The following is a 288,358-nucleotide window of genomic DNA, read 5'->3' as shown; positions in this document are numbered from 1 at the left end:
ATAATAATAATAATACAAACACTAAAAAACATAGATTAGCAGCATAAAAAAAGACTACAACTAATACAAACTACTGCTACAACTACTAATACAACGAATACAAACTACTGCTACAACTACTAATACAACGAATACAAACTACTGCTACAACTACTAATACAACGAATACAAACTACTGCTACAACTACTAACACAACAAATACAAACTACTGCTACAACTACTAATACAATGAATACAAACTACTGCTACAACTACTAATACAACGAATACAAACTACTGCTACAACTACTAACACAACAAATACAAACTACTGCTACAACTACTAATACAACGAATACAAACTACTGCTACAACTACTAATACAACGAATAGAAACTACTGCTACAACTACTAACACAACAAATACAAACTACTGCTACAACTACTAATACAACGAATACAAACTACTGCTACAACTACTAACACAACAAATACAAACTACTGCTACAACTACTAATACAACTAATACAAACTACTGCTACAACTACTAATACAACGAATACAAACTACTGCTACAACTACTAATACAACGAATACAAACTACTGCTACAACTACTAATACAACGAATACAAACTACTGCTACAACTACTAATACAACGAATACAAACTACTGCTACAACTACTAATACAACGAATACAAACTACTGCTACAACTACTAATACAACAAATACAAACTACTGCTACAACTACTAATACAATGAATACAAACTACTGCTACAACTACTAATACAACGAATACAAACTACTGCTACAACTACTAATACAATGAATACAAACTACTGCTACAACTACTAACACAACAAATACAAACTACTGCTACAACTACTAACACAACAAATACAAACTACTGCTACAACTACTAATACAACGAATACAAACTACTGCTACAACTACTAATACAACGAATACAAACTACTGCTACAACTACTAATACAACGAATACAAACTACTGCTACAACTACTAATACAACGAATACAAACTACTGCTACAACTACTAATACAACGAATACAAACTACTGCTACAACTACTAATACAATGAATACAAACTACTGCTACAACTACTAACACAACAAATACAAACTACTGCTACAACTACTAATACAACGAATACAAACTACTGCTACAACTACTAATACAACAAATACAAACTACTGCTACAACTACTAATACAACGAATACAAACTACTGCTACAACTACTAATACAACGAATACAAACTACAGCTACAACTACTAATACAACTAATACAAACTACTGCTACAACTACTAATACAACGAATACAAACTACTGCTACAACTACTAATACAATGAATACAAACTACTGCTACAACTACTAATACAATGAATACAAACTACTGCTACAACTACTAATACAACGAATACAAACTACTGCTACAACTACTAACACAACAAATACAAACTACTGCTACAACTACTAATACAACGAATACAAACTACTGCTACAACTACTAATACAACGAATACAAACTACTGCTACAACTACTAATACAACGAATACAAACTACTGCTACAACTACTAATACAATGAATACAAACTACTGCTACAACTACTAATACAACAAATACAAACTACTGCTACAACTACTAATACAACGAATACAAACTACTGCTACAACTACTAATACAACGAATACAAACTACTGCTACAACTACTAATACAATGAATACAAACTACTGCTACAACTACTAATACAACGAATACAAACTACTGCTACAACTACTAACACAACAAATACAAACTACTGCTACAACTACTAATACAACGAATACAAACTACTGCTACAACTACTAATACAACGAATACAAACTACTGCTACAACTACTAATACAACGAATACAAACTACTGCTACAACTACTAACACAACAAATACAAACTACTGCTACAACTACTAATACAACAAATACAAACTACTGCTACAACTACTAATACAATGAATACAAACTACTGCTACAACTACTAATACAACGAATACAAACTACTGCTACAACTACTAATACAACGAATTGCAAAGTTGTATATGTTTATATATGTAAAGTTCGGTGTTCCTTAGGATATACAGGGACATTTAAGATGACACATTTATAAAGAAACGGGTAACAATGCAGTTGTCTTCTGTTTGGGAGTAACAGGCAATTGCGTGTCTTATAATGGCATCCAAGTATGAATCTGCAAACGTTGTTCTGAATGACACCTAATTGGCAAAGTAATGTCTTGGTTGCGTTTTGATAGATGGTGTCACCATAGTCTAAGATAAGAAGCAGCAGTTGAGTTACTAAGGTCTTTCTAATGGATACAGTAAAACTATTATTAGATCTGTATAGTAACTCAAGCTTATAGTATTTGTTTCCCAAATATAATCAATATGCTTTCCAAAAGATCAGTCAGAATCTATCCTCAAACCCAGATGTTTCAAACAATCAACACTTATCAAAAGATCAGTCAGAATCTATCCTCAAACCCAGATGTTTCAAACAATCAACACTTATCAAAAGATCAGTCAGAATCTATCCTCAAAGCCAGATGTTTCAAACAATCAACACTTATCAAAAGATCAGTCAGAATCAAATCCTCAAACCCAGATATTTCAAACAATCAACACTCATCAAAAGATAAGTCAGAATCTATCCTCAAACCCAGATATTTCAAACAATCAACACTTATCAAAAGATAAGTCCGAATCTATCCTCAAACCCAGATATTTCAAACAATCAACACTCATCAAAAGATAAGTCCGAATCTATCCTCAAACCCAGATATTTCAAACAATCAACACTTATCAAAAGATAAGTCAGAATCTATCCCCAAACCCAGATATTTCAAACAATCAACACTTTCATGCATTGTTTCATCACTTGAATGAATTCTGAATTTGCCAAGAATGAGTTCATTCTTCGCCACGTTCATTCTTCGCCAAATAGCATGATATAGGACTTGGTTGGATTCAAAACCAAATCATTTGCTAGGAACCATTTTTGAAATGATGTTAAAATCATCTTGTAGAGTTGCGTGTATCTGAACCCGATTCACAGAACACTGTATCATCAGCGTGTAAGTGAACATGTATGTTCTTACAAATTAGAGGCAATCCAATTATACATATACTGAGTCCAAGAAGAAGAAGTTGTGATTTGTGTCCTTCTATGAAAACATGTTTTTTTAATATTGCTAAGATATGCATGGACCCAGTTTGGTGATCTGTTACTCAAACCAATGTTTTGAAGTTTTCCTAGTAAGATAGAATGATCAACTAAATCAAATACTTTTGATAAATCAATAAAGGTTGCACCAGTTAGTTTGCCTTGGTCAGATGAATAATTTATATCATTAGTGAGTTTCACTAATAGTTGGGTCTAAAGCCAGATTGACAGGGTGAAATTCAATTCAATGAATCCAGGTACTGATACATTTGATAATGCTATTGAACAGATTATAGATATCTGTCTATAGTTATTTGGCTCTAAGGAGTTTGCACCTTTATGAAGAGGGGTCTACCGGGCACAGATCCTTACAAAAGGGGTTTCACCAGTCGTTAAATATCTGCTAGAGGATACATTCTAACATTAGCAGACCACTTTATAAATGTGGGTTCCAGTCCATCTAGGCCAGATCCTTTCTAAATACAGTATTTATTTGATTGAGGAGAGGCAGTACATCAGTTGGTTTAGTCTTTCGAAAGTTAAATGTCGGATTTGGGGTGTTGGTCTCCTGGTTTCATGTAATACCTAGCATTGGTGGAATTGTGGGTGAAATGATTATCAGAAATGTAACAGATGAGCTAATAGAAGAGAAATGCTGTAACGGTTGTCGTCTGGGGGAAGAGAGGAGGACCAGTGCGCAGCGGGGTAAGTGTCCATTATTTTAATGAAACAACTGAACACTGAACAAAACAACAAAAACGACAAACGAACCGTCCCGTAAGGTGACGAAAAACACTAAACAGAAAATAATCACCCACAACTGAAAACAGGCTACCTAAGTATGATTCTCAACGATCGACAACGATCGACAGCTGCCTCTGATTGAGAACCATACCAGGCCACCCTCGCCGCCGACCTCGGACTGGGGACCCTTGCAGCGGGTCCCGAATAGATGGGAGACTCTGGCAGCTCTGGCAGCTCCTGATTGACGGGCGGCTCTGGCAGCTCAGGACAGACGGGCGGCTCTGGCAGCTCAGGACAGATGGGCGGCTCTGGCATCTCAGGACAGACGAGCTGCTCTGGCAGCTCAGGACAGACGGGCGGCTCTGGCAGCTCAGGACAGACGGGCGGCTCTGGCAGCTCAGGACAGACGAGCAGCTCTGGCAGCTCAGGACAGACGGGCGGCTCTGGCAGCTCAGGACAGACGAGCAGCTCTGGCAGCTCCTGATTGACGAGCGGCTCTGGCAGCTCAGGACAGACGTGCGGCTCTGGCAGCTCAGGACAGACGGGCGGCTCTGGCAGCTCAGGACAGACGGGCGGCTCTGGCATCTCAGGACAGACGGGCGGCTCTGGCAGCTCAGGACAGACGGGCGGCTCTGGCAGCTCCTGACGGACAGGAGGGAGACTCTGGCAGAGCTGGAAGACTATGTATATAGAAGGAGGCTTTTGCATTTATAGTTGTAGTGTTACTGGCATTTCTTCATTTTCTATAGGACTCCAATCTGTTGGATTTTTGGTTCTACAATACTTAGTCCAGGCTTTATCCCTTTCTCTGAACAGATGTATTAAGGCAGAGTTAACTCAGGGCAGGTGGCGGCTCTTAACGTTCAATGTTCTCTATGGTATGATGGTATATAGGTAAATACTGTGCACCTCAAATGTCATCATCTTAACATTTGTAACTACATGTGTTCTCTTTACAATGCTAAAGTAGTACAATTTACAGTCCATAGGCTTTTAGTGGCTTCGAACCATTTGCTTTGAAAACATGGCTGATAAAAAGAGAGATAAAGCTCCTTCGGTCTGGTCTTAACCAAGAGTGGGGTATTTCACAGGCAATTAGCGGTGTAGCCACTGGACTGAACACTCTCAAATCTTAAGCTGTGAATCAAGTAATCGGAGAGACCTTGTTTGGCCCTGTACAGATTAAATTATCTTGCAGCCATGCAACTGTAACATTTATTGTAAAAAGGTTCCCATCGGAAAGTCTATCAAAACGTGGAACAGCACGACATGAAATGGATCGCTGAAATGAGTGGATATTGTGATGAGGGCCCCGGCCTTCCCTGCTTTGTTTGTTTGCGATATGGCCATTTCCCAACAACCACACGATATGATGTGTCTGCAAAGGAGTCAGCGTCTTTTTATGTATGTCATCGTTGGAGTTAAAAACTATCCTCTTCATTATTCATATTTGTTGCCTCAACGAAATCCCAACAGCTTTACATTTTGTTGTCTAAGCATGCTCACGTGTGTGAGTTTATTTTATTCATAGACTCCCTGAAAGTGTGTGATGCTCCATTCCATTCTCTGCCTCCCTTTTAAAAACGACCTAGGACCCATTCATGAACATTTTAAATCTTGTTCTCGTGTAGAATATATCCAATGTTTTCTGTTCAGCGTCCTTCACATTGTTTGGGGAGAAAATGGAGGGAGAGAGGGAGAGAGAGAGGAATGGTAGAGAGGGGAGGAAGAGAGGAGAGGGATAGCAGGCAAGGTTTCTTGAGGTTATGTTTTGAATCACAGTCGCGTGCCATTTGAAAGATGCTGTACATTATACTAGATTTATTTATTTATTGGATGGGGAGGTTTTATTTGGATGTCATGGGACTATCAGGTGTAGGGAATGACGGTTGGGTTGGAGTGAAATTACTAAAACTATAGAGTTTTAGGAAGTGTATGAAGATAATTATAAACTGGGTGGTTCGAGCCCTGAATGCTGTTTGGCTGGCAGACATGGTATATCAGACTGCATACCACTGGTATGACTAAACATGTATTTTTACTGTTTTTTTTAAAAACATTTGACCAGTTTATAATATCAATAAGGCAACTTGGCCTTTGTGGTATATGGCCAAGGGCTAAATCCAAGATGAGCCGTGCCTAAGAACAGCCCTTAGCTGTGGTATATTGGCCACCCCCCCGTGCCTTATTGCTTAAATAATTTCCTAGCAGTTTACAATTGGTGCTTGTCAGCTTACCTTCTCTGGGTTTGAATACTGTACCTCAGAGTTACAAGAATCCTAGGTAGGCCTACTTTCAGCAGCCTTATTCAAATGACTTCTTAGATTGCTTGGAAGTCCCTACTCTCTACTTAGGATTCTGGTAAATGATGTTCCGAGATGCAGTATCTAATGACTATCTTCTTATATATAATGTAATAAAAAACATCACCCAGCGATCATACATTTTGGACATAAAAATTCCCGGTTTCTTGGCAGGGAGAGTGCCAGATGAGAGTTTAGTATGCCTGCAGTACCCTGACTTTTAAATGATTAAAGTCAAACTGAAATCACAGCAAAAGGTTGTCAAAGTACTACTATACAATGGCGATTCACTTGAGATGCCTGTCAGATAGGAGCTTAGATCTTCTCTATAGTTTATTGATTTCATGTTAAAGATGAGGATGTCTCATATCTCAGCCTGTTGAGGTCAGTTCCCATTGGGGTATATTTGTTGGACTTTTTTGTGCTTGCAGGTAGCCTTGAAATGCTTTTGTAGAGAAACCATTGTTGTGATATTTTCCGTTTGCTTACAAGCAAAAACTCAAACAGGAAGTACTAGTGACACGCTCAATACAGAAGTGGTCCGATGAAGCGGATGCTAAGCTACAGGACTGTTTCGCTAGCATAGAGTGAAATATGTTCCGGGATTCATCCAATAACATTGGGAGTTTACCACATCAGTCACCGGCTTCATTAATAAGTGCATCGATAACGCCGTCCCCACAGATACGTACATTTCCCAACCAGAAGCCACAGATTACAGGCAACATCAGTACTGAGCTAAAGGCTAGAGCTGCCGCGTTCAAGGAGCGGGACACTAATTCGGACGTTTATAAGAAATCCCGCTATGACCTCGGACGAGCCATGAAACACGCAAAGCATCAATACAGATTCAATTTCCCCGTTGTCCACATCACTAAGGAATTAACATGGTTCACTCACACCAACACTCATGAAAAAGGAACGACAACGCCTCTTCACCCTCAGGATGTCTACCTCAAGTACAGCGTACCCCTGCACATTGACTCAGTTCTGGGACCCCGTGTACAGAGACAACTTATCGTTACTTGTGTATTTGTTTCTCGTGTTATTATTTTTCTATTTTTCTCTGCATTGTTGGGAAGAGCCTGTAAGAAAGCATTTCACTGTTAGTCTAAACCTGTTGTTTGCGAAGCATTGTGACAAACACAATTTGATTTGATTTTGATTTGATTTCTCACTTTAGTGTGAACTGTGAGGCTAACTTTATTGACAACGAATAGCTCAAGGAATAGTGCTTCATGCAAAGATCACAATATCGATGAACACTTTCAACACACTTTTTTGAAACTGTTCACATTAAGTGAGTGCTAATTGTCCTTGGTAATTACAATGGTCACATAGCAGATTAATTGTTGGGGTGCAAATCGATCAACTTCACCGCAAAGTGTGACTCGAATTTAGAACGGCAGATGTAAATCTGAGTAATTACGTTGAAGGAATTATAATGTGAGATCCATTGATTCTGCTTGACACCACCGGAATGCAGATTAGGAAGAGGAGAGGCTGGAGTATTTCTCAGACAGACTACGGTAATTACGGCAAAAGATTGAGACATGGAATAGAAACAAGTCGATACGGCATAGAAGGACATTCGGCATATCTGAGATTCAGTTAAAGTCTGCATTTTGCAATATAGAAATCAAGAAAATAGCAATGCCTGTATCTGCATAAAAGGCGGAAATTACATTACGGACAATTTCATATTGTCTGATATTTCCCTTGGCACATCGAGAAGTTGCATATTCATCGACATCCAAGATGACTAAACGAATCCACCACATAGCTTAATCAAACTACATTTAGTCCCACACTCAACAGTTTGCACATGGAGCTGTGTGTGTGTGTGTGTGTTTCTGTGTGTGTGTGTGTGTGTGTGTGTGTGTGTGTGTGTGTGTGTGTGTGTTTGCTAGGCTGCAAGGCAGGACTGGTCTTCTCTTAATAATAGCATGCTGCAGAAAACACCTGACCATGTTAGCTCCACACCAGACTTTGATCTCAGTCCCTTCTTTTGAACAATTCTTGCTTTTATGAACAAGTCTACATTTCTATATTATTTCTACAGCTTATTAGAGTAGACTTAATGTTCCCTCTGTTAATGATGCTTACTATGCATTAAGGCTGAACAAAAAGATTACATGTGACAAATATGAAATGAAATACGAAACAATTAAATATGTGAAATTGATTTAAACAATAATGTATGTTGATGCTAATATTATGTACAATATTCATTAAAGTTTCTATATGATAACAATGTCCTAATATATTTAATATTCCATAAACTATTGTTTGAACAGTTTCACTAATTCATACTAATTAACTTAATAATTATGACACATCCCTCACTATTGTCATTGGTTGCACTAATTGTTTTTCTACATAACATGGTTCAAGTATTCACGACATTTCCCTGAAGAAGGCACAGTGATGCCGAAACGTTGGTAAATACCCAATAAATGACTGGGAGTTTATGTCTGGAGTGTGCAACTCTCTTTATTTTGATAGTTCACACCTGCTCGTCGAACATCTCATTCCAAAATCATGGGCATTAATATAGAGTTGGTCCCCCATTTGCTGCTACGACAACCTCCATTCTTCTGGGAAGGCTTTTCACTAGATGCTGGAACATTGCTGTGGGAACTTGCTTCTATTCAGCCACAAAAGCATTAGTGAGATCGGGCACTGATTTTGGGCGACTAGGCCTGGCTCGCAGTCGGCGTTCCAGTTCATCCCAAAGATGTTTGATGGGGTTGAGGTCAGGGCTCTGTGCAGGCCAGTCAAGTTCTTCCACACCAATTTCGACAAACCATGAATGTATGGACCTCGCTTTGTGCACGGGGGTATTGTCATGCTGAAACAGGAAATGGCCTTCCCCAAACTGTTGCCACAAAGTTGGAAGCACAGAATCATATCATTGTATGCTGTTAAGATTAAGATTAAGATTTCCCTTCACTGGAACTAAGGGGCCTAGCACGAACCATGAAAAACAGCCCCAGACTATTATTCTTCCCCCACCAAACTTTACAATTGGCACTATGCATTGGGGCACATATCGTTCTCCTGGCATCCACCAAACCCAGATTTGTCCGTCGGACTGCCAGATGGTGATGCGTGATTCATCACTCCAGAGAACGCGTTTCCACTGCTCCAAAGTTCAATGGTGGCGAGCTTTACACCACTCCAGCCGACGCTTGGCATTGCACTTGGTGATCTTAGGCTTGGGTGCGGCTGCTCGGCCATGGAAACCCATTTCATGAAAATCCCGAAGAAAAATCAGTGCTGATGTTGCTTCCAGAGGCAGTTTGGTAGTGAGTGTTACAACCGAGAAGATATTTAAGGTCTATGCGCTTCTGCACTTGGCGGTCCCGTTCTGTGAGCTTGTGTGGCCTACCACTGTAGCTCCTAGACGTTAACCACTTTACAATAACAGCACTTACAGTTGACCCGGGCAGCTATTGCAGGGCAAAAATTTGTGTGCTCGATTTTACAGTATACACTGCCAGCAACGGGTGTGTATGTTTGATACCATTCCATTCCATTCCGGACATAACAATGAGCAAATCCTCCTATAGCTCCTCTCGCCCGCTCCACACCACTTGATGCTGTGACACGCAAGGCTATAGAGAGTGGAGAACAGGTCAGTGGGCTGAATCATTACATCTTACTGCATACACTGGGCCAGGGGTGTCAGCGGGCGGGTGTGAACATGTGTGTGTTTTGTGTGTATATACAGTATGTGTCTCTGTGTGTAAGGGATCCAGGTGTATAAGTGTTTGTATTTTATATTTTATTGATTATTATATATACATATACATGTATATGTATTTATATGCATATATAGTACCAGTTACTATTTTCTACATTGTAGAGTAATATTGAAGACATCAAAACTATGAAATAACATATATGGAATGGGGCGGCAGGTAGCCTAGTGGTCAGAGAGTTGGGCCAGCAACTTGGCAGAGTTGCAAAGAAAAAGCCATATCTCAGACTGGCCAATTAAAAGAAAAGATTAAGATAGGCAAAGGAACACAGACACTGGACAGAGGAACTCTGCCTAGAAGGCCAGCATCCTGGAGTCGCCTCTTCACTGTTGACGTTGAGACGGGTGTTTTGCAGGCACTATTTAATGAAACTGCCAGTTGAGGACTTGTGAGGCATCTGTTTCTCTCTAATGTACTTGTCCACTTGCTCAGTTGTGCACCGAGGCCTCCCACTCCTCTTTCTATTCTGGTTAGAGCCAGTTTGCGCTGTTCTGTTATGGAGGAGTACACAGCGTTGTACGAGATCTTCAGTTTCTTGGCAGTTTCTCACATGGAATATCCTTCATTTCTCAGAACAGGAATAGCCTGTCGAGTTTCAGAAGAAAGGTCTTTGTTTCTGGCCATTTTTAGCCTGTAACCGAACCCACAAATGCTGACGCTCCAGATACTCAACTAGTCTAAAGAAAACCAGTTTTATTGCTTCTTTAATCAGAACAACAGTTTTCAGCTGTGCTAACATACTTGCAAAACGGTTTTATAATGATAAATTAGCCTTTTAAAATGATAAACTTTGATTAGATAACACAACGTGCCATTGGAACACAGGAGTGATGGTTGCTGATAATGGGTCTCTGTACGCCTATGTAGATATTGCATTAAGAATCAGCTGTTACCAGCTACAATAGTCATTTACAACATTAACAATGTCTACACTGTGTTACACTTTCTGATACATGTGATGTTATTTTAATGGACAAAAAAAAAAGTGCTTTTATTTCAAAAACAAGGACATTTCTAATTGGCCCCAAACTTTTCAACGTAAGTGTATATTTTTTGAATCAATTAGAATATTTAGTTTAACCATAATATTTGTTCTAATATGTATGTTTGTGTGTGTGTGTGTGTGTGTGTGTGTGTGTGTGTGTGTGTGTGTGTGTGGTGTCAGAAGGCGGGTGGCAGCTCCGTGTCATAAAGAATAATAATCAAAAGATGGCAAGGTCCTACTGGGTTTATAATTCCGACTGTGAGTGTGAAGCTGACAGCGTCTCTATCCCCCTGCATGTGGTTAGGTCCCTCCCCACAGAGACAAACCTTCCTCCAACGTGAAGGCAAACAAACGAGCTGAGGGTGAAAGCAGTGGCGCTGTCCCTTTTCTGTGCGCAAACAAACTTGAGTGAAATATGACGAAATATCACAAATGACAACTTTTGGGATAAAGTCGTCATGTATTTTCCAAGATTGGATCATTTTTTTTTGTTGATGTGGTCTTGATTTGGCTTGGGAAGCTGTGGGTGTTGTATGTTTTTTTTCTTTTGGCAAATAAGAAATCAATTCTCAATTCTCTGCTTCATTTGTCGCTGCGGGGCGAGCTGCCTCCCGTGGAGCCTTGAGATCCTGTTTAATAATCAAGCGTGAAAAACATGTTCAATCCATGGATAATAGACTATTATGAGACATGATTACAAAAAAGGAGATAAGCTCACACTGTAATTGAAATATCCTTCACATCACACATACAGTATACGCTGAGTGTACAAAACATTAGGAACACCCCCTTTTGCCCACAGAACAGCCTCAGTTCGTTGACGCACGGACTGTACAAGGCGTCAAAAGCATACCACATGGATGCTGGTCCATGTTGACTTCCCACAGTCGTGCCAAATTGGCTGGATGTCCTTTGGGTGGTGGACCATTCTTGAAACACATGAAAAACTGTTGAGTGTGAAAAACCCAGCAGTCTTGCAGTTGTTGACACACTCAGATGCTCCTGGCACCCCTACTGGCGTACCCCGTTCAAAGGCACTTCAATTTTTTTGTCCTTCCCATTCACCCTCTGAATGGCACACATCTCAATGTTTAAAAATCCTTCTCTAACTTGTCTCCTCCCCTAAATCTACACTGATTGAAGTGGATGTAACAGGTCACATCAATAAGCGATCATAGCGCTCGCCTGGATTCACCTGGTCAGTCTATGTCATGGAAAGAGCAGGTGTTCCTAATGCTTTGTACACTCAGTGTACATCAGAACAGCTCTGTGTAGATCTGGAGTAGTGCACTGGGCACACACTGGTTGAATCAATGTTGTTTCCACGCCATTTCAACCTTGTTCTATTTAAAAACGATGAATTATAGAGCCTTATAATCCATGCTGTATAGTGTAACAAGATATGTATTTTTTTCCAGTTAATTTCAAATTAACATGGATTTGAAGACTATGAACCACTACAGTATGAGCTCTGAGGGACACATCTACATTTCTAGCACACAACCTTCTTTCTGTCTACAGAACTCCCTCTTTCCATCTCACTCTCGCCCCCCCCACTCTCTCAACAGTCACAGCAAACTCTCTTATCACAAAATGTTTCTTCAAAATGGCATCCAACCTTGATTTCTTGTTTAAGTTTTTAGTGAACCTTCCAGTGAGCCTTACCTCCATGACACCTGAGACAGAGAGAGAGAGAAAGAGAGAAAGATAGACAGAGAAAATGAGAGAGATAGACAAACTGACAGAGAGAGAGACAGAGAGAGACATACAGAGATAGAGAGAGAGATAAAGAGAGAGGGAGAGATACAGATCCCTCTGATAATCCCTGAACTCTCTCCCTCTCTCAGCAGGTCTGGCCGCCTTTGAAGAGATAGATCACCCAAGTGTGAGGCTTGGGTAAGTGAAGTAACTGGGGGAAGACAGTGAAGCCTGACAATGTTCTCTCCCCTTCTAGATCAATCATCCCCACACAAGCAGAATGGTAAGGCCCTGTCAATACGGCCCATCAATATCACTCTGCTCCGTCTGGGAGTGAGTAAGTAATGGCAACATCTTCTAATGGGCTAGCTATACTGCTGGTTTGCATCCCAAATGGAACCATATTCCCTATTTAGTGCACAATTTTTGACCAGTGCTTGTACGGATCTGGTCAAAAGTGGTGCACTACGGTATATAAGAAATAGGGTGCCATTTGGAACACGGACCAGACCTTTATGATATGCATCTTCCGGACTTCTTTGCTTCCTCGTCATGTCTTCTTTTGGCACCACCAACCGGCTGGTTGGATGACTGGTTGGCTGACTGAGTGGCTGGGTGGCTGGCTGGTACTGTTAGCAACTTTTCCTCAGTCAAGTCTGACAGTTTTCTCCATTCTCTTTCTGACAGTTTTTGAGTTCTTGAAGATTAGTTGGTCTTCATATTGCTTGTTCCGAATTGTTTTAAACTGAATCTCAGCTTACAATATTGTTTTAACTCTGTTGAACTCTGTTCAATAACTGGTTAGAAGAAATAGATGTCACAACAAGTCTCCACTGGGCCCAGACATCAGTTCAATGTCTAGTTTTGATGTACTGTACATTTGTTTAAGTTGTCAACTAACATGAATTAAACGTGGAATCAACAAACAATTCCCCATGTCATCGGATTTAGGTTCAAAGTTGGGTGAAAAAGAGGCCAAATGTCCTTACGTTGATGATTTTTTTGCAAATTAAATCAGTTTTCCCCGCGTTGATTCAACGTCATCACATAGAGTTTTGAAATGACGTGGAAACAACGTTGATTCAACGTCATCACCACTAGTTTTGCTGTTGAAATGACGTGGAAACAACATTGATTCAACGTCATCACATAGAGTTTTGCTGTTGAAATGACGTGGAAACAACGTTGATTCAGCCAGTTTTGCACACTGGGGTCTGCTCAACCACTTCAACTTGATCTTATTTAGGTCAGACATGTTCTAACAGGGAAATCCTGCAGAATATGTTAAAACGATGTCAAGCGCAATAAGCTAGTTTTTTTTTTTTTGCTGTTGTTTGAGTCTTTCCTGGCAACTCTTGTGGGCGAAAAGAAGTAAGCAAGATATCTATGCTCGTGTATAGTTAGGGCTAGAAGTATTTAAATAAGTGGAGAGATGAAGAGGCATAGCAGGTTTTATTATTCACATTGAGCGGCTTGGCACGGAGGGAAAAAGAGAGTGAGCGAGAGAGAAACGCTTTTGTTGTAAGAATTTAGATTTTGAAGCACTGGCCTTGGAACTGTTTTCCTGTTGTCATAAAGCTTTTCTGTCCTCGGCGAAGAGGAGCGTACTGCATGCCACGCGTGAGTAAAGGTATTAGCAAAGAAACGCATTGCAAACATCCAGTATATCAATCAAAGGGAAATACACTGAAATGAGATATACATTGTAGTTATATTCTACCTCAATGTTAAATGAGTTATATGTTTACTTTCGGTGACATATTACTCGTATGCCACTACATACTGCATGATATGTCTACACTGCAAAAAAAACATTGTGTTTCATCAAATAGCATAATAATAATTGGGATATTACTGCAAACATATTTACCAGCCAATACTTATCATCCTCCTCCTGCAAATGACTTTGCAGTAATGTGATACTCTTTGATACTATTTCCCAATTCAAATGTGTGTATCAAGGCGCGGACTCTGAAACGACATTAATGGTTTGGATAGTCCTCAATCACCATAAAACAAGGACGCATTAGCAATCACATTAGCATAATCATTTCATCAAGAAATACTTTGTAATGATTTGAATCATTTTGAATCGTCAACCACAAAATATGTTTTTGTGCAGATGAATGATTTGTAAATTGAGAGAGTTTGGATTAAGACTGATGTCCAATGAAACAGGCAGCTATAAACATTGAGTGAGAGACTCGCTATTAATACATTAATCGTATGTAATTATGTTTAGATAAAATAAATGTAAGGCCTATTCCATACAAAGTACCAATTCATGATTAAAAATAACAAGGTTGATGAAATGGAAGAAGCTAACAATACAGAATACATTTCTTTACGGTGTACATTATAGAACAACCTCATTCATCAAAGTTAGAAGGTGTCCTAAAATGGACATCGTATGCATTGAGTAACTGAATCGTGTCTCTTTATCAAAGACTGTGATTTTGACAATGGCTTTGAAATGGACAGTGCAAGTATTCAGACCCATCGACTTTTTCCACATTTTGTTACGTTACAGTCTTTTTCTAAAATGGATTAAATAGATACAAATCTTCAGCAGTCTACACACAATACCCCAAAATGATGAAGCGAAAACAGGTTTTTAGATTTTTTTGCAAATGTGTTAAATATAAAAAACAGAAATACCTTATTTACATAAGTATTCAGACCCTTTGCTATGAGATTGCGAAATTGAGCTCCGGTGCATCCGGTTTCCATTGATCATCCTTGAGATGTTTCTACAACTCGATTGGAGTCCACCTGTGGTAAATTCAATTAATTGGACATGATTTGGAAAGGCACACACCTGTATATATAAAGTCCCACAGTTGACAGTGCATGTCAGAGCAAAAACCAAGCCATGAGCTCGAAGGAATTGTCCGTAGAGCTCAGAAACAGCATTGTGTCGAGGCACAGATCTGGGGAAGGGTACCACAAAATGTCTGCAGCATTGAATGTCCCCAAGAACATAGTGACCGCCATCATTCTTAAATAGAAGAAGTTTGGAACTACCAAGACTCTTCCTAGAGCTGGCCGCCCGGCCAAACTAAGCAATCAGGCGAGAAGGGAGGAGGCCAAGAACCAGATGGTCACTGATGGTCACTCTGACAGAGATCTAGAGTTCCTCTGTGGAGATGGGAGAACCTTCCAGAAGGACAACCATCTCTGCAGCACTCCACCAATGAGGCCTTCATGGTAGAGTGACCAGACGGAAGCCACTCCTCAGTAAAAGGCACATGACAACATGCTTGGAGTTTGCCCAAAGGCACCTAAAGGTCTCTCAGACCATGAGAAACAAGATTCTCTGGTCTGATGAAACCAAGATTGAACTCTTTGGCCTGAATGCCAAGTCTCACGTCTGGAGGAAACCTGGCACCATCCCTACGGTAAAGCATGGTGGTGGCAACATCATGCTGTGGGGATGTTTTTCAGCGGCAGGGACTGGGAGACTAGCAAAGTTGAACGGAGCAAAGTACAAAGACAAATCCTTGATGAAAGCCTGCTCCAGAGCACTCAGGTCTTCGGACTGGGGTGAATGTTCACCTTCCAATAGGACAAAAACCCTAAGCACACAGCCAAGACAACGTTGGAGGTGTTTCGGGACAAGTCTCTGAATGACCTTGAGTGGCCCAGCCAGAGCCCAGAATTGAACCCGATTGAACATCTCTGGAGAGACTTGAAAATAGCTGTGCAGCAATGCTCACCATCCAACCTGACAGAGCTTGAGAGGATCTGCAGATAAGAATGGGAGAAACTCCCCAAATACAGGTGTGCAAACTTGTAGTGTCATACACAAGAAGAATCGATGGTGTAATCGCTGCCAAAGTTGCTTCAAAAAGTACTGAGGAAAGGGTCTAAATTCTAATGTAAATGTAATATTTCAGTATTTTTTGTAATAAATTAGCAAACAGTTCTGAAAACCAGTTTTTACTTTGTCATTACGGGGTATTGTGTGTAAATTGATGAGGGAAAAAAAAACGATAAAACACATTTTAGAATAACGTAACAAAATGCGGGAGAAGTCAAGGGGTCTGAATACTTTCTGAAGGTACTGTATTTTTGTTAACTAGCCTGCTCTCAGGCACAGAAGCTGTATGGTGCATGTGGCTTTGCTAGTACACTTTTGAGCTTAGTCGGACTAATTACTGATCTATGTTCCTGTATACACAGATGGGTGGGTGGTAGCTACAGTGGGTATCATAAGTATTTACCCCCTTGGAATTTTTTTCACATTTTGTTGCGTTACAAAGACATATTTTTTTCAATGATCTACACAAAATGCTACATAATGTAAAAGTGAAAAATTATTTCTACACATGTTTACATATTAATACAAATTAAATAACTAAAATGTAGTCGTTGCATAAGTATTCAGTCCCTTTGCTAAGGCAAGCCTAAATTCGTTCACCAGTCAAATAATAAGTTACATGAACTCACTCTGTGTGACATAATGGGGGTTGACATGATTTTAGAATGACCACCCCCTCCTCTTCATACAACGTCTGTAAGGTCCCTCAGTCAAGTTTTGAATTTCAAGCGCAGATTCAACTACAAAGGCCAGGGAGCTTTTTTAAAGTCGGGAAGTGATTGATAAATGTGTAACAATATCAAATCAGACATTGAAATATCGCTTTAAATATCTCTTTAAGCATGGCCAGGTTAATAATTATGCCGTGGATGATGTATTTAACCCAGACACATCAAAGATACAGTCATCCTCTGAACTGAGCTGCAGGATAGGTGGGAAACTGCCCAGGTATGTCACCATGAGACCATTAGTGTTTTTAAAATAGCAACAAAGTTCAATGTCTGTGATGGGAGAAAACTGAGGATGAATCGACAACGTTGTGGTGACTCCACAATAATAACATGAATGACAAAGTGATCCAAAACACGGCAAAGGAATACACTTTTTTGGCCTAAATGTAAAGCCTTGTGTTTGGGGGAAATCCAACATAACACATCACTGAGTAAACTGCCTCCTTATTTTCAAGCATGGTAGGTGCTGCATCATGTTTTTATTATGCGGACATCGGCAAAAACTGTGACGTTTTTCAGGATTCAAATAAAGCTACGCACAGGCAGAGGAGGAAGACCTCTGCCTGGTCTAGAGGAAGACCTGCTCTGGTCTGTTTACACCAGACAGGCTGAATTAAATGCTCAAGAAAATAAATACCATTTATGAATCCAGATCATCGGTGTCCTCTATTCGAGGCCCTTAAATGGTGACAAGTGTTAGATGTGATCAAAGAGAAGCCACTAAAACTTCTGAGCATACCTTTGACATTTACCAATTATGACATCTAACTGGAGGGAGTAGCTCTCTAGCTCTGTAGTCTACTGACATACTCTATCCTCCTTCTCAGCCTTTGTAGGTCAGGACAGAGAGAAAAAGAGAAAGAGAGAAAGACTGAGACAGAGTGGAAGAGAGAGAGAGGAGGAGGAAGAGAGAGAGAGAGAGAGAGAGAGAGAGAGAGAGAGAGAGAGAGAGGAGACAGAGAAGAGACAGAGAAGAGACAGAGAAGAGACAGAAAGACACACACACACAGAGAATGACTGAGACAGAGAGAAAGAGAGCAAGAGAGAGACAGAGAGTCTGTCTGCCTGTTTATCTCTGTCTGTGCATAGTGGAGATTAGACTAACAGAAAAACAGATGCAGCCGGCTTTATCTGCCCCCGTTACTGGGACATATTCATGGCCCTCGCAGCTGAAGACGCTCTCCACTGCTCTGGATTGGAAGATTAGTGAGGGCCCCTCTCTCTGTAACCTGGTGGCTCAGCCCTGGCTCTTTATCACACTAGCCGAAGGTTCTCACATTTTGCAATTTTCACTGCCGCCATCCCTTGTATCTCTCCGATGTTGCAGGGAGATTCACAGGTCTGCTGTGATTAGGTTTTCTGAAGCTCTGTCTGACACTCCCAGAGCAACGCCTTGTTTGTCTAAGGTGTCGAGGTTGAGAAACGGTGGTTGAGATTGCAGCTGGCGGCCATCTTGGTTGGAGTAAATGCTATGTCTGATGGTGCCGATGGAGATGGCAGCATCACGACTAGCTCTTAGGAAACTCTGCAGTATTTTGTTTATGTACTTTTTTTAAAGTCAGGAATTGTTTTGTGTCATTACATACAGCCAGGCAGAACTATTGGATATTAAAGCGGTGGTAACTCACCAGAACATCCAGCATTACAACCAGGATTACGACTTCCCTGGAGCTGATCTTTTGTTTGCTCTCCCCAGAGCTGTTGAACTTATTCCAGAGGCCGACCCAAAACAACACCGGCGGAGGAAAAGTACTCGGGGCGATCTTCTGGTCCGACTTAGGAAGTGTACACACCACCCCCCGCACCCGAGTATTTGACAAACTAATGTCCAATCTCTGGATAATAAAGTTGAGCTCAAGGGGAGAGTTGCTTTTTCAGAGAGACATCAGGGATTGTAACATACTCTGCTTCACGGAAACATTGCTCTCTCGAGATAGACTGTCCGGCTCTGTAAACTCAGTTGTGTTCTCAGTACATCACGTTGACAGGAAAAAACATCTCTGGGAAGCAAGAGGGTTGAGGTATATGTTTTATGATTAACGACTTATGGTGTAACTGTGATAACATAATCGGACCACGATTCCATCTTGCTCCTCCCCTCCTATAGGCAGGAACTCAAACAGGAAGCACCCGTGGTATTCAACGCTGGTCTGATCAACCAGAATCCACGCTTCTAGATTGTTTTGATCACACGGACTGGGATATGTTCAGAGTAGCGTCAGAAAATAATATCGACACATATACCGATATGGTAAATTAGTTTATCAGGAAGTGCATAGGAGATGTTGTACCCACTGTGACTATTAAAATCAATACCAACCAGAAACCGTGGATAGATGGGAGCATTCGTGCAAAACTGAAAGCGCAAACCACCACATTTATCCAGAGCAAGAAGACTGGGAATATGGAAGAATACAAACAGTGTAGTTATTCCCTCCGCAAAGCAATCAAGCAGGCTAAATGTCGGTATAGGGACAAAGTTGAGTTGCATTTCAACGGCTCAGACACGAAACGTATGTTGCAGGGTCTACAGACAATCACAGATTATAAGAGGAAAACCAACCACATTGCGGACACCGACGTCTTGCTTCTGGACAGGCTGAACACCTTCTTCGCCCGTTTTGAGGATAATAAAGTGCCACTATCAAGGACTGTGGGCTTTCCTTCTCGGTGGCCGACGTGAGTAGAACATTTAAGCGTGTTAACCCTCGCAAGGCTGCCGGCCCAGGTGGTATCCTTAGCCGCGTCGTCAGAGCTGGTGTGTTTACAAATATATTTAATATATTCAATCTCTGTTGTCCCCACATGCTTCAAGATGGCCACCAATGTCCCTGTACCTAAGAAAGCAAAGGTAATTTAACTCAATGACTATCGCCCCGTAGTACTCACCTCTGTCATCATGAAGTGCTTTGAGAGACTAGTCAAGGATCATATCACCTCCACCTTTCCTGACACCCTTGTCCCACATCAATAGATCCACCACACTGCACACTGCCCTGTCCCATCTGGACAAGAGGCATATACAGTGCCTTGCGAAAGTATTCGGCCCCCTTGAACTTTGTGACCGTTTGCCACATTTCAGGCTTCAAACATAAAGATATAAAACTGTATTTTTTTGTGAAGAATCAACAACAAGTGGGACACAATCATGAAGTGGAACGACATTTATTGGATATTTCAAACTTTTTTAACAAATCAAAAACTGAAAAATTGGGCGTGCAAAATTATTCAGCCCCCTTAAGTTAATACTTTGTAGCGCCACCTTTTGCTGCGATTACAGCTGTAAGTCGCTTGGGGTATGTCTCTATCAGTTTTGCACATCGAGAGACTGAATTTTTTCCCCATTCCTCCTTGCAAAACAGCTCGAGCTCAGTGAGGTTGGATGGAGAGCATTTGTGAACAGCAGTTTTCAGTTCTTTCCACAGATTCTCGATTGGATTCAGGTCTGGACTTTGACTTGGCCATTCTAACACCTGGATATGTTTATTTTTGAACCATTCCATTGTAGAATTTTGCTTTATGTTTTGGATCATTGTCTTGTTGGAAGACAAATCTCCGTCCCAGTCTCAGGTCTCTCCATTCTTCCAGAATGGTCCTGTATTTGGCTCCATCCATCTTCCCATCAATTTTAACCATCTTCCCTGTCCCTGCTGAAGAAAAGCAGGCCCAAACCATGATGCTGCCACCACCATGTTTGACAGTGGGGGTGGAGTGTTCAGCTGTGTTGCTTTTACGCCAAACATAACGTTTTGCATTGTTGCCAAAAAGTTCAATTTTGGTTTCATCTGACCAGAGCACCTTCTTCCACATGTTTGGTGTGTCTCCCATGTGGCTTGTGGCAAACTTTAAATGACACATTTTATGGATATCTTTAAGAAATGGCTTTCTTCTTGCCACTCTTCCATAAAGGCCAGATTTGTGCAATATACGACTGATTGTTGTCCTATGGACAGAGTCTCCCACCTCAGCTGTAGATCTCTGCAGTTCATCCAGAGTGATCATGGGCCTCTTGGCTGCATCTCTGATCAGTCTTCTCCTTGTATGAGCTGAAAGTTTAGAGGGACGGCCAGGTCTTGGTAGATTTGCAGTGGTCAGATACTCCTTCCATTTCAATATTATTGCTTGCACAGTGCTCCTTGGGATGTTTAAAGCTTGGGAAATCTTTTTGTATCCAAATCCGGCTTTAAACTTCTTCACAACAGTATCTCGGACCTGCCTGGTGTGTTCCTTGTTCTTCATGATGCTCTCTGCGCTTTTAACGGACCGAACTTCTGGAGAGAGTTTGCTGCACTGAAAGTAAAGGGGCTGAATAATTTTGCACGCCCAATTTTTCAGTTTTTGATTTGTTAAAAAAGTTTGAAATATCCAATAAATGTCGTTCCACTTCATGATTGTGTCCCACTTGTTGTTGATTCTTCACAAAAAAATACAGTTTTATATCTTTATGTTTGAAGCCTGAAATGTGGCAAAAGGTCGCAAAGTTCAAGGGGACCGAATACTTTCGCAAGGCACTGTACCTATGTAAGAATGATGCTCATTGACTATAGCTCAGCATTCAACACCATAGTACGCTCCAAGCTCATCATCAAGCTCGAGGCCCTGGGTCTGAACCCCGCCCTATGCAACTGAGTCCAGGACTTCCTGACGTGTCGCCTCCAAGCACAAGAAATAGATGGCTGAAACACAGGAAATAGAGGGCTGAAACATAGGAAATCAATGGCTGAAAAGGAGAGATCCTCAGGTGGGCGGGTCATGTACATGGCTGCTTTCCAGGTGGGGATGCAATATCATTACCACATATCATTATCAAATTATCATTATCACACATCATTAGCATTCTAACACATCATTATCATGATCACGTATCATTATCACATTACCATTATCACATATCATTATCGCGATCACATAGCATTACAATGATCCTTATCGTGATCACATATCATTATCGATTTTCTATTTTCTATTTACCCAGTGCCAAATTGCATGCAGTTTGAAGGAAGCTGAATGTAGTTTTGCATTAGCGCTAGTGCTAGCTGTACAGGTAGACTTCTAGTCATTATGATATTGCTAGTTATATACTAAGTAGCAGTAGCGCAATGACTGGAAGTCTACCAGTAGAGCTAGCACTAACACGAATTAAAACTATCTTCGAACTGCTCGAAAAAACTCCCTTCAACATCCTTCAAACTGAGATCATCTGAGTTCATCTGACTATGGGTAAATAGAAAAATGGCTTTATTGCCAGAATCTCACACTATCCCTTTAAAGATTGGACTAAAGAAGTAATGAATGAAGGAATGAATGAAGGAAGGAAGGAAACTGGCCTTGTTGTCCCCCAGTAACCCTACATGTAGACACTTTGCCATCTTGTCATGATTAGTAACCACTTACAGATGAACTGTACCATACCACCAATTACCAACATGTCCCAATGATTTACTATGCATACTCTGTCACGTCTGCTCCCCCCCCCCAGCACTTGAGGGCGCCAGGCTGCCCTGCATCACACACTCCTATGATCCATTACGCTCACCTGCCTTCCCTCGTAACGTGCATCAGCGATATTGGACTCACCTGGACTCACTCATCACCTGTCATTACCTCCCCTATATTTGTCAGTTTCCCAGCTCTGTTGCCCGCTCCTGCATACATTTTTTTTGCCTTTGTTTTCTTTTTGCCTTTGTTTTCTGTTCCTGTCTCGTTCCATGTCCGTTCCGTATTGAATGTTTGACTCCCCGTACCTGCTTCGTCTCTCCAGCGTCAACTCATGTGACCTACTCCATTGTTTGTTGGTCATACAAGTTTTTGTCCTCAGGCCTTTTTTCTTCTTCTCTGTTGCTCCATAACCCAGATATCAGGTGAGGAAAGAAAGAAACAGTATACCTCAAAGATACACTCAGGAAGTGAGGTTGCATATCTTACCTGAGCGGATTAGTAGCTAGGACAGAAAACTACTGTTCAACACTGTACTTTTTTTCAATTCAATTAATCTAGGAGTCACTAAATTCATTCTCACAGCACCTTACAACAATGCTGCCAGCTCAAAAATCTATTGGTGAGTGACCAAGTTGAAGGTATACGATAGGACTTAAACCTTTCTGGTAGTCTGTCAGCAGCATCGATATAGAGCATCTCAAGCCAGCCAACATTTGTAATCAATAGCCTCGAGGTTAGAGAAGCAGCCCAGCAACCGGAGGGTTGTCGGTACGAATCCCACTGCTGACGGGGGGGAAATCTTGGGAAAGTCACTGGGTGCTTCACTTCGGCTGCTCCAGCCTCTTCAACCTTATGTGTGTGTTTACTGAAGGGGTTGGGGAAAAGCACAAGACACATTTTCATCTTGTATGGATTAATACAGTATTCTTCACTCAACACAAAACTTCCAACAACTAATTCACTGGACAAAGAACTTCCCTCTCCTGCAGGAACGCAACATTTTACCTCACGTCCGCCCTCTTAAAAAGTTGCTATCTAGTGTTTCATAATCCATTGAACGTACACATCAGAGACACGGTTGGAGTAGGACATGATCTGCTGTCCCTACAGAACATTCCCTAGTCCCCAAAGTACATTCTCTACTCCCTACAGAACATTCCCTACTCCCTACAGTACAGTCCCTACTCCCTACAGAACATTCCCTAGTCCCCAAAGTACATTCTCTACTCCCTACAGTACTTTCCCTACTCCCTACAGTACAGTCCCTACTACCTAAAGTACATTCCCTACTCCCTACAGAACATTCCCTACTCCCTACAGAACATTCCCTAGTCCCCAAAGTACATTCTCTAGTCCCCAAAGTACATTCTCTACTCCCTACAGTACTTTCCCTACTCCCTACAGTACAGTCCCTACTCCCTAAAGTACAGTCCCTACTCCCTAAAGTAGTCTCCACTCCCTACGTCACATTCCCTACTCACTACAGTACATTCCCTACTCCCTACAGCACATTCCCTAGTCCCTACATAACATTCCCTACTCACCACAGTACATTCCCTACTCCCTACATCACATTCCCTACTCACCACAGTACATTCCCTACTCACCACAGTACATTCCCTATTCCCTTCATCACATTCCCTACTCACTACAGTACATTCCCTACTCCCTACAGTACATTCCCTAGTCTCTACAGTACATTCCCTAGTCTCTACAGTACAGTCCCTACTCCCTACAGTACATTCCCTAGTCCCTATAGTACAGTCCCGACTCCATACAATACATGCCCCACTCCCTACAATACGTGCCCCACTCCCTACAATACATCCCCTACTCCCTACAGTACATTCCCTACTCCCTACAGTACATTCTCTAGTCCCTATAGTATAGTCCCTATTCCCTACATTACATTCTCCACTCCCTACAGTACATTCTCTACTCCCTACAATACATTCCCTAGTCTCTACAATACATTCCCAACTCCCTACATTACATTCCCTACTCCCTACATTACATTCCCTACTCCCTACATTACATTCCCTACTCCCTACATTACATTCCCAACTCCCTACATTACATTCCCTACTCCCTACATTACATTCCCTACTCCCTACATTACATTCCCTACTCCCTACATTACATTCCCAACTCCCTACATTACATTCCCTACTCCCTACATTACATTCCCTACTCCCTACATTACATTCCCTACTCCCTACATTACATTCCCAACTCCCTACATTACATTCCCTACTCCCTACAGTACATTCCCTACTCCCTACATTACATTCCCAACTCCCTACAGTACATTCCCTACTCCCTACATTACATTCCCTACTCCCTACAGTACATTCCCAACTCCGTATAGTACATTCCGTACTCCCTACAGTACATTCCCTAGTCACTACTGTACATTCCCTACTCCCTACAGTACATTCCCAACTCCGTATAGTACATTCCGTACTCCCTACAGTACATTCCCTAGTCACTACTGTACATTCCCTACTCCCTACAGTACATTCCCAACTCCGTATAGTACATTCCGTACTCCCTACAGTACATTCCCTAGTCACTACTGTACATTCCCTACTCCCTACAGTACAGTCCCTGCTCCCTACAGTACATTCCCTACTCCCTACAGTACATTCCCAACTCCGTATAGTACATTCCGTACTCCCTACAGTACATTCCCTAGTCACTACTGTACATTCCCTACTCCCTTCATCACATTCCCTACTCACTACAGTACATTCCCTACTCCCTACAGTACATTCCCTACTCCCTACAGTACATTCCCTAGTCTCTACAGTACATTCCCTAGTCTCTACAGTACAGTCCCTACTCCCTACAGTACATTCCCTAGTCCCTATAGTACAGTCCCGACTCCATACAATACATGCCCCACTCCCTACAATACGTGCCCCACTCCCTACAATACATCCCCTACTCCCTACAGTACATTCCCTACTCCCTACAGTACATTCTCTAGTCCCTATAGTATAGTCCCTATTCCCTACATTACATTCTCCACTCCCTACAGTACATTCTCTACTCCCTACAATACATTCCCTAGTCTCTACAATACATTCCCAACTCCCTACATTACATTCCCTACTCCCTACATTACATTCCCTACTCCCTACATTACATTCCCTACTCCCTACATTACATTCCCAACTCCCTACAGTACATTCCCTACTCCCTACATTACATTCCCTACTCCCTACAATACATTCCCTACTCCCTACATTACATTCCCTACTCCCTACATTACATTCCCTACTCCCTACATTACATTCCCTACTCCCTACAGTACATTCCCAACTCCGTATAGTACATTCCGTACTCCCTACAGTACATTCCCTAGTCACTACTGTACATTCCCTACTCCCTACAGTACATTCCCAACTCCGTATAGTACATTCCGTACTCCCTACAGTACATTCCCTAGTCACTACTGTACATTCCCTACTCCCTACAGTACATTCCCAACTCCGTATAGTACATTCCGTACTCCCTACAGTACATTCCCTAGTCACTACTGTACATTCCCTACTCCCTACAGTACATTCCCAACTCCGTATAGTACATTCTGTACTCCCTACAGTACATTCCCTAGTCACTACTGTACATTCCCTACTCCCTACAGTACAGTCCCTGCTCCCTACAGTACATTCCCTACAGGTTCATTCACCTCTAATCAGACGCCATGACTCATTGTAGAATCTTCCAATATGAGGTTAGGTTTAGTAAACTGAATAGAGAAACTAATTTCACTGTGTGACAAAGACCTGGTTTTCACATCAATACTGGTGGTGGATCTTAGCAACAGGAAATGAGAAGTGTTGTGTCGATTATAATTCATGGACATTTTTGTAGGGGTTGATATATTTTTTATTAGGGCAAATCAAGTGTGGCATTTGAAAGTGGAAATGACAAACTTTAGAAGGCTTTTAAAACCTTGAGTACACTACAGGTTTGCATTTCCTGCCGTGCAGGACAATTCTCAGCAACAACAGGGGGATCCTACATCTGCTTGTTTTCTTACGCTAATATATTTTCTTACGTGGTAGGTTCAGAAGTATTTGGATTTCTTTCAGAGCTATGAGCATGGCATGCCCTCGAAAAGATCCGTTAATATGACCTATGATGAGTTCTTTTGACTCACAGTTCACTTCTGACGAACTGACGTTCATGGTGTTATGATTGCAGCTCATTGGTTAGTCCTTGAGAGTCTATAGCCAGGAATTAACATGCACTTCATAAGTCTCTCCATTCATTTCCCACTTCCCACTGTGATACTGTGGTGAAAGGTACATTTTCTAGGACTTCATGTCCATAAATGCACCTATTAAACTAAAAGCCTATAGAAACAGCTCACTTCGGGATCCTTTATGATCCTACACCTCTAACTTACCCTGATGCAGCAACTGTATCTATCAACTCTGAAAGGCTCTGAAAGGCCACCACTTCTGTGGCCTCCTGGGAGGGGGGAACTTGGCCCCCAGCCCCGGCCCCGGTGCTACTTTTGGCCCCCATGTTTTCCCCTTGGCAGAGGTCCCCCACTGCTTCAGGATTGTATCACAGGTGCCATTTTTCCAATAGATTCATCACCTTTTCCTGTACCGTTGAATATACATCAGGGCACACCTCTCTCTCTGGAGAGCAGTGAAATCCTTCCCCTCCCCTCTTCCCTTCCTCCTTCTCTGCTGCTCCGAGACTGTCTAAAGGCATAAAGCACCTCCACTCCGATGACAGATGGGAAATGTGTATTGAGAGTTCTGCTTGGTGGAAAGCCCTTAAGGTAATGGGAAGCAGTATCTTAAAAAGCGCTCTAATGCACTTTTGAAAACACGTACAAAAAGTCTCCGAGGGGATGGCTATTAAAAGTTACGGGTTTGTGTGTCAGGCCTGAAATTAAATGAAGTAAAACAGCCTTTTTTTTGGCTTTACCAATGTTGAGTTTTTGAGTTTTGGGGAACACATGGGAGCAAATTTTAATTTAATTCATTTACACCCGGAGCTAACTTTGTTCTCTCCCCTGGCCACATTCTCAAGAATTAATCTGCAATTGTATTCACAGACAGTGATACTGTAGTCACTGCATTATTATTTCATAAGTAATTTATCCAAAAACTAGATTGCCTTTTTAATGCCATTTGTTTAGGGTTCTAAACTGAAAAGGTCGTCCTGTCACACTCCATGAAGTCCTACCACACTCTAATCAACCTACAAAGTCAAGGCACCACAATGGGATCCTTCATGAGTCTGATCAGCCTTTAATAACAGGGCAGTACGATGGGATACTTCATGACTAATCAGCCTTTAATAACAGGGCAGTGCGATGGGATACTTCATGACTCTAATCAGCCTTTAATAACAGGACAGTACAATGGGATACTTCATGACTAATCAGCCTTTAATAACAGGGCAGTACGATGGGATCCTTCATGACTAATCAACCTTTAATAACAGGGCAGTGCGATGGGATACTTCATGAGTCTGATCAGCCTTTAATAACAGGGCAGTACGATGGGATCCTTCATGACTCTAATCAGCCTTTAATAACAGGACAGTACGATGGGATACTTCATGACTCTAATCAGCCTTTAATAACAGGACAGTACGATGGGATACTTCATGACTCTAATCAGCCTTTAATAACAGGACAGTACGATGGGATACTTCATGACTCTAATCAGCCTTTAATAACAGGACAGTACGATGGGATCCTTCATGACTCTAATCAGCCTTCAATAACAGGACAGTACGATGGGATACTTCATGACTCTAATCAGCCTTCAATAACAGGGCAGTGCGATGGGATACTTCATGACTCTAATCAGCCTTTAATACAGGGCAGTACGATGGGATACTTCATGACTCTAATCAGCCTTTAATAACAGGGCAGTACGATGGGATACTTCATGACTCTAATCAGCCTTTAATAACAGGGCAGTACGATGGGATACTTCATGACTCTAATCAGCCTTTAATAACAGGGCAGTGCGATGGGATACTTCATGACTCTAATCCAGTGGTTCTCAAACCTCTCCCCGGGGACCCATCAGCTGTTCCATGTATTTCATCTATTCCAGAACTAGAACACCTGATTCAACTTGTTGACTATTCATCAAGCCCTTGACTTGTGGGTGAATCCTGTGAGTTAGTTCAGGGCTACAACAAAATTGTGAAACGTCTGGGGGTCCCCCCGAAGAGAGGTTTTGAGAATTGCTCTTATCGGCCTATAACAAGAGGTCACTCCAATGGGAACCGTGATCGCTGTGGCAAGGTGAGAAAGCTAGAAAGCAAGAGAGCTGACGCTGGCTATCAGGGAGCCAATGGCCTTTGACCAAAACATTTAGGCGATGACAGAGAAGCTTCATGAGCTATTGCTCCCAAAACGGCTGACTTTATGTGTGAGAGGGTTTTGACCAATGAAGAATGAAGACTGTGTCCGTCTATCAGTTTATGTCATTAGCCCAACACTGGTTTACTGATTTAGCCGTTAAATATGTCCAAAATAGAAATCCTCAAAGAATCATCTGGCTGATGAATAGAAATATAATACTACAACCATAGAGGACATTTCTTGTATTATTCTGTAGACCGGAGGTGTCAAACTCATTCCACAGAGGGCCGCGTGTCTGCTGGTTTTTTGTTTTTTCCTTTCAATTAAGACCTAGACAATCAGGTGAGGGCAGTTTCTTACTGATTAGTGACCTTAATTCATCAATCAAGAAGAAGGGTGGTGCTAGAACTCGCAGACACTCGGTCCTCCGTGGAATGAGTTTGACACATGCTGTAGACTGTAGGTGGCAAAATGATTTAAAATCAAATCAAATCCATTTTATTTATAGAGCCCTTCTTACATCAGCTGATATCTCAAAGTGCTGTACAGAAACCCAGCCTAAAACCCCAAACAGCATGCAATGCAGGTCGACAGGGGCGACCAAGTTCCTAGTGGTTAGAGCGTTGGACTAGTAACCGGAAGGTTGCGAGTTCAAACCCCCGAGCTGGCAAGGTACAAATCTGTCGTTCTGCCCCTGAACAGGCAGTTAACCCACTGTTCCCAGGCCGTCATTGAAAATAAGAATTTGTTCTTAACTGACTTGCCTGGTTAAATAAAGGTAAAATAAAAAATAAAATAAAAGAAGCATGGTGGCTAGGAAAAACTCCCTAGAAAGGCCAAAACCTAGGAAGAAACCTAGAGAGGAACCAGGCTATGAGGGGTGGCCCTCCAGACCCCTTGGCCAGTCCTCTTCTGGCTGTGCCGGGTGGAGATTATAGCAGAACATGGCCAAGATGTTCAAATGTTCATAAATCACCAGCATGGTCAAATAATAATCACAGTAGTTGTCGAGGGTGCAGCAAGTCAGCACCTCAGGAGAAAACCTTGTGTACAGTACATCTTTTTACAGCTGTATTGGACATGTTCTTTCAGTATGACATGAGACCATTGCAACCACTCCATCATGCTTTTTCCAAACCAAGAATCAAAGTTCCATAGCTTTCATTTATTATTCAAAGTGAACAGCTACAGTAGTGCACACATCAGTGACACAGTCAGAGTAGGAAGTGATCTGCTGTCCCTACAGTATATTTCCTACTTTCTACAGTACAGTCTCTACAGTACAGCCCCTAATCATTTCCATTGTAACAGACAATCTTATCCAGAACGACTTACAGTATTGAGGTCATATTCATACTGGTCCCCCTTGGGAGTCAAACCCACAACGCTGGCGTTGCAAGCACCATCCTCTACCAATTGAGCTACATGGGACTGAGCTTATCCCTACATTACAGTCATTGCTCCCTATAGTACAGTCCCTAGTCCCTACAGTACAGTGACTACTCCCCAAAGTACAGTCCCTACTCCCTAAAGTACAGTCCCTAGTCTCCACAGTACAGTCCCTACTCCCTACAGTACAGTCCGTACTCCCTACAGTACAGTCAATACTCCCTACAATACTCCCTACAATACTCCCTACAATACAATACTCCCTACAGTACAGTCAATACTCCCTAAAGTACAGTCCCTACAGTCTCTACAGTACAGTCCCAACTACCTACAGTACAGTCCCAACTCCCTACAGTACAGTCCCTAGTCTCTACAGTACAGTTACTAGTCCCTACAGTACAGTCCCTTCTCCATACAGTACAGTCCCTAGTCCCTACAGTACAGTCCCAACTCCCTACAGTACAGTCCCAACTCCCTACAGTACAGTCCCTAGTCTCTACATTACAGTCCCTAGTCCCTACAGTACAGTCCCTACTCCCTACAGTACAGTCCTTAATCCCTACAGTACAGTCCCTACTCCCTACAGCACAGTCCCTATCCCTACGTTACAGTCCCTCGCTCCTACAGTATTCAGGGACACGGCTCTAAGAGTTCCACCACAGTAGTGATGTGACTGAGGCTGCGGCTGCAGCGGCGTCGGAAGGGCAGTGGCCTGTACTTTTTCCCTTGAGGAGCTTGGCCAAATGTGTGTGGTGAGGTCTCAATGATGTGGGGGGATGAAGGATTCCCCTGCTGACATGACAGACGTGTTACTATGCACACACTCTTTAATTCATAAGACACGGGGCTGGGGGTGAGGGTGAGGTGGGAGGGGGTGATAGGGGAGAGGAGGGGGGCACAGGGAAGGGAGGAGGAGTGTTGTCTACTCCTGTGAACTGAGCCAAAACTTCTTCTGAGAGAGAAAGACTCCAAGAGATATGGGAGATTAGGGTATCAACAGAACGTGTGTTTCCTGAAATAAAGAGAGTTGTTTAAAAAAATAAATAGCCTTGAAGAACATTACAGGGAGAAGACGACTACGAATGTTCATGTAATGTGTTCACCGTGAGAGCTTTTTGATAAGCTGAAGAGGTGCTGTATGAGGTACTGTAGGCGTTTCAAAATTCCAACTACTCATTCACTGATGGACAGACAAGAGGCAAAACAACAAGTGGAGTGGTGTGCAGACAGTCTATCTACTGCAGAAACTTTAACAAAATCATCACCCTCTACAATTTTTTGTATAACAGATTGACATATCGAAGACAAGAGTTCAATGTGTGAAGGCTAACCTTAACAAACTGTCTTATGAAAAATACAGTGGGTATATACCAAATGGCAGCCTATTCTATATACTGTGTAGTGCAATACTTTTGAACAGAGCCATACAGTGCACTCAGAAAGTAGTCAGACCCCTTGACTTCTGTCCTCATTTCAAAAAAAATTGTTTTCGCTTTGTCATTATGCGTTATAGTGTGTGTAGATTGAGGAGGGGGGAAAAAAATATTGAATCCATTTTAGAATAAGGCTGTAACGTAACAAAATGTGGAAAAAAGTGAAGGGGTCTGAATACTTTCCTAGTATACTGTAGATAGGCCTTGGTCAAAAGTGATGCGAGATAAAGGGAATAGGGTGCCATTTGGGATACAGTCAGGGTTATTTCAGGCTGCTGCTTATATGAAAAGAAGCAGACTGGCAAGTTCTCTCACTGTGATTGATCAAGTCAATATGACCACTAAGTTTCTTGATCATAGCCTCTCCCCTCCGTCCCCTCGTGTCATGAGCTCGTGGAAAAAGCAGTTACCCCCCCACCCTCCTCTTTCCCCCTATGGCCCTGCTGGCTTGTGGATATAGCTCATTTATTAGGGCCGTTGGAAATATCTGCCAGCACTGCTGCTCTCTCCTCTTAAAATAACCTCTGAAGCCAGGCGAAGCAATGTGAAGGGCCTCACTTCATTGTTCAGGGCTACAAAAGGTAGGTTGTGTCTTTCCCTCTTTACAATTTTTTTTAAAACTCATGGGGTGGTTGTCAACAGTGACTATCCATCCAATGAACACACAGGAATATGGTGACCAACTGAAAGATGTCCCTTTGAACAGCTAGTGGCCCTGAAGAGCAAATAAACAAGGAGAGAAAAGAGAGAAAATGAAGAGACGTAGAGGAGAAACAAATGATCCCGGTTGGGGGAAGTACAAGGCAAAACAAATGAAGGTAATTTAGAAGAAGAGAGCCGGATAAAGTGGACAAGAACGTTCTGCTTCACCATGAGTGGAAAAGAGATAATGGAAAGTTGAATAGTTGTATGTTTTTCTAGTTGTGGTATGTCTTTAGAAATGTTCTCTTAAACACCAATAACTCTGGGAACCTGTGAGAGTGGCTCTTCATATACCTTCTATTGATAGCTAGATATTTCAAGGTTATTGAACTGTAGAAGGAAAATGTGATTTCAACCCAGCGGGAACATCTGGTTGAAATAAGTCGTCGTGCTGCAATTTCAACCTCAGGGACCAGCCATACTTTGTTCAAAATTGAAGAACAAAAGAGTGACTTGAATTCATGCATTCAAATAGACTGATCATTTTCCCGGGGAGATATACACAGACATCGTTCAGTGTGTCTAAGTCTGCTCAGGCCCTGCATGACATTAGATAACTCATGTCGGTAACACTGTATCTACTGAGAACAGCATGAAACAGAAGCACGTTTTGTCATCGCTCGGTAATTAGCATTGCCCAATCACTCTTTACCGAAAAGGACACAGGAAGGTTCACTGGGACCCTATGAACATCCTTGACATAATGCAATATCTTACGACACTTTATAAGCTATGTACGATGCCTTGTAATTCATGACGTAATTATCATCGCAAATGTTATTTTCAATAAAAAATAATGACAAAGCAACTCTGAGAAGAGAGGGTTAGAAGAGAGGTAAACAGTTCTCGGAAATCAAATTATATTTAACACCTGGAAATGAAAGGCAAACCCTCAACTCCTGAACTCCTGTCACTCTCCTCACGTCGGCATATAGCTGAGTCCCTCTTGTCTGCTTCCAACACAGCGGTTGTATCTGCCTAGGTTTTGTTTACCTGTAAAGTAAGAACTAATCTATGCCAGGGTTTGGGTTGGCAATGTTATGTTTTGAAACGTCTCGCCTATGACGCCTGCACGCCTGCCACATGTTTCTGTTTGGAGTTGAATGTATATTTATATTCTTGATGTGTACAAGAGATTGCAGATGTTTTTGATCTAAGACAATGTGGCTTCTACTTTGGTCAATAATTGATGCCAAGGATACATTAATAGGACTTTGATGTCTCTCTCTCTCTCTCTCTCTGTCTCTCTCTCTCTCTTTCTCTCTCTCTCTCTCTCTCTCTCTCTCTCTCTCTCTCTCTGTCTCTCTCTCTCTCTCTCTCTCTGTCTCTCTCTCTCTCTCTCTCTCTCTCTTTCTCTCTCTCTCTCTCTCTCTCTCTCTCTCTCTCTCTCTCTCTGTCTCTCTCTCTCTCTCTCTGTCTCTCTCTCTCTCTCTCTCTCTCTCTGTCTCTCTCTCTCTCACCCCCCCTTTCTCTCTCTCTCTCTCTCTCTCTCCCCCTTTCTCTCTCTCTCTCATGCACTTTCTCTCTCTCCCTCCTTTCTCTCTCTCTCTCTCTGTTCTTTAGGCGTTACTGGAGATGTGGCAGATCCTCTCTCCGGTGACACGTTTCGGTGGTTGAATGAATCATCTGAAAACCAATCTTTCCTATCAAGCTTAACCCCAGTCAGATAGAGGTGAATATAACTACGTCTCTATGGAGAAGCTCTTCTTTATTTCTCTTTAATAACTAATTGAGTTGGAGCTGAATCAATGTTTGTCATATGAGACGCAATCGGAGGCATGAACGCTGAATAGCACTGTCACATAAATTAACTGGGAAAGTGCATCGACCCTGGCAGGCGCAACGCAATTCATCTCGGGGAAAATAAATGATAAATTAAAACAATTTCATATATACTGTAGCCGCGACTATATATGTGTCCGATTTGAAATGCCACGTTTAAATGCCATGTAGCTACTGTGTGCATCTGAAATACACCGCCATTGTGAAACATCATTTTTCTCTATAATAATCCTTTACACCATTAGAGAACTTGTTATTATCATTATATTTCATGTAGTGTACGTATACTGTATGTGTTAATTCACGCTGGCATAAATGATTCGGGAGACAGGCGCAGGAATGCGTAATAGTTTTTTTTTGTTAAGCCCAAATTATGGTGTGAATTAACACATATATGTAAAGGCACGAGGACGAAGATCAAACAAACACGTAACAAAACACAGGGTAGAAACCCAAACATAAGATCGAGGAGTACCTCGAATAAATAACACAAGCGCCCAATGATTAACACACGGGATGAGACCCGTAATCATCTGCACAATCCACAATGGCGCGAATGCCCAAAACACACAGCACAGGTACTCACACGCACCAACGGACATTGTAACAATAATCGACAGCCCAATGGAAACCAAAGGGCACACTTATACAAGTACTAATCAGTGGGAATAGGGGACAGGTGTTCGTAATGAAAGTCCCGGAGGGGTCCGTGACACATTTCTACTCTTTTCATACCCTCGTGCTCCCCTGAACCAACCTGCATGGCTTGCTTATCTTCTTTTCACACTGTCCTTTCCAGCATGGTCCAAGCCACCATGGTGGATGCATAACCATGCCGGCGCAGTATAGCTCAGCTCAGCTCAGTTCAGCTCAAATCAGTAGTGTTAAACGAACAACAACGAACAAAGGACATATTCTCCAGTACAGCTAGACACTCAACATCAACAAATCATAGGCTGTGGGCTTTAAGGTTTACCTTTTCTGGCTGGCTTACTCTTTGTCTACCCCAGTCATTCATGTGGTGCTCTGGACAACACACACCAGCACACACAGCACACTCTGCAGGCTTCAGGAGTGAGGGGACATGTGGATAACAGATTCATACACGGCTCCTAAGGGGGACTCTCCAGTACTTGGACGGATTACCTTTTAAAAATGTAATTAGCCATGCATCATCGGATGGAGGGAGATGCAACATATTGCGCCTTCTCCCTTAAGCTATGGCTTAACCTGGTATTCAGGCGACGCAATGACTACAATAGCTTCCAGGTTTTAGTTTATACCTAATATGGTTGTAAGACATTGATGCGTGTAACCCATAGGGTGAAAGTGGTTGAAATGGCCGTCATTGTTTATAATGACACAATTTTAACCTGCTTTGCCTGCTGGGATGTTATATGTAAATATAATCTTTCTCTACCAAGATGAAAAAAAAAATGTGATTAAAAAACTAATACTAAACATGGTTTAAAGAGATTCTCCGGTACTTTTCTATACTTTTTAGGCAGTAGTTCTGAAAGTAGCGCCCACGAGCCAAAAGTGGTCCCCGAAAATGGCCTACTACATCACATCTCTCGCTCTGCTGTGTGTGATTCTTGCTAGCTGTCACTCAAATGGCAAGGGACTTAATCTCATTGACTGGAACTCAAATTGGAAGGGGGCTGGCCCGCATGGGGGAGAAATGTAGGGAAAATGTCCGTACAGCTTTCAGAAAACAGTCTCTTTCAAACTAGGGATTTCATGGCTAATTATGAATGTACAAACTACACACTGACACATCCAGCTGAAAGCGGGAGGTTGAAAAAAGTCTTACTAGTCGCCAAAGTACCAGAGCATGTGTATGACTTCTAAGGGTCATTGGTATGCCTGTTACTCGCTGAAGGCCAAAAAGCTGTTTGTGCCAAAACACACACACACTTTCCTGGCCAGGATTCTGAATAAACCTCACAATTGGCATACTTATGTGGCCCAGGACGCAACAAGGAGGGGGAGAATAGAGAAAATAATTTGGGGTGGATTCTCGTCATCGCTCATCGCTGGTGGTGCGCTCGGCGAACAGATGCCTGGCAGAAATCAACTTGATGAGGCAGATACACACACTGAAGCGCACACACACGCACACACACACACACGCACACACACACACACACACACACACACACACACACACACACACACACACACACACACACACACACACACACACACACACACACACACACGCACACGCACACTTGATGAAGCTAGTCCTGCTGGAGGCAATTAGGTGTCAACATTCTCTGGTTATGTTTTCAGGGAGACGAGACAACCTGCTACAGAGGGGAGGAGGGAGAGAACACTCATCCATCCTTCCTATTCCTCCCATCTTCCCCCCATCCTCCTTTCCTCCTCCCATCCCACTCTCAGGCTCTCGCAGAGGGGATTTGATCCAGAATCAAATGCGAATATAATAATACTGAAACAGTCGAACCAGATTTCCGAAAGCTTAAAACACAACAAATAATAAATGATCTCTTCAGTTGTGAAGTCGGGAAATCTCTCCCCGACTTTGCACATTTTGGTCTAAATAAAAGACCACTTATAGGCAATTGAGTGCTCCAAATCAAAATGAGGGCATTGTCTTGGGGACATAACGCTAAATGAGTCGCCGTCACTCCCTTCCCTCCCCTTGTAGAGAAGACCGATCAGAAGACCAGCTACACTGACAGCTCATTTGAATAAACCTACACCGCTGAGTACCGCACCGTCCTGCTCTCTAACTCCAGCCCAACCCCTGGTGCACCCACTTGTTCTCATGATCATATCAACTGAACCCGTCCTTTGTCTAACACCTGTCTGTCTGCAATTGTCTCTAGTGGTATCGTTGCAATTTCCGTAACGGAAATAGTGAAAGCTCAAGCCTCGCAATGAAAAAGGGCTTTGACTCCTGTCTCGACGGCGGTCGGCGTCAGCAACGACAGACTCCCCTGCAACCATCCGTAATTGGACTTAAGGTTGCCTCTATTATGTGCTTGTGGAACAGCAATCTAACACTTTGCCATCTGTTTGCGTTAGTGTTAATCATATCCCTTCTCCTCCCGTTATTGTTCCAGATGGCTTCCATAATTGCGTTGTTTCTTCGTGCAGATGTTTTATGGAAACGGTTTAGGAGCGCCGCCAGTGCTCGGGTCGGGTTGATAAAACGCTGGAGGGGTAATGGGGAAAAGAAATGACAATTTTCACAGGCAGGTTCCAAGTTTTTATCAGCAGTTGGCTATAGTTGCGTAAACTGTGTAATTTTCGCTAATAGCCCCGAGTCACTTGGTTGAAAATTGGGGCTGTAGTAACATGTTCAGATGAAGACGGTCGAGCAATTCAATGGTGGGAGAATTAATGGGCTGCCATGTGGTCTGGAGTAAGACTCGCTTGTATAATGTGAGAGAATTTGTCATTATATTGGGAAAACTGCACCCTGTACGATACCTAACAGCAGCTATTGTGGCAGTAACTTTAGTTCCGATATTTAATGGCTTGTAGAGCTTAAGGCAATATGTCCTCTTGACAATACTGTGCATATGATGCTTTAATAACCCATAGACGACATTGTCTATGTTTTATGTAAGCAATAATGCAAACGGAGGTCGCAGTATCTTGTCACAGGTTAAAATGTTCTATGCCAACCAACATTGCATGGTTACTAGGTAGACTACAATACCAAAGTTCATAGAACCTTTTTACCGCAGTCGGCAAAATCAGGGTCACACAGAGTGTTTCTTGGTAGTCTAAAACAAATCTACTTTGAAGCAAAAGAATACACCTCACACAAATGGTTATGGGCTTAAAAAAAAGATGTCAGATATAGAGTAAAACGTTAGTGTTTAGTATACATCCCAATATTACACTTTATATACATCACAGAATACTGAAATATAACCAAACAGTTTGTCATAGAAAACAAAAAAAAAATGAGAATAAGTAATTATGAAATGATGAAAGATATGAATAAAACGACACCAATGAGGCCGCTAGGTCATCTGACTGCAGGAAAGGACTACTGGTATCTGAGGTGTTATTCATCCTAACCCGGCTGTACATTCCCTTTTCTACCAGGTAGAAAGTGAGAATATTCCCTAATCATCTGCACCCAACAGCACTGCTGATTTGATATGAACTTGACACATTTCGCTGACTAGAACACGGCGCCTCCTCATCCTACATGGCAATTTGAAAATGCCCTCATTTTCCCCTGTCATTGTGTGCATAGCAATACTTCCAGCTGCAATGCAGTGAAATCACATTAGCAAGTGCTGATGCTGAAGCGTCAGCTGTGGCGTTGGTAAAACGGCAGCCGGGGGAATGGGGGTCACCCACACTCCCTCGCACTCTGATTCATCTCCTCAGAAAAGGGTCAGAGGTCCGATAATGAGGCCTGATATCAGTGGCTTCCCCAGGGGATATGGAGGCAAATTGGTGCCAGAAATATTTTTGAGGAGCTGGTCCCACTCATAACAGGTGTTTATGTTGATAAGCATTTAGACTAAATTTATGCATTAGCACTCTAGTCACAATATTGCCAATATATTGTAGCCTTATGCGTGGGATGAAGGTTGATACAAGTGCTCATGTATTTGTCTTATAGTGATATTTGCCCTCTTGCTCTTCGGTTGTTTTGTGACCATTGTTTTCATGTTAGACTACTCAGGTACTGGAGTGGTACTTATGATGCACTCTCGCATCTGCTGTGGTTCACAGGGAACAGTCAACATTCAGATCCCATAAATAACAGAAAAACAGTACAGTCAGATGCAAACAAACTGTTCTCCTCTCTCTCTCTCTCTCTCTCTCTCTCTCTCTCTCTCTCTCTCTCTCTCTCTCTCTCTCTCTCTCTCTCTCTCTCTCTCTCTCTCTCTCTGGGAAGTCAAACTTACATTTGTTTAAGCATTACAAATATCATCAATTCGCTTATGTCACCCCAACAAACTTATCACACATGTTAGTTCTCCTGCCACAACTTTAACACAGTAGATTTCTGTGGTCTCCTCTTCATTGTGTAAAGACAATGGGATCGAGCTATTATGTCCCATTAACAATCCCAATGACAAAAGCAAACAGCAATGTATTGAGCTTACACATCAGTGGTGGCAGTTCATCTCTTACTCTGACAGTCATTTCCTTTGTGTTGCTGAATCAATCTGGAAATCAATGAAATGAAATCATGTATAATTCACGACCCACGCTGCTATTTGCATGAAGCACAATAGCTGTTGTAGGCATTACATACAAAGAGCAGTCTAAATGACCGACCTATCAAAGAAGGATAAATCCGATGGGGCACCATGCAGACAGAGTTTTCATTATGTTGCTAATGAGACAATGGAATTTCTTGGGGGCGGATGAGAAAAAAACTGCATAGCATATTCTCAATGGGGGAGGCTGCAGAAATGTAGCAAATTGCAAACACACATGGTTTTGCAGCCAAATACACTATACCTGCAGAAAATAGTCATTCAGACATCTCTAGATACCGATTAGTGGCTAATGTAACTACATACACACACACACACGCACGCAAGCACGCAGGCGCACACACACACACACACACACACACACACACACACACACACACACACACACACACACACACACAGGACTGCTGGGGGTACAGTGTCAGTGTGGTGATTACACTTCAAGCCACAGAGGGAGTATTTCCAGACCTCATGGCCACACATGTCAAGGTTTCATACCACAATCAGGCACATGGCGGAGGTGAAAAGCCCTGTGAATATTAGCCAGGATTGGCTTTCATGAGCTGTAATAAAACACGGAGATTGGAACGGATTGAGGAGTAAAGAGAGGCGGTGCACAATTACATTATAGAGAATCTGAGTATCTGCAGTGGATCAGGGCACATGAAATGGAGAACCACTAATCATTGGGAATATAAGGGTTCCCCCGAGATAAGTTTTGCCTTCATTTGGAGGGGGGGGGTGTAATGTACAGGAATGGAGAGAGCGTGAAAATGAAGGACTGACCTCTACATAGCTCCCTCGCTTAACTGTAATGTGGGTTCATGGACACACACATTTATTTCATCACACACAGACAATGTGGGTTAGTAGATTGTAGTTTTGAAAGAACAGGCTCATGAAGAAGTCATGGTACTTTTTTATAAGATACTGTATATTATCATGTACTGGAAAACAGACTGTTTTCCTCTGTCTTTCCCCTAAGAACCAAAGGTTGCAACTTTGGTTCCAATTTGGCCAGATTATTCCCGATTCAGCCTTTTTTATTTCATCACCTGAACAACCTGCTGTATTTGCCTTTTTTCCACCAATCGGAGAAGGGACTGAAACATGCTTACGGTACTACTTTTAAATCACTTTATCGTATGGTACGCTGTGAAATGTCAATACAATTGTTGTCAGAGTAATGTAGTTACATGGATTTGGCTCGGAAAACAAGTGAAAACCAACAGAGTATAACACCGGGGGATGAAAATAAAAGGGGTATTCCACTTTGAGAATAGTTTGTTGTCGATTAGGAATGACTCAAATCCAACTTTCTAGAAAGTGTTTTAATTGACAGCTGGTTCACAAGGTCAACGTTCAGTTTAAAGTTTTTCGATTTCACAGTTAAAGCGTGGTGCCATGTCAAGGTCACTGAAACGTCTGTAACAACAAACCTATTCTAACCCACAGAGAGGCCTTGAGAATCCTTACCATCTGAAATCACTGTCATTGTGAGGAACACATGTCATACCCTGCTTTACACCACATATTGCTGACACTAAATGCCATTCACAATTAGTTCAAAGTTGAATGAATTACTCCTAGTGATGTATTAACATGATTTACTATCCATAGTGACCTCCCGTTGCTACCCACAAGCCACTAGGAGACATGCAGTACGCTAATGCCATTAATGTCTCTGAGCGGTCCCACTGTCAAACTGAACTGTCTAATGCCGCACCTCGGCGGACACCCTCCCATGACGTAAAGTAACCCATACAGGCCCTTTCTGATTGGTCAACACATCTGATTGGTCAAGCCATACTGCAGTACAAGGTCATAACATGGCTTATAGGATGACGTCTTTAAGAACAGTGCAATATGCAACTCATAGATCGACTTTAACCACCTCAATAAAAAACAGAGAAGGGTCAGCTACAGTACAGTAAAACCTGTGATTTATGACGTGTTTATGTTCCATACATTGGCTGAGGCAATGGCACTTTGACTGCTATCGGCAGGACAGGAGAGGGCCAACTGTTTTATGAATGATTAAATATGGATTTTTTTTAATGAGTGTGCGTAAATCAGTACATTCTGTCAATGGTTCTCACGTCAAGTCTTGTATCAGCTTAAAGCTATTGGGCCCGGTGGCAGGTTTTAGTTTTGCAATATGGCCAAAATGCTTTTATTAAGTAGTTATTCACACATTGATAAATGGAGAGAGCGTATTGAACATACAGTTAATATACACTTAATGTTAAATTTGGAGATGGACCACATTTAATGGGTGGCAGGTAGCCTAGCGGTTAGCGCATTGGGCCAGTTATTGAATGGTTCCTGGTTTGAATACCTGAGCCGTCAAGGTGAGAAATCTGTGTCCTTGAGCAAGTACACTAAACCATATTCTGGTCCAGGGGCACCATACTACTATGTGACAATAAAACCTCTTTCTTATTTCATATTTTTTTTGTCAGAAGGTCAGCTCTTGTACTGTAGTTAATTGGGGTTGTTAAAAGTTTGTTTTAATTCTCTCACGTTTCCTATTAATCGTATTCACCTCACTGTATCCTTTATCAATTTACTCACACCTCGTTATTCAGTTAAATATCTTATTTTCAGGGTCTACCAACCAAATGTAGGATGGCAAACACATTTGTGTATGATCAAATTGAATTCAGCATGTTCGCTTCAGTATTTTACTGTGGCGGCTTTCTTCCGCTGAAGGAGAGGAGGACCAAAATGCAGCGTGGTTAGTGTTCAACATGTTTAATATAGATGATAACCGAGTACACTACAAAATACAAAACAACAAATGTGAAAACCGAAACAGTCCTATCTGGTGCAATGGCACAAAGACAGAAGACAATCACCCACAAAATACCCACAGAATATGGCTGCCTAAATATGGTTCCCAATCAGAGACAATGATAGACAGCTGCCTCTAATTGAGAACCAATCCAGGCAACCATCGACATACAAACTACCTAGAAAGGAAACAGCCCCATAAACATACAAAAACCCCTAGACCAGACAAAACACATAAATCGCCCATGTCACACCCTGACCCGACCAAAATAATAGAGAAAACAAAGAGAACTAAGGCCAGGGTGTGACAGTTACTGTCTACCCCATAGTTCATTAAAAGTTACATGCAAACTAGAAAACTATTTAAACCCACTGAAGAAGGAAAAATAGAAAACTGTTTATAGTTTAAAAGCCTACATTCACAAATACTTGCTTAAGGGATATTGTATTGATTTTTAAGAAATGTTTCCTCTGTGGTATTGCTTCTAAGGACTAAAGTTTGGATGAGTATTTTACATTTTTCTTCGCCACTTTCCTTTGGACTATTACACAGACAACCCACTGGGCACAGATGTCAATTCAATGTCCATTCCACGTTGGTTCAACGTCATTTAATTGAAATGAAATGACGTGGACACAAAAATGATTCAACCAGTGTGTGCCCAGTGGGAAACATCTGAGCTGATAAGATCAATCGTTTAACTCATTTATTTCAGATAGATTATTTAGACTTTTTGCAGAAATGTTGTATTTCTTGCGGATTTTGGGACTTACTGTCACATGAGTTGACGCTGGAGAGACGAAGCAGGTACGGGGAGTCAAACATTGAATAAGGAACGGACATGGAATGAGACAGGAACAGCGTCAGCATACAAGAAAACAAAGACAAAAAACGATCAATGCAGAAGCGGGAAACAGAGCTGGGGAACCGACAAATATAGGGGAGGTAATAACAGGTGATGAGTGAGTCCAGGTGAGTCCATTATCGCTGATGCACGTGACGAGGGAAGGCAGGTGTGCTTAATGGATGGAAAGAGTGCGTGATGCAGGACAGCCTAGCGCCCTCGAAGCGCCAGGGAGGGGAAGAGCGGGAGCAGACGTGGCAGTACCCCCTCCCTCTTGGGGGCGCCACTCGGCGTCCCACCTGGGCGAACCGGGCGAGACATGGGCGCTGTGCAAGCCGGTTGGGGCGTGGAAGCCCAACGAACTGGCAGAAGAGTGAGAGCCCGGGGAGCCGCCGGAGGCATTGAAGCCTGACGATTTGGCTGAGGCAAGACGCCTGTCGTTCCCGCTGCAGAGAGGGAGCCCGAAGATCCGGTGGAGTGTGAGGTGTGATGGGAAGCCGCTGAGCCAACCGAGGCAAGGAAACCTCTCGAGCCAGCCAGGGCGTGAAAGCTCGACGGGCTGGCTTAGGCACCTCCGGTTCCATCAGCCGGAGGATCCACCCCGACGTCACCAACAAAACAAACAAAACACCAAAAAAACTCCTGGACTGGCTAGGCGAACAAGACCTGATGATCCGGCTGAGGCCTGACGTGGGATGGGCGCCATCCGAGCCAACCGGGGCAAGGAAACCTCTCGAGCCAGCTAGGGCGTGGAACCCCGACGAGCAGGCTATGTACTCCCGGTTTCATCGGTGGCGACCCAGAGCCGATGCCACCATACCAACCGGAACGCCAGTACCCCCTGATGCTTCGTGTGATTGGCTTCTGCATTCTGTCACATGGAATTGACGCTGGAGAGACAAAGCAGGTACGGGGAGTAAAACATTTAATAAAGAACAGACATGGAACGAGACAGGAACAGCGTCAGCAAACTAATGCTAAAGACGAAAACAATACAATTGGTTTAATTCTGCATACCAGCTGATTCATTTGGGAATACACATCCTTCTTGAATACACACCCTTCTTTGCATGACATTTGTACCATCCCTTGTTTTTCTATTAGCGATGTTGAATTTCGTGCTAACTGACCATAAGGCTGTGACAGCCACGGGATTTTACTAGTCAACCAAATGACCGCGGTCACTGTTACTATTGTTTGAATAACAAAACACATTTTCTCCTTTCTTCTGCTCCTGACTGCATGTGCTGCTGCTGCAGGGAGGCGTTGCCTAGGCAACCAAAGACTTGTTTGCTACAACACCTTGCTTGTTTCAGCAACAAGCGACAATGTTTAATCTCAATCACTTTGTAATGAGTCCATGTTACCGTGGCAACGGACTCAATCGCATGAATGCCCGACTGTCCTGACCTTCAGTCAGCTGTTTGTTCCACATAAAAATTATACATACAGTATAAATGTTTTTTTTTAGGGATGGTCTTCATTCATAACACGATTAATTGTGCCAGCCCTAACTGACCGTTACACCTCTCAAAAAGACTGGGATATAAACCAATATGGAGTTCAAAATGGCCGCCAAATCTTTCTCATTCTATATTTGCATTTTAAGGTAGTCGCTTGCCAACATGGACCTCAGAGTCAATTTTGAGAGAATAAGATGAAGCGTCGGTGAGTTTCTAGATTAGCTTATTAACACTAGGTACATTAGCATGCGCAAACACAAGCACCTTATTATAAAGCAGCTGGACCACTCCAAATAAACCGCGCAGACTTTAGTCTGGCCTCATTAGTATAAGCATATGGAGGCAAACTGCGTGTTAGCAACCAGTGCAGCCATCCAAGAGTGGGTATGTAGAGAAGAGAAGAGTGACCTAGCTCCCTCCTGTGAGGATTCATTTTAGATCTGTAGTCATTATTTCTTCTTAAATACTCTACCTTAGCAGAAGACAAAGTCTTAAGAGGTGTCAGGATAGCTGTTCATCTTGTACTTGTATGTGAGAAGAGCATTTCATTTTCTTTTACAGGAACTCATGCAGTCCCCAAGAGGGTTTAAAAAAAAAATGTGTGCCGCTTTTAATCCATCTATAAGCTACTATTTATGTAGGTGCATGTTAAATACTATTAGCATCAATGTTACAATTCCTGAATAATCACTTGTGCAGAGAGAATCAATGTTGGGGGACCTGTCAAAAGAAATTCCAGCTTGTTGAACACAATATGATGAGACTGAGGACATATATCATTGCATTGTAAAGCTAACTAGCTCACACATGAGCTTCATTGCTAAATGCAGTGTTATTAGTGATGGGTCGTTCGCGAACGAGTCGGCTCATGAAGGTGAATGTTGGGAGCCGGCTCGCATATCAGAAGAACCGAAACGATTTATAAAAATATAAAAAAAATAAGATATGTATAATCAAAACATTTAAATGAATAGAATTAACTAATTCAAAGAATGAAAACATGAATAAAATAATATAGGCCTAAATGCTCAAGCGCACACACATTCGTTCTGACTGTCTGCTCAGACTAACAGCCTCACCTGTTGTTTCTGTCAATCAGACAAGCAGTGTCAACCAATGAACCAAAGACGCGTGAGGGAGGGCCGAGCCAACTCACTTACAGTCACACAGTTAGCAGCCGAGGAGAGAGAGGAAGGACAGCTGTGAAAACAACAGCGGAAGCACAGTAGCTTTTGGATGCATTTTAATAGTAGGCAATGTTAGAGCACAGTGTAGAACTTTCCAAAACAAAATCTCATATAAAGCCGGTTCTACTCACAACCTACACCGGCATATGCGAACTGTGCACCCAACTGTGAAGCTAGCTGTAGCGGAGCTTCGAGAAACTACGGCCCTGCTAGTGATAGTGGTGGAGCCAGCACCTCCACACGTGGAGATGTATCCACTCACTCAAGTAGGCCTACCCACGGCAACGCAGTCTTCTATGGACCAGTTTATGCCAAAGTCTATGTCTGTAACAAAACAAGGCCAAATTGATATTGCGTTGGCTAAAATGTTTGCCACCAATTTCCAGCCATTTTCCATCGTGGAGGACAGAGGTTTTAGAAATTATAGCAATAGTCTAGAGCCAATGTACCCATTTACAAGCAAGTAAACCCTTTCAAAATCACTTATTCCACAACTGTATGAGAGCACACAGGCTTCAGTGCGGGAAAGAGTCCAAAAAGCTACTGCAGTTTGCCTTACCACTGACTGCTGGACATCAAGGGTAACCACTTCTTACATGTCGGTTACATGTCACTCCATTGAAGATGTTTGGATGTCTAGCTGTCTTCTGGACTGCTTTGAGTTCAGCGACAGACACACCTCAGAGACCTTGGCAGAGGGACTGTTGAGAGTGTCCATAGAATGGCAAGTAAAGTGGTCTGTTGTGTTAGCGACAATGCAGCTAACATAACCAAAGCCATGATCATTTTAAAATGGACCCATCATTCATGTCTTTCCCACACAATCAACCGGATTGTAAGAGATGCTCTGAAGGTGATGAAGCTGACTGTGGACAAAGTGAAAGCAGCTGTGGAATATTTCCACAGGAGCACAGCAGGTGCTGAAAAACTAAAGTCTACGTACACAACGCCAGATGGGGATGCCTGAGCTGAGGCCTAAACAAGACTGCACTACAAGGTGGAATTCAACATTTTATATGTTGAAGCGGTTTCTTGAGTCTAAGGATGCCATCCTCTCTACCCTGGACATTGTCAATGCACCTGTTGATGCTCTGACCCAAGAGGAATGGGAGGAGGTGGAGGAGGTGTTCAGAGTCCTGGAACCCTTTGAGCAGGTCACTGTGGAGATCAGTGGAGAGAAGTACAGTAAGCAGTTATTACTACATCCTTATTTAATCCAGTATTATATATGTATATGAGCAGTAGATGAGAATGTAGTGTCAGTAGACAAAACATGAACCTGAACTAATAAGTTACGGTTCTCTCTTTTCAGCTATGTGAAAGCCTCAAAAATGATACTCCTGTGTAAGGGTCTGCAGCAAATCACAGCCAGCCGCCAGAGAGAAGCAAATGTAACCACAATACATGTGACAGAGTTGATGGACACCCTATGTTCATCAATGGACAGAAAGTTCCACAGAACAGAATAGAGTCACGTGCGATCAGAAACCGCTGTACTTGACCCCAGGTTTAAGAAGTTAGCCTTCAGTGATGCCAGAGCGATTGATGAGGCTCTTCAAAGAATAACCTCAGCAGCAGGGAGGGACAGCCCCAGCAGTCAGCTGGCTCAGGCACCAGGGCAACAGGAAGAAGAGGGATCAGATGGAGCAGAAGCACCAGCAGTAGTGTCACAAACGTCTGCTGTTTGGATTCTGTTTGACGAGAGAGCAACTGGGGATGCAACACGAAGGAATCCCTCAGCAGATGTCATAATGGAGGTCCGATCCTAATTGGAGGATCCCCTCCTCCAAAGATCTGCAGATCCTCTGAGCTGGTGGAAGAACAAGGCCTCTGTCTATCCACGGCTTACTAATGTCATGACAGGGAGACTCTGCCATAGTGGCCACATCCGCTCCCTCTGAGAGGTTCTTCTCGAAAACGGGACAAATAATTACTGAGAGAAGAAACCGCATCAGCCCCTCGAAAGTGAGGCAGCTTGCATTTCCGAATGCAAATCTCTCATTAAAGCAAAATATGGTCAGAATTGCTGTGTGCTGCTGGTTATAACATGGCAATAAAGAAGAGAGAGAGAAAAGAGGGACCAGTTTAATGTTTTAAGTGGGATGCTGCAGTTTTGCACATTGTTATTTATTTTTCTTTGATATGGTGCAATATTCTATTATTATGTTGTTCAGATTGTATTCGTTTTGAATTGTTACATTTATATGCACTTTGTTTATTTACATTCAAAAGTTAAACTTTAAATTCAATTATTTATTTAACTAGGCAAGTCAGTTAAGAACACATTCTTATTTTCAATGACGGCCAAGGAATAGTGGGTTAACTGCCTTATTCAGGGGCAGAACGACAGATTTTTACCTTGTCAGCTCGGGGGTTCAATCTTGCAACCTTTCGGTTACTAGTCCAACGCTCTAACTACTAGGCTTCCTGCTGCGCCATGTTTAATAGTTTAATAGCATTCCTGTTCCTAACAAACCAATGCATTTTTAAATACTTTGTGGTTAAGGTAGAGTATGATTTAGTTGAATAATTTAATTAGAATTGTTTTAACACCAATCATAGTCAAACTATCGCAAACTGTTTGACTTGAAAAAATACAAAACATGTTTTTTTTGCGAGCCGCTTGGGAGCCAAAAGATCCGTCTCTTTTTGGTGAGCTGAGCCGAACGAGCCAGCTCACTGAAAAGAGCCGGAATCCCCATCACTAATTGTTATTTTCTAGTCCCTAATTTCAAAACCCCCCAAAATTTGAGGCTACACTTACAGTGCCTTGCGAAAGTATTCGGCCCCCTTGAACTTTGCGACCTTTTGCCACATTTCAGGCTTCAAACATAAAGATATAAAACTGTATTTTTTTTGTGAAGAATCAACAACAAGTGGGACACAATCATGAAGTGGAACGACATTTATTGGATATTTCAAACTTTTTTAACAAATCAAAAACTGAAAAATTGGGGGTGCAAAATTATTCAGCCCCTTTACTTTCAGTGCAGCAAACTCTCTCCAGAAGTTCAGTGAGGATCTCTGAATGATCCAATGTTGACCTAAATGACTAATGATGATAAATACAATCCACCTGTGTGTAATCAAGTCTCCGTATAAATGCACCTGCACTGTGATAGTCTCAGAGGTCCGTTAAAAGCGCAGAGATCATCATGAAGAACAAGGAACACACCAGGCAGGTCCGAGATACTGTTGTGAAGAAGTTTAAAGCCGGATTTGGATACAAAAAGATTTCCCAAGCTTTAAACATCCCAAGGAGCACTGTGCAAGCGATAATATTGAAATGGAAGGAGTATCAGACCACTGTAAATCTACCAAGACCTGGCCGTCCCTCTAAACTTTCAGCTCATACAAGGAGAAGACTGATCAGAGATGCAGCCAAGAGGCCCATGATCACTCTGGATGAACTGCAGAGATCTACAGTTGAGGTGGGAGACTCTGTCCATAGGACAACAATCAGTCGTATATTGCACAAATCTGGCCTTTATGGAAGAGTGGCAAGAAGAAAGCCATTTCTTAAAGATATCCATAAAAAGTGTCGTTTAAGGTTTGCCACAAGCCACCTGGGAGACACACCAAACATGTGGAAGAAGGTGCTCTGGTCAGATGAAACCAAAATTGAACTTTTTGGTAACAATGCAAAACGTTATGTTTGGTGTAAAAGCAACACAGCTCATCACCCTGAACACACCATCCCCACTGTCAAACATGGTGGTGGCAGCATCATGGTTTGGGCCTGCTTTTCTTCAGCAGGGACAGGGAAGATGGTTAAAATTGATGGGAAGATGGATGGAGCCAAATACAGGACCATTCTGGAAGAAAACCTGATGGAGTCTGCAAAAGACCTGAGACTGGGACGGAGATTTGTCTTCCAACAAGACAATGATCCAAAACATAAAGCAAAATCTACAATGGAATGGTTCAAAAATAAACATATCCAGGTGTTAGAATGGCCAAGTCAAAGTCCAGACCTGAATCCAATCGAGAATCTGTGGAAAGAACTGAAAACTGCTGTTCACAAATGCTCTCCATCCAACCTCACTGAGCTCGAGCTGTTTTGCAAGGAGGAATGGGAAAAAATGTCAGTCTCTCAATGTGCAAAACTGATAGAGACATACCCCAAGCGACTTACAGCTGTAATCGCAGCAAAAGGTGGCGCTACAAAGTATTAACTTAAGGGGGCTGAATAATTTTGCACGCCCAATTTTTCAGTTTTTGATTTGTTAAAAAAGTTTGAAATATCCAATAAATGTCGTTCCACTTCATGATTGTGTCCCACTTGTTGTTGATTCTTCACAAAAAAATACAGTTTTATATCTTTATGTTTGAAGCCTGAAATGTGGCAAAAGGTCGCAAAGTTCAAGGGGGCCGAATACTTTCGCAAGGCACTGTATACAGCAGAGTCAAGTCAAACGGTGGTGTATGCTTCTCCTTGTACCACACGGGAAATCAATAGTTAGCAGTATTAAGGTTGGAACTTAACTGCTCTGACAGTAACCGGTGAGAATGACATAAACGAAATAAGCCTTCAGATAAAGACAGGGTCACGTGGAAACAAGATGTGACTCCCATTAATACCTACAGCGCCTTAAAAACTGCCACCCCCAAAAAACAGCTATCATTGCTGGGAAGATAGCCTGGAGATTGGTGCTCGGCCCGATGTCAGAGCTTCCTTGACATGCTTTGATGAAGGCTAGAAATAGGGCTAGCTACAGGACTCCAGGGGAGAAGAAGAAGTGGGGAGGCTTTCAAAGCCCTAAATTACAGCGTATTAGAGTACTTACAGTACACAGGCCTCCAGACTGTCTAGGAAGGGGGATAGTCTTTTAATTTTTCTGTGAGTACAAAGCCATGTCATAAGAAGTCTACTTGGGGTGTAATAAAGTTTTTGTACAGTTAGTTAGGACCAAGGACAGGAGGTTGTGAATTCCAGCATGTGAATAGACCAGGAAAAGCTCTAGTTGCTGGCCTTGTAGCCTAAAACTAAGGTCCAGAGTTTTAAAATTATTCTGGCTGTGGTCTTAAAAACTATACAAATCCTTCAGGTCACCCCAAATGACCTTTCTCATGAAGTCTCTTTCAACTACACTCCCTGAATATCAAAGTAGATTTAACTAATATTCAAGTAGATTTACCTGATGGAGAGTGTTAACATAATGCCGCAGTGTTTGCCTGGGTTTCTTTGCCTTTTTGGTTGTCAGAGAGTCATCTAGTTGATTCAGCAACGGCAAACAGTGTGCTACTGGAGAGGTGGGAGATAATGTATAATTTACTTGGGACTTGAATATTGCTTCTCTCGCCTCTCTCTCTTTTTTGCTCCTTCTCCCGCTCCCCTTCTTTCCCCCTTCCCTTTCTTTTCCTTCCTTCCTTCCTTCCTTCCTTCCTTCCTTCCTTCCTTCCTTCCTTCCTTCCTTCCTTCCTTCCTTCCTTCCTTCCTTCCTTCCTTCCTTCCTTCCTTCCTTCCTTCCTTCTCTCTCTCTCTCTCTCGCTCTCTCTCTTGCTTTTTCTCTTTCTTTTTCTCTCTCTTTCTCTCTCTCTCTCTCTCTTTCTCTTTCTCCTCTCCCTCTCCTTCATTGCTGACATGCACATGCACAGTACCTCATATGTGGAGCTAATAATTTTCAAGGCAATGATTTACGGTCTCCCTTTGCTAATAAAGAGTGAGTAACAAGCTGTCAATGAGAGCCCAAGGTTATTTATGAGCCTTCCCAAAGGAAACTTTCCCTCTCTACCCTGACAATAAGTTTTTTTTTTTTTTTTTTTTGCTGATGTTATACACATTCACCCAGGAAGGCATGATAACGTGGAGTAATGACGAGGGGTTTGTGATAGCTCCTAATTTCCGAGTTAGGATGTCTCAAAGGATGTCTCAAAATAGAGGTAGATTTTGAATGATTTCATGTGCATTTGAAACCCGTTTTTCAAATAGCAAGTCCTTGGACAGTGGCATTGTAAATGTTATAGCTCCGGAATCTAAATCGATAGACATAGAAATGGCATATTTCTTGGAAGATTTATGCTTTTGCTGTATTTTCAGATGTGAAAATTTCCAAGTCATTCAATGTTGTCTGACTTCTTGGCGTCGATCTTAGGACAGTCTGGATTCTCCTCCACACTCTTAGAGAAAAAGGTGCTGTCTAGAACCTGCAAGGGTTCTTCAGCTGTCCCCGTAGGAGAACCCTTTAAAGAACCCTATTTTGTTCCAGGTAGAAGCTAAAAAGGGTTCTCCTATGGGTACAGACAAACAACAATTTTGGAACCCTTTTCCTAAGATTGAACTCTCTAATGAGGGAACAAAGCACACTCGGGAGTAATTGATGCACTTGTCATTCACAAGTATGTTTAGATCTCCAGAAAGGTCACGAAGTCCCAAAAACGCTGATTGTCACATAAAGTGCGTACAAGTCTCAAGTATCAAGCCTACGAATCATCTTATCTCAGTAAAACCAATCGGAGAACTCTGACTTTAAAAGTCTCATCACCATGTGCTGGTCATAGAATACATAATGACACCTTCGTCACCTTTATGCAATTGATGAAGCTTTAATCATGACTTAGATCTCCGTAATTCCGCTGGACGTGCTTAATCAGAGTTCCCATGGATACGCGGCCAAACAGTTTCGTGCCTTTCAACAACACATATTGGAGATATATTACTATAATGAACCCAATGACATGAATTCAATATTTGCATTCGTCTTTCATTAAGTTATGGCTATGGCAAACATACGTCTGGAGGCAGTTCCAGCAATTTCAAGTAAAGCCGCATTGTATTATTGTAATTAAACGCATTTTCCATGAGGTATGAGGCTCATTTCTCGGTGATTGTTGAAGATGAATCATGGGTAATGCTTATAGCCGACCAGCACGGGGGTCAGGACATTTTGCGAAGCTCAAGGAAACATATTTCACTCTAATCCACTCATCTCTGTAAGACAGAGGAGTGTGATTCACACCTCTCTCCATTTCACATGGATCACATGGCGACAGCTCTAGTTTTAGATTCCGGTTGGTGGTTGAAGTTGAAGGACGAATGGATCATTTAAAAAAAAAATCAATGTTTTACTTCAAATCAAATCAAATTGTATGGGTCACATACACATGGTTAGCAGATGTTAATGCGAGTGTAGTGAAATACAGTGTCCAATAGAAAGGAGAGGATCCGGCTTGGTTTTTGTACTCTCGTCCCCTGTTGTGCTTTTGATTCCCAACACCCTGGAAAAGAAACAAGGCGTACAAATAACAACACCACAAACCCCAACGAGGATATATCCAGGATTAGGATTCCTGAACAATTCCTACATTTTCATGCTGTCCGTGGAAGTGTTGAATTGAAATATGCATTGAACCATTTTCCCAGAATCCCAGTAATGTTTTTAGAAGACCTTGGGGGGCGGCCATTACTCATCCCTAAGATAAACATTAGACCAGAGCAATCAGAGATAACAGTCCAAAGATGTAGATCCACCTCTGTAGGTGGCAGATAAAGGGAGAACACCTGCTGTTCGCAGACTCTGCTCTGAATTAAATTAGAAACGAGAGACAGGGAACCTGCGGGAGACGAATGGGAAGCAAGACATGGGCTCAGTCAGAACAAGAACAGAGAACAAGAGCGTTGCAGAACTGGAACAAGGGAACAAGGCAAAGCCTCAGACAAGAATAGAGAACAAGGAAATGGAAAAGACACTAACTTTTGTCATTGAACCTGATAGCCTACATCTTTCAAGACCAGGCCTCAGAACAAGAAGAGAGAACAGAAGAAGGATGAGACTTTTGACTTTATGACTTTTTGTTATTGGACCTGATTAGGGTTTCAATAAATTTCCTGGTTTTCCAGAATACCTGGTTGGAGGGTTCCGGATTTCTTGCTTACAGTATTCCCTCCTGATTCCGGGAACTTCCAACAGGGATTCCGGGAACTTCCAACAGGGATTTCATGAAAACCAGGAAATTTATTGAAAGTTCCCTGAATTTTGCAAGCCTAATCCTGATACATCATTCACTCTTAATGTCCCCATACAGTCTTTTTAATTTACATTTTAAATAATCACTTTATGTCTAATAAATAACTGTGGTTGTTTTTTTTAAAGAAATTCGATCTATATTTTTTTGTCATTTATTTCCCTGAGCCTGTGTGGGCGTGGGAATACACATTTGAATATATTTACATATACAGCCCTGATTGACTGATGTAATCATCTAGAGCCCACCCCCTTACCCCTTCAAGCAACAATAAAGGCACATGGAGTGTAGGCTACTTTGTTATGCTATCAAAACGAAAGGCACACTCCACGCATCTTAATTTGCTATATCATTATTGCACTGTTTTCAATAGGTCACCAGAAGATGCAGCAGGTCACCAGAAGATGCAGGACCAGAACAGCCTGTTTACATGGTGGACCATCCTGGCCTACACCCTGTCTGCGGTCTATTAATTGCAGAATGCCATGATTATCTACAGGGCAGACCATACTGTAGGTCACTGCATCTCAGAGGCTTAACACACTAAGTAATACTAAGTACTACTTGCTGTTGTAGGCCTCTGAAGGCGATGAAGGCCCATGGCGTAATCTACGGAATCATCACAAAGTCTATTTCATCGTAATGAGAAATAGACTTTGTAAAGATACTGGAGATTATTACTTATTAAAAATGTTCTAATGAGTAAACACTCTTGAATTAAACATTCCGGAATGTTTTCTGTTGTCGAAGGTAAATAAATAAACCAGACTGAAATGAAAGGTTGTCGTCTTCACAAATTCTCTTGTCAGTTTTAAACATAACAGAATAAACAGATCGTAAACAACTTTTCGAGTTATTGTTTTACAGTTCAAGCTCTGGAAGGTATAACTAACAGTGAAATGTATTTATATTCTGATCCTATATTCTGGTACTTAAAAAAAAATGATGCATCATTTTCTGTGATCAGACACTTTCTTATCCGGATAGTAAATTAAATACACATCTGCACCAAAACAAATGACAGAAAGTATTGAGTCTTACATATGGTGAGGAAAGACATACACAAGTAATATCATATGAATAAAACAATCACTTTATTGAAAGTATAAGGTCAGGGGAATACATCGTCTCATTCAAACCTGAAAACAAAGCGCAAGTTACATCACTATCATAACCATAACATCCTACACAACCGCTTACCCTCGCATTCAGGCACCACACAAGCCGTCATATTCTCCTTTCTATCTCTCCTGTAACAAAGCCAACATTTTATAGGACCCAGATTAAACCTAATCATGTACTAAGAAGCATTTTCAATAGAAAGTGTCTGGGATACCGCTCTCATGTTCATTGTCTGAACTCCGTGCACATGTTGAATGCCATGATTACGGGCAAGAGTTGTTTTTTTTTGGCAACATGCTGTGCTTTCTCCCCAACCCCATTTAGATAAAACAACAGCCTACCTCTTGATTTGTCGTTGTAGCCCACTCTTTCTTATTTCGCAAACTTTTAAATCCGTAATTGTATTCCATCTGGCATTGCATCAGTGAACTCTCCCTCCACGTGCTACACATTGAGTCTCTTTGCTGCATTGATTGGCTCACATAAACAACAAGGTACACACGTGAAGGCTACCAGTCAAAACTACATTGAAAAGTTAGCTGTCTTATTGAATTACTCATTTGAAATGTCACGGTATATCATTGTATGTAACAATGTCACACCGATGTTTTAATTTATTTTAGAAAAAGTATTTTCAGTGTTAAAATAGGCCTGTACATTTATTTTGTTGTGATCCCCCCCCCCCCCCCCCCCCCCCCAAACAGCTTACCCAAAAAGGTTTTATTATAATGTTCACAATTTTAGAGGGTTATTTTGACCTGAAAGCGTGGAAATAGCAGAAAAAAACCTGGGTAAAATCATCTTTTTTTCCTGCAGCGCCCCTTTAAAAGGTCAGGTCAGAGCTAAACGGCTAACCAGTTACTGTGACCTGACATGTCACCCTAACATCCCCGTTAATTTTTTCCCTTCAGCAAAACATTTTGCCCAATTGGTTGTTCAAAAAAGGTTCATGGGTAGCGAAATGCTCTTCAATCTGTAGTAGAGTAGAGACTGCTGAGAAATTGATATTCTGTCAGGCGTGCTTAAACATTTGATGCATACATAGGTCTTAATTTCAGGAAATACAGAACGTTCGTTTCCCTGGGTATTTGGTCCAAAATAACAAACCCCTGAGCGCATGTAGATAATAGATTTGTGTTTGCTGGAGTCAACACAATGCAAGTTCCCTTTGTTTGTGCGTTGGCTATGGAGCCCAGAAGATCACGCGCGTCAGGGTCTTTGAAATCGGAAATGTTTCAAGCTAAACACATCCACATAATCACATTTTGAGTGGTTATTGAAATGCAAAACCCCTAATGAATGTGAGAGTATTTTGGGAACTGAAATTTGGTGTTAAACTAGATGAATGGCATATTAAGTGGGGAGAATTTAGGCAGTGATGCCATGTGGAAACTTTTTGTGCAAGCTTAATGGATGTGGTTCAAAATCATGCTTGTTTGATGAGTAACCTTAGCTAAGACCTGAAGACTTGCGTTAGCTCCCCGAGCTAATGCCTTGGCTTTAGCTCAATGGGCTAACACAGTCTTGTGGTGTGCAGGAGACGCAGGTTTTAACACAGTCAGTCACAAGCACAGAGTTGGTCTGACACGACAATGCTGGTCTGGTGAACATCTGAATATTCAAGAGATTTCCAAAGAGTGATCAACAAAGCTTTAGATAAAAGCTATAGTTTAAACTTTAAGACATTTTGTAGATTCATACAGTAGCTTGTGTTATTTGAGACAATTTATGATCGCCACTGTACGCCCATAAACTAAACCTAAACTGAGAGCGACATAAAGAAATGTGGCATATGTTTAATCATGCAAAAAAAAGACTCTCAATATCTTAAGATCAGAAAAAGGGCCAGAAACAACATGCCCTCTGGCTTTGAACAACTTTTCCAAAATAATAGCACATTATCTACACCCTGATTAGACTAATGTAATCAATCTTTTGATTAAGATGAACCTTAACGCAGCTAGGAGTCCTTGTTAACAAGGACTTGAATAAACATGAACATGAGAATTCTATTATCTGTGTTCATAAACTGGGTGGTTCGAGCCCTGTTGGTTTGGTTACCACGGCAACTACTGTAGCTATCTAGTAAACTTGATAGCTACTTCAGTGGATGTTGAACACATTTCTACTGGCAAACTAACACATTTCTAGCAGCAAATGGTTTAAATTATAACCATGGTATAAAAGGGACATTCAACTCGGGGCTCTATGCTCTCTCTGGAAAATAATGCAACTCCGTGGAAGGTCAGTTCCACTCCGCTAGCGCATCGTGGAGCACCCCTTCCACGTCGTTCATTATTTTCCATAGAACGCATCCCTTACAAAGCTCTTGGTCGAGTCACGGCACCATAACCATAATACATACAGTATGTCCTCATCCAAGTAATACTATTGGGGATATTTTCTCTCAGATACCACACACACACACACGCCCGCAAACACACACACACACACACACACACACACACACACACACACACACACACACACACACACACACACACACACGCACTCACGCACACACACACGCACTCACGCACACACGCACACACGCACACACACAAACAGCGGATTGTCCTGGCAGGATCCTAGTGGACCACGAAATTAATCTAGCGTGATCAATTATTTATTATTTTAGTCGCCCCTTTTTATCCCAATCTATCTCTGGAGGAACCCTTGAGAGCATTCATGTTGACAATGCGAACAGAACTGGACATGGCGTTAGCTGCTTGTTTGTTATCCTTATAAACATGAACTTTAACACTGTAATGCTAAGTGCCCCTAAGGTTGTTGTGTCAACATACTGTAACATATACTATGATAATATGTCCCAAGGCCTTTATGTGTGATATTCAAGTTGTACCTAGTGATAGTATAGAAGGCCACCTCGGTAATTTAGAACACTGCAAGGATTATTAGTTTAATCTCTCAATCTCTGAGGAGGAGGCTTTTATTGGAATTATCTGGGAATAGAATGAAATATAAGTTTACATATACTTAGTCATAATGACCATCGTTATGTTTGGAAGAAAAAGGGGGAGGCTTGCAAGCTGAAGAACACCGTCCCAACCGGGAAGCACGGGGGTGGCAGCATCATGTTGTGGGGGTGCTTTGCTGCAGGAGGGACTGGTGCACGTCACAAAATAGATGGCATTATGGGGGTGAAAAATTATGTGGATATATTGAAGCAACATCTCAAGACATCAGTCAGGAAGTTAAAGCTTGGTTGCAAATGGGTCTTCCAAATGGACAATGACCCCAAGCATACTTCCAAAGTTGTGGCAAAACGGCTTAAAGCATTAATGGCAAAGTCAAGATATTGGAGTGGCCCTCTCAAAGCCCTGACCTCAATCTTATAGAAAATGTGTGGGCAGAACTGAAAAAGCGTGTGCGAGCAAGGAGGCCTACAAACCTGACTCAGTTGGCAACATGCTTTGCTTTCTCCTCAACCCCAACATGCTGTGCTCCTGACCAGCTCTGTCAGGAGGAATGGGCCAAAATTCACCCAACTTATTGTGGGAAGCTTGTGGAATGCTACCCGAAACGTTTGACCCAAGTTAAATAATTTAAAGGCAATGCTACCAAATACTAATTGAGTGAATGCAAACTTCTGACCCACTGAGAACGTGATGAAAGAAATACAAGTTGAAATAAATAATTCTCTATACTATTATTCTGACATTTCACATTCTTGAAATTAAGTGGTGATCCTAACTGACCTAAAAGAGGGAATTTTTACTAGGATTAAATGTCAGGAATTGTGAAAAATGGAGTTGAAATGTATTTGGCTAAGGTGTATGTAAACTTCCAACTTCAAATGTATGTGTGATTGCCTGTTAGAAGATGATTTCAAGTACTGTTTTCGCACACTGTGCGTGGCTCTTAAAGTAAAACATTTTTAGGAAATGTCCATCCCTTAAGTGAATTACAACTAGGGTTTCAAAGCTACCAATCTCTTTCATAAGTTCTTTAAACAATAAAAGTAGTTTTTCCAACATTTCTGGAACTCTTGGCAACACTTTACTGTAGATGTCCTTATAAATGCATTCATAAAGCCTTTATAACAACATTACAACATTGTCTGTCATAAACTGTCATAAGTGCTTTTAAATAGTTAAGGGTCATGGCATAAAATGTTACAAAACTAGTTAAAATGGGCGTTATAGATGAATGTTCTTTCTGTTGACATATGCTCTGATGCCAACTGTTAGTAACAACTGCTATTACAGTTGAACAAATATATGAACTCGACATATATAGTCTCGGTCCCACGTTTCATGAGTTGAAATGAAAGAACCCATACATCTCTCAAATTTTGTGCACAAACTAGTTTACATCCCTGTTCGTGAGCATTTCTCCTTTGCCAAGATAATCCATCAACCTGACAGGTGTGTCATATCAAGAAGCTGATTTAACAGCAGTATCATTACATAGGTGCACCTTGTGCTGGGGGCAATAGAAGGGCGCTCTAAAATGTGCAGTTTTGTCACACACACAATGCCACAGATGCCACAAATTTTGAGGGAGTGTGCATTATGCATGCTGACTGCAGGAATGTCCACCAGAGCTGCTGCCAGATAATTTAATGTTAATTTCTCACTCATTGTTGACAATTTGACTGTACATCCAACCGGCCTCACAAACGCATACCAAGTGTAACTAAACACGCCCAGAGCAACCACATCCAGCTTCTTCACCTGCGGGATCGTCTAAGACCAGCCACCCGGACAGGTGATGAAACTGAGGAGTATTTCTGTCTATAATATAGCCCTTTTGTAGAGAAAAACTAATTGTCACCAACGTGAGGAGACGGACCAAGGCACAGCGGATGTTGAGTTCCACATATTTATTGTAAAGTGAAACTTAGCAAAATAAAACATTCAAATCAAATAAACTAACAACGAAACGTGACTACGTGGTGCACATGCACAAAACACCAAATAATATCCCACAAACACAGGTGGGAAAATGCTACCTAAACATGATCCCCAATTAGAGACAACGATTACCAGCTGCCTCTAATTGGGAATCATACAAATCACCAACATAGAAATAATAATCTAGAACCGCACATAGAAAATCTATACTAGATCACCCCCTAGTCACGCGCTGACCTATTACACCATAGAGAACTAAGGGCTCTCTATGGTCAGGGCGTGACAGCCATGTCTGGACTGGGCACCGGCGCAGAGGGAAGCTCCTGCCATGGAGCTGGACTGGGCACCATGTCTGGACTGGGCACCGATGCAGAGGAAGACTCCTGCCATGGAGCGGGACTGGACGCCGTGCCTGGACTGGGCATTGGCGCAGAGGAGAGCTCTTGCCCTGGATCAGGACTGTGGAACCTCGCAGGAGGTTCTGGACAGCGGACCCTCGCAGGAGGTTCCGGACTGTGGACCATCGCAGGAGGTTCCAGACTGCGGACCGTCGCCGGAGGTTCCGGACTGTGGACCATCGCCGGAAGCTCTGGACTGGGAATCGTAGCCAGAAGCTCTGGACTGGGAACCGTCGCCGGAAGCTCTGGACTGGGAACCGTCGCTGGCGGCTCTGGACTGGGAACCGTCGCTGGAGGCTCTGGACTGCGAACCGTCGCTGGTGGCTCTGGACTGTGAACCCTCGCTGGCGGCTCTAGACTGGGAACCTTCGCTGGAGGCTCTGGACTGCGAACTGTCGCTGGAGGCTCTGGTCTGTGAACCCTCGCTGGTGGCTCTGGACAGTGAACCCTCGCTGGCGGCTCTGGACTGCGAACCGTTGCTGGAGGCTCTGGTCTGCGAACCGTCGCTGGAGGCTCTGGACTGTGAACCCTCGTTGGTGGCTCTGGTCTGTGAATACACACTGGAGGCCTAGTGCGTGGAGCCGGGGTGGTGACACACACTTCAGGGCGAGTGCGTGGAACTGGCACAGGACGTACCGGACTGGGGAGGCGCACTGGGACCTGATGCGTGGAGCCGGAACAGGTGGTACCGGATTGGTGACACGCACTTCAGGGAGAGTGCGGGGAGTTGATACAGGACGTACCAGACTGGGGAGGCGCACTGGAGGCCTGAAGCGTGGAGCCGGCACAGGTGGTACCAGATTGGTGACACACTCTTCAGGGCTGGTGCGAGGAGCTGGCACAGGACGTACCGGACTGGGAAGGCGCACTGGAGGCCTAGTGCGTGGAGCTGGCACAGGACATACTGGGCTGTGGAGGCGTGCTGGAGACCTGGTGCGTATAGCCGGCATCAATTGTACCGGTTTGATGACACACTTCGCACGGCAAGTGCGGAGAGCTGACTCAGGTGGCATTAAACTGATAACATGCTCCTTGGGTCAAATGTCGTGCATCCTCCACCAACTCAACCACTCCCTCTGTTCTCTCTCCTCCAATACCTCCATCCACTCACTGATGGTCTCTGGCTCTCTCCGTTCACTCTCCGCCAGTTTCTCCCTCTTCTCCCAGACTGGCTCTGGTTCACTCGGCTCCGGCGACAGTTCGATGTGCCCCCTCCCAAACATTTCTTAGGGTTTCTGTGGCCTTGGTCCCCGGTGTCGTCGCTGTCCTTCCATGCTCCTTGGCGACTCCCCAAGGAAGGGTCTCGTGTCCTCTTATGTCCTCCCAAGTCCAAAACTTCCTTACCTCTTTATCACGCTGCTTGGTCCTTTGTTGGTGGGATATTCTGTCATGAACATGAGGAGAGACGGACCAAGGCGCAGCGGATGTTGAGTTCCACATATTTGTTATAAAGTGAAACTTAGCAAAACAAAACAATGAAATCAAATAAACTAACAATGAAACGTGACCACGTGGTGCACATGCACAAAATAATATCCCACAATCACAGGCAGGAAAATTGGTACCTAAATATGATCTCCAATTAGAGACAACGATTACCAGCTGCCTCTAATTAGGAATCATACAAATCACCAACATCGAAATAATAAACTAGAACCCCACATAGAAAATCTATACTAGATTACCTCCTAATCACGCCCTGACCTACTACACCATAGAGAACTAAGGGCTCTCTATGGTCAGGGCGTTCCAGAATAAATGTTTGATTTGTTCGAAGTTCATCTTTATGTCCAAATATCTCCTTTTTGTTAGCGCGTTCAGCCCAGTAATCCACATTCATGATGCATGAGCAGACGAAAAGTCAAAAGGTTCCGTTACAGTCCGTAGAAATATGTCAAACGAAGTATGGAATAGAATAGAATCAATCTTTAGGATGTTTTTAACATACATCTTCAGTAATGTTCCATCCAGAGAATTCCTTTGTCTTCAGAAATGCAATGGAACTCAAGCTAACTCTCACGTGAACGCACGTCACTCTCTCATGGCAATCTGCCAGACCACTGACTCATTCAGCTCCCATTCCCCCCTCTTTCACAGTAGAAGCATCAAACACATTATAAAGACTGTTGACATCTAGTGGAAGCCTTAGGAAGTGCAATTTGACCTTATGGTGTATTCAATAGACAAATAGACAAAGAGTTGAAAAACTACAAACCTCAGATTTCCCACTTCCTGGTTGGATTTTTCTCAGGTTTTCACCTGCCATATGAGTTCTGTTCTACTCACAGACATCATTCAAACATTTTTAGAAACTTCAAAGTGTTTTCTATCAAAATCCACTAATAATATGCATATATTAGCAACTGGGACTGAGTAGCAGGCAGTTTACTCGCGGCACGCTTTTCATCCAAACGTGACAATGCTGCCCCCTATCCCAAACAGGTAAAGTGATTTTGAGGTGTAAAACAATTATGAATGCTCTTAATATCACAGCTGAGAGCATTATAAAACCATTCAGAATCTCCAAGAAACAATTTGCAAATTGGATGTATTTTGGATTTTTTAAATTTAGAAAACAAGACAATAAATAAATTGGACCACGTCCAGATATACAAAATGTACATTATTATAATAATAATAATAATAACAACAACTTGCGAAAAAGCCCCAATTTTTTTTTAACAAAATCACAACAGGATTTGTGAAAGCTGTGATAAAAAGGAAGATATGTAGGCCACAGTAACAATGACAAATACGTGTTTATTATTTATTTGTAAACACCCAGTGTAGACTAACAGGGTCCTTTTCCAACAATGCAGAGTTAAAGATAAAAATATATATAAATAGTGACACAAGAAATAAATACACAGTGAAAAACAAATAACAAGTAAAAAATAACTTGGCTATATACACAGGGTATCAGTACTGAGTCGATGGGCAGGGGTATGAGGTAATTGCGGTTGCTATGTACATATTGGTAGGGGTAAACTGACTAGGCAACAGGATAGATAATAGACTGAGCTGTAGTGTATATGCGCATATGGAGCAGTGGCAGCAGCGTATGTGGTGAGTGTGAAAGTGTGTGTACTCGTGTGTGTGTGTGTGTGTGTGTGTGTGTGTGTGTGTGTGTGTGTGTGTGTGTGTGTGTGTCGTCAGTATGCATGTGTGTGTGTGTGTGTGTGTGTGTGTGTGTGTGTGTGTGTGTTGGGGTGTCAGTGTGAGTGTGTGGGTAGAGTCTATTGTGTGTGCAAGAGAGATTGTTAAAAAGGGGTAAATGCAGATTGTCTAGGTAGCCATTTTGATTAGCTATTTAGCGGTCTTGTTTAGCAGTTTAACTCTTACTAGCTAACATTATTATTATCCATGTATTTGCTGTGGCTAGGTTTCCTAACATGAGCCGACATATGCCTTCTCCCGGGAGAAGACAGATGCCAGCTCATGTAGCAAATCTAGCCACAGCAAATAGCTAACCTCAAAGTGAATAAAAAAACAACAACATTTTGGGCAAATTCATTTCAAATGAAATACAGAAATTTCTAATTTACATAAGTATTCACACCCCTGAGTCAATATACAGTATGTTAGAATCACGTTTGCCAGTCATTACAGTGGTGAGTCTTTCTGGGTAAGTGCTTTACACACCTGGATTGCACAATATTTGCACCTTACTTGCACATCTTTTTTAATTCTTCAAGTTGGTGGTTGATCATTTCTAGACTGCCATTTTAATGTCTTGACATGGATTTTTAAGCAAATTTAAGTTAAAACGGTAACTAGGCCACTTGAGAACATTCTATTTCATCTTGCTAAGCAACTCCGGTATTTAATTTGCCTTGTGTTTTAGGTTATTGTCCTGGAGAATTTGACTCCAAGTGTCTGTTGGAAAGCAAACTGATCCGAGTTTTCCTCAAGCATTTTGCCTGAGCTTAGCTCCGTTCTGTTTCTTTTTGTCCTAAAAAACTCCGTAGTCCTTGCCGATGACAAGCATAGGCGTAACATGATGCAGCCACTACCATTCTTGAAAATTTGAAGAGTGGTACTCAGTGATGTTGTGTTTGATTTGCCCCGAACATAACGCTTTGTATTCAGGACATAAAGTTAATTTCTTTGCCACGTTTTTTGCAGTTTTACTTGAGTGCCTTATTGAAAACAGGATGCATGTTTTGGAATATTTTTGTTCTGTATAGGCGTCCCTCTTTTCACTCTGTCATGTAAGTCAATATTGTGGAGTAACTACAATGTTGTTCATCCATCCTCAGTTTTCTCCTATTACAGCCATTAAACTCTCTAACTGTTTTAAAGTCACCAATGGCCTCATTGTGAAATCCCTAAACTGTTTCCTTCCTCTCCGGCAACTGAGTTAGGAAGGACACCTGTATCTTTGTAGTGACTGGGTGTATTGATACACCATCCAAAGTGTAATAGTAACTAATTGTAGTAACTTCACTATGCTCAAAGGGATATTCAATGTCTGTTTTCTACCAGTAGGTGCCAATAGGTGCATTTCTATGCAAGGCATTGCAAAACCTCCCTGGTATTTGTGGTTGAATCTGTGTTTGAAATTAACTGCTCGACTGACAGACCTTACAGATTATTGTATATGTGGACTACAAAGAGGAGGTAGTCATTCAAAAATCATATTAATTACACTATTATTGCACACAGAGTCCATGCAATTTATTATGTGACATAAGCAAATGTTGCCATGACAGAAGGGTTGAATAATTATTGACTCAAGACATTTCAGCTTTTCATTTGTAATTAATTCATAAAAAGATAATTCCACTTTGACATTATGGGGTATTGTGTGTAGGCCAGTGATACACAATCTCAATATACAGTGCCTTGCGAAAGTATTCGGCCCCCTTGAACTTTGCGACCTTTTGCCACATTTCAGGCTTCAAACATAAAGATATAAAACTGTATTTTTTTGTGAAGAATCAACAACAAGTGGGACACAATCATGAAGTGGAATGACATTTATTGGATATTTCAAACTTTTTTAACAAATCAAAAACTGAAAAATTGGGCGTGCAAAATTATTCAGCCCCTTTACTTTCAGTGCAGCAAACTCTCTCCAGAAGTTCAGTGAGGATCTCTGAATGATCCAATGTTGACCTAAATGACTAATGATGATAAATACAATCCACCTGTGTGTAATCAAGTCTCCATATAAATGCACCTGCACTGTGATAGTCTCAGAGGTCCGTTAAAAGCGCAGAGAGCATCATGAAGAACAAGGAACACACCAGGCAGGTCCGAGATACTGTTGTGAAGAAGTTTAAAGCCGGATTTGGATACAAAAAGATTTCCCAAGCTTTAAACATCCCAAGGAGCACTGTGCAAGCGATAATATTGAAATGGAAGGAGTATCAGACCACTGCAAATCTACCAAGACCTGGCCGTCCCTCTAAACTTTCAGCTCATACAAGGAGAAGACTGATCAGAGATGCAGCCAAGAGGCCCATGATCACTCTGGATGAACTGCAGAGATCTACAGCTGAGGTGGGAGACTCTGTCCATAGGACAACAATCAGTCGTATATTGCACAAATCTGGCCTTTATGGAAGAGTGGCAAGAAGAAAGCCATTTATTAAAGATATCCATAAAAAGTGTTGTTTAAAGTTTGCCACAAGCCACCTGGGAGACACACCAAACATGTGGAAGAAGGTGCTCTGGTCAGATGAAACCAAAATTGAACTTTTTGGCAACAATGCAAAACGTTATGTTTAGCGTAAAAGCAACACAGCTGAACACACCATCCCCACTGTCAAACATGGTGGTGGCAGCATCATGGTTTGGGCCTGCTTTTCTTCAGCAGGGACAGGGAAGATGGTAAAAAATGATGGGAAGATGGATGGAGCCAAATACAGGACCATTCTGGAAGAAAACCTGATGGAGTCTGCAAAAGACCTGAGACTGGGACAGAGATTTGTCTTCCAACAAGACAATGATCCAAATCATAAAGCAAAATCTACAATGGAATGGCTCAAAGATAAACATATCCAGGTGTTAGAATGGCCAAGTCAAAGTCCAGACCTGAATCCAATCGAGAATCTGTGGAAAGAACTGAAAACTGCTGTTCACAAATGCTCTCCATCCAACCTCACTGAGCTCGAGCTGTTTTGCAAGGTGGAATGGGAAAAAATGTCAGTCTCTCGATGTGCAAAACTGATAGAGACATACCCCAAGCGACTTACAGCTGTAATCGCAGCAAAAGGTAGCGCTACAAAGTATTAACTTAAGGGGGCTGAATAATTTTGCACGCCCAATTTTTCAGTTTTTGATTTGTTAAAAAAGTTTGAAATATCCAATAAATGTCGTTCCACTTCATGATTGTGTCCCACTTGTTGTTGATTCTTCACAAAAAAATACAGTTTTATATCTTTAAGTTTGAAGCCTGAAATGTGGCAAAAGGTCGCAAAGTTCAAGGGGGCCGAATACTTTCGCAAGGCACTGTAATCCATTTGAAATTCAGCCTGTAACACAACAAAATGTGGAATGCTTTCTGAAGGCGGTGTGTTGTTGGTTAACACCTTTAATGATGGGGTGGGTAGCCTCAAAAGGTTACCAATGCTTTTATTCACCGATAAATAAGAGGGGTGGGGAGAGGGACTATGGTGGGAGAAAGAAAGAAAGTGAAAATATTTTACTTGCCTTGCTTTGCCAAGCACCCACTTTTGTATCAGATTATTGGATTGGTACGCTACTCCGTATATCATACTTAATTCATCACATCCAATACCTTTAGAAGAGACATGATCAAACAGAACAGACTCAAGGTATACACATGACCAGATAGTCAAAGGAATTGGAATTGCTAAGAAATCTTCTTATCTTGTTTCTGATCTCACATTACCCCAACACAAATACATTTAAACTCAGTTTTTCACAATTCCCTGACATTTAATCCTAGTAAAATTAGGATCACCACTTTATTTTAAGAATGTGAAATGTCAGAATAATAGTAGAGAGAATGATTTATTTCAACTTTTATTTCTTTCATCACATTCGCAGTTTGTCAGAAGTTTACATACACTCAATTAGTATTTGGTAGCATTGCCTTTAAATTATTTTACTTGGGTCAAACATTTTGGGTAGCCTTACCCAAGCTTACCACAATAAGTTGGGTGAATTTTGGCCCATTCAACCTGACAGAGCTGGTGTAACTGAGTCAGGTTTGTAGGCCTCCTTGCTCGCACAATCTTTTTCAGTTCTGCCCCCAAATTTTCTGAAAGGACTGAGGTCAGGGCTTTGTGATGGCCACTCCAATACCTTGACTTGTTGTCCTTATGCCATTTTGCCACAACTTTGGAAGTATGCTTGGGGTCATTGTCCATTTGGAAAACCCATTTGCGACCAAGCTTTAACTTCCTGACTGATGTCTTGAGATGTTGCTTCAATATATCCACATAATTTTCCTTTCTCGTGACGCTATCTATTTTGTGAAGTGCACCAGTCCCTCCTGCAGCAAAGCACCCCCACATCATAATTCTGCCATCCCCGTGCTTCACGGTTGGGATGGTGTTCTTCGGCTTGCAAGCCTCCCCCTTTTTCCTCCAAACATAAAGATGGTCATTATGGCCAAACAATTCTATTTTTTGTTTCATCAGGCCAGAGGACATTTCTACAAAAAGTATGATCTTTGTCCCCATGTGCAGTTGCAAACCGTAGTCTGGCTTTTTATGGCGGTTTAAGAGCAGTGGCTTCTTCCTTGCTGAGTGGCCTTTCAGGTTATGTCGATATATGACTCGCTTTACTGTGGATATAGATACTTTTGTACCTGTTTCCTCCAGCATCTTCAGAAGGTCCATTGCTGTTGTTCTGGGATTGATTTGCACTTTTCGCACCAAAGTACATTAATCTCTAGTCCCATGGTGTTCATACTTGCATACTATTGTTTGTACAGATGAACGTAGTACCGTCAGGCGTTTGGAAATTGCTCCCAAGGATGAACCAGACTTGTGGAGGTCTTCAATTATCTTTCTGAGGTCTTGTATGATTTCTTTGGATTTTCCCATGATGTCAATCAAAGATGCACTGAGTTTGAAGGTAGGCCTTGAAATCCATCCACAGTTACACCTCCAATTGACTAAAATGATGTCAATTAGCCTATCAGAAGCTTCTAAAACCATGACATCATTTTCTGGAATTTTCAAAGCTGTTTGAAGGCACAGTCAACTTAGTGTATGTAAACTTCTGACCCACTGGAATTGTGATACAGTGAATTATAACGGAACAACCTGTCTGTAAACAATCATTAAAACGAGTTCACAGTTGGGATGTTGTCATTAAATGAGTTTTAATGACTCCAACCTACGTGTATGTAAACTTCCGACTTCAACTGTATGTAGGCCTAGAAGTAGTAACTGCATAGAATAAGCTGCTTGTAGAAGTTGTAATAGCTACATGTAGAAGTGCAGTAGCAGAAGAAGTGATGACTAGTTGTAACTAGTAGTAGGTAGATTTGCTATCAAACTACGTTTGGCGTTCAAAGCAACAAGTTGAAGGTCTCCATGTTTCTCAACACTGTGGCTACCTTCCGTTTGAACTCTCACCTCTAGAACACCATTTCTGAGACATTCCTTTAAACCCTGTGTCAGCGGTTATAAGGTGGCTTGGCTCAATACACAAAAGCAATTAATCTGGCCCTGTATTCCTCTGTGTGTGATTTGAAGCCTGGGTGACCTTCACCAGTAAATTGACTGCCAGAAAGACCTCTTTTCTAACCTTACATGGCAGTCTTGAACCGCGTCTCGGCATGAATGATCTGCCTCTGTGTTCGTTGAACTGAAAAAGTGTTTCTGGAAAAGGAGGGTTGAAGAGCGCACTGGTGGTGGTGAGTCAAGGCTAGTTGTTTTCCGCTGGGTCATGGCTAAGGATTGTGTTCTGGCAAGATCACATTGGTTTGATCTACACTGAACAAAAATATCAATACATTTACACAGAGGCTCTTATCCAGAGGGACTTACAGTAATGAGTGTATTCATTTTAATTCACACTAGTCTCCCGTGGGAATCAAACCCACAACCCTGGCATTGAAAGTGCCATGCTCTACCATCTGGGCCACATGGGGCCGCCAACATGTAACCTGCAACAGTGCTGGTCCCATGTTTCATGAGCTGAAATAAAAGATCCCAGGAATGTTTAATACGCACAAATTATTTTACATCAATTTTTAGTAAACATTTCTCCCTTGACCAGATAATCCATCCATCTGACATGTGTGGCATATCAAGAAGCTGATTAAACAGTATGATCATTACACAGGTGCACCTTGTGCTGGGTACACTAAAAGGCCACTCTAAAATGTGCAGTTTTGTCACACAACATAATGCCACAGACGTCTCAAGCTTTGATGGAGCGGGCAACTGGCATGCTGACTGTAGGAATGCCCACCAGAGTTGTTGCTAGATAATTGAATGTTAATTTCTCTACCAATGTCGTTTCAGAGAATTTGGCATTATGTACAACCGGCCTTACAACCTCAGACCACGTGTATGGCGTTGTGTGGGTGAGTGGTTTGCTGATGTCAACGTTGTGAATAGAGTGCCCCATGGTAGATGTGGGGTTATGGCATGAGCAGGCATAAGTTACGGACAATGAACACATTTTATCAATGGCAATTTGAATGCACAGAAATATAGTGACGAGATCCTGAGGCCCATTTTTTTTTTAAAGGTATCTGTGACCAACAGATGCATATCTGTATTCTCAGTCATGTGAAATCCATAGATTTGGGCCTAATGAATTTATTTAAATTGAATGATTTCCATATAATGGAAATGGAAAGGAAAAGTGGGATACCTCGTCAGTTGTACAACTGAATGCATTCAATTGAAATGTGTCTTCCGCATTTAATGCAACCCCTCTGAATCAGATATGAACTGTAACTCAGTAAAATCTTTGAAATTGTTGCACGTTGGATTGATATTTTTGTTCAGTGTATAATAACTAGGAGGAACTCTTTCTCTCTTTTCTCCTTCCGTGTATATTTGTGTTTAGTATATTTCTTGGGCAACTCAATAGCTATAGGTTTGTCATGGCCTTGAAATGATTAGCCCCAGCAGCCTATAGTAATGGACTCATCGAACCTAATGTGGATTTCCCGTTTGTCTACCGATTGTTCTTCTCGCTGTTGACGTTTGACTGACGACATTTTTGCACAATTCTACATGTAAAATGGTTTGTCACTCTGTGAGCAAAGTACTCTAGGCAAGCAAACGCTATGTGTGTGTCCGAGCTCTGAAGTGGAGATAAGATCATATTCCCTAATTAACCAATTGCTCTTTTTGAATTGAGACAACTGCGTTTGCACGATAGGCAGTAAGTAACTTCACACATACAAAACATTGATGATAATAATTTGACCATCTCCTTGCTTTTATCTATGGATCTCTACAGACAAAGCAACATACATTACATTCTGGATGAAGTCATCACAATTGACTAAGGTTGTCCAGAGACGGTATTATCACCTCCCTTTGCTCAATCATTATTTCTGTGTCTGTCTGTCTCTCTCGCTTTCTTTCTCTCTACTCTCTCTGGAAAACAAAAATGGCTTATCCGGTGTCCCATCTGAATGACATGGAGATAATTATCGAAGGAAGGCCTCATCGGAATTCACCAGAAGCCCCCTCTTTCTATGAGACAATGTTACTATTGTGCTAAAATCCCCGTCAGCTATTTTGATCATATCAGCAGCCAGATCTGGTTGTCACTGAATTCATAGCAGAGAGTAATGAGTTTATAGGCTCTGGAAAAACAGGGCGGCGGCAGTCGACAGCTTAAACTAACCAACACCCTAGGGTTGTCTGGCAACTGAGGGAAGGGATGGAGGGGTGGAAGGATGTGGGGGAGGGGGGGGGGGGCAATGAGAAATATAGCTATAATCAAAGGGGAGAAAATGAGAGAAAGAAAAATATTGCATGATTACTATTTCGTCCAATGACTGTTTACTGCGAGGAATCAAAACGACGGGCGACGGCGGTGATGAGTGTGATTAAGTCGTAGTCCCTGAGCGAATTAGAAGGCGAGCCACTGTGCATCAGGTCGGAGTGTGGATTTGGAATTGTGCAGATGACTTGTCGCTGTGTTCTGGTTGGGGAAAACATTGAGAATTTCATGTACAGTATCTGTCATTAAAATGTCAATTACATGCAACACTGGGACTGTGCTTTTTGGCGGTGATGTTTTTGATAGTTTGGTGGCTTGAGGTCGGGCCCAAACTCTTGGCCCTACTCTCGGCCCTATAAGCAACCAAAGAGACACAAAAAAGAGCAATAGTGTTTTATGTAGTGATAACTGACCTTAAGCTATATAGAATCACCAGTGCTTGACTTGGACAGAAATAGGTACCGGTACTCAGTTTGGTTGGCGGTACTGTTTACATTTAGGTGCAGGAGTTCCACGCTACTTTCTATAAGAGGAACAGGAGCTCAACCAGTAGGTAGTGTGAGGTGCCGGTACTCAGTTCCGGGGAGCTCCTGCTCATGTCAAGCACTGAGGATCACAATAACATACTTTTATGGTTGAAGAGAACAGCCTACATAATCTGTAGCCCTCACGTTCACTACAAAAACACAGAGGAATGATTCCGTCTGTTTTATTTCCTCGCACCCCTATCCATCACCATTCAGGTGAGACACCTTTTTAATGAATCTGGATCACATCAAATGATCACATTTATCATGTAGACACGCGCAATTCTCCAAATTGTTGTTTGAAATGGAAAGAGGGACTGACAGGAGACATATTCCCCCATCAATCGTGCCTCCATCCTGGGACTAGAATAGATTTGAAAAGTGCCGAATAATAATGTTTTGTTCTCCCCATAGACACACAGTTAATGAAACGCGCTTTTGGAAATGTCGTTTTGTAAAGTAGCATGGAGTAGTCTGAGTAGTGCTTTATTCTCTTATCATCAAGTTGAACTGTATGTCGCTACTACAGAGGAAGACAATGAACAGCACAAGTAATCAAAATTGAACCAGGCGAACATTTAGTCGGGCAATTCATGAGAGGAAGCTTACATTTAAAAGGAATGTTGATAACAGGACACAGGGCATTTATTATGTTGCAACCTCCAAGGATGATTGGGTGGGAAAACATGGCACAATTGATAAGATTATTTGAAAAATAATCCCCAAAATGACATCTAGAACCTAAATAGCCTCAACACCACTACAGTTACTCCCAACATATCACAGCATTTGACCACTGTGGCATGACACTCAAATCAAATCAAATTGTACTTGTCACACGCGCCGAATACAACCTTAGAGTGAAATGCTTACTTACGAGCCCTTAATCAACAATGCAGTTTCAAGAAAAATACCTAAAAGAAAACAAGAAATAAAAGTAACAAAAAGTAACAGTCTACACCCATCTCTCGCAAACATCAACATGAGTAACCCAGACACCGTTCTGCATCAACTGGTGGCAAAATGAGGCAGTACAATCTCCTCATGAAGACTTCCTTGTTTTTCCATGGTGGTACCAATGATCCAACGATCCGCGGCCCTCTCCATCTTTCACGGCCCAATCAGAGCTTCCCATTCTGGAGGCGTGCCAGGTGAGAGAGTTGGTGAATAACCAGCTAGGCAGAAGACCACCCAGTGTTTATTTAGTACTGAAGGGGGGAGAGAGAGGGAGAGAGGGAGAGAGAGAGAGACACAGAGAGAGAGAGAGACAGAGCAACAGGGTTTGTTGGCAGGGAAGATGGCATCAGGGAGATTGATGAGGTTGCTGGATTTAATTACTTTTATTGGTGTTTTTGGCACAAGGTATCTTTGAGCTGTTTTTAGGGAATACAAATCACAGGCGTTGCAGGATTCACAGAATGGGCTAATCTCTCTTCTTCTCGCTCTGGATTGTCAGTCATCATACCTGGAGAGAGACACATGTAAGACATACGTTCCTCTCTAGGAGGTGTGGAAATATCAACGAAATACAAAGGTTTAGGAGAATTTCTGACACCTTTCGTGTCTGTTTGAGGTGTCAGGATAGAATGAGCAGCGGTCCTTAAATTAACCCAATATAGACATCTAGAAAGTTTTAGCACAACATGATGTTGCCATGTAAAAACACACCGTAATATTGATATCCAGGGGTCATCACTTTGTCATGATAGATGTTACACCCAGTGAGTCAATGGACAGATGTTGAGAGAGAGAGACACATCAAGGGATAGAGAGAGAGAGACAGAAAGACAGAGACAGAGGTATATTGCTGAAATGACCCTTATATGTTGGCAGGTAATTATTGAGCCATATTGTTTGGTAGCAACGGTGAAGGACCTCCTCAGCTTTCTCAGCTGGCATGAGATAAAGAATAGCTACATTCGAGGAAATTCATCCGGGTCCTGTGTGTGTGTGTGTGTGTGTGTGTGTGTGTGTGTGTGTGTGTGTGTGTGTGTGTGTGTGTGTGTGTGTGTGTGAGAGAGAGTGTATTGGTCTAGAGAGCCAGTGTGCGTGTGCGTTCGTGTGTGATTTGGTCGGTCTAGAGAGCCGTAACCTTCAGAAGACTGGTAATCCCCCCTTAGCTGTCGGTAGTTGAAGAGACACTCAGTACAGGAGGCTCTGTTGATGTGGGGGTGGCTGATGACAATAGGTGTTGTTCTGAGGTGTGGATTGTACAAGAAAAGAAATGGTAGGGAGATGTTATGATTGTATCCACTACTAGATAAGTCTTGTAATGGGAATGATGACATGGGTGTGTGTGTGTGTGTCTGTGCTTCCATTTGTGTGTGTGTGTGTGTGTGTGTGTTTGTATGAACTAACTATTCAGCTCATTGGTTTTGATAAGACCGGACATATGAGGTCTCTTAGGAGCAACAAGTAATGCAATGTTTTATTGACTCGGTAGATGATTGTGAAACTCCTGTCAGATGTGGAGAGGATGAGCAGAAACAAAGGAATGATGGACCCACGAAGAACATGCTGATGCCCTGAGGGCAGAGTTCACATTAGTCACTACTTCCATTTTGAGCATCCTCACGGTCAGATTCGTCCTCACTGTCAAATTTCAGTACCGTATCCCTCACCTTCCTCTGTTAGCATAGCAAGTATGATGGAAATGTGGAAAGTCAGAGTTCATCAGGAAATAGGGATCCCCAACTTCCAATTCCAAACATGAGATTACGGTGATCGTTTTTTCCGTTAGAGTGAAGTAATGACAGCAGGGAGAAAGAACTTCAAATGAGACAACATGGGCTGTATCACAGAAAAAGTATTGAATATGTAGCATATTAATCAGGGAATTTGGCCTCTTAGTTTACATGTTAATCTCCTGCAAACAGTAAGGGGGCGGCAGGGTAGCCTAGTGGTTAGAGCATTGGACTAGTAACCGGAAGGTTGCGAGTTCAAACCCCCGAGCTGACAAGGTACAAATCTGTCGTTCTGCCCCTGAACAGGCAGTTAACCCACTGTTGCCAGGCCGTCATTGAAAATAAGAATTTGTTCTTAACTGACTTGCCTGGTTAAATAAAGGTAAAAAAAAAAAAAAAAAAAAAAAATATAGAGTACAGAGCCAAAACAACCAAAAATGTGTCACGGTCCTACTATTTTTGGACCTCAGTATATAACCACCTGTTTAACTGCGTAGCCGTACTGCTTACTAAGTACTGTTTGGTAAGGACAAAACATAGCATCCCTGAGGCATTGATGTTTTCAGTGCATCAGAAGCAATCTGCCTTGCTCGACACTGTCTGTCTCCACATCCATTCTCTTTTCTCCTTGCAAAAAAATAGTGTGCATCCCGAATGGTACCCTGTTCCCTTTTAAGTGCACTTGGCAACACTTGCCCCTTTGGACCCTGGTCAAAAGTAGTGCACTATATAGAGAATAGGGTGCATGTTGGCACGTAGCCTAGTCCTGGGTCTCCATTAGTGATGCACTGCAAAAGAGGTAATTTGCAACAGATTTGTACCTTGAGGGCCTAACCATTGTCACCCAATTTCAGCTGTATTATTCTGCAACCCTAGAATCAAGTGACCTGTCCTCTGTCTCCTCTCCCTTTTTCTCCTCGTCATTTGCTCTAAAGAGAGAGAGATAGATGTGTGGAGAGTTCTGTTTGGGAGGTTATTTTGTCCTGGCTGGTGATTACACAGGCCCCAGATAGTGTGTGTCTGTGTGTGTGTGTGTGTGTGTGTGTGTGTGTGTGTGTGTGCGTGCGTGCGTGCGTGCGTGCGTGCGTGTGTGCGCGCGTGTGTATCCAACTTGAAGTGGCCCTTTGGTTGATAGCGCCTCACAGGACGCCCTGCTCTCTCCAAGAAACAGCGAGTTTTCCTGTCTTCAATAACATCTCTCCCCTGAGGAAAAGTCATTGTCATTTCTAGTTGTTTGTCTGCTCAGTTTTGAGGACGGTTACGTGTTCATCAGTCCCAGTTCTTTTCAGTTTGACACTATGCTGATACTTCGGTGTGTCTGGTTCCTGGAGAGGAAACGGGAATCTGAAAAGGATCCCCCTGTAAGACAGTCATGGGTGTGTATGTTTGATAATGAGTGTTTTGAGGACTGAACCTGGCAATTCCACCGAAACGTGGGGCAGATTGACGAGGTATTACGTGATGTCATCTGGCACAAAATGGCAGAACATGGACAGATTGATGAGGCATTAAGTGATGTCATTTGGCACAAAATGGTCACGAAGCACCTGAGGCTATTTCTCCCAGTTTCCTTAGGGACCACTGATTGATAGGTGTCACAGTGGTGGTAAGGTTTGTCCAGAATACCACCCATTTTAACCTGGAAGAGGAAGTTATTCACCTAGGAAGAGTTATTCAACTTCAGTTTAGAGAGATGGAGGAGCGGGTCAGAGCTATTAAAATAATAAGCAACTGAAAATAAAGTTGATATAAACTTTAAAGGCCTCAACCTATTACAAAGTTTCCATTGTATAACTTGAACTATGTTGATTTTTCTGTTCAAAGAAGATAGGTTCATGCCTTGAGGGTATATTTACTGACTGCTATTGAGAGCTACAAGACTGATTAATTGAATGCATGTTTTCAAATCCGGGAGACTAAGTTGTAATGGGTCAACAAGAATATTCCATATACTTTGAGGGAAGAGGTCTTAAATTGTCGAAGTGTTCTTGTCCTAGCCAATTGAAGGATTAAGCTGGAGGGATCAAGGAGTGTGTGCATGCATGAATCAAAGATCTTGTTCAAATACACACTCTCTGTTTGGATTTCAAATGAGTGGAGGCATCAACTACTTTGATAATGCATATAGATTTTTTCCTTCTACTTTCACTTTGCGTTTCAAGGACTTTTGCCGAAGTGTCCATATCACTTGGCTACACTTGCAAAAAGTAGTATATCTTACAGATGACAGAGAATAAAATATGCTTTGCTTTCAGATGTCAGGTTCGCTCTTGAAGTGAAAACATTTGTTTGCAGGCGAATTTATTCTTTGATTGTGACAAGGCTGCGTTTCTGAAAAACATGTCCTGATCATAAATTGATCTGATGACAACTGTACAGAGGCGTAGGCAGAAATTGCCATATGGCTGGGCTTGAGTAAAAGTGACTGGGCCAACATTTATCCAGCCAAAATACAGCAAAAATACCCAAACATCAGTCGTGGTGCATGGAGAAGTGGGTATACTCTAAAAAAAAAAATCCCAACATTTCCCAAACGCCCTGCCTGGCGAACGAAAGGCAAATATTCGATGAGGAACAAATGTAGGCTACACTGAATGACCTAAAATCAAGGCAATGCGAAATACATCCAGCATTATCATCCAGAACTAAATTATAGACCTAGCACTTATGGCTGATATGTTAGGCTGAGGAACCAGATCAACACAGAGGTAAGAAAATAAACAGATTTCTGTGATGGTGCGTTGCATGAGAACGGGATACTGGAGGAGTTCCTTCACTTCACAGCAGCTGAAAGCTTGGATGCTAGTCGCTGCTGGTTGATTGTATTGTGCGTTTTGCTAGAGGAGATTTATTGGTTACAACAACAACAAAGGCCTAGGCTACATTCAATTCTATACACCTTGGTTTTCACATATTTCTGCCCTAATATTACTAATCTTGTATACCTTTTCCAGGCTGTAGTCGTTGCCACATGATGTCTGTAGGCCTATAGGCTATTTCATCTATAAGGGAAATGGTGATCGCTACCGGATCGAGTCCTGGCCTAAACCTCATAGCCTGTCCCTAAAGCTCTTCTATCGAGAAGCAAAATCAAGAGGCTAAACACTGTAGAACTCGTGAGACATGGGGGAATAAATGCACAACTCTCTTTGTGAATGCGAATATTAGGAGACGGAGAACAGAAAAGAGTGCGGAGCTGTCCAGTTCTGAAGTCTTTGATCTGATTCTCGCGGGTACAGTCAGCATCGGGCCAAGCCACATTACCTGTCCGTGGGACTGAATAACATAGACATATGCTATGGTTTCACACTCACACTTTTCAAGCAAGGATTGATTTGTGTTCTTGTAAGCGACTTTGTGCAGGATTTCTCTATTGTACTATATAATTGATAGGGTGTACCCTTCCGCTACACAACTTTGACACGCATCAGTGGGGATTAAGAAAGTCTTGAGACTAGCCTCCACTGCCCAACATATTTAAGGGGAAATTTGTGCAATCACATTGCATAATTTCACGCGTAACACAGGATAAATGTGACCAAAAAACATTAAGTTGCCATGACAAAACAAGCCCGTTGTCGCAAAATAGGCAGCGCGAGTGTGCAACTACAGAGCCGTTTACAACAACGTTGCTTACAAAACAGCCCGATGAATGTCTGAATCTGGCAGTAAACAAACATAATGAAATACACAACATGTCTGTCACTTACATATTCAGAGAGAGAGAGAGAGAGAGAGAGAGAGAGTGGGAGAGAAGAGAGAGAGAGTATCAGGCAAGTGCAGAGGTAAAATGGGATATGATATATTGTCACAAAATACAGATGACGGATGAAGCGTTCAATCCGACAGTCCAACCTCATGAAATAATCAACATATTATCAGATCAGATCGACCACTCATAATCAAAGGAGCGATCTACAGTACAGGTAGGTGGATTCTGGGGACTGGATTCAGGACCATGGTCAGCGCATCTGCCGGACACCAGCTCAGCACTAGATTGGAATAGGGGCAAACAGCTCATTGCACTACTGCACAACAAAGAATATTACACCCTGAAAGTGTCACAATTTTTGCCATATGACAACAGCCAAACACAACACAATGCAAACACTTTAGGCTTGTATCTCAAACTGTATGGCGGGCATGACATGAATAGATTACTTTGAATAAGAATAGGCTGCTGTATAGGCATTCAGGCATGAAAACATATTATCATTAAATACACTGCTCAAAAAAATTAAGGGAACACTAAAATAACACATCCTAGATCTGAATGAACGAAATATTATTATTAAATACTTTTTTATTCACATAGTTGAATGTGCTGACAACAAAATCACACAAAAATTATCAATGGAAACCAAATTGATCAACCCATGGAGGTCTGGATTTGGAGTCACACTCAAAATTAAAGTGGAAAACCACACTACAGGCTGATCCAACTTTGATGTAATGTCCTTAAAACAAGTCAAAATGAGGCTCAGTAGTGTGTGTGGCCTCCACGTGCCTGTATGACCTCCCTACAACGCCTGGGCATGCTCCTGATGAGGTGGCGGATGGTCTCCTGAGGGATCTCCTCCCAGACCTGGACTAAAGCATCCGCCAACTCCTGGACCATCTGTGGTGCAACGTGGCGTTGGTGGATGGAGCGAGACATGATGTCCCAGATGTGCTCAATTGGATTCAGGTCCGGGGAATGGGCGGGCCAGTCCATAGCATCAATGCCTTCCTCTTGCAGGAACTGCTGACACACTCCAGCCACATGAGGTCTAGCATTGTCTTGCATTAGGAGGAACCCAGGGCCAACCGCACCAGCATATGGTCTCACAAGGGGTCTGAGTACCTCGGTACCTAATGGCAGTCAGGCTATCTCTGGCGAGCACATGGAGGGTTGTGCGGCCCCAGAAAGAAATGCCACCCCACACCATGACTGACCCACCGCCAAACCGGTCATGCTGGAGGATGTTGCAGGCAGCATAACGTTCTCCACAGCGTCTCCAGACTCTGTCACGTCTGTCACGTGCTCAGTGTGAACCTGCTTTCATCTGTGAAGAGCACAGGGCGCCAGTGGCGAATTTGACAATCTTGGTGTTCTCTGGCAAATGTCAAACGTCCTGCACGGTGTTGGGCTGTAAGCACAACCCCCACCTGTGGACGTCGGGCCCTCATACCACCCTCATGGAGTCTGTTTCTTGACTGTTTGAGCAGACACATGCACATTTGTGGCCTGCTGGAGGTCATTTTGCAGGGCTCTGGCAGTGCTCCTCCTGCTCCTCCTTGCACAAAGGCGGAGGTAGCGGTCCTGCTGCTGGGTTGTTGCCCTCCTACGGCCTCCTCCATGTCTCCTGATGTACTGGCCTGTCTCCTGGTAGCACCTCCATGCTGACAGACACAGCAAACCTTCTTGTCACAGCTCGCATTGATGGATGAGCTGCACTACCGGAGCCACTTGTGTGGGTTGTAGACTCCGTCTCATGCTACCACTAGAGTGAAAGCACCGCCAGCATTCAAAAGTGGCCAAAACATCAGCCAGGAAGCATAGGAACTGACAAGTGGTCTGTGGTCACCACCTGTAGAACCACTCCTTTATTGGAGGTGTCTTGCTAATTGCCTATAATTTCCACCTGTTGTCTATTCCAATTGCACAACAGCATGTGAAATTTATTGTCAATCAGTGTTGCTTCCTAAGTGGACAGTTTGATTTCACAGAAGTGTGATTGACATGGAGTTACATTGTGTTGTTTAAGTGTTCCCTTTATTTTCTTGAGCAGTGTATAATACCGCAGAGGGTATGAATATAACAGCTCATTTGAATAAAAAACTATAAACCTGGCCTATCAAGGCAGGCATGAAAACATGAAAACATCGCACACAGCCTAATATCACAGTGGGTATGAATACAATGGCCCACTGGAATCAAACACATACAGTGCCTTCAGAAGGTATTCATACCGCTTGACTTATTCCACATTTTGTTGTGTTACCACCTGAATGAAACATTTATTAAATATTTTTTTTTTTCTCTCACCCATCTACACATAATACCCAGTAATGCCAAAGTGGAAACATGTTTTTCAAATGCTTTGAATGTATTGAAAATGAAATACAGAAAAGTTCATTTACATAATTATTCACAACCTTTTGCTGTGACATTCCAAGTAGAGCTCAGGTGCATGCCGTTTCCATGGATCTTCCTTGAGATGTCACTACAACTTGATTGGAGTCCACCTCTGGCCAATTCAATTATTTGGACATGATTTAGAAAGAAACGCGCCTGTCTATATAAATTCCCACAGTTGACAGTGCAAGCTAGAAGAGAAACTATACCATGAAGTCCAAATGGGCAAGAAGGACCTTGGTCAGTAAGAACCCATGACCACTCTGACAGAACTACAGAGTTCATTGACTGAGATGGGAGAACCTGCCAGAAGGGCAACAGTCTCTACAGCACTTCTCCAATCTGGGCTTTATGGGACAGTCGGCCAGAGGAAAGCCACTCCTGAGAAAAAGGCACATGGAGTTTGCAAAAGGGTACGTGAAAGATTCTGGCAAAATAAGGCAAAATATTCTGTGGTCTGATGAGACAAAAATATAACTCTTTGGAAGGAATGCAGAGTGCTGGAGAAAACCAGGCACAGCTCATCACCCGTCTAACACCATCCCTACCGTGAAGAATGGTGGTGGCAGCATCATACTATCGGGGTGCTTTTCAGAGACAGGGACTGGGAGACTGGTAAGGATAGCGGGAACAATGAATGGAGCCAAATATAGGCAAATCATTGATGAGAACCTGCTTCAGAGTGCAAAGTACTTAGACTGGGGGCAAAGATTTACGTGGACAATGACCTCAATCCTACAGCCATAGCAACACTGGAATGGCTTCAGAACAATAATGTGAAAGTCCTTGAGTGGAAAGACTTGAAGATTGCTGTTCACCGACGCTCCCGATCTAACTTAACAGAGCGTGACAAAATCTGCAAGGAAGAATTGGAGAAAATCCCCAAACTCAGATGTGCAAAGCAAATACAGACGTACAGTACCCAAGACAAGTCAAAGCTGCAATCGACAACAACATTTTTTTGGTAACACTTTACTTGACACCCAGCACCATAACGCGTTATGTCAAAATGTCATAACAGCTGACATAACTTGTTATGGTCATAACACTGTCCTTACACATATATTTAGACCTGGTGTGACATTGTTCTGCTATTTTATGACTGGTTATGACACCTACATAAGTGTGTCAAAACCTACAAAGCCTACCACACAAGGCAAAAGATTCCATTACACCGTAGCCTACTTGTCAACAGTATGTTTATGTTATATAACATTTTCTGAAATTGTCCATATTAAATGAACATTGAAATTATGCAGGATTATCTGTTTTGGATGCAATTTGAATGGGGTTGATGGAGAGAGAGAAAGACTGCAGCAGAGTTCTCATGCGTGCATTGATTTAAAGGAACAATATTCGAGTGATAGGCTGTTTTAAAACTCTTAAAAAACTATTGTCTTCACAATTAAACAACAAGGTGGCTCCCAAAAGACAGATGGAGATGGGTAAATTAGACACGCAAAAATACTCAAAGTTGATTTTTCAGCAATTGGACATTAGTCATCAGGATACTAGGAAGAAGAGGCTGTGTAGCCTGTCATTTTAACCTAGCTTGGAGTCCCTCTTTCTCTCTTTCGTCACAGGCGTAGCCTTAGGTCATCAAAGGACAACAGGGCTACATTGTTGAGATGTGCAGTCCGCATGCAAGTTCTGATACATTTTATTCTATGGGCTGTACTGGAGAAGAGTGTCTCAACAGTACATGAAGTCATAGGAAGGGTGACGATGGTCGTTAGTGGTCTATTGATGTTAGGGAAAATGTCAATGTCTACACATTTTAGAGAAAACAGTGTCTCTTGTTGAATTGTATTCCCGCCAATAAAAATGTCCATACCACTTCCATGAAATTAAACAAATTCATAAAAGATTGGACACACCTACTCATTCAAGGCTTTTTCTTTGTTATTACTATTTTCTACATTGTAGAATAATAGAGAAGACACCAAAAGATGCAGTAACCCCCAAAAAGTTTTAAACAAATCAAAAAGTATTTTAAATGTGAGATTCTTCAAAGTAGCCGCCCTTTGCCTTGATGATACTTTGCACACTCTTGGCGTTCTCTCAACCGACTTCATGAGGTAGTCACCTGGAGTGCATTTCAATTAGTGTGGTGTGGTGTGGTGCCAGGACAACAACCTCTCCCTCATTGTGAGCAAGACAAAGGAGCTTATCATGGACTACAGGAAAAGGTGGGCCGAACAGGCCCCCATTAACATCGACTGGTCTGTAGTGGAGCGGGTCGAGGGTTTCAAGTTCCTTGGTGTCCACATCACCAGTTCTACAGCTGCACCATCGAGAGCATCCTGACCGGTTGCATCACCGCCTGATATGGCAACTGCTCGGCATCTGACCCCAAGGTGCTACAGAGGGTAGTGCGAACGGACCAGTACATCACTGGGGCTTAGCTTCCTGCCATCCAGGACCTATATACAGTAATAGGCGGTGTCAGAGGAAAGCCCATAAAATTGTCAGAGACTCCAGTCACCCAAGTCATAGACTGTTTTCTCTGCTACCGCACGGCAAGCAGTACCGAAGCGCCAAGTCTAGGACCAAAAGGCTCCTTAACAGCTTCTACCCCCAAGCCATAAGACCGCTGAACAACTATTCAAATCGCCACCCCCACCCCCCTATATTCGCTGTTTAATATTTATGCATAGTCGCTTCACCCCTACCTACATGTACAGATTACCTCAACTAACCTGTACCCCCGCACACTGACTCGGTACCGGTACCCGCTGTGTTTAGTCTCGTTATTGTTATTTTATTGCTTTTTATTACTTTTTATTATTTTTTACTTTAGTTCATTTGGTAAATATTTTCTTAACTCTTCTTGAACTGCACTGTTGGTTAAGGGCTTGTAAGTAAGCATTTCACGTTGTATTCGGCGCATGTGACATTTTTTGTTATTGATTTGATTTGATTTGAATTAACAGGTGTGCCTTGTTAAAAGTTAATTTGCTGAATTTCTTTCCTTCTTAATGTGTTTGAGCCAATCAGTTGTGTTGTGACAAGGTAGGGTAGGTATACAGAAGACAACCCTATTTAGTAAAAGACCACATCCATATTACAGCCTGAACAGCTCAAATATGTAAAGCGAAACAACAGTCCATCATTACTTTAAGACATGAAGGTCAGTCAATACGGAATATTTCAAGAACTTTGAACGTTTCGTCAAGTGCAGTCGCAAAACCCATCAGGCGCTGTGATGAAACTGGCTCTCATGAGGACCGCCACAGGAATGGAAGACCCAGAGTTACCTCTGCTGCAGAGGATAAGTTTGTTAGAGTTACCAGCCTCAGAAATTGCAGCCCAAATAAATGCTTGACAGAGTTCAAGTAACAGACAGATCTCAACATCAACTGTTCAGAGGAGACTGTGTGAATCAGGCCTTCATGGTCAAATTGCTGCAAAGAAACCACTACTAAAGGACACCAATGATAAGAAGTGACTTGCTTCGGCCAAGAAACATGAGCAATGGACATTAGACTGGTGGAAATCTGCCCTTTGGTCTGATGAGTCCAAATTTTAGGTTTTTGGTTCCAACCGCCATGTCTTTGTAAAACGGCGAGTAGGTGGTTGTTTGAAGAATCTGTTGAACACTTTTTTGGTTACACATGATTCCAAATGTGTTATTTCACAGTTTTGATGTCTTCACTATTCTTATACAATGTAGAACACAGTAAAAATAAAGAAAAATCCTTCGGTGTGTGTCCAAACTTTTGACTATATATATGCATTGGAAGTCGGAAGTTTACATACACCTTAGCCAAATACATTTAAATTCAGTTTTTCACAATTGCTGACATTTAATCTGTGTAAAAATTCTAGGATTAGGATCACCACTTTATTTTAAGAATGTGAAATGTCAGAATAATAATAGAGAGAATAATTTATTTAATCTTTTATTTCATTCATCACTTTCCCAGTGGGTCAGAAGTTTATGTACACTCAATTAGTATTTGGTAGCATTGCCTTTAAATTATTTAACTTGGGTTAAACGTTTCGGGTAGCCTTCCACAAGGATGCACCAGTCCATCCTGCAGCAAAGCACCCCCACAACATGATGCTGCCATACCCGTGCTTCACGGTTGGGATGGTATTCTTCGGCTTGCAAGCCTCCTCCTTTTTCCTCCGAACATAACGATGGTCATGTTGTCCAAACAGTTCTACTTTTGTTTCATCAGACCAGAGGGCATTTCTCCAAAAAGTAAGATCTTTTAGCAAAGAGGCACTGAGTTTGAAGGTAGGCCTTGAAATCAATCCACAGGTACACCTCCAATTGACAAATGATGTCAATTAGTCTAACAGAAACTTCTAAAGCCATGATATCATTTTCTGGAATTTTCCAAGCTGTTAAAGGTACAGTCAACTTAGTGTATGTAAACTTCTGACCCACTGGAATTGTGATACAGTGAATTAAATGTGAAATAATCTGTCTTTAAACAATTGTTGGAAAAATGACTTGTGTCATGCACAAAGTGGATGTCCTAACTGACTTGCCAAAACTATAGTTCGTTAAAAATACATTTTTGTAGTGATTGAAAAACAAGTTTTAATGACTCCAACATAAGTGTATGTAAACTTCCGACTTCAAGTGTATGTATATATATATTTATGTTTTCAAGCCATCCTGATTGGGTGGGCCAGTTCAAGCTGGCCCTGCCAAAGCTTCGCCTCTGCAACTATAGAAATGAACTGCAAAAATGACTATATTCTGATTTTAAACCATATTCTCAATTTCTAGCTTTCAGTAGTTAGCAACTAATTTCACATAAAGCAAGCACCCTCCTACAATATGTTATCCCTTTGTTCGAAAAATACATTATACAAAAGGGTGTAGGCATGAAAATCACCATTATTTAGTCAAGTTTACACATTACCCTCTCCATGTGGCTATGTAAAACAGACTTCGTACGAACATGAAACATTAACATTTTGCTGGCTTATGATTATGAATGAGGTTTTGAATGTTCAATAATGTTGTTCCTAGGAGATAAATTAATTCCAATAAAGCAATCTCCACTAATCGTTTTTATAATCCTCTTGGCTGAAGCACACTTCAGGAGCGGTATCTACTCCTACGTATTGTACTCAGGCTTCATGTTGAGAGGAGTACTTGTACAAACACCACAGGGACTCTCAGTATGGTTGAGAAAAGACAGCAGCCACAAGATTCTATGATAGTTATTTCTCTCTTATATGCCAACCTGAGTCATTATACAATATTTTGAAGAGCCATTTTCCCTGGCACTAACTTACCAGTCAATTTGGATAATTTTCCATTCTGTTTGGATTCAAATCCTGCACTTTTAAGAGTATACTAGGAATTTTAGAGCAGTGTGCCTGCTACAATTTAATATAGTCAGCTCACTATGCACCCCAACATGATTGGTTAGTTGATTAACTGACTATTGATTGACCCATTGGAATGTCTTATCTACCATCTACTGTCCCTTCCCTCTATCCTGGGTAGGAACTGTTATGTTAGCTGATGAATGACTGTAAGGAGGCTTGCGATTCCATTACAGTGTTGACTATAGCTACTGGATCTATGTAATCCACAAGTGTTAAGGACATTAGATGCAATTGCATGCTGATTGGGTTGATCCTCGTTGATGGACACCCATTCATCCAACCAAATTTTGTCCACCCCGACCACATGACATATCTCTCTGTGTATCAATCAATTAGTGACTAGTTGAAACTAGTGTTTCTCACATATACATGACCAAATGTACAACCCTTCTAATGTATGTGTAGTTAACATGCTTGGATATTTCAGTTACTTCCAGTATATAGCTACAGTGCCTTCAGAAGTATTCACATCCTTTGGCTTTTTCCACATTTTGTTGTGTTACAAAGTGGGATTCAAATGGATTTCATTGTTATTTCTGCCAACGATCTACACAAAATACTCTGTAATGTCAAAGTGGAAGAACAATTATAACATACAATACGAATATATCTTGATAAGATAAGTATTCAACCCCCTGAATCAATACATGTTAGAATCACCATTACAGCTGTCTCTAAGAGCTTTCCACACCTGGATTTTGCAGCATTTGCCCATTATTCTTTAAGAATTTCTTCAAGCTGGGTCAAATTGGTTGTTGATCATTGCTACACCACCACTTTCAGTTCTGGCCATAGATTTTCAAGTAGATTTAAGTCGAAACTATAACTCAGCCACTCAGGAACATTCACTGTCTTCTTGGTAAGCAACTCCAGTGTAGATTTGGCCTGGTGTTTTAGGTTATTATGTCTGGTGCAAAGCAGGTAACCAGGTTGTCCTCTGCTTAGCTACATTCCCCGGACGTTAACGGTTACAAGCATACCCATAACATGATGCAGACACCAACCACTATGCTCGAAAATATTGAGAGTGGTTCTCAGTAATGTGTTGTATTGGATTTCCCCCAAGCATAACACTTTGTATTATTTGTAATGACTGGGTGTATTGATACACCATCAAAAGTGTCATTGATAACTTCAACATGCTCAAAGGGATTTTCAATGTCAGCTTCTTTTTTTTTTTTGCCCATCATTCACTGCTCGGCTGAGGGACATTACAGATGTATGTGTGGGGTACAGAGATGAGGTAGTCATTCAAAAATCATGTTAAACACTATTATTGCACACAGAGTGAGTACATGCAATTTATTGTGTGACTTTTTAAGCAATTATTTACTCCTAAACTCATTTAGGCTTGCCATAACAAAGGGGTTGAATACTTATTGACTCAAGATGTTTTCAATTTTTATGAATTTGAAAAATAATTGAAAAACATATTCCACTTTGAAATTATGGGGTATTGTGTGACAAAAAATATAAATGTAATTCATTTTAAATTCAGGCTGTAACACAACAAAATGTGCAAAAAGATGAGGGCTGTGAATACTTTCTGAAGGCACTTGATAAAACAACATGTTTGGTGAAATCGCCATTAAATCGGGGCATTATCACCAGCATTGATCTGTGGCCAATTTGTAAATCATCAAAAAAAGTGTTGGGTGTGTGGAGGGAAAAAACAATCGGCCTGCAATGATATTCACTCGTTTATGAATCCTCGGAGGGTGTAAAGGTTAAGAACTGTCATCAGATTAGCCATTGATTCCAATTAGTGCTGCTTGCTACTGAACAACCTTTGTCTGTCTGCGATCACTGCTCGGGTATTGATTCGCCAGGCTTGTTCCATTATGTTTGATTGCTGCCGGGGCACTGTCTGTTCTGAGAACCTGATTACCGTCTTTTCTCGCTCCCCCACATTTCAAACCACCCCTTTTTAGATAGATCCATGAATAAAGGTTTATAAAGGTTGCCAATAAGGTTAGCCCACGCACTGCTTTCATATAGGTATTCTGAAAGGTCAAACAGAGATATTATGGCTGTGGTAAAGGAAACAAAAAGGCTAGGAATGGCTCATTATGAACCGGGTACAGAGAGGCCTGGGTAACTGCAAACAGAACAGTCAGGTCAGACAATACACTACATACACTGGCTGACTTAGAATAAGGACACAATACAAAAAGTCTTACAGCAGTGTTATAATAGGACAGTAGCCAGTTGAAATACATAAAGTTATAAAGAGTGATAAATCAGTTTCTGGTTTTGAAACATTTTCTCAGATGATTCTGATTTCATGTAAAGATTGTGTTGTATTATTGAAGAGCAAGGGTAAAACATTTCATCGTTTCTCCAACGAGAGAAAATATACAGAGTCAATTAATTGGGCCCCCACACTGATCTACAGTACATCAATATTTTTGCCTATTCCACCATAGCCTATACTCAGTGACAGCCATGCTAGTACAGGGCATTCCAATTGGAACTGAGCCTAGTCTCAAAATAGCTGCATCGCTACAAATGTCACCACCCCTCCGCTTGGTTAAATTAAACGCATTTCAGGCAATTAATGTCGTATAAATGTCTATTACCATTCTGACGCTTGGAAGTTATGGAGTTTCTTGAAACTTTGAAATTAGGTTATTGATCCTCTTTGTTCTACCTTTACCCCCTTCTCTCGTCGAAATAAGTGTTTTCTTGAAAATGTTTTATGTATTTTTTCACTTTGTTATGTGGCTGAAATTGGTTAATTGAACACCAATGCAATTCTTTTTTGCTTGTCTGATGTACTTATCTGAGTTAACGATCATTTAATTCAATTCAGCAAATGGCAGATGTGATCTGTATAAGTGTACATGAAATCATTCGTTTTTACTCTGTGATCTGTACCACAGTGTTACTCCATACCCCAAGCGAATCACTGATTAAGGCTTTAAAACGTCCAGCAAATGTTTTTTTTTTTTTACAGAACACTTTAGCGGAAGATAAATGTTTTTGTCAGACCACACTCTCACACACTCTCCCCAAAATAAAAGCATTACTGTCATTTACAAGTGTTCAAGCCTTCACCCATTTCCTAGCTGCCCAAAAGCAATACCAGAACATCCCTAATTGGCCAGTAAATTTTGAATTTCCAGGTGGACGTTCAGAGAGGAAAAGTTATGTTTGTACTGTATAGAATTAATCAAAAATAGTATTCTATAAAAATATACCCATTTTCCTTTATTCTTCTTTAAGGACCCATGAATTCCAAATAAAAAGGAATACTTCATGCAAAATTATCCATCTGCCTACCAAGCCGCTCACTGCTGCCCGTTCACTGGGCTCTCATTTGAACTAATTATTAGCTCAAGAGAAGTCGGGGTGAGGTGTGAAGAATAGGAATCAATTACGATATTTTTCAGCTTTCACGTTTGTTAAAGAACAAGAAATGACTAATGGGCTAGTCTGGAATCACTGGAATTTCTGGGAATCCATGGTGGGTCAGTGTCTTTTTTTCTTCCGAAGTCTGGGATAACACAAAGATACAGTACAAAGCTCCTCCGTGGCTCAAAACCATTTACAAGCCACCAATCAGGATGATCCTTTCATTCTCTGCAGGCCGTGGCGTTTTAGAGGACGGAGGACATTCCAGTACAGCTATACACAGGAGGAATCATGTAACCCTAGAAATGCCATCATCTTAATCACCCTCACCAAGCCCCAAAAATGGAAAACAGCATTGTTACACAGTATAGCAGTAGCCTACAATCTAGATATAGTCCACGTCTTACACATCCAATGAATTAGGTCCTGCTTTGAAAAGCCTCCATGACAGAGGAGGACGCCACAGACCTGTTACACCAGAGGACTGTTTCTCTCAGTGTGCCCGTCCATTCAGGTCGCCCGCTTAATCGAGATACCATTGCGATGATGGAACAAATATGAATGTTTTTCATCCATATTAAAGTCCTCTCTGCATCTCCCTTTGGGGGAATGTTTCACCCCTTCAACTCTGCGGAGGGAGAGTGGTTAGTATTCCGAGTGATAGATTACAAGGCTATAATCACGCCTCGTGAAAGGCACACAGTGTTGTAGGGATGGGACGCCACAGTGGTAGATAAAAGGATCTTAATGTCTAGAGCATTGGGGTGATTTAAATATAAGCAATGCTAAAACACAAAGTAGAATAGAGAAGAGTTGAAGAATATATTAATTTTCAAATATGAGCAAAGTGTAGCCTATCCCATTGTGACCAGTTTTGGCCCCGTTTGGGAAACATGTTTGATTTAAATGTGTTTTTTAAATATCTGAATAAGTCTTGTGGATAGGTAATGCATTAATACTAAGTGTAGTTAATTACAATAAATTGAGTCCATGTTTTATGCACAAGGGTAAACAGAGGAGCAGATTATACAGTATATAAAAATACATCTAAGTATAGTGTTTTTTTGATCAAAATCTTATTGTTAGATCTTGTGAATCATATTAATATGATTGAAGATGAAATTAACATTAGAAATTCAGTTAAAAATAAAACAGCTCTCTATGTTGTCTTAACTGGCAAATTAATAATAGCAGTATCAAAGGCAGTGAAGATTGCTTCATAAATCATATTTCAGGGCTGAAATATTTGAGTCCACATTTGATAAATCCCATTGAATTGTCTGTTTCAGAGGTACCTACCTATAGGACAATATGAAGTCATGAGCTATAACTAGAAATTCATTTGAGTCCTCCCCTTCGATCCCACTCCCGTTTACTGAGAAGGGAAGGCTATGACATTTTGTCCGTGTCTGTAATAAGCTTGTGGATTTACATATTGCACAAGCAAGGATGTTTGATTTGTAAGTCCAAAGTCTATCAAGAGATATTTATGCCTGGTTGATTTAATACATCTGTAGTGCTGTAGCAGCTATAGGGTTGCTTCCCAAACGGCATCCTATTCCCTAAATAGTGCAAGAGCCCTACGGGCTCTGTTCAAAACTAGTGTACTAAATAGGGAATAGGATGCCATTTGGGATACAGATGAGGATTTCTATGACTAGGAGGTTTAAAAAAAAGGCCAGATTTACAGCATTGCCAGTCCCCACGTTCAGCCCTTTTCAGTAGATCTGAAGGATTAGCCGACAGCTAAGTGTCACGCCCTGACCTGAGTATTCTTTGTTTTCTTTATATATTTTGGTTAGGTCAGAGTGTGACATGGGGGATGTATGTGTTTTGTACTGTCTAGGGGTTTTGTAGGTTTATGGGGTTGTTTACCATCTAGGTGTTTATGTATGTCTATGGTTGCCTAGATTGGTTCTCAATTAGAGGCAGCTGTTTATCGTTGACTCTGATTGGGAACCATATTTAGGCAGTCATCTTTTTTGGGTATTTTGTGTGTTATTATCTATCTCTGTCTAGTTGCCTGTGTCTGCACCTTTAGATTATATAGCGTCACGTTCGTTTGTTGTTTTGTAAGTTTGTTTCAGTCTTCTTTCTTCATTAAATATAGAACATGTATTCATATCACGCTGCGCCTTGGTCTCCTCACTACGACGATCGTGACAGAATAACCCACCACCAAAGGACCAAGCAGCGTCGTAAAAGGCAGCAGCAGCGATCGCAGGACTCATGGACTTGGGAGGGAATTCTGGACGGCGGAGGACCCTGGGCACAACCAGGGGAACATCGCCGCCCCAAGGCAGAGCTGGAGGCAGCGAAAGCAGAGAGGCGCCGCTATGAGGAGGCAGCACGGCAGTGCGGCTGGAAGCCCGAGGGGCAGCCCCAAAAATGTCTTGGGGGGGGGGGAGAATGGCGCAGTCGGCGAAGTTGAGGGGTGAGTCTGAGATTATGAGACATTCGAGGAGCTGTTGACGAAATTGGAGGAGAGTGAAGAGAGAGAGCTGTTGGTTTGGCGTAGTATGCACGGCATTCGCCCTGAGGAGCATGTTAGCTGTTCGATGCCACCTATGTCAGTTCCTCGTACTCAGCCTGAAACTTGTGTTAAAGTTCCCGGAAGATTTGATGCCGGCTATACACACCAGGTCTCCAGTACACCTTCACAACCCGGTGTGTCCTGTTCCTGCTTCTCGCACTCATCCTGAGGTGCATGTTCTCAGACCGGTACCACCAGTACCGGTACCACGCACCAGGCCTATAGTGCGCCTCGGCAGTCCAGTACGCCCTGTTCCTACTCCCCGCACTCGCCCTGAGGTGCGTGTCCTCGGCCCAGTACCACCAGTGCCAACACCATGCACCAGGCTTCCTGTGCGTCTCCAGAGCCCTGTAAGCCCTGTTCCTCCTCCCTGCACTCACCCTGAGGTGCGTGTCCCCAGCCCGGTACCACCAGTGCCGGCACCACGCGCCAGGCCTATAGTGCGCCTCCAGGGTCCAGTACCCCCTGTTCCTGCTCCTCGCACTCGCCCTGAGGTGCGTGTCCCCAGCCCGGTACCACCAGTGCCGGCACCACGCACCAGGCCTATAGTGCGCCTCAGCAGTCCAGTATGCCCTGTTCCTCCTCCCCGCACTCGCCCTGAGGTACGTGTCCTCGGGCCAGTACCACCAGTACCGGCAACAGTACCCAGTCTAGAGCATCCGGCAACAGTACCCAGTCCAGAGTGTCCGGCTACAGTACCCAGTCCAGAGTGTCCGGCTACAGTACCCAGTCCAGAGTGTCCGGCTACAGTACCCAGTCCAGAGTGTCCGGCTACAGTACCCAGTCCAGAGCGTTCGGCAACGGTACCCAGTCCAGAGCGTTCGGCAACAGTACCCAGTCCAGAGCGTCTGGCAACAGTACCCAGTCCAGAGCGTCCGGCAACAGTCTACAGACCGGAACCCCCTAGGACGGGTCGCAGTCCGGAACCTACCACGACGGGTCGCAGTCCGGAACCTACCAGTCCGGATCCGCCAGTCTCCCTCCAGTCCGGATCCGCCAGAGTCTCCCTCCAGTCCGGATCCGCCAGAGTCTCCCTCCTGCCAGAGCCGCCTGTCACGCTGGCGATGATGGAATATCCCTCCTGTCCGGACCTTCCAGAGCCGCTCCTCATTCCAGAGGCGCCTTTCCGTCCAGTGGCGCCCTTTACGATGATCTTCAGTCCGGGGCCCGCTGCGAAGGTCCCCGCTCCAGAGGCGTCATCTAAGTGGGCAAAGACTGAGGTAGAGCGGGGTCCACGTCCCGCACCCGAGCCGCCGTGAAAAAGGCCCACCCGGACCCTCTCCTTCTAATTAGGTTTTGCGGCCGGAGTCCGCACCTTTGTGGGGGGGGGGGGTACTGTAACGCCCTGACCTGAGTATTCTTTGTTTTCTTTATATAGTTTGGTTAGGTCAGGGTGTGACATGGGTGATGTATGTGTTTAGTACTGGGGTTTTTGTAGGTTTATGGGGTTGTTTACCATCTAGGTGTTTATGTATGTCTATGGTTGCCTAGATTGGTTCTCAATTAGAGGCAGCTGTTTATCGTTGTCTCTGATTGGGAACCATATTTAGGCAGCCATCTTTTTTGGGTATTTCGTGGGTTATTATCTATGTCTGTCTAGTTGCCTGTGTCTGCACATTTAGAAAATATAGCGTCACGTTCGTTTGTTGTTTTGTAAGTTTGTTTCAGTGTTCTTTCTTCATTAAATATAGAACATGTATTCATATCACGCTGCGCCTTGGTCTCCTCACTACGACGATCATGACACTAACGCATCTGCTCAGACATGACTACATCTAAGACTACATCTGTATGGAATCAATACCTCATACTTTTGTGAAATTGAGTTTGGGAGCGAGTATGGAAGAAATGCTGAGATGGCCAGTTATTGGAGAACTTAGAGAATGTGATTTCACCCACAAAGGGGTTGGAAGAATTAAGATTCTTGTTTCTTTTCATTGTTTTTATCGCATTTTTATTACAACATTCTTAGCATTTTAACTAGATAATCACCTTTATAAGAGACATGTCATGCTAAACGGGTATTTATTGTTCAAAATCGATTCCATATGTTCCTATGCTGTTCTTGAGTAGGTATAGGTACAGTATAGGCACTATATTTTTGGATTATTCGAATACAATTTATGCAACAGTACAATACAATAACACCTACATGTCTCCACTATCCTACTTACTGTACCCCTTACCGCTGGTCCAGTTTTATCATCACAAACTTCATACTGAATACTGATAGACCCGTATACAGTGGGGAGAACAAGTATTTGATACACTGCCGATTTTGCAGGTTTTCCTACTTACAAAGCATGTAGAGGTCTGTGATTTTTATCATGGGTACACTTCAACTGTGAGAGACGGAATCTAAAACAAAAATCTAGAAAATCACATTCTATGATTTTTAAGTAATTAATTTGCATTTTATTGTTCTCCCCACTGTACCAACACACACATACTGTAACATCCATTCCATTTCATATACAGTGCCTTGCAAAAGTATTCACCCCCTTGGCGATTTTCCAATTTTGTTGCATTACAAACCTGTAATTTAAATTCATTTTTATTTGGATTTATGTAATGGACATACACAAAATAGTGAAATGAAAAAATATATTGTTTCAAAAAATTCCAAACGTAAAAGTGGTGTGTGAATATGTATTCACCCCCTTTGCTATGAAGCCACTAAATAAGATCTGGTGCAACCAATTACCTTCAGAAGTCACATAATTAATTAAATTAAGTCCACCTGTGTGCAATCTAAGTGTCACATGATCTGTCACATGATCTCAGTATATATACACCTGTTCTGAAAGGCACCAGAGTCTGCAGCACCACTAAGCAAGGGACACCACCAAGCAAGTGGCACCATGAAGGCCAAGGAGCTCTCCAAACAGGTCAGGGACAAAGTTGTGGAGATGTATAGATTAGGGTTGGGTTATAAAAAAAATATCCAAAACTTTGAACATCCCACGGAGCACCATTAAATCCCATCATTAAAAAATGGAAAGAATATGGCACCACAATAAACCTGCCAAGAGAGGGCCGCCCATCAAAACTCAGAGGAGGGCATTAATCAAAGGCAACAAAGAGACCAAAGATAACCCTGAAGGAGCTGCAAAGCTCCACAGCGGAGATTAGAGTATTTGTCCATAGGACCACTTTAAGCCATACACTCGACAGAGCTGGGCTTTAGGGAAGAGTGGCCATTGCTTAAAGAAAGAATAAGCAAACAAAGAAAAGGCATGTGGGAGACTCCCCAAACATATGGAAGAAGGTACTCTGGTCAGATGAGACTGAGCTTTTTGGCCATGAAGGAAAACACAATGTTTTTCACAAGCCCAACGCCTCTCAGCACCCAGAGAACAACAGTGAAGCACGAGGGTGGCAGCATCATGCTGTGGGGATGTTTTTCATCTGCAGGGACTCGGAAACTGGTCAGAATTGAAAGAATGATGGATGGTGCTAAATACAGGGAAAATCTTCAGGGAAACCTGTTTCAGACTACCAGAGATTTGAGACTTGGACGGAGGTTCACCTTCCAGCAGGACAATGACCCTAAGTATACTGCTAAAGCAACACTCGAGTGGTTTAAGGGGAAACAAATCCCAGACCAAAATCCAATTGAGAATATGTGGTATGACTTAAAGATTGCTGTACACCAGCAGGAACCCATCCAACTTGAAGGAGCTGGAGCAGTTTTGCCTTGAAGAATGGGCACAAATCCCAGTGGCTAGATGTGCCAAGCTTATAGAGACATATCCCAACAGACTTGCAGCTGTAATTGCTGCCAAAGGTGGCTCTACAAAGTATTGACTTTGGGGGGGTGAATAGTTATGCACGCTCAAGTTGTCTTTTTTTTTCTTCTTATTTCTTGTTTGTTTCACAATAAAAAATATTTTGCCTCTTTAAAGTGGTAGGCATGTTGTGTAAATTAAATGATACAAACCCCCCAAAAATCTATTTTAATTCCAGGTTGTAAGGCAACAAATTGGAAAAATGCAAAGGGGGTGAATACTTTCACAAGGCATTGCGTGAAAAAAGTATGAAAATGTATGCTTTCGTTACCGTAAGTCGCTCTGGATAAGAGCATCTGCTAAATTACAAAAATGTGAATGTTATTTTTTTGGGATACAATTGTGCAGGTTACAAAGACAAACAAATTAGACAAGTAGTGCACATTCACTTTTTTTGTCCCCATGCAGTGTAGGCACTGCAGATTCCCGACTCCGAATGATTTGCACTTTCTTTTCCCAGTATGACAAAAATGACATGAGAATCCTCTCAGACTTGTAATCAGCGCCGTGGCTTTGGTCTCTGCATTGCTCTGCGCTTGGAGAGAGAGCTACTCTTTAAGAAGGGTGGATTCTTAGATCATAGGTACACATTTGCTATCTTAATTTGATCTCTGTTGTTGCAGATCATGTTTAAATGCAAACTTGTAATGTATTCCATGTTTAAAAAAGCTTCTAAAATGTGTAATTTATCATTTCAGATTTAATTTGCCCTCATGAAAAATGTATCAACCCCTTCAAAAATGATAATCCACATAATAATGAGAATGCCCTGTTCTTGCAGAGTTATTTTCCTGCTTGGAGAAACTGGTCAAATGAATACATACTATGTCTGTAATATAGGCCTAGTCAATACAAATATCAGCAAACTCTGAAGCATTGTTGCTATACAGTCTGTTGATGTTGATCCAGTTAAAGCCCTCCCATGTGTTACAAAACCAGCCAGCCAGCCTGTGAATACATCTACTCTTGCTATGTCTTAGGGTCCTAGGCCTGCCTAGCTATGTCTTAAACCAGTGTTTCCCAACCCTGGTCCTCGAGTACCCCCAACAGTACACTTTTGTATTGTAACCCTGGACAAGCACACCCTGATTCAACTTGTCAACTAATCATCAAGCCCTCAATGAGTTGAACGAAGTGTGTTTTTCAAGGGCTACAACAAAACGATATACTGTTGGGGGTACTCGAGGATCAGGGTTGGGAAACATTGCCTTAACTTGTCTGAATGTGTGCATTTGTATTTAATCATACATCATTTCCCTATCCATTCAACTCTATTTGGACAACAAGTGACTTAGTTTGACAACATTTGCCCTTGTAAATACATCTATAATGTATTCACATTGCACCCCCCCCCCCCCCCCCCCCCCCTTCTAAGTGCTAACCAACTGCTGATTTGTAACTCTAATACAAGGTGGGAAAAAGCGGTGTTGTTTTCTTGTGCGAGGTCTAGCTGGAGCAACTGTGATTTAGTTTGCTCTGATACCCACCTCATTATAATGACAGCAGCTCTTGCAAAACAACAGGGAATAACCGTCACCTAACTATTAACTCCAATTAGTAATTTCATGCAGACTTCTCATGCCTCTAACAGCCATGTTCATATCAGAGCGTCTAGATCCGTCAACATACGATACAGTATGTTACACATGTAGGACATGATAATACAATGTTCTTCTCATGCTGCTTCGGTCCCCGCCTGTCACAGGAACGATTATCTCTCACACTAACAGCACACACAGTAGGGTTCCCCGTTTCCTTTGCTCAATGACGGAGGACAGTAATGAGCCTTATTCAATTTTCCAGCATGTTGTACAGTACATTAAGGCTGCGGGAAGAGCTTCAGCCCCTTTATCAATGTTCTTGGACGTTATGAAGGTCCACACGTGTTGTGTTAATGTCTTTCTGATAAACTCTACCACCCTGTAAACCTTCAGCCTTGTAAACTGGAGCGAAAATAAATCCAACATGTATCTGCATTCATCAATTCAATCTATTTCTGATGAACAGTTTTTGATTACTGGATTACTATGTAACAACATATTACTGGAGTAGTCACACAGTTATTGCAAAGGTATGCGATCAACTTAATGTAAAATAGAAAATAGAAAATAAACTTAATGTAAAGGTAGAAGAAAAACATACAGTAAAGCTATAAGAGAAAAGTAATGTAAAGTATAAGAGAAACGTAATGTTAAGTATAAGAGAAACGTAATGTAAAGTATAAGAGAAACATAATGTAAAGTTCTAAGAGCAACTTAATGTAAAGTATTACGAGAAACGTAATGTAAAGTTATAAGAGCAACTTAATGCTTAGGTATACGAGAAACGTAATGTAAAGTTCTAAGAGCAACTTAATGTAAAGGTATACGAGAAACATAATGTGAAGTTATAAGAGCAACTTAATGTAAAGGTATACGAGAAACGTAATGTAAAGTTATGAGCAACTTAATGCAAAGGTATACGAGAAACGTAATGTAAAGGTACAAGAGAAACATAAAAGGTCAATTGTTACCCAATAGCATCATAGTTTTGACATATTTTCATATGCTAATTAGGAACCATGGCCTTCTCCACTTGCAATCTCACTGGCAAGAAGCCTACATACGTAGCTCTCAAGGCTTTTCACACTGATGAATAAATGACAACAATTCTGCCGTTCCCTTTAAAATCCCCATGCAATACCTTAATTCACCTCCTTCTCCTGGGAGTTGTGTGTGCAGCAAAGGGCCCATGATTGACTTCCTTCTTGTCTTATTAAAGGGGAAGGAGCCCCTAAGCCTTTCCCCTGGCCTTTATTAGAATCTTGAGCAAACACAAGCCAAACAGAGACGGATAAACAGTTGTATACGAAGCCCTTTCCTGCAATCAAATAACCTAGTGGCCTCGTGTTGAAGGTTATTCCTATTTTTCATAACTTCATAATTAATCAACATAAGAAATATAAAATAAACACCAAACATCTGGTGTTTCTATGTCAAACTGTTTAGTTATAGTTCAGTGTTCTGTTCAGTATATACAAAGTCTAATATTGGGAGGCAAACCCAAAACGGAATACATTTCAACTCCATATCTGACATGTGAGGTGTATACTTTAGTTTCAAACTAGATTTGTTTAAGACTACCAAGAAACACTCTGTGTGACCCTGATTTAGCCCACCACAGTAAAAAGGTGTTTTTATTTTCTCTGTTGCTCATTAAGGGTAAATACTACTCATGCATTATATGACAAGACTTAGAAGATGTTAATAGGACTCGTTATGTGAATGTTTAATTAATTATCACAGTAAATTTACTGAAATAACAACAAACATACAACAACTGCATTCCTTTGAGTTACTATATCATGCACATTGTTATTGATTCAATCATAAACTTCATTTTTGGGATGATAAATGCAATTACAATTTGTGGCTGTTTCAGCCATATGATCTGTCAATGTTAAATCAAACGCCATATCGTATCTTGGGCTACTTGCTCCGTCTATCCTTCACATTAACCTCTTGGCCCCAAAATGAAGTCTAACTGTCATCCAAAATACTCAGCTCACGTTTCATATCAAGATTTGGAACTGGGGGCTTATTGTTCCTATCCAAAAACATAGATTTTTGGAGCATTTTCCTCTTACTTTCTCCTTCTGTTCTCTTGATCTGTCTTGAGGCTTCTTAATGCAGCAGTGATTTGTGAGGTCCACAGACAGGGTTGACTATAACATCCTTCTGGTTCAGTAAAGCGTGTGGGTTTAACAAGTTCATGACAGCCAATGTTCAAGAATTGAATCCCTCCGGGGAGGCAACAGAAATTTCCCCTGTTGCTTCTGTGTGTGTGTGTGTGTGTGTGTGTGTGTGTGTGTGTGTGTATGTGTGTGTGTGTGTGTGTGTGTGTGTGTGTGTATCTTACCTCACACACACACACGCGCATGCGCACGCGCACGCACACGCACACACACAGATGAGCGCATGCATGGATGCACACACACACACACACACACACTACAGCACTTCTCTGCTAACAGTACAGAGGCAGTACAGTAAGCAACCTTAACTGAACCCCCCCCACCACCTCCATTAACGCTCTTGGCTGCGCTGGCAGATTTCTTCTTCATGGGTCCTATTTAAAATAACGCTGACGTGCTAACAAATCTGACAATTAGCTATTTTTCTGTTTTAGTAACTCCACTGCAGTAACAATGAGTTCATATTTCCTTCTACTCCACCACATGCCAAGGAGGGTGGGGACCTGAAGGAGAAGACGCCCCCGGAGAAGAGTAAATATAGACGTCTTATGCGCAGTTACCGCGGCTTCAATCTGCAACAGGCGTTTTTTTAAATGGTGGATATTGAACACTACCTGTGAGAAAGTCACTGTACATAGCAGAGTACTCTACATGTTTCCAACCACGCTATTAGCAGTGCAATGCAAGACCTTTCAACAGTGTCAGTGTGTATCATCACTGGCCATGGTTCATTTGACATTTTGAAAACAATCTTATCCAAAGCAACTTACAGTAGTGAGTGCATACTTTTTCATACTAGACCCCCCCCCCCCCCCTCCCCCCCATGGGAATTGAACTGCATAGCAAGCGCCGTGCTCTACCAACTGAGCCACATGGGACCATATCTGATTTTGATGAGAGAGCAAGGGATGTTGTGTTAACATGCCCTCAGCCTGGCCTACTGTGGAGGTATATTATCTTGATGTCCTAGCTACTAGAGCCTGCTCATCCTCCCTTACATTCATTCGACTCCCTGTGCTATAGCAAATTTGTGTTTGCGTTATCGTCGGGGATCTGGACTTCCGCGAGGGATTGCAGACAAAGGCATTCAATAATCTTGATGAGTGAATATTTAAGTGTACATTGCAGGCCCAGTTGAATGGACCGGGTCCTTTTGAAGAGAAATCCTTCTCAAACGGTGCTACTGTCTCTGTGCCTCCGGGTCTCCTTGTGTGTCTGAATGCACCGTCTCCCTGCTTTGTATCTCTACTCACCAAAAATGATGTTTCTGACACTCCGAATATAAGCAATAATTGAAAACCGTCTTTGAAGAGGTTTCTTGCAGCGCTGTGCAAAAAAATTACAATGATGTATAGGCCCACAGTGTCACTCTCTAACAAAAGAGCATTGTGCTAATGCATCTAAGCTACAAAAGGCATATGATTTTATCAAATTAGTTGGGCAGAGGCATGCCATTGGCTCTTGGCAACAGTTGCTGCGCTTCTGTCTTACTGGCACATGCTAATTCCTGTAATTGTATGAGCGGAACGAGACCATTAATGGGCATTCATTTTTAAAAACAAATTCAAATAGTTTTTATGTGGTACCTTCCCAATAAGATACATTCATTTGTTATGGGCCAACTGTTCATGTCAGTTGATGTGACTGGGAGAACCCTTAGCCTAGCACATTCCACTTCATATTAAGTTACCCCTCGCGTAGTGTAGTTACACTGTAATTAGGCTAGTAATATCATGTTAGTAACTGTGACTTTGAGGTTCCGCTCACATCATGTGCATAACGTGGTAAACTATTGGTGAATATTTGATTTGCCACACCACCTCCACATTTACAAAGGCAACTCTCCCATATGTAGTCAGTATGGTTACCATTCACGAGATACCAGGACCAAAGAGCATTCAAATAATACAATATAAGAGCTCGGATGATACAACCGGGGGAGTACTTTTTCAAGAATGACATAAAACATATTTAATTTACAACACGATCAAGGTGGTTTTTAAAAGATAGTGTATATTAAAAGGTATAAACGAATCCAATCAGAACAGGCTCACAAAGAGCTTGATGTTTCAATAAACGTCAAAGCCTCAAAGAGCCTGCGTTTGGTTTTGATGCTGAAAAGAAACGTTATTCAAGATACTGACAGTGTAATTTCTGAATAATATGCCAGTGCAACCTTGATGTGTTGGCCAAGTAGATTGTTTCAAAGAGGGCTTTTGAGCTAAAGCTCAGTTTTTTTCTACCTGAAGGCAATATCGTTGTTAAGAATCTCCTCATCGACAAAGATAATAGTCGACAGTGTCAGGGTAGTTGTCGGGCTTGAGATACAAGGAAGAGGACATGTAACTGGTCACTGGTGATGACCAGAATCACTTGGTCTCTGATAACCGTACTAGGTCATGTGAGGGTCTTAAAGGGAAGTTCAGTGTTTTATAACATAATGTTTGGATGGTTCCTCACATTAACAGCAATCTATTGGCCTGGAGAAACATTCAACCATGGTTTGGTTTTCTTCAAACAGCCACTGCCCTTGTCAACTACCAGGTCATGTCAAGGTGCTTAATTCAGTTGTATACCAGCAAATGTGTTACCCAAAAGTTAGCCTATACAAAAGCGAGTGTGACCAAAATGACTTTTCATCAATGAATGCTCAACTTATGTCACTTAAAACCAGTTGAAATGCCTTCAATCTTAATCAGCAAAGTTGTCCGTCAAGGAGCAGGAAATACGTGCCAAATCGTATCTTTCACACACGAGCAGTAAAGCACGTCGACTAGTCTAGTGGCTGTCTTAATATTGGCAGACGAAGGTGAAAGCGCTTTCGAGACAAAAAAAACAAAACAAAAAAAAACGTCTCTCAAGAGTGTTATTGTCCGTGACAACTAATCTCCATTCATCTCTATGCATTATTAAGAGACTAAACCAGAGAGTGATCGAGAGAGAGAGAGAGAGAGAAGAGAGAGCAACGAAGGAAGAAGATATGCAAGCCGATGCAAGCCATGGCCCCACATTTTGATCTAGAGGACTTGTGTCAAAAGCGGTGACATAAACGATGTATCTCGCAGGGCCCATCAATAACTCCCAAAGAGCTCCTAATGGAGGTATAAAACTGGACAGATAAGAAGTTTGGCCAGGAGCATCCATAAATCACCGCCTCAGAATGACCTATATAAAAGTGAATGGCTGTGACAGGCGCACATAAATTACAAATGGATACTGTATTATAAGAAGTATTACTATTATTATAATTATCAAGGAGCCATAGACACCTTAAGTACATATAATATATTAAATATTCTGGAAAAGTGCTGCGGGTTACAGCTCACTGGGGCAATGTGATTTTCAGTACATATCCAATATTGTCAGCAATTGAGGCTTATGCTATAGTGATTGATTGATTCTTCCTATTAATATCAACACTAAAGTTGTCATTTTTGGTGTTAGATATCTGTTTTTGCATGACCATTATCTCTGGGCAATTTCCTAGAACAACTATATGTCTGGTTTACCAAATATCCTTTGTACAAGGCTTTTTAACGAACTAAACTAACTAACTAACTAACTAACTAACTAACTAATCCCTGTTGTTTACATGTGGCTGTATTTGTTTGATTAATCAGCCAATACAGTTTGATGAGTGAGGATCAGGAACATTTCTATCATGACCTTGAAAAGATAATGACTTTGCGGTTTAGAGTTGAATCCCTGGGGGATACTCCATTTTGAGGCTCCAACCTATTTGACATATGAGGTATATTATCCCCTACCTCTTCAATCTAACAAGAAAATGACCTTTCAACATAACATAAAGTTGGAGATGAGAATGAACTCATCAAAGATGAATTGCAAAACCACGTACACTGCCTTCGCACATCAAACTTCACATCTTGCCTCAAGCCACCATTTCAAACCCCAGACAAAATTATGTCTGAATCTTCACTGTAGAGCCAAACATGGAACGAATGCCATTTGTGATGAAATCCTACATGATCGGTTTGATCTCACAGTGCATTACTTTCCTGCTCTTTTAATCTTTCATCAGCATCAACCCCTTGAAAAGCTCCAACCGTACTGTCCCAATCACTATTACTGTGATGAAGAACGCTCCAGCCTGCACATTTATGACTAGAGCCGACATCAGCAATATGGAACTGAGTCAGACAGTAGTTGCAGTGAAACCTAGGATTTAATGCTTCATACTCCAGAATAAATGTAATGTCCCAAAGACATAAGGTTAAAACCTTTTGGATGTCCCAAAACTCCTACCAAACCCCCCTTTTCCCCATTCAACCCATGATGATAAGATGATAAGATGTCTGGAATTTGCAGGAAATTCAGCTGAACTGCAAACTTGCATCATTTTCCCCGTCCTCTAGCATAGGCCCAGTAATCAAGTGGAACTGGTTGAGACAGCTCTTCCACCTTGCATTGCTAACAGAGCTGAATGAAAGAGTTCTGGCCGCTGACTGGTGGGTGAAGTAGTTTGTCCCGTTCTGCAACAAGTTCGGTCCAATGCTTGCGCAATGGGAGAGGCAGCCGCCTTTGCCTCACTCACCACAGAGAATGAGAAAGAGAGTGGGAGATGGAGAGACCGAATGAATGAGAGATCGAGAATGAGAAGAGAGAGAAGGAATGACAGACAGAGAGAGAGAGAGAGAACAAGACAGAACACCATAGAGAGAGAGTTAAAGAGAGAACAAGAAAAATGTAAAGAGAGAGAGCGAGAGAGAGAGAGAGAGCACTGAAAATAATTTAAAGCTAAATGCCAACTAAGAATAGACTTTGAATCAATCAAGCACAGCTGTCTGGTGGCAGAATTAATATGTCCCTTAGAAAGCAACGCCTTCCCCCAAAGTCTGCAGTCTGAGCCAGACATATGTTTTCACAGCACATCGCTGATATATTAGCACGGTTACAAGACCAACATTTTTCTACTTCTAGAACTTCACTTTTGTGAACCATGTAAAATGCGATAAGAAATGAGGTAAATCTGAAGAAGATAATTACTTTAGAAACGATGAAATGGTCGATAAACAGAGCATCTCTAAAATATTAGCAGTCAAAGCACATATATATATTTTTTAAACTTCTTCTGCTTCACTTCTGTGCCTAGTACCAACCATATGAAACACAATATCCTACACAAATTGGGATGAAGTATCAATAAAGAAGAGTATGACTTGGTCGATAAACGACGGGAACATTGTGTTTTGTTGATTCCTGTTGCCTTTTAGCATGCCTTCAAGCATGTTTTCACCAGATACAAATACCTTGATGAAAATAACTTTCTAACACATTCTATTTTTGACCACTTATAAAAGAACATGAAATCCATCATACAGCAACTATATTCAAAATGTCCCTCCAAACAGCTCCCCTGCCTTTGTACCAGAATATCATTTACTGGTCTTGTGTTCTTGCTTTGACTTAACAACCCAGAGCTGCTAGCTACCTATCTCCTGAGAGTTAGAGTGACCTGTCTTGAAGGACCACTGTGATTCCAAGCCTGTGTGATGGACTCTCTGTATCCCTTCTCACCAACAAAAAGGTCCCTTTAAACCTTACAAGCTAAATGGAGCCCTGCAGCTTTGCACATTTATCAGATGTGTTTTGTGGAATACAGGTCTAGTTTCTCAGCACTTCCAGCTGTTGAGAAAGAAGCCACAAGAAGTCCTGGAGTCTAGACATTAAAGACAACAAAGTCTGGTCCTTAACTTGCAGAAATACATTTTTTTGCATGTTTCTCTCAGAGAGCTGTGTATAGTTTTACAATTAATATTTAAGCCTCCTTCCAATTGTGCATGTGAAAAGCTCATCGCTGCTGTCACGGTCGTCGTATGAATCGGACCAAGGCGCAGCGTGGTATGCGTACATTCTTTATTATTATAAGAATGAACACTGAACAAACTAACCAAAATAACAAAACGACACGTGAAGCTATACAATTGAGTGCTGACAGGCAACTACACATAGACAAGAACCCACACACACCAAAGGGGAAATGGCTACCTAAATATGATCCCCAATCAGAGACAACGATAAACAGCTGCCTCTGATTGGGAACCATATCAGGCCACCATAAACATACTAATACCTAGACATACAAAACCCTAGAAAATACAAAACCCCTAGACAATACAAAAACTAGCGTATCCACCCTAGTCACACCCTGACCTAACCAAAATATAAAGAAAACAGAGATATCTCAGGTCAGGGCGTGACAGCTGCCAACGATGATATAATGGATGTCAAGTGAAACACAGTCTCGCAAAAATTCCCACGTCTCCATTTATCACTCTAAATCATTTCCTGAAGATTTCTCAAGACCACATTTATTGAATGCATCTATCTTTCTCTTGAGGAGCTGCAGACAGAAATGGATGGTCAAGGAGCCTGAATATTTAAGGACTACCCTAGCCCCACAGAGCAAGGTTGATAGTTCCTAATTATTCTAAATGCTAACCACTGTTCATATCAGGCACACATTTTGCCAGCACACTCCCACACAGACACACATGGCTTGAGAGATACAGTGTATGTATTGTATATTCAACTCTGTTGACTGGAGTGCTTGAGATCAACAATGCTTGTTTTTAGTGTTGTGAAATGTGAAGTGCTTAGAACAAATCAAAGGCATGTCCTGTAGCCTACTGTAGTAACACAGCTGCAAATTGCAGCTCATCAAACATGGATTACATTTAGCTAACTTTAGGTAACCATGAATAGCTGTGACAGGTTGATACCAGTACAGAAAAAACAAGTGTGATGCTATGCTTTGTAATTTAAAGTCTGCTTTAAGATAATGCTTAACACAGCACTATGCCTGGAGTCTCTAGCTCAACCACTAAATGGGTTAAAGAGATTTCCATTTGCACAATTGAAGATATTGACCGCAAGCGTTAACTATGCCCCCTCAGTGTTTTGTAGCTTAAAATGACTTGAAATGCATTCCGCCATTATGCATGAGTGTAACCCCCCCCCCCCACCCCTTGCACCCTCTCGACCCCTCCTCCGTAGGAATTGTTTCCTGCTTTTGCATGTGACCAGCCAAGAGGTCGCGACCCTCATTAAAAGATGGAGTCGGAGAAGCGGAGAGGGACCTTTTTTAGATTGCTGAATAGACTGCAGCCGAATTAGAATAATGCTTTGAAAAAGGTTTGTATGTTGAGCTGGCTGCTGCTGGCTGCTGGCTGCTGGCTGCTGGCTGCTGGCTGCTGGCTGCTGGCTGCTGGCTGCTGAGAAAATGTTTCCTGTTTTGCCCGCAGTACCATTTCTATACGTAATCACCTAGCTCATGAAAATTGCAAAGGCAGCGGTGAATTATTTAAAATGCCTAGCGTTGAAAATGATGTGTTGCACGCTGTCATAACGATCTATGGTGGTCCAGAGTAGACGTGGGAGTCAAAGAAGCGAGGGGAGTAGATAAAAAGAAATCTTCGTAACTGATTTTTCTTTCTCATTCATTTATAGTGCCTACATTTGGTATTCCTCAATATTTCTTTATTGGTACTCTAGGGGCATTCTTAAACCGAGCCAGGGTACTGTAGCCAGGGTACTGAAGGACTCGAGAAGAGATGGAACGAGGAGAGAGGGAATGGAATAAGAAGTCGGAATAAAAACATATATGGGTATTCGACATTGCTAGAAAGGGGTAATATATACTTATATGTTTCCTAAGGGTTATTTACGTCCAATATTGTTTACCCTACAAATGTGTTGTTTTTATCTCATTATACCATATTCATTAACAGTTTAAGAATTTATTGTTTTCTTTCTGCTGACCAAAGAGGAAGCACAGTCATTAGGAGAGAAAACATTGAAAATAGTTTGGTGTTTAACACCAGGGGAGTTCTGGGCTGATATGAGGTGATTAACTGCAGTCTTAATGTAATCCTTCAGGTTTCTGACCTCTTCCTTGTTATACAACCTTTTGCAGTAAGAATATAAATAGGTAGGAGTCGAGCTAGGCGTAAATTAAAACTATGTTTCATATTGTGTTAGTGCAGATATATAGGTTATTAACTACGAGAGTAATGCTGCAATGTTTTATGATATAAGGTAATGGATATATTGTGTAATCGCAACAGCTATCAAACCAAGCCAGGCATGCATTAACTATGGGTTGATTCAAACAACATTCATTTGTAATGAGCTCATAAAGCATTATTGGTCATAAAACTGTGCATATCTGGCCTAGTGGTTCTTGTGCTTGTTCAGTCAAGCTTAGGTCCTGTCACGCCCTGACCTTAGTATTCTTTGTTTTCTTTATTATTTTGGTTAGGTCAGGGTGTGACATGGGTTATTATATGTTTTTGTCCTGTCTAGGGCTTTTGCATGTTTATGGGGTGGGACCAGTCTAGGGGTTTTGTATGTCTATGGTTGCCTAGATTGGTTCTCAATTAGAGGCAGCTGTTTATTGTTGTCTCTGATTGGGAACCATATTTAGGCAGCCATACTCCTTGAATATTTCGTGTTTGATTATCTATGTCTATGGATGTTGGTGTTGATAGCGGTCACGTTCGTTTTGTTATTTTGTTTGTTTAGTGTACTTCGTGTTATTTCGTCTTACATTAAAATAATGTATTCACATCACACTCCGCTTTGGTCCTCCGATCCTTACTACTCCTTCTAGTCAGAAGAGGAGGACAATCGTGACAGAATCACCCACCACCAAAGGACCAAGCAGCGTGGTTTCAGGCAGCAGCAGCGATCTCAGGACTCCTGGACATGGGAGGAGATTCTGGACGGCAAGGGACCCTAGGCACAGGCTGGAGAATATCGCCACCCCAAGGCTGAGCTGGAGGCAGAGAAAGCAGAGAGGCGGTGGTATGAGGAGGCAGCACGGCAGCGCGGCTGGAAGCTCGAGAGGCAGCCCCAAACATTTCTTGGGGGAGGCACACAGGGAGTGTGGCGAAGTCAGGTAGGAGACTTGCGCCAACTCCCCGTGCTTACCATGGAGAGAGAGGGACCGGGCAGGCACCATGTTATGCCGTGAGGCGCACGGTGTCCCCGGTGCGCATGCATAGCCCGGTGCGGTACATAGCAGCGCCTCGTATCGGCCGGGCTAGAGTGGGCATCGAGCCAGGTGCCATGAAGCCGGCTCAGCGCATCTGGTCTCCAGTGCGTCTCCCCAGGCCGGGTACATGGCACCAGCCCTACGCATGGTGTCCCCGGTTCGCCAGCACAGCCCAGTGCGGGCTATTCCACCTCGCCGCACTGGCCTGGCTACGGGGAGCATTCACCCAGGTATGGTTGGGCAGGCTCGGTGCTCGAGAGCTCCAGTGCGCCTTCACGGTCCGGTGTATCCAGTGCCACCTCCACACACCAGCCCTCCAGTGGCAGGCCCCGCACCAGGCTGTCTCTCCGTCTCCTCCCTATAGGTGCTCCCGCCTGTCCAGCGCTGCCGGAGTCTCCCTCCTGCCCAGCGCTGCCGGAGTCTCCCTCCTGCCCAGAGCTGCCGGAGTCTCCCGTCTGTCCTGAGCTGACGGAGCCGCCCGCCAGTCGGGAGCTGCCGGAGCCTGGCTATTTCATTCAGCCAGGTAGGGGTGGGCAGTCCGGATCTGCCAGAGTCTCCCTCCAGTCCGGATCTGCCAGAGTCTCCATCCAGTCCGGATCTGCCAGTGCCGCCCGTCAGTCCAGAGGCGCCACTCACTCTAGACTCGACCATCAGGCTAGTGGCGTCCTCTCCGGGGTCGGTGGTGAGGGTTCCCGCTCCAGAGACACTACGTAAGTGGGCTGAGTCAGAAGTAGAGCGGGGTCCACGTCCCTCACCAGAACCGCCACCGCGGAGATATGCCCACCCAGACCCTCCCATACATACTTAGGAGGGGGGGGGGGGGGGGGTACTGTCACACCCTGACCTTAGTATTCTTTGTTTTCTTTATTATTTTGGTTAGGTCAGGGTGTGACATGGGTGATTATGTTTTTGTCCTGTCTGGGGCTTTTGTATGTTTATGGGGTTGTTACCAGGGGTTTTGTATGTCTATGGTTGCCTAGATTGGTTCTCAATTAGAGGCAGGTATTTGTTGTTGTCTCTGATTGGGAACCATATTTAGGCAGCCATATTCCTTGAATATTTCATGGGTGATTATCTATGTCTATGGATGTTGCATGTTTGCAATCTGTTGATAGCGGTCACGTTCGTTTTGTTATGTTTGTTTAGTGTACTTCGTGTTACTTCGTCTAACGTTAAAATAATGTATTCACTTCACGCTGCGCTTTGGTCCCCCGATCCTTACTACTCCTCCTCGTCAGAGGAGGAGGACAATCGTGACAGGTCCTCATAATTCTGGTGGCTTATGAGGTCGGTCCTCATAATGCTGGTAGTTGATGAGGTTCTTATAAATACATATTAATCACTGAAATATGAATCACTTTCTGTCTGTGAAGACAGGGAAGAGGACGGAATGGGAATCTGGCATTTTAATGAAGGTACAGTACAGGCTGAAATTCATGACCACTGCAGCAGAGGGGAAGTACTGTAGGTCTTGGATTTGGTTCCCCTAGCAACCTTTTCCTGCCTTTTCTATGCAACTAAAGCCTCACAACCACCAAGTCAATTAAGACCTAGCTCAATCACATGTCTTTAAATACCGTTATGTGGTTTGGCCAGGAGAATAAGTGTGATGACATATTTCAACACAGATATGTAATTAGGCAATGACCTTTTAATGATGTCTGGTGATTTTAACTGTTATTTTCTTCCGCCGAAAATATATTCTAGTCAACTCACTGCAGCTACGGTGATTTGCTTTTCCCTTAGATCTAGTTACTCAGCCCAGGGTAGCAACTGGCCTCACATAATCACTGCCTCATGGGCATAGCCTTCACAGCATTTATATGCAGATTGCTTGTAAAAATTTGAAGACTGAACACTACCAGTGCCTTGGCAATTTCCCAACCCACCTAATGTCAAGTGCAGTGTGCGTTTTAAACTGAGCCCCAATTCCAGAGTATCTATATTTTCTTACAGAAATCTTTAATTAACTTTCCATAACTACCTAATAAAATTGACAAACTTTGTCAACTCCTGCCACCTTTTCCCCTGCTTCATTAGTGAGTTTTTCACCGCCCAAGTGTCACCGGCAAATGTACATGCTTTATTTAATTTGGCTTTTTATTTTAATAAGACAACTGAAATATTATCGGTGACATAATCCATTTAAAAAATGATCCTAGGGTGATGTATATCTCATTCCGAAGTCTTTATGATGAGCCATTTTCCCTGCAATATACGATCCGAGGGTGTGTGTTTGTGCGTTATGAATAACCATCCATCTCATTCCCATTTAAAAAGCCAGTTCCCCAGCTGTATTCTCAAATATATATTAATACTGCAACGGATGAATAAGAGGTATAAATTGTGCATAATGGCTCATATTTCATGGCAACCCTGAAAAATATTAATGGCTGTATACCGAGGTGTTGCCATGCCGTGCACATCAATAGTGGAATCAACAAGTAAGCAATCATATTTCTTGAAGATGTATAAACACTGTAGATTCTGTGACAGGCCTACTGGAATGCCTGTTTTGCATTGTTTTCCCTAAGGTTTAATTTTGGCTGCTACATTGTTACACATGGTTAAGTAAAACAAATCTTTAGTTTCCCCATTTGCCCTTTAAATGTAGGTCGTGCCTCCCGAGCAGAGCAGTGGTCTAAGGCACTGCATCGTAGTGCTAAAGGCATCACTACAGATCTGGGTTCGATCCCGTGGTGTTTCACAACCGGCCGTGATTGGGAGTCCCATAGGGCGGCACACAATTAGCCCAGCGTCGATTGGGTTTGGGGAGGGTTTGGCCGGGGAGGCTTTACTTGGCTCATCATGCACTAGCGACTCCTTGTGGCGGGCCGGGCGCCTGCAGGCTGACATCATTGTCAGTTGAACGGTGTTTCCTCCAACACATTGGTGCAGCTGGCATTCGGATTAAAGTGAGCAGGTTTGGGGCCCACCAAAATATAAAAATGAAATAAAAATTACAAAATTGAAATGTAGGTCATAACCAATATCCTCTGAATGTCTAAACGTAGGAGTTTTTAGGTACTCCATGGTATATAGTGAATGACTTGGAAACACTTAAGTCATAACTTGCAATAAAGTATAACTGACTTTTCTGTCATGCAGAACAGGTCTTAAACACAGTTGATCAACTAAAACCTCTACTAGTTGTTGCAACATGTAGGCTGCATTTTCTACCTCCTCATTACCCATCATCCTTTGCTCCCTTAGCTCCTTCTCAACCCACACGTTACAAAACAAAACAACAACCTCGATCCGACTGTAAGGTTCTGTATTTATTTTCTTAGTCAACCTTGTGTTCTGTTTCGCTGTGTTCTTGAACGTAGCCCTGTCTTTCATTTTGTTCGTTACTAAGCCTTTTTCTAGCTTGTTTGTGAGAACCAGTTATAGCCTTCAGTCCTAGTTTTTATTCACCTGCCTGTTTGCCTACCTGTGTATGACCATTGCCTTCCTGTGACCATGATTCCTGCCTTCTGCGAAGGCGAAATATACACCTGCCGCTCTCTACGTGTGAATCTACACCTTTTTCATTACAGAATACCTCACCTATAAACGGAATGGATTCAGCGGAGCTACAGCAGCACCTAACCCAGCAAGATGAGCGTATGGAGGAAATCTGCCATCTTCTCCGACAGCCTATCTCTACTCGTCCAATGCCAGGTATCGTAACCCATAGCCCTCCATTCATATCCAACATTGATGAAACACTCAAACGGTTTCATTCGTCCTTCTTCGTCTTCTTCCCCGGTTGCGTCCAACTTCTTCTTCATTGGAAAAAAGGACGGTGGCCTCCGTCCATGTATTGATTACCGTTCCCTGAATGACGTCACAGTCAAGAACCGTTTCCCTCTTCCTCTGATCCCAGCGACCCTTAGATAAGTGACCCACGCCAACATCTATACAAAACTCGATCTGCGAAGTACATATGAAGTACATATAACCTTGGTCATGTATGTGAAGGCGACGAATGAAAGACGGTCTTAATCACCGCACGAGGGCACTATGAATACCTGGTCATGCCCTATGGCCTTACTAACGCCCCCGTCGTCTTCCAATCCTTTATGAACAAGGTTTTCCAGGATATGATCAACCACTTTCTCATCGTCTACAATGATGACATCCTGATTTACTACCACTCCCTGAAGGGACACATACAGCATGTGCAAAAGGTTCTTCAACGGCTCCTTGACCATAACCTTTATGTGAAGACTGAAAAGAGCAGCTTCCATGTAACCTTGGTAATCTTCCTTGGTTTCGTACTGACACCTGGAGTGGTCAGCATGGATGAGAACAAAGTCACCGCCTTCAGTTCCTGGCCCAAACTCACCACCGTTAAGGAACTCCAACGTTTCATTGGGTTCTCCAACTACTATCGGCGGTTCATTCGGAACTTCATTTCTACTGCTCGAGGCGTGTCGCCACTGATTGGAGGGCGCACAACATCCCTTTCTCGTCCTAACAGATCATTGTAATCTGGAATATATCAGAAGGGTCAAGAGGTTAAACTCCAGACAAGCCCACTGGGCTCTCACACGCTTCCATTTTCATGTTAGAAAAACTTAAACTTAAAAGCCGATGCTCTCTCCCGCCAGTTTGACCTTCCGACCTGTAACTCAGACCCTACACCCATTCTTCCTTCCTCTTGCATTATGGGACCTGTACAGTGGGAGGTTCACTCTGCCATACAAGAAACCCTAACCTCAGACCCGGCTCCTCCTGAGACAACAGTTGGGAGGAGTTGTGTACCAGCAGATGTTAGACCCCAACTGATGCAATGGTGTCACACATCCTTGGGGTCAGGACATCCGGGCATTACACGAACAACCAAACTTCTAGACCTTAAGTTCTGGTGGTCCTCACTGGCATCCGACGTAAGGGATTATGTACTCTCCTGTCCAGTCTGTGTTTCCAAACCAAAAGCACTCGCCATCTCCCTATCGGTAAGCTTCAACCTTTGTCAATCCCTCACAGACCCTGGTCCCACATAGCTATTGACTTCATCACAGACCTTCCTGAATCCACTGGTAACACCACCATCCTTGTCATAGTCGATCGTGGTTCCTCTTCCTCATTTACCTAATGCCATTGAGTGTATGTTTCAGTAGGTGTTCCGTCTGTAGGGGATTCCGAAAGACATTGTCTCTGCCCGCGGGCCCCAGTTTGTCTCCCGGGTGTGGCGAACCTTCTGTGACCGACTGTCGCCCTCAGCCTCTCCTCCGGGTACTAACCCCAGGCCAAAGGGCAAACGGAACACCTGAACCAAGAAATAGGGAAGTACATCTGCCAACAATGTTCTGCCTCTCCACACGACTGGAGTCAATATTTGGCCTGCTACTGTCCCAGCTGTCAATGACTGGTTTCGGTGGAGTGAGCGGGTCTGGGAGACCACTCACCGGCATCTGCAGGAAGCCTCTAATACCAGGAAAATGCATTGCCGACAGATGCCACCAACCTTCGCCATTCTTTCACAATGGACAGTGTTTGTGGCTCTCTACCAGAGACATCCGGCTCCTCCTCCCCTGCAAGAAGATCTGTCCTCGCTTCATTGGTCCCTTCAAGATAACCCATCGCATCAACCCTGTCACATACCGCCTCCAGTAACCCCGTCAGCATAAAATGTCCTCGTCCTTCCCTGTGTCTCTGTTAAAACAGGTCACCTACAGTCCTCTTAATCCTCCAGTCTCAACCCGCAGTGCGCCTCCACCGTTGGACATCGTAGGGGAACCTGCTTACGCAATTTAGGCCATCCTTGATTCCAAATGCCACTATCTAGTGGACTGGGAAGGTTATGGCCTGAAGACCGGTCCTGGGTCCCCGACCAGGACATCCTCGACCAAGAGATGATTCAGGTTTTCCACCGTAATCGTCTGGATCGTCCCGCTCCCCAACCTTGGGGTCGACCCCCGAACACACCCATTGGACATCAGCCTCGACATAGAACGTCAGTCCACGACCTTGTTGAACCAGCCTGCTGGACCTCGCCCCCGAGGTAGGTGGCCGCCTCTGCTCCCCCGCCCGCATTCTCCAACCTCCAGTGCTGTTGGGTCGTCAGGAGCCTCCCCTGGGGGGTTCTGTGTTTATTTTCTTAGTCAACCTTGTGTTCTGTTTCTTTGTGTTCTTGAACGAGGCCTCTTTCATTTTTGTTCATTTTGACTCTACTAAGCCTTTTCCTAGGTCGTTTGTGAGGACCAGTTATAGCCTTCAGCCTTTTGATTCACCTGCTTGTTTGCCAACCTATGTATGACCACTGCTTGCCTGTGACCACGATTCCTGCCTTCTGCGAAGCTGAAATAAACACCTACCGCGCTCTGCGCGTGAATCTACACGTTTTTCTCCCTGAGTGTAAATTACACCGACACAACCCTATTTAGGCTGCCACAGTGAAATACTCACTGACACAGATTTGGCACCTTGCCCTTCCAACCAATTTGATTAAAAATAATCTCATTGTCCAGGCCGGGCTAATGAACGCTAGCGCAATATGAGTCACCTTTGTCCAATAAACACTACAGCCGGCTAGAGGAACATGATCTCTTGAAAATGCATCCAATCTGATGATATATCAGCCAACCAGAATGATTGATTGACTGTTTTGCTCACCAATTCCTTTTATAAAGCCATAGATTGCCAAGCCGCCGTCTTAGAAGCCTTACCCAAAACAACGATTCCCGCAGATAAATCGTCCATGCCGACCAACAGAGCGACTATTTAGTCATAAATATGCATAGTGGACTCAATCACTCAGCATGTCATATATACACCACAGTCCTGGCCAACAGTCTAAGCCTCTGCGTAAACAAATGTGTTATTTATTTAGGTTCATGTGTGGGACTGAAGACGTTTGCAGTGTGAAATGCTATGGTCAGCTGTTTTCAGGTGATTTGTTTTTCTACTGTGTTTGGTTTGGGCCTTGTTAATATGACAAGTGTGTACGAGATATTTCCATGATTGCAAATGTTTTTGTTATAGCCCTACTGGAAATAGAACACTTAGTTGTTTTCCTTTAAGGAACATGGTTTCTTCCATCATGTACACACTGCAGTATGGGTATCTAACATGCTGGGATTTCAGACGATTTGGTAGTAAACTAAAACCAAAACGCATTTAATATGTACAGAGCTCTGTCTGCTTTAGGGAATAAACATATTATCAACACATTGAAAATTCCGAACCACAAACTCTCTGACTGAAGTCATTAGGAGGAGCATGGCCATGAAGATCCCCAGGAGACCCAGTACTACTGCCCCTTGGTGAAACCAAAGGAAACCCCAAGTGAGTGGATCCATGTGTATTGGTAACAGCTTGACTCTGGGCTAGATAGTTTACGGTCACAGAGCTGTGGAGCCGGGTGCTGCGATGCAAAACAAATCATGAGATCTCTCTACAGGCTACTAGCATTTTTCACCTCTTAATTACAAGACACGATGCATTAAACCCGAACGTTACATATTGACAATCTTGCATAGTAAACAGGTGGCGAAGTCAGCATCATTAACACTCTGAAAATTCCTCCCTTTGACATTAATATTGATACATCCACTTGTTCTATTAATTGAGTTAACGTGAAATTACACAGTCAAAACATTGAGGGATAATTTTGATTGTTTCTCACATTGGTGGTCAAAAGAGGGCCTAAAGGTGAGAATGCTGTGACGGCAAAAATAATATTCGACTCGCTTCTCTGTGCAATTATTCACCAACGCACCACAACAGGGGATCACTGCTAATAGTTTGTGAGAAGCAAAATCTCTTATTAAACGTTTTTCTCAGACTAGCACAACAAGAACACCGACCGTGTTGCAATTAAATTCTGGCCCGTGCCTCGTATTAGTGCTTAATTAAACTTTTCACAATTATATCATTTGCAAACTCTTCCCTGGGTCAAAGTTGTCAGGGTGGCGAGGGTGTAGAAACTTAAAGACATCATTATCTCGGTTCCACTAATAATTATACTCTCAGGCTGGTGACTCTGTTCAGATGTGAGGTCAATTACAAATATACTGCACAGAGGTGCATGCAGTAGGGGATGCATATTCAACCTGATGAATGACGACATTGCTACCCTGCTGCATAAATTCCTCCATTGAACACGTTTGGTACATGGTAATCGGAGGTGGTGTGTGTATGGACCAACTTAGCATATTAGCTCAGTTTTGTTTTTAGTCAATACATTTTAACATTTTTGCTTAAAGGCCTTTTTAAAAACGCCTCACTGTAAATATGGAACCCTGCACAATCTTCACTTGTTGTAAATAAACTTCGAGGCCCTGGCATCTCAAGGATCTATTGTCTTCCTATCAGACTACCTATGCTCTCAGTGTTGGATATCCTCACTCCATCCATATGCAGGTTGAAGCTCTTGGATCGTGAGCCAGTGATCTGCTGGTTTAAGGACAGCCAGTGGTCGTGAAAAATAAAGGTGTCACTCTTTCAGCTCTAACAGTGTCACAGTGTCACAGCACTGAAACACTGTCGCAGTGTGTAGAATAGCGGACACAGAGTAGCCAATGGAGTTGATAGGTGGGAATGCGGAGGACCCGTAGTTGCAGAACTTTTTTTATATGATAGGTTTCACATTTTGGATTTTCAGGAAACATGGCTTGGCTTTAGTGGCGGTTCTAGACTTTCCAGGTCTATGCCCAAACAGTTCGAACTTCTAATTTTAAAAATGAATCTCTCCAGAAATAAGTCTCTCACTGTTGCCGCCTGCTGCCGACCCCCCCCCTCAGCTCCCAGCTGTGCCCTGGACACCATCTGTGAATTGATCGCCCCCCATCTAGCTTCAGAGTTTGTTCTGTTAGTTGACCTAACCTGGGATATGTTTAACACCCCGGCAGTCCTACAATCTAAGCTAGATGCCCTCAATCTCACACAAATCATCAAGGAACCCACCAGGTACCACCCTAAATCCGTAAACATGGGCACCCTAATTGACATTATCCTGACCAACTTGCCTTCCAAATACAAAAAAAATATGGAATGTGGGTTGATTTGGCACTTGAGCATCAATACATTACCCATACCCCAACACTGTCAACCAAGAGTCAAGACTAAACCAATTCACCTTGGTGGTGTGCAGACTGGTTTTATATTATTCTTAACCATTTTGAACAAACCAGAAAAAAATGCAACAATAAGCATGTGAAACTATATATTCACAGTATTATGAATGAATTGTGGTTTATTTGGTAGCATTTCGTAGTGTGACTGATTTTACTTATTGCATTTGCACTGTACAAGTTAGAATTGAGCCCCCCTCCCCATCTCGTACTTCTGAGTGGGAGACCTCCCTGCCTAGCCTGCCTAGCTCACAAACTAGAACCAGGGCTCCCACTCCGACAAGGTTAATTGACCCAAAGTCTCACACGGTGACATAATATCATTGACGTGACGGGCAAATGAGCGATAGAAAACCGATCGCGCAAATGCCACCATTCCTATTTTTTTTTGTGCGGGCGCCCCATGCCGCCTTGAGCAGCTTCGCATGTCGCCAATACCTGAATCCGCTACTGCTTGGCTTGAAAAACAGTTGTCCATAGCAGCAACTTTCAGGATACAAGAAACTCACAAAAATGACGGATGATGGCGCGTCTGAAGCTCAGCCCTTCAATTAGCTATTAAAAATATTGCCTAGTCAGACCATCATTAATCTGTTGAAATCAAATTGTATTTGCCACTTGCGCCGAACACAACAGGTGTAGGTAGACCTTACCGTGAAATGCTTTCTTACCAGCTCTTAACCAACAATGCAATTCAAGAAATCGCGATAAGAAAATATTTACTGAATAAATGAATGTAAAAAATAACATTAATAAAATAACGAGGCTATATATCGTGAGTACCGGTACCGAGTCAGTGTGCGGGATTGCAGGTTAGTTGAGGTAATTTGTGCATGCAGGTAGGGGTAACGTCGTGACTACACATAGATAATAAACAGGTGTCCTGGGTGATAGGCCTTATAAGGGACATACTGTTAAGCCTGGCATAGATCATTTTCGACCTTTAATTAATTGGCGATACTTCCTCAATTCCCAACTTGGAAGAAAACATGTCTTCTGAACTTCCATGGCTAGTTTCAAGGGGTTTGTTTGAATTTTACAAAATAATCTGTTATTTATTTTGCTCCATGAAGTACAGTGCATTCGGAAAGTATTCAGACCCCTTGACTTTTTCCACATTTTGTTACATTACAGCCATATTCTAAAACTAATTAAATAGATGAAAAATCAATCTATACACATTACCCCATAATGACAAAGGAAAAACATTTTTTTTTTTTTTTTTAAATGTTTGCAAATTTATGAAAAATATAAAACGGAAATATCTCATTTAAATAAGTATTCAGACCCTTCACTCAGTACTTTGTTGAAGCACCTTTGGCAGTGATTACAGCCTCAAGTGTTCTTGGGTATGACGCTTTAAGCTTGCAAAATTATTCAGCCCCTTTACTTTCAGTGCAGCAAACTCTCTCCAAAAGTTCAGTGAGGATCTCTGAATGATCCAATGTTGACCTAAATGACTAATGATGACAAATACAATCCACCTGTGTGTAATCAAGTCTCCGTATAAATGCACCTGCACTGTGATAGTCTCAGAAGTCCGTTAAAAGCGCAGAGAGCATCATGAAGAACAAGGAACACACCAGGCAGGTCCGAGATACTGTTGTGAAGAAGTTTAAAGCCGGATTTGGATACAAAAAGATTTCCCAAGCTTTAAACATCCCAAGGAGCACTGTGCAAGCAATAATATTGAAATGGAAGGAGTATCAGACCACTGCAAATCTACCAAGACCTGGCCGTCCCTCTAAACTTTCAGCTCATACAAGGAGAAGACTGATCAGAGATGCAGCCAAGAGGCCCATGATCACTCTGGATGAACTGCAGAGATCTACAGCTGAGGTGGGAGACTCTGTCCATAGGACAACAATCAGTCGTATATTGCACAAATCTGGCCTTTATGGAAGAGTGGCAAGAAGAAAGCCATTTCTTAAAGATATCCATAAAAAGTGTCGGTTAAAGTTTGCCACAAGCCACCTGGGAGACACACCAAACATGTGGAAGAAGGTGCTCTGGTCAGATGAAACCAAAATTGAACTTTTTGGCAACAATGCAAGACGTTATGTTTGGCGTAAAAGCAACACAGCTCATCACCCTGAACAAACCATACCCACTGTCAAACATGGTGGTGGCAGCATCATGGTTTGGGCCTGCTTTTCTTCAGCAGGGACAGGGAAGATGGTTAAAATTGATGGGAAGATGGATGGAGCCAAATACAGGACCACTCTGGAAGAAAACCTGATGGAGTCTGCAAAAGACCTGAGACTGGGACGGCGATTTGTCTTCCAACAAGACAATGATCCAAAACATAAAGCAAAATCTACAATGGAATGGTTCAAAAATAAACATATCCAGGTGTTAGAATGGCCAAGTCAAAGTCCAGACCTGAATCCAATCGAGAATCTGTGGAAAGAACTGAAAACTGCTGTTCACAAATGCTCTCCATCCAACCTCACTGAGCTCGAGCTGTTTTGCAAGGAGGAATGGGAAAAATGTTCAGTCTCTCGATGTGCAAAACTGATAGACATACCCCAAACGACTTACAGCTGTAATCGCAGCAAAAGGAGGCGCTACAAAGTATTAACTTAAGGGGGCTGAATAATTTTGCACGCCCAATTCTTCAGTTTTTGATTTGTTAAAAAAGTTTGAAATATCCAATAAATGTCATTCCACTTCATGATTGTGTCCCACTTGTTGTTGATTCTTCACAAAAAAATACAGTTTTATATCTTTATGTTTGAAGCCTGAAATGTGGCAAAAGGTCGCAAAGTTCAAGGGGGCCGAATACTTTCGCAAGGCACTGTATTTGGGGAGTTTATCCCATTCTCCAAGCAGGCTGTCATGCACCTTTTACTGAGGAGTGGCTTCCGTCTGGCCACTACCATAAAGGCCTGATTTGGGGAGTGCTGCAGAGATTATTTGTCCTTCTGGAAGGTTCTCCCATCTCCATAGAGGAACACTGGAGCTCTGTCAGAGTGACCATCGGGTTCTTGCTCTCCTCCCTACCAAGTCCCTTCTTCCCTGATTGCTCAGTTTGGCCAGGCGGCCAGCCCCAAGAGAGAGTCTTGGTGGTTCAAAACTTCTTCCATTTAAGAAGGATGGGGCCACTGAGTTCTTGAGGACCTTTATTGCTGCAGACATTTTTTGGTACCCTTCCCCAGATCTGTGCCTCGACACAATGCTGTCTCTGAGCTCTACGGACAATTCCTTCGACCTCATGGCTTGGTTTTTGCTCTGACATGCACTGTCAACTGTGGGACTTTATATAGACAGGCCTTCCCAAATCATGTCCAATCAATGTAATTGACCACAAGTGTACTCCAATCAAGTTGCTGAAACATCTCAAGGATGATTAATGGAAACAGGATGCACCTGAGCTCAATTTCAAGTCTCATAGCAAAGGGTCTGATTACTTATATAAGGTTTATCTGTTTTTTATTTTTTATACATTTGCAAACATTTCTAAAATACTGTTTGCTTCGTCAATATGGGGTACTGTGTTTAGATAGATAAACGTAACAAAATGTAACGTAACAAAATGTGGAAAAAGTCAAGGGGTCTGAAGACTTTCTGAATGCACTGTAATCCAACAACGTGTACGCCACCATCTTATCTATTTCAAATCATCTCGTATTGATCAACACAGGCTAGTGTCATGACATGCAGCCCTTTCGGGCACACACACACCCATCGCAATCAATGAGAGAAGATTAGACATAGATAAGATGGTGGCGTATACATTGTGGATTATATCATGGAACAAAACATTTTTTTTTATTCAATAAACGGGGCAATTTCTCAATTCTATGTCCCTGCAACTTCACAACATCACCTACCTAATAATGCCTTCCAGCCAGCTGGAACAGTAATAATGGTCTGACTAGGCAATATTTTTAATAGCAACCACTCAATAGGGTTTCACCTGCAGCGAAGACTAGGCCTAAATGCTAAACAGCATAACTAGGAATTACCCCTTTTCCAGCTCTAAACAGAGCCTACTGTAACACTGACCTTTACTAGGACTAAGGACTCAACCAGTACAGCTAAGGTCAACAGGGAGCCAGTTGTAAAATTGAGTTCAACCCTGAGCTGAGAGAAAAGGACAGCATTTCTACCTTTGCTCTTAAAGCTCACCCACAATGATTAACCAATGAGAATGGACATTTAATTGTTGATTAGACAAGGCAATACTATAGAAAACATGATTTTAGTTAATTGCATTCATTACTTTAAATTACCATAGTTAGTCAAGTACACTTTAGTTTAAAAGACACAGAGCTGCATAAAATAGAACATAATTAGAGCTACTACTTAGGGACACTGAAAGCCAGGCTGAGCAGCACACTAATTATCTAATTCACCACACCTGTGCAATCAACATTGGTAGCAAACAATAATGTATATAAACCCTATGTTACAGATTATATGTATTGGCCAATGAGAGGCTTAGAAGCAACCAGTCGACCATATTGCCACTCCCCAGAAAAAGCAGTACTCCATAGGAATGTTTCAAGGTGTCACGACTTCCGCCGAAGTTGGGTCCTCTCCTTGTTCATGCGGGGCTCAGTGTCGCCGGTCTTCTGGCCATCATCGAGCCACTTTTCATTTTCCATGTGCTTTGTCTTGTTTTTCCTCACACCTAGTTTGAATTCCCTCAATTACTTGTTGTATATTTAACCCTCTGTTCCCCCCATGTCTTTGTGTGGGATTGTTTATTTGTAGTGCTTGTGCACGTTCCCCATGAGCGCACGATGGGTGATTTTTGTGCCTAAGTGTCTTGTTGTTCTGGATGCAGTTGGTTTCGCATAATAAGTATCCGGCTATCACCCAGTTCTGCTCTCCTGCGCCTGACTTCTCTGCCGCCAATTACGCACTCGCTACACAAGGACAACATTTCATGTGTTTAAATTGTTTTTTGTTGTAGTGGGGACAGTAACATTAGAACTTTCAAAAAAATATTTAATGAAAAATTGGTTTTTATATTTATATGTTTAGCTTACATAATATAATTTAAAAGTATGCATTAACGTGTCTGTAATAAAACAAACATGGCAAAAACAAATTTAGACGTTAATATATGCATTTATTAAGCCTCCAAAATATTTTTTACCATGGTGAGGAAGTGCCAAGGTGGAGGCACAGAGCCTTCAAAACAGCGCCCCAAGTCAACCATCTAGTGTATATATAAATCATTGGTAGCAAACAATACAAAAAAAGGATTATAATCAGAGATCTGTATATAATGACGAGGTGCTCATGTCTCCACCCTAACAATGGGAGTCGTTGTCCCAAATAAAGGAAGGTAGAACGTCACTAGTTACCACAGCCACAATGTCTAAACCCTGCCCATTTCTACAATCTTTGAAAGGATGTCCCAGCATCAGTGGAAGAGAGCGAGAGACTGATGCGCCTATTGAAATAAAAGCCAGGCATCTGTCCATTTTTAAAGACACTCGATTCATGAATAAGTCATCATAGAGGAGCAGGGTTGAGGTAAACAATTTTTTTTAAAGTCACAACTGCAAGATCTAAAACTGTGATCCCATAACAGATTGATCTGTTCTTGTCTGGTGAGTCCCAATTTGAGGCTATGCTTCCCGTTTTCAGTACAGTAGGCTTCTGAAGTAAGAGTCATTAATAATTATCATTGCTTCACTTTGAAGGCTCCCGGTAATGTTCAGTCTGCAGCAAAATATTAATATTTCAGCCCCGGTAGTGAAAGCTTTTAAAGTAGTCGCTCATCTAATCCCTCAAATGGATTAAGAGTGATCTTTTTCCCTCTCTTACCTGGGCTCCTCCAAAAAAACTTTTCAGCAGCAGATGATGTTGATGAGAGTGCTACTAAGTTTAGTCTAGAGCTGTGTTGACAGACTGATTTTTTTCTGATGGTGGATGGCTCATCTTCAGTCCCTTTGTTCTTTCCTGTTAGCAGGGCACTGCAACAAGTTGAACTAAATAAAACTAAACTGTAGCAAGTTGAACTAAATAAAACTGAACTGTAATACACTGAACTAAACAAAAACTGAACTGTAATAAGTTGAACTAAATAAAACTGAACTGTAATAAGTTAAAGTAAATGAACAATAGTGCTGTAACGAATCTCCTCTTCGTCTGACGACGAGTATGACATATCGGACCAATGCGCAGCGTTGAAGTGTCCATGTTAATTTATTAACTGAACACACAAAAACTAAATAACGAAGTGAATGGAAGACCCGAAACAGTTCTGTAAGGTGACATACACTAAACAGAAAACAACCACCCACAAACAAGAGTGGGAAAACAGGCTACCTAAGTATGGTTCTCAATCAGAGACAACGATTGACAGCTGCCTCTGATTGGGAACCATACCAGGCCAAATACATAGAAATACCAAACATAGAACAAAAACATTGAATCCCCACCCCAACTCACGCCCTGACCAACATAAAATAGAAACATACAAAAGGAACTAAGGTCCGGACGTAACAGTACCCCCCCCCCCCCCTCCCCAAAGGTGCGGACTCCGGCCGCAAAACCTAACCCCATAGGGGAGGTTCTGGGTGGGCATCTGTCCGCGGTGGCGGCTCTGGCGCGGGACGTGGACCCCACTCCACCATAGTCTTGGCCTTAGTAGTGGCGCCTTTGGAACGGCGACCCTCGCCGCCAACCTCTGACTGGGACCCTTACAGCGGGCCCCGAATAGACGGGAGATTCCGGCAGCGCCGGACAGGCGGGAGACTCCGGCAGCGCCGGCGTGAAGGGCGCCTCCGGCAGCTCCTGACTGAAGGGCGCCTCCGGCAGCTCCTGACTGACGGGCGCCTCCGGCAGCTCCTGACTGACGGGCGCCTCCGGCAGCTCCTGACTGAAGGGCGCCCCCGGCAGCTCCTGACTGACGGGCGGCTCCGGCAGCTCCTGACTGACGGGCGGCTCCGGCAGCTCCTGACTGACGGGCGGCTCCGGCAGCTCCTGACTGACGGGACTGAAGGGAGACTCTGGAAGCGCTGGACAGGAGGAAGACTCTGGAAGCGCTGGACAGGTGGGAGCACCTGGAGGGAGGAGACGGAGAGACAGCCTGGTGCGTAGGGCTGAGACAGGAGGCCTGGTGCGTGGAGGAGGCACCGGATGGACCGGACCGTTGTGGCGCACTGGAGGTCTCGAGCACCGAGCCTGCACAACCGGTCCTGGCTGGATACTCCCCGTAGCCCGGCAAGTGCGGCGAGGTGGAACAGACCGCACTGGGCTGTGCTGGCGAACCGGGGACACTGTGTGTAGGGCTGGTGCCATATACCCCGGGCCGAGGAGACGCACTGGAGACCAGATTCGCTGAGCCGGAACTGCCCACCCCAACTCACGCCCTGACCAACCTAAAATAGAAACATACAAAAGGAACTAAGGTCAGGACGTGATGAGCTTAAGTGTGTTCACTAAATTACCGTAAACAACGGTAGTTTAGTGACATCAAACAGACTTGATGGAAATGACAAAAAAAAAAAAAAAGAATATTCAGTACTCTATAAGAAATTGGAATTTCTAGAAAGCCGGAACAAATCTATAGAATTAGAGTTGGTGTGTGATTTGACTTGATTTATTCCTGTTAGCCCCTAGTGGAGCAAGGGCCCTCATGCATCTAGCTTTCTTTGTGAATTATACTTATTTCCTAAACCTTCTCAAAGGAACCACTGTGTATAAAAGATTATTATTTATTCTCATTGTTGTTGATAATAACTGCAACCATTTACAAAGGCAGCTCTATAGTCCAAATAAGTACCCTGCAAGAAAACATACATTTGAAGTCTTAAGTGAATTAAGGAGAGTACAATAAGGGCTTGATCAAGTACAAGTGGGTTGCTCCCAAATTGCACAGTGTGGCAAAACAAACCTCTGTTCAAGATCACCCAATGTGAAAAATTTAAAACAAAATAAATTATATTCACTCTCCACAAGGTAATAAATAAAATAAAAAACTAAACTAACACCCTTCAGTGTGTGTCACACCCTGACCATAGAGAGGCATTGTTTGTTTCTCTATGGTGTAGTAAGTAGGTCAGGGTGTGACTAGGTGGTGATCTAGTATATCTATGTCTATGTTGTGTTCTAGTTTATTTTTCTATGTTGGTGTTTAGTATGATTCCCAATTAGAGTCAGCTGGTAGTCGTTGTCTCTAGTTGGGGATCATATTTAAGTAATTATTTTTCCCACCTGTGTTTGTGGGATCTTGTTTATGTGTAGTTGTCTGTGAGCACTCCATTGTCTTCACGTTTCGTTCATTCTTTATTGTTTTTGTGCATTTCAGTTAATAAAACATGTGGAAACCATGCTGCACCTTGGTCCAATAATTCTCACTACAGTACATGTATAATGCTTTTATGACCAAGGCTTTTGGTTTCAGCTGGATGACATCATTGCTAAGCTATGGCTTTGTTCATTAGGGGAGACCTCTCATTGCCATAAAACCTGGGTCTCTCAGTTCTGTTTAAATGGATAATCCAATTATCCATGTCCCCAATGCCTCACCATATCCACCAGACCATGGGGTCGATTCATTTCAAACTGAGCCAATTTAGAGAAGAGGAATTTAAATTTGAATCATGAATTGGAAACGGGGGTGTTAACTTAACCACCCACGGTCAAGCCTACTTTTGTGACTTTTCATTCATAGCAATTCTGATTCTCTCAAAGTCTGACTTTGAGTTTGAAACCTCATATTGTTATGGATGGACGGTCGGGCAATTAATCTTTCCTAGAAACAAACATCCCAAAACAGTGGAAATTGAAAGTGTTGAACTCAGCTGTTGAACTCTTCTCAATGAGTCACTGTCAACTGATTGCTCCTGACCCAACGATTGAACCCGGCAGAGCCCCACAGAGGGTGAATACCAAATAAAGGCTGTAATATGGGAAACATCTCCATTCAATAGAACTCTCTGTTTGAGACTCCACAAAGTGGAAAGAAAAGAACCATTCACTTGATCGCTTGTCTTTTCTAGCTTTTCCTGGAGCTGGAGACTTTCGATTTTTTTCCAAGACTTCAGTTCCTCCTTTTCCCCTTTATTCTAGTCACCACTTGTTCTCCTCTTACCCCTTTAGAAAAAGATCCATTTGGCTGCGTTTAGACAGGCAGCCCAATTTTGGTCTTTTTTTCCCACAAGTTGTTCTTTTAACCAAAATATCTGATGTGAAAGGATGTCATGTGATTGGTCAAAAGACCAATAAGTGGGAAAAAATATCAGAATTGGGCTGCCTGTCTAAACGCAGCCTGGACAACTTCCTTGTTCGAGAGCTACTTTCACGAAGGGAATGCTTTGGCATTTAACTATATAAAAAGCCATGGCTTTTCTAGTTAGTGTCTGACGATTTCAATTACTTGTTTGTGTTGGTGTTGCAGGCCTGTTTAACAGAGCCAAGGGTTTTTATGATAGGCTATCTGTGGCTGTGGTGTTGAAATGTGGCCCTGGGAGCTTAACTAGGGAAATGCAGGGACGCAGTAAAACAAATTGCATCCCAAATGTATGAGTAAAGTTGTATCTATGTAGCAGGGAGGCCCAGTTGATCAGCTGTCACAGAAACTTCTAACCAGAAATAACAATTCTAGCCTAAAAAAGGGGGTTCTGTGACTAAGTTACATTTCATGTAACTATTTGGGTTACAAACGAGACATACATTAGCTTGTTTTTGAAAGTCCTCCAGTGACGTTCGTTATATGTCCTTCAGAAATCTTACTCAACATATTCTAAGGATAGTCTGAATCACCCACACTTCTACAGTCCTCTACAGTCACCTTCAGTCAGATGGCATCTTAAACTTAACCAATCTCCTTATGCGTCCTGATACTGTACCTCCTTTCTCCCAGTCCCTCTTTCTGTGTGACTCATTGACCTTGTCGTGCATTCATAGTCCCCCTTCATACTAGTACAGTACAACTGGGTACAAATCAGACAAAGTAGGGTCTGAATATCATATTCTGCAACATCCTCCAAATCCATTTCTGCTATTGACAGGGCATTGATTCTGTGTGAATGGATGACGTGTCCAGACTTGGATGTGAGATGATGGGGTGTGAGACTGTACCACCCACTCACACACATGCAGGTGCACACACACACACACACACACACACACACACACACACACACACACACACACACACACACACAGCAATGGACGTGATGATGGGAGTGATGGTGATTGAAGAGATGGTTGCCTGGCTGTGTGTGTGTGTGTGTGTGCCTGTGTGCACACTGGGGGAAGAACCACTTGATAAGTGTCTTCCAGCCACATGGGGCCTGTCCATCACAGGACCATTAATCCAATCCAAAACGTCTGCTTAATGCAGTGTGCCACGGAGAGAGGCAATACTTAATTTATTTTAGGTCTATGGTAGGACGTCAGGAGATTTAACACTTTAGGCCACCAAGAGGGGAGAAACATTCCAGTACAATGAGAATGATATTGGAATTCTATACCAATGATGGAGAATGAAAGGTTAAAAATACATGTTGGGAATTGGATAGCCTACCACTGATCACAGTCCTTAAAAAAATACCATTAGATCGGTTTTTAATCTGAGGTCGATGTTTTAGGCTACTTGGATGAAAGCCATGAAAATATTTTTACATCTCTATTTATTGTATCAACAACTCGTTATGTATGAATAGAAATAAAAACAACAACAACTGTCAAGGTGGTTTGTGTTCATTTGTCTTTCCCTCTATGCATTTAAACGCTCATCAGCACAACAATTATTGCATACATAATACATAGCCTATCACGTCCAAACAAACAGCTACATTTCTGGCGTGTTTGTGTTTCCCCCAAAGTCACTGACATTGACTGTTTGCACAGTCTATAGGGACCTATGCCTTTTAAATGGTAATACTCTGATTTCTGATGTGTGAAAAGAACATGACAGTATCTAATTATGATAACCGTGCCTAGGCTATATGTTTACTCTAGTGTTCTTCACAGGTGGCATCTCACGTTATGAAACATTTTCAGATAAAAACAATTCATTATTGACAGCGTCGATTTGGCACGGAGGCACGTTCTAGCAAGTCCCAGGTGAACTTGAGTCTCTTCTAAATATTGGATGTGTCACGTAGGCTAGTGAACGACCTCACATTGCTTATGATGCTCACACATCACATGTAGAGAGATCATCTATAGCAGTAGTTTCAAACTCATTCCAGGAGGGTCGCGTGTCTGCGGGTTTTTGGTTGTTCCTTTCAACTAAGACCTGGACAACCAGGTGAGGGGAGTTCATGACTAATTTGTGACCTTAATTCATCAATCAAGTACAAGGGTGGAGCGAAAACCCTCAGTCACTCGGCCCTCTGGAATGAGTTTGATACATGTGATCTAAAGCATATATTCTATGCCCATATAGAGGTTATTTAAATCTTAATAAACAATACCTCTATGTGATCTGTGACATTATGCATAATTGGGGTTAATTAAAAAGTTATAATTTCTGAACAAATCCCCCCCCTTCTTAAGAGCAATAACACGACTATAACTTTAAAGCAATTAGATAGATTCACAATGAATATAACCATTCTCTTTCATCTTCTGAGAAATGTGATTGAGCAGTTGACTCAAGTTGACTGCACAGTAAACCTAGGCCTACTGGTAGATACAATCTACAGCTGTTAGGGATATTGTTAACAAGACCATAGTAACAGCCAACAACATTGACAAAGGACTCATATACAAAATAGTATTTAAATATAGATCGAATAAGATGACTATTACATACGTACGGTAAATGCTAACAAATTATTTATTACGAAATGATTAATGCGTTGTTCTGGGTGAGGGGAAAAAACAGGCGCAAGAAGAAATCTCGCCTATCTTTTCCCTGGATACTGCCAGCTCCTCCCCCGCGCGCGCAAGGCTTCATTCGATCAAATCCTTCATCTGGGACCACTTCGCCGAGTCGCACTTTTTAACACTGCAGAACAATTGGACGAGCCACAACTTGCGACGATTTCTGTTGCTTAACATCAATTACAGTCACAAAGGGAAGAGAAGAAGAGAGTAAAAAAAAGACTTGTATCCAGACTATCTTTCTCTGCCACCAGCTATGGAGAGGGGGGTCAGATTATGCCCTATTTGGCACACCAGCGTTTTCTGGTTTCTGCTTTTGATAATGCTATCTTTCTTTTTAGCCGCTAAATCAGAGATAACTTGCAGATCATGTCAGCCGGGGGATAAGGGGCCTATTAAGGAATTACTGCTTAAAACGGACACACGAGAATTCGCAACAGGGCACGGAGGGGAAGTTATTGGAAATGGAGACGGGACAACTGCTTCACGGAGTTTAAATTCTGCAAGTGCCGAAACTCAACAGCTTGATTGCGCAGCTGGATCCGATGAATGCATCCAGGGGAAATACATATACTCAAGGCGAATACGGAATACTGACATACTGCTCCGTCCCAAGAACGCACTACTCGATGGAGGAATGCAATACGGTGGTGGTAAACAGAGAAAATTCACCCCGCGCGGTGAGTACAAAGTTTCCAACCTGAAAATGAACCGTCATGTAGGTAATACAGATGTCGGGAAGGCTCGCGCAGATTTAATTCCCGGCGTCTCACACAAGCACAGAGTTCGTAGGGACAGCCCGAGAGCTAATATTGGGGATGTTAAAGTGAAGTCCTCCGGCTCACCCCAGAGAAGGGAGACACTGCCTCTGAGTTACTCGCGAGAGGGCATCACCTCACGGACTGGGCGCAGCAGAGTGACACGGTCCGAATTGCGATGGAGCAACGAGGACAGAAGAGCGGCCAGTTCGAGGCAGGACGAACTCAAACTCACCAGTTCAACCTTCGCATTGACCGGAGATTCCGCACACAACCAAGCCATGGTGCACTGGTCTGGGCAAAATAGCAGTGTAAGTGAATACTTGTACAGTTGTTTTTAAATAATATGTGGCCTATGTGCGCATTCACGCAGCGCATCAATGGAGATAAAATGTAGCCATCAGTTTGACTTTGATGAAATTGCCAATAATTTAGGCCTACGAAGGTGTGTGCGTGCGTGCGTGAGTGTGATGGAGCGCGCATAGAGTGTGAGATTCCCAAGATTAATTCCGAGGCAACTGTGCATGCTGTCATCCCCAGTATAATTGCCAAAGCCTATTCGACATGCATCTCTTTTGTTGTTAAGTGATATCATCAAGTGACTGAACAATCATCAAACAAATCATGGCAGAGACAATCGAGACAGTTAACACAATCACCTCAGCATTTACTCAGCATGCTTTGCAGAGAGAATCGGTCTGACCCTCCTCCCCATTCCTCATTACCCACTTGTAGTCCTGTCTGTAACGAAACTGATTTCATTTCAACACATCACCAGCCCCCAGTCAGTCATGGCAGAAGTGACATCCCCCATGCCTCCAGGTGTTTCTGAGGGGGCATGAAAAACCAACTTCCAAAGTTTGACCGTATGCACTTGCGGTGGGGGGATATCAAATACACCAACATATATTACCTATTTCTTCTGTCGAGGCAGTAGTAACTAATGGTCATCCTAGGCTCTTGTCAAGGGTTTCCCAATACAAAGTGGTGCACATTTTTGTTCCTACCCAGCGCTAACACTCTACTGTACTGAACTGTACTCTATATTGTATTGAACTCTACTCTACTGAACTGTACTGTACTGAACTGTACTCTACTGTGCTGAGCTTTGATGTCCAAACTTATGATTGGTTCAGATTTTGTCCGGTTTGAACTCTACTCTATACTGTAGTGTAATGAACTCTACTGTTCTGCGCTGTGCTGTACTCTACTGAGCTGTACTCTACTGTAATGAACTCTACTGTTCTGTACTGTGCTTTACTGTGCTGAACTTTGATGTCCAAACTTGTGAAACATAGACATCTATGATTAGGTCAGATTTTGTCCGGTTTGGACCAAGCAAATTGGGTTTTATTTGGGGGCAGAGCTCATAAAAATAATAGCCAGTGTGTGGAGTTATACCCAGGGACCCATGATGAAATTCCATTTTTGTAATTCTGTTACCGGGTGTAAATTCAAGTCAATAGCTGTGTTCGAATAGTCATACTAACTAGAGGTCGACCGATTATGATTTTTCAACGCCGATACCGATACCGAATATTGGAGGACCAAAAAAAGCCGATACCGATTAATCGGCCGATTTATAAAAAAACAAACTTTATTTTTTATTATTATTATTTTTAAAATTATTATATATATATTTTTTACAACAATTACAATTACAACAATACTGAATGAACACTTATTTTAACTTAATATAATACATAAATAAATAATGAAACATGTTCAATTTGGTTTAAATAATGCAAAAACAAAGTGTTGGAGAAGTAAAAGTGCAATATGTGCCATGTAAAAAAGCTAACGTTTGAGTTCCTTGCTCAGAACATATGAAAGTTGGTGGTTTCTTTTAACATGAGACTTCAATATTCCAAGGTAAGATGTTCTAGGTTGTAGTTAATATAGTATTTATAGGACTATTTCTCTATACCATTTGTATTTCATATACCTTTGACTATTGGATGTTCTTATAGGCACTATAGTATTGCCAGTGTAACTCCCAGCTAACTAGCTAGCCATTTCACTTCGGTTACACCAGCCATTAGGTTGATAGGCTTGAAGTCATAAACAGCGCTGTGCTTGCGAAGAGCTGCTGGCAAAACGCACGAAAGTGCTGTTTGAATGAATGCTTATGAGCCTGCTGCTGCCTACCATCGCTCAGTCAGACTGCTCTATCAAATCATAGACTTAATTATAACATAACACACAGAAATACGAGCCTTTGGTCATTAATATGGTCGAATCCGGAAACAATCATTTCGAAAACAAAACGTTTATTATTTCAGTGAAATACGTAACCGTTCGGTATTTTATCTAACGGGTGGCATCCGTAAGTCTAAATATTCTTGTTACATTGCACAACCTTCAATGTTATGTCATAATTACGTAAAATTCTGGCAAATTAGTTCGCAATGAGCCAGGCTGCCCAAACTGTTGCATATACCCTGACTCTGCGTGCAATGAACGCAAGAGAAATGACACAATTTCACCTGGTTAATATTGCCTGCTAATCTGGATTTCTTTTAGGTAAATATGCAGGTTTAAAAATATATACTTCTGTGTATTGATTTTAAGAAAGGCATTGGTGTTTATGGTTAGGTACAATCGTCCAACGATTGTGCTTTTTTCGCAAATGCGCTTTTGTTAAATCGTCCCCCAGCGTTGCATCGATTATATGCAATGCAGGACAGGCTAGATAAACTAGTAATATCATCAACCATGTGTAGTTATAACTAGTGATTATGATTGATTGATTATTTTTTACAAGATAAGTTTAATGCTAGCTAGCAACTTACCTTGGCTTCTACTGCATTCGCGTAACAGGCAGGCTCCTCGTGGAGTGCAATGAGAGGCAGGTGGTTAGAGCGTTGGACTAGTTAACTGTAAGGTTGCAAGATTGGATCCCCGAGCTGACAAGGTGAAAATCTGTCGTTCTGCACCTGAACAAGGCAGTTAACCCACCGTTCCTAGGCCGTCATTGAAAATAAGAATGTGTTCTTAACTGACTTGCCTAGTTAAATAAAGCTATTTAAAAAATCGGCGCCCAAAAATACTGATTTCCGATTGTTATGAAAACTTGAAATCGGCCCTAATTAATCAGCCATTATGATTATTAGGTCGACCTCTAATACTAACTTTACTATTTGTGACGTAAATTGAGAATGTAGTATGCTTATTGGTCATAGTATGAATATAGTTAGTATGCCAAAAGTTCCCGGATGTCGTACTACATTCGACCAAAATATGAAGTATACACGCAGTGGACACTATTTCCGTACTTTTAGGGCCGATCATGCAATTCTTCAGGAAATGGGCATGGCTTCACAACATTTTCAGATTTGAAGAAAATGGCGGAAAATATGCAGCTGAAGTCCAAAGATAAAAATGTATTGTTTTAACTAATTATGACAGATGGTGAGCAATGTAATAATGTAATGCTGCACGTTATGTTGGCTGACAATGTGTTGGCTACGCTATCCTTACGAACCGCATAGTATATCATTACAGCAGTAGGTACTACCGGTATGTTAGCTAGCTACCTCGTTAGTTGGTTACTAATACATTGAACTTGCCAGTATATTAACTATATGCTATCTAACTAACTACCCAATGTTTATTGACTTGATTATTCACGTCATTCTTAGCTAAGTGGTATAGTAGTTGTGATTTCTCAATGGACATAAATTCGCTCTGGCTATCTACTCCAATTTCAGAGCACTCTCGTCTGAGTGAGCAAGAGCGTGGAAAAACTGGTGAATTTACGAACGCTCAACACCCGTTTAATATGGCCGGGGTCATTAAACATTGGCAAAAAAGCCCAATTAAATTGTTGCCAGCAGCACAGTTACAGGCACCAACGCTCTGGATAACATGCAAACAGCCTAACCATCTCTGAAGAGGTTGCATAGCAACAGAATCAACTTCCGGGTAGACAGGTATAGCGCTAGTATGCTCAACTGGCAGGGGTCATTCGTTTGTTTACAGTAAAATGAACTAATAGTATGTAGTATATACTCATTAAGTATGTAGTATACAGTATGTTAGTATGGCTGTGTTCGAATGCCCAATCTGTCATGTCATAGCTGACACCCCGTTCTTTCTGCAGACATCGTTGAATCTGAATTCGAAGCAGATATTTACATTTTTTGTAGAAAACGTGGACACAAAAAAAAACCAAGGGAGATGTTACCAAACTTTGCATCTGCACAGTTCTTCCAGTAAATGTGTTGGTTTGTTAAACTTTGAAATCAATGTTTTTTGTTTGACATACATTTGAATAGAAAAAATTGAGTCTCAGCGTAATTCTGTAACCGTGGAATTGCTCAGCAGCATAACCACCATCTAGCCAGATGGAACCTGTGCTGTTTTGTGATATGAATAGATTGGGTTCTAATTGTGTGCAACTGTGAAACAATTCCCCCCTCTCTTCTCGCTTGTGACGCAAGCAACTTTGTAATGAGCAAGAATAGAGCCTCTGCATTAAATATGTAGAGTTGTTGCTGTATGCAGAAATAAATAGAGACTTAGATTTTTCCCATCTGAGCACAAGTGCAAATAAACAGATGAGTTGACGATGCTTCATGGAGCAGAAATGGAAGTGTCTGTCTGTCCGTCTGTCGTTATATGGGATGTATGCTGCTGCTGCTGTATATCTAACCTATTGGGCATTTACATAGTTAAGGGTATTAATGTTCCCATATGCTTTGTGTGTGTTTGAGCCAGATTGGAATATGAAGGAATGTGCCTTCTCATGATAGCCCAAGAGACAGGGGTGGATTAAGTGATGGAGAGATGGAGTCATGCAGTAGAAGAGATGGGAGGTCTGTGTGTGTGTGTGTGTGTGTGTGTGTGGTGTGTGTGTGTGTGTGTTAAATACTGTATGATTTTACATGTAGATAATGGATGATTCATCTGATCATATCCAGTAAGATGAAACAAAGAAAAAAAGTTCAATTATGGAATAGTTCAATTATGGAAATGTTTGCCTCAAAAAGGAGCTAAGATAATTTGTACATTCTGATCATTGTTAGGAGAGACGTTGGGACAAGTTTGGGATTTTAAATCTCATGGAAAGGTTACAGCAAAAATGCCAGAGTCCCAACGGGGGATATGTGGCACTGGCATATTCCTTGCATGCACATAAAAGTGTGTCAGGAGACTGCATATTTACATTATTGAAATGTCAGGGCATTAAGTACTTTGCTTGTCACTCAAGATAACAAGATGCAGCCTGACACATAGTCAATCCATGTAACAAGTTTACTCCGCAGCTTTGGACTGCCTCGGAAGATGTAGAATGTGCCCACATGCATCATGGGTATTAATATGGATTGAGTGGTATGGAAGTCAATGGCTCAATCCTAAATCAACCCCTAAGCCTTTTGCCTTATGCACTTGTGGAGATCTGATAGGTTAGGTAGAAGTTTTAACTATATTTCTTACACCAATCAAATTCTCTCGGATCTCCACAAGTGCGTAGGCTGTAGGGCTTAGTGGTCCATTTGAGATTGGGCCAACGTAGCGTTGAAGCTTCATCCTTGAATTCATGTTGCCACAGTACTCCTCAGTATCGGGGATTGCTCAGAAACATCTTCACTTTAGTCATAGCAGATCTGGGTTTAAATAGTATTTGTTTTCTGTCAAATGCTTCAGCTGTGCTTGACTGAGCTTGCCTGGCGCAATGGAACCAATGGAAAAGTCCCAGAAGTACCAACCCCGCCCATCTGGGACTTCATGAACCCAGGTCTGAGTCATAGAACCAGAATCAATGAACCAGAACCAAAGCCAGACTTGAACAAAGCCAGGATCCATAGTCTGATTCCATTTTCCCAGTTGAGGCAGTTCTTTCTAAAGACAAAGACAAAACCCATACTGAAAATGAAACGAGTTCTTAGCCATACAATGATCAAACAAAAGCATTTGTCAGAGAAGTTTTTTTTTGAGCCGAACAGAAGAAGAAAATCAAATGTTTTAGTAGCCAATTAGTGAGTGAGTTGATCACATGAAGTTGGTGGAGAAGTGTGTTGTGAGAAACCATCTCTCACCAGCTGTCTCGGTTTGACGATGCTCTCACTCTGGCTGTTCCTATGTGTTGAAGGAATCTATTTATGGTTCTGTACAGCTGTCGTCTCGTACAGCAGTGGTGGCACATTTACAGCATAAAAAGAGAAACAGTTCCTCTTTCAAACTAACATCTCTGATGTTTTTCTGCCTCATCAAATGTTCTGTAATTTGCTCGTTTTCCAACAATTTGATGGTGTCAACGGGTCCCGCTTTAAATAGTGGCCACGGCGTAGCTAGTCGTGTTAAACCAAGTACAACCTGTTATCCAAGATGGCTGAAAATCAAACAGGCAATTTAAATGAGCCGTATGGTAAACTGACAGACCCACACAATCAGGGCCACAGCAGTTGAATAAGAGAACACAAGCATTGAAATGTACTATTACATATTCATTGGCCCTGTCAGAGAGGAGTTTGTGTTTGATGTTGCTATTTCTTTCCATTCATTTGTCACTTTATTATTATCCTGCACCACCAACTGTGCTGTCCCTGTATTCCCACTCCTCACACCCCAACTTCGATGTACAAAACAGTGAGTCACGGAGTGATATCACTTGAATACGAACAACAATAACAGCAGCCTAACAAAGGCGCAGTGCAATCCACTCTTTCAATTGTCCCCCATCTCCAAAAGGAAGTAGGTATAGAAACACATTTACTTGCATTGCAATGGGATTCCCTCCAAACTACAGGGGCTAAGGATAGGACTGAGCAACGGGTAAATATCTGGTCATATTCTATAACAGATACAAATGTTTGTCATAATGTGCTACATTCAACAGTTGAATGTGGTGTTTGGTTGGTGGTTGTGGGACTTTACACTAATATTTATTTGTGTAGACAGACATACAATCTTCTGATAAATACTGTTTCAATGCCATATGATTGGCTTATTATCTTACTAGAGAACACTTCCCAAGCTCTGTCCCCCCCCCCCCCCCCCTTCCACTGGTAGGAGAGTTAACTCTGGTGTCTGTGTCTGTCTGGGATAATTGAGCCACAGGGTATGTGCTGGGTCAGGCACTGATCAGGCGGCGGGCCCAGGGAGGCCGTCACGGTCCGCTAGCCAGCGTTTATTTACCGGTCTGGCTAACACAGCCCTCCCTCGTTTGCCTGTAAACAAAACCCACCAGGCCCAGGTTTGCTCTTTGTTTCTCACTTTTCTTTCTCAGACAACTCCCAGAGGAATTATTCACAAATAATAAAGACGGCCTGAGTTGGAAAACCTTATTAACAAAATCTAGTAGCGATATTGAAAGCATCAGCTTTCCTTGTTGTTATAGAGCCCCAGACTCTGCATGCATGGACAAATAATAAAACCGAGTTTATAAGTAATGTACCTGGGCAGCACTCTAATCCTCACCCTAGGAGGCCTCAGGAGTGCACACTTCATTTCAGTAAGTGCCCTTCCCCTACCTCCCGCCCTCCTCCACTCACACTCGCTGTTGGATCCTGTGTCAATCATATTTTGATATGATTTCATCATCTTTCATGTTTGCTTGCCCTGGACAATATTCCAGGTCCCTATAGTGTTAAGTGAAGTAGATTAGTTATTTACCAATAGAGATTGAATCAAGTAAAAGCCAACTGGTAGATAATGCTTGCTGAGAGCTTGGGGGTAAATAGATTGCGGGGCTGTAATCACTGGTGGTTCAATTTCAAGGGTTATCAGTGTAATGCTGTGCTATTTCCAGGGGATTGTAGGTGAAATAATTGGGTTTAAAATGTCAAGAAGTTGGACAGCAGTGATGGGAAGCCATTGTAGCACATTACTGCTGTAAAATAAAATATACTTATCTATCTTATCTGTTGTTAACCATACAATTTATTATTTAATTCAAACCAATTCATTTGGAATATGTTTACAGATTTTAAGGTTTGCACGAGCCAATTCAGCTGAAATGAACAACAAAACATTTGTCATATTCCTTTTTTAAAGTACCCCCTAGTTGACCTTTTTTGACAAATGTTGATTTATTCGGATACCTAACTCGCACTCAACAGTCAGTGGTGCAGTCATAGAAGTGCTAGTTCTCCCTCTCAGCACATCACACATCTGGATGGGTTCCCTCTTCATAATATCAAGTGACACGTCATATACCAGGCAGGTAGTGGTGGTGGCAAATGATCCTAAAGCCATCTCACGTGCACACACATACACACCGAGGCAGACGGCGATGGACATGATGATGGGAGTGATGGTGATTGATGCCTGGCTGTGTGTGTGTGTGTGTGTGTTTGTGTGTGCTGTGTGGGAGAGATGAGAGGTGTGCTTAGCAGGGCCATGCCATTAGAGGTGCATTGAAGCGCGGTGCAAAGGCCTGGCTTCAAGGTGGAACACGATCAGGCTCTGTGAGAATTCATCACTGTTCGGATATCGGCCTATGATTTATGTATGTACTGAAGAGTAGGCAGACATCTGAGGATGACTAAAATATGGAAGGGGATAATAAGAATGACTGAATTATGAATCAGGGTTTTCCTTCTGCACGTGTTTCAGAAAAATTCTAAATGACTTGTCATTGAGTAGGAAATAGTCATCTGTATATTTGTTGTGATGGCTGTTATGGTTGGTGTCATGCATCAGGTTAGACTACTTTAAAACAAAAACCCTGTTGTTTTGGTAGAAAAGTGATGTGTTCACTATAATGCGGATAGTGTTGATGTCCACACCTGCTTCAAAACTGCACAAGGCACAGAAAATATGAATCATTGGTGGCATCATATTCTTACAATTACTTGAGCAGGGAAACAGAAATTGCATTATCTCAAGTGTTGGATTTCCTTGATTGCCATGCTATTGAGTTGATTATCTTGTGTGTGCTTACTTCTCTGCTCTCCATATGGAATAGAATGGGCCCCAGTGCAGAGTTTTTCATATTAGATCCGTTTGGTCAGATGTATTATTTCTAATTTCAGATTTGATTGTAATTGTTGAGTTTCACATTCACAAGGCCTAGCCACTTTGGCAGTGAGTTGAGCCACTCATGTCCATAGCTCCATCAAATGGAGTTTGTCCTTGTAATAACCAGAACTGGACAGAAATAGTAGAGGTCCCAACCTCCCAGTAGGAGGATGGTTGAGTATCTGGACCGTACATATACTCACACATCGTGCTAATCCCATTGACATTTTGGACATTTGATACTGCACAAGGAACATTTGATACATCAAGCCACATTTCCACGTCTGTCTTGCTTAATCACATCGAGAAATGTTATACGTCCATCCAGCAACATTTCCCCCGGTTGCGAGATGAGGCGTTTGAACGACAGCTTTGTAAAGCTGCACGATTCCAGATCTGATGATTATGTCCCTTCAGTAAATAACTACAGAGAGATCAAGACGGATGGAAAAAAAACTATGAACTTTTATTGAATAGGTTGTTTTGCAACACACGGAGCTGCAACACAGTCCTCCAGAAACATACAGTAAGCCCTACATCAAGATGCCAGAATGGGTTCAGCTTTCAGCTCGTCTTCTACTCTCTCCTCTTAATCTCAGGCAAATGGGAAGGAATTGGGATGAATCGCTGTGCACAGAGTGTATACACATTAGTAGTTTCCTCTGAGCTCGTAGCAGCTCGTGTCCCCTCTCGCCATTCAGATTGACAAGGATGATTGTTGGCAGCTATTGAAAGACAGTCGGAGGTCCTCTTTAGGCAGCCAGACAGTCCTATCTAGGCCCATCTCCGCACTGATCAGGTGCAGAATTGTATGTGGCACAAATTGAATGCCAGGCAATCTGTAACCCCGAGGAGTATGGCTGAAAGCGAAGATAAAAATGATTTTTTTTTCAATGAAGAAACGCTGGGGAGGCAGACGGGGTGAAAGAGATGAGGTGGGATGAGATGACTGGCTCCAGTTAATTGACCAGGCCCAGATAAAGCAAGGAGACAGAGACCGGGGAGGGGGGGGGGGGGGGGGGGGGGGGGAATGGTAACCCACCCCCCAAAAATATAGAATGGCATTTTCTCTCCTTAGGAACCATCAGCCGACATGTGTTTCTCCTTTCAATAAGCGGCTGGTTATGTCTGGCGCCGTCTATGGGCACAGCGACAAAATCAAACTCGAGATTAACCTTGTTTTTGCCCCACTTACGCTCTGGGAAACCGACATCTCACAATACAAGGGACTTTCAGATTCAAAACAGAAAGCGAACAGCAAAGTTCTCCTTTTACTACCACACCCACTGGAGGTGGTTTTAATAGATTACGACGGACGACCTGAGGAGTGCTTAACAACGACTCTCTTTCTATGATGACCGATAGGATTCATGTCTATACTTTCTCCTCTGTACGTGACTTGGCTCTGTATCAGTTTCTCTATGCTATTATAGAGAACATATATACAGTTTTGATTTTTGTCACCCAATTTAAAAAAAAAAAAATTGCACGGGTTAGTTAAGTCCACACAATATTTATCCAGCTGCACTGAAGGCCATTCTGTTGCGTTTGTGTGTGTGTGTGTGAGAGAGAGAGAGTCAGAGAGAAACATCGGTAGATAGAGGGCGAGACAGACAGACAGAAAGCGAGAGAAGGAAGGAGAGAAAGGAAGGAGGCCAGAAAGACTAATCAATCTTACATGCGTAATTGACATTCCTCCTAGATGTTATTAAACATGCAGCACGCTTTTGCCCAGAACAAACACAGAATTCTAGCTGCCCGCTTCCGTCGCTACCCGCCGACAACCACCTGACAACATTAAACAACTGGAAAAAGGTTTACCACAATGGTGTGGTTGCACACAAAATGGATTGAGTACCTGCTATTGGTTACAGTATTCACTACAGTACAATACTGGATTATGTTCCTGCTATTGGTTACAGTATTCACTACAGTACAATACTGGATTATGTTCCTGCTATTGGTTACAGTATTCACTACAGTACAATACTGGATTATGTTCCTGCTATTGGTTACAGTATTTACTACAGTACAATAAATACTGTATTGTGTTCCTGCTATTGGTTACAGTATTTAATATAGTACAATACTGGATTATGTTCCTGCTATTGGTTACAGTATTCACTACAGTACAATACAGGATTATGTTCCTGCTATTGGTTACAGTATTCACTACAGTACAATACTGGATTATGTTCCTGCTACTGGTTACAGTATTTACTACAGTACAATAAATACTGGATTGTGTTCCTGCTATTGGTTACAGTATTTATTACACTACAATACAGGATTATGTTCCTGCTACTGGTTACAGTATTTACTCCAGTACAATAAATACTGGGTTGAGTACCTGCTATTGGTTACAGTATTCACTACAGTACAATACTGGATTATGTTCCTGCTATTGGTTACAGTATTTACTACAGTACAATAAATACTGGATTGTGTTCCTGCTATTGGTTACAGTATTTCCTACAGTACAATAAATACTGGATTGAGTACCTACTATTGGTTACAGTATTCACTACAGTACAATACTGGATTATGTTCCTGCTATTGGTTACAGTATTCACTACAGTACAATACTGGATTATGTTCCTGCTACTGGTTACAGTATTTATTACAGTACAATAAATACTGGATTATGTTCCTGCTATTGGTTACAGTATTTACTACAGTACAATAAATACTGGATTGTCTTCCTGCTACTGGTTACAGTATTTACTACAGTACAATACTGGATTATGTTCCTGCTATTGGTTACAGTATTCACTACAGTACAATAAATACTGGATTGTGTTCCTGCTATTGGTTACAGTATTTACTACAGGACAATACTGGATTGTGTTCCTGCTATTGGTTACAGTATTTACTACAGTACAATACTGGATTGTGTTCCTGCTTTTGGTTACAGTATTTACTACAGTACAATAAATACTGCATTGTGTTCCTGCTATTGGTTACATTATTTACTACAGTACAATACTGGATTATGTTCCTGCTACTGGTTAAAGTATTTACTCCAGTACAATAAATACTGGATTATATTCCTGCTATTGGTTACAGTGTTTACTACAGTACAATAAATACTGAATTGTGTTCCTGCTAGTGGTTACAGTATTTACTACAGTACAATAAATACTGGACTGAGTACCTGCTATTGGTTACAGTATTCACTACAGTACCATACTGGATTATGTTCCTGCTATTGGTTACAGTATTCACTACAGTACAATACTGGATTATGTTCCTGCTATTGGTTACAGTATTCACTACAGTACAATACTGGATTATGTTCCTGCTATTGGTTACAGTATTTACTACAGTACAATAAATACTGGATTGTGTTCCTGCTATTGGTTACAGTATTTACTACAGTACAATACTGGATTATGTTCCTGCTATTGGTTACAGTATTCACTACAGTACAATACTGGATTATGTTCCTTCTACTGGTTACAGTATTTACTACAGTACAATACATTCTGGATTGTGTTCCTGCTATTGGTTACAGTATTTACTACAGTAAAATACTGGATTATGTTCCTGCTACTGGTTACAGTATTTACTACAGTACAATACTGGATTATGTTCCTGCTATTGGTTACAGTATTCACTACAGTACAATAAATACTGGATTGTGTTCCTGCTATTGGTTACAGTATTTACTACAGGACAATACTGGATTGTGTTCCTGCTATTGGTTACAGTATTTACTACAGTACAATACTGGATTGTGTTCCTGCTATTGGTTACAGTATTTACAACAGTACAATAAATACTGGATTGTGTTCATGCTATTGGTTACAGTATTTACTACAGTACAATACTGGATTATGTTCCTGCTATTGGTTACAGTATTTACTACAGTACAATAAATACTGGATTGAGTACCTGCTATTGGTTACAGTATTCACTACAGTACAATACTGGATTATGTTCCTGCTATTGGTTACAGTATTTACTACAGTACAATAAATACTGGATTGTGTTCCTGCTATTGGTTACAGTATTTCCTACAGTACAATAAATACTGGATTGAGTACCTGCTATTGGTTACAGTATTCACTACAGTACAATACTGGATTATGTTCCTGCTATTGGTTACAGTATTCACTACAGTACAATACTGGATTATGTTTCTGCTATTGGTTACAGTATTCACTACAGTACAATACTGGATTATGTTCCTGCTATTGGTTACAGTATTTACTACAGTACAATAAATACTGGATTGTGTTCCTGCTATTGGTTACAGTATTTACTACAGTACAATACTGGATTATATTCCTGCCATTGGTTACAGTATTCACTACAGTACAATACTGGATTATGTTCCTTCTACTGGTTACAGTATTTACTACAGTACAATAAATTCTGGATTGTGTTCCTGCTATTGGTTACAGTATTTACTACACTAAAATACTGGATTATGTTCCTGCTATTGGTTACAGTATTAATTACAGTACAATAAATACTGGATTATGTTCCTGCTATTGGTTACAGTATTTACTACAGTACAATAAATACTGGATTGTCTTCCTGCTACTGGTTACAGTATTTACTACAGTACAATACTGGATTATGTTCCTGCTATTGGTTACAGTATTTACTACAGTAAAATACTGGATTATGTTCCTGCTACTGGTTACAGTATTTACTACAGTACAATACTGGATTGTGTTCCTGCTATTGGTTACAGTATTTACTACAGTACAATACTGGATTGTGTTCCTGCTATTGGTTACAGTATTTACTACAGTACAATACTGGATTGTGTTCTTGCTATTGGTTACAGTATTTACTACAGTACAATACTGGATTGTGTTCCTGCTATTGGTTACAGTATTTACTACAGTACAATACTGGATTGTGTTCCTGCTATTGGTTACAGTATTTACTACAGTACAATACTGGATTGTGTTCATGCTATTGGTTACAGTATTTACTACAGTACAATAATGGATTGTGTTCCTGCTATTGGTTACAGTATTTACTACAGTACAATACTGGATTGTGTTCCTGCTATTGGTTACAGTATTTACTACAGTACAATACTGGATTGTGTTCCTGCTATTGGTTACAGTATTTACTACAGTACAATACTGGATTGTGTTCATGCCATTGGTTACAGTATTTACTACAGTAGAATACTCGATTGTGTTCCTGCTATTGGTTACAGTATTTACTACAGTACAATACTGGATTGTGTTCCTGCTATTGGTTACAGTATTTACTACAGTACAATACTGGATTGTGTTCCTGCTATTGGTTACAGTATTTACTACAGTACAATACTGGATTGTGTTCCTGCCATTGGTTACAGTATTTACTATAGTATAATACTGGATTGTGTTCCTGCTATTGGTTACAGTATTTACTACAGTACAATACTGGATTGTGTTCCTGCTATTGGTTACAGTATTTACTACAGTACAATACTGGATTGTATCAATGAATAAAGCCAGATAGAAAAAAGGAAGAGGAAATTACCTTCTATATTTAGATGAGATCTCAGCTCTTAAAGTGAAGAAGAGAAATGATTAATAAGTAGAATCAACAAATGAACATGATGATTTATCTGTAGAATTAACCTTTTAGTGAACAAATTCCACTCAGTCCTTTATGGTATGTAAATTACATCCTATCAGATGTTAGATGAAAAAGCACATCAGCTGTACCTGGCACGCATCGGTGACTGTTCACACACTACTGATCATTTCAGGCTATATTCCCTTGGCAACATCCATATTGGACTAACTCTACTTACAATTTCAGTACACACTATTCCCTTGAGAATACTGCAGATTGGACTGTGAAGAAGTAACACTTTCAGCTGTCCTTTCGTGAACCTGTAAGGGCTCAATTCTTCCCTCGGTAGTTTTATATATTCTAGTCAGGTGAGTGGTGGCCCTATTAGCAGATTGAATAGAGGTATTAATATTAAATGAGGATTTATGGAAGAAAAAACTTTCCCTAGAATGCAACATCAAACAGCTGTGAGTGTGGAGAGGAAGGGCCCCTGTCTTGATAAGGCGAGAGACATATCAAAGGCAGGTGTGAATTAATATATTAAATAAATCATGCCCAGAAAATGTTCATTCCTTTGAATCTCTAAGCTGGTGCGTGCATATGAAAATATACACATCTTTGAGGCTCAAAAACAAACCGATGTCTAATCTCGTTGTTTACACAGTAAAATAATGTTTGTTCAGTGAATTAGTTCAGCATGTTTTTGTGGTGTGAGAAATCTGAGACTGACTGGGCTTGTAAAGTTGTTTTTAGCGTTCTGATATGTGCCTCTGACCGGCTCCCACCGTATTTGATAGATCTGGAAACCGGGCAGCCATTTTGGTTCTGTCTTTGAAGTAAGGAATGGTTTGGATGCAACTGGCAGAGATAAGCCTGGTGCTCTTGGCAGCTCCCATCTGTGAGAAACCTCCTTGAAAGACACGTCGGAGACTGATGAAGGTATCTGGAGATACTACCTGCCACATCTGCCTGCCACAACTACCCGCATCCAAATGTGTTTACCTCAACAGGCCTCATCACTGCCGAATTACCATGTAGCCTTCAGATGACGCTTTGATCGGGCCGCTCTCCATGTCGCAGCTCCCGGAGCCAACCGGCAACCATCAGTCTCCATTAGCTGCCACCAAAGTGACTGTTTTGACATCCCACATAGGCTAGGCTTCATTAGAGGCATCCTGGCTGGACTTCGTCTTTAATCTCTATTCTCATAGACTAGAGACCGGCTGTGGATGTCCGGTTGTCCCCATGTCTGTAATTGTAGGTGTTCAGTGGCCTTGAATCGTAGGTGTTCAGTGGCCTTGAATCCCATCACCGTGGGCTAATTGTCATCATTCACCAACCTCACGGTCATTCCCATCTAGCAGATCTGATTTCCTGCATCTAAACGTTGTTACATATTGAATGTGCCTAGAGTATAGTTGCATTAAAAGGGATGCTTTTTGGTGTGTCATTTCAATGTAAAGTTGTAGAGGGGGGGCAGTGGGGGTGCAGGTGGCGGTTGATTGATAGTGTCTGACTACAGCGGGGCTAGGCTCATTAGTATTTCTGGGCTTTCGATTGGTGCACCAGGAAACAGGGGCTTAATTAGTTCATCCACTCAGCAGCGATATGCTCCCGGGGTTGACCAGGCCTTAATAAAGGCTTCTACCATTCAGACAGAGATGAATTCTCAGCCCTCTTCGTTGACGTGGAGTTCAAAGGAAATCACCCAAGACTAGATACAACGTCTGGCGGTCTTGGTCAATTTAGTACTGTCTCTGTGTATTACCTGTTTCATACTTCTTTGTAATGCCAAGATGCTCCAGATAGATGAGAGAGACAGGGGATAGGGATATCTACCTTCACTCTTTCCCATAGACCTTCATGGAGGAAGCTTGAGTGAGTCCTCTTGCGAGATTAGGCGATACTGTATTAGATTATTTTAGCATGAGTTGCGATTTGAGAAGGCACATATTTCAACCTGCCAGGTAGGGGCTCATGGGAGCCCTGGTGGTGCAACACCGTATTACCTCCCAACTGCCTCCAATGCAGAGGTGGAGGATCGAAAGGAGTTTGTTTGTACATTCCATTATTCATTAATCAGTCATTTATTCATTATACATAGGTGGGGGTGGGGGGGGGGGGTTTCAAGCAGGTGGGCTTTTTGATATTTAAATTAGGATTTTCAATGGGATCCGGCCTTCATTTTGATTGAGGAAAAACAACATAACGTGCTTGACCAAACATCTGGAGTGTTTCTTTGTTTGGTACTCTGGGTGAGTGCTTCAATGAATCTGTCTTTTCTAGGGATGTTTAAGAGGCAAAACCAGACCAATATTTTCAGTCATTTTAACAATATACATCACCAAGTCTGTTTCGTGCCCTTTCTTACTTATCTCAAGATTGGATCAATTTACACAGCCGCTGTATTATAAAACCTTATTGCTATTCACCTTTCTAATATAATTATGGTAATTTCAAGTAATTTTGTAATTGTATCAGTTAAAGAAGATTACATCCATTTTCATTTAAATCTATAAGAGCAGACTGAACCATAATCACACTCATCTGTCATTTTGTAATTTTCAATTTGACAACTGGTTAAAGATGTTTTTTCACACACCGCTAATTAACATCTACTTTTTAATCAAGTAATTATCTAATTAGGGGAACTTTTGAATCTAAGTTAAAAGCCTGTGCTAGCAGACATTAAACCATAATGATTACTTCTAACACACACTATGATTATAACTTAGGTCTTTGGTAATGAAATCACTCCTACACATACATAGTCTGTCCATTCATCACCATTCAATGCTTCCAATTCCAACTTGTATGTGGTATTCCCCTTTAACAGAGAAATACAGAGGCATATGTACACCTGCAACCAGTAGGAAGTCACCTTTGACCTTTCCTCTCCACTTGGTACCCTTCCAGTCAGAGATGGTGCCATGCTGGGATGTACCATCCAAATCAAAGTGGGCTTTTTCCTCCTTCTGGCAGTCTGCCAGTTCCTACTATGCCAGGTTTGCCAGGTGCTCATGAGCCCGACACAAGGACCCAAGGCAGGTAGCCCTCCCCAGTCCCCAAGCCAGATGGCCCAACCCTGAGGCTACATCACCGAGACCTCCCCCTGGGGCTGGCTGCCACTGACCGCTGGTCATCATCACCAGGGTTGCCAAGAAAACCCATAACCATCCTGTTTAAATTTAAATCAGAGAGATCAAAGAATCAAGAAACTGAGCTTTTAGTGAACTTAGCTAACACATGGTGCCTCAGATCAGTCACTTTCCTAGCGCTGCTCTTCCCATGTCTTATACACTGCCCATTGTGATTTAGATCACAGAAGGGGCAATCAAGGCGGGTTTCATCTCGAAATGACTTTGCCATTAACATTAAAGCTTATCAATGTAGGATAGCAAGGCAGAGGACTCTAGGCTTTAAACATACTGTACCAGCAGTGCTTGATTGCAAGTAAATCAAGCCACGGACAATCAAATAGAAAAAATACAATAGCATGCAGAGGATGGCGAGAGGTGCTCACATAACGCACACACCCCTCCAGGCTTGTCCAAGGTCAAGGTCGGCCGGCAGAACTGACTGTGCAAGCATATCTATTCACTTCATATCTGTAAAAACTTTAACTGGTTGTCTCATGCGAAATGACCCAGGGTCTGCAGAGCTGTTGCCTACAGTGTTGTCTCTTTGGATGAAGAGATTGTGGAAGTGGATAACAAGTTTAAAATGGTGTTCATACAAATATGGATGATTCCCCGAGACGATAAGTGCTGTGTTTAAACAATACAGGGGGGGGGGACGCAATCTCTCAAACAACACACTTTTTTTTAATGTTGAATGTGATTCGGAATAATTGTTTGACTACCAAACCATTTGCACAAAGACAAAAAAAGATTACACTGAATGTAATCAATTATGCTGGCATACAAACAAAATAATATATTGAATAAAAATATGAACACAACATGCAACAATTTCATTTTTTCCCACTAACTGGCTTCATTACAGCTGTCCGGGTGGTTGGTCTCAGACGAAAGGAGGAGAAAGGAGAAATGCAAAGGAAATGCAAAGGAGAAATGCTCACTAACAGGGATGTAATCAAATTTGTGCACAACATTTGAGAGAAATAAGCGCGTATGGAATGTTTCATGAAACATAGGAACAACACTTTATATGTTGCTTTTTATATTTTTCTTAAGTGTAGTTTGTAGGCTATTGTTTGTATTCTTTCTATTTTGTCATAATTTCCTTTTTTAATTTTGCTGGATAAGCTATGTACACAGCAGTGGAGGCTCAGAGGAGAAAGGGGAGGACCATCCTCAGAGAATTTCATAAAAATGGTCAAACATTAAAAAAGTAAGTATTTTCAAAAAACGATATGCTAAATATAATCACGTCACCAAATAGTTGATTAAAACACACCATTTTGATTACCAAAAATGACGAGACGGCCTACAGGGAGGTGAGGGCCCTTGGAGTGTGGTGTCAGGAAAATAACCTCACACTCCATGTCACCAACACAAATTAGATTATTGTGGACTTCAGGAAACAGCAGAGGGAGCACATCGACGGGACAGTAGTGGAGAAGGTGGAAAGTTTTAATTTCCTCGGCATACACATGACGGACAAACTGAAATGGTCCACCCACACAGACAGCGTGGTGAAGAAGGCGCAACAGCGTCTCTTCAACCTCAGGAGGCTGAGGAAATTTGGCTTGTCACTGAAAACACTCACAAACTTTTACAGATGCACAATCGAGAGCATCCTGTCGGGCTGTATCACCGCCTGGTACGGCAATTGCTCTGCCCACAACCGTAAGGCTCTCAAGAGGGTAGGGCGGTCTGCACAACGCATCACCGGGGGCAAACTACCTGCCCTCCAGGACACCTACATCACCCGATGTCACAGGAAGGCCAAAAAGTTAATCAAGGACAACAACCACCCGAGCCACTGCCTGTTCACCCCGCTATCATCCAGAAGGTGAGGTTAGTACAGGTGCATCAAAGCTGGGACCGAGAGACTGAAAAACATCTTCTATCTCAAGGCCATCAGACTGCTAAACAGCCATCACTAACATTGAGTGGCTGCTGCCAACAAACTGACTCAATCTCTAGACACTTTAGTAATTAATAATTGGATGTAATAAATGTATCACTAGTCACCGTAAACAATGCCACTTTATATAAGGATTACATACCCTACATTACTCATCTCATAGAGTTGAAGTCGGAAATGTACATACACATTTAAACTCAGTTTTTCACAATTCCTGACATTTAATCCTAGTAAAAATTCCCTGTTTCAGGTCAGTTAGGATGTCCAGTTTATTTTAAGAATGTGAAATGTCATCACATTCCCAGTGGGTCAGAAGTTTACATACACTCAATTAGTATTTGGTAGCATTGCCTTTAAATTGTTTAACTTGAGTCAAACATTTTGGGTAGCCTTCCATAAGCTTCCCACAATAAGTTGGGTGAATTTTGGCCCATTCCTCCTGACAGAGCTGGTGTAACTGAGTCAGGTTTGTAGGCCTCCTTGCTCGCACACGCTTTTTCAGTTTTGCCCACAAATTTTCTGTAGGATTGAGGTCAGGGCTTTGTGATGGCCACTCCAATACCTTGACTTTGTTTTCCTTAAGACATTTTGCCTCAACTTTGGAAGTATGCGACCAAGCTTTAACTTCCTGACTGATGTCTTGAGCTGTTGCTTCAATATATTCACATAATTTTCCTGCCTCATGATGCCATCTATTTTGTGAAGACCCTCCTGCAGCAAAGCACCCCCACAACATGGTTCACGGTTGGGATGGTGTTCTTTGGCTTGCAAGCCTCCCCCTTTTTCCTCCAAACATAACGACGTCATTATGGCCAAACAGTTCTATTTTTGTTTTATCAGACCAGAGGACATTTCTCCAAAAAGTACGATCTTTGTCCCCATGTGCAGTTGCAAACCATAGTCTGGCTTTTTATGGCGGTTTTGGAGCAGTGGCTTCTTCCTTGCTGAGCAGCCTTTCAGGTTATGTCGATATAGGACTCGTTTTACTGTGGATATAGATACTTTTGTACCTGTTTCCTTCAGCATCTTCACAAGGTCCTTTGCTGTTGTTCTGGGATTGATTTGCACTTTTTGCACAAAAGTACATTAATCTCTCGGAGACAGAACGCGTCTCCTTCCTGAGCGGTATGACGGCTGCGTGGTCCCATGGTGTTTATACTTGTGTACTATTGTTTTTACAGATGAACGTGGTACCTTTAGGCTTTTGGAAATTGTTCCCAAAGATGAACCAGACTTTTTTTTTCTGAGGTCTTGGCTGATTTCTTTTTGTTTTCCCACGATGTCAAGCGAAGAGGCACTGAGTTTGAAGGTAGGCCTTGAAAAACATCCACAGGTACACCTCCAATTGACTCAAATTATGTAAATTAGCCTATCAGAAGCTTCTAAAGCCAAGCTTCTAAAGCCAGTTTTAATGACTCCAACCTAAGTGTATGTAAACTTCCGACTTCAACTGTATTTACTGTACTCTATACCATCTACTGCATCTTGCTTATTCCGCACGGCCAATACTCATCCATATATTTATATGTACATATTCTTATTCATCCCTTTACACTGTGTGCATAAGGTAGTTGTTGTGAAATTGTTAGATTACTTGTTAGATATTATGGTCGGAACTAGAAGCACAAGCATTTCGCTTCACTCGCCTTAACATCTGCTAACCATGTGTATGTGACCAATAAAATATTGATTTGATTTGATTCAGTCTGTCGATTCTGTTGAAAAACGTTTCTTAAACGAGAGATAAACATACTTGAATTTGTCCAATAGAAACTTGGGTTTGCAACTGCTTAGACGAATGATAACATCCTATATCAGCTAGATGCACTCAAGAGTGTGCAAGTCGATATTGAATGTCACTGTCATCTCAAATGTGTCTCTCTACCTGTGTGCAACTACATTGTAAACTTTCATTCATAGGCTAGGTTTCAGCAACCTCATGATTGGTATAGGGGAAATGTGAGTATCATGTAGTAGCCTTAACCTATCGCTGTTACATTGAACTAGATGAATGGAATATGAGTGACAGTCATCCAATATGCTGTAATAGAAATAAGGCCATGCTCATGAAAAAATTGTCCTCCCTCATCTTAAACGGCACCGACCGCCACTGGTACACAGGTGAATAGTGTATCACCAGGGAATAGTACCATCAACTCAACAACATTGTCTATAGGGAATAACAGTAATATTAGAGACGGGTAAAGGTACTACTACAATACACTCTTAGAAAAAAGGTTTCCAAAAGGGTTCTTCGGCTGTCCCCATAAGAGAATACTTTTTGGTTCCCTCGGGGGAAAGGGTTCTACATGGAACCCAATAGGGTTCTACCTGGAACCAAAAAGGGTTCCTCAAAGGGTTATCCTATGGGGACAGCCGAAGAACCCTTTTAGGTTCTAGATGGCACCTGTTTTTTGCTAAGATTGTATGGTAGCTCTTGTATTCCTCTGTTCGGATCGGATAAAGAACAATATTTGCTTTGTGTGTTGGCACCTCAATGCCAGATCTCTCTCTCCCTCCTTCTCTCTCTTTCTCCTGTCAGATTTTGACTGAATTGGGTTAGACATGTGAGGCACAAAAACAGAAGCATCACTGATGGAAATGACAATGCATCTGTCGTGTTGTTATATTGAGATGTAAAAAAAAAAAAAACGACCTCTCAAAAGCAACAGCAACTTATGTAACCCCGGCAAACCACAAACTTCTGGGACAGTTATGTTGCTTACATACAAAAATACTGTATAGACATTGTGAAAAAGTTGAGATTGCTTATACTACATGTGGTATGCCTATGATGAAAACTATCTAGACAATGAAATGCAGAACAGTTTGGTACTGTTTCAACAGTAGACTAATGAACAGAAACAGAATTCAAGATATATTTTTTTACTGAACCCTATGGATATCAATGCCTGAAAGTGTGCTGCGGAATAACATATTCAAAGTCTATTCTGTTTGGAGTGGTAGTGTGGCGTCTGTATTCTGTGTTCAAATGCCATGGATCGTGGTGTCGTGCACAGGGACCTGTCTTGTCTGTCTCCTTGTGTGTGTTGGTGAGTAGACAGGGCCTGATTCCTCCACCATGTTGTCTCGTGTTTCCCTGCCTGCACCTTCTCCATGTTGTCTCTTGTTTCCCTGCCTGCACCTTCTCCTCCTTCCTGGTTTATCTTTGCCACATGCTTTCCCACCTCCCAGAATAAACGTGACAGCTAGAAACGACATTGTGCCCGTGCGTTCAAGATGCCTAAGATAAACTGCTGAACATGTTCAACTGTTAAACACTGACGTTGTCAGCGTCTGAAAAACACGGATACTCTCTGAATCCTCTCACAGAAAGTGAGATGTGAGGAAATACAAATAAATGGTGCATTTGTTTAAATTAGCTAATGTGCTTCAGACGTCTGGCCTCCATCTTGAATTTGTGTTTTTATGACTCATGCCAGAGAGCTGATTAGATTGTTTTACAATGCAGTCTGCTGTACAGCGTAGTTTACTGACTTAGCAAATTTCACCATCCAGATATTTGTTTGTGAACAGGCGAGACATTTGGCCAGCATTTTCATGTGAGATTAAGTTCTTGCATCAGATTTACTTCTTACTAGTATTGATTTAATGATATCAACAAGGGAGTGTGTGGGTGTTTTTTTGTGTTGGTGCAATCCTTGAGAATTCACAAAGTATGGACTTGTTTGAAGTGATCTATTTTTATCTGAGGGAAATGTTTGTTTATGTGTGCCTCGTATGCAAGAGCTTCCTCCACCTGGGACTTTTAAATATTGCTGGTTTTGAGCATTTTTACTTTTTAACAAGCAAATTTGCAGTTGTTGCAGCTTTTTTTATTCCTCTGTTTCCACTGCTGCTGAGGTCTTACGAAGCGCTCGTTCGCTTGCGCTGTGTTTCTTAGGTTTTCCCTCTCCTCTCACTACACCTCTTCATCTGAATAACTCCTTAAAACCTGAGTACCTCAGCTTCCCCCACTCCTATGGCAGGGCCATGTAGAGAACAGGTATGCTACCTAATGAGATTTCCTCTATCTTTTCCCCCTTGCCCGGGGGTCTACGAAGCGAAAGTCTGCTTAGTTGAAACGGGTAGCTACCTTTATTACCGTATTCCTCAGTCGAAGGACTCCTTCAGATTCACACCTCAAGCAAATTCCCATCGTGTTTGATCCGTCAGCGCCGGCTGAATTGATCTGAGGTAAATCAAAGGTGCTGTACTCCAGCAGGATGAAAGGGAGGAGACACGCTGCGCACCACAAGACTTCAACTTCGGCTTTCCAAGCTTTTTTAAATTAATTAGAAATAAAAAAAAGATATACACTACCGTTCAAATGTTTGGGGTCACTTAGAAATGTCCTTGTTTTGAAAGAAAAGCTCATTTTTTGGTCCATTTAAAATAACATCAAATTGATCAGAAATACAGTGTAGACATTTGTTAATGTTGTAAATTACTATTGTAGCTGGAAACGGCAGATTTTTAAAAATGCAATATCTACATACTGTAGGTGTGCAGCAACCATCACTCCTGTGTTCCAATGGCACGTAGTGTTAGCTAATCCAAGTTTATCATTTTAAAAGGCTAAATTGATCATTAGAAAACCCCTTTGCAATTATGTTAGCACAGCTGAGAACTGTTGTTCTGATTAAAGAAGCAATAAAACTGGCCTTCTTTAGACTAGTTGAGTATCTGGAGCATCAGCATTTGTGTGTTCGATTACAGGCTCAAAATGGCCAGAAACAAAGACTTTCTTCTGAAACTCGCCAGTCTATTCTTGCGGCGCTCTTTGTGGCTGGGGACTTTGATGCAGGCAAACTGAAATCAATTTTACCCCATTTTTACCAGCATGTCACATGTGCAACCAGGAAAAAAAAATCCTAGACCACCTTTACTCCACACACAGATGCATACAAAGCTCTCCCCCACCCTCCATTTGTCAAATCTGACCATAATTATATCCTCCTGATTCCTGCTTACAAGCAAAAACTAAAGCAGGAAGCACCAGTGACTCGCTCAATAGGGAAGTGGTCAGATGACACAGATGCAACACTAGAGGACTGTTTTGCTAGCACAGACTGTAATGTGTTCTGGGATTCATCCAATGACATTGAGGAATACACCACATCAGTCATCAATAAGTGCATCAATGACGTCATCCCCACAGTGACTGTACGTACATATCCAAACCAGAAGCCATGTATTACAGGCAAAATCCCTATCGAGCTAAAGGCTAGAGCTGCCGCTTTCAAGGAGCGAGAGACTAATCCGGATGCTAATAAGAAATCCCGCTATGCCCTCAGATGAACCATCAAAAAGGCAAAGTTTCAATACAGGATTAAGATTGAATCCTACCACACCGGCTCTGACACTCGTCGGATGTGGCAGGGCTTGAAAACTATTACGGACTACAAAGGGAAACCCAGATGCGAGCTTCCCAGTGACGCAAGCCAACCAGACGAGCTCAATGCCGATCATGCTCGCTTCGAGGCAGGCAACACTGAAGCATGCATGAGAGCACCAGCTGTTCTGGATGACTGTGTGATAACGCTCTCGGTAGCCGGTGTGAACAAAACCTTTAAATAAGTCAACATTCACAAAGCCGCTGGGCCAGACGGATTACTAGGACGTTCATTCAAAGCATGCGCGGACCAGCTGTCAAGTGTCTTCACTGACATTTATAACCTCTCCCTAACCGAGTCTGTAATGCCTACATGTTTCAAGCAGACCACCATAGTCCCTGTGCCCAAGGAAGCGAAGGCAACCTGCCTAAATGATTACCGCCTCGTGGCACTCACATTGGTAGCCATGAAGTGCTTTGAAAGGCTGGTCATGGCTCATATCAACAGCATCCTCCCGGACACCCTAGACCCACTCCAAATCGCATACCGCCCCAGCAGATCCACCGATGATGCAATCTCAATCATACTCCACACTGCCCTTTCTCACCTGGACAAAAGGAACACCTATGTGAGAATGCTGTTCATTGGCTACAGCTCAGCGTTCAACACCATAGTGCCCACGAAGCTCATCTCTTGTAAGTAAGATTTTCACAGTAAAGTCTACACTTGTTGTATTTCGCGCATGTGAATAAAATTAGATTTGAAGGTGTCAGTTTATGGTTGGATTGAGATAGGTCATTTCCCATTCATTTATATCATGGAATTCTTCAATTGAACACTTACAATAGGTCGCCTAACAAGAGAGGAGAGGTCTTCGCCATTGGATAGCACCTGTCTGATCTTTGTACTGTACAATACTTTGACAGACTTCAACACTTCAACCCCAACGCGCAAAGGATGGATTTTCTGCTCAAGGGATGGATTATTTTTCCCATCCAGAGGAAATTGAGGAAGTCGTGATTGCCAAACAGATGACTTAACATATTGGGGAATTCTCTGATAATTCTTTGGCATTCCTTAGTTATTCATGAGGTTGTTATGGCAATAGTATCAGAGACAACGTTAGGATTCGTAGGAAAGAGAGAGAGAGAGAGTGAAGTCTCTGCTAATGGAATCTGCTAATGAATAGAGTGAGGGCAGTATTTTCATGACCATCAATCATTTAATTGTTAATTTCAATGATTAATGTTGGCTTCAGTTTCATCCACCAGAGTTGCCTATCTTTTGCTGCACATATTCTGTTCGTAGAATGATTTGAAAGCCTGTATAACTTGGAAGGGATGCACAGATCGCATTCCAATGCTGTGCTATGTGTTTGGTGGTACATGGACCTATACAGTGACAGAATTCAAATGAACGAATGACCAATGTCGACTAGAGGGAATACATTTTTCCATGTACTTCAAGTTTAACTGGATATATTAAACATGAGATTGAAAACTCATGAATTAATTATGCAGCTACAAGACATGAACCAGCTTAGTAATGAACTATATATACACAAGTGTATATATAGTGTATCAAATTAGTGGATTTGGCTATTGCTGACAAGTGTATAAAATCGAGCACACAGCCATGCAATCTCCATAGACAAACATTGGCAGTAGAATGGCCTTACTGAAGAGCTCAGTGACTTTCAATGTGACACCGTCATAGGATGCCACCTTTCCAACAAGTCAGTTCATAAAATGTATGCACTGCTAGAGCTGCCCCGGTCAACTGTAAGTACTAGGATCATCAACGGCTCAGCCGCAAAGTGCTAGGCCACACAAACTCACAGAACGGGACCGCCGAATGCTGAAGCGACACTCCCTACCGAGTTCAAAACTGCCTCTGAAAGCAACGTCAGCACAAGAACTGTTTGTAGGGAGCTTCATGAAATGGGTTTCCATGGACGAGCAGCCGCACACAAACCTAAGATCACCATGTGCAATATCAAGCGTTGGCTGGAGTGGTGTAAAACTCGCAGCCATTGGACTCTGGAGCAGTGGAAATGCGTTCTCTGGAGTGATGAATCACGATTCACCATCTGTCGGACGAATATGGGTTGGGCGGATACCAGGAGAAAGCTACCTGCCCGAATGCATTGTGCCAACTGTTTGGTGGATGAGGAATAATGATCTGGGGCTGTTTTTCATGATTCAGGCCCCTTAGTTCCAGTGAAGAGAAACCGTAAGCTTCAGCATACATTGACATTCTAGATGATTCTGTGCTTCCAAATTTGTGGCAAATGTTTGCGGAAGGCCCTTTCCCGTTTCAGGATGACAATGCACCCGTGCACAATGTGAGGTGCATACAGAAATGGTTTGTCGAGATCAGTGTGGAAGAACTTGACTGGCCTGCACAGAGCCCTGACCTCAACCTCACCGAACACTTTTGGGATGAATTAGAACGCCGACTGCAAGCCAGGCCTAATTGCCCAACATCAGTGCCCAACCTCACTAATGCTCATGTGGCTGAATGGGAGCAAGTTCCCGCAGCAATTTTCCAACATCTAGTGGAACGCCTTCCCAGAAGAGGGGAGGGCTGTTATAGCAGCAAAGGGGGACCAACTCCATATTAATGCCCATGATTTTGGAATCAGATGTTCAACGATCAGGTGTCCACATACTTTTATGTATTGTGTATGATATTTTTGGGGTCATTTGGACTATAAATAGTCCGCACGCTCATTTCTAACAAGTGTCTTGAAAGATTTTATAGCTTTTTTCACTGTCACTTGCAAAGCTCATCACCTGTGCAAAGTGACTTACTCTAATTTGACCTACGGTAAACCGTGTCAACTGTGAAATATGTGAAAGGAGTGGAAAGGCTAAATCGTATGGATTGATTTGCTTATTATACTTAGGAACACTCTACCCGACGTTATTAATGTACCGTTAATTGTGTCACAACAAGGTACCTTGGAGTTACGACAACTGTCTGTTTATTACATAGTTTAATGCCATCATTTCCTACATTGTTGGTGGCAAAACATCAACATTTGATTATAGCTCCAGCATCAAGCAGGTTCCATCTCTTTGATATACGCTATGTGCTGTGCACATTTACATAGCAAAGCATGGCTTTTATTGAAGTTTACGGCTACACTTAATATTACTGTTCTTATTTTGGTGTCGTTATTCATAGGTTTTTGCCATCAGAGGACTAGTATAGACCATATTAGCTTAGGATAAGATTAGATATTTTTTAACTTACTCATATACGGTATAAAAAAAAAGAAGCTTTCAGATCTTTTTATTAAGTGATTTAAATTCCACTCTTTTCTGCTATGTGGACACAGTGTGATACGAAGTGACAAAATGACTCTTGCATATATTTTCCGCAGTGTGTGTCAACGGTTCGCTGGGATAAGCCTACGCATAAAGTGCATTAGTAGTTCCTTTACTTTGAGAACATGCTTTCACATCACAAGTGCATCAGCAATTTCTTAAATGAATGTTCTGAAAGTTATACAGGAAAGCCATTTTTTTTTAGGCAAGTGGACCCAGTTGTAGTGAAAATGTAAGTTAAATGAAACTAAAAAGATACAGAAAAGAAAAGATGAAGTCAAAAGTAGTTACTCTTCACTTGGATTCATATGAATCTAGCAAGCGAGTTACGAAGATATTACGTAATAGCGCGAAACAACAGGCGTACTAATGATTTTTAATTGGACATCTGAAGACTGTTTTTAGATTGTATGATAATTAAGTGACGCTAGGTCTTGCTGAAGGCGGTATATTATCTGAAAACATCTAAATATAAGTCAAAAATATCGTTTTTATATTGTTTTATTGTTTTGTTTTTTTGTGATTATTATTTGACTTTTTATGCGTCATGGATTTATTATGAAACATTGTAAGTGCTTATTTTGTTGTTTGTAAAGGTGTTACCAGATAGTTAAATCATTATTTTTGTGGTATAACTTATCCCGGACACAGAGAAAACCAGTTTGATTCAATAGTGCTGGAATTGATCGTTTTCTTTAAACACACAGCAGGCGCCAAGGCAACCAGCTGTTGAATTTGATCGCTTCGTGTTTGGAGTTGTTTCCTCTATCAAAGGCAGTTGGATGATTAGGGCTTTACGCAGGAAACTAGACAGCCCTGAATCATTTGGCCAAATGATGCACTGTCATATGGCACTCACTGCTAAAAGCCTCACTGGGCAAATGTTTGTGTTTCTCTCATGTGTTATTGTGGAAGTAATTTTGTCAGGGTTTTAGGGATAACAAATCAAGAAGTTAGGTGTATTGTAGCTTTTAATTTAGGTAAGAAGCAATGGAATTACACTGTAATGTATGCAGAACGTTTTGTTGATGAACAGATGTTTTCTGATAGTAGATATCAAAATAGGGTAGCTGTAAGGAGGGCTGGCACAATTATCGTATAACCATGTAAATGACGGGTGTGGATGAAGACCGTCGTGAAAATAAAATAACCACCATCGTTACATTTTTGTTGTATTTCCTTATTGTTTTCAGGGGGGAATGAACAGCTGACTGAAGATGGGACGGCAGTTGAGTCCGTTTCTGCGATAACATGGACTCTTTAACAATGTGATGAAACTTGCCCTTTGCTGAAACAATGAATAGAATGGGCTTGGAATCCTGGCAATCTGTCTGGTAAACTCATGGCTACACTCACAATAGACCGAGTTGGTAATTAATAGAACGTTGCGGCCCACCCGCCTGTGGGGAAAATCAACCTGTGGTTACCTAGGTTACCCCCACTGGCTCACAGCAAATACTTTTCAAAGACAATTTTAGTTTTGTTTGCTTGTTTTTGTCAATTAGAAAACGACATGTCTAAAGATTACTTTTCAACATTGCCTGCTCCCGAGTGTTCTCTCTACTTAGAAAAAATGCAATATTTCAGGGCTTCCCTCATGCCCCTTTTTATGATGGTGTTAGCAGCCACGTGAGTGAGTGCTAGCTAGCTACCAACCGGAACATTAAGCTAGCCAAGACCAACAACACAGATTATACAGCTACAAGTAGTGAGTGGCGTTTCAAACGGACTATACTAAACACGTCAAATGTCTTAACTGCGATTAAAAGTTTTCCACACACATAGCTCCAGTTGAAGTCGAAAGTTTACATACACTTAGGTTGGAGTCAATAAAACTCATTTTTCAACCACTCCAAAAAGTTCTTGTAAACAAGCTATAGTTTTGGCAAGTCAGTTAGGACATCTACTTTGTGCATGACACAAGTCATTTTTCCAACAATTATTTACAGACAGATTATTTCACTTACTGTATCACAATTCCAGTTTGTCAGAGGTTTACATATGCTAAGTTGACTGTACCTATAAAAAGCTTGGAAAATTCCAGAAAATTATGTCATGGCTTTAGAAGTTTCTGATAGGCTAACTGACATTATTTGAGCCAATTGGAGGTGTACCTGTGGATGTATTTCAAGGCCTACCTTCAAACTCAGTGCGTTTTTGTTTGACATGATGTGAAAATCAAAAGAAATCAGCCAAGACCTCAGAAAAACATTTGTAGACCTCCACAAGTCTGGTTCATCTTTCTGAACAATTTCCAAACACCTGAAGGTACCACATTCATCTGTACAAACACTAGTACACAAGTATAAACACCATGGGACCACGCAGCCGTCATACCGCTCAGGAAGGAGTGTGAAAACCGTGTGAAGATTTACAGAAAATGTTTGACCTCTGTCATTGCCAACAAAGGGTATATAACAAAGTATTGAGCAACTTTTGTTATTGACCAAATACTTATTTTCCACCATAATTTGCAAATAAATTCATTAAAAATCCTACAATGTGATTTTCATTTTGTCTGTCATAGTTGAAGTGTATCTATGATGAAAATTACAGCCCTCTCTCATATTTTTAAGTGGGAGAACTTGCACAATTGGTGGCTGACTAAATACTTTTTTGCCCCACTGTATATACTGTATTCTGTACTATTCTACTGTATCTTAGTCCGTTCGGTTCTGACATCGCTCGTCCATATGTATATAGTCTTAATTCATTCTTACTTAGATTTGTGTGTACTGGGTATATGTTGTGTAATTGTTAAGATATTGCTTGTTAGTTTTGCTACACTGTCTGAGCTGGAAGCACAAGCATTTCACTCCACCCGCAATAACATCTGCTAATCACGTGTATGTAACCAATAACATTTGATTTGATATGATGTTAACTAGCTGGCCTAGTGCATCGTTGCACATGAAAGGAAGTTTGGCTAGCGAGCAAGCATTTTAACCAGGTTGCCTTTTTATTAATTTTTTATTTCACCTTTATTTAACCAGGTAGGCTAGTTGAGAACTTGTCTTACGAAACCGTATCTTACAGAAGAAAAGAGCTTCTGGATATCAGGGCAGCGATCACTCACCTCGGATTCGACAAAGATTTCTTCAATAACAACAAGCAGGACTCAAACGATATTCTCCAAACACCCCACAGGGCAGACATCCCAATTATTCGCAAAAGGAAGCGACACAGAGGACGAAGAGCCGGATGCCTCGTCCGGACCAGCAGAAGGCAACTAGGAATGCTGCCGTTACCGTCAATATTACTCGCCAACGTGCAATCATTGGACAATGAACTAGAGGAGGTAAGATCACGAATATCCTACCAACGGGACATCAAAAACTGTAATATCATATGCTTCACAGAATCGTGGCTGAATGACGACATGGATATTCAGCTAGCGGGATACACACTGCACCGGCAGGATAGAACAGCACACTCCGGTAAGACGAGGGGGGGGCGGTCTGTGCATATTTGTAAACAACAGCTGGTGCACGAAATCTAAGGAAGTCTCTAGATTTTGCTCGCCTGAAGTAGAGTATATTGTGATAAACTGCAGGCCACACTACTTGCCTAGAGAGTTCTCAGCTATACTTTTCGTGGCTGTTTATTTACCACCACAGACGGATGCTGGCACTAAGACCACACTCAGTCAGCTGTATAAGGAAATAAGCAAACAGGAAACCACTCACCCAGAGGCGGCGCTCCTAGTGGCCGTAGACTTTAATGCAGGGAAACTTAAATCAGTTCTACCAAATCTCTATCAACATGTTAAATGTGCAACCAGAGGGAAAGAAAATCTGGATCACCTGTACTCCACACACAGAGACGCGTTCAAAGCTCTCCCTCACCCTCCATTTGGTAAATCCGACCACAATTCTATCCTCCTGATTCCTGCTTACAAGCAAAAATGAAAGCAGGAAGCACCAGTGATTCGGTCTATAATTAATGGTCAGATGAAGCAGATGCTAAACTACAGGACTCCTTTGCTATCACAGACTGGAACATGTTCTGGGATTCTTCCGATGACATTGAGGAATACACCACATCAGTCACATGCTTTATCAATAAGTGCATTGAGGACGTCGTCCCCACATTGACTGTACGTACATACCCCAACCAGAAGCCATGGCTTACATGCAACATTTTCACTGAGCTAAAGGGTAGGTAGATCTGCCGCTTTCAAGGTGCAGGACTCTAACCCGGAAGCTAACAAGAAATCCCGCTATGCCCTGCGACGAACCATCAAACAGGCAAAGCATCAGTACAGGGCTAAGATTGAATCATACTACACCGTCTATGACGCTCGTCGGATGTAGCAGGGCTTGCAAACTATTACAGACTACAAAGGGAAACACAGCTGCGAACTGCCCAGTGACACGAGCCTACCAGACGAGCCTATTCACTTCTATGCTCGCTTCGAGGCAAGCAACACTGATGCATGCATGAGAGCATCAGATGTTCCGGACGACTGTGTGATCACGCTCTCCGTAGCCGACGTGAGTAAGACCTTTAAACAGGTCAACATACACAAGGCTGTGGGGCCAGATGGATTACCAGGACGTGTGCTCCGGGCATGTGCTGACCAACTGGCAGGTGTCTTCACTGACATTTTCAACATGTCCCTGATTGAGTCTAATGCCAACATGCTTCAAGCAGACCACCATAGTCCCTGTGCCCAAGAACACAAAGGCAACCTGCCTAAATGACTACAGACCTGTAGCACTCACGTCCGTAGCAATGAACTGCTTTGAAAGGCTGGTAATGGCTCAACAGCATTATCCCAGAAACCATAGACCCACTCCAATTTGCATACCGCCTAAACAGATCCACAGATGATACAATCTCTATTGCACTCCACACTGCCCTTTCCCACCTGGACAGAAGGAACACCTACAGTGCCTTGTGAAAGTATTCGGCCCCCTTGAACTTTGCGACCTTTTGCCACATTTCAGGCTTCAAACATAAAGATATAAAACTGTATTTTTTTGTGAAGAATCAACAACAAGTGGGACACAATCATGAAGTGGAACGACATTTATTGGATATTTCAAACTTTTTTAACAAATCAAAAACTGAAAAATTGGGGCGTGCAAAATTATTCAGCCCCTTTACTTTCAGTGCAACAAACTCTCTCCAGAAGTTTAGTGAGGATCTCTGAATGATCCAATGTTGACCTAAATGACTAATGATGATAAATACAATCCACCTGTGTGTAATCAAGTCTCCGTATAAATGCACCTGCACTGTGATAGTCTCAGAGGTCCGTTAAAAGCGCAGAGAGCATCATGAAGAACAAGGAACACACCAGGCAGGTCCGAGATACTGTTGTGAAGAAGTTTAAAGCCGGATTTGGATACAAAAAGATTTCCCAGGCTTTAAACATCCCAAGGAGCACTGTGCAAGCGATAATATTGAAATGGAAGGAGTATCAGACCACTGCAAATCCACCAAGAGCTGGCCGTCCCTCTAAACTTTCAGCTCATACAAGGAGAAGACTGATCAGAGATGCAGCCAAGAGGCCCATGATCACTCTGGATGAACTGCAGAGATCTACAGCTGAGGTGGGAGACTCTGTCCATAGGACAACAATCAGTCGTATATTGCACAAATCTGGCCTTTATGGAAGAGTGGCAAGAAGAAAGCCATTTCTTAAAGATATCCATAAAAATTGTCGTTTAAAGTTTGCCACAAGCCACCTGGGAGACACACCAAACATGTGGAAGAAGGTGCTCTGGTCAGATGAAACCAAAATTGAACTTTTTGGCAACAATGCAAAACGTTATGTTTGGCTTAAAGCAACACAGCTCATCACACCATCCCCACTGTCAAACATGGTGGTGGCAGCATCATGGTTTGGGCCTGCTTTTCTTCAGCAGGGACAGGGAAGACGGTTAAAATTGATGGGAAGATGGATGGAGCCAAATACAGGACCATTCTGGAAGAAAACCTGATGGAGTCTGCAAAAGACCTGAGACTGGGACGGAGATTTGTCTTCCAACAAGACAATGATCCAAAACATAAAGCAAAATCTACAATGGAATGGTTCAAAAATAAACATATCCAGGTGTTAGAATGGCCAAGTCAAAGTCCAGACCTGAATCCAATCGAGAATCTGTGGAAAGAACTGAAAACTGCTGTTCACAAATGCTCTCCATCCAACCTCACTGAGCTCGAGCTGTTTTGCAAGGAGGAATGTGAAAAAATTTCAGTCTCTCGATGTGCAAAACTGATAGAGACATACCCCAAGCTACTTACAGCTGTAATCGCAGCAAAACGTGGCGCTACAAAGTATTGAATACAAAGGGCTGAATAATTTTGCACGCCGAATTTTCAGTTTTTGATTTGTTAAAAAAGTTTGAAATATCCAATAAATGTCATTCCACTTCATGATTGTGTCCCACTTGTTGTTGATTCTTCACAAAAAAATACAGTTTTATATCTTTATGTTTGAAGCCTGAAATGTGGCAAAAGGTCGCAAAGTTCAAGGGGGCCGAATACTTTCGCAAGGCACTGTACTACCTCAATAAGCCTGACTAACAGGTGTCTGTACATATCCTTGCTAATCTTTTTTCAAATGTCTTTTTACTGTTGTTTTATTTCTTTACTTACCTACACACACACACATACCATTTTTTTTTGCACCATTGGTTAGAGCCTGTAAGTAAGCATTTCACTGTAAGGTCACCTGTTGTATTCGGCACACGTGACAAATAATCTTTGATTTGATTTGAAAGAACAAGTTCTCATTTGTAACTGCGACCTGGCCAAGATAAAACAAAACAGTTCGACATATATAAAATGGGGTGCAAAGGAGCAAGATAAATAAATAAATAAATAAATACAGTATGGGGATGAGGTAGATCGGTTGAAGAGCATACATTTAGTTTTACTTGCATTCAAGAGCAGTTGGAGGCTGCGGAAGGAGAGTTGTATGTCATTGAAGCTCGTCTGGAGTTTAGTTAACAGTGTTGAAAAAGCTAGGACATGTTTTCTTTTCTACTTGCACGCCTGCACGCACACACACACACACACACACACACACACACACACACATACACACACACACACACACACACACACACACAGATAAATCAGTACCATGGACAGCCACATAATATATAGCTTATGTTGATTGGACAAAACCATTTTTGGTATCTTTGAGTTGTTACTGTATTAGACTAAGCATAGGTGATTTGATGATGTTGAAATGTTGATGTTGAAATGGTTCTGGAATAGTGGAGGCAGTTCCTGTTTTCTTTGCGTCTTGCGATAACTTTCCGTGGTTTTAAATCAGTAGTTGATTATTGGTCCGAAAATGTTCATTGTAATGGAAACATTACCTTTCTTGACCCTGCTGTAGGTTCTGCAACTCTTTGTTACATGCGCAATGTTTTGTGGACTTCACCGGTCAGATGTTACTCTTCGGTGTTGTGATAAAACAAAAGGTGTGGTTCAATTTATTTTGCCTCTGTGTCTTCTTATTGTCTCGGCCTTAGGCCTATACATCACGATGTCAAGGCATATGAACTAACGGCGCAATTTTCACAACACAGGTTGAAATTGACTTGAATGACGCCTGTTCTATTCATTCTATTGCTATGGCAGCACATGCCATAGTAATAGAGTGCCATTTGAACGGTTATTTGGCTGGCCAATTACCATCATCCAAAATGTATTAACTGTCACAGCCCTAGCCCTAAGTCAATGTTTGTTTTCTTGAGATGCAACTGTAGGCTACATTGCATTATAGAAAGAACATTCACTCAGTGGTGTAAAATAACCTCCTAAGGCATCTAACAACCTCTATGCATTTATGGATTTATTCCCTTTTTACTTCCTCCCCGTTCTTTGGCACAGATCGTGGAATTCAAAATGAAAGACCTATGTAAAGAATGCCTTTTTCTGGGAACACATTTGTTATTAAATGATGACAGTAGGTGTATGACACCACAGTGATTTCTGCCAACACATACACCACATGGTGTGGGCTGCCATCTTATTCAAAGTACAAGCTTCTGTAGCCTTTTCTTTCCAAAACGTCTGAAAACAACGGTCATAATTTTGCGTTGGATTTAGAAAATATACATTAAATACAAGTTTCCGCTTAATGCAATATAAATAGAGATTTGTATCTGGGACAATATTGTTTTTAATATTCTGAGGAAACAGAAGCACATTATTCGCAAGGTAAGATGAATGTGAGTCACTTCAATTGGAGTATGATTACAATCCAGATCCCCAGAAATTGGTTACCTTAGCTACATTGTTCCCACCAAGTCCCGAGCCAAGTAAATTAAACCCTGAATAACACTAGCTTTAGCTGCCAGTCTTAAATCTGTCACTCGGTGCCTCGAGAGATCCAGAGCTATAGGCCGGAGCTAAATTTGCTGTCTGTAGTAAGTTGGCTTTGAGAATAGACACTCTACTCAATTCAGGGCTTCTGGGCATTCCAGAACATACCGCACATGATTTATGTGGATTTTCACCAAAATCCCTATTCAGTGAAGAAAATCCAAGAACAGTGTCTGAGGGGCGGAACAACCTGTCATGGAATGAAACCTAACTCTCCCCTAGCAACCACTCTCTGCAGTGCTATGATATTGTCATGGTCGGCTCTGGATAATCATTGAGTCTTAGAGTATTTGAAATCAGTACACATTGCTTATGATTTGCCTAAATGTTGTCTTGAAACAAGACCTGGGTTCAAACAGTATTTATAATCTTTCAAATAGTTAAGCTGTGCTAAACTGATATTGTCTGACACAATGGGATTTACCCCAAATTGCTAACTCCACCCATCTGGCACTCTTGTCAGGTTCAATCAAACAATCAACCTATTCAAAAATAGCATTTGAACCCAGGTCTGAAACACCATCAATTAGGCATAGTAATGACCCATAATCCAATAACACTTTATTTGGTAACATTTCAGCTAACTATCTACTAACCCTTGCCCTAACCTGAACCCTTTTATTAATGACCCCTAATGTTAACCCAGACCTGAACCCTTACACTTATTCTAAACCTAACCATAATCAAATAAAGTACATTTGTATTGGTAAAATACACGTGATTAGCAGATGTTATTGTGAGTGTAGCAAAATGCTTGTCCTTCTAGCTCTGACAGTGCAGTAATATCTAACAAGTAATATCTAGCAAATTACACGACATATACCCAATACACACAAATCTAAGTGGGAATGAATTAAGACTATATACATATGGACGAGCGACGTCAGAACCGAACGGACTAAGATACAGTAGAATAGCAAAGAATACAGTATATACATATGAGATGAGTAATGCCAGATATGTAAACATGATTAAAGTGACTAGTGTTCCATTCCTTAAAGTGGCCAGGGATTTCTAGTCTATGCCTATAGGCAGCAGCCTCTAATGTGCTAGTGATGGCTGTTTAACCGTCTGATGGCCTTGAGATAGAAGCTGTTTTTCAGTCTCTTGGCCCCAGCTTTGATGCACCTGTACTGACGACGCCTTCTGGATGATAACGGGTGAACAGGCAGTGCCTCGGGTGGTTGATGTCCTTGATGATCTCTTTGGCCTTCCTGTGACATCGGGTGCTGTAGGTGTCCTGGAGGGCAGGTACTTGCCCCCGGTAATGGATTGGGCAGACTGCGCCACCCTCTGGAGGGCCTTGCGGTTGCATCCGGTGCAGTTGCCGTACCAGGCGGAGATACAGCCCGACAGGACGCTTTCAATTGTGCATCTGTAAATTACATAGGTGAGCGCTATGGAGTGATAGTCATTAAGTTGAATGTTCTATAGAACATCTACAGATGGGAAATCAGGCTATCCAAATAAAATGTGACGTACAATCCTTCTCAATGCTTGCGAAACCTGTCTTTTCTCAGTGAGATGAGTTAGCAGTGTTCCCTAGACCTTTCATTTGTCAGTGGCTAACGACCAGCGTCCCTCCCCTCCGCTCGGGTGTTGTTTTACCTATAATAGTGGATTGATTTGTGACTCCCAGGAAAATTGTCTGGGAGTGAGCGAGTCGAAAGTTGGCATTGAACTCATTAAAGTTTGTATTATCCAGTGTTTAGCACACTGATTAAGGAAAGAGGAGCCATCTGCTTGAGGGACCAGGTCTCCCATAACAGCCCTGTGTAATTCAACCAAACAAAGTTTGCCTCTCCATCCAAGATGGCTGCCCTGAGGGGAATAGCCCATTCTTCTGTTGCTCTGCTCTGCACACTACAGGAGCAGGTGTATCTTGTGATTGAATCAACAGTAGTATGTGGCTGTTCCTTTGATGTCTTCCCTTCCTGCCGCTTTCGTCGCTATCCTATTGGCCAAACATTTTATTAATGAATTCTCTCATTAATCAGTTCCACACAATAGGATTGGCTAATATAAATTGAGTCACGGTGCCTCGTCAGGGGGTAATATCTCAGGGTGTCTCCCCCCACCCTGGACACAATGACACCATTTATCTTTGGTTCCTATTCACAGGCTTTGACTGCTGTTTGGCAGCTGTGGATGACACATTGCTGTCGATGACACATTGCTGTCGAGATGGGCTGATATTTAGGATAATGATCGTTTTCGCCTGAATTTATGTGTTATGCTTGATTTTGCCTGAATTGATAGCAGGGGAGTTGACACACGGTTGATTATAGATGATGGTAACCTTTAATGGGGTAAACAAGATAAGCAAAACAATGAATCACTAGCAAGACAAATAGTGCCAACAGTAGGTAAAGAAAGCTGGAGGTCTACTTTTACCGTCTCTTAAAACTTTGATGAAAAGTTTTATGCAAACTAGGACAGCAGTCAACCAAGTACCTTCGACAGAAGAGGTGGGAGTGAATTGATTTGATTTGATTTCTCTGCTATTTCCTGGATTACTGTTGAAACATTCAACAGAGATGGAGAACGCACACTGGCTGACTGCTGTTATTAAATCAACAGAGATTAACGATTAGTCAGAAAAAACATTCTTAAAGTGACATGCTGTTCTTATCCCATAGATGGGCTTTCATCACTCATGTATTGGAGAAGAGTTTTTAGGAAGTTTGACAGGAAGTTTCAACAAGTTATGGTTGGTTGAGCGTCTGCCCAGACCACAGCTGTTCATTTGTTCAATGCAAAGACTTACCAGTAAGGTCCTCTGATATGTTTACGGGTATCTAATACATTTAGTAGTCAATTTTAGTGTCTTATTTAAGTGCCCACTCCATTTCTCACAGCTAATAAAGCCGGGAATCTTGTCAGGGGATAAGAAATGTTCATTACCTTTCAAAGTTCAATGGGTTTTTATATTTTCTGTTAAGAGGGTTTTAAGCGCCTTGTTAAGTTGCCCATTAAGTCAGTCCATATTGATCTCTCATCGTGCGCTGGAGTGCTGGCCAGCTATCATATTTCCCCAAAACTACCTCTTGGTTAAATGCTTACATACTAATTATTTTTGAAAAGTTGAACCCGCACAACCCCTTACTCAAACCATTAGTGATCAGTTGTTTTATATTTCACTGTCAGTGGTAGTTATTTGTACTAGTGTTGCAATTACAGTGCCTTGTAAAAGTATTCACCCCCCTTGGCATTTTTCCTATTTTGTTACATTACAACCTGTAATATAAATTGATTTTTATTTGGATTTCATATAATGGACATACACAAAATAGTCCAAATTGGTGAAGTGAAAAAAAAAAAACTTGTTAAGAAAAAAACCTCTAAAACATAAAAAACTGAAATATGTATTCACCCCCTTTGCTATGAAGTCCCTAAATAAGATCTGGTGCAACCAACTCCCTTCAGAAGTCACATAATTATTTAAATAAAGTCCACCTGTGTGCAATCGAAGTGTCACATGATCTGTCACATGATTTCAATATATATACACCTGTTCTGAAAGGCCGCAGAGTCTGCCACACCACTAAGCAAGAGGCACCACCAAGTAAGTGGCACCATCAAGACCAAGGAGCTCGACAAACAGGCCAGGGACAAAGTTGTGGAGAAGTACAGATCAGGGTTGGGTTATAGAAAAATATCCAAAACTTTGAACATCCCACGGCGCACCATTAAATCCATTATTAACCTCTCTGAACCACCCATCCCGGATCCGGTATAATTGTCATCAGCAACGCTGAATAGCATAGCGCCACAGTCAAATAATATTACTAGAAAATATTAATATTCATGAAATCACAAGTTCAATATTGCAAAACACAGTTTAGCCTTTTGTTAATCCACCTGTCGTCTCAGATTTTGAAATGATGCTTTACAGCGAAAACAATCCAAGCGTTTATGTAAGTTTATCGATCGCTCGACAAAACAATAAGTACACTTAGCATCAGGTAACTTGGTCACGAAAATCAGAATAGCAATCAAATTAATCGTTTACCTTTGATGATCTTCAGATGTTTTCACTCACGAGACTCCCAGTTAGACAACAAATGTTCCTTTTGTTCCATAAAGATATTGTTTATATCCAAATACTTCCGTTAGTTTGGTGCGTTATGCCCAGGAATCCACCGGAAAGAGCGGTCACGACAACGCAGACAAAAATTCCAAATTATATCCATAATGTCCACAGAAAAATGTCAAACGTTTTTTATAATCAAACCTCAGGGTGTTTTTAAAATATATATTCGATAATATATCAACCGGGACAGTTGGCTTTTCACTAGGACCGGGAGTAACAATGGCCGTCTTTCTCTTTTGCGCACAACTCACTCTGAGAGCCCCCACCTCTCCACTAATGCAATGTTGTCGTTCACGCTCATTCTTCAAAATAAAAGCCTGAAACTATGTCTAAAGGCTGTTGACACCTTAGGGAAGCCATAGAAAAAGGAATCTGGTTGATATATCAGATTAAACAGAATATAATTTAACTCACAGACAAAAAATGTACAGTTTTGGAAACTTTAGAGTGTTTTCTATCCTAATCTGTCAATTATATGCATATTCTAGCACCTGGTCTTGAGAATTAGGCCGTTTACTTTGGGAATCTTATTTTTCCAAACATAAAAATAGTGCCCCCTAGCTTCAAGAGGTTAAAACATGGAAGGAATATGGCACCATAACAAACCTGCCAAGAGAGGGCCGCCCAACAAAACTCACAGACCAGGCAAGGAGGGCATTAATCAGAGAGGCAACCAAGATACCAAAGATAATCCTGAAGGAGCTGCAAAGCTCCACAGCGGAGATTGGATTATCTGTATATAGGACCACTTTAAGCCGTACACTCCACAGAGCTGGGCTTTACGGAAGAGTGGCCAGAAAAAAGCCATTGCTTAAAGACAAAAATAAGCAAACACGTTTGGTGTTCGCCAAAAGGCATGTGGGAGACTCCCCAAACATATGAAAGAAGGTACTCTGGTCAGATGAGACTAAATTGAGCTTTTTGGCCATCAAGGAAAATGCTATGTCTGGCACAAACCCAACACCTCTCATCAATCCGAGAACACCATCCCCACAGCATGATGTCGCCACCACCATGCTTCACTGTGGGGATGTTTTTCATCGGCAGGGACTGGGAAACTGGTCAGAATTCAAGGAATGATTGATGATGCTAAATACAGGGGAATTCTTGGGGGAAACCTGTTTCAGTCTTCCAGAGATTTGAGACTCGGACAGAGGTTCACCTTCCAGCAGGACAATGTCCCTACGCATACTGCTAAAGCAACACTCGAGTGCTTTAAGGGGAAACATTTAAATATCTTGGAATGGCTAGATGTGCCAAGCTTATAGAGACATATCCCAAGAGACTTGCAAGACTTGCAAGAATTGCTGCAAAAGGAGGCTCCAAAAGGAGGGGGGGGGGGGGGAATTGTTATGCACGCTCACGTTTTCAGTTTGTCTTATTTCTTGTTTGTTTCACAAGAAAAAATATTTTGCATCTTCAAAGTGGTAGACATGTTGTTAGATTTTGGATGGGGTTTGTATCATTTGACTATTTTAATTCCAGGTTGTAAAGGCAGCAAAATAGGAAAAATGCCAAGGGGCGTAAATACTTTCACAAGGCACTGTTGGTACTGATGTGAAGCGGAAGCTATTTATTCAGGTATTGATGTACATGTTTAACTTTTGGCACAGAAGCGAGAATTTGACCAGGAAGTCAGGATTAATCAATAGGACTTTTATCTTCATTTTTTCCTCTCACTCTCATGGCTCATCCTTCATATTTCTTCAATAGTCTGCCATATTGATCATATGTCATGCAAACGTCTTACATGTTTCCCTTTATTCTATCCAGTCACTATTCCTTATTACCAACAGCACAAACATACAGTACAGTAGCACTCCTGTCATTCCCGAACCAATCAATACAACTTTTCTCACCCGTCCCCATAACTCCCAAGTTCACATCAGAAAGCAAAGTCAGGCACCGTTGTCATAAACATTCCTTCCTAACGTTTCTCTCTGATTCCCTCCAAACCCATCCTTCTCTATCCTCCCATCCCTCCCCCTGCTGGGAGATGTAGTCAATTATAGCTGTAGGCATCCGTCCATCTAGACCCCTCCCGGCCCTGCCAGGCTCTAGGTGATTGATCCTGGTTCCCCAGCGAGGCTCGGCCCCAGCCATGGCTCCGGCCCAAGGCACCACCACACGGTCACCTCTCAGCCTCCCTTCAGGGGGAGACCTTTTGTTCTCTTCACCGCTAAGAAAGATCTGAGAACGATGACCTGTCTGAAGTGATTGAGCTCTCCAGCATGTGAAACGGTGGCGGAGGAATACATTTCGTACCTAGGAAGGAGGGGGAGGGATGGAGGACTGTACGCCAGGGGGATGGCAAAGACGAAGGTCACGGGCAAGGCAGGGAGGCAGACGGGCATCACTCAGAATATATGACTGCTGGTTTGACACTTGTCTGATCGGCGTGTTCGAGGGTTGTAGCGATGATGGAAGTAAACTTAGTTACTCAATGGTGCTTGTTCTAGTATGTTTGTAAGATAGTAATCTTTTTGATTGGTAATTTACTTCCATCTAGAAATCATAAATGATCCCAAAATAGTTCCAACAGATGTTGAATGTTAACTATTTGAAGTACTTCACTTTGTCACATTGGCTTATGCGGTCAGCTTTTGGATATGCTTGTATTTTGTATCCTACATAGTTATTAAGAGACCTGTAGCAGCCTGTATTGTGTGCGCTGGGAGTCAGGAAGCAAGTTCAGGGAGTGCACAATTTAATAAACAAATGAACAGAAACACGAACAACGCACAGACAGGAACCTGAAACAGAAACAATGACGCCCGGGGAAGGAACCAAAAGGAGTGAAATACAGTGGGGCAAAAAAGTATTTAGTCAGCCACCAATTGTGCAAGTTCTCCCACTTAAAAAGATGAGAGAGGCCTGTAATTTTCATCATAGGTACACTTCAACTAAGACAGACAACATGAGAAAGAAAAATCCAGAAAATCACATTGTAGGATTTTTTATGAATTTATTTGCAAATTATGGTGGAAAATAAGTCTTGTGGTGGCTGACTAAATACTTTTTTGCCCCACTGTACATAGGGCAGGAAATCAAGGAGGTGATGGAGTCCAGGTGAGTCTGATGACGCTCCAGTGCGCGTAACGATGGTGACAGGTGTGCGCCATAACGAGCAGCCTGGTGACCTAGAGGCCGGAGAGGGAGCACACGTGACACAGCCCAACAATGATGGCTTTGTTCCAATATAAACACTAGCATGCCACTTAGTATGAAGCAATGTATCGAGATAGTGGTATGCTACTTTAGTATAGACTAGAGGTCGACTGATATATGATTTTTCAACGCCGATACCGATTATTGGAGGGCCAAAAAATAGCTGATTTTTTATATATATATTTGTAATAATGACAATTAAAACAATATGAACAATGAACCTTTTTTATTTTAACTTCATATAGTACATAAATAAAATCTATTTAGTCTCAAATAAATAATGAAAGATGTTCAATAAGTTTAAATAATGCAAAAACAGTGTTGGAGAAGAAAGTAAAAGTGCAATATGTGCCATGTAAAAAAGCTAACTTTTAAGTTCCTTGCTCAGAACATGAGAACATATGAAAGCTTGTGGTTCAATATTATCAGTTAAGAAGTTTTAGGTTGTAGTTATTATAGGAATTATGATTCGTTGACTATTTATCTCTATACCATTTGTATTTCATATACATTTTGACTATTGGATGTTCTTATAGGCACTTTAGTATTGCCAGCCTGTTCTCGGGAGTTGATAGGCTTGAAGTCATAAACAGCGCTGTGCTTCAAGCATTGCCAAGAGCGGCTCGCAAATGCAGTAAAGTGCTGTTTGAATGAATGCTTAGGCTGCTGCCTACCACCGCTCAATCAGACTGCTCTATCTGTCACGTTCTGACCATCGTTCGTGTGTGTTTTCCTTGTTTTAGTGTTGGTCAGGACGTGAGCTGGGTGGGCATTCTATGTTGGATGTCTTGTTTGTCTATTTCTATGTCTGGCCTGATATGGTTCTCAATCAGAGGCAGGTGTTAGTCATTGTCTCTGATTGGGAACCATATTTAGGTAGCCTGGGTTTCACTGTGTGGTCGTGGGTGATTGTCCTTAGTGTCTTGATGTCCTTGTTCTGTGTGTATGTGCACCAGTATTAGGCTGTTTCGGTTTTCGTTACGTTTATTGTTTTGTAGTGTTTGTATCGATTCGTGTTTTACGTTAGTTTAAATAAACATGGATCGCAATCTACACGCCGCATTTTGGTCTGACTCTCCTTCACATACAGAAAACCGTTACACTATCAAATATCAAATCATAGACTTAATTATAATAAACACACAGAAATACAAGCCTTTGGTCATTAATATGGTCAAATCCGGAAACTATAATTTCGAAAACAAAACGTTTATTTTTTCAGTGAAATACGGTACCATTTTGTAGAGCGGGTGGCACCCCTAAGTCTAAATATTGCTGTTACATTGCACAACCTTCAATGTTATGTCATAATTATGTAAAATTCTGACAAATTAATTGCGGTCTATGTTAGGAAGAAACACAATTCTTAACGAGCCAGGTGGCCCAAACTGTCGCATATACCCTGACTCTGCTTGCACTGAACGCAAGAGAAGTGACACAATTTCCCTTGTTAATATTGCCTGCTAGCATATATTTTAACTAAATATGCAGGTTAAAAAATATATACTTGTGTATTGATTTTAAGAAAGACGTTGATGTTTATGGTTAGGTGCAATGTAATCGGCATCCAAAAAGGCTGATTACTAAAAACTTGAAATCGGCCATGCCGATTAATCGGTCGACCTCTAGTATAGACATTGGAACGTGGCCAATGTTTTGTTTTACAGCTGTGGATAGCTACCACTTCATATGATGTGGTTCAAAGTCAGAGGAAGTACACTTGAGACATACAAATGATCTGTTAGAACCAAAACAACAGGAAAAACACAATTATTGATGTCAATGCTGTATTGGCAGTCATGCAGACTACCTTGAGTTGGCACGTCCTTAGCATACTCTGTGTTGATCCTTTGCTGTGCTTTTGTATTGTTTACTGTTAACATATACTGTAAATTTGAGAGAAGTTGGCTCTGAGTTTATAGCTAAGATACTATTGGTCAGCCCTAGAAAGACTGATATATGTAAATGTTTGAAAGGCTGTTGTAAGTGTATACAGCATACATCTACCCAGTTGCATTATTGAGGGGGAAATGATCCTCTCACATTTGATCTTTCTACACTCTACTCGTTGTTTACACAGTGTACAAAACATTAAGAAAACCTGCTCTTTCCATGTGAAAGCTATGATCCCTTATTGATGCCACTTGTTAAATCCACTTCAATCAGTGTAGATGAAGGAGAGGAGACAGATTAAAGAACGCCTTTTAAGCCGTGAGACAATTGAGACATGTTTTGTGTATGTGTGCCATTCAGAGGGTGAATGGGAAACACAAATATTTAAGTGCCTTTGAACGCGGTATGGTCATAGATGCCAGGCACACCGGATTGTGTCAAGAACGGCAATGCTGCTGGGTTTTTCACGCTCAAAAGTTTCCTGTGTGTATTAAGAATGGTCCACCACCTAAAGGACATCCAGCCAACTTGACACAGCTGTGGGAAGCATTGGAGTCAACATGGGCCATCATCCCTGTAGAACACTTTTGAAACCATGCCCCGACGAATTGAGGCTCTTCTGAGGGCAAAATGGAGGCGCAACTCAATATTAGGAAGGTGTCTTTAATGTTTTGTACACTCAGTGTATATTTCCATTATAAAATGACTAAGTGGTATGCAGGGACACATTGTGCATCATTGCGTTTGTAGAAGTTCAGTCACACACCCATAATGACAAGCGATTTATATAGAAAACAATTTCCAAAAATGCTCATATGCAACAACTTTGGAAACGAAAGCTCCAAAAACCCACCTTTAATTCATACGGGTTCTAAATATTATGCAGCTGCTCCCGGCTTCTCCAAACCTGGTTTAGAGTGGGAAAATATGGCATTGATGCATGATCATTTGCTGGTGGAAATGATTGATACCAGCCATTGGATGGACTAAATTGCCACAATTTGTTTAGATCCCTCTGCAGAGAATATCTGAGCATTAATAAATCATTATCAGTCATTAGTATGGAACTGAGAGGGATCGTGTGAGCCTCGGCACAAATTTATCTCCTCCTGTTTCTATGGGAGACGTGCTACCCGGCAGACCTAAACATATACGTCTTGTCACTTACGATCCGCCCATGCCTGAAATTTTAAACAAGCCCCCCAAAAATGTGTTATGTATGAGGATTGTCGTGCTTATCGTATCTAAGTGAGGATTAATGGGAATGTGACTTACTGTCCCTCCTGTCTTCTATCACCATTCATTTCTGTATTGTCACGCAATGCTCATAGGATTTGCCTTAATTTATCTCTGAAGAATATTATCAGATGAATATTGACTCATGTCTGTGAACCTGTGATGCTGTATATCCGGAGGTGTGTTGTATTACGTGCACCTATCATTTTATGGTCAATTGACTAATGTCCCAAGTGTATGGGGAGGGCAATGGTAATGATACTGAACAAACAACCTGCCAGCATGATTTCATGACACTTCAACCTATTATCGATTCAATATGAATATAAATAACCTGAGGTGTTATTAGTTAACCAAGATCCTGTGAGAAAGAAATGTGTGGAAAAAAGAACCAAAAATAATCTCTGCAGGAAAAAAATGTTCTACCTCGTCTTATGTTAAATATAGAGGACAGCGTCAAGGAGAAGGCTTCAGAAAATAATTAGTCTCCATAGAGGGAGAGAAGAGACAGACAGACTCATTTCTTTCCATCCCTGGGCCTTTTTTTTGTACAGGACTTTCTTTTCCATCACTCCCCGAGAACAGAATTACCGTTCCGTTCTTTTTACCTGTGATGTTTGCATCTATTTGCTCAGACGTGAGCATCTGAGGTAATTAAACAATAATCAACACAGACAGGCAGGAAAACTGGGGAGGAAATCATTTTTGCCTTCTCTTCTTCTTCGAGAGCTCAACGGGCAGATGATACCGCTGTCGACTTTGTTGCTGTTCCTCCAATGACACCTGAAAAACAGAGCTGTGCAGAATAACACCGACTGGCCTCAGCATGGGAAGCCATTTATCCACCAATGATTATTAGACACATGTTGCTTTGTGGAGGAGCTTGTAAGTGACAATTCTAGCTTCATCAATGCAGGTGGGAACCTCTGCAAAGTTATCTCTTACACATTTCCCTATCTCATTTTGCTATGAACAACATCCCCAAACTGAAAAGGTCTAAAATGATCGAATAGAGCCATCACTATTATCATCACAACCAAGAACCAAAAAAAAAAAGTTAAACTGTCGAATAGCAATTCCCGGTAGTTTCTTTCATGTGTCTGGTATAATAGAAAGATTTAGGCGATACTCTCCTCTCCTGATTTAGCGACCGATATCGACACTGCTGGCGTCTATTCAATTTGGCAGTCGCCAGGGCCCCGACAATGGTCCAAATGCAAATTGAGGAGACAGCATGACATTTAAGTAAGCACCATGCCTTCTCCTTTGACTTCAGCTTTCCCTCCAGCCTCTAACCCCTGTCTCATCTTGAAAGCTGATGCAAGCGGTGCGACGGCTTCGGTATTGGATTCCCTGAAGGAGGGATGGAGAGTGACTCAGTGTCAGTCTTTTATTTGGAAGGCACTGTGCTAAAGGAACAGGCAATCCGGAACAGTATGAGAGATGCATTGTCCATTGCATGGCTTTTATAGTGGGAATAGCAAAGATGGGTATTGAGAAAATCATGTTAGACTCCATGTAGAGTTCATTGTAGAAGACTTACTCTGGGCGGACTGTGGTTAAAGCCAATCTATGGTTACCACTTGTGGCTGAGTGAACCATGTTCACAAATGTGAAAACCCCCAGATATTACAGGAGCTATTCATGAACCTCAATGGACAACAATAGGGGGTCAGCCTCACATGGGTAGCCTAAAAGCTGTAGATATCAAAGATGTTGGCTATATGAACTGTTTACCAGTTAAATTTTAGTTCTGGTCTACTTAACTGGGTGTGTCTCCCATAGACACCAGTGCAATAGCAGCTGGATCTGGTCTACTTCCTTGACTTTCATCAAAACATAAATACAACTGTGAGTCGGGTGTCTCGCTTCCTCGTCCGTCTCTGGTAGATATCTCTCCAACACTTTCCGGGTTGGTTTTCAGTACTTACACCTTAGCATGGAGAGTTTCTACAGATCTTCTACAAATCTGATGAATCTCCATCCCACTGGTCACCAGAATAGCCTCTTAGCTTTCTCCTCATGTACCTGGAATACATTTTTTAAAACTCCAGTGCCAGCCCTTTAAAGAGTGTGAGGTGCAGGATGCAGGTGTGTGGTTCACTGGCCTCGGTGCAACAGGGCAGAGGAGAGGTAGAGAGCTAACTGAACTAGCCACTACCCTTCAACCCCGCTGAGGCTTTTTCATTGGACCCCAGCGGACAGCTCCTACACGGCTCCCCAAGAGCCTCCACTTCCAGGTATTTAAGATAAGGTCCAGGAGGAGAGGAAAGACCTGCAGAGGGAGGAAAGAAAGAGAGAGAGGTAGTCAAAGTCACAGCGAGAGAGGGAGAGTAGAAAGAAGTTGAGTTGGCATGTCCATAGCATACACTAGTTGGCTGTGAGTTTATAAAAAACGGAACTATTGCTGTCTTCCATCCGAACAATCACTTTGTCTGATTTGGCTTCGATTTATTTTTCATAATCAAGTGTCAAGAAAGGAAGTCTGAACTGCCGCACATGCACAGCACACTTCGCTTTGGACTGCAGAGCAAATCAGGCTAGATACACACGTGGATTTCCCAGCAGTTGCATCAATGTTGCCGCATGGATCTTGAAACCGGCGGCAGCAGTAACCATTCAGGAAGTGTTTAGATAGTTAATTTTCTATTATAAGTAAAGGACATGCTATTCATGTGTTGTATGCTTCGTCACAATATTGTCTTGAACATTCTCTTGAGTACTGATGCCCGGATAAACGTTCTACTACTCAATCAATATATTCTCTGAGCTACACTACACGTTCCACCCCCTTGGTGTTTTTGTTGCATTAGAACCTGTAATTTAAATAGATTTTTATTTGGATTTCATATAATGGACGTACACAAAATAGTCAAAATTGGTGAAGTGAATAAAAATTTTTAAAAATTATGGAAAAGTGGAGCGTGCATATGTATTCACCCCCTTTGCTATGCCCCTAAATACAATCTGGTGCAACCAATTACCTTCAGTCACATAAATAGTTAAATAAAGTCCACCTGTGTGCAATCTACGTGTCACATGATCTGTCACATGATCTCAGTGTATATACAGTGCCTTGCGAAAGTATTCGGCCCCCTTGAACTTTGCGACCTTTTGCCACATTTCAGGCTTCAAACATAAAGATATAAAACTGTATTTATTTGTGAAGAATCAACAACAAGTGGGACACAATCATGAAGTGGAACAATATTCATTGGATATTTCAAACTTTTTTAACAAATCAAAAACTGAAAAATTGGGCGTGCAAAATTATTCAGCCCCCTTAAGTTAATACTTTGTAGCGCCACCTTTTGCTGCGATTACAGCTGTAAGTCGCTTGGGGTATGTCTCTATCAGTTTTGCACATCGAGAGGCTGACATTTTTTCCCATTCCTCCTTGCAAAACAGCTCGAGCTCAGTGAAGTTGGATGGAGAGCATTTGTGAACAGCAGTTTTCACTTCTTTCCACAGATTCTCGATTGGATTCAGGTCTGGACTTTGACTTGGCCATTCTAACACCTGGATATGTTTATTTTTGAACCATTCCATTGTAGATTTTGCTTTATGTTTTGGATCATTGTCTTGTTGGAAGACAAATCTCTGTCCCAGTCTCAGGTCTTTTGCAGACTCCATCAGGTTTTCTTCCAGAAGGGTCCTGTATTTGGCTCCATCCATCTTCCCATCAATTTTAACCATCTTCCCTGTCCCTGCTGAAGAAAAGCAGGCCCAAACCATGATGCTGCCACCACCATGTTTGACAGTGGGGATGGTGTGTTCATGGTGATGAGCAGTGTTGCTTTTACGCCAAACATAACGTTTTGCATTGTTGCCAAAAAGTTCAATTTTGGTTTCATGTGACCAGAGCACCTTCTTCCACATGTTTGGTGTGTCTCCCAGGTGGCTTGTGGCAAACTTTAAACGACACTTTTTATGGATATCTTTAAGAAATGGCTTTCTTCTTGCCACTCTTCCATAAAGGCCAGATTTGTGCAATATAATAGACTGATTGTTGTCTTATGGACAGAGTCTCCCACCTCAGCTGTAGATCTCTGCAGTTCATCCAGAGTGATCATGGGCCTCTTGGCTGCATCTCTGATCAGTCTTCTCCTTGTATGAGCTGAAAGTTTAGAGGGACGGCCAGGTCTTGGTAGATTTGCAGTGGTCTGATACTCCTTCCATTTCAATATTATCGCTTGCACAGTGCTCCTTGGGATGTTTAAAGCTTGGGAAATCTTTTTGTATCCAAATCCGGCTTTAAACTTCTTCACAACAGTATCTCGGACCTGCCTGGTGTGTTCCTTGTTCTTCATGATGCTCTCTGCGCTTTTAACGGACCTCTGAGACTATCACAGTGCAGGTGCATTTATACGGAGACTTGATTACACACAGGTGGATTGTATTTATCATCATTAGTCATTTAGGTCAACATTGGATCATTCAGAGATCCTCACTGAACTTCTGGAGAGAGTTTGCTGCACTGAAAGTAAAGGGGCTGAATAATTTTGCACGCCCAATTTTTCAGTTTTTGATTTGTTAAAAAAGTTTGAAATATCCAATAAGTGTCGTTCCACTTCATGATTGTGTCCCACTTGTTGTTGATTCTTCACAAAAAAATACAGTTTTATATCTTTATGTTTGAAGCCTGAAATGTGGCAAAAGGTCGCAAAGTTCAAGGGGGCCGGATACTTTCGCAAGGCACTGTATACACCTGTTCTAAAAGGCCCCAGAGTCTGCAACACCACTAAGCAAGAGGCACCATGAAGACCAAGGAGCTCTCTGAACAGGTCAGGGACAAAGTTGTGGAGAAGTACAGATCAGGGTTGGGTTGTAGAAAAATATCCAAAACTTTGAACATCCCACGGAGTACCATTAAATCCATTATATGGAATATGGCACCACAACAAACCTGCCAAGAGAGGGCCGCCCCTCACCAAAACTCACAGACCAGGCAAAGAGGGCATTAATCAGAGAGGCAACAAAGAGACCAAAGATAACACTGAAGGAGCTGCAAAGCTCCACAGCAGAGATTGGAGTATCTACCCATAGGACCACTTTAAGCCTAACACTCCACAGAGCTGGGCTTTACGGAAGAGTGGCCAGAAAAAAGCCATTTCTTAAAGAAATGCTGTGGGGATGTTTTTCATCGGCAGGGACTGGTCAGAATTGAAGGAATGATGGATGGCACTAAATACAGGGACATTCTTGAGGGAAACATGTTTCAGTCTTCCAGAGATTTGAAACTGGGACAGAGGTTCACCTTCCAGCAGGACAATGACCCTAAGCATACTGCTAAAGCAACACTTGAGTGGTTTAAGGGGAACCATATATATGTCTTGGAATGGCCTAGTCAAAGCCCAGACCTCAATCCATTTGAGAATCTGTGGTATGATTTAAAGATTGCTGTACGCCAGCAGGAACCCATCCAAATTGAAGGAGCTGGAGCAGTTTTGCCTTGAAGAATCGGCAAAAATCCGGATGGCTAGATGTGCCAAGCTTATAGAGACATATCCCAAGAGACTTGCAGCTGTAATTGCTTCAAAAGTTGGCTCTACATAGTATTGACTTTGGGGGGGGGGGGGGGGGGGGGGTGAATAGTTATGCACGCTCAAGTTTTCAGTTTTTTTTGTCTTATTTCTTGTTTGTTTCACAAGCAAAAATATTTTGCATCTTCAAAGTGGTAGTCATGTTGTGTAAGTCAAATGATACAACCCCCCCCCCCCCCCCCCCCCCAAAATCGATTTTAATTCCAGGTTGTAAGGCAACAAAATAGGAAAAATATGCCAAGGGGGGTGAATGCTTTCACAAGGCACTGTATTCCCAAAACGTTACTCTTTCAATAAATGTATTGTTTTATTAATATTATGCTACTTGTGTATGTCTTTCCTTATCATATGTTAGACTGCGTTCTGTAATTTGTTTTGGTGCAGGAATGTATTTCATTTACTCAAAATATTCCTTATTTTGTAAGGATCAGAATATACATACATTTTACTGTGAGTTATACCTTTCAGAGCTTGAGATGTAAAACAATAACTTGAAAAGATACTTACATGCCAATGTTTTGACTTTCATTATAAGCTTGTTTACGATCTGTTTATTCTGTTATGTAAATAACTGACGAGAAATTATGATGACGACAAGCTTTCATTTCAGTCTGGTTTATTTATTTTCCTTCAATAACAGAAAACATTCCGGAATGTGTAAATCGAGAGTGTTTACTCATTAGAAACATTTAAATAACTTATCTCCAGTATCATCACAAAGTCTATTTTGCAAGAAATATGAAATAGACTTTGCGATGATACTGAAGATTAAACAGCAAGTATGACTTAGTATTGCTAAGTGTGTTAAGCCTCTGAGATGCAGTGACCTACAGTATGGTCTGCCCTGTAGATAATCATGGCATTCTGCAATTAATAGACCGCAGACAGGGTGTAGGCCAGGATGGTCCACCATGTAAACAGGCTGTTCTGGTCCTGCATCTTCTGGTGAGCTCGTGCTTGGTTTCCCGGTTGTGTTCTCGAGGGGAAGAAGTAACATATTATATTTTAGTGTTTCAGGTTGTCAGCCCTCAAAGGTAATGCAGTAAGCAGACTTAGAAAAGGAATGATTGATGTGTTACCTATGAGATGTCTTGATGAAAAAATGACTTGATTCGATAGTCTATCTATTTACTTTCAGAGAAAATCTTCATATGAAAACAGTCACTCTGAGATTGCAGGTTTAACTTTGGCACCAGAGAAGAGTGACATTGGCATCACAAGCAAAGTCCCCAACCCCCTAGTGGGACGAGGACACAATTTACATAAGTAACATCTTGATTTGCTGTAACACGAAATTAGTGCCTCTGTTATGTTCAATTAACTCTGCGGTTGTCGTTGTAATTAAAAACTCCCGGTCCCCTACTGTTCAATAAGAAGCCCTAGCCAGGAACTAGGCAAAGGAAGAAAAAATGTAATAGTTGAAAGATGAACTGCTGGTTCATCAGGTTTTCATCAGATACGACCTTGGCAATCCATAATGGAGTCGGGTTCAAGATATCTTTGGAGGAGAGCCACACTATCCATAAGTTGAAAGTTAATGGGGGGAAGCATCAGCTGTGGCCAGTCCCCTGACTCCCTGTTATGGAAGCCCTTGCCAGCTGTTACGTGGAGGAAGTGGCGGTTGGCTTAGTTGCACCCCCTTACTAGACATTTCTCTTTAAATTGATTACATTGGGGAGGGATTATGTTCCGCCGTATTATGCTAAGTAGTTTAGCTTTTTTGAGGTTAACAATTTTCCAAATTCACACTCGCGCATCTGGAGCTTCCTTTGCTCATTGGTAATTGCCGTAATGCTGTGTTTAAAGAGCAAGTGGGAGGGAACCTCCGTCGTGTTCCGTTTCACATTACGTCTTTATCTTACTATCCCACTGGACGTGCTAGGAGGGAGAGCCAATGAACTTCTGCTGACTAATTGCCTCTGATTAGTGTCTAAATGAGGGGGCGTTTCAGGGTCCCCAGCAATACTCCATAGTGGAGTTTAGGTCTGTCACTTTTGTAACGATGCCACATTGTGAATGATTAACTGCAAAGTAGAGAACCCATGCTGCCATTGTAATATGGGACTATTCTACAACACACTATTTAGCTCCCATGCTTTCCTTTTATGCAAACCATTCATCTTTATTTTACACTGAAGCTGAAGATGGGCATTTTATTTTTTGCTAAAGTCTCTCTATCTCTCCCTGTGCCTGTAACAGTATGCATCTAAGTGGTTGTTTTATGGGATCAGTTGCAGAACTATAAGCCATAATCCCAAATGTTTTAAAATTGCTTTCAAATACTTTTTATGTTTAATTCATGAAGTGGTAATATGCAGGTAATAAATCTGGGAGCGAGAAAAGCCAACCCAAACCCTATTCATTAGGCATCTGCACCAGTTACACTGCGTTGTCTTACAGTATAAATGGTACCACTCTTTGCTTCACTTACTTTTATGTGAAAGGCTTTGCTGTATCTACAGTTTCTTTGAGTGGATTAATACAGGCCTGTTGAATACTCTAGCTAGCTGGTTGAATATAGGCCTGTCTGTTGAATGCTCTAGCTAGCTGGTTGAATATAGGCCTGTCTGTTGAATGCTCTAGCTAGCTGGTTGAATATAGACCACCTGTTGAATGCTCTAGCTAGCTGGTTGAATATAGGCCACCTGTTGAATGCTCTAGCTAACTGGTTTAATATAGGCCACCTGTTGAATGCTCTAGCTAGCTGGTTGAAAATAGGCCTGTATGTTGAATGCTCTAGCTAGCTGGTTGAATATAGACCACCTGTTGAATGCTCTAGCTAGCTGGTTGAATATAGACCACCTGTTGAATGCTCTAGCTAGCTGGTTGAATATAGGCCACCTGTTGAATGCTCTAGCTAACTGGTTTAATATAGGCCACCTGTTGAATGCTCTAGCTAGCTGGTTGAAAATAGGCCTGTCTGTTGAATGCTCTAGCTAGCTGGTTGAATATAGGCCTGTATGTTGAATGCTCTCGCTAGCTGGTTGAATATAGGCCTGTCTGTTGAATGCTCTAGCTAGCTGGTTGAATATAGACCACCTGTTGAATGCTCTAGCTAACTGGTTTAATATAGGCCACCTGTTGAATTATCTAGCTAGCTGGTTGAATATAGGCCTGTCTGTTGAATGCTCTAGCTAGCTGGTTGAATATAGACCACCTGTTGAATGCTCTAGCTAGCTGGTTGAATATAGGCCACCTGTTGAATGCTCTAGCTAGCTGGTTGAATATAGACCACCTGTTGAATGCCTAGCTAGCTGGTTGAATATAGGCCTGTCTGTTGAATGCTCTAGCTAGCTGGTTGAATATAGGCCTGTCTGTTGAATGCCCTAGCTAGCTGTCAATCCTCCCTATGTCTATCAACGTTTGGTGCCAGTAGTGCTTCCTGGTCAGCTCACATGGTCAGAGAGAACTCCTGACCATATTTACATATAAAAGTTGGGGCTAGGAGTTAATTTCTTGACATTTTATGTTTCGACATTTTAGTCATTTATTTAACAGACACTCTTAGTGCATTCATCTTAAGATAGCTTGGTGAGGCAACCACATATTACAGTCATAGTATGGCCTGAACCGGAAAACTAAATTCATTGTGAAGCTAACATAAATAAGTGAATATTTTGCTTTCAGTGTGACTATAGCAGTTAACATTAAAAAAAAGATTGTCCCAAATTGCCAGATTACTGACCTTACCTCGTCCTACGCCCCAGACGTATTAGAATTCCACGGCACCCCAGTTACCTTGATACCATGTTTTATTCATCACAGCAGTAAACGTGGCTTGAATTTTACCGTGTATTTATATTTCTTAAAAAGTCACGCTCATTAGGCTTGAGGTACGTTTTTTTAAGTCAGCGTCCAATTTTGGGACCTTGAACATTAGAATAATCTAAGTGCTCATTAACATGTTGGTAAAGACCAGCTAGACCATATTAATTTGTGCATGTTTTCATCCAAGTTGGCAGAGCAGCTTACACCTGCAATTTCCAATACAAAGCCCTACAGGCCCAGCTTACTATAAAATGATCTGCATAAATTACTTCTATATTAAATGCTGCATCTTTGCTGCTGTACTCAGGAAATGCATTCTCTCCATGGGGATACCAATGCACTCTATTTATACATAGTGGATTCATAATAGGCTAGTCCGAGACTATACTGCTAGTCCACTTTCAGAGATAATGAACATTTTCTGTCATAAATCCAGATCTGGCCAATTAGCTATATTGGCATATTAACGGCATGTGGCATGACTGCAGTTTCCCCTGTATACTTACACAATCAAGTAGTTATAGATTATTAGTTAGTGTGTTGTCTTAAAATGATCTCAAATCAAAGTTGAATGATCAGGCACACTGATTTGCAGGTGTGATAGCTGGTGCAGTGAAATACTTATGTTACTAGCTCCAACAGTACAGTATAATCTCTCAAATACAAATACACAAATAATCCAAAAATCAAATCAAGAAATCAAGAAATGACAGAACGAGTCCAATTAACAATCCAGGGGTAGATATATTAGAGTGAGTATGTGTCGGAATCCGTAACAGAACACCACATTTACACACAACCTTTAATGAATACCACAGCTATGTATTATAGAACAATTAGGATGACAAAACCACCCGTCTATTTTTGGCCCAAGGTTTACTGTAAGTGCATCTTCAGAACCAAGCATCATGCTGTGGAACGCTGTTTGTGGATATTATAGATTGCTGACAACAACCTGGCAGGTACCGGGAGTCGAAATGCAGGTTACAGTCTAATGGCGGAGGCTACCCGTGGCAGGAAGACAGGCATGTGTGCAGTGCCTCTGTGAAAGAGTAATTTATCACCAAAAGATTTAAGTCCCAATCAATGAAAATGTAAAGCAAGGCAACCTTTATTCTATTTGTGCTGATACCAGCTCAAAGCACCGCTATTGAAGGGGCTCAGAATCCATTTGCAAGCCCCTGGCACAACTCCTAGTCATGTTCCGAGCGGAGCAACCCAGATACTGTTAAAAAGGCTCCCTTTATATTGTGAAGCTGGGAGATGGAGACAACATTGGCAGGCAGGGGCGGATGGAAAGCAGTAGAAGAAGTGGAATCAATGGGAACAGGGGCACATGCACCAATTATGGCCATGATTTCAAATGTAATCTCATAACAGGTATTAAAATACTTTTCCTGTTGAAATAATTTTACATTGCACAGGTGATTATTCCCAAGTCTGGAAGCCAAATAGTGTGACAAGGTCTTTTTGTAGCTGGAGTGTTAGCGGGACCCTCTTAGCATCGAATACATAATGAATCACATTTCAAAAGCTGCTGTTTAGGTATAACAAATTCTTCCTTTCCCCCCCCTTTTTTGTCTCCTGATCGGGTTATGTATGTTTCGCTGACGCCAGTGTTTTTTTCCCACTTAGTCGTCAAAATGCACGGCGCAGCTTGTTAGGGGTAAGCTAGTGTGTCAGCCACTGATAAGGGAAACTTGAGATATAATTCACCCTTGAATCTTTATGGTTCGCGCTAGGCGCTAGCGTTTGAAAGTTCCAAAGGAAGTCTTGATCAAAGTGAGTAAGGCTGTGCAATAAGGACAAACATTAATAGTCATCTCTGCATTATGCATTCTACTGATAATATACAGATATTTTCAATGAACAACCGTACATACCCTGAATACAACAATGCTCAACATCTCTAAGACAATCCTTCAGCCAGAGTCCCTCAAACAAACCTTGTTTATTTAGCAGTCTTTATGGTCCTCAAGCTCCGCTTGACAAAGACATAAATACCTCTTTGTTGGATACTGAGGAAAAACACACTCAGCGTTTAATGGCCACTTATAGTAAACGAAGACAAACAGAATGATGATGCCATGCAATATGAAAGTTGCTATATAATAATATCCAACTGTTATGGGGTAGTGGATGGATTCACAGTCAATGGAACGCTGATGACATAAGGCGGCACTATCGACGACTCACCCTCATTAAAGCTAGAATTCTTAGTTGCTACATCCATTTCTGGACTTATAAATGAATGATATGTACCTATTGGTTCTTGAAGAATATAACTTATGAGATTTGTTCTGTTTTACCCCTTCTGAACCCCAAAATATAAGCTTGTTTTACTCCAATGTTTGTAAACAATGTAAATGTTACCAAGCACTGTGTAGCCTCAAAACATGGTTAAAACTATAATTTTGATATCATGACCTTGCATCCAAAGCTCTGTGTATGATTTTGAGAGTGGTTACATTTCTCCAGGCCCATCCCTCAACTTTTTATCAAAAATATTTGATTAAGGATTTTTAGCTTTAACAGTGATCCCAAAAATTCAGAGTATAACAACACAACTTTCATAGCAGAATTCCTTCAATTTCAGTGTATGCTATACAATGTTGTAGCTCTGAGTCTCTACTTTTATATAATGTAAAAAACTCTATTTCAAAAACATAGACTGAAAACAAAGACTGATATTGTCCTAATAACCAAAACCTTTTAGGTCTTTTTACTATAGTTTATGTGATGATATGGCATCAGAGTATACTTGAGTGTCAGCTGCATCTTGACACTTCTACCCCATAAATCATCTATGCAATACCTTCCAGAGTGGTTCCTGGGTAAAGCTAAGACTCCCTGTACAACTCTACCATGATGATAAGGATTACCACCTGTTTGTATAGCTGTGGGTACGCTGTTTCACCTTCCAGAAATCTTAATTATGCATCATTTGATGCCATTTTCACAGCAAAGTAATGCAATTATCCCAAAGGCCTCCAAGCTTAGCCGCTTCACATTTTTGCTTCATAACCGTCACTGATGTTTTACCGAGAAACTGTTGTCTTTGAGGGTTGTTGTTTTTGTGAAAGCTGAGTTTTTTTTGAGACCGTCTTCTCTTTAAACTCTCCAGATTTGTTTGTCTGGTAAAGAGGGATTTGGAATAAATTTAAAGCGATCATGTTTTGTTTTGTTTTAAAAAGCCTCTGCACAACAGTTGCAGTCCTCTCCAGAGATGTCCGCATAAACCAAGCCGTCTGTTCAGAATCATTAATACACAAATTTCCCTAGCACTTCACTATGTGACGTAAGACATTCCATTTCATTTTACCCCCATTACGTTCATATTCTCTTCGGGGTTTATTACTACAACTAAGGCACCTGACAAATAATCACATGATACATTTCCTCTGCAGATATTGTGCGAGAGTTATATTCCATGTATATTTTTTACAAACATCATTTAGATGTCAATGTAAAGATGGTATGCTAACACATAGCCCAGTCACAGGAGGGATCAGGCTTTAGCGAAGGGAATCAGTCAGAACATGGACAGATAAAATAGCAGACAGATTAGATATCAATGGGCTTCATGTTGACAGTGGGAAGGTAATCAGAGAAGATGTGATTCCATCTCAATGGAATCATAAGCTCCTTGGCCAGCGGTGAGGATTCGCTGATCCGCGACCTTCTGTTTTAAAGGCTGAGGATTTTTACGTAATGAGATACATGCTATGATACAGCTTCTACTCCCAAGCCATAAGACCTCTAAACAAGACTGCTAAATAGCTAATCAAATGGCTACCTGGACTACCTGCATTGACTTTGTTTTGCACTGACTCAATGCACACGCACTGGACTTTAGCCACACATACTCACACTGACATCCCAATACACACACACACACATATAACAATGCACATGCACTGGACTTTAGCCACACATACTCACACTGACATCCCAATACACACACACACACACACACACCCACACATTACACACACACACACACATTACACACACACTACACACACACACACACACACACATTACACACATACACACACACACATTACACACACACATTACACACACACACATTACACACACACACATTACACACACACACACACACACACACATTACACACACACACACATTACACACATACACACACACATAACAATGCACACGCACTGGACTTTAGCCACACATACTCACACTGACATCCCAATACACACACACACACACACACCCACACATTACACACACACACACACATTACACACACACTACACACACACACACACACACATTACACACATACACACACACACACATTACACACACACATTACACACACACACATTACACACACACACATTACACACACACACACACACACACACATTACACACACACACACACACACATTACACACATACACACACACATAACAATGCACACGCACTGGACTTTAGCCACACATACTCACTCTGACATCCCAATACACACACACACATTACGTACACCCACACACACATAACATGCATAACATACAGGGTACTCCCTGTATACAACCCTAATATTTTCTACTCCCTATATATAGCAATGTAATTTTTACTATCTATTTTTATTTGTTATTCACTGTGTATGTATTCCTCGGACACAAATAATTTTTATGTTAGAAAAGGACCCGTAAGTAAGCATTTCACTGTTTGTCTACGAAGCATGTGACAAATACAATTTGATTTGTTTCTGATGAAACGGCTATATCGCAGACTTATACAGACAGACGCTGGGCTCCACCATAAGGTGCGAGTCAAAGCACATCAGATGAATTTTCTCGAATGTAGAAATATGCTGTGCCAGCGAAGATGCTTGGGTTCTAGGGCAGAAGAGGGGGAAATTCACATTTTGTCGTCAGGAAATGGATTTGCCATGATATTTAATGTGGAGAGCTTTCTCCTCTCCTTTGCAAATGACCCCGTATTGGAAAAATCAGATGGTTTAAGAAATCCATGAGATTAGATTCTGATACATTATGGACAGTGAGGGAACAATATAAACACAACACTTAGTTCTGCTGAAGAGACAACTGTGTTTGTGCTCTCCCCCGGAATGCGGAATGTGGTTTAACCCTCTCAGGTCTATAAGTCATTATCAATACAACGTCACAATAAGGTGCAGAGCGATCGATATTCCTGCAGGGGGGCATTGGTCCCCAAGCACCGTTAAAACCATTGACAACTGTGTGACGTTTTCAAGGGATTGTTAAATAAATGTCAATTATTTGGTTGTAATATAATGCAATGTAATACCTCTTGAAGAGCATACATTCTTAGAAAAAAAGGTTCCAAAAGGGTTCTTTGGCTGTCTCCAACCCTCTGTGGAAGTTGTTCTACATGGAACTCAAAAAGGTGCTACCTGGAACCTGGCTAACAGACTAGTTAACAGGCTAACTTTCAGGGGATAAACTAGATGACTATATATCCAAATATTGTTATAGTGGTGATGACAGTAGGCCGACTGATCATTTTACCAGGACGAGGACTTGTTGATGTCAATCACTTTCCAAAAGCCTAATCTCTGATGAAGCAAGCTAAATGACATGTTTTTTTGCTTAGCTAGCTACATGCCCAACGGATAGGATACAGTCACGTATCTGGAATCACATGATCAATTGATGTTTTCTGATCATGAAGATCATGCAGTTACTTGCTGTATAACTCTGATAGAACTAAATGTGGAATAATCTGAACGGTGTAGTTCTGACTATTCTCTTCACGAGGTGATGATATTAAAACCAAACAGTTATAACATTTATTTAACAATCCCTTGAAAACGGCACATAGTGGTCAGTGGTTTTAGCGGAGCTGGGAGTCTCCTTGCCCCTCCCCCACCCACCCACCCAAATGGACAAGGAACATAAATGGACTCTTTCCAAGGAACTGTTCATGTGTTAGCATCCTTGTTTTCTAAGACATCATCTCTAGCATCTCAAGGTACAATAACAAGGTCAAAAAGGGAACGAGGCGATGCTTCAGAAGTCTCCTCTAATCCTCCAACCATCCCATTAGACCATCTCTCCTCTTTCTCTTTCCAGTCAGCACCTAATTGGTCCCTGCTTGTTATTTCAGCTCATAAATGATCTGATAGTTAAAAAAAGAGGCAGTCTTCTTCATATCAGTGTGGAAAGATGTGAAAAGCTTGACTCATTAATAAAATCCTGCTGTCTCCGTCATCCAAATGAAGGGGAATATTTTTTTTCCGAAAACTCTTCAAGAAGGTCAAACAGCTCAATATGGGGAATTACGCACGCACGCACGCACGCACGCACGCACGCACGCACGCACGCACGCACGCACGTACGTAGAGAGAGTCTTTTAAAACGCTGCCAGCGGTACCATTCATTCCATTCATCTAATTAGACTAAATAATCATGCATCCTGTTATTTGGTCTAATTTATTTCATAGATTTTTATTTTCAACTGAACGTGGGAGTTTTAGCTGGTTGGAGGCATATTTTAGTGTCAGATTTGCTTGACATTGACAAGCATTTTAATGTGATGTGGGTGGTGTGTGTGTGCATGATTTTTTGGTGTCTGACATAGTGTGTGTATCTGTTAAAAATTCATGCTGTCTTTCCTTTAGCACTCATCACCAGAACTGGTGTCAGATCCTATGATGTCGTATGTCGAAGCTACTCTGTCAAATAATTTCTTTCTCCATCACTAATGAAAGTCCGATTCTCTCTCTGTAAATTCCCCATCGCTTTGAACCTTCCTACAAAGTAGTACCCTCAGTTAATGCATGTACATGTATATTACCATATTGCGGGTCAATAAGTGTCAGTTCCATTTAGAGGGTTAGAGGGTTACTAAAATCATCATTTATTTTCTATTAAAGTTCAGTGAGATGTATTGACTGTATACCTTTGATTATCTCAGGGGAATAATTGCGGTCAGTCCAGATCATACCAGTCTAGGGAAGTAATTTGAAGTAATTTACTAATGTTTGTGTAAATATGCCGAACATCTATCTGTATGACAGACGGTCTGATGACAGAGAATTATGTTTCATATTAGCTAACTGTAACACGCCCACTGTTTAAGTTCTCCATCCAATCAGTTTGTGATGAGACAGGACATCCTTGTCTTACCACTGATTCTGCACCTGTCTGTATAGATTCTGTTGGCTCAGTCATTTTTTTTTTACCTATGCAAAGATATGATCTTGTGTGTGTTTGTTTACCCTCAACACACATCTGTCAGGTTAGGCAAACATCGATTGGAAACTGAAACGGCAGCAGCAGAATGCCTAGCATGTTAAAAGCCTCTTAAGGATCCGCCCCCTTTTTTTTTCAATTGTCACCTAAAATTACATAGCCAAATCTAGCTGCCTGGAGCTCAGGCCCTGAAGCAAGGATATGCATATTCTTGATACCATTTGAAAGGAAACACTTTGAAGTTTGTGGAAATGTGAAAAGAATATAGGAAAATATAATGCATTAGATCTGGTAAAAGATAATACAATGAAAGAAAAAACATGTATTTGTTTGTATTTTTTTGTAGACCATCATCTTTGAAATACAAGAGAAAGGCCAAAATGTATTATTCCAGCCCATGTGCAATTTATATTTTGGACACTCGATGGGAGCAGTGTATGTGCAACGTTTTAGACTGATGCAATGAATCATTGCATTTCTGTTCAAAATGTTGTATCAAGACTGCCCAAATGTGCCTAATTGGTTTATTAATTACTTTTCAAGTTCAAAACTGTACACTCTCCTCAAACAATAGCATGGTATTCTTTCACTGTAATAGCTACTGTAAATTGTGCAGTTAGATTAACAAGAATTCAAGCTTTCTGCCAATGTCTGATATGTCCTGGGAAATGTTCTTGTTACTTACAACCTCATGCTAATTGCATTAGCCTACGTTAGCTCAACCATCCCATGGGTGGGACACCGATCTGTAGAGATCCTTAAGAGGTCTAACCACTTATCAAGCATCAAAAATGGACTAAACATTCAAATCCTGTTGCTGCAGGATTATTTTGCTGTGACAATATAGGTCAAATTAAGATCCTACATCTGTATCAAAATATACTTTAAGGGGATAATTTGTGAGTGGAAATATGACAGCTTCAACAACTATCCAAAATCTACCCAAAGACACAAACATTGCTCACCGCAGAACTCAAATACACCATCAACACCATCAACCCCCTCATTTGATGAACACCAGGTTTTTCATGCTGTTTTAGCCTCATCACATGTTAGCAGCCACCCCTGTGATCTAGTGCCTAGCGCTAAAATGGCGGATGGGATCCTTATAGCAATCATCCCATAGCATGCTGATGGGCCCTGACGTCTGCTTGCTCCAGTTAGCTCCCTGCCTCTAGCCTAGCCGTGGAAATCTGTCTCGTCTGTCTGTTTCTGCACATCAATATGAAAAAAAAGTTGTGCCTGCCATCACCATCGAATGCCGGTATAAAGAGATGGAAGTGATTGGATTGAAGAATGGGAGTGGGGGATGAGAGGAAGGCTGGAAAGCTTGTTTGGCTATGCACAGACTGGATGTATATTGTATTTATATATAAAAGTCAGTCGGAGAACAAACTAGCTGGTTCTGATGAGTCATCCGTTTTGTGTAAGTACTGTATCTGTACTTTTACAAAGTAATAGTGTTGAATAGTTTTGGTGTAACATTTATACAGAATCATTACAACTATTCCCGAAGAACCCAGATAATGATAGATAGCAAACAAAAGTGGAAATTTGCCAAACACTTAAAAAAAAGTACTTTTTTTCTTGCAGATAATATTCTCATTTTCCATTCATTTCATTTGAAACCAAGATTAGTGGGAAGCTTGTAGTACAGTGGGTTCCGTATCATACATTTTTTTTTCTCACCTTTATTTAACCAGGTAGGCAAGTTGAGAACAAAGTTCTCATTTACAATTGCGACCTGGCCAAGATAAAGCAAAGCAGTTTGACAGATACAACGACACAGAGTTACACATGGAGTAAAACAAACATACAGTCAATAATACAGTAGAAAAATACGTCTATATACAATGTGAGCAAATGGGGTGAGATAAGGGAGGTTAAAGGGTAACATTGGGTAACATTTACCTCCCGTGACCTCGCCAAGTCAATACATCCACTTGTTACTAATTGCGTCTGGTAATACGGTAGACTGTACGATTGGTAAGGTAAGCGAAGTGCTGAATTGGCAGAATTTGGAATGCTGGAAATTCATTGTAATGAATGGATCAGGCTTGTTTTCTTCATTTCTGGTTTTCTCCCACATCCCTTTGCTAATAATAACCATATCCCCAGGATACACTAAATGAATTACATTTAACTGAACTTTGCGTAGCTGTATAGCACGATATTGTACAATAAAGCCGCTCTACATTTCTGTAATCATAAAACACATTTCAAAAGCGAATTCCCTCCATGTGTTCTTCAGATTTATAATGAATTTCTTCGGGGGCCCCACAAATCAAATTAGCTGGCGACCTTTTTACAGTTCGCACAGATTTGAGGTTGAAGATTTAATCATCAGGTAACAACTGTCTAGGGAGAGGGAGTTTAATTTCACAAAGCCAGTGTCAAAAAGGACAACTTCATGAAGGTTTTGTTTAAAGTTTATGGATTTAAATGCAGCTATTTAGAATGGTATTTGTACATACTGAACAACAGTATGTTTTTAGAGTTTATTAATTAGTATGCTCAATCTCCTCCACTGACACTTTGCTCCACAGACTGGGCTGAACTTTAGTCCCTGAAAAGTAAGCAGAATGTCCCTATCCGCTAACCACGAGTCAACTAGTACACTGTGTTCTGCGGAGCAGCTTATTTTAGCCGTGCCTTTCAAACGGGGCTTTTCTCCCCTGCATTACAAGAACATGTGGACCGATCTGCAACACCAAGGTGAGCTTCCCTTGGCTTTCTATGGATCCTGCCTCAGTCTTTGTCGATTAGTCAATAGATAAAAACTTTAAACCAGTTATGTGTCTCTCAATTGTGAATTCCCCTTCCCATAATCTCCCTGCTATCCCTAAGGACTCATTCGCTCTCCTACATTTTAGCTGACCAAGGAGAATCCCTTTCCCTTTTTCCTTTCTCGGGCCTATAGAGGTGAGTGGATCTGTGTGTGCTGCCGTATGTATATGTGAAGTCACAATAAACAATAAACAGACAAGAGGATAAGGGGAGTGGAGGTTTATGTCCTACCAATAACCCCCAGGGTTTATTGCTTTCCATTGTCTCCTCGTGGAGGAGTTCCTTGTATACAGTAGCCTCCTCTCTCCATGAGAGATTGAACAACTCCCCTCCCAACGGCCTGGCCTATTAATTTATGCATTAACTTGGACTCGATCCAGTCTCACATTTCCAAAATGCAGCCAGTCATCAGCTCTCCAAGCCCAAATAATTATTCTAAGTAATTGGATATAGTGTCAAGAACGCCATTAAAAACAGTAAAAGGGGTTGGCTGACGCGGATCAACCAATCAATCATTCCCGATCCCTAACCACTAACCAATAGGGGCCTCCCGCCTGTCCGTTACACGACAACTCTTTGTTGTTGACATTTTAAATAGCCGTATGGTTCCGCCTGGACTTGCCCAGGCATGTCCCTCTGTAGTAAACAAATACACAATGGCTCGCTAACCCCACTATATACATGATATACTGGGACATCTTATCAAAGGGCAACGCTAAAGGCGCCGCGGCAATTCTGAGTTTAGAGTACTACTGTTCATGGCGTGTAATGCGCCCCCCATATGATGATAAACCATAAGTAATCAAGGAGGTGATAGAGGCCTATAAATTGTACTTGAATGGAGTTTACATTACAGTGAAGGTGAGGCTGTTTGTTAAGCGCTGTGTTGAAAGGAGAGGCCTTGGGGTGACGGACATTGATCGTGTTTACATCATGTATTATCCCCTAGTTAATGACACTGTTCAGATCAATGAATCTGATTGCACCCCCTGCAAATGGATTCGGTGGATGGTAGCCAATGAGATCGTCTCCAGATGACACTTTAGAAATGGGTGCCATTGACTCGACAACTGGTTGTGTTTTCCTCCTTGCAGGCTACAGTGTTGGTCTCCTCTGGTCCTATCAATCTTTTGGCCCTAGCATGGCGGCTTCCCTTCTGTCCTTGTTTGTGTGTGTGGCCTCCTCAGCCAAGGCTGGCACTAACGGTCTGGCCTTGAATGATTTCCTGTGTGGGCTGGGTTGAAATCTTGGTCAGATCTGACATCATGGGGAGATTGATCAAACTCCATTGAACCGTGATTGAAACCAGAGTTCTGTCTTTCTTCTCCTTCCTCTTATCTTGTTTTTCTTTTTTGTTGTTGCTTTATACAGGACATATTGAATATTCTGAATACTGCTATATCTCTAACATTGTTGACTATTCTGGATAATGCTATATCTCTAACATTGTTGACTATTCTGGATAATGCTATATCTCTAACATTGTTGACTATTCTGGATAATGCTATATCTCTAACATTGTTGACTATTCTGGATAATGCTATATCTCTAACATTGTTGACTATTCTGGATAATGCTATATCTCTAACATTGTTGACTATTCTGGATAATGCTATATCTCTAACATTGTTGACTATTCTGGATAATGCTATATCTCTAACATTGTTGACTATTCTGGATAATGCTATATCTCTAAGATTGTTGACTATTCTGAATAATGCTATATCTCTAACATTGGTGACATTGTTGACTATTCTGAATACTGCTATATCTCTAACATTGTTGACTATTCTGAATAATGCTATATCTCTAACATTGGTGACATTGTTGACTATTCTGAATAATGCTATATCTCTAACATTGGTGACATTGTTGACTATTCTGAATACTGCTATATCTCTAACATTGTTGACTATTCTGAATAATGCTATATCTCTAACATTGGTGACATTGTTGACTATTCTGAATAATGCTATATCTCTAACATTGGTGACATTGTTGACTATTCTGAATAATGCTATATCTCTAACATTGCTGACATTGTTGACTATTCTGAGTAATGCTATATCTCTAACATTGCTGACATTGTTGACTATTCTGAATAATGCTATATCTCTAACATTGTTGACTATTCTGAATAATGCTATATCTCTAACATTGCTGACATTGTTGACTATTCTGAATAATGCTATATCTCTAACAATGATGACATTGTTGACTATACTGAATGCCATATATTTTCTTACTATACAATGCTCTCTTGTGCTGAAATTGAGTGTGCCTATTGGTGTGCAGCGTGTGTCTCCTATTCTATTACCAGGGTATGAAGCTCAGCAACAATTGCTCCCGTATCGATACAGCTGTCTGTGTACACGCTAGAATACGGCTTGTTCCAACCCCCCGGGGAGCCGTTTTATCATCTCATTACAGTGACGTGCGAGACGAGGTTAAGACCCCCGTTGATTGTAATTCTCATTCCTCTGTGTTCTCGTGTTAACGGCTATCTCTTTAGCCACCTCAGCTACTTCAAAATCTTGTTTCTCATTTGTATCGTTTTTATCCCTCCACGTAATACCTACTTTTGATTTGTCTTAACGTGTTTTCTTTGACGCAAATTAAGCATGTGAATGATGTTGAGGTGCCTCACATAATGGTTTGATACACAATGGTTTGATACACAACAGAGCCGAACAACAACAGAAAGGGAGTCAGTGTCATGGCGGTGGTGAGTGTTGGCGTTGATTGCAAAACTAGCAGTAGGTGGGTGGGCCGCGATGATTCCACGGGAGGGAAGTATTGGTTTAGACTGGAGCTCTACTGCTAATCACCTTTAATCACATGCAAATGCTGGGAATCAGGAGTCTTTGATTCTGAATAATGGGAACAAAGAAAGAGATTGGCAGAGAAGAGCTTGTTAGCTACTACCACCATCTCTTCTTTCCCCTGTCTCTCACTCTCTCTCTCTTGCTCTCTCCCTCTTCCTCCTTCGCTCTCTCTCCCTTTTCCTCCTCTCTGTCTCTCTCTCTCCCGCTCTCTCTGTCTCTCCCTCGGCCTTTTTCTCTCTCCCTCTTCCTACTTCCCTCTCTCGCTCGCTCACTTTTGCTCTCTCTCTCTCTCTCTCTCTCTCTCTCTTGCTGCAAAGCCTGGAGGGACAATTCATCTGCCTTCGGCCCCTAGTACTCAAACTACCCAGCCCCAAACTGGAGGCCAATCAAGCAATATCAATGAGACAAAAAGTGGACCGATTATTTTGCCTCCGAGGGAGAGAGAGAAGAGAGGGAGAGAGTGTCTTTGCCAGATAGATAGATAGATAAATGTAGCTTTGTAAATACCTTTTATTATCCCATTAGTGAGCTGATGCTACTTCTGAGGATGAACATCTGAATAATGAATCTGCGATGAGCGAGATTCTTTTAGCTTTATTTGTCACGCTCCATCTGTCTAGTAGTGTAGCGACTGTAGCTAATAAACATAGGGGAAAAACAGCCGCTAGACTAGCCTCTTGGGCCTCTGCAGTCTAGTACCAAAATCCACGTCAGCCACAGCATTTTACTCATAGACTCGGTTTCGCATCCAGTCTCAACGTTGAGTATGTCTGTGTTGTATAGTGCTTCCATATCCGCACCTTTCTGTCACCGCTAACATAAAAACTTGATTTTCAACTCGTTGAAAATCATATACCCACAGACTTCTCATTCCCATTCAATACCACTAGAAACTTTGAGTATGTCTGTGAGTTTCATAGTGCTTTCATATCCACACCTTTCTGTCACCGCTAACATAAAACTAGATTTTCCACGTTGACAGTTCCAAGGTTTTATGTGTTATTGCAATATCCCCCAGGGATATGTGAGCGGGTTCATCGGATTAACATTCATATATTCAGTTTTATTTGTCAAATGATCAGGAGTGAGCAACCACATTCTTCTCTCGCGGTACGGAAGTGATGTACTATATTTAACCAGTGGGTGGATTGTAACCTACTTTGGAAGTTAAAACTCAATTGTTGGAGCTCAGGCTTTTCATACTACGCAGGCAGGAACTCTTACCTACTTGGGATACGGTGAATAGTCCCGTTATCTTTTGTCTGGAGCGAGAGTGTCCATGAATTCAATTTCAATAATTCTGTCAAGTGTTATCTTCCCCTTATTTCAAAGTACTAAACAGTGATTTATTACCCGAATCGACATTGTTTTCAGATACATCATTCATTTGAAGACCCATGTGCGCACGGACACGCACACGCTCATTCGCACTCGCACACATGCACATTTGCACTCACATACAAGCATGCACACGCACGCACGCACACACACATACTCAAACCCCCCAAAACAATAGATTGTGAACAATCTCTAGAGTCTATGTGCATAATTCATGGCAGTATGCAGTAGCAGTCAAAAGTTTGGACACATGCTCATTCAAGGATTTATTTTAATTTTAATTTTTTTTACTATTTTCTACATTGTAGTATAATAGTGAAGACATCAAAACTATGAAATAACACGTATGGCATCATGTAGTAACCAAAAAAGTGTTAAACAAATCAAAATATATTTAAGATTCTTCAAAGTAGCCACCCTTTGCCTTGATGACAGCTTTGCACACTCTTGGCATTCTCTCAACCAACTTCATGAGGTAGTCACTCTGGGGTCCAACTCATTCCAAAACAGCTCAATTGGGTTGAGGTCAGGTGATTTATGGAGGCCAGGTCATCTGATGCAGCGCTCCATCACTCTCCTTCTTGGTCAAATAGCCCTTACACAGCCTGGAGCCTTTTTTCTGTACAGCACTTTTATATATCAGCTGATGCAAGAAGGGCTATATAAATAAATTTGATTTGAAAAACAAATGTTAGTCCCACTAAGCGCACACCAGATTGGATGGCGTATCGCTGCAGAATGCTGTGGTAGCCATGCTGGTTGTGTGCCTTGAATTCTAAATAAATCACAGACAGTCTCACCAGCAATGCACCCCCACACCATCACACCTCCTCCTCCATGCTTCACGGTGGGAACCACACCTGCAATGTGTCTCGCAAAGACATGGCTGTTGGAACCAAAAATCTAAAATTTGGAATCAGACCAAAGGACAGATTTCCACCGGTCTAATGTCCATTGCTCGTGCTTCTTGGCCCAAGCAAGTCTCTTCTTATTGGTGTCCTTTAGTGGTGGTTTCTTTGCAGCAATTCGACCAGGAAGGCCTGATTCACACAGTCTCCTCTGAACAGATGTGTCTGTTACTTGAGCTCTGTGATGAATTTATTTGGGCTGCAATCTGAGGTGCAGTTAGTTAATTGCCGATTTCCGAGGCTGGTACTTTTGACTAGTGTATGTACAGTAAGTGAATTCAACAGTGTTCAGTTGAAATTAAGTGGTGGCCAGTAGCTCGTTCATCTAGACACACACACACACACACGCACACGCACACAGACACAGACACACACACACACACACACACACACACACACACACACACACACACACACACACACACACACACACACACACACACACACACACACACACACACACACACACACACACACAGTAGCTCAATGTCTTCCCCTGTTACAGTGATCACGCTGTGAATAAGGTGAATCCTGCCATCTAATCAGGCCAGTAGCATTGCAGGTGGCAGAATCAAACTACAGCAATGAAAATCTGCATTTGCACTTTGGATGTGTTTTAGTAATTTCAGTCTTCTTCCCACCACGGTGCTTTGTGTTTATCTGTTCTTCTGCTGATAGGGCTAAACACATACAAGCATGGCAGATAACTACTAAGTACAGTTGAAGTCGGAAGTGTACATACACTTAGGTTGGAATCATTAAAACCTGTTTTTCAACCGCTCCACAAATTTCTTGTGGAGTGTTTTGGCAAGTCAGTTAGGACATCCACTTTGTGCATGACACAAGTCATTTTTCCAATAATTGTTTACAGACAGATTATTTCACTTATAATTCACTGTATCACAATTCCAGTGGGTCAGAAGTTTACATACACTAAGTTCACTGTGCCTTTAATCAGCTTGGAAAATTACAGAAAATGATGTCATGGCTTTAGAAGTTTCTGATAGACTAATTGACATCATTTGAGTCAACTGGAAGTGTAACTGTGGATGTATTTCAAGGCCTACCTTCAAACTCAGTGCCTCTTTGCTTGACATCATTGGAAAATCAAAAGAAATCGGCCAAGACCTCAAAAAAAGAATTGTAGACCTCCACAAGTCTGGTTCATCATTGGGAGCAATTTCCAAATGCCTGAAGGTACCACATTCATCTCTACAAACAATAGTACGCAAGTATAAACACCATGGGACCATGCAGCCGTCATACCGCTCAGGAAGGAGACGCGTTCTTTGGTGCGAAAAGTGCAAATCAATCCCAGAACAACAGCAAAGGTACTTGTGAAGATGCTGGAGGAAACAGGTACAAAAGTATCTATATCCACAGTAAAACAAGTCCTATATCGACATAACCTGAAAGGCACCCAGCAAGGAAGAAGCCACCGCTCCAAAACCGCCATAAAAAAGCCAGACTACGGTTTGCAACTGCACATGGGATCAAAGATCGTACTTTTTGGAGAAATGTCCTCTGGTCTGATGAAACAAATATAGAGCTCTTTGGCCGTAATGACCATTGTTATGTTTGGAGGAAAAAGGGGGTGGCTGGCAAGCCGAAGAACACCATCCCAACCGTGAAGCACGGGGGTGTCAGCATCATGTTGTAGGGGTGGTTTGCTGCAGGAGGGGCTGGTGAACTTGACAAAATAGATAGCATCATGAGGTAGGGAAATTATGTGGATATTTTGAAGAAGCATCTCAAGACATCAGTCAGGAAGTTGAAGCTTGGTCGCAAATGGGTCTCCAAATGGACAATGACCCCAAGCATACTTCCAAAGTTGTGGAAAAATGGCTTAAGGACAACAAAGTCAAAGTATTGGAGTGGCCATCATTAAGACATCAATCCTATAGAAAAATTGTGGGCAGAACTGAAAAGCATGTGCGAGCAAGGAGCCCTACAAACCTGACTCAGTTACACCAGCTCTGTCACGAGGATTGGGCCAAAATTCACCCAACTTATTGTGGGAAGCTTGTGAAAGGCTACCCGAAACATTTGACCCAAGTTAAACAATTTCAAGGCAATGTTACCAAATACTAATTGAGTTGTAAACTTCTGACCGACTGGGAATTTGATGAATGAAGCAAAAGCTGAAATAAACAATTCTCTCTACTATTTATCTGACATTTCACATTCTTATTTCACATTCTCATTCTTATTATTCTTTACTAGTATTAAATGTCAGGAATTGTGAAAAACTGAGTTTAAATGTATTTGGCTAAGGCCTATGTAATCTTACATCTTCAACTGTATATCAGTACAATATAACATCTTATTTCCATAGTATCCAACCTGGAATATATATATCAACATACGATATCCAGCCGTGAATAGAGAGATTGTGCATACTGTGTGACAGATCTTGACTAAAACCCTGGGGGTATGTCAACAAGTTGGTTTACAACACTGAATATGTTGGTCTTAAAATATACAGAAAACTATATCACTGTGGTTTCGGGGTAATATTGTCAAAAGAAAAAAAAAATAGACTTTCTATTAGACTAGCTAATTAGGCCCCAGAAATAGGCATCCCAAAACCCAGAACATTATTATGCATGTTTGTTATTTTTACTAACATTTCTTTGCCTGGGACATTGCTCTCAAATGACACGTTTTGATCCTCAATGGAGACAGATTTTTGGGGGGATATCCAAGAATTTGACAGATGTCTTGAAAATCCAGGTTCGCAGCAACATTTTACTTTCATTTCTGGAATAGGCATGGATTGTGAAATATTTCCAAAATATGAAACGACAACAGCTAATCCTACAGAGAGAAGGCATGTTGTCACTGATCCCTCCGGAGTTTGACAGATTCAGGTTTTTGAACATCTAGGAAGATGAATCATGTTTAGATATGATATATATGTATTTGACTAACTTGTTTTTTTCCTCGGGAATATAATAGATATGTAGTAGCGTGCAATGCATTCCTTATAGATTAAAAACACAGAGAAGCATTGGGTGCGAGCACTCAAGACTCAAGACTACAGTATCTGAATATCTAAGACGATACCTGAAACATTAATAAGAGTGAGGAATACAGAATTGTACTTTAGCATGTAATCTCTCGTGATTACAATTTAGTGAAAGAAATACAGAAGAAGACGAAGAGTTTTATATGAATGCCCTAAAGTGTGTGCTTAACATGTCTAATTTCTGGGAGTTTCACAGTCAGACAAAGCCGTGGCTAGGATCCCTGTGTTTTCTGTTTGTTTGCTGTTCTGGTCTCTCTGTTGCCGTAGGAGATCGTAATTATTATTTGTAATGCGTGTTTGGGGATTTTGATCGTTGTTCATCATTTTTATTTTTTCTCCCCTTGTCAAGGACAATCACCAGATAGCGGGAAACACAGCCGCTTTCTGGCAGCAAAGACACTCAGTGTGTGTGCGGTTTTTGTCTTCTGTGTGTGTGTGTATTCATGTGTGTGTTTCTGTCTCTCTCTGTGTGTGTGTATTTGCGTGTGAAAGAGAAACTCTAAGCACTTAAGTCTTTGCAGAAACACAGCTGTTATTGATCCGCACCCTGAGCTCAAACCTCTCTTTGCATTTCTAATACCCCCTAAAATTCTGCCAACCAGACTTTGCATAACATTTGCAAACTCCCTCAAACTGGCCTTCAATGCACTTTGAAAGTTTTACTTATCCGAAAGGGAACACTTAATACAAACCTCACCAGGCCTACCACCGCGAACGTTCTTCTGAAGCCCAGTGACTTACTTCAATGTGGGGTTTTCAGCATAATGCATCCATAAACAGAGCTGTCGCCTCAACCTGCCACAGCCATGGAAACCCAAACGCCTCACAAGCTAAAAGTCAGTCTTCCATCGTCTCTCCCTCACACAACTCTCTCCCCTTTGTTAGTCTTTCTAAAATATCTTCATATCTTTTCCTTCTATTGCTCGGCAAGGTAATATTTACAGTAGGAGTCTACCCACGGGCCTAATTGGCAAGCTAGGTAATGTAGCATATGCACTTTCCAGCGGGGAGACCATCTGACACGGACGCACGCTGATGGCCACCCATATTAGGCTCCATATGTGGCAGACCGATGGGTCCGCATGCACACTGTCCTTCAGCTAATGATGCCAGCTACACAGCCAGCCCCGCCTGGCCTGCTCCGCTTTTACAGCTCTGCTTACTTTGCTTTTAAAGGACTTTATCTGCCCAGGTTATTGGTTGTTTGAGCGAGGGCGAGGTGATAGAGAACCTGGCTCTAGTACACAGAAACAGGCAGAGGTGGAGGCATAGGCAAGGAGTACAGAGATACAGAGATACATTGGTACAAGGGCACCTGCTCTGACATAGAAAAACTGAATTTAGAGGTTTGGTAGAATTTAGGAGAGAGAGAGGAGGGAAGGAGATAGAGGGAGAGAGAGAAGCCTTGTGGAGGTGGTTGTGTGTGTGTGTGTGTGTGTGTGTGTGTGTGTGTGTGCTTTTGTGCGTGTGTGTACGAGCCTGTGTACAAATTCTCCCTCCAGCTGGCCAGCGAAATGGACTGGGTCATTAGCATGCATTGGTCTCATCTGCACATGTGAGGTTATTCATCCCCTGGGGTAAATCCCTCCTCACCGGAGTATCTACCACTCAGACGCTTTGAGGAGACTCTGGGCTACGTTGTGAACAAGCTCTTAATTTAAAGGAGTTTGTGTTGATGTTTTCTTCTCTCTAACCTTAACTCCTCCACAGGTCGACCCAAAGCAGCCGTGTGTGTGTGTCTGTGTGTGTGTGTGTGTGTGTGTGTGTGCGCGCCCGTGCATTGGTTCGGTGCGTTCCGAGGCCGCAGATGTTGCCTCATACATAATACAGCGTGATCAAAGGGGCCTGCCTCACAATGTAATTCCCCGCTGCAGAGGTGCATCTGTTCTGGCGTTGTAACTCACTCGCGGGGCCCCCACGCTGGCAGAACTCACTTCACAAAGTCACACAAGTTCCACGGTGGTGACTCCTCCGCCACGCCTGCCTCCACAACATGCAGCGGGAGGTAGACTCAAAGGTATCCGAGGGACAGGGAAACAGTTGGATGTTGCCATGACGCAGCGTGCAGCCAAGGAACATTGTGTAGCCGGTCTTGGAGACGGCATGTACAAATTGTTTATAGGCTCCGGTTGTTTTGTTTTTGCTGTACACTATGGACTTGGGACGATATTCCACAGAGTTTTTTCCCCTGAATATGCAGTTCCCTGAAGTTCCTCTTAGAAGTTTCAGACCGCCTATGGGTGTTTGTGTATGGAGGGGGAAAAAATAAGCTTTGTAGATGATGCTAAGGTCATCTGGATGACATGAGGCTGACAAAGATAGACATAACACTGCTGCTGGATCTGTTCGACTTGTCCATGTTGTTACTGACCTCTGTGTTGTATGACATCCACACGCATTTGAACAATCCCGAAACTGTCAAACCCATGACATCATACTCAAGGCGATTCCACACAGTTAGCAACATGCTAACAGACAGCAAACATTGCGTGAAACGTCAGGGGCCTATAGTACCATGTCAAAGTAGACTGGTAAACTACAGGTGTGCTTGGTGAGTAGCTCCTTCGCCACAAATTGCAATGAATTTCAAATATACCTTTAGTCATAAAGTAAATAGATTGCGAGGGCTTCTGTAGTTCCGTGCTTCTGTAGTAACATGCTTCTGTAGTTCTCATTCTGCTTCGGGCGGAATGCGATTTATCTGTCTTTTCGTTTTCCCCCCGAAGACTTGGATCGACCCAGATTTTCCTTCTAAATCCCATGCACTTTAAGGGTGTTACAGTTATAAAGAATATTTACAGTGCCGCGTTTAGATTGAATAGGATATGATTAAGTAATGAGCTCTAAATAATTAGTCGTCACACGCTGTTCGTCTGATGTATCTTTTAGTTCCTTTCGCTGACAGTTCAGCTGAGCTTGCTAGTCAGTAGTCAGATCCCCTGAACAAGCTAGGTGGAGGACACATTTGTTTAATGTATTCTCTATCAGGTAGACCGTGAGTTTCCCAAAGACGGAACTATGCCTTTCATGTGTGGCTACAGAGGCTACATATCAAACATTTAATAGCTTCCTTTCTCTGTTCCTTCTGTTTTCTATTTTGAAAAGGATGTGATAGGTGATTTTAGAAAGTATGGAAGAAGCATCTTGTCTTACACAAGTGATCATGAAATAAAGGGACACCATTTGAACGTGGGAAAAGAAAGGGGGATACCTAGTCAGTTGTACAACTGAATGCATTCAACGGAAATATGTCTTCCTCATTTAACCCAAGCCTTCAATCAGAGAGGTGCGGGGGGCTGCCTTAATCGACATCCACATCATCGGCGCACGGGGAACAGTGGGTTAACTGCCTTGCTCAGGGGCAGAACGACAGATTTGTACCTTGTCAGCTCTGGGATTCGATTCAGCAACCTTTCGGGGATGTTAACAGGCCAAATTGTTGATGACCTGTGGCTTGTAACACCAATAACAGATCATTTCCTTGGATTTCACATACTGTAGAAGAAACACGGTCTCCTTGACTGCTGACAATGTTATTCGGGATGAATCATCAAATGTTTTGAATTGCTTTGTGAAATGCGATTACGCCTAAGTTTAAGATGAATTGTTTGTTGAAACGTGCATTTATTGTAGGCTCCGTGTTAAAGTGTATTCACAAGGATTCTTCCTCATGTCTTGCAGGTGATTCTCATGCTGACAAAGCTGTTTGACTTCAACCTGAACAGTGTCACGGAGAGCTCGTTGTGGAGGTAAGCACATCATGCAACGACAAAGTAAGTCTTCTGTGTACATTTCTGTGTGAAGTCTTCAGCGACTGCCCGTTATATTGGATTTTTAGCTGCAACAAGGTTGTGTTTCATGTTCTGTCTCCTTTGTATACCACAAACATTATAAATGCATATAATAAGTATAAGTACATCACAAATCGAAGGCTTGCACAAAATCACCTTGAATATTTAAACGGTGCAACTTGCCCTCTCCTCATTGAGGAGACTTTTCGCCCGCATAACGTGCACCTGTCTCCAGAACCTTCCAGCTGACTGACCAGATGTTTAATTCATCCCAAAGCAGACAGGCATTAGTGTGAATATGAGTCACAGCTACTCACGGGCAGCCAAGTGTTGTCCAAGTGCACTTACTTTGACTGGCCTTGAGTGCAGCTCAAGCGAGTCTCGTTGCACTCTCAGCTCAAGGGGCTCCTCCGCATTACTGAAAACTGAATTCATACATAATCCACTCCCTTGGCTATAGTTGTAATATCTTGTGTTTGTAGGTCTACAGGTTGTGTTCTTGCTACCTTGATATTCGGTGCCCAATAGGTTATTTATACAGTGTGACATTCTGTGATTCTGTTCAGAGTCACGTACAAGTGTGTTTGAGACTTTGCTGAAAATGTAAAGTGTTTGACTGTCCATTGGAAAGGCCACAGTTAAAGGATTTTAGTTGTTCTTCTGTAGACTCCTTTCAGCGGAGCAGGTTTTGTGACGTCTCGCCTTATTTTACCCCAATCTTTTGTAAAAAAGTAAAATTGAATGCTCTTACATTTGTTCCACTTGGCAATCATTAAAGTTGATTGAATGCGGTTTTGGCATTTTAAGAGACTTCGGAAACAGTAGGCCTGTCAAACCTGTACAAATCTCAGCGGTGCGGGTCTGCTGGAACATCCCTCATGTGAGAAAGAGGAAAACAGACCTCGGGACTTTCCAGTGATTTCAGCGGCCCACAACAGATCCGCGGGTCCACCCCAAGGCCTATCTCCCAACCACAGCAGTGGTAAATGTAGCGTTATGTGATTCTCTATGTAAGTCCTAACCACTAACCGTTAGTGGCTTAAGGCCCTGGATGGCTCTAACGTGAACGGGCGTGACACCTCATTACCCTGTTAATGGTGTGTCTAACATAAAGAGGGCGAGACTGTCCTGGTAGTTTAAGAATGGTAGACAGCCATCAAACCTGGGGCAGAAATGGGAGGGGGGTACAAGCCCAACCTGCTCCTCTCAAAGCGGAGTGGAGAGAGAGAAATACTGTCGGAGTGCACCGATGCAATTCATACATTCATTTGGAATACTTAGCAAAGCTGCCATCCGTTGGACGTTTCAAGCTGTTTATTGTTTATGTTGCACCCCGCTAATGCAATTAGCGACCTCTCGCTAACCATCTCCAGATACCCCCCACTCATTGATTAATCAAACTCCAATAGGGAAGACAACAGGGCTTCGGGCTGCTGCTGTCATAGTACAGTAGATATATCTGGGGAAATCTAATTGGGCGTGCACTGGGGGTACTCTAAGTCTCCTCCCAAAATAAAGTTGTTGTCCTTGAAAAGAACCCAACAAGGCAATATCACATTAGTACGGTATGAATAAAAGAGCTTGAAATTGAACCCTCACCTAAAACAGAGGAGTAGCTAGGTATGTGATGTGAGGAGTAGCTAGGTATTTGATGTGAGGAGTAGCTAGGTATTGATGTGAGGAGTAGCTAGGTATTGATGTGAGGAGTAGCTAGGTATATGATGTGAGGAGGAGCTAGGTATATGATGTGAGGAGTAGCTAGGTATTGATGTGAGGAGGAGCTAGGTATATGATGTGAGGAGTAGCTAGATATTGATGTGAGGAGTAGCTAGGTATATGATGTGAGGAGTAGCTAGGTATTGATGTGAGGAGTAGCTAGGTATTGATGTGAGGAGTAGCTAGGTATTTGATGTGAGGAGTAGCTAGGTATATGATGTGAGGAGTAGCTAGGTATTGATGTGAGGAGTAGCTAGGTATTGATGTGAGGAGTAGCTAGGTATTTGATGTGAGGAGTAGCTAGGTATATGATGTGAGGAGTAGCTTGGTATTGATGTGAGGAGTAGCTAGGTATTTGATGTGAGGAGTAGCTAGGTATATGATGTGAGGAGTAGCTAGGTATTGATGTGAGGAGTAGCTAGGTATTGATGTGAGGAGTAGCTAGGTAAATGATGTGAGGAGTAGCTAGGTATATGATGTGAGGAGTAGCTAGGTATGTGATGTGAGGAGTAGCTAGGTATGTGATGTGAGGAGTAGCTAGGTATTGATGTGAGGAGTAGCTAGGTATTTGATGTGAGGAGTAGCTAGGTATGTGATGTGAGGAGGAGCTAGGTATATGATGTGAGGAGTAGCTAGGTATTTGATGTGAGGAGTAGCTAGGTATTGATGTGAGGAGTAGCTAGGTATATGATGTGAGGAGGAGCTAGGTATATGATGTGAGGAGTAGCTAGGTATATGGAATAACTCAATCACCTGTAACACAATACACAATCCCCAGTGATCCAATATCACAGTGAACCAGATCACCGCTATCAGACTCGCTTTACATTTGTATTCATTTAGCAGACGCTGGTACAGTATCCAGAGCAACTTACAGGAGCAATTAGGGTAAAGTGCCTTGCTCAAGGGCACGGGATTATTAACCGATTCTAAACCGCTAGGCTACCTCCCACCCTGTTATTCTTGTCTCTTTATAATATTCCATCCAACACATGAACAATCCAGAGAATTGGCTGGCTGAAACCAGAGGTCATATGGAGAAGATGACAGCAGAAGGACAGGGGTAGAGCCACCATTTCACAACCTCATAACCAGCACAGCCTTTTCCGCAATCATTGTCCTTGAGCAACCAAATGGGGGGGACGGACGATTGTATTGGTTTCATTGGTTCATGTCGAGAGTTGCTGCACCACTAAAAGTAAGTCATTGGGCCTTAAATCACAGCAGGCGTATGATAGGGTTCTATGAGGAGCAGATCGATAGCCAGATGATGTCATTGTCCTGTGGTCCAAAGTGTCGATGGATCCACCCGTTGATAGATGTTACCACCGGTATTCAGGAGTTCACCGAGAGACGCCCATATTTAATCGACATGGAAACCATCCCATAATAAATCTGAAAGAGTAAAAATGAATGTCACGGGGCTGGGCTGTTTGTGTGTTTCTATGTGTTGTTTGTCAACTTCACTAGAAGAAGAAAAAACTACTTAAAAATTGTAACGGTTCCATTTCAATAGAGTTTCCAAAATCAGGATTTAACATTTCTTTAAGCACAGGATGAATGAAAACCCTCTATCGAAGTCAGCGATTGCTTTGTTTGTAGTAGTAACAAGCGTTGTAGGGTGATGCATGCATGGTGTATTTTTGAAGCTTTGCCTGCTTTGAATGTGTGTGTGTGTGTGTGTTTATGTGTGTGTTTATGTGTGTGTTTTAGCTGAACATGAAATAGCTCCTTGATTGAGCCTCGCTTCTCTATAAATAAAATGAACCTGGCAGGGGAGATAAGTTGTTCAAACTTCGAGACGTTCTGGAATGTCACATCTCAGACGGAACACAAATTTCACATTAGTACTCTGACCATCGCTTAAATATTTCAGCACAATCCCCTTTCATCCACCGTTAGCTTTGACTCAACTGTTGGGATCCATATTGGGTTGTAGTTTTATGCAGACAGACATGGTGATACTTTGAAACCACAGAGTTGTGCTACCTAGACACGACCTCCAAAAAACTTCACACATTATTTAGCCTTTTCAGTATTCTTTACCAAATCCAGTCAAACATTGATGTTACTTCCTTTAAAACAGGAATGACAATGCAGGAGGCCGTGTGAAAACTTTGCATAAAACTAGTCTAACTCATGGTCCAATGCCTTCATCTTTGACCAGCTATAAAACAGTCCACTTGAGACTATGCAGTCAGTCTTTCAACTGTACGTGAAGTTTTGCACTTCGTTGTGTCTTTTTCTCCTAAAAGATTGGACTGAAGGAGTAAATTACATGATTTGACTTCAAGAATCATGTCCTGGATCATAACAGAGCAACTATTCCAGAAAAATTGCTATTGTTCCTGGTGATGCTGTTTTTGAATTCTGTGCCGTTTTAAAAGAAGTGATGGGCATGTGAATGTGAAGTACGGAATTTGCCAATTTAGGGGTTGGACATCTGTTTCAAACTGGTTGGAGACTATATGTCAACAAGTGTCACAATTTCAAAAAAATAAGTATTCTACTGAGCTAAAAAGTGGCTAACAAGTACATACTTTGCTGTGGAACTATTTATCTGACATTAAAATGGACAGTCCTATAGATGTAGGATGTTAATTTGACCAGTTTCTCACAGCAGGGAAATCATCCTGCTGCGTCAGAACATATACACACTTTAGAAGCCTTTTTAAACCTTGATTACACTACCAGTTTGCATTTCCTGCAACAAACACGGTGATCAAATGAAGATCCTTCATCTGTATGATTAATATGAAAATCAAAGATCAAAATGGTTAACTATGCCAAATATGTGCTGTAGTGATATGTAGATCCCCCTATTCTAATTATACTTTACATGTACTGATATTTGGCGCTTAGGCTTATACAAAACCTGAAGGTCAAACTTCCCACTTGAACCCACTACACCCTGGCTAGGTTATGGTGGACTATCCTGTGTAATCTGAGTGTGTCGTCGTAGAACAGCGAACCACAAGGAGGTGGGACTTAATTGTGCATGCTTTTTTTTTTCTCTCCTACTAAACATTCTCCAGGGGATTTTTTAATTACAACAAGTAATTCATCAAGTCTTCATCAAACACTCTGATTAAATTCCAGGTCAACCGACTACGGAACCACTTACCAGAAGCTCAATGAGAAAGTGGGGGCGAAAACAATCCTCAGCTACTTGTACGTCAGTCCCAACAACAAGAGAAAGGTAATGTGCATTTATGTGTTTTGAGGTGTATTTAGTGTTGTTATTTTGTCCTAACTATGAGATAACATTCTAGTTCTCTGTCTGCTTTCCGTCTGCTTTCTAAATGACTCTCTGTGTGGGGTTGTTTCTTACAATGTAAATGCTGACAAATGTCCTAACTCATACAAAACAGTCCACTTGACTCAAATGCGAACGATCTATCAGTATAACTTCTAAGTCGTTTTTTTGTAGTAGAAAAAGTTGATCTGCACATTGCGGCTCAGTTGGATACACTTACGAAGGCATGGCAATGGACTTGCGATGCTGATGTCAACTGCCAATATATAACGAACAGAAACATTTTGACGTTTGTACCGCCTTGTCTGTTTGGTGCCTCTGTCATCTTCCACAACATCCGCCACATCCATTAAGCCGTGCTAATCTCCACCCAGAGAGTTAGCAGTGCTCTTCTAAAAAAAATACTTCTAATCGTTAATATTTATACCGACCCTATAATTTCTCTCTCTTTCCGGAACGAATGAATTATAGACCAGGCAAAGAAAAAAAGGAAGGAAGAATTCCAGTGTTTTAATCAAAGGATAGACAAGCTCTTCATATTTGCGACCGTTGGCTCACCCCCCCCACCCCCTGCACCCCTAACCCCATCCAACCCCCTCTCCCACAACCCTCAAGAGGAGCCATCCTGACAATTTGAATCATTAGTCCCATCTCCCTTCATCCTTCCTTTCTCACATTCCTCCCTTTTTAAGAAGACTCTAATCAGAACAGGTCATTTTCTCCTAGTTAATTCTTGTCTAATAATGAAGATGAAATGAACCCCCCCCCCCTCCCCCCCCAACCTCCACTCCCCACCCCACTTCTCCTCGCCCCCGTGTTCAGTCCAATGAGAAAGCTTCTGTCATAGACCAGGAAAGAGGTGTCACGCTAATGGTGAGAGGACAGGAAAAACAGCAGTAGGCTTTATCATTACTTTGGACTGTCATGTGGAATGCTAGCCTGTTTTGTTTGGAACATGAACACTTTGTATTAACAAGAGGTAGGAGGTAAGCCTAGATAATTGTGCAAAATAAAAAAACATCAAAGACCAGGGAAATGTTGTCAAGGTAACAGATGTTGATAGTGAGACATGCAGGGAATACAGTATAGTGAGCTTTACCATTTCCATTAAATATAGTGTGGACTGTTAGCCCGTGGAACGTTAGCCTGCACTGTTTTTAAATGTTTTATTGACAAGAAGTGGAAGGTACAGGCCTTGATGTTGCTACAAAATAAAAACTAACAAACTACTAAGAGTCAAATAGCCTGTTATCTTACAAAGACCATACTGGGCCGTACCTAGTAATTCACCCTGTCTCTGCAGCAAACCTTCTAGATTATACACTGAGTGTACAAAACATTAGGATCACTTTTCGTAATATGGATTTGCTCAGGCCAGACTCAATTCATCGGGGAAATGGACTCTATAAGGTGTTGAAAGTGTTCAGAAGGGATGTTCATAATGTTTTGTGCACTCAGTGTATGTCTCTCTGAACAAAACACAGACCGCTAGTGGGTTTCTAAAATGGCTACAGCATACTACTGCAGAGTCACCCCTTTAACACAGAACTCAGATGATATGAAGTGTAAAAACGGGTAACGGGTAACACACACACACACACACACACACAGACAGAGCCTGTGGGAAGAGGGACCCAGGTTACCTTTGTCATCATCACTCTGGCTAGCTGTCACCCACGCTGTTAGGGTAAGTCAACCTTCTGTTGCTGCAGGGGATGGTAGAGTAGAGAGGAGTGGACGAGAGAGATGCATGGGGTCACTGGTGTACAAGGCCCAGTGGAGGCCAGTCAGAAACAATGGATCACTATTTTATCACTCAGATCAGAACACTGCATGCATTCTGACTCATTCTGAGTATGAGAATGCTTATAAGGGAAACGCTTGCGAAGGCAAATAACCGTACCATCAGTAGTTTCTAGTTTTATTAGATGTATGTATGGGATACGCATGGTATAACATCGTTCAACAAAACGCTTACTGGCAGGCACCTTCTGGACGGTGCAACCACAATAAAACTTAATAAAAGATAACAATAGAAACATAAAGTTAATGGTTCAGTAGAACAGAATAAACATTTTAGCATAAGTATAATGAAGGAAGGCACAATTTATAGTCCAATATTTACATGTGTTTTGGGGAAGGGGGGTGGATTGGGGGCAGTGTATAAATTGAGCAGTATTATAAGTCTTGTAGCAGCCGTTGTGATGTGTGTGTGTGTGTGTGTGTAGCATGAATGTATATGTGTGTGTTTGTCTGTGATGGTGTGTGCATGTGTGCAGAGAATCAGAGCAGGTGGTCAGTCCAGTTGAAGAGTAATCACAAGCAAATAGCGGATAAACAGGTTTTAGTACAGAGAAATGTGTGTGAGAAATAACGCGTAATGACGGTAAATATCGACAACCCCTCTGACATGCTTGCAGATCATTTTCTTGTACAAATGTTTGGTAGGGCGGCTAATGCTTCCGGAAAATGAAATGAAAGGAATTTGAGGGGAGGGTGATTGAGCGACGGACAGATTCAGACAAACAACCTCTCTGGTTCCCTCTCAGAAGCAGTCTTTTTTTTTTTTAAGTAATAGCTGTGCTTTCCGTGAAAATTGCAGAACATGCTCAATTGTGGTGGCTTCTGGTACATTCTAATGCCTTGATTCCATCCAAAATGCACCCCTAAATTATAGAATACTTTAATGACTTTTCCTCGCATTTTGGTCAAATTTGTTGTTGTATTCAGTAGAAAGACATTACTTTACAATAAAATGACTGAAAATGATTGAAATTCAGTGTGTTAGTAGTTCGTCTAGGATATCGTCTAGGCCTTGTCCTGATCACAACTCTTTCCTAAGTAAGAAAACCTTTTTAACATCAAACCTGTCTTCTCTTGAGATTCAAGTCACATTTACAGTCTTACTTCAACAGGTATGATGGAATAATGAAGCAGGTGTTAAACATGGGCTTTGCTAAACAGAAAGCAGCAGTTGTCTGTTAACTTTAATTAAATCAGTAGGCCATATATCTATCTGTCTTTAATACTAGCATATAAGTATAATTATCAATCAGTTTTATTTGATCATATTTTGGACCTGAACGCTCTCTCCACTTCCTATTGTTCCTGCAGTGAGAATTCAACATCTTCATTGAATATTTTCATCATTTATCTGCAGATAATCGCTAAAAAGCAGGAGTAGCCTACCAGTAATGCAAATTAGGGAGTCAAAACACACATCTCTCTTATGGAGGAGATTCGTTTCCATTAACCTAACAGATCCATTCAAAAAGAGCCGTTAGTTCGCGAACAACCCATCGCTAGGCTACACTGACGAGCCACTTTAGCGGTCACTGGCATGTCTTTTCATGGGCATCGAATCCTAGGAAAAAACAAACAAGATCTTTGGTTTTATATGTCCCGATGCTATACCATGAACATAACTACATTGTATGATTTATAAATAGCAAAGGGATATAGGGGATTGACTTTATTCAGTCGTTTCGACACTTTTTGTAAACTAGTCAACACTTGCCGTTTGGTAATCAATCAAAGCACAGTAAATAGCCTTTGCGCCCCGACTCTGTGGCTGTATAGGCCGATAAAACATGTGAAAGACTGACAGGTGTCTGTACTATCAATAGATCAATAGATGATGCATATCATTATTTTTAGCGGCAGAAGGCTACATGGACTTTTCTAACTAAAATTTTAAGTGGAAAAAGTAGCCCGGCTTACAATGAGTCTGTTATCGGCTATTTAGCTGACGGCCGGCGCTTATGGAAAACACGATGAGGGCCTTATTTATTTATCTCTCTCTCTCTCTGTGTGTGTGTGTGTGTGTGTGTGTGTGTGTGTGTGTTGTGCTCCAAAACAATGATAGCTTCTGTGTAGCTCAGACATCGTCATCAGGCAGGTGGGTGGAATATGAATTTGCTTCAGAGTTCAAATACTTCCATTCATTGCCACTATTTTTGAAACAAGCACATATTTATAAGTGCAAATTAATATTTAATGTCCTTGAACTGTCCTCAAAGTAGTAAAGACAAACTCTTTAGAAATGTTCCCATCACTTCCCAAAGAAGTGCAAACGAGGGTACGTACAGATGTAGGATCTTCTTTTGATCACTCGTTTGCTGTGAATCTTCCTGCACAGCAGGAAATGCAAACTTGTAGTGTATTCAATGTTTAAAAAGGCTTCTAAAGGTTGTAATTTCCACTTTAGAATGTTTAGCGTGCTAGCAACTGGAACTGCCATGGGACCCAACTGGCTCTAGCATGATAGTTTAGCGTGCTAGCAACTGGAACTGCCATGGGACCCAACTGGCTCTAGCATGATAGTTTAGCGTGCTAGCAACTGGAACTGCCATGGGACCCAACTGGCTCTAGCATGATAGTTTAGCGTGCTAGCAACTGGAACTGCCATGGGCGCAATAGCACGGCGCAATTTACCATCCTTCAGCTGGTGGAGGTAAACGCTAGCACGGGAGTGGTTCCTCATCTCACTGTTCTTCATGGGAGACAATACAGGCGTGATCTGAGTCAAGGCGAGTTAGCCATGCTCTGGCTGAAGGAAGGGAGTAGCTGTGCATGTGGTGGTAAATGTGATGGAAGCGAACAACCTAACGGTGGAAAAAATATAGAACATCTGTCAGCCCTAAGGCACAATCTACAAATGAGAGCGAGGCAAGAACACTAAGGCCCATGAGCAGGCTGGGAGGGAGGGAGGGAGGGAGGGAGGGAGGGAGAAGCCAATGGAGAGAGAGAGAGAACCCCTTGGAGTGCTTCCGCAATCTCACACAGATCACATCTCATGACGCCACATGCGATTAATCTTACATTCCATTATGATTTATTAATGTTCCACGTATCGTGATTGTTTGAGACAAAGCAAAATCAAGGTAGTGGCAAAACGGCATGCTTCCTTGCCCTTCAAGTAGACCTACCTCAAACTGTGTTGCGTGCCTTTCCTTGTATTACCTCATTATTATGTGATGCAGTGTAGAGGGTCTGCACTCCAAAAATATAATTTACATATTTTTTTCCATTCTAGAGGCAACAAGTGCAACGCAAACAGGATTATCATTAATATGCTTAATATTATGCATCGATCCCCAACTTGCTCCGACTAGCTTGTTGTACACAACACTCCACCATATCTTCCAATGTGTTTTTGTGTGTGTGTTGGGTGGTAGGGGCTAGGATGGGAGTCATAAAGCCCCAATTACTGCCAGTGTGAAGATGCAATGTTAGTGTTGGTGAGGTTCCGGGCCGGGGTGCAGTGGAAATGTCAAGGTGGTAGTCAATTAGTCTCGACTTCAAATGCCTGGGCTCGAGAGACAGTACTTGTGTTTAATAAGGAGAGTTCAAAGTGTTGCAGCACCTGGTTGGCTGGTGGACTCCATCAGGGAAGGGAAAGAAAAGAGAAGGGCTCATTATGTAGTCCAGAATAGAGAGCGGTAATACCGTATGCAAAGACAAGACAAAGTTTTAAGGGAGTGATCAAATACGGGTGAAATGAAGAGGTGAACTAATGACGAGGTAATAATGATACAGCCAAATCCAAAAAGATGGTCCATGCACCATTTGCCGCAGTGTGTTCTCACTTGTTCAATGTCCCTCTTTCTCTTCCTCCCGCTTGGCTCCCCTTTCATTTTGGTGAGACCTTTACCCGAGCATCCCAAGTCTCCCGGCTGACATTTTTATTAGCCTCTTATGAAGACTTCACTTCTTTTCCCACGCCAGACCTTGTCCCTGCTTGACTGCCCTTTTGCCCATAGCCTCAATTAGGCATCTACTCGGTCTCCCATCCAAAGCAAGACCTGGATTGTGTTCGAAAACGGACCGAAACCGAGGAAGAGACTACCTGGGACTTGTCCACTAAGAAATGCTCATTTTAGTTTTCCTTTGTAAAACATTTTAAAACCTACCCTAAATGAACATAACCCTGTAGTTAAACCCATTCAATCCCTTTCCATTGCTGACATGTTCTCCGTAAATAGGTTATGCCCTGGGTTCAAGGAATCAACCGCGAGAACTCCTTAGGTAGATTTTTAGTAAGCGCTAGGACAGTACATTGTATTAGCAGATGAAGAAAGTGAAGTCCATTAGGAAGAAATGATCTCTCCAAGGCACTGCAGGGCTTTTCATTAACAATGTATTATCTTTCCTGGGTCTTAGTGAGTGTGTTACACTGAGATTTCTCACAAAGGAAAGAGGAGGCCATTTTTATTCATTCCAGACAGGCATACAGAGGAAATTGAAGCCATTCTGTCAGTAATTAAAATGCACGGTGGACAATTATCTCAGTTGTAATAGCGTTATTAAGATTAACATTCTTAAGACATTAATATAGAATGTCCATGTGAATATTGGAACATTTCACTCACAGTAGATAGATGTACATTCTGATTTACTGTAGTTCAAGAGCAGTATGTCTTATAAGATTTACTCACTATGATCTTGCTGCCTTTTCTCCTGCCAAGTTGGACGGTTTCTATTCATGATTTTCCTCATGAAAAACCCCTACACTTCCTATCCATCAAACTCAAACGTATTTGCTGGGGAGTTTTCTTCTCTTTTTGGACACATTTTTGGAATCGCCCTAACTCCAAATATAAATTGGACTATCTGACCAGCTGATGCAGAAAGAACTGTCGAATGGCCAAATTGCTAAGTTTTAAACAGAGGAAGTTATTTTAAAACTCTGGGGTGGTCCATGGAGGTACTGCAGGGGGACTGCGAAAATATATATTCTTTAATTGAATTTAATTGTATGAATATTGCTTGCAACAACAGAATAAACACATTTAAAATGACATACCTACAGTAGAAAATAGGATATTATCTTATTTCTAATGATGTCAACTTTATTTCTCAACTCCTAATATTGAGCAAGTTACACTCATTGGAGCCAATTACACTCACTGGACTATTTGACATAGGCTTTGAAAAGCACCTGCGTTAAAGGCTACCAGTGCAGCAAGTGGCGCTGGCTGCTGGTATGCTTTCTCAACTCGGACATACAGTTTCTCCAACACATGGCGAACCTTTGTTTAACCAGCTGAACAGCTGCTCTTCGCCACTGGTGCAAAAGAAACTCCCGCAAGCTCTGGGGGCTGATGAGACCGTCCAGCTCACACCTAGAGTGGGGATAACAAGTATTTGATACACTGCCGATTTTGCAGGTTTTCCCTACTTACAAAGCATGTAGAGGTCTGTAATTCTTATCATAGGTACACTTAATCTGTGAGAGACGGAATCTAAAACAGAAAATCACATTGTATGATTTTTAAGTAATTCATTTGCATTTTATTGCATGACATAAGTATTTGATCACCTACCAACCAGCAAGAATTCCGTCTCTCACAGACCTGTTAGTTTGTCTTTAAGAAGCCCTCCTGTTCTCCACTCATGACCTGTATTAACTGCACCTGTTTGAACTCGTTACCTGTATAAAAGACACCTGTCCACACACTCAATCAAACAGACTCCAACCTCTCCACAATGGCCAAGACCAGAGAGCTGTGTAATGACATCAGGGATAAAATTGTAGACCTGCACAAGGCTGGGATGGGCTACAGGACAATAGGCAAGCAGCTTGGTGAGAAGGCAACAACTTGGCGCAATTATTAGAAAATGGAAGAAGGTCAAGATGACGGTCAATCACCCTCGGTCTGGGGCTCCATGCAAGATCTCACCTCGTGGGGCATCAATGATCACGAGGAAGGTGAGGGATCAGCCCAGAACTACACGGCAGGACCTGGCCAATGACCTGAAGAGAGCCGGGACCACAGTCTCAAAGAAAACCATTAGTAACACACCACGCAGTCATGGATTAAAATCCTGCAACGCACGAAAGGTCCCCCTGCTCAATCCAGCGCATGTCCAGGCCCGTCTGAAGTTTTCCTCCTCTGGATCATCCAGATGGTCATTGGCATGGGAGAAGGTAATTTGGTCTAATGAGACAAAAATATAGGTTTTTGGTCTAAACTGTTTGGAGGAAGAAGAAGGATGAGTACAACCCCAAGAACACCATCCCAACCGTGAAGCATGGAGGTGGAAACATCATTCTTTGGGGATGCTTTTCTGCAAAGGGGACAGGACGACTGCACTGTATTGAGGGGAGGATGGATGGGGCCATGTATCGCGAGATCTTGGCCAACAACCTCCTTCCCTCAGTAAGAGCATTGAAGATGGGTGGTGGCTGGGTCTTCCAGCATGACAACGACCCGAAACACACAGCCATGGCAACTAAGGAGTGGCTCCGTAAGAAGCATCTCAAGGTCCTGCAGTGGCCTAGCCAGTCTCCAGACCTGAACCCAATAGAAAATCTTTGGATGGAGCTGAAAGTCCGTATTGCCCAGCGACAGCCCCGAAACCTGAAGGATCTGGAGAAGGTATGTATGGAAGAGTGGGCCAAAATGTCTGTATTTCTGTTTTCTGTACCAAATATTAAGTTCTGCTTTTCTGATGTATCAAATTATTATGTCATGCAATAAAATGCAAATAAATGACTTAAAAATCATACAATGTGATTTTCAGCATCTCTCACCGTTGAAGTTTACCTATGATAAAAATTACAGACCTCTACATGCTTTGTAAGTAGGAAAACCTGCAATATCGGCAGTGTATCAAATACTTCTCCCCACTGTATGTCTAAATTTCATGTTTATAAGAAATTATTTTGACAGTAACCCTCCTTTTTAATTTCCACATCTAACAAGTGAAGTGTTTATTGTCCAATCTACATAGTAGTAGGTTAGTCAGACAGACTATATAGTTGGCATGCATCTAATTAGCCTATTACCGAGCAGTGCAGGCGGCAGCCCGCCTCGGCCTCCTCACCTATTTGGCTATCAAAAATTCAAAACAGTTAGGTGAATCAGGTCGGACTCGGATGGAGAGTGAGTGCATTGTTGATGGTGGATGAACAAAAAGCCAAGTGGTCCACAAAAACGCTGCAAAAAAAGCTTTATCTGACCAACCTCATGCCAAATGACCACCTTGTCCTCCAATGAGGAAACACCAGGTGGAAGCTAATAGGCCTAGTTATGCAGCAGCTAGCACTAGCAGCCTGCCAGTCCAGACTGAGACCTCCCTGCCCGGGCCCTGCTATAAGAGTGGACTTATAGCAGGGCCCTCCTCTTCTTCCTCCCTTTGCAAGTAGTGACAAGTTCCTCTAGTGAGAGTGTCGAGCCTCCACCTCCTCCTCTCCCAGAAAACCAAGCTGACGGTAAAGCCTACAAGAGATGAGATGGATAGCCCACAGCGTGGAGTCCGAGTTCCAGTGTGTAATATATATAGGCTACCATGCTAAGTACTGTATATAGCTATAGATAGGCTAGGCTAGACTGCATTGTCTGTATAATGAAACAATCCCTAGTTAGCTATTGTTTTGATCATTGGCATTAATAGACTGGTTTTACGTTCTACCCAAGCTGCACGAGAGCGTGAGGACGGCAAAGGTAGGCTTTTAGGGCTACAGGACAGTTGTATCCTATTTAAAAACATAAATTGGTTACTGATTAGTATGTTGTTGCATGGAGCATTCATTTCACAATCTGCAACGTTTGAATGTCCTACTTTAATGACTGAGGAAGTAAATACATTATTGCAACCAGACAGCATTCTAAACAGCAGCATTGCAACACTGTAGGCCTATAGCTTAGTGAAACATAAGTGTTAGGCTCAACATGAGAAAATGACAATCCAAAAAAATAAAACATGTATCCATTAAAGCAAAGCTATAGGCTACTACAAGCACTAGCACCAATCGGATAGCCTATCGATAGGCAGCCACATAGACGTTGCAATTTCAGAACCACGGACAGCGATCGGTAGTCTACACTGAGGGGCTGACTTTGCGGGGGGGGGGGGTCCAGAGAAACTGCGCTACGCAAGTGCTCTTAGCCAAAATGTGTTTGGAGTTCCACTTCCTCTTCCAATTATAATGTGGGGGGAAGTCAAAATGTAGAGAAACCTCACCAAAATATATTCATTATAAAATGTTAATTACTTCTTCTTGCCATTATCATTAATCTGATGATAAGACAAGACGTGAAAGAAACATGTTTTTCCTAAAATATGATGAGGGTTCCTGGGTCGCTGGTTTGCCTGGGAGGGGGGTCCCTTGGCAAGAAAAGGTTGAAGACCCTTGGTCTAGTTATGTTGGGTGTTGTGTAATTGTTACTTGGGCCACTAGATGGTGGCTGATTCATGGCTTCTACACTACTCTGCTGCTCTTCAGACGCTCTCTACAAGGCGAAAGAGACAGTCAAGACTAACTTTTTTGTCTGAGGAGTTCACCTACTGGTCACCGACCGTCCATGGGATGACATTAGTCGAACAAGCAACTCCTATTGTTTTCCGTTCAACAACAAATGCACCTGCTGCTGGTTTACAGGAAGTAACGTCTGTCATGTTGCCCATTCAAACTCTCATAATCATGTCTGGGTAGTCAAACTAGTAGCAACACGTCAGCCTAAAAGTGGGGGTCTGTTGTTAGGAGCTACAATTTAGTGAGTACTACTTTCCCTCTACTCCTCTCCATGAACTTCATTGAAATCTTGCCATTTGAACCTCCTATAGTGCAAAGAGAGTATATTTGTCGCTGGGGCACCGACTGTGTTACGCTTGGATTTAGAGAGAGGCTTCACAATCCAATTACTGTGACTGGGGTGAAATGGAAAATATGGGCCTAATTTCATTAATATTCTATCACTGAGTATTTACTGCTGCACGGCTATTAACTCACTGTGTTATTCATCGCACACTTCTTAAACGTCTTGCAGTTGGTGGTTGCTTCATTATCCTTTGGTCATTTTGAACCTCTTTGGCTTCATAAACTAATTACGTGCACACGCACATACGTACACACACACACACACACACACACACACACACACACACACACACACACACACACACACACACACACACACACACACACACACACACACACACACACACACACACACACAAATGTAGCAATTCCAGGCATGCCCTCTCTTTTCCCCGTGCCCCATCAGGGGAAAGTGTGAAGTGTAGAAATGAACAAAATGCCAGCGTTTAAGTGTGGATTAAAGAGCATGGAACTCTGATGGAGAACATTTCAGGGTCAGCATGATTCCTTCAGACTCCATTTTTCTCTTTTTCTCCTAAACTCTGTTAATTAAGCAAGAAGTGAAGGATTTAACAAGCAAAGCATTACGCAACATTTGGACATGCATTTTCAGAGTTGTTTTGACCAGAGTGTGATGGTTTCTTGAAATTGCCATTGGAAACGTTGATTGAGTCCACATGTTCAGTCTGTCATTTCCTGCCTAAACATGACACCGTAATGTCATGTTGTGTGAAGAGGATGTTGACATTTCCATGCAGTTTTATAGAAATCTGTTCAATTACAAGGTAAAGCTCCAAGATGGCTTATCTAAAGATACAGCTACTGTCTAAGCAAACAGTCATGTAATTCTGCATGATGAGGACGTTGTTGACATTTTTATACAGTTTTATATAAATATGTAAAATGACAAGGTAAAGCTCCGAGCTAACATAAGTCTAAAGGCTTATCCATGTTAAGTGAAGTTGAGTATTTAGATAAAAGTATAACTGCTGAATACTTGGCAACTTCATTGCCCTGTTTACCGCTCATGGTTAATGTCATCTTATGAAGCGGGAATATAGTATTCAACACAACTCCTACAGGATTCATTCCCTCACAGCCACATCTGTCCAACTCTTCCCCTCATTTCTCTCTCATCTGAAGGTTATAAGTGGAACTAATCAGATACAACCACATCCCCGAGAAGCTCACCAGAATCTTCATAATACATTTCTATGTCGCACTAGGATATATCGATTTCCATATTCCAAAAACATATTATTGAAATAAGTTGTTGTGAGTGTTCCCCAAATTGATGAAACTGCTTATAATCCTCCCTTTACAATAGCTGCATTAGCCTACATAGGCTAGGCTAGAATAGGGCTGTATCACAATAGCAGCATTAGCCTACATAGGCTAGGCTAGAATAGGGCTGTATCACAATAGCAGCATTAGCCTACATAGGCTAGGCTAGAATAGGGCTGTATCACAATAGCAGCATTAGCCTACATAGGCTAGGCTAGAATAGGGCTGTATCACAATAGCTGCATTAGCCTACATAGGCTAGGCTAGAGTAGGACTATATCGCACTAGGGTGTTGTTTCCATATTTATAGGAGCAGACAAAAGTTTTTATAGTGCCCAGAGTTAAAATACTGTCTCTTACAAAGTGGTAATTGTGAATGGAATGTAAAAAAGAAACCTTGTTGGGTGCTACATTTGATATTTGATTGGATTGGTCAGCATGTGGATCACGTATGGCGCTACGCTAGCTAGCTCACTGTGATTGATGAACTTGTGTTTGGGGTCGGCCCACTATAGCTACCATTACCATGCATAGTTTGACAAATGACTTAGCAAGCTTGAGCAGGCGCGGCTGAGACTATGTTATATAGCCAATGGTTCCTGCTGGAAGTGTATTGGGCATTTTAGCTCATGCCCCATTCCCAAATCCACCGCTATTGATGGTAATCAGGGAAACTTAGGAGATTTGTCAAATGGGGAAAAACTGAGAAAGAGTGATAACTGATTGGAAAGACATATGTCATGTGACACAGGGGAACCTGTTAAAATCACCTTGGGATGTTGGTTGAAGGTTGTGTCTCCCTACTCCGTTAGCTTTTTCTCTATCCTCTATAACCCAGTAAGTATGGTTCCATAGCAGTGTGATCCATGCACGACTGGTGTCATTAATGACAATTTGCTAGCGTAATGTTATCAGTGGTCTGGCTGGGGAAGGGTGAACTATAGAAATATGGTGGTGTGAGGAGACTCCTAGACTTCGACGGTTTGACGGTTCCACAATGTCTCGACACTGAAACTGTGGAGGTTTCAGAGTCGTTGTCTGACACTGAAATTGTGTACACTACTGGAATGGATGAGTTAGGATAATATATGCCAATCAGTTCATGGTTTTATTAACACACACACACACACACACACACACACACACACACTCTACTTCCTTCCCACTGTGCTACTGATAAGGGGTTATGTAAGTGTTCAGGATGACTGATTCAATTACATTTGCTGCTGATTATATCTTTTGATATATGTGTTTTTGTTCTCATTTGGCACAATCACAGGGAAAAAATTGTGAACCTCCAAGAAAAGAACAAAGCTTGTGGGAAATTAGAGCTTTCAAAGCCTGACTGAACAGAGCGCAAGAGAAAGAGAGAGAGGGAGAGCAATCTGAATGCGTTACCCATACACACTCGCTACAAGATAGGCAAAAGGTGGTTTAAAAGACTGTCTGTACAACAGTAATTAGGATCTAGCAGAGCGGAACACAGGTTTATAATTGAGATATCTAACAAGCGGGAGATGACAGTGAGTCTAAAGACGCCAATTTAGAACCGCAAATTACTGACATTATATCTGTTATTAAATGTAGACTTTATAATCAAATCATATAATCGAATAATTATTTAATTTTTTCAATCGTGCAACTTAAAACTCTCAAGCTGCCTATCACATGGATTCAGTGGTGGTCGCGATGTTTAAGATGAGGGAGGATGAGCATGGCCTTATTTCTGTTATCAGCTCAATGTAAAATCGATAGGTTTAGGTTACTACATGATACTAGAATTTTCCCTATTCCCATCATGAGGTTGCTACAATCTAACCTATCAATGAAAGTTTACAACTTAGTTGCAAAGGTTGAGAGGAAAATTGGAGTAATCAAGGTGACAGACAGTGACACATTCAATACTTTGCACACTCTTGACTCTAGTTGATCTAGGGTGTAATCATTAGTCCAACAGTTGCAAACAAGAGTTTCTGTTTGACAAATTCAGGTATGTTTATCCATGTTTCGTTAAGTTTGCTTCCGTTTAAGAAATGTTTTTCAAAAAAATCGGCAAAATGAATACACCCTAATCACATTCAAACACAGTTCACTTTCATAGCAGCCACATACAAACAGCATGATAATTTTGCTCATTGTATAATTCCTTCTCACATCTACACGCTCTCCTCCGCTCACATTTTCCCTTCGCTTGTGGACTTCAGTACACAACACATTAGCTGTCTTTGACCAGGCGAAAAAACCTTTCTAAGCCAAACCTTCATATTGTAACCGCCAACCGCGACACACGGCCTACATCATTGTCACCATATTAACTAACGTCATAGTCAACATGGTTACTAGAACTAACATGTTAGTAAACCTGCTACAATCATGCAGTACAGTGTACAGTCAGCAAGCAGTTTAGCAGTTACACCGATGGGGCCTGGTAGCAATACATTAATAAAACCAAAAGCTTACCTTGACTTGGAAGAGTTCCAGTGTTGGATAGCCATAGCCAGCTAGCTAACATAGCATCCCTCTCTGTTTGAGCTGGGTGTTTGAGCAGGCTAAACTAGCTAGCTGCATTCGCTAGCTAAGTGAAAGTGAAAAAAAATACAACAAAATATAGCTCTCTCTCTCTTGCTTTTTCATTTTTAACGAAATTAATTTGTTAAACTGTTCAACTATTGGCTTTCTCTTTCTTTGAGTCTACTACTCACCACATTTTATAAACTGCCATGCTAGCTAGCTGTAGCTTATTCTTTCAGAACTAGATTCATTCTCTGATCCTTTGATTGATTGGGTGGACAACATGTCGCTTCATGCTGCAGAAGCAGACGGACGTCCTCCGGAAGTTGTCACAATTACTATGTAAGTCTCTGGAAGGGGTTGATTTTGTATTGAAGTTGTTGTACCCAGAGGAGGACGGAAACTAGCTGTCCACCGAGGTCATCATGGTGCTACCCTACAGAGTGCTGTTGAGGTTGCTGTAGACCTTCATTGCAAAACAGTGTGTTTTAATAAACTATTTGGTGACGTGAATACATTTAGTATAGTTTTATCTAAAACGGATAACTGTTTTAATGTTTCACAATTTTTTATGATATTTACTGAGTAGGATGGTCCTCCCCTTCCTCTGAGAAGCCTTCACTGCATGGATTACCAAAATATATACCATTTAAATCTTTATCCAACACTGATTCAAACTAAGCCTCACTCCCAAGCTAACTATAATATCTCCCATTCTTCCAGGACCAGCTCCCTCCATGGCTAGCTCTGATTCTATTTCTGTCTGCTCTCATTCAGATCATGCTTCTGACTGACCCGGAGGTGGAAAGCAGCCTGCTGATCAGCTCCGATGAGGGAGCCACCTATCAGAAGTACCGCCTCAGCTTCTACATCCTCAGCCTTCTCTTCCACCCCGAGCAGGAGGACTGGATCCTTGCCTACAGCCATGACCAGAAGGTAAGAGGAGAGGGAGGAGAGAGAACTGACTGACACACGCGCGCACACACCCACTCAGAGATCACTTAACTACTGTATCTGGTAGCTAGCTATAGTCTCTTTTTGTCATCAGAGGCTTTCTGTCTTTTGTCTGTTTTGCCCTCTGTCAGACATCAAAACAAGATGAGCTGTTATGAATGAATTATCTTTTTCTTTTTTTTTTTCGTGTCAAATCGTCAATTGGCAACCCCATCCCTTATGGGATTAATTGACACATAAACAAACATTACAATAATTCACTATGGTAATTAAATGATAATTCTTCTGAGTCAGGCGGTGGGGTGAGGGATGAGGTGGCATCAGTTGGGGACTAGTTACTCTGCAGTTGAGTGAGTCGCGTTACCATGGCGAGAGAGAGAGAGAGACTTGATTAGCATATTTTGTGGATTGTCAGTGGATTTAAACTTATGATAGCCCTCAACTAAGATAGTGAGTGGGTTTTAAACTATGAGGGTTGATGATTGTTGATTCTATTTAATGTATTGGAGTTTAGACAAGTGGCAAAGTCAAGTGTTCATAACTTACGCAACGATGTGCTTTATTTTAATACATTGAGTTTCTCTGGCTGAGACTAGAGCCATGTACTCTATACCCCATATACTCTATATATAGTGTCATATACTCAATCTACTACATATTGCTGTATATGGAGCCATACTCCATATATAGTGTCATATACTCAATCTACTACATATTGCTGTATATGGAGCCATACTCCATATATAGTGCCATACTGTATTCTCCATATATTCCATATATAGTGCCATACACTCAATATACTCAATATAGAGTCCTACTGTATATGTGGCTCAGGTGGCCCTACATGAGGATTTTACGATGCAGTTTGGGGACTTTAGAGGACAAATCCCTAAGTCCCTTAAGCTCCTCATCCGTTAAATGTAGGCCCGGCATCCCTTCCAATAACTTTAGGAGAAAGAAAAACCAACAGAGGTGAACCCTGATAAACAGTCATCTGCACCTTAACAAAGGCTAAACGTGTATTATATACCCTTAGACCGAGGGTTTGACTAATTCCTTTTCACCATGACTCAGGGGTTTGATATCCACTACAGTATTTTCGGAAAAAGGCATCAAAGGTATAACATATGTGGCGATGAATCATCAAGATTCTAGTCCAAGGGAATGAAGCGTTGCCGTTTTAAGAATAAATAACCGTCTAATATATGAGACGCTGTCTGATGATGGTAATTACTGATGAACTACTGAGGCAGGAGATGGTAATATGTAAAATATATATTCCAGACCTGCGATTTATAGCAATTTTGAGAATGACCATTACCATTAATAAATGCCTTGCTTGCAGCCAGAGCCATTTGCGCCTAATGTTTCACATCTGATAAATAATGAATGTTTCTCTTTTCTTTCCTGAGGAGGTACTTAGTGTAACTTGGGAGGTGTTTTGGCTGTAGTTATAAGATGCACCTGGCCATGCATATACACTGAGTGTACAAAACATTAAGAACATCTTCCTAATGTTGAGTTGAACCAACCCCCCCCCCCCCCCCCCCACCCCAGCCTCAATTCGTCAGGGCATGGACTCTTCAAGGTGTCGAAAGCATTCTACAGGGATGCCAGCCCATGTTGACTCCAATGTTTCCCACAGTTGTGTCAAGTTGGCTGGATGTCCTCTGGGTGGTGGACCATTCTTGATACACACAGGGAACCGTTGAGCATGAAAAACCCAGCAGCGTTGCCGTTCTTGAGACAAAGCGGTGCGCCTGGCATCTACGACCATACCCCGTTCATAGGCACTTACATCTTTTGTCTTGCCCATTCACCCTCTGAATGGCAGACATACAAAATCCATGTCTCAATTGTCTCATAGCTTAAAAATCCTTCTTTTACCTGTCTCCTCCACTTCATCTACACTGATTGAAGTGGATTTAACAAGTGATATCAATGAGTGATCATAGCTTTCAACTGGATTCACCTGGTCAGTGTATGTCATGGAAAGAGCAGGTGTTCATAATGTTTCGTACACTCAGTCTATACAGCATACAGATTTAATATATGTGCGTACCTCTCATTCTCTCTCTCATTCTTTCCCTCTCTCTCTCTTCCTCCTTTTCTCTCAATCTCAATCGCTCACTCTCCTTACCTACCCCCCTCTCTACTTACCTGACTACCCAGACTCCTTGCTCCAGCTAAATGCTACGCCACGCCCACAAGCGTTAGTTTATTCTCCGCAATGAGTCTGAATCCGAGTACCTCCCAGACGATTTCTTGAATGCAAACAAATTCTATCCATTTTGATTGGTCCCAGAAATCGATGGGTTTTGGCCAGAGCCAGAACACACATGGGTAAAGCAGTGGGTTTGAAAACGGGCTTTGATCACCTGATTGGTTAGAAATGATCCAATCACTGATGACTTTGTTTTGTACAACACCCCTCATTTTGACATCACGACAAATAGCCTCAATGATGGCAGTCTCAGACGAGCAGCGGAAGAATTCAGTTTGAGTCGTCAGGCAACCTCTCTACCTCCCTCCCTTCCTTCCTTCCTCACTCCCTCTCTCCTACTCTTTCCCCTTTCCTTCATTTATCTTGCAGTGGTCCCTTAGAGCTATTCCTCCTCATTATTTGCATGTCTTAGATTGAGAGACTTCTAGAAAACACACACGCACACACACACACACACACACACAGAGAGAGAGATCACTTAACTACTGTATCTGTTAGCTAGCTACTGTCTCTTTTGTCATCTGAGGCTTTCTGTCTTCTGTCGGCTTTGGCCTCTGTCAGACATCAAAACAAGGTGAGCTGTTATGAGTCAGGTGGAGGGTGAGAGTGAGGGGTGAGGCAGCATCAGGGGACAATTTTTTTCTGCCGGTGAGTGAGTGGCGTGACCATGGCGAGAGGCTATTGTCTGACTCATTACTCATATTCAGATATGACAAAGAGAGAGGGAGGAGGGGGAGAGAGGGAGAAGAGAGGGAGAAGGAGGGAGAAAGAGCGATTAGACGAGTTAGAGACTCGATTGGTGTCGGTGGATGTAAACTGAAAGTAGTCCTGAAGGTAGCCCTGAACTTTCCAGAAAGCGAGAAGCATTCACACAATGGGTTGATGATTGTTGACATAATGACACTAGACTGTGTAATATGTTTAAGTTCAACTGAGTGGCAAAGTCAAGTAGTCATAACTTACTCAAACTGATTTGCTCATACTTGAATAAATGCAGTTCTTGTGACTGAAACCAAAGCCATATATAGAGCCACATACTCCATATACAGTGCATTCAGAATGTATTCAGACTCCTTCACTTTTTCCACATTTTGTTACGTTACAGCCTTATTCTAATTCTAACTTTTCATCATCAATCTACACACAATACCCCATAATGACAAAGAAAAACAGGTTTTTAGAACATTTTGCAAATGTATTAAAAACCAAAAACTGCTATCACATTTACATAAGTATTCAGACCCTTTACTCAGTACTTTGTTGAAGCTCCTTTGGCAGCGATTACAGCCTTGATTCTTCTTGGGTATGACGCTACACGCTTGGCACACCTATATTTGCGGAGTTTTTCCCATTTTTCTCTGTAGAATTTCTCAAACTCTGTCAGGTTGGATGGGGAGTGTTGCTGCATATCTATTTTCAGGTCCAGAGATGTTTTATTGGGTTCAAGTCCGGGCTCTGGCTGGGCCACTCAAGGACATTCAGAGACTTTCCCGAAGCCACTCCTGCGTTGTCTTGGATGTGTGCTTCGGGTTGTTGTCCCGTTGGGAGGTGAATCTTCGCCCCCAGTCTGTGGTCCTGAGCGCTCTGGAGCAGGTTTTCATCAAGACACTCTCTGTACTTTGCTCCGTTCATCTAGTTTCCCAGTCCCGCTACTGTGAAGCATGGTGGTGGCAGCATCATGCTGCCAGGATGTTTTTCATCTTTGTCATTGTGTGATTTTATCCATTTTAGAATAAGGCTGTAACGTCACAACATGTGGAAAAAGGGAAACGGTCTGAATGCTTTCCAAATGCCCTGAATAGTGCCATACACTCATCATACTTCATAGAGTCCTATAGATGGCCCTACATGAGGACTTTCTTTTGCAGTGTGGGGACTTTTGAGGTCCCTTAAAAGGAAACTTCACCATTGTTCAACTTCATGAACATCACCTCCAGCACCACCCCAACATAGACATATGTGACAATTGTTTATTTCCATGTTTGGTAGTAAAAAGAGATAGAGGAAGATACGTGTTTCCAATGATATCATCATTGTGCATCGTTTGATTTTGAGCAATTGTGCGTAGGCATTGCCAACTAATTGCCTACTAATTCTCTACTAAATGGTTGATGATGTCCTTGGAAAGACTCATCTTTCTCTATTGTTTTTACTACAAAACATAGAAACGGGCCATTTTCACATATGTTAATGTTGGGGTGGTGCTGGAGATGGTGAATATGAGGTAGATTTCCCTTGAAGCTCCTCGTCCGTTAAATGTAGGCCCGGCATTCCTTCCAATAACTTTAGGAGAAAGAAAAACCAACAGAGGTGAACCCCGATAAACAGTCATATGCACCTTAACAAAGGCTAAACGTGTATTATATACCCTTAGACCGAGGGTTTGACTAATTCCTTTTCACCATGACTCAGTGATTTGATCTCCCCATTTAAGCTCGATGAATCAGACAAACATGTAAACATTGTGCTTATAATTAATTGATATTGGAGTCTAAGGGAATGCAGTGCATGTTTGTATCGAATAAATGGTTATGGAATGGTTAATGAATAAATAATCATCTAATACATGAGACACTGTCTTGTGATGGTAATTGTCTGTGAATTACTGAGGCAAGAGAGAAGGTAATTATGCCAAAGATATATTCCAGACCTGCGATATATAGCCATTTTGACCATTACCATTAATAAATGGCTAGCTTGCAGACCAGAGCCATTTGGGCCTAATGCTTCACATCTGATAAATAATAATACTCATTTTTCCAGAGGAGACACTTATTGTACTTCGGGAGGTTTTCGGCTGTTGTTATAGGATGCACCTGGCCATGTGTATATATATGCTACACTCTATAGACCCTCACTTCTTTCTTCTCTCTCTCTCTCTCTAAATCTCTCACTCTCACTCTCCCCTCGTCTCCCTCCCTCCCTCTATCTCCTGCTCCCGTCTTTTCCATTCTCTTTATTTACTCTCTATGGTCCCTTGGAGCTATTCCTCCTTCCTCCTTGGCATTTCCTAGATTGGAGATCTGGCTCTCTAGCCAGTACTTATTTCAGTGTACAAATCCCTCTCACTCTCCCTCCTCTCCAACTTGCCTGACTAAGTGCTAACACTGTGTGTCTCAAATGGCACCCTATTCCCTATATGAGGCACTACTTTTGACCAGATCCATATGGGGCCTGGTTAAAATTAGTGCACTAACTAGGGAATAGGGTGCAATTTAGACACAACTCCAGTATGGGGGTTAGCTAATTAGTCAGTGATTTCCTGCCTCTCTACCCCTTCTTCTTGCATCTGTTTAATTCAACTCTGTTCCTTGTGAAAGTCATAGCTCAGTTCAAATAGCACTATTCACATTTTCCACTGCCATGTATTGACATAGAAATATATTGACCATGTTCTGTGGCCAGAATAGCATATGCCTCATAGGCAGATATTGTGTAAGGCACAAATGGTATGGAAGCAACCGACTGTATAGTACATGCAGTACAGTACTGTACATACATAGTAACGTGTTCAACCTGACCTGATCTAATGTTATGACATGGTTATGAAATGTTTAATGATGTTACGGATGGTAGTAGTATGTGTTGTGGACTGAAGACCCTAATGGTTGGCCTTCACTGGTGTTCTTTGAAGACCATTGTGTAAAGACCTTGTTAAAGACCTTACATAATGGAACATCATTTCACTACAGTTCAAATGCCTGCAATTCAGCTTGGCTTTAATGGTGGTTCGGATCAGTTGAATTAAACATGATTATCAATTGAATAACAAGAATTGTCAAGGGGATTATTTGAATGAAAATGTGCTGATATTGAGGTATGTTAACTGAGGCCTTGACTTCACCCTTCAGGAAAGAGTAAAAAACTACAAGTTAAAAAAATAAACAAATATTAACAAACAGTATCACCATTCAGTCGGCCGTTAATAAATGACTGTTTACATGTTATGCTTGATCGCTCACGTTTAACACGGAAAAAGTCCACAAACTAAAACAATTAAATAAAGTCTCATGCCTCGTTGACTTCTCTGCTATAATCAGTAAACCAATACATCATTTGGCTTAGCTGTCGCAGGTGTTTTTGTAAAAAAGAAAAAAAAAAAAAAAAGAAAAAAAAAACACATCCAAACTTTCACAACTTTACCATTCTCACAAGGTTTGCGTCTCATTGGCTGGACAGCAGTAAACAGATTAAGCTCAAAAAACAACAAACAAAACAAAGCCCAATATTGACATTATTCCTGGATAGTTCATAGTTCACAGTAACCAGAAAAAATACTGACTCCAAATTAAATAGTGAAAAAAGAAGCAACCAAAAGGCATTTATTTATTCCATGCTTATTCAGGATATTCAATTGTGCCATGCTTCCTTCCCCAAATAAGATTTCCTGTTTCTTGAAGGAATCCCCCCTCGGCTCAAACCATCTACCAATAGAGATTGCGATGCCTATGTGTGTGTGTGTGTGTGTGTGTGTGCGAACCATCTCTGTGTAGCAGCTCTCAGTAGAGATTGGGATATCTCAGCAACCTACCGAAGTGCTGACTTGCGAAACAATGCTCACATTGAGACCACCGGCTGTGCTGCGGCTCCCCTGCTAGGCCCCCCACCACACACACACAAACACACACATCCCCCCCCCCCCCCCCCCCCCCCCCCCCCCCCCCGCTGATCTCTAGCCTTGTTAGGAGTATGCAGCCATATATCCAGTACAATGACACCCTCACCATACACAATCCCTTTTATAACTTCATATTTAACCTGGGAATGTGTGTGAGGTTTTCACATGGAAAGAATGTGTGGAGAATTGACAGATCGTGTCCTCAGCTTCAGCCCTGTTCTGAGGCACATTTTTGTTGCTCTCTTGTGCCAAGTAGGTAACATAGCATCTCAAGAATGTAAATGAACTTTTTCCTACGGAAGTAATTGCGTGATTGCATCATTTGTGAAGTGAGCAGGACTAATTGTATAACGAGTTATGCTCATATTGTATCACATTGAGTGTAATGAGAAAATGCTAAACTATTTGAATTAAAGTAAACTATATCTGGACTGTCACTTAGGGTTTGCGTTGAATGATTATTTTACAGTATTAATTTAATCTGTCTTGTCTGACTGAATACAATATGTAAGTCCCACCGGCTTTCTCCCCACAGCTGTACAGCTCGGTGGAGTTTGGAAGGAGGTGGCAACTTGTCCATGAGAGGGTGGCCCCCAATCGATTCTACTGGTAAGCACAGCAACCTATAACCTTCTTCCTGTCTTCCCTAATGTCAAGACTAACTATACATTGAAATCCTTATTTGGTCTTTGGAAGCAGATATGCCAGAGTGAATCCTCTTCTTTGCGTTACATTATTGACGTGTCTGCGCCTGTGCTTTCTCAACATGAGTTAGCAGGGTGCTGGCGCTCCAAAGAGTTTCAGACTTCTAACGAATGCATTAGGGCTTGTTCGTGAACTCACTGTGCTGAATGGTTCAGGATTTGGAATGCAGCTAACGATGTGGTCTTCGTTTGGTCCAGCGTGGCTAGTGGACACGGGAATGTGAACAGACCGAGTAGTCAACACATGAGTGGGATTTTGGATGAGTTTTGTGATTTCAGCCAGAACCTGTTGGAGCTCAGGAGGGATCCTGTTCAATGTTATTCCTAAAGCAAGGTCATATCCAAGGTTTTGGAGTTACGTTTGGAATCTTAGTTTGAGGGAGTTAAATGGATTTGGATTTTCATGAAATACCTTGTACAATTAATGCTGCAAATATATATTTATTAGTATTTTTTTATGAGCTTCTCCGTCATGGGATACAGCAGTCCTTGATAACACTTGATAATGAGAGCATTGTAGTTTGATTTGGATCTTCTGTTTGAACCATAAAGCCCTAGGTCTTTCGAAAGCATGACCTTACTTGACCGTGTCAGTCAAATCCACCCCATGAGAATGCTCTCGTCTTCTATCTATATTCTGCCGGGATTTGATCTTCCTTCTACTGTTTCGTTTCTTGTTCTCCTCCTCTGTTCTCCGTCTGTTCTACTTCGTAGCTGGTCCCACGTCTGCCAGACACGAACTGTCAAATCCAGTCATTTTTAACACAACTGGCTTAAATCGGATGTATAAAAAAAAAAGAAGAAGCTTTTGTTGAGTAAATTTGTGAGAAACTGTCAGTGGTAACAAGCTAGGCAGTTCTGGGAAGAGGATGCCTAGAGGGTTTGCTTCTGCACTCCTTGAGTGAATGAGGTTTATTTTTAGGACTGTGTGCACCCTGTTGATAAGGTATTTGGGAAACTTCCTTTCTGAATCGGACCATTGTAGTTGAAAAGAAAAGGCACAGTCGTGAGCAGGTTAACGTGTTTTGTCATGAATCTTGTTCTGTAGGCAGCTTTGCAGAGTGGTCGCTAGCACAGCCACAAATTCATAACATCTGATTTTAAACCTAACCCTAATCTTAATCACACTGCCAACCCTGATGCCTAACCCTAACATTAAATTATACCAAAGAGCTAATACATTTTTACAATATAGCCAATTTTGACTTTGCAGCAGCAGAAGTCAAAATCAAGCAGAAATCGCTCAGTTCTGACTCGAGGACAGGACTCGTCCCAAAAAACGTCAACCTGCCAGCCGTGAGCAGATTTTCATCTAGAATCTGGATCACATCTATAGATCACATCTTCTCTGGGTTTTTTATGTGAGGCAAGAGCTCCATCTCATGACAATCCTTCTAATAATTTGTACCTGTTTAAACCACTAGTCTCAAGGAAAGACAACATCACAGCTAATCACATGTCAAATCATTATTACTGCCCCTTACATCTTCCCACATTGTAGATGCTGTAGATTCAAACTCACCACTAGTACAGTCTATGAGAATTGAAATAGGTGAGCTTAAATAATGGTTGTTCACCCTTAGTTTTTAAACTGAAAAGAGAATTAGGGAGAAAGGTAAATAGGTCAGTCTCCAGAGATTATGCGTTTTATCTAGGAAATCACCAATACTGCCAAAAAGTGCCATAATTAAGACCGGGGGGTGGGCTCTGTGCGTGATCTCATCTCCCTTTGTGTGCTGTCTCATTTGCTCTATGAAGATATCCCTCTGATTTCCCTTTAGTAAATATTTGAGGCCTGTAATGATTTTGTGCAGCTGCACTGTGTCTGCGGGCGTTCTGAGCAAGCAAATCAATTACCTTCCCTCTTGCTAATGTTAGGATGTGTTCTCCATCAATCTGTCAGGTAAGTAAGGGCAGTTTGGTATGGTTTGGCCTTGAACACGGTAACATCACACGCAACACCTGAGGTAGTTTTCCTTTTTACCTCAATGAACAACCTTTTGAGGTGTTCCTCAAGGTTATAGCCTGGGGTCCTTGAATTTTCTGGCAATCGTTATTCTGGTTGTCATTTCCCCTCAGTGTTCTGAATTTATCTGACAAGCAATCTCAGGGATGAGAAGGTAAGTATAAGCTTGGTAGCATCAGTGAAGTCCTTCTGTCCTTCCTTGCTAAAGAATAGTGATGTACATGAAAGAAATTCGTCTTCTCCCCCGCAGGTCGAAAACGGGTTTAGACAAAGAACCGGGCTTAATTCACCTGGAAACCATCATCTCTGAAGGACGTGAGTAATTCAATTTTCAGAGTTCCTGCTCTGTTCCTAAATTTTCCGGTGTCTGTACTATGAGCCTTGAACTAAAGTGGAAAGGGATTGAGAGGGTATGTAGGGCTACGGGCCACACGATTGAAGGCGCGGGGGACGCACAATGACGATTGAGAAAAGTAATGCATATATTAGAATGCCTTTAAAAGCAGAGTGATCCCGATACTCAACATTCTGAATGTCAATGGAATGGATGGAAACACAATGGCCACCTGTCCGGTGTTTTGGCACAGACAGAATTCACTTGAATGGATCTACCTGATACAGTGACGCAATACGCATGATACAATACCAATTCACAATTTATGTTTTTCTACTCTGTCATGAACACATTATATTTACCATGTATCCTAACGTCAAAAGGTTGAGACAGATATGGAGGTAACACATGACATATACACCTCATAGTTAATCTACGCCATTGTACTGGGGATACATCTCTCAAAACTTAAGGGGTATTCTTCCCGGCCCTCAACTAACTCAATAGACAAAAATAGAAGCTCCCTTCTAATCCCTGACAGAAAGCAAACAACCACCCTTTTGGCCGGGGTGGCAGAATCACCCCCAGTTAGCAGCCGCCACAGATACAGACACCCTTGTGACAGCGCAAGCTTTGCCCCAGTATGGCCATCACCATTGATCACGCGGCTCACTGTGTAAACCAGACAACATAGTTAGCTGAAGCCTAACACACAGGGACAGCCAGTCCCACACCTCTCTCCCCACCTCACACTGCGATAGAGGGGAAAGAAAGCAATTGGCCTCCCTGGTCCACCCTCCACTTTCCCCTCGCTTTTCTCTCACCACTTTATTGACACAATTAATGTGAGACACCTGATGGAAGGCTAGCTCGCTGTGAAGGCTGCCTGTCCCCCATTTGCTAATATGATCATTGGTTCAATGGCTGCGGTTTCTTCTCTCCGTGTGTGCAGAGGCGCAGTACGTCACCTGCAAGCTGCAGAACTGCACCGAGGCCAATAAGGGCAAGCCGTTCCCTGGCTACATTGACCCCAATTCCCTTGTGGTGCAAGACGAGTATGTGTTTGTCCAGGTTGGTAATTGTACATATCTGACGTGAACCAGAACAGAGCTGTGTGTGTATGAGAACATGTAGTAGGATTATCAGAAATGTTGAGATCATTTCAGTATGTATATTGCGTGAATATGCCATTGGGATTGATGTGTTATACTGCTTGAATGTGAACGAACAATGGTATGTGTGTGAGAGAGAACATGTTATACTTTTATTGGAAATGTATTATAACAGATTATATTAATCAGGGCTTTAGTGTGTAGTATGTTTGATGGGTCATATATATCTTGAATGTGTTTTTTCATTCAATGGTTTCATGACCTGCAGGTGTCAACTGGTGGGCGTCCAATCTACTATGTGTCAGCCAAGCGGGAAGTCTTCACACCCATGAAGCTACCCAAGTACACCTTGCCTAAGGTATAACTCACAGACACACATGGTCATACAATGGTTGATCAACATGCCAGGATAGGAGCAGAAGCAGGGAGACAGAGTAGAGGGAGCAGAAGCAGGAAGACCGAGTAGGGAGAACAGAAGCAGGAAGACTGAGTAGGGAGAACAGAAGCAGGAAGACTGAGTAGGGAGAACAGAAGCAGGAAGACTGAGTAGACAGAAGCAGGAAGACTGAGTAGGGAGAACAGTAGCAGGGAGACTGAGTAGGGAAAACAGAAGCAGGAAGACTGAGTAAGGAGAACAGAAGCAGGAAGACTGAGTAGACAGAAGCAGGAAGACTGAGTAGGGAGAACAGAAGCAGGAAGACAGAGTAGAGGGTGCAGAAGTGTCTAGGGCTCATGCCGGAAACAATCAGTGATCCCTGCTGCAGGAGGAAGTTTTTGGTTCCGGAAGCGAGAGTGTTACCCACTCGACCAGACTCCGGTCCAGTGGATATATATCTATGTTTCAACCTACCTTAAATGCATCAAAAGAATAATCTCTATTGGAATTCAAACCTAAGCCATCATGAGACCAATACTGGAAACATCACAGGTAGCTTTCTATCCAGCATCTCTTTGTTATTTATGAGTGAACTGAGGCCAAAACCAACTGCCGTTATTTCTGGCATTGTTATTCAATGCAGCTATATGCTTGTGGTCTCCTTTGTGGCCTTCCCACCTCTCCATTGACAATTAAACATGTTTTATTCAATCAAGCCATGGGCCATCCTAGTCTCTTTCTCTCTCTCACACACTCTCTCCCTCTCTCTCTCTCTACACACTGAGGTGTGCAGGCGCAGTCAGAGGTAGATGAAATTCACTAGTGAGAACAGCTTGTGTCCCTCTGTGTTAGTGCGGGCCGACAAGCACGCAATTCAAGTTAATAAGTGTAATATCCTCCTCGCTGGAGTTACGTTGGTGAGAATGAGGTCGGATACTGATTTAGTCTTATGATTAAACCCAGCGGGGGTGGGATGAGTAAATTGGGTAGACGGAGGTTCTCGAAAGGCCACTGTAATACACCCGTTGACATATTATTATTATTAACAGGCGTTGATTGTGGGAACATGGAATGTCAATTTTTAAGGTTAATCAAGGGAGATGTTAGATTCGATTGTAATTTATGTTATTTTCTTGTGATTATGTGCTGGGTGAGTTAGAATGCATTCTAAATAAACTATCATCTCCATTGGGGAGCTACAGTAGTTAGAGATAGTACCAAATCAACATTTTATTTAATCAGATCACTTCCATTGTACTATACTTCTGAAGCGGTAGATTGTTTTTCTGTTACCTTACTGGTGAAAAGGAGGGGGAAGCTATACATTTTGAGAGTTACATACTGCATCACCTCTGTTAATTTGATAATTACATGGGGATTTTGAAATTGGAGGTGTGAGTTTGAGTTTGTGTTGCTTGATACTCTCTTCATCAAGTTGTTCATTCCAGTGTAATTTCACTGTAATAACTATTGTGTAATTATTCTATTGTGTAAGTGAAATTACAGTTGGCCTTCATGTCATTAATTAAATCTGATTGTTTCACCAATGCAATCTATTTGAAATGGTTAGCTACCAACTAATGATTGAATTGTAATCAAACAAAATCGCTGTAAAAATGATTAATTGAAATGTTCAATTAACTTAGTGCACCAAACATTGAGTTGCCCTCAGAACAGCCTCAATTCGTCGTGGCATGGACTCTACAGCGTGTCAAAAGCTTTCCACAGGGATACCGGCCCATGTTGACTCCAATGATTCCCACAGTTGTGTCAAGTTGGCTGGATATCCTTTGGATGGTGGACCATTCGTGATACACACAGGAAACTGTTGAGCGTGAAAAACTCAGCAGCGTTGGAGTTCTTGACACAAACCGGTGCGGCTGGCACCTACTACCATACCCCATTCAAAGGCACAAATCTTCTGTTTTGCCCATTCACACTCTGAATGGCAAGAATACACAATACTTGTCTCAATGCTTAAAGATCATTTTGTAACATGTCTCCTCCCCTTCCTCTACACTGATTGATGTGGATTTAACAAGTGACATCAATAAGGGATCATAGTTTTCACCTGATCAGTCTATGTCATGGAAAGAGCAGGTATTCCTGATGTTTTGTACACTCAGGTTACATTAATTACAGCTCACAAATGTATGTATTTGTTCCAATTACATGATAAAGTATATATGCAACTTCATGTCAAATGTAACCCACTGACATTCTTTCTCTGCTAGGATCTGCATGTGATCAGTACGGATGAGAACCGGGTGGTTGCGGCGGTGCAGGAGTGGAACCAGAACGACACCTACAACCTGTACGTGTCAGAGACTGGAGGGGTCTTCTACACCCTGGCCCTGGAGAACGTAGTCAGCAGCATGGGGCACGAGGGCAACGTCATGATAGACCTGTACGAGGTAAATATACAATGTCATGGTAGACCTGTATGAGGTGAATTTAAAACATCATGGTAGACCTGTATGAGGTAAATATACAACATCATGGTAGACCTGTATGAGGTGAATATACAACATCACGTTAGACCTGTATGAGGTGAATATAAAACATCATGGTAGACTTGTATGAGGTAAATATACAACATCACGTTAGACCTGTATGAGGTGAATATAAAACATCATGGTAGACTTGTATGAGGTAAATATACAACATCACGGTAGACCTGTATGAGGTAAATATAAAACATCATGGTAGACCTGTATGAGGTAAATATACAACGTCATGATAGACCTCTTGTATATGTACAAAGTAAATATACTGGAGATAAGGTAGATGTACCTGTATGTGTGCCTGAGGCTGGTCTAGTGGGTAACACTGCTGCCTGGCTCCACGGCTTCTCTGAATCTTTCTGTCTCTCTGCTCATCTCTACCTATCTCTGTCTCAATAAAATAAAAATACTGTGAATAATATATATATATATACAGTATATATAACTCAGCAAAAAAATAAACATCCCTTTTTCAGGACCCTGTCTTTCAAAGATAATTTGTAAAAATCCAAATAACTTCACAGATCATCATTGTAAAGCGTTTAAACACTGTTTCCCATGAACCATAAACAATTAATGAACATGCACCTGTGGAACGGTCGTTAAGACACTAACAGCTTACAGACGGTAGGCAATTAAGGTCACAGTTCTGAAAACTTAGAACACTAAAGAGGCCTTTCTACTGACTCTGAAAAACACCAAAAGAAAGATGCCTAGGGTCCCTGCTCATCTGCGTGAACGTGCCTTAGGCATGCTCAAGGAGGCATGAGGACTGCAGATGTTGCCAGGGCAATGAAATGCAATGTCCGTACTGTGAGACGCCTAAGACAGCGCTACAGAGAGACAGTACGGACAGGTGATCTTCCTGGCAGTGGCAGACAACGTGTAACAACACCTGCACAGGATCGGTACATCCGAACATCACACCTGCGGGACAGGTACAGGATGGCAACAACAACTGCCCAAGTTACACCAGGAACGCACAATCCCTCCATCAGTGCTCAGACTGTCCGCAATAGGCTGAGAGAGGCTGGACTGAGGGCTTGTAGGCCTGTTGTAAGGCAGGTCCTCAGCAGACATCACCGGCAACAACGTCACCTATGGGCACAAAACCACCGTTGCTGGACCAGACAGGACTGGCAAAAAACGCTGACGAGTGACGAGTCGCGGTTTTGTCTCACCAGGGGTGATGGTCGGATTTGCGTTTATCGTCGAAGGAATGAGCGTTACACCGAGGGCTAGGTCCATTCCCCCCAGAAATGTCAGAGAACTTGCATGTGCCTTGGTGGAAGAGTGGGGTAACATCTCACAGCAAGAACTGGCAAATCTGGTGCAGTCCATGAGGAGATGCACTGCCGTACTTAATGCAGCTGGTGGCCACACCAGACTGTTACTTTTGATTTTGACTCCCACTTTGTTCAGGGACACATTATTACATTTATGTTAGTCACATGTCTGTGGAACTTGTTCACTTTATGTCTCAGTTGTTGAATCTTGTTATGTTCATGCAAATATTTACACATGTTAAGTTTGCTGAAAATGAACGCAGTTGACAGTGAGAGGACGTTTCTTTTTTTGCTGAGTTTATATATACAGTGGGGGAAAAAAGTATTTAGTTAGCCACCAATTGTTCAAGTTCTCCCACTTAAAAAGATGAGGGAGGCCTGTAATTTTCATCATAGGTACACTTCAACTATGACAGACAAAATGAGAAAAAAAATCCAGAAAATCACATTGTAGGATTTTTTATGAATTTATTTGCAAATTATGGTGGAAAATAAGTATTTGGTCACCAACAAACAAGCAGGATTTCTGGCTCTCACAGACCTGTAACTTCTTCTTTAAGAGGCTCCTCTGTCCTCCTCTCGTTACCTGTATTAATGGCACCTGTTTGAACTTGTTATCAGTATAAAAGGCATCTGTCCACAACCTCAAACAGTCACACTCCAAACTCCACTATGGCCAAGACCAAAGAGCTATAAAAGGACACCAAAAACAAACTTGTAGACCTGCACCAGGCTGGGAAGACTGAATCTGCAATAGGTAAGCAGCTTGGTTTGAAGAAATCAACTATGGGAGCAAATATTAGGAAATGGAAGACAAACAAGACCACTGATAAGCTCCCTCGATCTGGGGCTCCATGCAAGATCTCACCCCGTGGGGTCAAAATGATCACAAGAACGGTGAGCAAAAATCCCAGAACCACAGGGGGGGGACCTAGTGAATGACCTGCAGAGAGCTGGGAAACAAAGCCTACCATCAGTAACACACTACGCCGCCAGGGACTCAAATCCTGCAGTGCCAGAAGTGTCCCCCTGCTTAAGCCAGTACATGTCCAGGCCCGTCTGAAGTTTGCTGGAGAGCATTTGGATGATCCAGAAGAAGATTGGGAGAATGTCATATGGTCAGATGAAACCAAAATATAACTTTTTTGTAAAAACTCATCTCGTCGTGTTTGGAGGACAAAGAATGCTGAGTTGCATCCAAAGAACACCATACCTACTGTGAAGCATGGGGGTGGAAGCATCATGCTTTGGGGCTGTTTTTCTGCAAAGGGACCAGGACGACTGATCCGTGTAAAGGAAAGAATGAATGGGGCCATGTATCGTGAGATTTTGAGTCAAAACCAAAATTTGCAAATAAATTCATTAAGAATCCTTTAATGTGATTTTCTGGATTTTTTTTCCTCATTTTGTCTGTCATAGTTGAAGTGTACCTATGATGAAAATGACAGGCCTCTCTCATCTTTTTAAGTGGGAGAACTTGCACAATTGGTGGCTGACTAAGTACTTTTTTTGCCCCACTGTATGCATGTATGTATGTATGTATGTATGTATACAGTGAATATACTGTAAACAAGGCAGGAGTGTGGTGAAGGAAAATGCTTAATGTCATGATTAATCTGTAAATACACTGGAGAAATGGTTAATACACATACAGGTTCCCAATGCACAAAGGTGGCATGTAATGTTAGAAACAGAGGTGGTTTGCGCTAGAGTGTAACCTTGAGATACCAATTGCCTTCATCTTTCCTGAGAACGGAAATGAATTGTTGCCTCTGGAGCTAGGCTCTGGAACACCTATACCATATACTCTAGTGGTACAGTAACTAGGCCCAGGCCTATAGTAGGCTTTGAAGTGTGACGTCCCTTTGGGGCCATGATATCGAATGCAGCCAGAGTTGGCAGAAGTACAAACCATACAGTTTCAAGGTGTTCGACCCCCAAGCACTTTGATGTATTGAATGATTTCCAATCACACAGTTGACAGATGGAATGAATATATCACTGATAATAACCATCAAACATAGCCTCGTTTAAATGCAATCTTCCCAAATAGACCTATTCTTTCTCTATATTACCTACTCCAGTAATATTAGATTATATTGACTAGCGATCAATGTGGGAGAGTTTAAGAACCAGGAGGTGTAGAGAATAAAGTAATCTCCTGTCACTTTTGGAAGTAAACCGAGTTGCTGTTCCATTTTCAAAGGCGCTTTGGAATGAACACAGAAGCAGTTTCCAACTGCTGACGCGCACATTCTTTTCTTTGATGAGTAACTGCAGACATTAGCTTACATACCTGATTCAAACGTGGGGCCCGCTGTACACCAGATTGCCAGGGAAGAAAATATCAGCTCCATCGAAAATTAAATAATTAAGCTGTTGATGATATACCAGCCGCGTCTAAGCCCCTCATTTGGCCTTGAGATCGGCGATAGAATCAAATCCAGTCCCTTGATTGGGGTCGGGGACCTGAAACACAGCATATGCTAAAATCTGAGCTCCAGGCGAGACTGAAGTATCTGTCAATTATTGACGAGAAGGGAGTGCTTGGCAGATGCATGTGAGGACTTTAACTCAATTTCATATTCAGAGTTATTTCCCAAGCCCCCAAGTCAGATTAACGTAGGACACCCGTATCTTACTACATACAGAGAGTCTAGTCTAGACGATAAATCGCTTCTTACTTATTTTGTAAAAAATGGCTTTTAGCGAGATGTTATCACGCTTTTATGGTTATAGGATGTGTGTGTGTATCGCCAGAGGGGATCTACTGTAATATGCATCATAATATATTGTGCTCTGCTTAATGCAGAAGATATGATTGTGATACATATGTCGGATCTTAATTTGTTCTCTCTTTTGTTGCTGAGAACTTTCCTGCACTGCAGAAAATGCAGATGAGCTTTGTGATTTGCATAAATTAACTGAAAACCTGCACTAACACACGGTTATGGAGCCCACTTTTTGCCAGCTAATAGCCTAACCACCGATCAAGCAACATTATGGACTAAACGTTAAAATCCTGTGGCTGCAGGATTATTTTGCCTTGACAATATAGGTCTAATTAAGATCCTACATCTGTATCACAATCATATCTCCTGCATTAAGCAGAGCACAATATATTATGATGCATATTACAGTAGATCCCCTCTGGCGATACACACACACATCCTATAACCATAAAAACATGATAACATCTCGCTAAACACCATATAATACATGTTTGTATTAAGTAAGACGTGATTTATCGTCTAGACTCTATGAAAATGCGTAATATTAGTCAGGTATTTTTATCTCTCATCCATTATCTTAATGAGACAGCCTGGTCTTGTACTTTGTTCATAACAAACTTACATTTTGCACTTCTCACGTTAATAAAATAGAAAAAAAATGTTATACATAAGATCACTTTTAGTTGAGAACAATGTGTCTGACCATTTCCCTAGAAATAGGTCTAGAACCTTCCTTGAAGTAACCACTCATTATTAGACCAGCTACAATTTGGGGCTGATAGCAGGATCGAATAGAATTATTACATCTTTACTTCTTTTAGGAGTATTACATCATGTTTTCCCTGATCTCTATCTCCTAGGTGGCGGGAATAAAAGGGATGTTCCTCGCCAACAAGAAGACGGACAACGTGGTGAAGACTTACATCACCTACAACAGAGGGAGAGACTGGAGGCTCCTGCAGGCTCCCACTGCTGACCTGAGGGGCAACAGCATCCGCTGTGAACTAGTGAGGACACACACACACACACACCACACAAACAGATGCACGCACGTACCAAACACACATGGATACACACATGGGTACACACACACACACGTCATAACACTGTTGGACTTGTCAACGGTGCCTTGTCAGAAGTTGACTGAGCCGGGCCGTTGCCGCGGTGCTGAGGTGGTGAGCGAAGGGGGATAGAGCTCTGAAAGAGCACTGCTCGTCAAAGCTGAGCGCTCCGGAGGTTGTGCAGCGTAGGAAGCTAGCGGAGCTGAAAGGTCAGCCATTTTGATTTTGATCCAGTCCAATAAACTGATCTCACGTTTAGAGCTGGAGATGTGTCAGAAAGAGAGAGACAAACTATGCTTTTCTTTTCTTTGTTTCTCCACAAACTTGGCTGTTGATTGTTCATGCTAGCTAGTAGCTACTTTCAAGTAGTTCCAAAGTTGAGACCTTTGCCGTATTGTTTGTGGATATCAACTCTATTCGGGTCTTCCTCATAGTTAAGTGTGCTGGCCGTCTAAAAGGCTCAAAGTAACACAGATTTGCTTTAATTATCAGCTTTATTACAGTGTGTATTATAGATACAGGTCCCAGTCAGCCAAGGGGTAGCGCATAGCCCCTTTTTAGCTTCCTTAATACACCCCAAAATAATTACCCTTTGATAAAGTAATTAGTGATTCAATAGCGCACCTCGCCTTCACCCAGTATTATGCAGTCGTTTGTCAGAAAATGTCAGCCTTTTAATAAACCTCTAAACACAACACACACACACACAACACATACGCTCGCACTACTGGCATTTGCAGTGTCCTAATGAGAATTGTGTAGCTAAAGGTTATTCCAATCAAAACTAATGGTCGAAGGAGCCAATGGGGAGTAGTGTTTGTGTGAGGATTTATGATGGGGGGGGGGGGGGGGGGGGGGGGGTTGTGTTTCTGTGTGTGTGTGTGTGTGTGTGTGCGTGCATTCATGTGTGTGTCAATAAATCCCACCTCGATGGCTATTTGCTTGAGGGTCTTCTCTAATGGGTGTTTGTGTTGACATACAGTTAAGTCTATTCTGTTGACAGATCTTCCCCCTCCTTTGCTAACGAGTCAGGCTAACTGTTCTGTTTGTTCTTCTTCCACAGCCATACTGTTCCCTACACCTCCACCTACATGTGTCGGCCAACCCCTACACGTCGGGGAATATCGAGAGCAAGGACTCTGCCCCGGGGATCATTGTGGCCTCAGGTAGGTGAACATGGGATTTTATTTAAAGTGGTAGTGTGGATTTGTAAAGTTACATTTACTGCGTACATTTTGTGAAGCTCAGATACTTGAGGGGTTTCTTTGACTTTATGAGTTGAGTTTAGACAATTTGCATACTTTATCGTTCCGGGAAGAACATATAGGCCTGTATTAAAGTTTTCAAACACTGGCAGTTATACAATTTATGGGCTTCATTCATGTTGCAAATATATCCGGATTTAAATTATGTACTCAGCCCAAAGCATTTCCTGAAAAGTTTCTGATCCAGCATACTTTAGGACGGCCATGCATAATATTTGTTGTTGGCCCATACTGACGTCCCCACGCTGTCACCACTGTGTGTTGTATACAGATGGATTTACTAGCTAAGTGCTACACTTGGGAATTCTAGAGTGGGACAGCATCTTCAGAGTGCCTGCTGTTCCTCTTAAGTGCCTTTTCTTATTCTCCTCCAGTCACTGCCTGACTAGCGCCCTTCTATTGTCTTTTATATTGTGCTGAATGTAACTGTTGACTCTTCGTGACAGACTGCTTATCACTGGCTATACATGGGCCTTTCAGTCAGATATGACAGTCTCCCATTCACACATGAACAGAGACTAAATATACGGTTTCGTAATGGTAAAATACCACCTTTGCCACCCAACTGAACATGCTTCTATTTCAGGGAAGTTAGGAACCAATATACACAGGCAGTTAGGAAAGCTAAGGCTAGCTTTTTCAAACAGTAATTTGCATCCTGTAGCACAAACTCAAAAACGTTCTGGGGCACTGTAAAGTCCATGGAGAATAAGAGCTCCTCCTCCCAGCCGCTCACTGCACTGAGGCTAGGAAACATTGTCACCACTGATAAATCCACTACTATTGAGAATTTCAAAAAGTATTTTTCTACGGCTGGTCATGCTTTCCACCTGGCTACCCCTACCCTGGTCAACTGCCCTGCTCCCCCCACAGCCAATCTCCCAAGCCTCCCCATTTCTCCTTCTCCCAAATCCAGATAGCTGATGTTCTGAAAGAGCTGAAAAATCGGAACCCCTACTAATCAGCCGGGCTAGACAATCTGAACCTTCTCTTTCTAAAATGATCTGCCCAAATTGTTGCAACCCCATCTGACTAGTCTGTTCAACCTCTCTTTCGTATCGTCTGAGATTCCCAAAGATTGGAAAGCTGCCACGATCATCCCCCTCTTCAAAGGGGGAGACACTCTAGACCCAAACTGCTATAGACCTATATCTATCCTACCCAGCCTTTCTAAGGTCTTCGAAAGCCAAGTTAACATTTCAAATCCCAACGTACCTTCCCCGCTATGCAATCTGGTTTCAGAGCTGGTCATGGGTGCACCTCAGCCACACTCAAGGTCCTAAACTATACCATAACCGCCATCGATAAGAAACATTACTGTGCAGCTGCATTCAACCTGGCCAAGGCTTTTGACTCTGTCAATCACCACATTCTTATCGGCAGACTCAACAGCCTTGGTTTCTCAAATGACTGCCTGGTTCACCAACTACTTCTCTGATAGAGTTCAGTGTGTCAAATCAAAGGGCCTGTTGTCCGGACCTCTGGCCGTCTCTATGGGGGTGCCACAGGGCTCAATTCTCGGGCTGACTCTCTTCTCTGTATACCTCAATGATGTCGCTCTTGCTGCTGGTGATTCTCTGATCCACCTCTATGCAGACAACACCATTCTGTATACTTCTGGCCCTTATTTGGACACTGTCTTAACTAACCTCCAGACGAGCTTCAATGCCATAAAACTCTCCTTCCGTGGCCGCCAACTGCTCTTAAATGCAAGTAAAACTAAATGCATGCTCTTCAACCGATCGCCAAACCCACTGGCTCCAGGTCATCTACAAGTCTTTGCTAGGTGAAGCCCCACCTTATCTTAGCTCACTGGTCACCATAGCAGCACCCACCTGTAGCACGTGCTCCAGCAGGTATATCTCACTGGTCACCCCCAAAGCCAACTCCTCCTTTGGCCGCCTTTGCTTCCAGTTCTCTGCTGCCGATGACTGGAACGAACTGCAAAAATCTCTGAAGCTGGAGACTCATATCTCCCTCACTAGCTTTAAGCACCAGTTGTCAGAGCAGCTCACAGATCACTGCACCTGTACATACCCATCTGTAAATAGCCCATCCAACTACCTCATCCCAATACTGTATTTATTTGTTTATCTTTCTCCTTTTCACCCCAGTATCTCTAATTGCACATTCATCTTCTGCACATCTATTCACTCCAATGTGAATTAATGATGGAATTACTTCGCCATCATTCCTTACCTCCCTTATCTTACCTCATTTGCACACACTGTATATAGACTTTTCTAGTATTATTGATTGTATGTTTGTTTATTCCATGTGTAACTCTGTGTTGTTGTATGTGTCGAAATGCTTTGCTTTATCTTGGCCCACCTGGTAAAATAAAGGTGAAATAAAATAAAAAAATAAAAGTGATGATGCCCGAGATGCCGCTGTTTGGAGGATATATTGGCACAGGTGTTGTTAGTCTTGAGATGAAGTCAATCACTTCAAACTGAAGCTGGAAAGACGGCAAGCTAGCTACACTTTGTTTCGTTTCACCTCTTTTCAATTGACATTTCTTTGTATCTATAAAGATTATGCCAGCTAATTCATGATTTCGACTGGCTGAGAAACGTTGCCAGCCTGCCTGTCTGTCTCGTCCCGACTCCCGACACATTCATTACTATGGGACAGCTGAACTTGAATATTGAAACAATGACAGACAGACAGCAAGGTTTCTCTATTGTTGAAAACTAAATGTTAGTCTAAAAGAAATGTGAGATAATGACTAGAGGCATTTTATAGTGGAGATCAAGTTTATAAATTGCCTGGCTGGGCTGATGAGAAAGTGGATTCCACAGTCAGATGGAACAGAGTAAATAGGTATTATAACGTCATAGATTTAGCTGGTGGTAACTTGTGGAATTGACATCAGATGGAATGTGGTTCACGATTAGACCCACCCGTTGTATAAAAAGGGACATTTGTTAAATAGTTTTTTTCCTTAAACTTAACAACCAGCCCTACCATCCACTGTGAGTTTTTCTCTTCCACGAGAACCTAGGTGGCAGCATGTCTGTGTCAACTCAAATTTGTGGCTGAACACAGGAAACCATAATCCAGAAACTCACAGTGGTGCACAAAACTATACCCATCACGGTTTATCCCTTTATGGCTGCCGACTGGGAGTCCGGGCACAGGAGTGCATGTCCGCTCGATGCACTCATCATCTCCCCACCGTTAGTGGAGTAAAACAAACACCACAGGAGGATCAGAGACTATGTCGAGCCCCAAATATCACCCTGTTCCCAATATAGTGCACTACCCTTGATCAGAACCTATGCACTAAATAGGGAATAGGGTGCCATTTTGGACTCAATACAGGCATCAGTCTCAGAATGACTTCCCATTTTAGCTGTAGGGCTTTTAATTCCTGCTGGGCTAGACTAGTCTATGACATATCTCCACACGCCTTAGGAGTCAGGAGTGGGTCTAGTCTACTACTAGACAGTACCATGTGGTCTCTGGAGAACTGAAGGACTGGGACTTCATGGGGCAGTATAACTGGCATGGTATGACAGAAGGTCTATCGCTAGTACATGTACAATTGCTATTACAGAACATCTCTGTATCCATTATATAGAATATTATATCCATAATGTAACTGACTGTGTTTAGCTGAGTCATTGCAAACACACAAATCGTTATTTCACATCTATGTATCCATTCAAAGTAGGCTACTGTAACCGACAGTGTTTTGCTAGGTCTTAGATCTCTAAAGCAACAGCTGTAGAGAAAGTGAGCAGAGCACTGTTTCACCTCGACACTGGATAAAAGCCCTTAATCCTAGGGTACAAATCTAGTTAAATAAAATCACATTTCATTTGTCACATGCGCAGAAAACAACAGGTGTGAAATGCTTACATACAACCCCTTCCCAACAACGCAGACTTTTAAAAATTCCAATAAAAAGAAAAATAGTAACACAAGAGGAATATAATACACAAGAATGGAGCAGCATACAGGGACTAGATCAATGTGCAGTAGTACGAGGTATTTGAGGTAGATATGTACATGAAGGCAGGGTAAAGTGACTAGGCATCAGGATAGATAATAATAAGGTATTTGAGGTAGATATGTACGTGAAGGCAGGATAAAGTGACTAGGTGTCATGATAGATAATAATAAGGTATTTGAGGTAGATATGTACGTGAAGGCAGGATAAAGTGACTAGGTGTCATGATAGATAATAATAAGGTATTTGAGGTAGATATGTACGTGAAGGCAGGATAAAGTGACTAGGCATCAGGATAGATAATAATAAGGTATTTGAGGTAGATATGTACGTGAAGGCAGGATAAAGTGACTAGGTGTCATGATAGATAATAATAAGTTAAACAAAGAACAGTAGAAGAGGCATATAGCATGCAGGGGGGAGAGAGATGATTTGGAGGGAGCGGGGCTCTGAGGGTTACACTCTGGTACAGGAGAGGGAGGCAAGGAAGGAAGGAAGGAAGGAAGGAAGGAATGGAGGAAGTAAGGAAGTAAGGAAGGAAGGAAGGAAGGAAGGAAGGAAGGAAGGAAGGAAGGAAGGAAGGAAGGAAGGAAGGAAGGAAGGAAGGAAGGAAGGAAGGAGAGAGAGTGAGAGAGAGAGACACACAGAGCCACTGAGACACACACGCAGAGCCCGTGACACACACGCAGAGCCCGTGACACACACGCAGTGCCCGTGACACACACGCAGTGCCCGTGACACACACGCAGTGCCCGTGACACACACGCAGAGCCCTTGACACACACGCAGAGCCCGTGACACACACGCAGAGCCCGTGACACACACGCAGAGCCCGTGACACACACGCAGAGCCCGTGACACACACGCAGAGTCCGTGACACACACACACAGAGCCACTGAGACACAGGGGTAGCCAACTCTGCCTCTGAGGGGTACACTCTGGAACACTTCTCCTCTAGCCTCCTGTTAAACCACCTGACTCTAATTAGCCACTAAATGGGAGTAATTATAGTAGAAGACTCAACAGCCTCAGTCTGAAAGTGGAGGTCTTTATGTGATAGAGGAGACTGGATGGTTAATACTGCACAGTAAGTGGACTATATTACTGTAATGTGTGTTAGGAAACCTTTTTAGTTATCAATGTCAATGTATGAAAGGACATGACTGACTTTGACTCTAGTATATAGTCTGTGTCCTTCAGGAAGAAATGACATCATTCACTTCTGTAATTTAAGACACTTCCTGTATGACTTTTAACTTTTTATTAAGGTCATGTACAGTATATCAGACAGCTGTGGAATTTTGGATTTGATCAGCCCCACACCCTCAAGGATATCAATAGTTTAGCAGTTGGCTAAAGTCATATGGGACTCTCTCATCCTGAACACTTCACCCAACCCCCCACCCCCCCACCCCTCTCATCAGGCTCCATCGGAGCGGAGTTGACCACCAGCAACGTGAGCATGTTCATCACCTCGGACGCCGGCAACACGTGGAGACAGGTGAGGGGGAGGGAGGGAGATCCTCACCATCTCAATAACTACATCATCATCCCCAGGATGGTGTTTAATCCACCACTTTGCCACCCGCCGCTGTGATTTAGTGCAGATAATCAAATGAGATCTTGAGACTAATGTTATTCGGTAGCCCCCCTGCCTTTGCCCGCACAACGATGCCCGTGGGTGGGTGTCTGTGCCACCTTCTCCTCCACCTCCCTTATATGACGGCCGCAATTTCAATGTAAGGGGCCTCGTGTCTAATTAAAGGACGCAGATGAAAAATAATGAGTAGAGAATTGACGCGGCAACGTCACGCCACATCGAAGTGTGGTGTGTTTTGGTGTTGAGAGGGGGGGGAGGAAGGGAGATCTGATGTGTGTAAGGGGGGTGTGTATGTGTGTGCTTGCCTATGTGTGTGTACCTTCGTTCATTAGGTTGCTCTTTCATCAACATTAAAGTCCACTACTAAAACAAAAATGTCTTGGTAATCAATAACGCTAGTCATATAATGAGTTTATACTTTATACCTTTTGTCTTTCAGATCTTTGATGAGGAGTACAGTGTTCTCTACCTGGACCAAGGAGGGGCCCTGGTGGCTATAAGACACACTCCACTCCCCATCCGACACCTATGGTGAATCTCTATTAGAAAAATAGAATTTGGCATGGTTTGTATCAACTCTCTCTCTCTCTCTGAGGAAGACTTACATCCTCACGTTCCCACAAGCCTGATAGTGTAATGAGTATGTCTAAGAACATAGGAAGTTATTAGTGTAATTCCAAACCAGTAGGCGGTGAGATATTCTCCTCCTTTGACGATTGCTATTCAATTTCACCTTTCCCTGTTCATTACGTGATGTAAGCCTTGCCTTTCAATGCCTTTAGAAATGCAGTGCTCATATCCTATCCTATGTGGAATAATTCAAATTCAGTTTTTAGCAATTGGATAAGACACTGGAGAAGATGTTTGTTTTCTCCCATAGAGATGCATATAATACTGTAATAGTATACACTATAATATGTTCTAATTCTGTCCATCCGTTATGGTATGTGTTATTATTGTATTGCTATGGTTTCTGCCATAAAGATACAGCAGAAAATACTAAACTATACAGCAGAAAATACTAAACTAAACATAAAAAGAAACGTCCTCTCACTGTCAACTGCATTTATTTTCAGCAAACTTAACATGTGTAAATATTTGTATGAACATAACAAGATTCAGCAACTGAGACATAAACTGAACAAGTTCCACAGACGTGACCAACAGAAATGGGATAATGTGTTCCTGAACAAAGGGGGGGGGGGGCAAAATCAAAAGTAACATTCAGTATCTGGTGTGGCCACCAGCTGCATTAAGTACTGCAGTGCATCTCCTCATGGACTGCACCAGATTTGCCAGTTCTTGCTGTGTGATGTTACCCCACTCTTCCACCAACTCACCTGCAAGTTCCCAGACATTTCTGGGGGGAATGGCCATAGCCCTCAACCTCCGATCCAACAGGTCCCAGACGTGCTCAATGGGATTGCGATCCGGGCTCTTCACTGGCTATGGTAGAACACTGACATTCCTGTCTTGCAGGAAATCACGCACAGAACGAGCAGTATGGCTGGTGGCATTGTCATGATGGAGGGTCATATCAGAATGAGCCTGCACGAAGGGTACTACATGTGGGAGGAGCGTTGAGATTGCCTATAATGACAACAAGCTCAGTCCGATGATGCTGTGACACACCGCCCCAAGCCATGACGGACCCTCCACCTCCAAATCGATCCCGCTCCAGAGTACAGGCTTCGGTGTAACGCTCATTCCTTCGACGATAAACGCAAATCCGACCATCACCCCTCGTGAGACAAAGCCGCAAATCATCACTGAAGAGCACTTTTTGCCAGTCCTGTCTGGTCCAGCGATGGTGGGGTTGTGCCCATAGGCGACGTTGTTGTTGTCTGGTGAGGACCTGCCTTACAACAGGCCTACAAGCCCTCAGTCCAGCCTCTCTCAGCCTATTGCGGACAGTCTGAGCACTGATGGAGGGATTGTGCGTTCCTGGTGTAACTCGGGCAGTTGTTGTTGCCATCCTGTACCTGTCCTGCAGGTGTGATGTTCAGATGCACTGATCCTGTGCAGGTGTTGTTGCACATGGTCTGCCACTGTGAGGATGATCATGTGTCCGTCCTGTCTCCCTGTAGCGCTGTCTTAGGCATCTCACAGTACGGACATTGCAATTTGTTGCCCTGGCCATATCTGCAGTCCTCATGCCTCCTTGCAGCATGCCTAAGGCACATTCACACAGATGAGCAAGGACCCTGGGCATCTTTCTTTTGGTGTTTTTCAGAGTCAATAGAAACGCCTCTTTAGTGTCCTAAGTTTTCATAACTGTGACCTTAATTGCCTACCGTCTGTAAGCTGTTAGTGTCTTAACGACCATTCCACAGGTGCATGTTCATTAATTGTTTATGGTTCATTGAACACGCATGGGAAACAGTGTGAGATCTGTGAAGTTATTTGGATTTTTTTTATACAAATTATCTTTGAAAGACAGGGTCCTGAAAAAGGGCCTTTTCTTTTTTTGGCTTCGTTTATAATACTGTTAAATACACTAATGGAGTTCTCATTCTATTGCTATGGTCTCTCCCATAGAGATACAGAAGAAAATACTAGAATACTGTTAAATACATTAGCTCTCATTCTCTTTCTATGGTTCCTCCCACAGGATGAGTTTCGACGAGGGGAGAGAGTGGAATAAATACAGTTTCACCATGTCGCCCCTGTTTGTGGACGGGTTGCTAGGGGAGCCGGGGGAGGAGACTCTCATTATGACGTAAATCAACTTTATTTACCCAATTTTGAATGAGAGGGAGACCGGTAAGGGGAAACTCTGAACCAAAAAGGATGGATGCAGGATTCAAACGTTGGCCCAGAAGTCTGTATGTTGTCCGTATAGACTACTAAACCACTACACCACACTGTCAAATCAAACCCCATCTGATTGCAGATATACAGTATGTTTGATGTGTTAACATAATGAATTGAGATTGAATGAACCTTAACCGTGTTAGATGTGTTGACGTTGTGTGAGGGGTGGGTGGGAGTTTTGCTCGTTTCCAAAGCCCTGGTAGTAACGACAGCGCTGGCTGCCCATTTTCCCTAACATAAATGGAATAGATCCCTCTCAAGGTTTAGCCTCACATCAAACCATCTGTCTCGGGATTATGATCACAGAGACATCAGTGGTGTTGGGAGCCCGGCGACAGCAGAGCACTCCATTTTGAAGAACACGAGGAACATCATCAAAAATAAAATAGACTATGGCTAAAGGACCGAATAGGAAAGTAGGGCTCTAAAAGTTCTTTCTGCATTATGTAGCAACATTGACTCAATAGTTTTAAGAAACATGGCATGTGAAGTTTTCCGTCTTTTCTACAACTTATTTCCTTCTAGAATGACCCACTTAGCTATACTACGTGAGATGATACTGCTCTTATTGTACTTTTTTTGGTGTACAACTTTGACGGCTGCTGCATAAGGTTTCCCGTAGCCCTTACATCAGTGTTATCTAACACCTGTCATCACCGAAAACTGAGTGACGGACAGACAGTTGACTTTGTAGTCGGCACGGCAACAGAAGGATAGGCCACAGCTGCTGAGATCGGGAGAGGGAAGGACAGAGGTGGGGAGAGAGAGAGAGAGATGAGGGGAGAGACTGAGACAGAGAGAGAGGGGAAGATGGTAGGATAAGATAGGACTTTCTCCCTGTAGGCCCAGAGTGCACTTCTCTGAACCAGCTGAGACAGACAGGACTGTGGGATATAAGATTGTTGACAGCCTACTACAACTTTTCATAGGGAAAAAAATGAAATGTGTACTCTTTTTCTCTGCCTTTCTGTGTATGGACACCTCATTATTTATCATTATTTCATTTCAGACCATTTTCTTATCAATTCATAATGATTTTACAGTTAGTGACAGTTGTAGACCAGCGCCTCAGTCCCTTAATTGATGGATTGAGTGTGATAAATTTGTTGTTTGATTAGCAGAGAGAGGAGGTAAATCCCAGTAAAACTCCCACCCAATTTTGTCTGAGAAGGAATGTTTTCTGCGACATGTGAATGTTAATTTGATGTGGTGTTACGACCTTGCATTTTGGTTGAAGTTTGTGTTGGATCTGAGGGAAATACAGTGATTCATTTCGATTCCATTAGTTGCCAAATGCAATTTCTCTAAAGCTTTTAGTAATAACTATCATGTTTGTCCAAGTCAAAGAAAATGTTGACTCCACACTTTTACATTCCTCTATCCAACTAAGTATATTTTATTCAGCTCAGAAGTGACTTGTCTTGACTGATGCCTCGGTCGGACAACTGAGGGACTTCCTAATATGGGTGCCGTACCTGACACTCCTTAGTTTGACTAGTGTTTTTCCCTCTGTCACCCTAATCATTATAACCATACTGCTGTGTTTCAGTGTAGTGTACATATCAGTGTTCACAGCTGCTGTGGCTTTGCTATCTGACAACCAGATACTAGTGTACCTTTTCTGCTGCAGCTGTAAGGTTCCTTGCTGTTTGCAGGATCTTTGGCCACGTCAGTCACCGGTCCGAGTGGCAGCTGGTCAAGATTGACTTCAGGTCCATCTTCAACCGGAGATGTACAGAGGGGGATTACCAGACATGGCACCTACACAACCGGGTAATGGCACCTACATACAGTTGAATTCGGAAGTTTACATACACCTTAGCCAAACACATTTAAACTCTGTTTTTCACAATTCCTGACATTTAATCCTAGTACAAATTCCCTGTTTTAGGTTAGTTAGGATCACCACTTTATTTTAAGAATGTGAAATGTCAGAATAATAGTAGAGAGTGATTTATTTCAGCTTTTATTTCCTTCATCACATTCCCAGTGGGTCAGAAGTTTACATACACTCAAATAGAATTTGGTAGCACTGCCTTTAAATTGTTTAACTTGGGTCAAACGTTTTGGGTAGCCTTCCACAAGCTTCCCACAATAAGTTGAATTTTGGCACATTCCTCCTGACAGAGCTGGTGTAACTGAGTCAGGTTTGTAGGCCTCCGTGCTCGCACACACTTTTTCAGTTCTATAGGATTGAGGTCAGGGCTTTGTGATGGCCACTCCAATACCTTGACGTTATTGTCCTTAAGCCATTCTGCCACAACTTTGGAAGTATGCTTGGGGTCATTGTCCATTTGGAAGAGCCACTTGCGACCAAGCTTCAACTTCCTGACTGATGTCTTGAGATGTTGCTTCAATATATCCACATAATTTTCCCTCCTCATAATGCCATCTATTTTGTGAAGAGCACCAGTCCCTCCTGCAGCAAAGCACTCCCACAACATGATGCTGCCACCCTCGTGCTTCACGGTTGGGATGGTGTTCTTCGGCTTGTAAGCCTCCCCCTTTTTCCTCCAAACATGACGACGGTCATTTTGGCCAAACAGTTCTATTTCATCAGACCAGAGGACATTTCTCCAAAAGTTCGATCTTTGTCCACATGTGCAGTTGCAAACCGCTTTGCACTTTACGCACCAAAGTACGTTCATCTCTAGGAGACAGAACGGGTCACCTTCCTGAGCGGTATGACGGCTGCGTGGTCCCATGGTGTTCATACTTGCGTACTATTGTTTGTATAGATGAACCAGACAAGGATGAACCAGACAATATTTTTTCAGAGGTCTTGGCTGATTTCTTTTGATTTTCCCATGATGTCAAGCAAAGAGGCACTGAGTTTGAAGGTAGGCCTTGAAATTCATCCACATGTACTCCTCTAATTGATTCAAATGATGCCAATTAGCCTATCAGAAGCTTCTAAAGCCATGACATCATTTTCTCTGAATTTCCCAAGCTGTTCAAAGGCACAGTCAACTTAGTGTATGTAAACTTCTGACCCACTGGAATTGTGATACGGTGAATTATAAGTGAAAAAATCTATCTGTAAACAATTGTTGGAAAAATGTCTTGTGTCATGCACAATGTAGATGTCCTAACCGACTTGCCAAAACTATAGTTTGTTAACAAGAAATTTGTGGAGTGAAGTTGAAGTTGTAAAACGAGTTTTAATGACTCCAACCTAAGTGTATGTAAACTTTGATTCCACTGGAACTGTGACTCTGTCTGCAGAAAACTGGTTTCAGAGGCCTTCCTCAGCCTGGTCATTTCAGCCATGGATAGCTCCTAACATGTAGAACACTAGCAACCCCCCTCTGAGTGCTTTATGAGCAAAGAACTTCTATTGCAAGAAGTTGTGAGCACTTTGTATCTTACACTTTGAAGTGTCACCCAAACTTTTAAGATGGGGATTCAACTTGTAACTTACTCTGACTTCTTCAAAAATATGTCAAACATTAAGAAATTCACATAGAAATGCGAGTTATAGATCTGTCATTCTCATTGAGAATGGGCGGCAGGGTAGCCTAGTGGTTAGAGCGTTGGACTAGTAACCGGAAGGTTGCGAGTTCAAACCCCCGAGCTGACAAGGTACAAATCTGTCGTTCTGCCCCTGAACAGGCAGTTAACCCACTGTTCCCAGGCTGTCATTGAAAATAAGAATTTGTTCTTAACTGACTTGCCTGGTTAAATAAAGAAAAAATAAAAAATTGACAGCAAGTCTTAAGAAGTGGTAGATATGTTCTATGTGCGCTATTTCTATGCCTCCTTGTTTTTGCATCTTACTTACAATTTTGTACACCAGCTTCAAACAATATTTTTGCTTACAGGAAAATATATTTCACAGAGGTTTAGATGTTACAATGATTCTCTACACTATACTTGTCACATAAACTGAAATTAGGCTAATTCTAATTAACTATTCACATTTTATCAACCAGGAAGCGGCAGAGCGATTTCTGCACGGTGTGTCTTTAACCTGCAACATAAAATGTTTGGTCATTTAGCATATTCTCTTATCCAGGTAAAGTGCCTTGCTCAAAGTCACATTGAGAGATTTTTCACCTAGTCGTCTTGCCAGTGACCTCTCAGTTACTGAGCCAGTGACCTCTCGGTTACAGGCTCAACGCTCTTAACCGCTAAGCTACATGCCGCCCCTACTGCTACCATGTGTGCTCTGTGGCCATTCCCACCAACCTCCATCTCTTAACATTTACTTGACAGAGAGGTCCAGATAGACCGAGACCCTTAATCGAATGAAAGACAGTTACGACATGCAGTGTACTGCTTGATCACTCACCTACCTCCATCCTCTGCTTTGTGTTGAGCTGTTGAGTGTGAGCTGGACAGGTGCCGGGCGTTCCTCTCCCTCAGGCCCAAAAGCTCTTAGGCATACTCCCTCTAATTCTTGTTGATGTATGTATGTCTCTACAACTCTCCTTATAAAACACTGCATACGTTTGAGCCAGAGCAAATGCTTTACCTCAAGCCTAGACAGACCCAGAGCCAAACATAAGGATGAGACGGAGAGTGCTTCTTTATTCTGACCGAGCTACCGTAATTGACTCAGACATCTATATGATTGGGCTGGCCCTAACGATCAAAACATTTAGCCATGGAAGTGGAAAACAGTCCAATTCAATTACAGAGGTAAACATTGAAGAACAGATTGGGAACTGGCCCAAAGGAAAGGCAGTGGTGTGTTTTAAAAAAAGCAACAGTCTGTGGCAGGGTAAGGTGTTGAAATGGCAAATTGTGGCTTTAAGACCATTTGGACCCAGTCAGGCCTTTTGTGTTATCATGTTGAGAGAGAGAGAGAGAACCAACTCTGCCTCTGAAGTGTATACTCCTTTAGCCTCCTGTTAAACCATCTGACTCTAGGAGAGAGAATGGCAGAACCACTATTTCACCCCTAAAAAAAATCATTTAGATTCATCCAACAAGGCCCTATGTACCAAAACGAAAAATCTTAATGTTTTTCCGAAACTAAGTCAAGCGAGCTGCAACAGCTTGGGTGTAGTGATACATGAGAGAGAGAGAGAGAGAGAGAGAGAGAGAGAGAGAGAGAGAGAGAGAGAGAGAGAGAGAGAGAAGTGTTTTAAGTTTAGCATCGCTTACCGCTAGCACACCACACAACATGAGCCTCAGTGGGCAGTGATGCAAAATAAGCCCATGTAAAGGGAAAAGCAACTGCATGCCTTTTCACACACATGATGATATAGGCATGGTTCACCGCACTGCAGTAAATTATTTATGGCGATGGCAAATGTAACAAAAACAACCTCTTTTCTCTGTTTTTCTTTCAATTCGTAAAATATATCCACAGGGCGAACCGTGCATCATGGGAGTGAAAAGAATCTACAGGAAGTTGAAGCCCATAGCCAGGTGCGTTATGGGTAAGACGTACTCGGTCACGATGACCTCGGCGCCCTGCGACTGCACAGAGGCCGACTTTGAGTGGTGAGTAGACAGATGGGTCCCGCTTTACATGAATTATCCCTAAATTATGCAGAAGTAGGTACAGTGTAAATACAATGTAAGTAAACTACCACACAATACACGTAGTAAATATTACACAAGTTAACGGTTTACTTGAATGGAATAGTACTGGAACAGATCAAATAACCGGAACTGGCTGATGGTACTTGAGGAGAGACTCCGACACACTACTCGAACACAAACACATCTAGCGTTACAACTTCTGCCTAAGCCGCCCTATCAATATACCACTGGCATATGGAGTGGAGGATCGAAAAAAAAGAAGCCTGGAAGCGAAGGATGAAAAGATAAGGGATCACCGTCATGGTGAAGCTCACTCCAGATTAGAATTGCAGAGGAGACTTAGCTTTTGGATTCTCTTGGAGGCTGCCCCAGCTAAATGGAATGCAGTCAACTGCACCACTCCAAGCTGTGTGTGTATCGAAGAATGATGGAAAAAGCACAGAGAGAGAGAGGAGGGTTGCAAGGATCCAAGTTTGCACGGGGATAGTGAGTGGGATAGGGAAGTATGTGTGTGTGTGTGTGTGTGTGTGTGTGTCTTTCTCCTTGAATGTCTGCCATTGCTCTTCCCTACAATGTCACCATACATTTATGAAACAAACCAACTCTCACTGCTTTTGTGGCTTTCAGCTTGGGCAAGTGACTCTCTGTTCATCGACGGCGCATTTCCAAAGCATATTTGCTACAAACTTCACCATCCATTTCTTTGAATTATCTATCAGTATTATTAATGTTGCTTTTGTTAATTCCCAAATCCGTGGGCCCCTTGAGTGAGGCGGTAAACTTGGAATGAGTTTTAGTAAGAGACGATTAATCACCGGGCTTAATAGCGTTCATTAACTATCACAACACTTCTGCATCTGTGTGCATGTCGGCCTAATTGGGCCAATTTGTTCCTATCGTTTTGAGGACGTGCGTGCAGGCAACGTTGCCTTTTAATGATAGGACACACAAACCAGAGCTGTGTTTGAAAAAGTTTTTTTTCGTCAAATCAGTTTGTTTGAGAATGAGAGTGTTTTCAGGCCCAAGTGCAGAGTCCCACCCCAAACCCTCAACGACAATTCCTCTACGTCACATAAATCAAATGTATCAAAACAAACTTCATAGAATTTCACTCGACTGTGTTAATGCTATTATTGTAGCATAAACAACGTTGTCTGGTTTTGAAAAACTAAAAAGACAATCGCATTATTACAGCATTTCTGTCAAATCAATAAGTGCCATTGAAATTCTTCAATTATTTTGAATCCAGGGTCACCAGTATGAGTCAGGAATTTAATCACTTATAGAAGTTTACTGTGTAGCATTTCACTCGACTGTTGTTTATTTTGGTATGATCCAAACATTACAGTGACTATGGCTACGATAGGCGGAGTGACGGCAAGTGCACCCCCGCCTTTTGGTTCCTCCCATCGTCCATGTCTAGAAGCTGCACCACAGGGACTACTTTCATCAACAGCACTGGGTAAGCAGATTATTCCCAGGACTCTCATTAGCCTCTTACAGATGTTGGATCTTAATTTGATCACCCGGTGGATGGAGAACTTTCCTGCAATGTAGGAAATGTAACATTTGTAGTGTATTTGAGGTTTAAAAAAGGCTTCTGAAGTTACAAAAAAAATGTATCAACCCTTACAAAAATGTTCAGTAGCCCTTTCCTGCCGTCAATGACCAAAAGAGACATTTTTGGTGGAATGTTATTCATATTTTTCATAAACACAACTAAAATCCGGTGTTTCTATGTCAAAAAGTTTTGGTATATTTCAGTCTTCTGTAATGTCTATAAATAGTAATTTTGGGATGCAAACTCAAAATTGAATACATTTCAACTGTATATCGGACATGGTACAGGTGTCTTCTTTTTTTAAGCCCATAACTTTGTGTGTGAGATGTATACTCTTGTTTCAAAGTAGATTTGTTTAAGACTACCAATAATCACACTGTGTGACCCTGATTTAGCCCACTGCAGTAAAATGATATTTTAAGTTCCTACAGTTCCTACATCTGTATGTACACTCATTCACTATTTAATTCAAACTGACTGCAAAGGTAAGCTTGGAATAAGGATATTTCAAATGACAGGACATTTTGTAAGATAATGTGTTCTCAATAGCCAACCTGCTAAGGTCGTTCTTCTCGATGCTCATCTATCCATCAGCGAAGCTTCTAACCGCGGTTGTGACCTATGTACATTCAGCTACAGGAAGGTTGTGTCCAATAACTGCACAGCGGGAGTGATAGCAGAGTACACGGCCAGGAGGCAGCACTGTCCTACCCAGGCCCCCAAAGGCCTGCACCTCGTCACCAGTGAAGGAAAGCTGACAGCTACTCTGGGCACCAATGTCACCTTCCTGGTGTTTCTTGAAGAGGTGAGTTGTTTTTCCTAAGGAGCAATACAGTAACTGGCTCCCTGTTCATTCAGACAGGGCGCTGACTTTAACTCAGTATTGTAAAATGTATGTCAACTCTCCACTTCTGTAATAGCAACAAAATACTCTCTTACTATGCCATTACGTCTTCATATAAAGTGTTACCAAATAACATGTTAATGGAAATACCTACAGTTTTTATTTTATTTTTATTTTACCTTTATTTAACCAGGCAAGTCAGTTAAGAACAAATTCTTATTTTCAATGACGGCCTGGGAACAGTGGGTTAACTGCCTGTTCAGGGGCAGAACGACAGATTTGTACCTTGTCAGCTCGGGGGTTTGAACTCGCAACCTTCCGGTTACTAGTCCAACGCTCTAACCACTAGGCTACCCTGCCGCCCCCCAAAGGGTAGCTAGTGTAAGTGTACCGTTTTCTTTCTTCAATGGTTGATGACTGTCACCTCCTGTATAGGGCGATGGAGCCAGGACGAGCATCATGGTGGACTTCGGGGACGGTCACGCTCTGACCTACTCCAACGTGAGCTCCATAGAGAATGGGGTCAAGCACGTCTACAAGGCTGTGGGGATCTACCGTGTGTCCGCTACAGGAGAGAACAGGCTGGGGTCGGAGAGTGTGGTGCTGTACCTCCACGTCACATGTGAGTCTGTCTCTCTCACTGTGGGTTCACCAAGTCATGGTCTTCAACCTCCATACTTCATGTTTGGTCTTCAACCTTTAACTTGTGTAGTGTAGTTGCATACCTTAGCTTAGCTTAGCTTACTGTACCTTACCTCAAGTCAGTGTAGCCTGTAATCTACAGACATGAGTGAGGTAGTTATACAATTCTGACACACAAAATTGTTCCTTTGTAGACTTTTACTTGCGTAGAACAGTGTTTCCCAACCCTGGTCCTCGGGTACCCCAACAGTACACATTTGTATTGTAGTCCTGGACAAACTCACCTCGTTCAACTCATTGAGGGCTTGATGACTAGTTGACAAGTTGAATCAGGTGTGCTTTTCCAAGGTCACAATAAAAATGTGTACTGTTGGGGGTACTGGAGGACCAGGGTTAGGAAACACTGGCATATACTGTGTCATATGCATGTCATGGTGGAGATGAAGGTAGCCTAAATCCATTACAATTCCAGTCAATCCGAAGCCATTTTCTCTATATGATAGCCCTTCAGCGTACCCCCACTCTAACTCTAACATGCAAGTCATTCCCGTCTTCTCTGTGATGATGGGGCTGACCACCCCTGGTGGTTTCGTGGGTGACAGATGTAACGTAGTTGACTTATTGATCAGGGAGCTGTGGGACCTTGCAATCTGTCCGTCTTGATGTGCCAGCCATTACAAATGGGGACCAGCCAGGACTCAGGAGTGCCAGGGATGAAAAATAACACACAGATGGCGACCACAACGTCCCAGAATGGACCAGATCCTCTGAATGCAACTCACATTTTTTTCGCTATGTGCCTTCAGTTCACAAGGGGCCCATAGACGGATACTCGGAAGTTTTCTGCTTACCTTCATTTAATTAGAGGCCCCAAAACTTGAAGGAGTCAATCGGTTCACTGTAATATGTATTTTTTTGTGCCTTCATTTCATATTATAAGGGGCTACAAACATACTTTGTGGATTCAGTCAGTTCACTGTGATGCATTTTTAGGGCAGATCATTTTGAATGCAACTTTATCCATTTCATAAGAGGCCCCAAAACGTTGTGGAGTCAGTCTCAGTGGGTTCACTGTCATGTATTTTTGTTACTTTGAGTAGGTCAGCTGGAGTATATCCATCTCTCCGCTCCCTTTGTGGCGGTGAAGAGTAAGGAAGTCAACCTCACTGCTGTGCTGTGGCCGAGCCAAGTGGGAACAGTCACCTACATCTGGTGGTTCGGAAATAACACTGAGGTAAGATAAGATACTTCAATACTGCTGGGACTTGTAGTTTTATTGTGTGCTCATCCTTCACACTGTAAGATAAAGTGACGTGAAGAAAGATTTGTGCCAGGTTTACAAATTAGAGCAGTATTTGTCTGACTTAATTCAGAATTTGTTTTGTTTGGTTGGGTAATGAGTTTAGCTACTAATGCAGCTGCTAGCTATTCTAGTACACGAGGAAATGATCCAGAATTAGCATGTCTGAGCTATTTCAAAAACAAATGGAGATCCAAGTAACGACAGAGAGAACTGCTGGTGTCTCATGGAACTCTCCCCGGACAGTTCTATGCAGCACAGCTGCGATCATGGTTCCTTGGGGGGCGATGTGGGTTGTGTTTATGTGTGTGGCTGCCTGCCTGCCTCCCGGCTGACACCTCTGTAGTGTAAATAGTGCCTGTGTGAGATGTTAACAAGGTTGATAAGGGCCTCTCTTGGGAACCCCCGTGCTCTCTCGCTCTTCCCCTCTCTCGGTCGCTCTCTCTCCCGCTCGTTCCCTCTTTCCTCTCTCTCTCTCTCCCTCCACCTCCCTTTCCCTCTCTCCCTCCCCCTCCCTCTCCCCCCACCTCTCTCTCTCCCTGTCTCCTCTCTTTCTCTTTGTAGCCGATAATCACCCTGGAAGGGAGCGTGGCGTGCACGTTCTCCCGGGAAGGCGTCAACACTGTCACCGTGCAGGTGTCCGCTGGGAACGCCATCCTGCAGGATCGGAAAGCCATCGCTGTCCACGGTGAGCAGTGAGCAGTTTTTTTTGTGTGTTTTTTTTGTTGTATTGTAAACAGCCAGACAGCCATGTATACTGCTGAAGGTTTGTTTTTAGTTAACTTTGTAGGTTTTAATGCACTGGAGGTTGGCTAGTAAGTATGATTTAAAGTAGCTGTTTAGAAGTAGTTAAAAGTAATTGTTTACTACTCATTCATTTGACAATAGGGCAGAAATAAAAAGCATTGTCATCAAGCTGATCATCATATAGTTGTTTCTCTGTGCAGAATATTTCAGGTCACATCTACTAGCCTTCTCATCTAACCTGGATGACCACAACCCCGATGTGGCCGAATGGAGACTAGACGTCAGCAGAGTCATCAAGAACTCCATGGTCAAAGTGAGTGGTCCTTGTATCTAACTGTATATTACATGCACACACACACACACACACACACACACACACACACACACACACACACACACACACAGTATATACTGAGCAGAAATATAAACTCAACATGCAACAATTTCAACAATTTTAATGAGTTATAGTTCATGTAAGGAAATCAGTCAATTCAAATAAATTCATTAGGCCCTAATCTATGGATTTCACATGACTGGGTAGCGGCACAGCCATGGGTGGGGCTGGGAGGGCATAGGCCCACCCACTTTGGAGCCAGGTCCAGCCAATCACAAATATTTTTTCCCCACAAAAGGGCTTGATTACAGACAGGAATACTTTTCAACACCCCCCCCGCCCCCACCTCAAATGATCCCACAGGTAAAGAAGCCAAATTTGGAGTTCCTGGGCTGCTGTGGTTACAAGTGGTCTACGATTGTGAGGCCAGTTGGACGTACTGCCAAATTCTCTAAAACGATGTTGGAGGCAGCTTCTGGTAGAGAAATGAAAATTACACTCTCTGGCAACAGCTCTGGTGGACTTTCCTGTAGTCAGCATGCTAATTGCACGCTCCCTCATAACTTGAGACGTCTGTAGCATTGTGTTGTGTGACAAATCTACACTTGTAAAGTGATCTTTTATTGTCCCCAGCACAAGGTACACCTGTGGAATTATCTTGCTGTTTAATTAGCTTCTTGATATGCCACACAAAACAGGGATGTTAACAAATTTGTGCACAACATTTGAGAGAAATAAGCTTTTTGTGCATATGGAAAATGTCTGGGATTTTTTAATTAAACTCATGAAACATGTGATCAACACTTTGGCGTTTATATTTTGGTTCAGTGTATTTAGTCTGTTGCCCACTTTACAATACATTCCCTGTGACCTGAGGTCGTGACTGAGATGTTAACTGGCAAGGGAAAATGACTTAAAGTACATTCTAAATTGCTGTTGCACTGCCTTCCCTGTCACATTGAACTATGGAATTGCTGGTCGCCTGTGAGTTCAGGGTCGTATTTGTTGAGGCCATACATGCACAAATAAATCTCACTGAATGTCTGATTGTCATGGTTTGGTGAATTTAGGCCCGGCTGAACTGTACCTCCGAATGCTATCACCAGTCAGTGTGAGGGACATGCACTACATGAACAAAAGTATGTGGACACCTTCTCGTCAAACGTCACATTTCAAAATCTTTGACATTAATATGGAGTTGGTCCCCCCTTTGTTGTTATAACAACCTCCACTCTCATGGGAAGGCTTTCCACTAGATGTTGGAACATTGCTGCAGGGACTTGCTTCCATTCAGCCACAAGAGCATTAGTGAAGTCTGTGGTGGAAATTCTAACCAAGTGAGAGAGACTTTGTCATTTCTTCAAACAATCATCTTTGTTTAATATTGATTCATTATTGCAATAATGACACTGGTCAACCCCGGTCGACCCCACACTCTTAAAAAAACAGAGGTCCTACAGTTGAAGTCGGAAGTTTACATACACTTAGGTTGGAGTCCTTAAAACTTGTTTTTCAACCACGCATTTCTTGTTAACAAACTATAGTTTTGGCAAGTCGGTTAGGACATTTACTTTGTGCATGACACAAGTCATTTTTCCAATTATTGTTTACAGACAGATTATTTCACTTATAATTCACTGTATCACAAATCCAGTGGGTCAGAAGTTTACATACACTAAGTTGACTGTGCCTTTAAACAGCTTGGAAAATTTCAGAAAATTATGTCATGGCTTTAGAAGCTTCTGATAGGCTATATGACATCATTCGAGTCAATTGGAGGTGTACCTGTGGATGTATTTCAAGGCCTACCTTCAAACTCAGTGCCTCTTTGCTTGACATCTTGAGAAAATCGAAAGAAATCAGCCAAGACCTCATAAAAAATTGTAGACCTCCACAAGTCTGGTTCATCCATGGGAGCAATTTCCAAATGCCTGAAGGTACCACGTTCATCTGTACAAACAATAGTATGCAAGTATAAACACCATGGGACCACGCAGCCATCATACTGCTCAGGAAGGAGACACGTTTTGTCTCCTAGAGATGAACGTACTTTGGTGCGTAAAGTGCAAATCAATCCCAGAACAACAGCAAAGGACCTTGTGAAGATGCTGGAGGAAACAGGTACAAAAGTACCTTTATCCACAGTAAAACGAGTCCGATATCGACATAACCTGAAAGGCCGTTGAGCAAGGAAGAAGCCACTGCTCCAAAACCGCCATAAAAAGGCCAGACTAGGGTTTGCAACTGCACATGGGGACAAAGATCATACTTTTTGGAGAAATGTCCTCTGGTCTGATGAAACAAATATAGAGCTGTTTGGACATAATGACCATTGTTATGTTTGGAGGAAAAAGGGGGAGGCTTGCAAGCCGAAGAACACCATCACAACCGTGAAGCATGGGGGTGTCAGCATCATGTTGTGGGGGTGCTTTGCTGCAGGAGGGACTGGTGCCCTTCACAAAATAGATGGCATCACGACGAAGGAGAATTGTGGACATATTGAAGCAACATCTCCAGACATCAGTCATCAAAGATATCAAAACATTTCTGTGAGACATCAGTCAGGAAGTTAATGCTTGGTCACAAATGGGTCTTCCAAATGGACAATGACACCCAAGTATACTTCTAAAGTTGTGGCAAAATGGCTTAAGGACAACAAAGTCAAGGTATTGGAGTGGCCATCACAAAGCCCTGACCTCAATCCCATAGACAATTTGTTGTCAGAACTGAAAAAGTGTGTGCGAGCAAGGAGGCCTACAAACCTGACTAAGTTCACCAGCTCTGTCAGGAGGAATGGGCCAAAATTCACCCAACTTATTGTGGGAAGCTTGTGGAAGGCTACCCGAAACGTTTGACCCAAGTTGAACAATTTAAAGTCAATGCTACCAAATACTAATTGATTGTATGTAAACTTCTGACCCACTGGGAATGTGATGAAAGAAATGAAAGTTGAAACAAATCATTCTCTCTACTATTATTCTGACATTTCCCATTCTTAAAGTAAAGTGATGTTCCTAATTGACCTAAGACAGAGAATCTTTACTAGGATTATATTTAGGGAATTGTGAAGAACTGAATTTAAATGTATTTGACCGAGGTGTATGTAATCTTCCGACTTCAACTGTATAGATCAAATCTAAAAATGCTTAGTCATGGCTGGTTCCACCCCTCCCATGCAGATTGGGGCATCATAAGGGTCCATCTTGTGGTTATGTGCATCGGGTGTTGTTTACCTCTCCCTAGCGTAGTTTCTCAGAAGAAAAGATGATTAGGACAAATAGGGGTTTGTTCTACCCCATCCAGGCAATCTCTATCTCAGGTCACACTATGTCCTTGATTATACTCACAGACCAGCTGCAGGGGACTAGAGGAAAACCATCCCTTTTTAGAAGCACTGCACTACTAGTTATGAAAGTCTCTTACGATTTCTTCAGCATATCATTGTTAACTATTAATTTTCAAACAAGCAGTTAAATACGTATTTTTTCTCACAGGTCGGGCACTGATGTTAGGCGATTAGGCCTGGCTCGCAGTCGGCATTCCAATTAATCCCAAAGGTGTTCGATGAGGTTGAAGTCAGTGCTCTGTGCAGGCCAGTCAAGTTCTTCCACACTGATCTCAAACCATTTCTATGTGGACCTCACTTTGTGCACAGGGCGTTGTCATGATGAAACAGAAAAGGGCCTTCCCCAAACTGTTCCCATAAAGTTGGAAGCACGAATCGTCTAGAATGTCACTGTATGCTCTAGCATTAAGATTTCCCTTCTCTGGAACTAAGGGGCCTAGCCCGAACCATGAAAACAGCCCCAGACAATTATTCTTCCTTCACCAAACTTGACAGTTGGCACTATGCACTGGGGCACATAGCGTTCTCCTGGCATCCGCCAAACCCAGAGTCGTTGACGTTGCTTCCAGAGGCAGTTTTGAACTCGGTAGTGGGCTACGCACTTCAGCACTCGTTGTTCCCATTCTGTGTAGCTTGTGTGGCCTACCACTTCACTGCTGAGCCGTTGTTGCTCCTAGATGTTTCCACTTCACAATAACAGCACTTACAGTTGACCGGGGCAACTCTAGCAGGGCAGAAATTTGACGAATGAAAGATGGGATCCTATGACGGTGCCACGTTGAAAGTCACTGAGCTCTTCAGAAAGGCCATTCTGTTGCCAATGTTTGTTTATGGAGATTGCATGGCGGTATGCTCAATTTTAAACACCTGCCAGAAACAACTGTGCTGAAATAGCCTAATCTACTAATTTGAAGTGGTGTCCACATACTTTTGTATATATAGTGTATTTCAACTCCACACATGATATATGACCTGTTTGGTAGACATTGTCGTATCCAAGAAATGTATTGAATTGCTCATGCTATTCAGTATTTTGAGAACGGAAATCGTATCATATTTGATACGAACGGCTCAGGACCTGAGTAGTATGATAATTTCAGATCTAAGTCTCATTGATGTTAGTAATAATGTATCACAGTGAGTATCGCAGCAATATATCACAGTCACACTAATTACGACCATCCAGACAATTCCTATTTTTCGATGCCACTGCTTTCCTCTTTGATGATGTGCTTAGTAACATGAAAAGCGATCCAGTCTGGTCCAAATGGTTGATGGGGAATTCTTCCTCTTACTCCTCTTTCTGTTCTTCTTCATCTTCCTCCTCTCCATCTCACTCCTCCTCTTCATCCTCTCCCTCCTTTTCATCTTCCTCCTTTCCCTCTCCCTCTTCATCTCCCTCGTCTCCCTCTCTTCTTCTTTTCCTCTTCCTCTCCCAACTCCTCATCCTACCATTCTCATCTCTCTCTTCCTTCTCTCCCTCCTCATCCTTCTCTAGGCCACAGGGGTGACACCGGAACGGCTCCTTGTCAGTGTCCTACCAGGGTTGCCCACGGCAGCAGAGTTTTTCCTCCTGCCAGACAAAGAGTTAACGGAGGGAAAGCCGGATAAGAACTCAGCTCATTTAGACCAGGTATGATTGATTAATAACAGGCATTTTGTGTGAGTTGAAACACAGACATAACATATTATAGGCCTTAGCCTTATTCAAAATATATGATATAGCGGCTTCTTCATGTCTGTAACAGGTTAAAAAAGCATTATATCTGTCAGTGTTACCTGTCAGTTAAATATTTCCAAAATGGTTATCTGACAATTACATTTCCATAAAAGTAAACCATAAAATTCAATTCATTAAGTTCCGATATTGATTCATGCCAGATGTTTGAGTGGGAGTAGGAGCATACTTTTTATGAGTTAATTTGACATATACTTACTCTGAATTATCACTGAATGACATTTAGAGCTATATTTCAGGGGGATATTACTCTGCTTGTTGGATGTTTGGGCTTGACAGCTAAGCACTTGTTTTCTTGCACCAACATGTTCACCATCTGTTGATGTCCTTGTTATTCCATTTGGCATAATTTAGAAGTCTCAAATGAACTAAAACATGAGTAGGCTTAGAAATATTCATTTTTCTAACATTCCTCACTAATACATAGTTGCCGTTGGTCTATACCGCTACATGGTCTGAAGACCGAATTGCAACATACTTATATGTTCAAGGCTGAGTTCATATTTTCTCCAGTAGATGTCAATATTGTCCACATGGGCTTACACACACACACACACACACACACACACACACACACACACACACACACACACACACACACACTGCAGAATATCAACTAGCCTCATCAATAAGTGTGACAAGCTTTTAAAAGTCATCACTGCTGACAACTTTACTGTAGAATACCCAGTCATCTCTATGTGAGAGGGCGGGGGTTGCAGTCTTTCACAGGAATAAAGCCAGTCAAAGATAGTGTCTCTGCTGATACTGGCCACTGAATCAGCAGCAGGTATCAAGATGTACTGAATTAGCTCCTAGGCTCATATAATAGATAATGGATGATCATTAAAAAGATGTGAGTAGAATAGAACCAGGAAGAAATTAATTGTATCCCCCCCCCCCCCCCCCCCCCCCTCAAATCTGCCTGATAGCCTGGCTATGGCTAGACCCTTCTCACTCAGGCCCCAGCAATGCATCTTTATTCAAGGTTTGCATCTTGAAAGTGTAATGTGCGGTTGTGCTTATTAGATTGTATAATAGATTTAGTGAGCCCGATACACAGTGAGAAAAAGTAATTATTCTTAGCTTCTAGTCTAATTTTAAACTTGGTAAGAAATATACAAGCGGGAAGGAATGTGAAGGACTGGGAGAAACTACTCATATCACAATTCATTTGGTAAACGAGGCAGATAAAAATTGAATGAAGCCTAGCAAAGAAATAAGATGGATTCCGTTGGGAAACGGTAATTTGTTTGGCCAGGGTCGTTCTATGCATGACCTGCGTACAGATTCTCGGTTTTAGTCTTTGGCCTGAATGCAAAGTAAAAAAGGATACAACTAAATGACATATCTGACATAATGTGTTACAGTTTAGATTTATAATGGCACAAATCATCATTTGTGTGATTGACATCATATGGACGGTGTAGTTCAGGGGACTATGTCCGGGCTAAATTGGAAGCATCATGAAGTGGAACACTGTATTCCAGCTTTAGCCTCCAGATCAGGGTGATACGTCTGATATATGTCCAAACTGCACGTTCTCTGTGCAGAAGGTTACTTGTCGCTCTAAAAAAACGGTGTAAAAGCAAGGTTTTTCATCAAATAGGCCCTACATTATGTATTAAAGTGGTGGGGACCGGCACGGATTCATCCATAGATATTTCACTTTAAATGGGTTTCTGTGTAGAGGGAGGGTGCAGTGAGCTGTGGGGGTGTGTAGTATCAGTGAGTCAGGGTGGGTATCAGTAAGTGTGTGGTGGAAAGATCTACCTCAGTATGGTATGCATGAGAAGAAACTCATTCTGAAACTAACCAATAATATGACTTGAGTAGTTCTACTGGTTATACTATTTAATGCTACTGCTAGATGTCTTCTATTCTGTCTCTTGTACTGTACGGTGAAGTGTATTGAGATGATTTATGCAGTTTAGAGACAGTTGGATTTGATTTAGTGTTGACCTATAGACTAGGGGTCAAGAGTGTTGGGACAGTAACCGAAAGGTTGCTGGTTTGAATCCCCGCTCCTACTAGGTGAAACATCTGTTAATCAGTGACATGAGCCGAACACAACCTTACCATGAAATGCTTACTTACAAGCAGTTAACCAACAATGAATGCAGTTCAAGAAAGAGTTAAGAAAATAGTTACCAAATAAACTAAAGTAAAATATAATAAAAAATAACACAATAAAATAATAATAATGAGGCTAACAACGATACGAGTCAATGTGCGGGAGGACAGGTTAGTCTAAGGTCATTTGTACATGTACAGTAGGTAGACTGACTATGCATACATAATAAACAGCGAGTAGCAGCAGTGTAAAAACAAATTGGAGGGGATGGGTGTCAATGTAAATAGTCCGGGTGGCCATTTGACTAATTGTTCAGCGGTCCTATGGCTTGGGGGTAGAAGCTGATAAGGAGCGTTTTGGTCCTAGACTTGTTGCTCCGGTACCACTAGCCATCCAGTAGCAGAGAAAACCGTCTATGACTGGGTGACTGGAGTCTTTGACAATTTTTTTGGGCTTTCCTCTGACACCGCCTAGTATATAGGTCCTGGATAGCAGGAAGCTTGGCCCCAGTGATGTACTGGCCTGTACACACTACCCTCTGTAGCGCATTACAGTCAGATGCCTAGAAGTTGTCATACCAGGAGGTGATGCAACCAGTCAGGATGCTCTCGATGGTGCAGCTGTAGACCTTCTTGAGGATCTGGGACCCATGCCAAATCTTTTCAGTCTCCTGAAGGGGAAATATTTTTGTCGTGCCCTATTCATGACTGTCTAGGTGTGTTTGAACCATGATAGTTTGTTGGTGATGTGGACACCAAGGAGCTTGAAACTCTCGACCCGCTCCACTACAGCCCGTCGATGTTAATGGGGGCCTGTTCGGCCTGCCTTTTCCTGTTGTCCACGATCAGCTCCTTTGTCTTGCTCACATTGAGGGAGAGGTTGTTGTCTTGGCACCACACTGCCATGTTTCTGACCTCCCTATAGGCGGTCTCATCGTTTGTCGGTGCCAGGACAACAACGTGTGCCCTTGACCCTAATTTCTCCTGTAAGTCGCTCTGGATTAGACCCTAAATGTAAATGTACTCTCACAGATCTCTGATATAAAATGTTCCAATATGTTGTTTTAAAAATCTTAATACTCTAATTATATAAATCGATGCACACATACTTTTTTTAATTTATGTTTTTTGTCGTGTTTGTCTCTCCCTCTCTAGCTCACTGAAATCATACTTAGCGCCCTCAACCAAAACCTGGTCCAGTTCACCCTTCGGCCTGGGGTCCAGGTCACAGTATATGCTGCACATTTGTCAGCCGGTAAGTGTCTGCATCTCTTCAAATACAAATACCTACATTTTGTTTGTGTTTGCTAGGTGTATTGAGGATAACTGGGTATTTTTAATGAGTATATAGATGGCTAGAGATAGTTCTAGATAGAAATAGAGAGCTAGGGCCCATATTCAAAAAGTGTCTCAGAATAGGACTTCAGATCTAGCATCAGTTTTGCCTTTTAGATCATAACAAATAAGATTATATGGAAAGGAAGGACCTGATCCTAGATTAGCACTCCTACACTAAGACTCTTTGTGAATACAGGCCCAGGAGGTTTATTTCCTGCCCAGCGACTAACTAACACCCCCCAACCCTGTTGTCTGATTGGCTCCCATCATGTAGCTACACAGAGACATTCAGAGAGTGAGCATCGTTACAAGTATGTGTGCCTCTTCCTTTTGGGGATGCTGCTACTGTCCTAGGGGCTTATAAGATAAAGAGTAAGAGAAGTCAATAAATACTTACCGTATCAAAAACGTAATCACAATACAATTTAATATATATTTTTAATTATTTTGTTATATTTTGTATTTTATTAATTAGTAGGTGTCTCTTTTCATGTTGACTTCTTAAACGCATGATTTACTTGTTCTCTATGGAAACTGTTTGGAATTTAATGTATACTGTACTGTGTGACTCTTGTCTCCCACCTCTACAGCGCCCCTAGTGGACATGAGTGAGAACCACAGCGGCTCGGCCATGCTGATGCTGCTGTCGGTTGTGGTTCTGGGTTTGGCGATATTTGTCGTCTACAAATTCAAAAGGTACAGTGCTCATGATATACTGTAGAGATGATCTCGATATCCCATATCTGGTTGTAAGTTGCTAGGACGTTGGGAGAATGTTACTAACCAAGTGGGAAAGTTCCTGAGTGTTGACGAAACATTTTGAGTTAGCTAGGACACTGAGGAGTGAGCTATGATCTCACTGTTCGACTAGGGTCTAATCCCACTTCTGACACCAATTCTGAGCTTTGAGCTACTGTATAATTATGGTTATATATCAGAAAGAACTTTGGGTAAAATTACTAACCAAATGGGAGTTACTGAGTGTCTAGACATTTGGCATTTAACAAAAATACTGTCTATCAAACGTCTGTGAAAACTTTCAGTTTCAAGGGAGAAATGGCTTATGTCTCAACTTTCTTAGAATCCTTTTGTCGAGGTGTTTTCTCTGTCCGCAAATGAAATGCCAGTCAGCCTTCAGGCATTATCAATATTTAGCCCTTTGAGCTTTGCTAGTTGACCTTTCTGAAATGTTAAATTATTTCTGTTCACCAAGGTACAGTTCTGTGTGAAAAGGGCATTAGGGGTCAATGAGACAAGATCTATAGAGAGAAACAGAAGAGGGAGAAAAAGAGATCGCAACAACGTATAGGTTTTAGAACATAAATGTATTTATACAGTAGAATGTCTAATTGCCTTCCTTTTTTAAATAATATTGTATTTTTAGGTGTTCCCTTTCTTTTTTTTTGCATCAAATACAAACAAACACCTACGAACAGCAATTTACAGATACACACAAACAACGACTACAGTTGAAGTCGGAAATGTACATACACCTCGGCCAAATACATTTAACCTTTCTGGCGCTGGCGTTCCGCTAGCAACCCACCTGGACAACATCCGGTGAAATTGCAGAGCGCCAAATTCAAAATACAAGAATAGTCATAATAAACATTCATAAGAAATACAAGTGCTATACATCGGTTTAAAGATTAACGTCTTGTTAATCCAGCCGCTTTGTCAGATTTCAAAAAGGCTTTACGGCGAAAGCATACCATGCGATTATCTGAGGACAGCGCCCCACTTACAAAAGCATACAAACATTTACAACCAAGTAAAGGAATTACAAAAGTCCTTTGAAGATATTCATATGGTTGCAGTCACGAGTCCCAGCTACACGATAAATGTTCATTTTGCTTTTTAAACCCAAAAACTCAGTTTGGTTTGCTCGTTTTGTTCAGTAATCCACTGGCTCAAAGGCGGTCAAAACATGCAGAAGAATACATCCTAATAGTACTGGTAAAGTTCATCGAAACATGTGAAACAATGTTTATAACTAATCCTCAGGTTATCAATTGTCTAAATAATCAATAATATTTCAACCGGACATTAGCGTATTCAATAGAAAGGAAAAACAAAGAAGGGTGCGCACTCGGTCACGCGCACAAACCAGCACTGCATGATTCTACAGTCCACTGACAGAAAGGTCGCATTCTTCTTAATTTTTCAGAAAACATGCCTGAAACAATGTCTAAAGACTGTTGACATCTAGTGGAAGCCATAGGAACTGCAATCTGGGTCCTAACCCATTATATACTCTATTGGTATTAAATTGAAAATACCCACATCAAAAGATTCCCACTTCCTGGATGGCTCAGGTTTTCACCTGCCATATAAGTTCTGTTATACTAAGACATTATTGTAACAGTTTTAGAAACTTTAGTGTTTTCCATCCAAATCTACCAATTATATGCATATCCTAGCTACTGGGCCTGAGTAACATGCAGTTTACTTTGGGCATGCTTCTCATAAGAAGTTTAAACTCAGTTTTTCACAATTCCTGACATATAATCCAAGTAACAATTCCCTGTCTTAGGTCAGTTAGGATCACCACTTTATTTTAAGAATGTGAAATGTCAGAATAATAGTAGAGAGAATTATTTATTTCAGCTTTTATTTCTTTCATCACATTCCCAGTGGGTCAGAAGTTTACGTACACTCAATTAGTATTTGTAACATTGCCTTGAAATTGTTTAACTTGGGTCAAATGTTTCGGGTAGCCTTCCACAAGCTTCCCACAATAAGTTGGGTGAATTTTGGCCCATTCCTCCTGACAGAGCTGGTGTAACTGTGTCAGGTTTTTTAGGCCTCCCTGCTCGCACATGCTTTTTCAGTTCTGCCCACAAATGTTCTATAAGATTGAAGTCAGGGCTTTGTGATGGCCACTCCAATACCTTGACTGTGTTGTCCTTAAGCCATTTGGTCACAACTTTGGAAGTATGCTTGGGGTCATTGTCCAAGCTTTAACTTCCTGACTGATGTCTTGAGATGTTGCTTCAATATATACACATCATTTTCATTCCTAATGACGCCATCTATTTTGTGAAGGGCACCAGTCCCTCCTGCAGCAAAGCACCCCCAAAACATGATGCTGCCACCCCCGTGCGTCACTGTTGGGATGGTGTTCTTCGGCTTGCAAGCCTCCTCCTTTTTCTTCCAAAGATATCGATGTTCATTATGGCCAAACAGTTCTATTTTTGTTTCTTCAGACCAGAGGACATTTCTCCAAAAAGTACAATCTTTGTCCCCATGTGCAGTTGCAAACCATAGCCTGGCTTTTTTATGGTGGTTTTGGAGCGGTGGCTTCTTCCTTGCTGGGTGCCTTTCAGGTTATGTTGACATAGGACTTGTTTTAATGTGTTTATAGATACTTCTGTACCTTTTTCCTCCAGCATCTTCACAAGGTCCTTTGCTGTTGTTCTGGGATTGATTCACACTTTTTGCACCAAAGTACATTAATATCTAGGATTCAGAATTCGTCTCGTTCCTGAGCGGTATGACGGCTGCGTGGTCCCATGGTGTTTATACTTGAGTACTAATGTTTGTACAGATGAACGTGGTACCTTCAGGCGTTTAGAAATTGCTCCCAAGGATGAACCAGACTTGTGGAGGTCTACACTATTTTTTATGAGGTCTTAGCTGATTTCTTTTGATTTTCCCATGATGTCAAGTAAAGAGGCACTGAGTTTGAAAGTAGGCCTTGAAATACATCCACAGGTACACCTCCAATTGACTCAAATTATGTCAATTAGCCTATCAGAAGCTTCTATAGCCATGACATCATTTTCAGTTTTTTTCCAAGCTGTTTAAAGGCACAGTCAACTTAGTGTATGTAAACTTCTGACCCACTGGAATTGTGATACGGTGAATTATAAGTGAAATAATCTGTCTGTAAACAATTGTTTGAAAAATTACTTGTATCATGCACAAAGTAGATGTCCTAACAGACTTGCCGAAACTCTAGTTTGTTAACAAGAAATGTGTGGAGTGGTTGAAAAATGAGTATTAATGATTCCAACCAAAGTGTATGTAAACTTCCGACTTCAACTGTACATCTCCTGCCCAAACCCTCTGCCTTCCAAAGACATGCAGTATAATCCTATTTTACATACAAATATATACAAAATTATACATAAAGCCGGAAGGCATCGAAACAAAGCATTTAAGTCAACTCGGTATATCTCCTGGGTGCGTCTACACATTATTGCGTTGTAAAGGGGAGCATCAGAATTATTTGGTCCCCAATGCAGGCAATCCCTCCCATTTTATTAGTCTGGCAAATGTCTTCATCCCCCGTCTCATTGTAAATATTTCCTCAAGGAAGATCCCAGGCCTCAACGTCTATGCGCAGATGCAGAACGAAAAAGAACAAGAAATGATCCTGAGTCCAGTAAGTCCGACGGAAAGCACCCTGGTGTCCCCGAACACTCCGAGGGAGCTGGTGACTTCTCCGGAGCTTATGGACACAGAGTTGAACACACGGCCCATCGGTGAGTGACTACGCCACTTTTTTTTATTTTTTTATCTTTATTTTTATTTCTTTTCATTTATGTATTGTTTTTTATGAGTTACTAAGTCCAGTACTACAAATGTAATTGAACTTTTACTGCCATTTCTTGTCATATAGTGACATTTTGTTCCATCTCTTTCACATACTATATATTGGTTGCCATGAAGATAATCTGTTGTCATTCACGTAAAAGAGACTTTCACTGAGGTTTTGATTAATAAATCGATAGCCCCATTCCACTCAAGGTTTCCGCTAGAGCCTTCATTGTGGAGAAATGTGACTTAACTCATACGGACTGGAATCTCTTCTGACATCTTTCCTCATGTCTCTGTCTCCCATCATTTTATCCTTTCAAGGATGCATCAAATCTCACGCACATGTCAAGTTCTCAACGGAACTCCCCACGTACATCAACATTTAAAAACTCTGGACAACCCCGAAAACAGCAACTCCATTCAGTGTCATGGACTTTTTGAATCATTTGAGCGGACACAATGGTTTTGAGCTTTATACCGGTGCATGTTGGACTTTACTGACTTTGCTGACACTTACTGTGCTCTGTGAAAATCAGAAGAAACTGTATACAGGTTTTTTTTATTCATAATATATGTCTATCCAATAAAAAAATCATTTTTGATGAAATGTATTTATACAAAGTCAAGTACATAACTACAAATGGAAAGCCAGCATGATCTAAAGAAAAAAATGCATAAAAAACAACACTCTTTTGGTTAGCTTACTGTCAGTGTCTTACATCCTTTTTCGCTACTGTGTGTCGCTACCAGAGGTGGTACACTATTTATTCAGTATATAATTGAATTTAAAATCACATTTATTTTGTAAATCATGAATGTCTGTGTGATATTTGTGTATTTTAATAACAAATTACAAACTGAAAAACGATATCAATTATTAATACAACAATTTTGTTTCCGTTCACTGTCTTCATGGAAAGCTGAGTATGGCACAATACACTTTTGTACTGAAATGTTTTGTTTTTGCTTACAATGTAATAATTCAAAGACAGATACAGGGTTTGGTTGTCTCTTGATTTGGTGATGTTATTGAACTTTGCTGTTAATCTCTACACTACGAGCTATATTTAACGAGAAACACTAGTTGTATGACACTTTGTTTTTTTCCCAATGTAATAGCTTGCCTGAGAACCGTGGTGCTAGCCTGCTACCATGATAGGGACTTCAAGAGAAGCCAATGTAGATGCATTATGTTTTCAGCTCCCTCTGACACCATGCATTAGTTACACCTGATTTCATAGAAGAGAAATGGGCAGAAGACAGTTATTTGGGGGGGGGGCATCAAAATCAGTCAATATCCTCTCAAAGTAACCTTTTCTTCCGAAGTTATCTGACCTCCCAATTTGGAGGTTGAAAAAGTTAAAAGAAATACAGCTGCGGAATATCAAGTGGAGCGTTCAGAGCGAGAAAAAAAGAGTAGACTGCCTTTAAGGACAAGACACACCAGGGCATTGAAATAGGGAGAACAGAACAGAACTGAAAGTCTAGTCGGGAATTGAGTTAATGCAGCCAGTCAAGCTCAATGCTGGTTAAGGTTGGTGACACATTTAGGCTAATGGCCCCTAGTCTCGGCCCCGTATACTCCATCTCCGTAGCGTATTATACCCCTTTTCAAGAACCAAAGGAAGTAGAGCGCAGACAGTAGAGGATGTTAGGGTACATGGATGGTTAACTTGTTTTGAGTCGAACCCCGAAGTGTTTCACATTGTGGAATCTGACAGACGTGATTGTTTGATTGATGGTTATGGAATTTCGGAAAGCCCTTCTTATTGTCATTGTCGTTCCATAAAGACAATGATGGAGGGAAAATTATGATATTTCTGGAATCGTCATATAACCATTATTCTACTGTAGCTGGACAGTGATGGTAAAATATTCCAAGTGACTTGAACTATGTAGCATACATATTGTATACACACACACGATCACCCACCAACACACAACCTAGAATGTACAGTACCAGTCAAATGTTTGGACACACCTACTCATTCAAGGGTTTTTCTTTATTTTTACTATGTTCTGCATTGTATAATAATAGTGAAGACATCAAAATTATTAAATGACACATATGGAATCATTTAGTAACCAAAAAAGTGTTAAACAAATCAAAATATATTTTAAATTTGAGATTCTTCAAAGTAGCCACCCTTTGCCTTGATGACAGTTTTGCACTCCCTTGGCATTATCAAAACCAGCTTCACATCGAATGCTTTTCAAAAAGTCTTGAAGGAGTTTCCACAAATGCTGAGCACTTTATGGCTGCTTTTCTTTCTCTAATGTCCATTGCTCGTGTCTCTTGGACCAAGCAAGTCTCTTCTTCTTATTGGTGTTCTTTAGTAGTGGTATATTTGCAGCAATTGGACCATGAAGGCCTGATTCACACAGTCTCCTCTTAACAGTTGATGTTGAGATGTGTCTGCTTCTTGAACTCTGTGAAGCATTTATTTGGGCTGCAATTTCTGAGGCTGGTAACTCTAACAAACTTATCCTCTGCAGCAGAAGTAACTTTGGGTCTTCCTTTTCTGTGGTGGTCCTCATGAGAGCCAGTTTCATAAGAACGCTTGATGGGTTTTTGCGACTGCACTTGAAGAAACTTTAAAAGTTATTGAAATGTTCCGTATTGACTGACCGTCATGTCTTAAAGTAATGATGGACTGTTGTTTCTCTTTGCTTATTTGAGTTGTTCTTGACATAATATGGACTTGGTCTTTTACCAAATAGGCTATGTTCTGTGTACCAGCCCTACCTTGTCTCAACACAACTGATTGGCTCAAATTCAGGAAAGAAGGAAAGGAAAGAAATTCCACAAATGAACATTTAACAAGGCGCACCTGTTAATTTAAATGCATTCCAGGTGACTACCTCATGAAGCTGGTTGAGAGAATGCCAAGAATGTGCAAAGCTGTCAAGGCAAAAAGAATCTCATATAAAATATATTTTGATTGGTTTAACACTTTGTTGGTTACTGCATAATTCCACATGTGTTATTTCATAGTTTTGATGTCTTCATTATTATTCTACAATGTATAAAACAGAATAAATAAAGAAAAACCCTTGAATGAATAGGTTTGTCCAAACTTTTGACTGGCACTGTAATCGAGAAAGAAAAGGACAATGTTCATGTCTTTGACCTTAGAAATAAGAGGTCTTTTCAGATAGATATGGACTGGATACACCAATGTATTGTATGAATTCAGATGTAATTTACTAACTCATTGTTACATTGCTATCTTCCAATAGTGTTTCATAGCAAAGCTACTTAGATATTTCAATATGAAAAATTGCCCATCCTCCGGTTTAAACATGTATATTTGAGGCTGCATGCTAGTACTTTTTTAAATAACAAACCTAATTTCATCTTCTGTTTATTTTGTTTGATTTTCTTCTTGCAAATTGACAAGACAGACTATTTCCTCTCAGAAAGACTACTATAAAGTTGCAATTATTTTATGTATATCAAAAATGTTGACATTGTAACAAATGACTGGTTGAACTACAGGATATATAACTCCATCAGAGCAGCAGGAAACTATTGCAATATGACCCTAGATTTACTTCTGATTATCGTCACATTAAAAGATTTGAGAGACTTTTCTGAGTGAATGGTCGCTTTAACATAAGTCTTCGAATTACAAGCTTTGCGTGCTCCATATAAATATTTTGACCTATAGAACAATGGCGGAGCTCTCAGAGCAACCCCTTAGGCAATATTCAGCTGAGAACGATTCCACCGGCCCACACTGGCTCAAGTTAAGCACCTTCTGCCTTTGAATCCTTCAGGTTCACAAATGGAGGCGGACAGGTGGAACTTCCTTGAAGCTCTGCTGGCAAGTGATAGGGAAACTGGCCCGGGATGTTCAGACATATTGTGATGTCACAGGACAGGAACCCAAGGTGTGGGCTGAGCTGTATACAAACGACAGACTAGCTAGAGCAAGAGACGGGCATGTCCAGTTTTCAACAGCCTGAATGTATTGTTTCTAAAGCAGTTCTAATATGGACACCGTAAAACCTTGTTTAACATCTGAAACAAGGTCTGATTCTACCAGGTAAACCAGCAGTATGGTGTCCATTTTAGGACCGTATCCAGGTGTGTGAAGGCATTAAAAGGAAACCAGCAGACACTCACGCTTCACGAGGACTTGATTTTGTTCATCCCTAAACTATAATTTCGCTCTCTTCCCCCATAGATTTAGTGAGATTATTTTTGTAGACAGAGTTTTATTACTGTAAAGCTTTTATATAAAAATACAAAAGTTTAGGTGTACAATGTTTTTTGTTTTGACCTTCAATGTGCTGTGCGTAATTGTTTTATGCATTTACAATCATATTTATTAAATGGAAAGAAAGTTGATGTTAACAGTGTTTTCATTTTTTTTTTACAATATTTGTAAAAAAAAAAAATACTATGTATTTGCGGAAGTTATATTCAACCTATAAAGAAAATGGAATCAAACAGGTGTTGGTTGGTATTTTCTTATCCAGGCATACATGACAAATACATTGACAAATGTTGCATTTACCTATACATGAATACTTGGTAAATACAATGACAAATGTCTTTTCTCATATGCGTACTTCGAGAGATAAACACATTGACATACAGTAGGTGTAGTAGATTTTGACTTAGCATCTCATAAGTGGTTCCAGTAATGGTATACTTGATAATATGTCAACTTTAAGTAATAGCACAAACCTTACCATGCATAAAGCAATCAATATAGCCTATTCTTTTATCAACAAAAATGACTTCACTGTAAAATCCTCATCATGCTTCCTGTCCTGTGAGGGTATCTGAGGCAACATAACACAAGAGTGGTGATGATGGTGAAAATTCTGACGGTAATAAAGAACCCTGTGTCCCTAGCAAAGGGTTAATGAGAAAGAGAGAGAGAGATGGAGAAAGAGAGGGAGCGATGGAGACAGTGACAGAAAGAGAGAGGGAGAGAAACAAGAAAAGGGAGAGCGAAAGAGGCAGAAAGGAGATGATCGAGCGATAGAAGAGACAAATGGAGAAGAGACGGGGATAGGGAGAGAGATAGAGATATGGAGGGAGGGAGAGAGAGCGGAATGGAGAAATAAGGAGAGAGACAGAACAATGGAAAGAGAAACGGAGACGAGAAAAGTAACGTCCAGGGCCATTAGTGATACATGGTGATGCCTCATCAGATTGACTTGAGGGACTCTTTAATCGTTCAAAGTCAGACCAGGGCCGGTGCCCTGGGAGACGGAGGGGAGATTAACCAAAGATCAATGCCAACAGGGGGCCAAGCCCAGTGCTCCCTAATGCTGCTCCTGACATCTCAAGGAAACGGACTGCAGTGCCCCAGACACCCAGCAGCCAGAGCACACAACACAGCACAGTGTAGCCCTGCTGCCTATATAGGGCTGGTATTATTAAACTGAAGAAGAGACACACAGACAGACACAGAGAGAGTAAGGCGTTTCACACTGTTGAAGTAAGATATGCAATGATGACATTCAACTTGCAATGCCAATATTAGCCAAATTTGCCAGAGAGAGAGAGAGAAAGAGAGAGAGAGAATGGCATCAAACACTTTTAAGTTAATCATGTGATTGCATTTCTAGCGTTTGATCATTGATGATCAGTAATACACCGGTTTTAGCAATTACTTTTTTTTGCTCCTTTGCACCCCAGTATCTCACATTCATCTTCTGCACATCTATCACTCCAGTGTTTAATTGCTAAATTGTAATTATTTCACCACTATGGCTTATTTTTGCCTACCTACCTCATTTGCACACACTGTATATAGACTTTTCTATTGTGTTATTGACTGTACGTTTGTTTATCCCATGTGTTACTCTGTGTTGTTTGTGTCTCACTGCTTTGCTTTATCTTGGCCAGGTCGCAGTTGTAAATGAGAACTTGTTCTCAACTGGCCTACCTGGTTAAATATAGATGAAATATATATATTTTTCAATTATAGAGTTAGCACCACCCCTGATAATGTCAACATCAATAGTCCATGATGTCACATTGAGTTAAAGCCCAGACTTAAAGTCAGCGAGTCTAGCTCTGAAGAAAAAAAGACGTAATTGCTTGAAGAGAGAGGAGGTTTAGAGGGGAGGACAGGAGGAGGACAGCAGACTGTGTGTGTGTGTGTGTTTCTGGTGGGACAGCGCCCTGGGTAGTTAAAGCCCCTTCTTAGCCTTTACATCAATCAAAGACAAGGAACTGCATAGTTATAACACAGTCCAGGAGCACACCCCCATTCTCATCGACGGGGCTGCAGTGGAGCAGGTTGAGAGCTTCAAGTTCCTTGGTGTCCACATCACCAACAAACTAACATGGTCCAAGCACACCAAGACAGTCGTGAAGAAACCTATTCCCCCTCAGGAGACTGACATTATTTGGCATGGTTCCTCTGATCCTCAAAAGGTTCTACAGCTGCACCATCGAGAGCATCCTGACTGTTTGCATCACTGCCTGGTATGGAAACTGCTAGGACTCCGACCGCAAGGCAGTACAGAGGGTAGTGCGAATGGCCCAGTACATCACTGGGGCCAAGCTTCCTGCCATCCAAGACCTCTCTACCAGGCGGTGTCAGAGGAAGGCCCTAAAGATGGTCAAAGACTCCAGCCACCCTAGTCTTAGACTGTTTTCTCTGCTACCACTTGGCAAGCGGTCCTAGAGGCTTCTAAACAGCTTCTACCCCTAAGTCATAAGACTCCTGAACACCTAATCAGATGGCTACCCAGACTATTTGCATAGCCCCCCCCCCCCTCCCCCTCTTTCACACCGCTGCTACTCTCTGTTGTTATCATCTATGCATAGTCACTTTAATAACTCTACATATACACATATTACCTCAACTAACCGGTGCCCCTGCACATTGACTCTGTACCGGTACCCCCTGTATATAGTCTCGCTATTGTTATTTTACTGCTGCTCTTTAATTACTTGTTACTTTTATTTCTTATTCTTATCCTTATTTTTTTTCAACTGCATTGTTGGTTAGGGGCTCCTAAGTAAGCATTTCACTGTATTTGGCGCATTTGACTCATACCATTTGATTTGATTCCATATTCCTCTGAAGGCAACTGGAGAAGTAGCCCTTTCCTGCAGTCAAATGACCTAGTAGTCCCATGGATGGAATGTTATACATGTTTTTCAGAATTTCATAAAACCCCGCCAAAAATCTGGAGTTGCTATGTCAAACACTTTTGTTATATTTTAGTCTTCAGTGATGTATATAAAGTGTAGTATTGGGATGCAAACTATTTTTATTTTATTTTACCAGGTAAGTAGACCGAGAACATACTCTCATTAACAGCAACGACCTGGGGAATAGTTACAGGGGATGAATGAGCCAACTGGAAGCTGGGAATGATTAGGTGGCCATGATGGTCAGATTGGGAATTTAGACTGGACAAAGTGCTATGTGATCTTTAGTGACCATAGGGAGTCAGGACAAGTCCCATCCAAAAGACAGCACTGTCATGACTTTGTCCTGTTGGGTGAGGGTCATAACCCCCCCCCTCGTCTCTCTC

General features: G+C 41.9%; 1 protein-coding gene and 1 long non-coding RNA gene across 6 annotated transcripts; both read left to right on the top strand.

The window, feature by feature from the left end:
* The first annotated feature begins 22,940 nt into the window (after nucleotides 1–22,940).
* Nucleotides 22,941–54,586, top strand: LOC118938547. Of its 2 annotated transcripts, none has more exons than XR_005035759.1 (3): nucleotides 22,941–23,110; nucleotides 34,128–34,236; nucleotides 54,198–54,586. It is a non-coding gene; the product is annotated as an uncharacterized LOC118938547 (long non-coding RNA). The 2 variants fall into 2 exon arrangements; XR_005035758.1 differs by lacking the exon at nucleotides 22,941–23,110 and adding an exon at nucleotides 32,550–32,680.
* Nucleotides 54,587–129,176: 74,590 nt separating this feature from the next.
* LOC110485789 (VPS10 domain-containing receptor SorCS1) lies at nucleotides 129,177–282,873 on the top strand. Of its 4 annotated transcripts, none has more exons than XR_005035469.1 (27): nucleotides 129,177–130,158; nucleotides 207,900–207,967; nucleotides 212,825–212,924; nucleotides 228,160–228,318; nucleotides 235,714–235,787; nucleotides 238,099–238,163; nucleotides 239,135–239,253; nucleotides 239,563–239,652; nucleotides 241,905–242,084; nucleotides 247,053–247,199; nucleotides 248,317–248,419; nucleotides 253,899–253,975; nucleotides 254,514–254,605; nucleotides 256,686–256,793; nucleotides 258,544–258,661; nucleotides 262,206–262,339; nucleotides 263,730–263,843; nucleotides 264,576–264,747; nucleotides 265,222–265,408; nucleotides 266,529–266,662; nucleotides 267,293–267,416; nucleotides 267,676–267,788; nucleotides 272,654–272,788; nucleotides 276,119–276,218; nucleotides 276,892–276,997; nucleotides 280,623–280,788; nucleotides 281,165–281,483. XR_005035469.1 is itself a non-coding variant. In XM_036940436.1 (27 exons), exons 1-27 carry the CDS (start codon nucleotides 129,346–129,348, stop codon nucleotides 281,227–281,229), a joined length of 3,867 nt encoding a protein of 1,288 aa, XP_036796331.1. In that variant the 5' UTR covers nucleotides 129,177–129,345; the 3' UTR covers nucleotides 281,230–282,873. The 4 variants fall into 4 exon arrangements, 2 of the variants coding, with proteins under 2 accessions (XP_036796331.1, XP_036796332.1); XR_005035470.1 differs by lacking the exon at nucleotides 281,165–281,483 and adding an exon at nucleotides 276,576–276,673 and having other exon boundaries at nucleotides 280,623–280,641; XM_036940436.1 differs by having other exon boundaries at nucleotides 280,619–280,788; nucleotides 281,165–282,873.
* Nucleotides 282,874–288,358: the final 5,485 nt, after the last annotated feature.

The sequence above is a fragment of the Oncorhynchus mykiss genome, chromosome 13 (assembly GCF_013265735.2).
Source record: "Oncorhynchus mykiss isolate Arlee chromosome 13, USDA_OmykA_1.1, whole genome shotgun sequence".
In the NCBI taxonomy this organism is placed as follows: Eukaryota; Metazoa; Chordata; class Actinopteri; order Salmoniformes; family Salmonidae; genus Oncorhynchus; species Oncorhynchus mykiss.
The sequence above is the reverse complement of the archived record's forward strand: the minus strand, read 5'-3'. Positions and strand labels throughout refer to the sequence as shown.

Bases quoted from the DNA above. Each gene is read 5' to 3' on its own strand.
- LOC110485789 (XM_036940436.1), top strand. From the start codon at position 129,346: ATGGAGAGGGGGGTCAGATTATGCCCTATTTGGCACACCAGCGTTTTC. The intron at 235,788-238,098 runs GTAAGCACAGCA...TCTCCCCCGCAG, and splicing joins GCCCCCAATCGATTCTACTG to GTCGAAAACGGGTTTAGACA. The intron at 258,662-262,205 runs GTAATGGCACCT...ATATATCCACAG, and splicing joins CATGGCACCTACACAACCGG to GGCGAACCGTGCATCATGGG.